This window comes from Plutella xylostella, chromosome 15 (assembly GCF_932276165.1).
Source record: "Plutella xylostella chromosome 15, ilPluXylo3.1, whole genome shotgun sequence".
Classification (NCBI taxonomy): Eukaryota; Metazoa; Arthropoda; class Insecta; order Lepidoptera; family Plutellidae; genus Plutella; species Plutella xylostella.
Window position 1 is genome coordinate 5,671,877 of NC_063995.1, and position 275,942 is coordinate 5,947,818.

The following is a 275,942-nucleotide window of genomic DNA, read 5'->3' on the forward strand; positions in this document are numbered from 1 at the left end:
TGTATATGATCTATGGTACTATAGCCTTTTCGGAACCCGGCTTGTTCGGGTGACTGGAAGTCGTCGAGTCTTTGCTCGAGACGATTCGTAATAACTCTCGAAAACAGCTTGTACACATGGCTCAGAAGTGCAATGGGTCTATAATTCTTCAATAGGGCTTTGTTGCCTTTCTTGAAGAACAAAGTCACTACACTTCTGCTCCATGCCTCCGGGCTTGTGCCTTCGAGTATGACGGAATTAAACAGCCTCCGAAGTGCTATTAAAATCGGTCTACCGCCGGCTTTCAGAAGTTCTGTCGTTATTCCATCATCTCCCGGAGCTTTGTTGTTTTTTAGCTGTTTGAGAGCTATACTAATCTCGTCTAGACTGACGTCCGGAATATCTTCGGTATAGTGTCGGGTTAGTGGCGCTCGGCTGTCGTGAGCACCGCTGGTAATAGGGTTTTGTGTTGTGGTGTATAACTGTCCGTAGAATCTCTCAATTTCTCCCAGAATTTCGGGCACTGATGAAACGGTGTTGCCAGTGTCGGTCTTCAGTTGGGTCAACAGAGTCTGCCGAACAGGTCGATCTCTAGCAAAGACTTTGGAGCCCTTGTTTTGCTCTATTGCGTCTTGAATGCGCTTGCAATTGTAGCGTCTCATATCGCAACGTCTTGCTTTGGCGATCTGTCTGTTTAGACGTCTGTATTCGACCATATCAACTGAAGACTGCAACCTCATTTCTCTCCGTTCTCTTATGAGACTCAGAGTCCCATCTGAGAGTTTTTGAGGTCCTCGGTTGGTTCGGGACGAAAAATATTTCGATCCTACCTCTCGGACAGTTTCCACAAACCTATTATTTAAATCGTCAACTGTAACGCAATTCTCTAAACATATCAGGCGGTCGCAAAGCTCAGACTGAAAGCTTTCGGGATCCTGGATTTGAGCAGGAGTAGGACGGAGCGTGGACTTCACTGGCGTATAATGTACTCTTATTATATGAAGAACAACAACCTGTTTCATGTTTCGCAAAGTAACACATATTTTATATGTTTAAATATTCCGCCACTTGTGTAAAGGATCTTTAACCTCATTTGACTGAGCTGGCTCCGTTGTAACATAATTTTTTACTCATAAAGGATGTATCCCAGACTATACAATAGAGATCCTCGTGTTACCATGAATTTTCCGAGTCCTACTTTCATTACACTCAATGGTCCAACAATGCAATCATTAAGCAATTTTTTGGTTATTTTATATTTATATCTTTCTAGGTTTAATTAGCTCCAAAATATTGGTGCCTTTTGTAAATTTTATATATAAGTGCAGCGTCTTCAGCTTCATGATTTTATTAATGTGTTGCTTAAAAATGTTAATGTATTCAGCTATGTCGGTATAGAGGCTTCTATGTTTTAGTATACTCGCTCGTATTATGTGATCATTTGATCAACTGGTTCCTCTTAGCACTTATGAAATACGCTGCCCTTATATATTGTAGGTATGCTGCAGACAACAATTTATGTAATTAATTACGATAAACATTAAATAAATTGTTAGTCAACAGCATTTAGATCTGTTTTTTTCGAATGCATAGCAATTATACTGTAAAGACAAAAGACTACATTGATCAATCAATATGAATAAAAACATGGTTTCTTTCAAATTTGTTTTTATAATGAAGTTGTTATATAGTTCCAAAAAGTTTCCTGCCTATTAGTATACTTAATCAATTCTTATACATATAATATTGTACTCAGGTCCAAGTAAAAATGGATGGTAATGTAGAAATAATAAGTAACTCAGTTGGTACATACAATACATTTATTAAAATACTTATATGTATAACACATCAGCTTATCAATGTTCTATATACATTATTTTAATACATAACCTGATAATAAAAAGCCACTGGCTGCATTCATATTGACTTCTGGGTGTGTTCTATCAGGAAGTATCTGAAAACAGAAATACATATGATTATTACTTGACTTATAAAAACATAGTTCTCTGAAGCTGTGAGACACATAATTTTAAAGTTATATACCTATTCATGTTTGATGGAATCACTAACAAGATAGATATTTCTATACAAAAACAAGACACAATTAAAGAACATATTCTAAACTAACTTCTTGACGACCGAATGGCGTAGTGGTTAGTGACCCTGACTACTGAGCCGATGGTCCTGGGTTCGATTCCCGGCTGGGGCAGATATTTGTCCCATATATGCCCTTAACTAGTTTTTTGATCAAGTTGTTTTACTCTGGGATATGATTAAGATTCAGATTCTAAGTGCAAATATGCAAAAAACTCAAGTGGGTCGTTAGCGACCCTCTGGGCATATATGGGTTAAACACAGATATTTGTTCTCAGGTCTTGGATGTGCCCCTAAAATGGCAATAGGCCCGCCCCCTATTAAATTGGGACTAACATAACACTCTGGCGAAAAGTGGGTGCAGCAATGCACCTCTGCCTACCCCGCAAGGGAGTACATTAGTACAAGGTGTGAGTGCGTGTTTTTTTTTTTAATATTCTAAACTATTTAACTAAAATTTAAACATAATATACCTGATAGTTTCTCAACCAATTGCATGTTAATTTTAATGCAGCTATTTTACTATCACTCTTCAGAGACAAATATAGATGCTGCAGTGGCTCAGCTACACTGTAGTAGACAAGGAATGGGCGACCTGGCTTCACAAATTGTACCAGCTCTTTGAATATGTTTTGTGGATCTTCTTTACAAACAATAACCAAAGCATCCATTTTTTGTGTTAACAACTCTGCAGCGGCTATGTTATCAAAATGCCATTTTGGTTTTTTGCCTTCACTGATGCTGCTATCCTTCACATTTTCCATATTAGATGTATCTGGTGAACTGATTTCCGCTTTTGATTCCTGCTCTTTTAAGGGAATTTCTTCAGTGTCAAGTGTTTCATCAACTTTTGGAATTTTTATTTGATGATCATTATCATTCACTTCATCTGCTTTTCTCTTGAGATTAGATTCATTTTGAGGCAAAGTTTTTTTTTCATGTGTATCACAACCCTGATAGAATTGCCTCAATGATGAATAAATATTAACAGACACACATCTCTGCAACTGTTCCTCCGGGAAGTTCATAGCCAGCAGAGCCTGCTTCTGGGACATGTTGCCTGGGTGCATGTGGACTAACTTCCCATTGGTTTTGCCTCCAATGGCACTTAGCAAAGCAGCTGCTAACAATCCATTGGATCCGGAATCATATAGCAAATATTTTCCCTCAGAATAAATGTTGGCCATAGTCACAATCTGTGACAAGGTATCAATCCGTACACCCTGAATTTTGGTGGGATCCAATCTGTACATGATGTCAGCCACCATGCGCAAATTGGGCTGTATTATTTGAAGATAATCAAAGTATTTCTTTTCTTTCTTCCTCAAGTATTTATCTTGAGCATACTCTGTCTTACTACTGAAAGTATTTGAATTGCAAATGAGGGACTCAACTATATCGGATGCGCTGGTGGCGTCGGTCTTGAGTTCTTCAATATCTGCTGCCGTTAACTTCTGTGATTTGCCATCATCTAAAATATTTCTGTTATCCAATCCAGAAGTTTTTACATCAATTTCATCCTTCAGGCCTACTGCTTCATCGCACAGCTCCAGTCGATAACTGCGACTTCTCTTGTTGCCTGTGGCTATCATTTTAAATACTGAATAGTATTTACAACCTTCGATGCCCAGGAGCTCCACATTGTCTCTCCCTAGTGTTATGGCCGAATTAGCTTTATTGAATTTGTGTATTTTTCTGTAGTTTTGCCGTTGTATAACGATGTAATCGCCTACCTTAATGTTGTCCATATTCAAAGGTTTATTGTATTATTTTATGAATTAAGAATTAAGTGAATTTGCGGAAACAGTAAACAAAAAAACATAACCTTAAAAATTACGTACGTACGTAGTACGTACTCTGTGGTCAGACTCAGTCTCAGACTAGGGATGTCGAAATAATATCGATATATCGATATATTTTTATAAATCTATCGATATTTTCTGACGATATATTGTAAACCGATATATCGATGTATCGATATAAATAATCAAGTATCGAAAACATATCAAAATCGATATATTTTTCATTAACAATACCCTTTTGTTTGCGTCACAACGCAATGCGGCGATGCTAGCTCGCAACCGTGTACCGAGCGAGAGTGTAAAGGGGTCATCACACATGTCAATACACGACACTGGCACAAAGTGAAAATAGTATTTTTTAATAATAAAGGAATTTGATTTCGCAAGGATTTATTCCTTTTAAGCTACCGATATATCGATATTTTTTATTCGATATATCGATTTCAGTAACGATATAAAAGAAAATATCGATATATCGAAATATCGATATTTTTTTGCACTTTCGACATCCCTAACTCAGACTGTTAGGTTAGTGTCAGACTGACTCACAGAGTACATTTGGACTGACTCTACCCTACCCTGAGTCATTTTAATCTGTGCGTAAATAGATAATGTTAATGTCATTGTGACATGTCTGTGTCAGAGGTCGATGCTCTTCGTTTCGCTTGTTTCGTAAAGTTTGGTTGCACTTTTTCAATATTTTTTGCTGTGAAATTATGTTTGTATTATGAATATTTACAAGTTCTTGAAAAGGTATTACAATTACATCCAAATCATACTTTTTTCCGTAGTCAGTTTTCATCTAGGTTGTGGATTTGCGGTAAACTGGGCAAAATTTGACTGCGATACTGAAAATAATATTGTGAGACTGGATTCCTATCTGCAGACTTCGTTTGGTGGTATTGAATACGCTGTCCTTGTCCTGACTGGCCCAGATAATACAGATAAAAGAGATGTTATCAGACAGACTTGGATGAAACTCAGTAATAATATCAACATAAAAAATAAACCTTATAGATCAGGTTATGTAGAGCAGAAGCCACAATTTCTTAAAATATTTTTTGCAGTTGGAACCCAAGGTCTAGACAAGAAGAAGTTACATGACCTCTCTCTGGAAGATACCAAAAATAAAGATATTTTATTTTTACAAGATCTCCAAGACTCATACAAAAATTTAACACTCAAGCTTTTGAATTCTCTGAAATGGCTAAATGAAAACTTGCCCAAACTGAAATATGTAGTAAAGTGTGATGATGATTCATTTGTTAGACTTGATTTGATAGTGAAGGAAATTGAAAACTATGCACCAGAAATGAGTGCTGCCGAAATAAGCAGCTACGTCACTCACCAAGTAAGTCTATAGTGAGTCTCCATGATTTGTGTGATATCATATCAATTTTAACTACTAGGCAGCAAATTGACCATAACATTTTATTAACTTTCAGGAATCTTTACCATCATACAGTGGGTTATACTGGGGTTACTTCTTTGGTAAAGCTACAGTGTTTCGTTCCGGTAAATGGAAAGAACCCAATTGGTTTCTATGTGATACTTATCTTCCTTATGCTCTGGGAGGTGGCTATGTCATTTCCCGCAGTATTGTGGATTACATCAGTAGAAATCATGATGATTTAGTGTGAGTGTTTAGTTATTAATAATATTTATAACAAAAACAGTGAGAATGACATTTATACCAATTTAAAAATCGCATTTCAGGACATATAACTCTGAGGATGTTTCAATGGGTGTGTGGACAGCTGCATTGAAAGGAATCAACAGAGTACATGACGTGAGGTTCGACACACAATGGAGATCCAGAGGCTGTCTCAACTCTATGCTAATCAGACATAAACAAACTCCGCAAGATATGCTAGACATGTATAGCATATTAACAGAAACAAATGGCATTAAGCTATGTAAAAATGAAGCCTTAAAATTTCGACAATATTCATATAATTGGAATGAAAAACCTAGCATGTGTTGCACATAATAATAAGTCAACTCTAGTCTTACAATGATGTGGTAAAAGAAGACAAAGTGTAATTTTCTAAATGTTACCTATTTCATTAGGTATAACGGTTTTGTTTGTTATTTATCTTTATACCTACCATTTATAAGTTCTTTAATAAAAACACAAGAAAATTATTTTATGGTATTTTTGTATTGAGTTAGTAAGTACTAACTGTGCATGAGAGACTTGTATTCTGACTAAAGGCCGCTATGCTATTGGTTTTACCTCCGAAGGCGATTAGGTATATTTGATTGACCCATCATTGGCCTCATTATGCTCAACCTCTATTACCTACATCGGGAGAGACACACAAAGCATTTTGGGTGGGCAATGTAGTGTGTCTTAGCCTAATGACCCTCCGCAATGAAAATATGGTATGTACAAGGCGTGAGTAGGTGCTTCATACAGTGTGGAATTTTATTAGTGGTTACGCAAATCTCGGTTTGCTCGAGAATGCTAGTTGTTAGTATTCTGAGGATCTATGATTGTCACAGAATAGAAAATATCACGTCAAAGTGGATTTGTGTGAGTGATTTTTGACATACCTGCCTATTGACAACTCGAACAAGTGTTTTGCAAAGCAAACTTTACAAAAGTTTGTGTAAAATGTGAATAATTATGTACATTAGTTAGTAGAGTGATGTATTCTGAATCATTTCGATCGTTGACATATTTGACTCCAAAGTATTTAGGAAAAATGAGCTTCAAGATAGCGAGACAAAGTTTTAAGAAATTTTCAACAGCATGTAAGAAAGTTAGTCAAGTTTGCGTTGTTGGTGCGGGTCCAGCCGGATTCTATGCCGCAATGCAACTAACCAAGAAACTGGGCAATATCAATATTGACATCATTGAGAAATTACCGGTTCCTTTTGGCCTTATCAGGTATGAATTATGTTGGTTTTCTTTGTGTGTAGTTAAAGATTGATAAATGTTTATATTTTTATTTTAATAACTATACTTAATTTATATTGAAATTTTACAGATATGGCGTTGCACCTGATCACCCTGAAGTGAAAAATGTTATTAATCAGTTCACCAAAGTGGCACAACAGCCCAATGTAAACTTCTATGGAAATATTGCTTTAGGAAAGGATATCACTTTGTCTCAATTACGACAACACTATGATGCTGTGCTATTGGTAGGTTTCCATACAATATCAGTTATAATTAGTATTGAATATTGCCAGTAAACTCAGTGTCTTGGGGAAAAATAGAGTGTATTGCTACTTACTCACCTGGTTCTAATGTTTTGATGCATAACTTATTTGCTTCTGTTATGTTTATTTTCATTTTATATTATTTTTGTCAATTTAATCTATTCCAGACATATGGTGCAGAAGAAGATAAGCTGCTTGGAATTGAAAATGAAGATGCTAAAAATATAGTTGCTGCAAGGAAATTTGTAGGATGGTACAATGGACTTCCTGATGCTAGAGATTTTGAAGTAATTAATCTTTGTTTAATTAAACTTTTGTTTTTTTCCAACCCAATGAATTTAGGTTCATCCATTTCCTACACACACTATGATAAACCACTATGTCCAGCAGAAGCTGATTAATGGCTAATGATGAAGATGGAAATTTATTGCATTATAATATAGGATTAAATTAATGTAGATTTAAATTATCTTCCATTTTCACAGGTTGATCTGGGTGGAAATACAGCTGCTGTGTTGGGGCAAGGAAATGTTGCATTAGACGTAGCTAGAATAATATTGTCACCAATTGATGAACTAAGGAAAACAGATATACCTGAGCATGTCCTCAGTGTTTTAGCCAAGTCTAAAATCAAAGAACTGTATTTAGTAGGCAGAAGAGGGCCCCTACAGGTAGCATTTACTATCAAGGAGCTGAGAGAACAGCTTAAAATACCATTTTGTCAAACTGTTTGGAGGAAAAATGACTTTGATGGTGTTTCAGAAGTAGCCAGTGCCTTAGCTCGGCCTAGAAAAAGGCTGACTGAACTCATGCTGAAATCATTAAATGAACACAGTGAAGATAGCAAACCTGAAAAATATTTTAAACCAATATTCCATAGAAGCCCAGATAAATTTATAGTTGATAGCAAAAACAATGTGATGGGTGTTCAACTCACATGTAATCAGATGGCTGGCAGTCTTGACAAAGACCCAAAATATTTACCCACTGATGAAAAAGAAATCATAAATTGTAGTCTTGCAATAAGAAGTATTGGTTACAAAAGTGTTAATGTTGATAAAGACTTAATCATTGGAGATAATGGTTCAGTGCCCAATGATAAAGGTCGTATATTGGACCCTAGTAATGATTTAGCAAAGTTGTATGTAGCTGGGTGGCTGGGCACTGGGCCTGTTGGTGTAATACTACACACTATGGGTAATGCCTTCCAAGTAGCTAAAGCCATTCAAGAAGACCTTGAAACAGGTCAGAGTACTGAAAACAAAGGAGGATTTGCAGAAGTAAGAAAAGCTATCAGTGACAATTTAAAAATAGTGGATTGGAAAGGTTGGGAAAATATTGATAAGTATGAAATAGAAATGGGCAAGAAACTAGGAAAACCACGCGAAAAGATTTGTTGTGTTTCCGAAATGTTAGAGAAAGCATTATAAGTAATTGAATAAAATTTTGTGTACATGGAATACATGTTTGTACCTTAGGTACTTTAACTAGGCGAGAACATTAATATTCCAAAAAAAGGATGATTTTATAAGTATTAAAGTTTATCAATTGAATGTTGGGTAGGCATATACTTACCTAGTTACTTAAGTTTTAAATTTTATTATGACATATTAAAATTATGTGATTTATAAAAGTTTTCTCAATGCATTTCAATCTAGAGTCGCGCGGGTGTAGGTATCTATTATAATATTATCTATGCGACCAAGGGTTGCATCGCAGGTAGCAGTCGCCTCACTTGAGAGTCGCGTAGTGGGAGAAGGGGCTAAGCTAAAGTTCCAGGTCGTAACCAGAAGCCGGGTCCAGACATGTATCCTTTGCCCGAGCCTGTCACCGTATCCGATCATCATACCGTATCTGCGTATTGTATCAAGCGCCGTATCAAGTTAATCGGGCAAAAACCGACACGATATGGGACGGGCCGTATCATAACGGCGGATCGATATCGCGTATCATGATACACATCCAATACCAAGTTCGAAAAGGCCTCGACCCCTAGGCCACCCTAGGCAACCACTGACGCTATTCTAGTCTAGCGCCATTAGTGGCGATTGTGTTGGTCACCGACACGATGAAACACAAATCAAATAACTACATTATTCTAAAGAATAATAACACGAATCTTGAAGTTTCTCAGAATAATAACAGCCACGCACTTTTTATGGCTTCTGTAAAGAATATTATCGCAAGAATGACTTGACAGTGACAGAACTGACAGATGACAGACGCGCAGACGTGAGGGAGAGGAGGTCTTGTTTTTCGTTGGTAGACTCAATAAATAAATTAATGAAAATAAGTTCTTACTATGTGATTGTTCAATTTATAATCGCAAAACAAATTGTGTACAATATAACTGTGCCAAATCTTAGTGAGAAATGGCTGAGAATGGAGATAACTCAAGATCTCGGAAGTATACCAAACTTGCGAGGCAACTGGCGGCTGGAGGGTGCTATGCGAAAGCTTACGACATGTACATCTCGGCGTTCAACAAGTTTCCCGATCTAAAGACGAGCCTGGAGGCTGAGTTCAGGTTGCTGCTGAGCAAACTCAATGCACTGCTATTTGAAACCAACAAAATCGCTGAAATATTTTTCTATTTCGAGCATACTCTTGCAGTATATCCCGATAATATTTATATTCTGAACGACCTTGGGAAGTATCTCTATAAGTTTGGGTTTTATAAAGAAGCTTGCACTCATTTCCAAAGAGCCTTGGCTATTGACTCAGGCTATGTAGGAGCTGAAAAGAATTTGAATTCAGTCAAGAACTTTTTGGTGGATAGATGGCACTTCAGGATGCTCAATGATAAAACTCGCAATGAAGCCTACCGCAAAGCAATCAAAGCAGTACTGAAACATAAGAAGGATTCCATTATAGACATTGGCACTGGCACTGGCTTACTATCTATTTATGCCTCAGAATGTGAACCAGTAGCTATTACTGCTATAGACTCAAATGAGTACATGGCAAGTATTGCATCTGAAATCTTAAAAGAAAATAATATAAATGGTATTGTTCTGGTACCAAAATTATCAACCAAACTTCAACAACAAGACATTGGTGGAAAGAAAAGTCTCATTATAAATGAGCTCTATGATGCTGGACTTTTTGGTGAAGGTGTGCTGCAGACCCTAATACATGCTTGGGAAAACTTGATCACTAATGATGGTCACATTATACCTGGAAAAGCTGAATTTTATGTAGCTGGTGCCAAATGCAGTTGTTTAAATATGAAATATCAACTAAGTTTACCTGCAAAACAAGCATTAAACATCACTAAATACAAAGTGCACTCTAATAGGGGCTTAAATGAACCTTATGATTGTGATGATGTTCATATGATTAAAGGACTTACATACATGACTGAACCAAAATCAATAATTAAAGTTGACTTTAGCTGTGTTGAAAGTATGAAGGAAATACTCTACAGGGAGCTTCCATTTGAAGTGCTGCTGAGAGCTAAAGAGTCAGGAGAAATAGATGTGTTAGTTGGGTGGTTTAATTTATATTTAACAGAAAATATAACAATAACCACTAATCCAACTTCTCATAATCGAGCTAATGCATGGCAACAAGCTATATTCTGTGATTTCATTCCAAGAGAAGTTGAGAAAAATGAAGATATTCCTGTAAAATTTTCCTGCACTGAAGGCAAACTGACTCTTTTACAAGATGCTAAATTAGATATTAGAAGAATTACTGATGAAATGCTGCATTTTCTGAATGATGCTTGTTATATGAAGATGATTCAAGAATGTATTGGAGCAGTTTGCATATATTTAGGACAAACAGCTGAAATCTCAAACATTGCGGTAGTGGACTTATCTCCATTTCCAGTCATTGGAATGTTGATGATGAAACGAGGAGCCTGTTCTTTAATTTGTCAAGCCAAGACCACAGAAGATAGAAAATTCATAAGGAGTGTTTTCAGCATAAATAAAGTACCTAGAGCAAAAGTTAGAGTTATTATAGAAGATAAATTGAATCACAAGGCCTTTAAAGACCAAAAATTTAATTTAATAGTTGGGAACATCCTCGAGCTTGGTGGTGATTTAAATACTGATCGCAAAGAGTTGACAAACCAGCTACAGAAAACAAATTTGTTACCTGGAGGGCTATTTTTACCCTTTAAAATAGAATTACATGCACAGATAATCAATAGTCACTGGTTGGATGTAAATAACTGTGTTTATGATGAAAATGTTAGTGAATACAAGGTTGGTATGTATATGAATAGGTACCAAGTATCACAAAACTTTCACATTAATATCTCACAATTACAATATAATCCTATATCGGAAAGTACTTTAGTGGCGGTAGTAAGTGATGAAATGAGGTCAGAAGTTATAAATGTGCCAATTATAAATAATGGTTATGCTAATGGAATAATTTGTTGGTACACCATTCAGCTGATTGAAACTGGCACCATAATTAGTACAAATAGAGCTAACAGTTTCATAGATGCAATTGCTTTCTTAGCAAACCCAAAGATGCCTATGCTAAGGGGCCAGATAGCAAATATTCTTAGTTGTGTTGATGTGGACAGCAATTTCAAGCTTGTTATTGATACTGATGCTTAATTTTTAAACTGTAGGCAAGTTGTTTGATCTCTGTACTTATACTTAATAAATAAGTTATTTGTTTTTTATGTAAGTAGGTGTTATTATTTAGAACTCTTTATGTAATGAGCTAATGAGGAGTGCAGTGAACTTCAAGGGTCTATTTTATTGTACTAAACCACAAGAATGGGCGAGTACCTATACATAGAGCTTATTTAAATACGACGTACTACATAGGTACCTAGGAAAACTATTTAGTTAGATGGTACCTACCACCATTAACTACATGTTACGTAATCTATTCTATTTATGAATGTTACCTATTTATCCGTATAATAACGTTTTGCCATGTGATTTCCCCATAGTAGTGTTGATCTGGATTATTCGTTATGCATCATACATCACAGGACTAGATTGTGTAACGGGCACATGTCACTGTTAGACCTCATAAATGTTGTAAGTGTTACCAAAAGTACCTAATATCTTTATAAATCTCAATGTTAGTAGTAAAATTTAATAAAACTGAAATTGCATTTAAATTAAAAAACTGAGTTTTATTCCATAGTGGCTTTATTCACATCACTTTAGGCATAAACATGTTGGTCGACCGCCATTGGGTTTGTCCGTCCCGGCCGCGGACCTCAGCCTACGCCGCCAGTGCTGCGCGCAGCCAGGTGAGCCCGAGCACCAGCTTAGTCGAACAGACCGAAGCCCATGTCGTCGTCGCTCTGCTCATCTTCCTCCTCCTTCTTCTCTTCCTTCTTGGCGGCAGCGGGGGCTGCGGCGGCCGGGGCGGCCGATACAGCGGCAGCAGCGAACTTGGAAGGATCCTGCAAACAAATTTTACATTGATCAATTGTATGATCATAGCTTATAAACAAGATGTAAATAGACAACATTTCAAAAAACTAAAGCTGCTATAAATCGAAAACCATTTCGAGATTTAGCTCTAAAGGCCACAAAAAAAATGTTTTTGTATTTTTTGGATGTATCATTTTCGAGAAAATCATAAAATAGTAAAAAAGTGCTGATGACGTCATGCATCAGGTGCGATGCATTTTGATGATCAAAGCCCATAGATTTAAAAACAAAGTAACTGTCACTTTCATTTTTGATTGACGTTGACGTTTTATCGTGACGTTGTTGTTTATTTGGGTCATTTTCATTAATTCTGTTCTGACACTTTCTGACTATTTTTTTATTTATTATTAAGAGATGACCTCTATATAATATGTCCCAGAGCATGCCACCGCCTACACAGTTGAAAAAATGCTTCTGCTTATTTTTTTACATGATAAGTACCTACTTTCCATCACCAGAAATATCAATGTCATTTGAAAATGACCCATTTGTTGGTTGGCATGTAAACAAAGTTTAAATGTCACTTGTCAGTGTCATTTATGTTTTTTTTCAAGACTCAGGCAATAGACAAAAATAAAAATTGAGCCTAATATGTCACGTCACTTCCGGTTTTAAAATAATTAACTTTAAAGTTAAAAATAACATGCAAAAATTAATGTATATACAAAATAAAAAAATACGGGTTCACTAATTTTCTATAAACTTTCCGAATAGCTAATAAAAATATAGGTTAAAGAAAATGAAATGTTGTCCATTTAGTTTATGATATTAAAAAAATGTCTCACTACTTTGCCAGTCTACATGTCAGGTACATAACTAAGCAAACTAGGATAATAGTAGGGACTTCAATGTAGTCTGAAAGCGAAGCCAGGGAAGTTAAGATACATTCACTGGTATTATAACAGACAAGAGATAAATGAAGTTATTTTGATAAATTTATGCCAACAGATTTTACATTACATGCTAACATGTCAAAAACCGTACCAAATAGTTATGAAATTTACCTTGATGAACTCCTTGATGGTAGTGGCTTCCTTGAACTCAACCTCGGTGACGGCGGCGATGGCCAGCAGGTTCTTGAATCCGTTGGCGATGGAGTGAGGAGCAGAAGCGATGGTTGGGTAGCCGATGGACAGAGAGAGGGCAGCAACATTGGCAACTCCTTCCAGGAACTTGGAGCGGAGGTCCTCGGGTTTGATGTCCAAGATGGCAGGAGCAAAGATGGTGCCTGAGTCGTACACCTGCAGAAAGAAGTTGTAATTTGATTATAACTTGCATTGTAATGTATAGTAATAAAACATCCATCTGAATGAAACGATGATTAATGATACCAATAAATAATTGATTATTCTGTCCAAATGTATCACAAAGTTAACTCATGTTGATGTTGACCTTTAACTTGACACATTTAATTTCATTTACCAAAGGTAAATTATCAGATAGCACACAAAATGCTATCTGTACTCAACACTTTGGATACGGGAATTAAATCATGAGCATTCCACACATAGATTCAAATTTGAGCTCTGCATATTAAGATTGGATGTCGGTTAGGTACAATAAATGTTTCACATATTATATACACAAAAACGATAAGTAAAGTACATTACCTGCTCAACGATAAGACCGTATGAGAAGGGCGAGATGTTCAACATGTTAAGAAGGGTAGCCTCGGAAGCACCCACTTTGTCACCAGGCTTCAAGATGTGCACATCGTTGATGATTTCAATCGTACCTAAAGAAAAAATACATCATTAATATTAATTTACTAGCTGGATGCTTCAATAAATAAATTATTCATAATGAAAATTTGTATCTTCAAAATGCCAGTGCACATTATATCAAGTAACAATCACACTAGGATAAATTTGAAGAATTCAATTTGGTCTGAAAGCGAAGCCAGGGAACTAGATATACAGTTCACTGGTATTAAAACAGACCCATTCATGCTTATAATAGAGAAGTCATTGTTCATGGTTTCTTACCCTTGGAAATCTTGGTTGGGATGGACAGAGCCTGGAAGAAAGAGGTCTTCTCAGGACCAAGACCAGTGTTCTGGGCAGGAATGATGACGGACAGAGGAGCGATGGCACCAGCACGAGCCGGGGCACGCACCTTGTTCTCCAGAAGTTTGTCACGGACCTGAATTTTAGTACAATAGATGTTTGTTAGTCTCATTGTGAAATTATGAAACTTTTCCCATGCATAGCCTAATAAATTGGCAATTTCACTTAAAATGCTTATCACATAGATAACTATACAAAATGAGATACATACATCAACGAGGTCTCCACGGGTGAAGACGAAGCCGACATTGCCCTTGATGTGGGGCAGCAGCTTCTCGAGCGCGGGGTTGGACTCGAGGTGGCCGCGGATGGCCTTGCGCATCATGGTGTTCTTGCCCATGAGCACGATGGCGTGCCCGCGCAGCGACATGCGGATCTGCTGCATCTGCTTGGAGCCCACATTGTCTGCACCCACTATGAAACATTTGGGGTACTCGTCCAGGAGTTGCTGGAAGTGAAAGGATTTGGCGTTAGTTTGGGTTGGACTGCCGGATACAATGTTGTGGTACGTACTTGTAAGATAGATAATAAGACTAGGCACTCGCCAGCTGCGGCGTCATCAAATTAATGTTTTGGTTAGGCTAACATATGCTTGGATTTTAAAGAATATAAGTAAAAATCGTAAAAATACTTACGACAATCTTAGCGAAGTAGTTTCCCTTCCAGGTGGCTTTGTCCTCCCTACCCATCGTGAAGTGGTTAGGGACTTCGAGTGAAATTTAAGGACTGCAAAAAACATATTGTTGAGGTTATTACGATTTGGCACTAAAGAAATATCACAAAACTAAGATGTATCAGTAGTCAATTGGAAAAAGAGTATCATTAAACTGAAATTTAATCATGGATTGATATAATATTTAAAGATTTACAACTCACCAAAACTAAACGCACAAACACTGTGCGGGACAAAATTACAAATGGCCGAATGACGGTGTTGCCAGGGTTGACACTTGAGTTGACAGATTAGCTTTTTTAATGTGTGCTGCCAGCATTATATTGTTATAAGCTTAAGCAGCCCATTCACTGTCCAGCCTGTCCAGCAAGGAAGCTCTCCAGCCCAAGGACTTTAAGTCCTTGCTCCAGCAACCTAGCCAGGCCGGTATTACTAAAACTTGGTAAAGTCGGGTCCGCAACCTCCATATAGAATAGGATAGAATCAATATTTATTTAATGGAAAATTTATGATAATACATACAAATGCGACGAATACACGGCCGAGCGTTGAGATCTACAGAGAACAAGATGTTGAGTGTGCCTGACCGCAACGCTGCTTCTTACAGTGACTCGTTCGCTGTGAAGGCGGCGTGTTTGTGGAACACCTTGCCCGTAGACGTGCGACTTTCACCTTCACTTGCTACCTTTAAAAAGAGCGTAAAGGATCACTATTATAAAACCTTAGGTTGGTAAATAATATGTATTATATTATATAGTTATATATGTATTTATATAAATATAGCGGATATATATTAAGTCTATTTTGTCATTTAGGTATTATGTGTATTTGTATTATTATTATTTATGTAAGTTAAATAGGTAGTTAGTTTGTATTTTTCGTTTTTATCTTAGATATGTTTTAGTTTAGGTTCTTTCCACATTGTTTTTGTATAGCTTTTTATTGTATTAAAGGAGTTTAAAAACTTTAGTTTTCCACCAAACAAAGGTTGGTTGGAAGAAATTGCTTCTTGGCAATAAGCCCGCCTCTGTATATACTTACTACTTTTAAGTCCATTTTTGTAACTGTTTTTATTATTATACAATAAAGTGTTTATAAATAAATAAATAAATAAATAAATGATACATAATGTATCCCACAAAACTAAATCTCAATATGTATAGTTTGCCTGTGGAGATTTATGCTGGGTTCACCGTTTACCAGTACCTAATCGAACGATCGTTGGCATTCAAATCGTTGAACCGTACCGTATGAAAGACTCGAATTCCTTAGAATAAGAAATCTTAAGAAGCACACAGCCACAGAATAGAAAAAATATATAATAATCGCAGTTTTCGACAGTTTTCGTGACTTTTTTATTTTTTTACAGTTTTTGTGATATTGCTTTCGAGGTTGTGTTAGTGCAAAATGCTAATGAAAAACTGCAAAATTAAGTAATTTAAACAGTATACACAGTATAATTTGGTATTTTATTACAAAGAGGTTATTTTATTAAAATAATCGACAATGTTTCGTAAACCGACTAAAAAGATTCAGCGTCGCGTCTTTAACGGTGCTGAAGATGATGACGAAGGGGAGCCCGAGCCGCCGCCGCCGCCCGTCATCAGCAAGCAGAAAAAAGAAAATAAGCCTTTGAAGAGCAAATCACTTCTAAGTTTCGCTGATGAAGGTAAATTTGTTGGCAATTGTAACTAGTTTTTTCCTTTTCCTTTTAAGGTCAGACCAAAATCTGTCATGTTTTATAAAGCAGAATGCAGCTGGGATGCTATGCCACTAAACTTAAACAACAACACAAAAATCTATAAGTACTGTTGGGATTGGTGTAGTAGTGCCATCAAAAGCATGATTATAATTTTATCTACACTATACCCCTTTTTATTTCATTATTTTCAGAGGAAGATTCTGTGGAGGTTTTCAAAGTGAAAAAATCATCCCAAAGTAAGCGACTAGCCAAGAAGAGGGAGAAGGAGAAGAAACATGCCATCTCTGATAGTAAATATGAAAATGACATTCCGGAGGTAAAATATTTAGTCCATAAATTTCATGAGCAGATTTTATAGTTTCTGAAAAAAAGATCTTCATTGGCATAAACTTCATATATTATAGCAGTTAGCAGAGCTTAGTTTGCAGTATTCTGATGAGCTATTAGCTGATATGTGTTGTCAGTATCAAGTACTAAATAAAAAGTACCAATTCTGACTTCTGCAACTCACAAAAAGTTGAGTAGATACATCTTCTTTGGGAAAAATCTTTTATATATGGTTGTCTATTAGCATTTAGCTTATTTTTTCTCTTGATACTGCTGCTCTGAACAAAAATGAGGTGTCCATATTGTATAGAGAAGGAGATATTCTAAAGAAGTTGCCCATTTCGGAAGTGGAGACTGTTTCCCAAATAGAACTATAACTGATAATTTTTTTGCTTTATTAGTTTAGTAATAAATTTGATATGAGTGATAAGCATTTCTATTTCTATTATATTTTGGGTTTTAAATAATAATAACAAATTAATTATGTAATCAAAATAATTAAGCATTTTCACATCATGAGAAACTACCATACTAGAGAGTAAGTCTTTTGTATTATGTATCTACTTATGGGTGTGAACAACATGGACACATACTCTTAAAGTTATTACATATCACAACAAAATTACCTGCAATAAGATAATCTTACAAACAAAAATAACTGCCCACAATTACTCACAAAATTCACCAATAACCAACATCAACTAACACAACCTTTAAAACTTAGGAAAAGCAGCCGATTGCAGAGCAGCCGAAGAAGAAGAAAGTGACGTTAGAGGGCCTGATCCTGTCGGGTCGGGAGGCATTAGCAGCTGACGGCACGGGCGACGTTTCTGATGAGCCTGAGGATTGCGAAGAGGAGGCGGAGGAAGATAGAGGGTTCCACCGCTACCGAGCAGAGTCGGTGCGGGCGGCGCTGGCGGCCGGCGGAGACCCTATCCCTGATGCCGCACTCATCCACGCGGCCAGAAAGACTAGACAGCAGGTATGAAGAGGTGAGGTAATTGCCGGAGGCGACCGCACCAGTACACTATGTTAATATTGTATTATATTTATTTCATATACTAACAATTGTATATGAAAAACTTAGTTCAACTTAGCAGCCTGTTTATGAATATTGTGGCTCAATGGGGATGGGTTGGTTTAAATTATAATTTCTGTTGCTGTAGGTTCAGATTTGTAAATATAATGTTGTAATTTTTCAGTCCTCTGAATCAAAACCTTAATGCAATATTGTAAAACAATACTGCTCATTTTATTGTATTTCTTGACATTCTAATCAAGCAACACTCAGCAAAAAATCTAAACCTACAGCTTTCTAAAAACCCTCTCACCACAACGCACCGAACTTCAACACATCCATTTCCTCTAGGCGCGGGAACTTGGCGGCGACTATGTCTCAGTGCGTCCGGAGTCGGAGCGCGCGGGCGCGGGCTCGCGGCTCGTGCGGGACGACGCGTCCGGAGACGAGGACGAGGACGGCCGGATACACGTGCGCGGGCTGGATCTGCCCAGTGACAAGCCTAAACGTGAGTCGTCTATACTGCTTTCATACTAAGGTACTTGGTGCTAAAGGTAAACCATCTTAGTGTGTCATTTTATTTGAGTTAATTTAAAAAGAAGGCTTTAAAATAAAACATAAAACCAATGATTTACTAGCAAAAATGATTAATTTCGTAATTAAACAAAAATACGGCCGAATGGCGTAGTGGTTAGTGACCCTGACTACTGAGCCGATGGTCCCGGGTTCGATTCCCGGCTGGGGCAGATATTTGTTTAAACACAGATATTTGTTCTCGGGTCTTGGATGTGCCCGTAAAATGGCAATAGGCCCGCCCCCTATTACATTGGGACTAACATAACACTCTGGCGAAAAGTGGGTGCAGCAAATGCACCTCTGCCTACCCCGCAAGGGAGTACATTAGTACAAGGCGTGAGTGCGAGTTTTTTTTTTTAAACAAAAATATTATATTTTGATTAAAGACACTCAAAGATTGTTTACCTTTTGTGCCAACTTGGTAATTATGAATGCAGTATTTACAGCTTCAATATATATGTCGCAGGCAACTGGTTTAATCTCCTGTTTGATTGAACCACTAGCCCGTTCATTGGATGGCGCTGTTCAGTTGTATGACTAGGCCGAACGTTGATTGTGCAAGCGTCACAAAACGTCCAACTAGTTAGCTGACTTAAAATCAGTCAGGTGGTGAATAAAACAAATATGGCGTCTAACAGCTAACAGCTGACACAAAAAGCACCTATATTGTTAGTTTTTTGCAAATAAATTAGCTTTAAAGTGCGTTATTTGTGTTAAAATAGTGTGACAACATGGATTTACCTATTATTACGCCGCGGGCGGATAGTTTCAAAGAAAAAAAGTGGCGAAACTGGATAATTATGAACAACAATATGAAGGAACGTTTATTGTTATTGTTTAGTTAATTTGTGAGACAAGAGCTTTGTAACATAGTCTTTTTGTTGACTCTTGTCTGGTGATGTTCACCCTAACCAGACATTACAAAGTTGCTATACTATATCCCATTCAACGACTTCGCTGAATGACGTTCAGTCAAGACGTCGAACGTTACAATCAACGACTTGACGAGTTGTCCTTTAGTCATACAACTGAATAGCGCCATCCAATGAACGGGCTAGTGGTTCAATCAAACAGGAGATTAAACCAGTTGCCTGCGACATATACATGTTAAAATAAATAATTGAATAGTAGTGGGATACAATAATAAAATGATTTAAAATAAAATGACAGGTACGACCGCGGCGGCGGAAACGGAAATGGATAGTGAGGCGGAGGAATGGGAGGAGCAGCAGATGCAGAAGGCAGTGCCCGCCATATCAGATGTTGCTGGTAATGACTTTATTTTAATTTTAACAGCATCTTCACTGTTTATTAACTAGGTGGCTCATACAACTTTGGGTGCATGAAGTAATAATAATATGCTCACAAAAGAGAATAGAATTTAGGAGGTAGGCTAAGCTTACGTATACCTTATTATCCTTATTGCTTTTTTGATAGTTTATAACCTATGAGACCTCCAAGGGGTCCTAAAAAGAGTCTTCTGCTGTCAAGATAAATAATTTTTACCCTTATTGCTACTCCCTGTATATCAATTATCAAATTCATTTCTTTCCTCTCGCAGGTGGCGGCGACATGAATCCCTTCGCCATGGCGCCGCCGCCGCCGCCGCGAATGGCGGACGGGCCGCCGCACCTGCGCCCGCTGGCCGCGCCCGCCGGCGCGCCCGCCACCACGCAGCAACTCGTCGACGCGCTGAGATTGAGGTAAGATATTTTTTTCTATGATACAGTTGGAGATGGTGATATTATTAGTGATGAATGGTTGCGATGGTTACTATGAGTGCTCCATAAGAGTCCCAGTCATGCATGAGTATTTAAGAATATAGTAGTAGTGGTACCTTTATCGTCTATTTATTATTTCTATTTCTATCTATTTAACCCTTTTAGGCCTGGGTCTCCTATTTTATGCTATATGTGGCGTCCGACTTTGGCGCAAACGTTTCGATCAACGTCTGGACGCCAGGAACAACGTCAGCGGTCAATCATAAACTATACGCGAATGTCGACGTCCTATTCACAATAGTAGAAGTCAAGTCAAGTCTTTATTAAAATTTTACATTTTGTACTGACGCCAAACACAACGTTCACGTATTTACTGTATTGTCTGTAAAATAGTCATTCCCTATAGTATTCCGTATATCACTGCGCTACACAGACTTACCACTAACCCACCCTTCTCCCCACAGGCTGCAAGAGCTCCAAATGGACCGCGAGCGCACGCACCAGAAGCGCCTCGCGTGCGAGTCACGTCTAACTTCGCTCGCGGAAGCCCGGGAGGAGCGCTCGGGCCGCGCGGCGCCGCTCGAGGCCGCCTACCGCCGCGCGCAGGCCGCCCGCGCCTACGTCACCGACCTCGTCGAGTGTCTGGACGAGAAGGTGACGTTGTTTAAATAAATACAGGGTGTTGCAAAAAGGGTATGCTAAGCCGAAAGGGGGTGACTCAGGGGGCTATTCTGAACAACTTTTGTTCTACAAGTTTTGGAAATTCGAAAAAAAAAAGTTCTCCATAGTAAAAAGTCGCGTGACTAACAAAGTTTCTATGGAAAAGGAAATATTTTTTTCGTGAATTTCCAAAAGTCATAGAACAAATAATGTTTGTTCAGGATGACCCCCTGAGTCACCCCTTTTCGGCTAGGGTTATTGATAAGAAGCGCCTCGCATGCGAGTCACGTCTAACTTCGCTCGCGGAAGCCCGAGAGGAGCGCTCGGGCCGCGCGGCGCCGCTCGAGGCCGCCTACCGCCGCGCGCAGGCCGCCCGCGCCTACGTCACCGACCTCGTCGAGTGTCTGGACGAGAAGGTCACGTATGTGTGTTTGAATCAGTACAGGGTGTTGCAAAAAGCGTATACTAAGCAGAAAGGGGGTGTATAGGGTTATTGCATGGAAGTAGAAAAAAGGCGTAAGGAATCTCGCTAACTAAAAATTTAGGCACCCTAAGTCACTTTAATTGTTACGACGAGCCCGAAACACACACATTTATACACACTCAAAGTACACTTGTCCAAAATTAATAATGCACATGCAGGTCTTCACACCCGAATCATTAAATCGTAAGATCCTTAAAAAAACACTTTCATTTTGCACCTTGTTCGAAAGAAATAGGAGTCAATATCATGTGTGACATAATCGAAAACAACCGATCTGTCAAAGATTTCTATGCGCATTATCAATTTTGGAGCACTGTAAGTCAGTATGCCGCCGCGCGCCAATCACGTTGCACACTCTCATGTCGCCGCCATTGTGTTGCCTCAGTGTTTTAGTAAGCGAGATTCTACTTCGATGGGTTATTCATAAGAAGCGCTATGCGTGCGAGTCCCGTCTAACTTCGCTCGCGGAAGCCCGAGAGGAGCGCTCGGGCCGCGCGGCGCCGCTCGAGGCCGCCTACCGCCGCGCGCAGGCCGCCCGCGCCTACGTCACCGACCTCGTCGAGTGTCTGGACGAGAAGGTGACTTCATTGTGTTAAAATAAATATACAGGTTGTTGCAAAAAAGGGTATACTAAGCCGAAACCTACATGTGCAGCATGTTATATTTAAGCTCGAAAATGAAATCATTTATTTTAATTGTATTTAAATCGAAATAGGGTTATCCTTCTTGTTACTTAGGGTGGATTTTATCAAAGTGATAAATGTATTTAACTTTTTATTTAAACACAATTTGAAATTAAATTTCGTAAAACATCTTTTACCACGACTTAAATATGATTAGTAATCTGTTAAACCTAAATGCGGTCAAATGGCTATTTAACTTTACTAAACACATTTATCTACTACGCACACAGGGGTATAATCGTGACAGTTCTGACATTGCGAAAAAGAGACGCTTAGCTACATTAAGCGTAAGAGAGAAACGTTAAGCTGTACAGGTTTTTTTGTCCTTTTTGCTCTGGCGCCTGTTTACGTCAGTTTTGGCAGTTCTCTTTGCCAAACAATGAATACTATGACAAACAAAGGCTGACAGTTACAACAAAAATTTTCTAAAAGTTATTTATTGTTAATTTGCTAGTGATTTGTGGATGTTTATTAAGTTTATTAGAATATTATCACCACTTAACGAGTGTGAGACATGGGTGGGTATAGTTTGTTCGGTTGTACAGAGCATAGTGAACGAAAACACGATGGAACTATGGATGAGATATCTTTTCACATGTAAGTAGATAATATCAAGTTTTACAAGCTTACATTCACTACAGTACTATCTGTTGGCTTGATTTTAATATAAAACGATACCAATTTTAATACTGTAAGGTCTTTTAGTATCAATTTTAAGTAAAAATTACGAGGTAACATATAATAACAAATCTCATGGTGTTGCCAGTTATTGAAAATTTATTTTACCCAGAAACAATATAATATTATGTAAAGAAAATACTAGAAATTGTAACAGACTTAATAAAATAAGAATTCGATGCTGCTGGCCATAATTAATATGGGTAGAAGATGAATAACTTAGATTCTGGGAATTCTAATTGAATAAATGTGTGATTTCTTCTGTATAGGCATATCAAGTATTGCTACAAAATACTTAGGTGTTTCCTTTCAAAATAACCTCCATCACATATTTGGCCCACAATCATAATGCTCATGCTCATCCATTTATCTCTGCTTCATAGGTTTCCAACAGAAGAAAAAACATTAAGAAAATGGATAGACACTACCAGACCTTCAAATTGGGAACCAAAGAATCATACAAAAATTGTGTTCGGCACATTTTGAAGAGGGTTATTTAGATCGGACAAAATCGATCAATCATACAATCCACTCAGTTTGTGTATAATAAATAATTATATTTAAAACAAATATAAATAAAGGTTTATATTAGAAAAATCAGCCTTAGTGTGTTTTTCGTATCAACCGACGATATGTCAAGTATTATTTTTTAAAATTTAAAATTCCCCATAATTGGTTTTTTTTTAATTTTGTAGCAACTTCTATGATTTAAGTGAGAAGGAGAATTCTGAACACGGCCATTTCTTCTCTAGACAAATATATACTCTAAGACTACGCATGTCATGGCGTCAGTCGCGGCGACCAGCTGACCGACCGGCTGTCAAGAGAACTTTTCCATTTCTAGCATTTTTCCTCAGTGATGTCTAGTTGTTGTCTGTGAGAGATTCAGAGGTCATTGTTCAGAGGTTATGTTGAGGTTATCTAATAAATTATAGATTTGTGGGATATTTTGTTTGATGAGGATGATGAAGAATTCTTCTCTATATGAATAGACCTCGCTCATTACGCTATATTGCAGAAAGAACTAACTTATTTGAGACACTACCGGATAAAAAATTTGTTAGGAGATTTCGTTTGACAAAACAAACTGTATCGCTTTTACTACAAGAAATTCAACATCATCATGACGAATTTATTTCCACCAGGTAAGTAGCTAAGGTATTGAAATAATAAAGTTATCTGACTACATAATTATCTTATACTTTTATTTATACCTATAATTATAGTTACAGAAATAATGCAGTTACTCCAATGAACCAGTTTTTATGCACACTCCGATATTATGCAACTGGCAGTCAGTTAATTACTTGTGGAGATGTGATAGGTGTGGAAGAACCAACAGCTTGCAGAATCATTCATAGAGTTACTCATGCAATAGTATAATTGTATAAAAATTACATTAAACTCCTGATACCATTCAGGAACAACGTTTTTTTGCTCTCTATAATGTGCAAGTATGGTTCCAATACATTGCACAATAAATCTTGTTCTTCCCTTGTAAAATTAGGAGCACGAACACGAGAAGAAGTTGCTTGACTATTCATTTTACTTTGAAATCACAACAACAAATAAATACAAACACCACCACGCGGTGAAAGCCGAAATAAGTTTTGTTTTGAAATAAGTAGTGTTATTTTCTCTATGTTTGAAATTGATGGATTGACTCCGTTTTACGCTGAGTCGTTTCGAATGTTCAATAAAAAATATGAAGTCTCTTATTAAAAGATGTGGAACTGAACGTAAATAACAAATCGCAGGATGCTAAACGCATTTAACTAAATAGTAATCGAAAGACCATGGTGAATTATGAAGCTAAACATGTTTAGGATAAAATTGTTTAGTGCATTAAACGAAATTAGCTAAATGAATTTATGTAGTATTTAAATAGAAGTTCGTAACAGCCACCCTTAATATAAGAAAGGTGAAAGTTTGTGAGTATGTGTGTGTGTATGTTTGTTACTTCTTCACCTTAAAACGGCTGAAACGATTTTAATAAAATTTGGTATGGAGTTAGCTGATATCCTAGATTAACTCATAGGGTACTTTTTATCCCGGTATTCCCACGGGAAAATTTTATAAGTCGAAGCAAAGGTCGCGGGAACAGCTAGTTAAATAATAAATGTATAAATAAATATAGGGTTATTGATAAGAAGCGCTATGCGTGCGAGTCTCGTCTAACTTCGCTCGCGGAAGCCCGAGAGGAGCGCTCGGGCCGCGCGGCGCCGCTCGAGGCCGCCTACCGCCGCGCGCAGGCCGCCCGCGCCTACGTCACCGACCTCGTCGAGTGTCTGGACGAGAAGGTGACGACCTGATGACATTGTGTTCAAATAAATATAGGGTTACTAGCTGTTCCCGCGAGCTTCGCTTCGCCTTAAAAAGTTTTCGTAATGTCAGCTAACTCCATATCCATATCTAATTTCATCGGTTTAGCCGTTTTGACGTGAAGAAGTACGTAAGAACATACAAAATTTCGAATTTATAATATTAAGTAGGATTGATAAAAACCATGAGAGCTATCCTCGGCTGACCATAGAGTATTGTGACACTTTTTGCTTTAGCCGAGCCATTGTGTAGTACATAGAATCGGGTTACGCCTCACGTCACGTAGCTAACAGACACGCGGTGTAATGGTTTTTAATAAATAAGACGGTTATTGTCAGAAATCCTGATTGCTAGCTGGCCAGCTTGTTACACTTCTTGTCTTTGTAAACACTTACCAATCCATTCTTTAACATTACACTTCCTCAACAGATGCCGGAGCTAGAAGCCCTAGAAGCACGTGCACTAGCTCTCGCCCGCGGCCGCTGCAGCTACCTGCAGGAACGAAGACGAGCTGACGTGAGGGACCAGGCGCAGGACGTCAGTGCACTCTCAGGTTACATACTGTTACTTAAGGACTTGTGCGATCTACCTTTCTCTTTTATACTGGAGCTAGAAGTCTGAGTGCTGGCTCTTACTGTGGCTTCTGCAGCTACCTGCAGAAACGAAGACAGGCTGACGTGAGGGACCAGGCACAGGACGTCAGCGCACTATCAGGTTACTTACTGTTACTTACGGACTTGTGTCATCTACCTTTCTCTTGTATACTGGAGCTAGAACTCAGAAGCCTGAGTGTTGGCTCTCGATGTGGCCCCTGCAGCTACCTGCAGGAACGAAGACGAGCTCACGTGAGGGACCAGGCGCAGGACGTCAGTGCACTCTCAGGTTACATACTGTTACTTACGGACTTGTGTGATCTTCTATTAGCTTATATATTGGGACTAGAAGCGCGCTTTGTGCTGGCTCTCGATGTGGTCGCTGCAGCTACCTGCAGGAACGAAGACGGGCTGACGTGAGGGACCAGGCGCAGGACGTCAGCGCACTCTCAGGTTACATACTGTTACTTACGGACTCGTGTCATCTACCTATCTCTTGTATACTACCTACCTAGCGCTTCTTATCAATAACCCTATATTTATTTATACATTTATTATTTAACTAGCTGTTCCCGCGACCTTTGCTTCGACTTATAAAATTTTCCCGTGGGAATACCGGGATAAAAAGTACCCTATGAGTTAATCTAGGATATCAGCTAACTCCATACCAAATTTTATTAAAATCGTTTCAGCCGTTTTAAGGTGAAGAAGTAACAAACATACACACACACATACTCACAAACTTTCACCTTTCTTATATTAAGGGTGGCTGTTACGAACTTCTATTTAAATACTACATAAATTCATTTAGCTAATTTCGTTTAATGCACTAAACAATTTTATCCTAAACATGTTTAGCTTCATAATTCACCATGGTCTTTCGATTACTATTTAGTTAAATGCGTTTAGCATCCTGCGATTTGTTATTTACGTTCAGTTCCACATCTTTTAATAAGAGACTTCATATTTTTTATTGAACATTCGAAACGACTCAGCGTAAAACGGAGTCAATCTATCAATTTCAAACATAGAGAAAATAACACTACTTATTTCAAAACAAAACTTATTTCGGCTTTCACCGCGTGGTGGTGTTTGTATTTATTTGTTGTTGTGATTTCAAAGTAAAATGAATAGTCAAGCAACTTCTTCTCGTGTTCGTGCTCCTAATTTTACAAGGGAAGAACAAGATTTATTGTGCAATGTATTGGAACCATACTTGCATATGCAGGAACGAAGACGGGCTGACGTGAGGGACCAGGCGCAGGACGTCAGCGCACTCTCAGGTTACATACTGTTACTTACGGACTCGTGTCATCTACCTTTCTCTTGTGTACTGGAGCTAGAAGCCTGAGTGCTGGCTCTTACTGTGGCTTCTGCAGCTACCTGCAGGAGCGGAGGCGCGCCGACGTGCGGGACCAGGCGCAGGACGTCAGTGCACTCGCAGGTTACATACTTACGGACTTTCGTGATCTACTTTTATCTTGTATACTGGAGCTAGAAGCGGGCTTTGTGCTGGCTCTCGATGTGGTCGCTGCATCTAACTGCAGACCAGACGCAGGACGTCAGCGAACTCGCAGGTTAGATACTGTTACAGCTCCAGTATACAAGAGATAGGTAAGTGACACAAGTAAGACTTGTGTCATCTACCTATCTCTTGTATACTGGATCTAGATCTAGAACTCTAGAAGCCTGAGTGCTGGCTCTCGCTGTGGCCGCTGCAGCTACCTGCAGGAGCGGAGGCGCGCCTCATCATCTCTCTCATTACTGACACTCCGGTTTAGCATGGAAGTTCTTGACTACACTCCACTCTATCATATCTATCATACATGATATTATTATAATGTAGAATATTGTTCTGAATATTATATTAACAATTTGTATACATTTCCAGCACGTCCAGGCTCTGTAAAGCAGCAGGACTCAGAGGACAAGGTGCGGCGCACGGCGGAGCGCGAGGGGCGGCGGCGCGCGCGCAGGCTCAAGAGGGAGGCTAGTGGTAGTGCTAATGATCATCGGTAAGATAATAATAAATATGTGGATAGGCCGCATGGTACGGTCAGGTTAATAAGTACCTACCTATACTTTTTTTCTTGATAAAGGGTAAATGTATGAATTAATCCTGATGGCATGAAATGAAAAGTACTACCAAGAAAATACAGTAAGGCCTTACCGTTTCTGGTCACGGGAGAATCAGGGCGACAATTTACGGAGTATGAAAATATACCACATAAAACTAAGCTACGCTAAATTATACGCTTATAAAGCAACAGATTGTCAAGTGTTTAAAAATAATAGTATTTTCAGTTTTAAAAATAGTATTTTCTTGATTTTACAGTGAAGGAGATAGCAGTGACGATGAGTTGCCGCCAGCCGAAGCACAGCACGCCGCCAGAGAGAGAGGTACGTCGAAAAAAACAACAGAAAAAGCACTTGGACCTCTCCATTTCCTGCTCACTCTGACACTCTCTTATCAAATAGCCCTAGGGCCTTATGATAATATAAACGTCTCTATTCTCTGTGAGGGTGGCAGTACCTGCACCTGGCTCTCTCGAGTGGAACCTTTGTGCATATCCCCAACGTCTAAACTGCCTTCCTAAGCTTGGACCATTTCCCACCATGCTGGTCCACTGCGGGTTGGTGGGTTCACATATCTAGATGTGTTAGATCTAGATATGCAGGTTTCCTCACGATGTTTTCCTTCACCGTAAGAGCGATGGTATAAATTGTACTTAAATTCAGAAAAGAACTCATTGGTACATGTCAGCGCCGGGATTCGAACCCGCATCTCTGGCGTGAGAAGCGGGCGCTTACCCGACTAAGCTGCCACCGCTCATCTCTATAAACGTCAAAATGTTGTGTCCTTTTTTCGCTCACGGCACATGGTCATCTAAACAACCAAACCATTCACTCAACAGAAGCGATCCGTCGTCTCTCGGAGCAGCTATTCGCGGACGCGCTGCCCGCGTGGCGCTCCATACAAGGCGTGTGCGCCAAGATGGCGCGCTGGCGGCGACGCGACCCGCAGATGTATAATGATGCTTATGTGGCCGAGTGTCTGCCCAAATTGGTCTCGCCGTACGTCAGGCAACAGGTGAGTGAATTAACGTATTGTAGTGAATGAACGAAGAGTGAATAGTTAACAAGATGGTTCGATGGCAGCGAAGTGAAACCAAAAATGTATTTATGTAGCCGAGTGTGTCCGCCAGCTAGTCATTGAATGAACGTGTTGTAGTGAATGAATTAAAAGTAAAACAAGATAGTGCGCTATATTTTGGCCAGTACAGCCCGAAAACGTCCACGTCGACTTCCCAGATCAATATCATGTGCAATGCAATACGTAGAGTTTAATTTAATTTACTTTCGTTATTGTTACAGCTTATATTATGGAATCCATTCGCGGATGAAGATAACGAAGACTTCGAGAGGATGGATTGGTACAAGTGAGTTTTATAACAACCCTTATTTCTGTAAAAGTTACAACAACTATATCAGTTATCCCTTACTAGTAAGGTAGATGTGCATCGCGAAAGTTAAAATAATCCTAACTAATATTATAAATGCGAAAGTAACTGTGTCTGTCTGTTACTCTTTCACGCCAAAACTACTGAACGGATTTGAATGAAATTTGGTATACATATGGTCTAGACCCTGAGAAAGAACATAGGCTACTTTTTATCCCGGAATTCCCACAGGAAAACTTTTTAAGGCGAAGCGAAGCTCGCGGGAACAGCTAGTAGAATATAAGTCCTACAAAGTGTATCTAATTATGTAGAATGAAATTAACGAAGAACGATAAAAATCACTGACTCTTTTATTGACTATCCAACGCATTACGTACGGACGGTTGCATTTTTAAAGAAACAACTAAATAACATACATTTCATTGACTATAGATACGAGTTAACGGACCCGAAGGCGCCATTTATATGACAAAAACGAATTAATCAATTCTTCCCCCAGATGCCTGATGATGTACGGCGTCCGTCCGGAGCGCGTGTCCGCCGACTCTTCAGACTCGGACTCGGAGGGGGAGGCGGAGGGCGCGGGGGCGGTGGCGGTCACCGAGGACAGCGTGAGGAATGACATGGACCTGTATCTGGTGCCCACGGTGGTGCATAGAGTGGTGCTGCCGAAGATTACTGGTGGGTTTCTTGGCCGAAGTGCCTTAAGTATTGGCAGTTGGTTGTAACCTTACTAAGCTTAGGATGTTTAAATTTCGCTATTGTTCATGCCATTTCTGTATGTTAGCGCATGCTCATGTTTTTGAAAATAACTCTTTATTGATTGTTGTAGTGTTAGGTTAGGTTACTGATGTTAGTTGTTGTAGTGTTGGAAATGAGACCCGAAGGAAGGCGTAAGAGAGGAAGACCAAGAAAGACGTGGCTTGATTGCGTGAAAGAAAATATGAGAGAGTGTAAAGTGAATGACCATATGACAGAGGATAGGGTAAAATGGCGTGACATGACGAACAAAGCCGACCCTAAATAAGGATAAGGCAAGGAAGAAGAAGAAGATAATCAATAGTTGTAGAGACTGATGGCGGTAAAATCTGCTACTTTGCAGTATGTTTCTATTCATAACAATGCTCCCAAAAAACTCCTCACATAATATACGTCACCCCTTAGTACCAATCTTTTTTACTAACCTACATTCTACCTCCACAGAGCTAGTAAACATATGGATGGGGTGGTAAAAACTGTCACTTTAAAAACGCCTTACATAATAAACAGCACCCCTTAGTACCTACCTATCTTTCTCCACAGAGCTAATAGAGCACACATGGGACCCGATGTGCGTGCGCGCGTGCGTGCGCCTCCGCCACGTGGTAGCACACGCGTGCAGCGTGGTGCCGCGCGCGCCGCCCGCGCTGCGCCGCCTCGGGCAAGCGTTGCGCGCCGCGCTGGCTAGAGCTGTTGCCGATGTGTTCCTACCGCCGCTTCCACCTCAGTGAGTATAGTCTCTAATAGTAAATAGGTACTGCTACTGAAAAATGGTTACCGCTACCGAAAGTGCGCTCTATAAAAAAATATTTATTTATCATAAAAAATAAAAATGGCGGCGAATAATACTGTCGAAGATAGTGGCGCCGTGGCCATTCGTACACTAGTCACCGTGTAACATGACCGAAATATGCGCATCTGGTCTTGTTGCATTTATGATTGCATGATATGGCATATCGGGATTCGGTGGGCGTCTATGCATGGCATGATGTAAGCCACGTAATACCACACGCGTGCAGCGTGGTGCCGCGCGCGCTCACCAGGGCTATTGCGGATGTGTTCCTACCGCCGTTACCGCCTCAGTGAGTTGAATAATTACAAATAGTAAATATCTACTGGTATTGAAAAAGCGTGTTCTGTAAAAACAGCTACCTACATGCTGTTGGAATCTGAAGATAGCCGAATCGTGGCCACCCGTGTATCTTGACCAAAATTGCGGTCATCTATTCATGTAGCATTTATAAATGATTGATAAAGGAGTATGTCTAAATAATCTCATTTTCCTCCTTACGTTCTTTTCCCGTAATATACAAGGCCTTATTATGTAATGCAATATCAATTATATCCATTGTCCATGAACAAATATTTCAAGTAACATTCCATTTCCCCCTCAGACTGCAAGACGGCCCCGGCGGCGCGTTCTGGCGGCGCTGCCTGGGCGCCAGCGTGCGGCTGCTGCGCGCCATCATCTGCCTGTGCCCGCCGCCCGACGTGCTCAAGGCCGACGCCATGGCGCTGCAACTCATCGGTATGTCGTGTAGTTGAGTGTTTTATTGCGAGAGGTATACAAGTTTATAAATGTGTCAAAAGCCCACACGGCTACATTCAAAAGTATTGATGTCGATTCTGAAGGCAGAAATTCTAATTTTAACGCTGTCAAACTAAAAAAATTGCTAGCATAAAATGACATTTACGGAAACAATCATAGAGTCGAATTTTAAACAAAGAAATTAAGGTTTTGACAGCTCTAAATTTAGAATTTCTGCCTTCAGAATCGACATCAATGTCACTGGAATTACACTGTCGTATGGACGCAATTATGGACGTATAAGGCCGCGGGTACGAAACTTGTGACGGGCGGAGCGGTGCGGCGATCGATGTTTTTAATGCATTTGATTACATCGCCGTCGCTCCGCCCGCCGCAAGTTTCGTACCCGCGGCCGCGGCCTAAAAATTGCTCGCATCTACCGTGATGTCACGCTCTCTCCTATGGAATGTATGGAACACCTCCGAGTGCCAGACATATTTTTGCGATGCAACGTTTCTTTGCGCTCAACCTCTTGTAAAATGTCCACTAACATCACCCATACCCTCAGGCACCCTCTGCACGGCGGCGGGCGCGGCGCCCGGCCCGTCGTCGGCGGCGGCGGCGGTCGCGCTCGCGTCCACCCTGCCCCGCGGCCCCCTGCGCGCCCCCGCGCTGCGCCGCATAGCCGGGCTGGCTGAGCTGGCGGTTAGCAAGCTGCAGGCTGATAACCCGATGCATTTGTAAGTGTGTTAACGCTATTAGTACGGCCATATAGTGGCTCCTGCGATGCGTCGTATAGAGGTGCTAGTCGAGCTGCATTCAGACAACCAGCTGCATTTTTGCTACTTTGGGGATAAGCTCTAGAATCACAAAACGCTATTAGCGGCCTATAACCGGCCTCCTGCGCGCCCCCGCGCTGCGCCGCATAGCCGGGCTGGCGGTTAGCAAGCTGCAGGCTGACAACCCGATTTTGTGAGTGTGTTAGCTTCTGTGGGAGTTAGGTCTAGAATTTAATAGCGTTAGTAGCGTCCTCAGTCCCCTTTTTCTTTTCATTTGTGAGTTACTACTATGAATAAGGTCTAGATTAAAACAGCGCTAGAAGGGGTCCTCGAAGATTATCTATCTTGAAGATTAGTCTAAGTGAGCCTAGCATAGCACTTCTACCTATGATGGGTTTCCTGTTACTGTTTAGTGACGCTTGCGCGGTTCCTTATCATAATTTTGTACATTTGTTTTTACAGGAAAGCCCTGGAGCAAGCGAGAGCCGTGATAGCTGAGGCAAAAGCATGTCAAAAACTAGAAGAACAAAAATAGCATTAGCCAACAATATTATGAAAGCAGTGATGTTAATTTATAAAGAAGTACCTATGCCTTGACTAGCACCAGCCTTATATAATGAAGTTCTAAATAATCATAATTCTGCATTCATGTAAACATTTTAAGAATCAATTAATGATTGCGGTAACAGCATGCGAGGAATAAACTTGTGGTTGTAATTGATGTGCTTTCTTTCTTTCAAGATGTTTAACAATCTCGTCATAATGATTATGAATCAGGTTAAATAATCATGTTGTATACAGGGTGTTGCAAAAGGGTATACCAAGCCGAAACCTACATGTGCAGCATGTTATATCTAAGCCCGAAACTGAAATCAGAATTTGGAAATTCGCGAAAAAAATAATCCATAGTAAAAGTCACGTGACTAACAAAGTTTCTATGGAAAATGATTGACACATGTAGGTTTCGGCTTAGTATACCAATTTTGCAACACCCTGTATATGTATGTGTATAATGCAATTTCAATGTGAGAGTATTTATGAAATACAGTCTCGATTATACATATAAAACAAATAAGTTTATTTAATATGAAATAATTTAAGAGGTCGACCGAATGGCGTAGTGGTTAGTGACCCTGACTACTGAGCCGAAGGTCCCGGGTTCGATTCCCGGCTGGGGCAGATATTTGTTTAAACACAGATATTTGTTATCAGGTCTTGGATGTGCCCGTAAAATGGCAATAGCCCCGCCCCCTATTACATTGGGACTAACATAACACTCTGGGCTCTGGCGAAAAGTGGGTGCAGCAATGCACCTCTGCCTACCCCGCAAGGGAGTACATTAGTACAAGGCGTGAGTGTGTGTGTGTGTAATTTAAGAGGTTGAAGTAAAAAACAGTGTAATTATGTTCGCGTCGAACGCATTTATTCTTTGGCTTTATCCTAAGACCTTACACGACCTCAACACAGTGAGCGGACCCGACGCAAAACACCCTATACACCTCTATAGCTATGGACATAAGATTCAATATCGTTTCACAGGATATTTTGCTTCGGCACGCATCAAATTCTGGATTTATCACGATGAAATAAAGCTTAGATATATATTTACATGGAAATTTATGAATCTGGAACTGGTAATTAGCTTTGTGCGTGTGACTTTACAATATCAATATGTATCCTTATGTATTTTACGGTTACGTTATTGCGTCATTATGAACTTTAATTTTATTTAATTATCTAAATGTTATACCTATTTATTATTATAAATTGCATAGGAATCACACGGTCAAAGCTAAATGTTACAATCAGAAATAATGTTTGCTACAAACATGGATGAAATAAACAAGTCACAAAATGTTAGTTAGGTGGATAAGTATAAATGTTTTCTAGTGCCGGGAAATATATGAACAATTAGAATATGAGTAATACAAAGATACAAGTAATAAATTCTATCATGGCATCGTCTTAATTAAAACCACCACTTATTAAGTTATAAATACAAAAATAGCTTCCCACTTTTGATTTGTAGGTTATCATAAGGTGAAACGTTGTTGCTCCGTATAATAGTTTTTTTTTATTTTCATCTCAGACTGCATTTCCACCATTTTCACCATCATAATAATATGTATGGTGAAAATGTAAACTAGCATAAGCAAATCCGAAATTTTAGTTACTCAACTGTAATCTAATTCTCTCTAGGTTGACTTTTACTTGTAGGAACAATACAAACTTTTCGAATTGGAAACTAGACTAGACGATGCAAAGCTTATACAAATCAAAAATGGTATTTACACGTCACTTCAGGTAAGGTATAAGTAACTTTGGCTAAATAGTACATAGATATCATACATAACCAATGTAGTCTAATGTTGATCTATAGTTTATCTTCCCCTGGCCATGTAGCACGGGGCGCTATTAAGACGTGACAAGAGTTCCCCGTCGCGCTCGCTCTTGAGGCTGCGCGGTGTGAGTGAGCGCGATGCAAAACTATTGACACGTCTTAAATGCGCCCTGTACTAGCCCTTCTGTTGTTCCTATTACCCCACCTGTGCTTATACCTAAATTTATATCATACATGGTGTCTTATTTATTATACTCTGACCGATAAATTCAGATGTGAGCTATGTTGAAGAGATGTTATAGTCTTCTAACTAAATAGTTTTATATCCTATAAAATTAACTTAGCATATCTGTTATCAAGTTATCATATCACTTATAATTTATTAGTACTAATAATTTTCCTATAATTAACATACAGAGTAGAATTTTATTAGTAATCTAGCCGAAGTCAATAACAAAAAACTAAGAAAAACTGCCGGTAAAAATCACGTTAAAATCGAACCCCCTATTTATATAAAAGTTACAAAACGTCTTAGCTGTTGAACTGTTTTGTCCCTTTCTGTGAAAGAACAATTTGACTGAGAGGGACAAAACAGTTCATTAGCTAAAACGCTCTGTAACTTTTCTATGAATAAGGGGGGAAGTATTTATGACCAAACAGAATATGTCTATTTCCTAAAGCTTGGATTGCCTTTGCTTGTATCACTGATAAAATTGCACCCGGTAAATCCCAATATCTATTTATTCTGGGTTAGTTTGAAGTCTGCAGCAATTGAATCACAAACACCGAGCAGTCATTATATTTTTGACCAAATAAGGCCACAAATTTCACTGTCAGATACAATCTGCTTATTCTTATTTTTAGGGAACCGACTGGTAATTTATTAAAGTTAGAAGGTCGTCTTTGTAGGTAATAACATAAGTTAAAATCCAACTTTAAAGTTATTCCTATTCAGGATGGTATATTTTTTATATTGTCAAATTACGCTTGGCTATAAAGGCATTAAAGTAAATAGGAGGGATCAATCCGCGAAACGCACCAACTTTCAAACAATATCAATACCATACTCCGAAATACAACTTCAAACTCCGCTACATTATAACATCGAATTCAAGATTTAAATCTGTATATAGCTAGCGTAGACGTGCGACTAGCCTGATACCATACTACCATCATTACTCAGCCACCATCCATCCTGAAACCACACTACTACATTCCACACAGAGCCATCTAGCGTTAACGAGTTGAACTAAGAAGGCAGCGGAAGGGGTTACTCTCAATATTTCAACAGTATTCTCAGGTCAGTATTCATAAGTCGATGTGGGGCGGCGGCGGGGCGGGCGGCGCGGGCGCGGGGAGGGCGGCCACTCCGATCTCCCCTCGAGACTCTGTGTTGATGGAGTGTTCCGCTGAGCGGAGCAGTGAGGTGCGGGGCGCTGAAATAATAATATAATTAATTAATGATTATGACTATGAAGAGTAGATCTTCAGGTCAAAAATGTAATCTCCTATAATTATTATTATTTAATGAGATAAGGATCTGTGTAGCATTGCAGAACGGCTGGCGGTGCATCAATTATAAGGATGAGGCCACACGAGCGTAATTTTGTGAGTTGTGTATTCCGACAGAAAATGGTGCGCGGGGACGAGGGGAGCAAGTAGCTTCCCCGCCCCCCTCGTCCCCGCGCACCATTTTCTGCCGGAATACGCGACTCACAACTCACAAAATCACGCTCGTGTGGCCTCACCCTAAAACTATATATGTATACGCCCGCATACAAAGAATCAATATGAAAATGGCGAACAAAAATGGAAAACAAGCTAAAGTGCTACTCGTACTGCTTCCACTTCCACCTGCTACATGTAACCGCCACCACTTTCATTTCATACTACACTCACGACCAATGAAAAAGTTCCAGTGACATATGGAACGTCAATGGCAGGCGGATTTCATCACGCACGCGGAATTGCACTCCATTTTCCCGCGTCTCGCGTTCATATTCCCTACGCGTTACAATGAATACTTGTATAAGCGCGTGCGGGCCTGCGGGGTAATCACGCGTGCGTGATCAAATCCGCATGCTGTTAAAATCAGCCTAAGACCCCCCGCAGACTGCAGACTTTTAGTCGGCCGATAGTTTGGTCGGGCTCTTAATCAGTATGGAGATGTATGGTAGTGCGCACATTCAACGATTATGTATCGGCCGATACTCCATACTGATTAAGAGCCCGACCAAACTATCGGCCGACTAAAAGTCTGCAGTCTGCGGGGGATCCAAGAGTACTCACTTCTAACAGCAGGCGTGCGTATTTCTGCGGAGCGCGTGCGCCGCTGCCGCCGCTGTCGCCGGCGCTCGCTCTCCGCCGCCACCGCCGGCCGCAGCAGCGGCTGAGTGTCGCCGGATCCACTGCGGAGTGTTACATCAGTGGTTAGGGGAAATTTAGGCCTATTCTGAAGGCACATACGTCGTTGCAAAACTTGAACTTCACTCTTTCAAGAGGAGACTTTCGGATAGCTCATTAAAATAAGTAAATTATAGATAGCGTTCATAATACGAGACTCACTTAATTTTATAATGTTCTTAAATTCGTATTAAGTATAGCTATCAGAAAGTTTATCATTAAGTAGTTTACGGTTTTGTGTCTTCAGAATAAGGAAAGAACAGTTAAAGCTGTCTTCTGATTTACATAAATCAAGTCTTTTGTCTGGCTGCGATTAAGCGCTGAAAGATTCGTTAGTTTTGATTTCAAATGCATCAGATAAACAAATAAACAACTCCAAAAGTAAAAGAATCAAACATACAACTACAATACTCCAAACTCTTGTATCACTGATGTGGAGAATGTTAGAATAAAAAAATTCAATGTTCATGTTGCTTGGTCATGATAAATTCAATGGTCATATTAGATAAATGATGTAAATATATCAAATGTCGTTTGTTTTTTTAGAAATTAATGTAGGTAGGTATTTTAGAAAATTTTAAAAGCGTTGCGAATGATAATAGAAACGAAATAAATAGAAAGATGTCACTCAAATAACACCTATTTACACGTTTTTAGTATTATGTACAAGTATTTAGTTTTTCAAACTACCAGTCAAATGAACAAATACAGAAAAATGTAATCTAACCTTCACAAATTTGTATTGGGCTGCAGGATTACTGAAATTAAATAGGTAATTTTGCAAGTACTATCCTTGCTGGTAAAAAAACATAAATTGACGAATAGCTAATATAGGCTAACCTTTATAAAGGACCAAATATAGTAAAGGACACTCCCATGGCTGAAATTAATCGTGTATTTTATTAAAACTAGAAGAAAGGAATCTTTCTTCACAATTTACTTGAGTAGGTAACGCCTGATATAATATACCTAACAACGTTCTTGCGTTGAGAACTAATACCAAATTCAGGATTGCTTTGAAATTGCTGACTAGGTGTGAAATACTCTACGCATATGTGTCGGTAATGATAGTTCATAAAATAAAGGTAGTAAGTAACATACGCTTGTTCAATGTTGTCGCCCTCCGCTGGATCGTGGTCCTCTTCGCGAGGCGATTCCTGAAAATTATAACAACTTTAATAAAACACTTTCCAAAATATCATAAATTAGAAAAATACACCAGAGCTATTCTACATAGTTCTTAGCCTTAAATATCTATTTGACAGCATTGCATTGTATTGTATTGCACTATCCCAGCCAGGAGTTACCCTGCATCCTGGATACGCCAGGCCCACCAGGTAGCACAGTTTTTTTTTTATGTATGAGGAACACACCCTCAGGGACAGGATGGGAAAGTGAGTATTGGATCCAACATGAAACAATATACTTATAGCATACATACCGGGCTGTCAGCATCCACGGGCGTGGGACGCCCCCGCAGGCGCGTCATGAAGCGCGCCGCTCTCACAAACGGGTTCTCGCTCTGTTGCTCGAAAGTGCCGCCCTGCAACGTGCATTAGTACCATTATGTCACAATCTACAAGCTGTCGAGACTCGGGTGGGTTAGTGTGCTTGTGTTAGCACAGGTGCAAGCTGTGTGATTGCTGTTGCTGTGAAGCACAGACCATGTAACCTGAAAGACAATGCTGCCAAGTTTAGTATGAAAAACGAAGATCTTAAATGTGGCGGCGGCAATCGCGGGGAGATAATTTTTCATTGGCTCGTTCAAAGCCACCATTACAACCGAATCTTTCAATAACACTGAGGCGGGGGCCGGCTTTGGCGAATGCATAACTCTATAAAAAGCTGTTTATAGGATGTGGTCTGTGCTATCCTAACTAATATTATAAATGCGAAAGTAACTGTGTCTGTCTGTCTGTTACTCTTTCACGCCAAAACTACTGAACGGATTTGAATGAAATTTGGTATACATACGGTCTAGACCCTGGGAAAGAACATAGGCTACTTTTTATCCCGGAATTCCCACGGGAAAAGTTTTTAAGGCGAAGCGAAGCGCGCGGGAACAGCTAGTGTATTTATAAAGTAACTAGCTGTTCCCGCGAGCTTCGCTTCGCCTTAAAAAGTTTTCCCGTGGGAATTCCGGGATAAAAAGTAGCCTATGTTCTTTCCCAGTGTCTAGACCGTATGTATACCAAATTTCATTCAAATCCGTTCAGTAGTTTTGGCGTGAAAGAGTAACAGACAGACAGCGCTTCGCTTCGCCTTAAAAAGTTTTCCCGTGGGAATTCCGGGATAAAAAGTAGCCTATGTTCTTTCCCAGGGTCTAGACCGTATGTATACCAAATTTCATTCAAATCCGTTCAGTAGTTTTGGCGTGAAAGAGTAACAGACAGACAGACAGAAAGACAGACACAGTTACTTTCGCATTTATAATATTAGTTAGGATGGCCGTTTCAATAACTTACTTATCTATTGAAATGTGTAAAAATAAAAAATCTATGGCATGTACGGGAAGCAAATCGACAAGAATATAAAAAAATATGAAATTACCTCTGAAAGTACCTAACATCAGCTGCGATTGCCGTGGCCTGCTTCCAGAGATATGTCACTTGTCTAAGCCTTCGTCTAATAGTAGTTACTTAGTATAGTTACGCTATATTTACCTGTGTAACTGCAATCTGGTGGAGAGAATGTCATTGAAAAAGAGTGCTCTCGATTGGCTAGCAGGCGCTCGCGAGTCACTGATGTGATGTAGTCTGACGGACGATACTGCTATACTGACTGCGCCCTGCTATGTTATTGGTCTGGCCCTAGATTTTCGCTCCTTCAACATTAAATCAAGACCAGGGTGTGGGTGTGCCAGGGTAAACGAAAATAATTAATCCCTGGTCGTATACTCATACTGTGCCTTTCCCCAATACGATTCAAAGAATTTTGCGGTAATAAACTATGGTAAAATTCCTCGTCCACAATTAAAATTTATGTTATACATTGTTGTCGCGTGCTATAGATAAGGATATCTAACTTGCGATGCGGTATGTTCGATGGGAATTTGTGCTACATAATGGCAATGTTTTAAATATCTGTGACTGAGTATATAAGAAAGTAATTTAAACTAAAAGCCAAATATAGTGTTAGTTGTTGTGTCAAATGCACTATGTATCAATTAACGTTAATTACATTAACTTGGTTTTCACTCCTAGTTCAAGGATTATTTCACCAAAAAGAAACGAATTTTGAAAGGTTGATGAGAAACTATGAAAATATCGAACCATCGGAACAAATAACTGAAGAATGGCTAGAGCAACCGTTAGATCATTTCAACAGCTCTGATAACCGGGTATGGAAAATGCGATATTTCCAGAATTTTGAGCATTTTAAACCGAATGGACCAATCTTTCTATATATAGGCGGTGAAGGTCCACTGCGGGGGACGGTTCTCGCAGCCGGCATGATCTACGACTTAGCAAGCGAGACTCACGGAGCAATGTTTGCATCTGAACACCGGTACTATGGCGATAGTATTCCACTAAATCCAACGAAAAAAGAAAACTTGAAGTACTTGTCATCACAACAAGCATTAGCTGATATACATAAACTTTTGACTGACAAGAAACAGTCCTCCCGTCTGAAACATTCAAAAGTCGTTGTGATAGGAGGATCGTATGCTGGGAACTTGGCTGCATGGACGAGGAAACTATATCCGAATTTGGTGGACGCTGTGATAGCCAGCAGTGCCCCATTGCTGGCAAAATATGACTTCAAGGAATATTTAGAAACCGTTGGAGATGATTTAAAAAAATATGGGTCACCTTCATGTTATCGAAATATTGAGAAGCAATACAAATACTATGATGATGCTTTCAAAACCGAAGAAGGTATAATTAAGCTCAAAAAAGAGGAAAATTTATGTTCAAACGTAAGTTTGAATTTACCGGAAAATCAGTTTTTATTTGTGGAAAAAAGAGCTAACCCTATAAAAATTCTTGCTCAATACGGCAATGTTGATAAGATTAAAAGCTATTGTAATAATTCCAGTCAAACATTGAAACAAAATAGTTGTGAATATTTTGATTTCACTGAATCTAAATACGCCACATACCATACCATACCAAAAAATAATAATATATGGGTGTGGCAAATATGCACAGAATTTTCTTACTTCCAAACGACTTCCTCTGACAAGCAACCTTTCGGTAAGAGTCTCACGATTGAAACAACTTCTAAATTGTTATGTTCGTTACTATACGGCATTGATGACGACAGTGTTAGAAAATCTGTAGAAAGAACCAACAAATTTTACGGTGCTTTACATCCGAATGTGACTAAGGTGGTTTTTGTTAACGGTGAGCTGGATCCTTGGCATCGATTAGGAATATTGGAAGACATATCTGAGGAGGCGCCTGCTATATTCATACCGAAAGCATCACACTGCGCTGACCTGGGTCCTGCGCAATCCAACGACCCACCAGAATTTACGGAAGCACGGCAGATTATAAAGAGCATCATCAAGAAATGGATTAAGGTGGCTTCATGAACATGAATTCAGATAAATGGTCTCGTCGAATACATTATATTGGATATTGATTCTATTATTTATTATTATTATTATTATAGCCTTTATTTCCCAAATTGAAATAACATACATTACATAAACATGACATAATTAAACATAGACATTTCATGCAACTTAATAATAGTTTCTAATCATTTAAATAACATTTCATTAATAAATAATAAATTAAATCAATATAAATTTCAACATATCAATCTTCTTTATAAATACCTAGCTTAGTTCTAAATCATATTATTACTTATTCATAATTACTAATTTCTAATAATTTAAATATTTAAATCACATTTCATTAATAAATAATAAATTAAATCAATATAAATTTAATTAGCCTAGCTTAGTTCTTAATCATATTACTACTTATTAATAATTACATTTCATTCATATATCTAATAATAATAACTTCAATTTCATTAATAATTTATATAGATTTCATTCCCTAAATATTATTACTATGTATTTTTCTATATCTATTAAATATATATTTACAATTCTATGATTTGGGACGTCCATAGTTGGACGTAGGCCTCCTCCATCCGTTTCCATTTGTCCCTGTCTCCCGCCAGCCGCGTCCAGGTGCTGCCCGCCAGCTGCACCAGGTCGTCCGCCCAGCGCCGCCGCGGCCGGCCGCGCCCGCGCCGCGCGTCTCGCACCTGCCAGTGCAGCACCCTCTCGCTCCAGCGTCCGTCGCGTACTCGTGATATGTGTCCGGCCCATCTCCATTTCAGACTACATGCCATCTTTACGGCGTCAATTAAATTGGTTTTTCGTCTGATGTCTACAGCTCTTACTCTGTCTGTTAGTTTTAACCCCAACATGCTTCGTTCTGCGGATCTTTGAAATACTTTCAACTTGTTGATGATAAGCTTTGTTAACGGCCAAGTCTGGCAGCCGTAGAGCAGTGTAGGGAGAACCACAGAGTCGAAAGCTTTCTTTTTTAGCCTCAGTGGTAATTTTGATTTAAAAACATCTTTTAGCGACCAGTATTTGTTCCAAGCTTTTGCTACCCTTCTTTCCACTTCTTTGATGGCCCAGCCTTGCATAGTAATATTTTGGCCAAGGTATATATAGTCACTGACATAGCTCATTTTAGTTCCTTGAATCAGTATGTCTTTCTGTTCTCCGTTTGTGAGTATACAAGTCTTTTCGGGGTTCATTGCTAGACCGCACTCTCTACTTTGTTCATCTAAGGTACGAAGCATGTATTGTAACTCATCATGATTTTCACTTAGTAGAACAATATCATCTGCGAATCTCAGGTTGCTTAGCCGCTCTCCATTGATGTTCAAGCCGATAGAGTCCCATTCTAACTTTCTAAAGATGTGTTCAAGTAGAGCCGTAAAGAGTTTTGGTGAGACGGGATCTCCTTGTCTCACTCCTCGTTCGATACTAAATGGATCACTCTTCCTTTCTAGTTTCAATGTGGCCTTGCTCTTACTGTAGATTTCTTTGAGGATATCTATGTATTGTCGGCAAACTCCTTGTTCTTTAAGAGCCGCCCATAAGGGAGCATGCAGTACCGAATCAAACGCCTTTGCGTAATCAACAAATGCGATGTATATTGTTTTGTTGAACTCTGAGTATTTTTCAATTATTTGAGTCAATGTGAACATGTGATCGACTGTCGAAAAATGAGCTCTGAATCCTGCCTGCTCTCTTGGTTGATTAAAGTCAAGTGTTGGTGTAATTCTTCTAAGTATTAACTGGGTAAATAACTTGTACATAGTCTGAAGAAGGCTAATTGGCCTATAGTTACCGATTTCTTTCGGATCACCTTTCTTATAGAGCAGGCTAATCATCGCTGTTTCCCATTGCTCAGGCACTAACTTTTGTGTTATTATATCATTGAACAAGGAGGTTATTAATGGTGTTATTGGCTCTACAACTGCTTTCAACATTTCGTTTGTGATTCCATCTTCCCCTGGACTTTTTGAAGATGCAAGTGAAAGTATGGCATGATTAACTTCTCGCTGTAAAAAGGGTGGTGGTGCGTCATCATCTGCCGAGTTTGATAGTACTAAGTGGGGCAGTGTCCTATCTGTGCTTTTATACAGTTGTTTGTAGAATTCTGACGCTATTTCTACTAGGTCAACACGATTAGTAGAGCTGCACCCCTCTTTATTTCTGAGTGCCGGTATCCATGATCTGAATGTTTGTAGTTGTTTCCTCGCTTGCTTAGTTGATCCTCTCTTCTCTAAATTTTCTTCTAAAATATTTAGTTTGTATTGTCTTATATTCTTCTTTACTTTATTCTTAATTTGGATGTAGAGCTTAGTTAGTTGCTGTTTTTCATGCTTGGTTTTACCTTGTTTGTTTTGTAGTTCAACCCTTTCCTGTATTAAGTTTTCGATCTCGGTTGTTATAAAGTGTGATTTGACGTTTTCGCTTGACACCTTTGGTAACATTGATAGTGCTTTCGTGATTTTTGAAATGATTTCGTCGTAGCGTTGTTGTATTGTAGTAGATTTATCAATATTTTCTGTCAGGAGACGGAAAATATTTTTCATGGACTCTGCTTCTAGTGGTGAGAACTTAGACTTTTTCGTTGTGAATGATTTTCTACTTTTTTTATTTTGCTTCATGTTTATTGAGTATCTACATCGTAGTAGTCTGTGGTCGCTCGGGTAGAGGGTATTCATGACTTGTATGTTTTGAATTTTTTCATTTTTCTTAGCTATGACAAAATCTATCTCGTTACGTGTAACTTGATCTGGAGACCTCCAGGTCCATCTTTGCTTTGGGTTCTTTTTGAAATGTGTGTTCCAGATGTATAGTTGGTTTTCTCTACAAAATTCAAGTAGCCGAGTGCCTCTTTCATTTCTTTTCCCGTAGCCCCATGGGCCCATAGTATGTTTATCTTCTGCCGTTGGGAACCCTATCTTGGCATTAAAATCACCCAAAATTATTACTGACCCTTCTTAATGTGTTTATAGAATCAATTATTATTGATTCTATAAACACATTAAAATGTCCATGTACCATTAATTTAGCGAAAAAAATATATACAAAATTTAACTATTTAATAAATAACTAATCACATATAATATTAAGAAAATAAAAAGACGAATTTACCTAGTTGTAACTGTGTTTCTTTTAAACTACAACATAATTATGTAAAATTCTTCAAGATAACAGTATCTCGAAATGTAACGTATACTGACATTACAAAACGCGGTCTCGGGTATACCACCACCATATTATTCGTAGGTACCTACTTACCTGCGAAATGGCAACAGGCTCCGCTGCACACTTGTGACTTGGGTATGGCTAACAGCAGCGGTCGGAGTCAGTATCGGAAGGTCACGGATCTTGCACAATCATCAGAAGAAAGTAAGGTGATGTTTAGTATGTATAAATTTACCTGTGATGCTACAACTGGCTTCCAGTTCACTACCGGCTCCCGACTGGCCAGTAGCGGCTCACGGCTCGAGTCACTAATCATCATTTTATCACAGTCGCGTATGCGCCGCTTGCACACTGAGTTACCTCATACCCTACTAAAGCTGTTTCTAATGTATTTAGTATGTATTCACCTGTGTAGCCACGACAGGCTCGCCTCTCGGCCGCGCTGGTTCTCGACTAGCTAGTAGCGGCTCGCGGCTCGAGTCGCTGTCGTCGCTGTGCATTAACTCACCCACCGCGATCACCTCTTACTCTAGAGAGTAAGCATTGTACTGATGTTGTGTCCGATACCTCTATATTTAGTATGTATTCACCTGTGTAGCCACGACAGACTCGCCTCTCGGCCGCGCCGGCTCCCTACTGGCTAGTAGCGGCTCGCGGCTCGAGTCGCTGTCGTCACTATGAGCTCGCTCGCCCGCCGCGAACACTCGCCGCTTGCACACGGGGCTACCTCATACCCTACTGAAGCTCTGTCTAATGTATTTAGTATGTATTCACCTGTGTAGCCACGACAGGCTCGCCTCTCGGCCGCGCCGGCTCTCGACTAGCCAGTAGCGGTTCGCGGCTCGAGTCACTATCATCACTATGATGAGCACGCTCGCCCGCCGCGAACACGCGCCGCTTGCACACGGGGCACACGCGTCGGTTCTGCGTCAGCCACGGATCGATGCACTTCGCGTGGTACGCTGGAATAGAGGGAATTTGGATTAGGTAACTATGTAGGTACAATTACACTTTTTAGGTATCCTTGCGGCCGCAGCACGGTTCTGTTATCGATATTGGTAAAGTCATTTAATGCGTGTTCTTCCAATCACAGCGCCGTAGTTAAGGCGAATAGCCATATAGTGAAGTTTATCTACGTCGATAACGAACCCGTGAAGTGCACGGATGTTGAAGATCAGGCGCGGGAAGAATTTGTTAAAACCAAGCCTATGTCGACGCTACGCCGCTCGCGTGGTGGCTGATCTGGTGATCCATTGAGGCAAAGATTTATTCCGAATTTTCTATATTATTTATATTTATTCGTACATGCGCGCATATTGCATTTAATATGCCAAACATACTTAACTATGAAATATTAACATTCGGAGGACCAAATACAGTATACAGCTAGTAAAATTATCGTTATTACCATGAGCACAAGGCAGCACCCGCAGCCGCTCGCCCTCCACGTAGTCGTCGAGGCAGATGGCGCACGTGTCGTACGGGTCGCCCTTGCTGAACTTGCACGTGGGGATCTTCTTGAGCACCCCGTCTCAGTTACGCAAGTTATGATGACACCAGTCCTTAGGGTACACACGACGTTTTGAAGCGCGCGCTTAACGGTATAGCGGGTCTATCGATGGCGTAAACATGCAATCGAGCGCTAACCAACGACCATTCACACTCAAAGTAAGTTAGTTCGCGGCCATTTACCAATTACATTGCACCTACGCACCCACACACTCACATGTCGCCGCCATTGTTGTCCCTCAGTGTTTAGGTTAGCGAGATTCCTTCCACCTTTTTTCTACTTCAATGTAAAATAGCAGTTATTACCATGAGCACAAGGCAGCACCCGCAGCCGCTCGCCCTCCGCGTAGTCGTCGAGGCAGATGGCGCACGTGTCGTACGGGTCGCCCTTGCTGAACTTGCACGTGGGGATCTTCTTGAGCACCCAGTCTCAGTTACGCAAGCCATCTATATGACAGCAGTCCTTAGGGTACACATTAGACGTTTTGAAGCGCGCGCTTTACAGTATAGCGGATCTATCGATGGCGCGCACTTGCAAGCGAGCGCTAACCAACGACCAATCACACTCAAAGTAAGTTAGTTTGCCGCCATTTACCAATAACATCGCACCGACGCACCCACACACTCTGATGTCGCCGCCATTGTTGTGCCTCAGCGTTTAGTTTAGCGAGATTCCTTCCGCCTTTTTTTCTACTTCGATGTAAAATAGTGGTTATTACCATGAGCACAAGGCAGCACCCGCAGCCGCTCGCCCTCCACGTAGTCGTCGAGGCAGATGGCGCACGTGTCGTACGGGTCGCCCTTGCTGAACTTGCACGTAGGGATCTTCTTGAGCACCCAGTCTCAGTTACGCAAGTTATCTATATGACAGCAGTCCTTAGAGTGGGTACACATTAGACCTTATGAAGCGCGCGTTTTACGGTTTAGCGGATCTATCGATGGCGTACGGTTAGCTGCATAAGTAGCTATACACTTGTGTACCTTGTCAAACTGACGAACAAAAGGTATTTATTTATTTATTTATTTATTTATTTATTTACACATCATACATAACATTACAGGCTAGAGACCTATGGCGTTACATATGGTTATTTCTAAAAACACAAACTACAAATTGTAAACTTATCATTATACTTATATCTTAACATCATTTACTATACCTAACTATATTACTTAAGTACGTTTACATAATGGACGAACCTTTCATTCCGATCTCTGCCATACTTTTACACGCTCTCAACACGGTGTTGAGTGAGTCGGCAAACAAGTCGACACCGGGCTGAGCGGCGAGCAGCCGGGCTAGCAGGCGCCGGCCGCGCGGCACCGGAGACTCCCGGTACAAGTTGGTGCGCGAGGGTGCCTCTGCCAAAAGCATGTGTCTCCTTGCTCTCATAAAATTGTTAGGTACAAAAAGCACTAGGATATTGTGGAGCAAGTCCAAGCAGTCTACCTTATTCCTTATGATACTCAGAATAAACTTTGCCAGTGCCATGTTTCTTCTGAGTTCTAGCGAGTCATACCCTAAGTAACCTTCCAGAAAACGCGTTGGGTACATAAATGGGTAGTAAGTGTACTTTTTTGTATACACTTGTATAGCTACTTATGCAGCTGACTCTACACATACAAACGCGCGCTTCTGACACACGATGTATGTACTACGCGCGTCAAACGCAACGCCGAGCGCCTGATGTGTAATTGTTCCTATTTGCCAATTAAAAGAAGTAAAATAGCAGTTAATACCATGAGCACAAGGCAGCACCCGCAGCCGCTCGCCCTCCACGTAGTCGTCGAGGCAGATGGCGCACGTGTCGTACGGGTCGCCCTTGCTGAACTTGCACGTGGGGATCTTCTTGAGAGCGCGGTTGGGCAGGCGGTGGCGGCGCGCGCGGCGGCGGTCCTTTATGCACTTCACTATCTGTGGGCAAGGAGAATAATATAGTGTTTATTAACACAGTTAAGACATTGATATCCATTCTGGAGGCAGGAATTCTAAATTTAGAGATGTCAAAACATAATTTTTGTAATTAAAATTCGACTCTGAGGGTGTCTTGCACAACAAAGTTAATCAAAATTAAATCTATGACCTCTTGCTCTGACATTATACTGTCAGAGCAAGAGGCAAACTATTTAATTTTGATTAACTTTGTTATGCAAGTCACCCTGAGTGTTCCCCGTAAATTTATAGTTTGACAGCGTTAAAATTAGAATTTATGCTTTCAGAATAGCTATAATTATTGTACCTACGAACACTAATGAAATGTTTATGTCAATATTGAATAAGAATAATCATTGCTGGGGACACCTTCTTTCACGACATTTACGATATCCTCGGCCTTATTTATCCAACTCTTCCGGTTATCTGTCCCATGCTATGTTCGCCTGTTTGTGGTCTCCAATTTGGTACTAGTCTACGCCAGCGGCTATCGGTTTTTTAGCTATGGCCAGCCAGACCTGCCACTTCAGTTGGCTGTTCAATGATTAATAATTATAGGAATATTTTTACTAAAGTAACATCTACTAATCTAAGCGCAAGCAAGCAAGCAAATAAAACCATAATTACACCATAAAATATTTTTATTTACTAGCACAAAATACTACGCAAAGCGAAAGCGCTACAATTAAAATATACATGACTAATAAAAATAGCTCTTAGGCTGTTTTAGCAGCACGAATATACATAGCATACCATGAAGATGATCATGACGAGGAGACACAGCGCCACCACGATCGCGAAGGGCAGCAGTAAGTGAGTGTTGATGTTGAAAGGAAGGTCGCCGTTCACCATTATGTAGTACCTGGAATAGTAATTAAAAGCTTTTAATAGAAGAAAGAAAGAAATGTTAAATGTACGCAAACATAATCAATTTACGCAAACATCCTTTGGCTAGCTAAGGAAACTGGAGTGTAAAAAAAAGACAACGGTATCTCAGCGAATAGGATTTTATGCTAATAACTTTTCTATATAATTAACCATTGATTGGTGCAGATAGCGTCGCGCGTTTGTTCATGAATTCCATTCTTATCTTAACAAGGTGCAGACAATAGGCTTTTCTTGGAACTCTTTACATTTCTACGGGGACCACTCGAGTGCGAAGTGTGTAAGGGACCTAAGAGTTCTAGCATTTGTTTATGGGAGTGTCTATTTACGGTAATTCGCATGAAAGAACATGTTTCTAGTCTGGCTGGGCAGTCTATCACTAGTGTTTCTATCTGGCGAACGCTTAATGCAAAAACATTAGCTTTTTGCCATTGAAATTGTTGGTGTGCTGAATCTTTCAATACAAAAATCAATATAAACACAACTCACGCATTGGTGGCGCTGTAGACGTACTCCTGGCGCAGGATGAGGCCGGCCAGGTCGCTCACGAACACCGACGGGATGACTATGCCGTCCGGGTCCTTCGCCGACATCGTCTCTGGAACAGGAACACTCATTCAGTAGGTATGTTTTGTCTGGCTATATGTGGCTATGTATGGGGCTGGGAAATGTGACCTTTTTCATTGACAATGTACATGAGAGGGGCCAGGTTTCGTTGCACCATACTATACTATCGGGTAATCGGCCGGCCGCTTTTAACTACACACATAAATTGCGCACGGGGTATCGTTTTTAAGGCAAGGGTGGCTACGTTGAGCCGATTGCATGAAAACATAGTATTTCATCAAGCAAGAGCGATCTATTCAGCACAGATTTTTTGATTGGAGGGTTATCACTGGCGAGTTTATTCACACAGACACACAAACATCTATAATTTGTGGTAAAGGCATGTAAAGGTAAGTCTATTTTACACAGCATACAATAAAGTACTTTTCTAATTAAATTAAAAATATATTTACATTAACTTCACTGCAGGCACTCATTTCGATAACACAACACTTCAATCCTATATCAATTACACTATTAGAATGACAAACACATGCCAAGTGGGTCCTGCCCACTGGCAGTGCCGTGTTATCTGCCGTGTCAGTGAACGGTGTAGACGGCAAATAGCCATGCAATGTACCGTAATAGTAGCACTTATGATTACATTCATTTGTCTGCAACTTTGTATGCGCTATAATTTTATTGCCTTGTGGCCGATTTTGTTTGTCATCTTGATGAGATCCACCGACTGCGCAGGAGCAGATTATTGGGCTCAAGTATACACAGTAGGTACACTAGATCATTATGTTTTCCGTCAGAGTTATAACTAAAGGAATGGATATTAAGAGATAGTCTGTGCGTCACAAGTAACAGTTTGGATTATCTAACTATTTAAAATTTTCTGAAAACTTATGCTGTTTAGAGGGTTTTCTATACCTCATTTCTATCTATCTCCTTTGTACAGTAAGGGGCAGATAAACCTGACCCCCCTCAGAAGCATTGTTAGTATGAGAGGGGGGTCAGGTCTCTTTGCACCTGACCGTACATACCCTCTTAAGGTCTAAACTGAAAGGTTGGTTAGCTAACACAGCAGAATGTAGAGTGTAGTTTTCTTTACGATATTTTTCGAAGAGAGGGTGCGTTACTGGAATGAGTTAATAATACTCTTGGGCATCCAATATTTTTTTCTCATAATTGGTTTTAGGCATGAAAATCTCAGTCACTTCCGCATTTACAATAAACTGCGGATTAATTTAACTGATGGAAGTGCTGAGTCATTTTCCGTTCCCAGATTATTTGACATTGAACCCATTGTTTTTATTCTCATCGACTGGTTCTAAATTTAAATTATGAGTGTTGTCACTTGTCACAAAAAGTGACTGACGCAGATTTCACACTTCATTTGTCGAGGTTCTTCTTTGTTTTTTTTTTGTTATGAGGAGTTACGACTATATGCTTCTGCCTACTTACCTACATGCAGGAGAAGAAGTATACTTTGTGTAAGATACTGCCTGAAGGGTTTTGAGCTTCAGATAATGCGCTGGAAATCAGGTTATGCCAGTATGATAGCTGCCAGTTTAACGGTCATAGCAGGCCTTAGCATCTGCCTACATTCCTGGCTGCCAGAGTAGAGTATACTATACATATACATGGAAGATAGGTAGGTGCATAATATAAACACTGACCTAGATCACTGGCGTTGACATTGTGTACGATGGCGCAGTCGTACCCGGCCGCCTGCGCGTTACGCACCTTCACCTCGAACGTGCAATTGTATCTGTAACAAGGAAATTAAAATTACAGAATACAATACAAATTATGGTAGTATGGGTTACCTATCACAAGGTTGCTCGAAAGATTACTGTTAGTATTATTTTGATTACCTAGTATTATACCTGATATGTGATTCCTGCGTAATAACATCCTGTTTGCTCTATTAAAAGCGTAGTCAAATCAATAAAATTAATTAGATAACGTGATGAGGTAATTTTATTAAAATTTTCCAATTAGCCTGTATCATGTCCCACTGCTGGACAAGGGTCTCCTTTTACAATTCTCACTGTTTCCGATACTGAGCCGCTGGCGACCATTCAGGCAAACCTACTGCTTAAAAACCTTAACCTAATCGACTTTTATCTCGTAGCTGACTTTAACTCATATCCACTACACTAAAACAACCTATAGGTACTTATAACCTAACCAACGACGTTTAAAACCCCCGACATTCAACACTAAAATTCGCATAACTTTTGAAAGGCTGAGCCGATCTTGACAGAATATGGCTAGGAACACCCAGTGTATCATTATTATTTATGATCCAATAAAATCAAAACTTAAATAGGTTAAGCCGTTTGGGACCTACGCGACCACAGACAGATAGACAGACAACTTATGAGACCCCTGTTTTTCTTTTCATCGAGGATTACAAATGCACCGACTCACCTAGCCAGCAGCACGATCCACTTATTGGTGAAGTTCTCGACCACGGGCGGTTTCTCGAGCGGCCCGCAGCCGTCGGCCGGCGCCCCGGCGGCGAGGAACCCGCGGAGGCCCTCAATCGGCAGGTCCGCGCCGAAGCTGGCCGGCAGGTCCCGGAACTCATCTGCTATCTGAAGGAGAAAATGGGTGGTGGTGATATGTGGATAGGGTGTTTTTGGTGTAAGTGGGTTTGAATTAGTTTTGTTGTGGTGCTGTTGAATTGAGTTTCTGTTAAATGTTATGTTCATTTGTGAGACTGAATGAGGCCCGAATATATGATGTAGGTACTTATACATGTGTGTTTTGGTGTTAATCATCATGGTATATCAAATTGAGTAAATGAATCATCCTCATAAATTAATTGTGTCTAAAGGGTGGTGCTAACAGTATTATCCTCGCCTAGTTTAGACATAGTAGATAAGTTATAAATAATGTACACAAGTTTAAATAATGTACAAATAATAAATAATGTGCAAATAATGTACACAAGTTTGTACACAAGTAATTTTTCATTTTCATTTTCATTTTTCAGTTACAATATAACTCCTGTGATCGATACCCAAGGTTGAGTTGTGCCACCACGTGCATGGTCAGAAGTTATCAAAATCAAGATAAATATTTCAGTAACATTATGAGTGTTTTGCCAATATTATACTAACTTTTGACATAAGTGCTTTTGGCAAACACTACGTACAGTATTTCATGTTTTAATGAAATAGGTTCCATCAGATGCTAAAATATAGTTAGCCTACACTACTGTTTATGCCGGAATTAAAAATAAATTATATAAGACGTATAGATAATATGCATGTAGAGGTACTAACAAAATGCTGGAAGCCCACAATGTGAAACACCTTCACGGCATACTGGCGGAACCACATGAATTTCATTTCGACACTTTTCACATTTACCAATTCTGTTTTTATAACACAGGCTGTTTACATTACTGGCTCGATGTATTTGAGCAACGTCCTTTGTCAGCCAATACCACGTTTGCCGCGAGTGTGTACTCTAGTTATGTGCATTTATTAAAGATCAGTGTTTATTCCCACCATATTTCAACAAAAAATAGGTATAACTTTAATTCTTTGAAAAAACACCACAAAGGCAGCAATTTTTAGGTTTTTCACTAAACTATGACTTGTATACCGGGAAGTGGCGCAATTACTAATGAATTATTAGCCTGTCGGTTGTACAGTGATAGTGGTGGAAAGAACCAAGCACCCAATAGAAAAAAGATAAGATTAGTGTATCAAGAGCAGTCAATAAGGTCCTGTAAACAAAATGCTTTGTGTGGTAATCTAGGAGAGTACTCTATTTCTAAATAATCACATGTTGCAATCATGCAATGCACGATGGTATTCATTCGATTTAAGTATTTATATCTATTGTGCCAAGCAAAATATTAATATCAAACAAATATTTTTTCCTTTGATACTCTGACAACCATGTAAAGTACCTATGTAATAAGAAATAATATGGGTATGTATAACTTATAAATGTTTTTAATATAAGCACATAATAGTGGTCATTGAAACATGGTATGCTCAAGAATCAGAAAGATATTCATGGAGATGTCTTCTGATGTATCTAGATGTGACAGAGAGGGATAAATTGGTAATGGTTTTGCTATAAAATCTAAAAGTAACCTAACTCTATTTATAAAATGTTGTTGACCCATTACTGATAATACAAAGTATAGTCTTCTAATGTAATTTGTTTACCCTCCCAAATGGATGGAATATGGTCCTTGTAGTGTGCATGCACTCATATGGACTTAGCTTTTGTTAACTTCCTTACATGATTTATTATCATCCATATCTATTTGTCCTACTTATCTTGTACAGTTGATTTTATTGATGCTTTTGTACTGACATACTTACTGGTCTTATCATACCTATGCCTAACTGATTTCACAATAGAAAATTTTAACAAATTTATTTTGGATAGCAATTGAAACCTTACATCTGAAACTGTGAGTCTCAATTTTAAATGGATACTTTTTGTTATCTTTGATATTATATTCGACAAGATAAGAGAATAGTAAATATTTTTGTAAAATATTTGTATACCTATGTGAACTTTATAAAAAGCTTATCATAACGTGAGTTTCTTTATCTGGTGTGTACTAATTACATAAAATTGGTAAATATAAAGAAGAAAAGTGGAAGTAACTGAGGAGTTAATGATACTTAATTAAATTAAATATTTTAAAATTATGTCAAGGACATTATTGTCTTAGTGTAATTAGTAAATGAGCAATAACTTTATTAGTTTCCTAGCTAAATTAAGTGATAAAATAAATGAATATGTTCAAAATAAAAGAAGATAATATGTTTTTTTATGATATTTAATCACAAGTCTTCAGAATATGATGTGCAATTAGTAAAATAATTATAATAATAACAGTCTAACAGCTTGGGCTGATATTTTAAGTCAAGATAATGTATCTTGTGTTTTGGTATGATAAAACTCATGGTCATCACCAGATATAATATTAATGGGAGTGGCAACGCACCTCTGTCTACCCCACAACTAATATTAGCACAAGGAAAGAGTGTTTTGAGTATAAAAATAATAAGGAACTTCAGTCTCACCTGTCGAGCATCCTCCGAGTACACAATAATGTTGCCATGTACAAATGACAAGAGTGCGGCGGCACCAACGGCCACCACCGGCCACATGCTGCAGCTGGCGACACTCACTGCATCCCCAACTCCAGAATAATGAGGTTTTATGAGGTCTTAGAGCAGGTTGCACACATCACATTGGCGCTTTCAGAGATTTATTGAAAGCTTTAGATGTCCTTTAACATATTCATGGAATCTGAAAAACAATTAATTAGTTAAATAACAAAGAAAAGACGGGAAATTCTACTATAGATACACTTAAAAAAGTGGCAAAAGAAATGATGGATTGTTATATCTTAAAAATACTTTTTGTAAGGCAATGTATGAAAAGACAAGTATCATAATAAGCATAAAATAACTCAATGGTGATTCATTAAAATGTAACCATTGATAAACAAGTACTCTTAATATATTTTTTATGAAAGTAAGTAATAATATAGTTGTACCCACTAATTAAATACTTATTAGACAAAGGATAGTTTATAAAACTGATATATAACTTTATAGAAATGAAACAGTTTCTATTTATTGATTAGGTATAGATCTGCTATTATAAAAATGTATCTAACAAAAGCACATATGACTCAGGGCTATTACATGACATGGTGCTAGTCTGGTCTCAGAAAACACATAATAAGTAGCCAATATTGAAGTGATTTTATTAGGAAATATTATCATAGGAGTTTTCTGACATCAATAATGCATGTAATTTGACATCCCGACTACAGTGCGTTCTGCATTGTTTACAGAAAGCACCCAATCAACCGTTAACTTGCTTCACAATAAAACACTGTTGGCTCCCAATGCCTGAAATTTACTCATGTTATAACGAATGGATGGCTGCCTATGGTGGTTAATTTAATTAAATCAGCTGAGACAACTACATATATCGGCCTTGAATAATATGCGACCCGTTTTATAATTTTAGCTTGATTCGTGTTAGCAAAAACAATGACAAGATTTCATACATAGGTATTAATACTTACACTGTATAGTTACGTAACTTTTAACCCAATCTGTAATTAAATTAGAAGAAAAACAGGTCAATACAATAATTTCACAAATAATAGTCCTGAATTTTAGCAAATCACAAAAATTGCGACTGATTCATTCTTCAAAAGCAGAAAAAAATACTGTTTGTCGAAGGAAATGTCAAAACAGGAACAATCAAAACACTCAGATCACATATTTTACGAATCTTTTCATATTATCTCACTGTGAAAAAAACTGGTATTATTTCATGGAAAAAAAAATAGGATTATTTATTTAGCCATAAAATTGTATAAGAGTTGATTACAAATTTTATTTCTGATAAAAAGACAGTAAAAAGATAATAATGAAAGCCACGGTTTACACAAGTCAAATTATTTAATACTTATATTTGAACGCAAGTGAAGTGAGTAAAATGTTGCCAGCACCTAAATCAAAATAAGCAGGCTTCTATTACACTCTCGCTTTTCTAGTTAGACAAGTATTATGTTCCTTGCTCTCGCTAGAAATAATATTAACAGGCTGTTTTTAACCAAAATAAAATTATAGTTTGAACCTGCATTTTTTTATTGCTGTGGTCCTTGCACGTTCCTCAGATATTACTAGCGCCATCTATGATTTAGTTCTGTTATTTTATGAGCTGTCAGAACATCTCCCATAGTACCTACCGACCATAGACTTAGTATATACTGGCGTATAGACGAACAAAGCGAGCGAGGGAGAAGAAAATCCCTTACGGAAATTTGGCAAGTTAGAAAAGGATAGCGAATCCAATGAAAATGTGACTGGTTTTGAATGACAGAGCGTCACAATTGGGCACGCGGAAAATCAACACCTTAGTATTTTGGATTTTTTGTGTACATCGTGGTTTATTTTCAGTAAATCTAATTGTATTCAACAATGGTAACATCTTCTGCGAGTGATTGTGGCGTTAATCATAGAAATAATCCTGAAAATTGCACATTTCACACAGTGGCGGATTTACCTATAGGCCAAAAAGGCCAGTGCCTAGGGCGGCAGATTTAGAGGGGCGGCAAATTTAGCATTTTTTATTTTACAGATTTTTTTAATATAAATTTACGTGTACACAATCTACATATAAATAAACGCACTGTCATATAATCAGTATGTACCTATATTCTTTGAATTTAGTGGCAACTGTGGCTGCTGAATCATGCTCAGAAGGGCTAGTACGGGGCGCATTTAAGTCGTGACAAAAGTTCTACGTCGTCGCGCTCGCTCTTGAGGCTGCGCGATGTGAGTGAGCGCGATGCATAACATATGTCACGTCTTAAACTAGCCAAGATTGACGCTTTTTCACGCTGCTACAGGAATTTTTTGTAAACTCGACACAACGCTGGCTTAAATAAATGAGTGAAATCGGGAAAGGCAAAACCCGGAATAGAGTGAATTTGAGACGATGGTCAGCCAGAAAAGAAGCATGTAATAGTTAAAGAGATTTTTGGCATGCATATTCTTTGAAATCAATCAAATATGATATTACCAAAAAGCCTGTACAAGAAGCGGCGGAAATACTTTCGAATTTGGAGAAACTGGAAACGGCTGTAATGGTAGTTATATGTGGATAATGTGCAATTTTGTCATATGTAACTACTAAGTACATCAGTGATATTTTTGGACCAAACAGTCACTTGAGTCTACCAAGAATTCGCAATTTGAAGCTTAATATTTCGCAAACCAGTCACTGAATAAAAAAATGGTTTGAGAAGACCTTTGATATTTTTGAAAGACCTGTACAATACCTTACACCAACGAAAAAAATCATCCCCATTTTACATGTATGGAAGGTAACATTTTTTTTTTCATTAATTTATTTTACCAGTTTGTCGATGCCGTACATTTGTACAAGGTGGATCAAAAGAAGTCATCCTATCTTGATGGCTCAATTTTTTTTCTAAATGAAAAACTTCGATTCTTTTTGTTTATTTAAACATTTAAAATTTTATTTGTAAAGTCTAGAAGATGATATTAGCCAAATGGGCGCCGTCACAATTGATTGCCCTACGGGCTCCTTTTATGGCATTTCTCATCAATTCAGCGAGACCTTCGGGCGAGAGATTCTCGCACTCGTGTCGAATGTTGTCCTCAAGGGCTTCCAGAGACGGCTTAGGAGGCAAGTCGCCCACAAAATATTTAGTCCGCGGGCGAGTTTACACTTTTTAATTGAAGTTGTAGGTAACTGGCCTGAAGGTTTCACAAAAGAGGGCCAGTATACACGAAGACAATTATTAGTGGTAAATTGGTCCGAAGTGTCCGAACTGAAAAAGTTTTAATTTTTTATTACCCGACTGCCGAAGGAGGAGGGTAATGTTTTTCGATTGTATGTATGTACCTATGTTTGTCTGTTTCTTTGTTCCCTCCTGTAGCCTAAACGGCTTGATAGATTTTGATGTACCTATGAGGTATCGTTAGAAGCGTATTGATTGCGCGATGGTTATAGGCTATGTGACATTACATTAAAATGTACATAGCGCCCTCTAGAGGACATAAAGTGATGATCGAAAAAATAATATTTTTCCAACTATGCCGTGTGGGGTATCAAATGAAAGGGCTTGATTAGCACATTACAAAAATATGACACATTTACGATTACATAAATATCATAAAATAAAAACAACTAAAAAGTTACAAATAAAAAAAATATAATTATAAACAAACAAAAAACCCGACTGCACGCTAAAAAGATGAAAACAAGCCCCAATGTTAATGGAAAGTATCGCAGGCGGGGACCAACTTGACCGCCACACAATGTATGTAAGTACCTATCTAAGTAACATTGAGCTAAATGGTGAACCCTCTGCTGGTCCCCGCCTGCGATACTTTCCATTAACATTGGGGCTTGTTTTCATCTTTTTAGCGTGCAGTCGGGTTTTTTGTTTGTTTATAATTATATTTTTTTTATTTGTAACTTTTTAGTTGTTTTTATTTTATGATATTTATGTAATCGTAAATGTGTCATATTTTTGTAATGTGCTAATCAAGCCCTTTCATTTGATACCCCACACGGCATAGTTGGAAAAATATTATTTTTTCGATCATCACTTTATGTCCTCTAGAGGGCGCTATGTACATTTTAATGTAATGTCACATAGCCTATAACCATCGCGCAATCAATACGCTTCTAACGATACCTCATAGGTACATCAAAATCTATCAAGCCGTTTAGGCTACAGGAGGGAACAAAGAAACAGACAAACATAGGTACATACATACAATCGAAAAACATTACCCTCCTCCTTCGGCAGTCGGGTAATAAAAAATTAAAACTTTTTCAGTTCGGACACTTCGGACCAATTTACCACTAATAATTGTCTTCGTGTATACTGGCCCTCTTTTGTGAAACCTTCAGGCCAGTTACCTACAACTTCAATTAAAAAGTGTAAACTCGCCCGCGGACTAAATATTTTGTGGGCGACTTGCCTCCTAAGCCCCAGAGACACGGGCTTATTCACATTAACACGGGTCTTGAAAAAACACCCACAAAAACTGTCTGAAACGGTTAAATCGGGCGATATTGCGGGGAAAAATGACATATAAAACGAAAAAAAGGCGACCCGAAAACTGAATATACAAAAATATTTGGCGTTCTTGGGAAGTGTGGCTTCCATGGCTTGTCAACTTGTATTCTGCATTTGTCTAGTCCACCAATATCAAAACAAATTTGAAATTGGCGGCCATTTGTACAAATGAGAGCAATTTCCAATAGGGTGATTACTTTTGGCCCACCTTGTATATCTTTGCGAAATGTCAGCTTTGATATTTTTACCCGTTTCTGAGAAAAAGACAGCCGGACAACAACGTGATACCTATAAGGGTTTCTTTTTTCCTTTTGAGGTACGGAACCTTAAATAAGATTTGATGAAACATTTGAAGTTGGTGACAGATAGACATAGAAATATCCACCTCATTAAGTTCACAATCATACTAATAACGGGATTAAACTAACAAATTGAATTTCAGAAGTCAGTAGGGGCGGCAAAAATTGAATGGCCTACGGGCGGCAAATTTGTAAATCCGCCACTGATTTCACAGGTAAATACCAAAATAGTCACCGCTGCCACGACGCGTTTATTTTTGGTTAAAATTTGTCTTTTATCTTCTATTAAATATAAAATAATGCCAATGCTGTTGTTTACTTTCATATTTTGTGTATGTGGAAGTCCATTTGTTAATAATTTCCATGATTTTAGTGGATATATTTTTCATCAATTTATTTTACATGTACGCTAGGGATTGACTCAAATTAATCGATATCATTATCGATATTTTATCTTGAATGTTACCTATGAAAATAAATGCTAGCTTGCGTTTACCGTCTCGTATCTGAACCATTTTGTCAGGGCAAGGTACATCTTTTAACAAATACATAAACTAATTATTTTCTATAATTTGTCCAACAGATTCCCTCTACATATAGATACTATAATAAGACGAAAGTGGTTGAAATTAGTTGGACGCGTTGGTTGGAATCCAATGAAGAACTCTACCATTTGCAGCAATTCGACTTAATAATGAATGTAAACTTAATAATTTAGGAAACGAAACTGTAATGAACCAGTTAAATAAATAAATATGTGGTAACATCTCAAACACGGCCATCCGAGGCAGAGCCAGTAATATGGGTCAGACAGATGATATATCTAAGATTGTTCTGTTTAAAAGTCAATAAAATAAGGAGCGATGAAAAAAGTGTTTTTATTTTTATTTATGCATTTTTTTTCACTATGTCAAAATTATAATCTGGACAACAACAGTCTATGGATCAACTCTCTCCAAGGGTCGAACATCGAACTTCAATAACTTATCGATGGTCCTCCAAAGTAAAGAAAGGTACATCACTAGCTAATGCACACACTGAAAAATCAAAATTGGTCACGTTTTATCAAGCTGTCAGTTCGTCTATACGCTAGTATATACTAAGTCTATGCTACCGACTCTACCGAGTGTCCTATTTATGTGGTGGTGGGGCCGATCTACCCTCGCTCGCCAAGTTGGTGGTTACAGCACTAAATCAAACGTGCCTACCACAATACCATGCATAGGTACTTTATTACTTAACCAACTACAGATACCTACAGAACAGATGCAGAACCAGTCTAGTTGCTTTATCCACTTTCGGCTAGCACGCTGCGCATTTAAGACGTGACAAAAGTTTTGCATCGCGCTTACTCACATCGCGCAGCCTCAAGAGCGAGAGCGACGGTGCACTTATTTTGTCACGTCTTAATAGCGCCCCGTGCTACAGGGCCTGGCATTATTGCCCTCAGATATTGTCGCTGGCTGGGCTGTGGCAAGTTCCTCAGAGAGGGCCAAAATGGTGGCCCACATACTTGTTTCCTTTGGCATATTGGTCGAATATTGTTCGGACATGATGTACAAAATGTGAGTTGCTTGTGTTGCGCTCTATAAAGTATGGGGCACCTATATCCTATTCTACGGGAAATCACATCTGATAGAACCCTTGGGTTTTAGTTTTTGTTTGTATCAGATATCTTTTCCCGTGGAATGGGATATTACATGCGAAGATAATCCTTTCACCACGATGACAAACACTTTGATGCGCCACGAAGAAGCACATGACACGGATGAATCATTTGGCTTCCGTTCCGTTCCGTGTAAGGAATATCAGACTTATCTGATTATCTATTATAATTATACTTAGTTGGTTGAATTCGAAACGATCAATCAATGGGTTTTTACTTTTAAATATCTGTTCATCATCATCACAACCCATTTAAATATCTGTTACTAATTACTATCATAATAAAATTATCAGTAGATATAAGTACCTAAACGCGGATATTTCTGGCAGATAATCATTTTAATGCTTATTGGAGATATGTAATCGCTTTATTAGATTCTTTCCTGAAAAATCAATGTAAATACCTGCCGGTAGATAGGTAGGTAAGTAGTTGTAATTAGTGTTTAGTTAGGCAATTGCGCGTTTGGCTTTTGGTTGGTGTGGCAGTGGAGTGTATTGTGAAATTCTGATAAACATTAGTGGTGTTAACAAAAATGACTCTTGATAGTAACATTATGCTTCACGCAGTAAGTTTAATTTATTATACCCAGTTCCTACAAAATCGCACATACTAGCCGTGTAGTTTAATTTATTACAGTTCCTACAAAATCGCCAGCTGTGTAGGTATAATAAATTATAATAATAAGATACTTATACAATACCTAGGTTATACAATATACCGAAGTAGGTAATAATTAGGTACATATACTAAGGTGTTCATAATTAGATAAGTTTCCATACCACTATCTAAATCTAAATCTCTCACAACAACTTAAAAAATATAGGGTAACGTAACGTACCTAGGGACACTTTCGACTACCCCAAGTTTGAATGAAGATATCGCAGCGTACAACTAAGATATTAATGTGAAATTTACTTTATTCGGTAGGATATATATAATCTATTATCACTAGTATTTGTGCTGGAGCTTTGGTGTGGCCAGATTTTTTTTAATTAAGATTTAAGTAAAAATGCTTTTTTTGGCCCAAGGTACGTTACACGTTTGTACCTTGGGACACTTTTAAGTGTACTTTGGGACAAATTGATCTATTATATTATTGGTACAAAAAGTCTTGTAATCGTAGTTATTTTATAACTACATTAACATCAAATTATCATTAGTTTTTAACGCAATAATAGTTTGCGATTATGTATGAATCTTATGTTACAAATTGAAACATTCACTTTATAGGAATATTTTCTCCTTCTTTTACTTTATCTACTGCTTATTTCAAACGATCCAGACTTACTGCAACTCTCTTCTTTCCAGTTTTACTCTGCCACTAATAAGAACAGAGATTTATGGCGTTATTTAGAAGTTAACAGTCTCCATAGTACAAAACCATAGGATACAGTATCCCAAGGTACAAACATTATCGTGTCCCAAGGTACAAAAAAGCAATATTTAACAAAAATTTCAATATCTTTATTTTTATGTTAGGAATCTTTCAAATAATTACCGTGAGATAAAATTAAATAACTGAAAATATATATGTGACATCCATGTCTCTATTTTGAGCATTCCTCAATGAGATAAAGCAGCTCAAAAAACTATAAAAAAGCAAATTTTGACTCCAAAAAACTTCATATTGTCTTCACCACACACTCGATGCCGGTATGATCACAAGACTCACTAGTTTTGCCAAGCGAGTAAAATACTATGCCTAGGGTAGAAAATTAATGTGTGTATTTAGCCGGTTTTTTAAATAAAATCAATGTCCCGAGGTACAAGCGTCAGTTCCCCGTAGTTTGCAGGACGAAAGTCAAAAAAAAGGAAAAAGTCTTAAATACCTATATTAAAAGTTTTATAGAGTATCCCTTTTATTCCTTAAAGTTTTATAAAGTATCTATCCCTTAAACAATTTGTTCTTTGACAAAGTGACAAAACAGTTCAGTAGTAATTTTTTTAATTTTTAAAAAATTTAATAACAGTGAATACATTTATACCTCTCGGGGTCAGGAGGTTAACTCAAGGTTAACTCACATCACACCTCACTTCCAGAACCCTCCAGGACCGGCAAAGATAGAAGTGTCAACAGTTACAGCAGCCGTAGCCAAAGATGCGTCAGCGGCGTTGGAGGGTATGCTGACGTATGTGGGGGAGATGGGCCGCTACCAGAGACTGCTGTTTGTGATGATGCTACCGTTCGGCTTCGCGTGGGCCTTCGGGTACTTCGGGCAGATGTTCCTCACCGCCACCCCGCAGCAGCACTGGTGCCGGGTGCCTGAGCTGGAGAGTCTGGATATGGAGTTGCGGTAAGTAGGTTGGTAATGGTAATATTTTACGGCTGGTGGTTACACAGATAACGATTTTAGTCAGCATTTTTCTCCTCTTTAGACCAGTAAAGGATTTTTTTTAGAAGCAAAGTCTTGGCTTAGCCAACATCTTAGGGCTTGCCTTTCAAAATGTAGTTACTAGCATTGGTCTCCAAAAATACATGATCGTACGTAGTTGAATCTAAGAGCAGATTACTTACTAATAATGAAAAAATAACACCGACAGACGGAATCTCTCGATACCTCGAGCCACGACCGGGGAGGGCTACGACACGTGTCTCATGTACGACGCGGACTGGGGCCAGGTGCTCGCTACCCTGACCCCGCCGGACCCCGGCACTCCGACCGTCAAGTGTCGGCACGGCTGGGAGTTCCAGCTCGATGACATCCCGTATCCGACTATTGTTAGTGAGGTATGTGGGCGACTGTACTATTCTTGTTGTCTTCAACGCTCATGACAAGTTATTCGCAAACTTGTCATGAGCGTTGAAGTAGGTAGGTAGTAGTTGTGGTAGGCGCTTAAAACTTACAATCGTCTTCTGGATGCCTCTCCCAAGAATCGCCATAACACTCCATTCTTGGCCTTCCTCATCCAGTACTTGGCCTAGCTGGCTGGAGGGGGTCCCCCGCTATGCTTAGGTGTTGTCGTATCCTGTCTTAGGATCCTTTTAGGTACTCCAACGCGACGGTCGTCTTTTCTACCGCAGATATGGCGATACTACTGCCATTTCAGCTTGTAGATTTTCTTAACCTCTTACCTGTTTATCGTTTTACAGCGTGAATGGGTGTGCGACAAAGCGAACCGAGTGCCATGGAGTCAAACAATCAGTTTTATTGGAACAATCGTGGGTGGCATGATCATGGGCCGCATTGCTGACAAGTTCGGAAGACTACCTGCCCTCATATGTAAGTACGTGTCAGTATCAATTCATGTACTTACCTAATAATAGTACTTACCTAGTTATACTTACTGAATTGACGACCGAATGGCGTAGTGGTTAGTGACCCTGACTACTGAGCCGAAGGTCCCGGGTTCGATTCCCGGCTGGGGCAGATATTTGTTTAAACACGAATATTTGTTCTCAGGTCTTGGATGTGCCCGTAAAATGGCAATAGGCCCGCCCCCTATTACATTGGGACTAACATAACACTCTGGCGAAAAGTGGGTGCAGCAATGCACCTCTGCCTACCCCGCAAGGGAGTACATTAGTACAAGGCGTGAGTGCGTGTGTGTGTGTGTGTGTGTGTGTGACTTACTGAATTATATCTCAGCCCCATCTAAAAGTACATAAGACAACACAGTAGCTACAATGAGCTCGAAAAACCCTACTTCCCCATATTCCTTGTAAGTAATAAGTACAGAAATCGTTAACAAACTTCTCTCTTTGTAGGCGCTAACACCCTGGGTTTCTTCGGATCTCTAGGAACAACCTTCACAGATGGATTCTGGGATTTCGTGATTTGCCGGTTTTTGGTCGGCATGTCCATCGATACTTGCTTCATCATGTTGTATATTATTAGTAAGTATAGTTGTGTACGTAAACAATGAGTTATTATGTTTAGCAGTTGCTAAATCGCTTGTCTAATCAACTAGGTAGCTTGGGAGATTTGCCCACCCGCAAAAAACAAAATCAGATTTCTTACTGCGATAACTTATAATAAGTACCTACCTATGTACTATCACGATCATAGGTAATATAAGATAATTGTGATCTATACATATGCTTACTTGTTTCACCAGGTCCAACATAAACAATTAAACATGGTTTTCAGTAATGGAATACGTGGGAACTACTCACCGGACATGGGTTGCGAATCTGTCCATCGCGATGTTCTTCGGAGGCGGATGTGTTCTGCTGCCGTTCATGGCTCTGTGGATCTCCAATTGGAGAACACTTTCCATAGTGATGTCTATTCCATCGCTGTTGGTTCTCTTAGCACCGTTCACTATTCCTGAAAGTACCAGGTATGATTAATAAAATTAATAAAAAGTTAGTACACTCCCGGGCTATGAAAAAGTTCCATTCAGAAATCAACAAATTACTCGTATACGGAAAAAAAAATATCTAAGTACATTCAATGGTGAATCAGAATATAAGCAGCTAAAAACGTAAACATTTTATACAATTCCGACTAAATGTTTAAAAAAATTGAGGCTATTTCGTGTCTGCATTTTGTAAGTGGAACTGTTTCTTTGCCCGTGAGTGTAGTTATGAACGATTTGATAATTGCGTTTATTTTCATCATAAAGTTATAGCATCGATATTTAGTTCCACTGTTGATTTCAGATGGTACGTGTCGCGAGGAAAAGTTGAAAAAGCTGTAAAAATGTTACACAGATTTGAGAAAGTTAACAAAACCAAAATTCCCAAGGATGCATTAGATGAGTTTGTTGTAAGTATCGCAGGCACTTAATTCATTTAACTGTATAAATTTTCTAATAACTTTAAAAGTTATATTTGTTTTGTTAGACAGTGGCCACGGCAGCTCAAGAATCGGGAGACAGTATTAAGATCCTCTTCAAGATCCCGTCTTTGAGAACAATGTTGCTATTGCTGATGAGCACGTTTATGGCAATAGCCGTGATCTTTGACATCCTCATCCGTTTGTCTGAGACCCTCGGGGGAGACTTCTTCATCACATTTGCTCTGGCATCTGCCACGGAAATTCCAGCCACCTTAGTCGTGATATTACTGCTTGACAGGTACCTAAGCTTTGTTCTATCGTTCATCCAATTACTTATTTATAACATGCAGTTATTTTAACTTATCATTTATTAAGTACTTTGCACTTACGATGAATTCATATTTTCAGATTTGGCCGACGCCTGTTAGTATGTTCACCACTTGTAGTAGGTGCAGTCCTGTCTTTAACTGCTGCTTTCGTCCCTCGAGGTATGTTGTCTGTTTTAATTTTTTATAAAATTGAAGATTATCTCTGCCCCCATGTAATAATTACAAACTCCGTTAAAATAGTTGAATGAAAATGCTTTCGATGTGCTAAAGAGCGGTTATTTTATATTTCTTCATCATCCATCCGTAATTACATTACATCATATCTATATGATTTATAGTGGGAGAGAGAGATATAAGTTGATTTATTCAGTGCCTCCAATAACGTAAGTGTCACATTTACTATTTACTGGTCCCCAAAAGTTGACTAAAACGCTACCCATTTTCCAGGCGTCCCCTCAGTTGCGTTGGCCATAGCGGCTCGTTTCTTCAACAACATGGCATACAACGTGATCATCCAGTGGACGCCGGAGTTGCTGCCCACCACCGTGCGCGCGACGGGAGCCTCCTCCGTGCACGTCAGCGCGTACTTTACTGTTATGTTGTCACCCTTCATCGTTTACTCTGTGAGTATCCTCGTCATCAACATTAGCAAATTAATGTGCACTGCTGTGCGGTCCACCGATGTCTATCGTCCACTTGAGCACTGACCTTGTTGTTCCCTGTGAGTTTTACCTCCATCATAAACCCAGTATATACAATATATATATATGGTAAAAAAGATACACAATCGATTCCGTGTAGGTAATCTCTGTATACTTACACATAAAAATTTAGAATTTGGTAGAAAGGTACAAAACAAAACTTTATCTTATCGTGATTATGAGCATCTGTCCGATATCAGCCATGGTTACTGCTATCGACTAATATCTTATCATATCAGATATATAACATTGATCTATCAAGGTGGCAACTTCACTATGAAATCTTACAAAAATAAACTAATGATACGCACTTACATTTTTCTCAGCACTGACTATTGTTAGCTGATAATGATAATATAGAATAGAGTCTGAATTTCGTGCTTCCTTCCACCTTCTCAATGATAGTTCAGCCAATCACAGCGCTGCATTCCATACTCAAACTCTACTTATCTTGGCGTTCTCAACTGTAAAACTGACAGTAACACTACTAACTAGTTCTTTTTTCAAATCCCAGGAGAGGCTATGGGAATCCTTACCGCTGATAATAGCGGCGGTGCTGGGGGTGCTCGGAGGGCTGGTCGCTCTGCTGCTGCCGGAGACCAACGGCAGAGCCATCCCGCAGACCATCACCGACGGGGAGAACCTGGCCAACACCAGGAGGAGAATCGGGTACACACTGTTCCGTTTAATAAAACGTTTGTAGCTGAGCTAGATACAGTGATCATGAAAGTGATCATTGAAGTTAAGCAACGCATGGCACGGTGACTCATCTCTCATTGGATGAGTGACCGATTTCAATTGGTTGTTTTCTGAGTGGTGAAGGCTAGTTTGTAGGCCTTCGGGCAGCACGACGAGCACCCAACAACTCACTCAGCACAAGCTTGCTTGTGTTGGGGTCCACCAACCCGCACTCGCACTGGACCCGCGTGGTGGACTAGGCCTAAACTACTACTACTACTAGAGTAAGGACGTAATGAATCCCCCATATGATAATATTTTGACTAAATACCGGGGAGACAAAAGTATTATAGTAAGCCGGAAGCAGTATGCTAGGTAAGTACCTATATCTAAGCCCGAAAATAAAAAAAAGAATTTCAAAATTAGTTAAGTATATCTATTCTTTTTACAAAGTGTACTTACTTACACCAATTTTCTTTTCAGGTGTTCTAAAAAGAGAGATGACGACACAAACTCAAATGAAAACGGATATAAGACTGATACTAGGTTCTAACTAATACTTTATTTATTAAACATTAAAAATATCTCCTCTGCTATCTTGGCTATAATTATTCCCGGTTAACTTTATCTAAACAATTTAATATTAAAAAAAAAATATACTGATTACTCCCCCACAAAGAATAGACATGCGTACCTAGTTGCGTACCCAGAGTCACCCCTATTGAATTATACTAGTTAATATTTTTAAACTATTTAACAATTATTGGTTCCAATTTTTACGTGGAGAAATCGAGTTTCAAATGCGCTTACTTAAATAAATTCAAATTTACGTTTTTTCCCCTGCTAAGCCGTACTACAATATGTGCCTATTTCAGTAAGTATAAGTAAGTCATATATTTATCTTTTCATCTAAGAGTACCTAAGACCTATTTTTTTTAATAAATCTCATTAACAAATTCACAAGGAGTCTCAACAGGATCCACCAACCCAGTCAAAATCCAATGCACGCAAATGGCACGCAACTTAAAAACTTTCACCCTGAACTTTCTCAAGACCCCAACTACCTCGGTACTGTCAAACTTCAGCTTTGTTTCTACAATACAGCTCCTTGATTGGTCGATGTAAAGCTGCGCTGTTACGTGATTGGTGAGTATTAGCCGGTTTACCGCACTGCGTACTTGTACAAACACAGTGGCTCGCCTAACTTTCTTTCAAGCTGACTGTTCAAAAATACAAATGCATTACGTCAGGGTTCAAGTTCCATAAACAACAAAAAAGACAGTATGCAGTGCCGCTACCGAGAGAAATTGTGCTTTTATTGGCTTGAATTAAAGTTTGCATCGCCTTGTGTGTGTGGTATTTTGCAATAACTCACATGTGGATGAGTAGTTTACATTCCGCGCTGGCAGAAACCGGTGGTGCCAGCACGTCTGTTCTAAATTTAAAACTGGAAATCGCGTGTTCGTATTTTAAGCACAAACAAACAACAGACCATCGAAAGGGAATAGGGCATCGCGCGTAGAATTTAAAATAGTGTGACATAGGTACATCATAGTGGAATAATAATTGAAATTCACCGATTCGTCAAAAACTTTGATGGTAAGTTAAACATAGTTAAAATATTTAGTAGCTTTATTTATGACCATGCTTGATTATTAATTCGCGTGCTAGGTGCCGGCGTTACGCGCCCTTCAATTTATTTTTTACTTATAATAAATAGGCACCCAGGTAGATTTAAAATATGTGTTGTATGAGATTTTGCAGGCCTGCATGTCTTGTCTGCCTGGTGATACTTAATAAAATATTAGAAATAAAAAACATGATTTATCTACAGTAGAAATTGAGTTCAAAGATCAGCATTGCTGCTTTTAAAATTTATGTACTTAAGAATCGCCATTGTATAATATTGCGGCAGCTGTATTTTATAGGTAAGTACAGTAAGTTAGTTACTTAAGTATACATATATTATACTTGAAGCCAACTCAATATTTAATTATGAAAATAATAAATGTCGTCTGTTCAGTACGTTCGAATATTCATACAAAACCTACACATTAAAACGTGATCATCATCATCAACCCTTAGTCATGTGTATCTAATGCTAGGACTAGGCATGTGCCAAGGACCTCTACAACACTCTGTCCTCGGCCTTCCTCATCCACAGCCACCATCAGGCACCTGTTTCGAGTCGTCGGTCCAGCGGGCTGGAGGTCCCCCTCCACTCCTCTCGCTACATTTTCCGTCCTTAAAAGACGAGATAAAAGTATCAGGCCTGAACAAGTAAGCTGCGTGGCATGGGTTGTAAAACTTATAAATGGAGGCCTACGGGCACGGACCGCGGTTCGGATATTCTTTCTGTCCATAACTATTTAAAAAACATATGAACTAGCAGTTTGACTACTTTAAATATTTTTATTATTAGTTAAACTTTAACTTTGCAAATAAACCATACTTTGCTTGCTGACTTTTTGTCACAAAATATTTTTAGTTTTTTCTTGCTTTACGAATTCTGTGTTACGCTACTTACGCTGAAAATGAAAAGGATTACGTCAGCGTATTCATGCCAGACATCAATGCCCGCGAAAATGTACGTACAGGTACTGAGGAAAACAGGTGATGAGTTAAATTCAATTAATTTTGTTTCATGCATTAAATTGAAATAATAAAACATGAAGGATATCTACGTTTTCCTAAATAGAAAAAAGTATAATAATATAAGTAGGTACTGATATTTTGGATAAAAAGGCCTAGGGAAAGGAAACATGACCCGTCTCTGAATAATAAAATATATAATATACACCAAACTTAAAATGAAACTTAGTGGGTTGATAAGTCAAATTTAGGTAGGAATATGTCAGTGAACCTCTCTCTACGAGATTATTTTTACAAAAAAATGACTGCGTGTTGAATAGTTATTTCTGGCGCCCACCCAGACTTCGTAGCTAAAAACCGTACTACATAAGTACGTATTAACAGAATATTAAAAGAAACTAACTTCTAGGATTCAAAACTAAAGGCTTACCTTAACCATACTCCCTAATAAATGAAAATAAAATGTACTTGATTAAAAAAAATGACTTTAAAAATCACTGAAACGTAAGAAATACCTAATTTTGCGATGAATTCTATGTGACGTCACAAAAATACCTAAGCAAGTACTAATTTTTTTTTAAGTTAGTTCCATGCTTCGGATAAGGTTTAAACGAGTTTTACAGGCACCATTTTCCTGGTAAGTAATCAAGAGATCATAGAAGGCACACGATTCTTGTCATTTCCATATTATCCGTTTTGGTTATTTTACAAATGTCCCGTGCTTGTCGTTGGTATTCAGCACATGTGTTCAACGTTGCTGTTGGCGATTAGCAATTTAAATGCATGATATAAATATAACAGATGCACATGTGTAAGAAAAAACACGGTAATGTGCGAGTCGGACAGACAGACACACGCACGGGCGGGCTATAGGGTTTTTTTTCCCTTTGAGGCCCGGGACCCTAAAAACGCTGTAAACCATCGAAAATAAAAATTGAATGGGTTCATTATTCGTTTAGTATTTATCTATTATATTGTACAGTAGTACCTATACCTAAGATATTTTAGCAACAGTACGCGACCGTCAATGCAGCAGACACCCTGACCCTTGACGCCCAAGCCGCCGCCATCCGCCACGAGAGAAAACGCTCCAAACGTTTGAGAATTTTTTTTTGGGTTGAAAAACGTACGAAAACTTAATTTAAAACTTAATTCAATAATATACATATTATAGTTCTAGTTAGGCACGACTGCATAAGTAGACATCTAGTAAGTATAGAAATTCTAGTCAATGCAATGAACTCTGTACAAGAAAATCGATGATAACCGCTGTTATTGTTCTCGTTGCCTTGGCACGGCCACCAGTATTACTATGTAGTAGCTAGTAGTGTGGTATTCTGGCCAATCAGCTTCATAACCGATACAGAATTCGCTAAGTCCATTGATGATTTAGCATCGAGCTCCGAGAAGAAACAGTTTGCACAGCAATGAATGGTCTGCCAGTGCCATAGCTGGCACTTGGATGACGAATAAATGCCACCTCAGAGCTTCTAGTACGGGATTTAAAATTAACAAAAACCATAAAAGTTTAGGTTTTCTTCTGTCATCTGGGCCTCTAGTACGGGTTTTCCAATTTACGTAAACGAAAAAAGTTTTGGTTTTCTTCTGTCACCTGCATACATTATCTGTCAAAAGTTTCATGATAGTTTCCATTAGAGGCGCCACTTTGTATTCGAGAACTTTTATAGTTATCGTCAATCTATCAAACCTGTACTAGACCTACTGCATACATACTGTATATTATCTGTCAAAAGTTTCTTGATAATTTTCGACAAACTATCAAACCTATACTACAGCATCAGCCACAGCAGACGTCCTCAACTAAAGCTTCTCGTTCTCATCTCATTTCCAAACCTAGAAGTATTTTTTTTAATTGAATAAACTAATTTAATAAAAATTAATTTGAATCTTTAAATAATCATCATCATTAAACCAATACTTTACACTCACACATACAACTGTTTACACGTACGTAAACACGTGTTACGTAGCCCCGAAAATCATTCAACTTATACATAGTTTTTTAAATGGTTTTACAGTTATACCTGTCTTACCCTTACAAAGTTTTTTTTAATTATTTTACTATATTTTTCTAAACGACATTTTGTTTACAAACAAAGTGGCATCTGTAAAGATAACTATGATGAAAACTTCATAGAAAATGTATGCAAGTGATAAAAATGAAAACATTAACTTTTCTCGTGTGTTAAGTATAAGCTTTATACAGCCTGCAGAGGATTAAATCTGCTGTTTTATTTTTTTCATTTTTCTGTGTGCGAATAAATTGTTTTGTATTGTATTGTAAATCTACGTTATCGATATGTATTATAATGAAAACAGACACATGGCTCCGGTGTAATGGACATAAACTTCTAGATTGTTTGTCAGCCCCCACTTAACATAGCAGTAACAGCATTCCCACATTAATTGATGACAGTTAATTCTCTTGCAGTGAGTGAGTACTTGCACAGTTTATTTATGTTTATGATTTAGATTCATGAAGATAATAATTAGTGGTGTACTTCGATACCGGCTAATTGCGACGTAAAAGAAGTGTGACAAACCAACAAAGATGGTTAAAATTATAATAACATGCAATCTGTAAGAAATTTTCAACAGTGTTTCTATAAATATGCTACCAGACATCCTATAGTAATGAAAAGGTGGAAAACCTAGGGTGGAAAAGTGAATTTTTAGGTTGAGTGAGTAATCTTAACAGTATAGATACAGGTTTACATGTATGAGATACCTACTTTATGACAGTACAAGTAATAATGGATTCTGGTAGGGTATTAAAAAGTATAAATACGTATTTATAAGAACCTACATATTTTATGTATGTATTTTATGTACCTAAGTAAATTATGAACTCTATTTAGCTTCATATTTTATGACTTTTCGCAATATGTTGTACGTGCATTACTTTAAAAACCTTGAATTAGATGTTATGTTGGTGTAAGTATCTTATAATTACAGTAACTGAAAGGTGTTATTTTGCATTTGAATGAGAAATAAAGTAGTTTCTTTATATTAGCTCATCAAGCCGAAAATCTCGGAGCCATTGACATATATATATATATTACTAGCGTAAGGACAGGGCCTCCCACACAAAAAAATGGCACCCGCGCGTTGGCCCTAAAATCGTAATTTTAGGGCCAACGCTCCTCAGTCGACAGTTGTCTGTGGCCGAGAGATGGTCTTGTGAATCTTGTGATAAATATGTAGTTGTGTTGTGAAAGGCTGCAAAAACCATTATACGAAGGTCAAAAAGAAACATCGAATATCGTATCATCGGTAATTACCATTAAATTAAGTAATAAACACATTATAAAGTGATAATTATTTTACTACCAAAGTCTACAATGGCCGCGCGCTGTAACCTTGTGCGGACGTCATTTTTTGTTGACTATCCTCCGAGAACATTTTCTTGTTGCACACACTTACTTTTTGGAGCGTGATTTTTAGTCCATTTGTACGGGACGCTCTACACGTCTACAGCCCAAAACAGTTTTAATTTTAGTTGTTGGATTTGTCTTAAATTATTGATATGGCGCCTGCAAATAATAAAACAATGTCCGGGATAGTAAATTATTAACGCACGTACAAGGTTACGTCGTCAAGATAGTTGCTAGGCACTGACATAGTTCAAACAAATTATGACAGATAACGGTTATTTTGCTTGTATGAAGAAGGTTTGAGTAAAATGTTCTGAAGGGCCTATCCTTCCTTTTGAAATCATTGCTCGGAGCATGTAGCAGCAGGACAAGTGAAGCGGGGAATTAAATGCACCGAGTTATGTTTGATGCGATAATGATCTCTCGGGAGTCTCGGGCATACCTACATTTTATTTATGTAGGTACTTATAGTAGTTGATGTAGGTGCGGGTCTTAAAATATAGTTTTTATTATAAAACTTATTATATATCGAAGTGCCGAGCTAGAGAAGAATCGCAGTTGAAGACAATTCGATATGGAGAAGCTTTAAAAGCTCTGTGCATAAGAACTTTTTATAATTAAGTAAGTATAACTAAAGTATTAGGACAAAACAGTATTTGTGAAAAATGCTCATTTATATACTTATAGGTACTTACTTATATTTATATATTTTAATTAATGCAGTTAATAATAATATACATTCTTTAGGTTTATGAAGTATCTGTATTTATGTAGTTTATATCGCCTCTCACATCCATCATACAATTACTTAGTTATCTTGGTCAAGTGGACAAAAGTTGACAAAACGGATCTAGTACCTATGTAGGTAGGTATGTTATTTTATAGTGTTGTATCTATTCACTTGGTACTGACTCTGATAAACACTGATTAAGGTAAGTACTTACTCTGCAAGATGATGGAAATGTCCGATAGTACGCTGAAGAGGCTAGATTGAACTTTTGGATCATACATAATACCGAAGTAGGTACAATAAGAGGCAGCAAAACTTGAGCACCCTCATCATCACGACCCATTACGTCCCCACTGCTGGGGCACGGGTCTCCTTCCAATGAAGGAAGGGTTTAGGCCTAGTCCACCACGCTGGCCAAGTGCGGGTTGGTGGACCCCAACACAAGCAAGCTTGTGCTGAGAGAGTTGTCGGGTAAGTGGGCAACCCGACTGTCAGATGTTTTCAAGCCGCCCGAAGGCCTCTGACTAGGCTTAACGACTGCTGTCGAAGCAGCAACCGGGACCCACGGCTTAACGTGCCGTCCGAAGCACGGAAGCGTCCAGAAAAGCACCACTTGAAATTGGTCACCCATCCAAAGGCTGACCGTGTCAGTTGTTGCTTAACCTCAGCGATCAGTTACGATCACTGAGGCCCGCTCGACTACGGACGCTTCCAGTCACAATACTACGGAGATTCGTAATTTACAGTATAAGGCAGATAAATCTGACCCCTCTCAGAAGCATTGTTACTATGAGAGGGGGGTCAGGTTTCTCTGCACATGACCGTACCGTAAAGCTTAGTTACAATTAATTGTGTTTACATTCCATACACTTATGACCGGATTTTCGAGATGCTAGGTACTTACAACTAACTGGGTTGTTTTAGTTAAGTACTTAATTAATTATCCAATCACTATTTAAAATTAGATTATAGTGAATTGACGTTTCTGCTCATAGCCCGTGTAATTGTCACATCCTGTATTTTGTCACTGAATCGGATAGACCAATGGGCAATGAGCGGCAATGACCATCAAAATTGAATAGAGACCTAGCAATGTATTGTATTGTATTTCAGAATTCAGTAGGAATAGTCCAATGTTGTGCATTACCTTTACATAATAGGTTGGTATTGTTATTTACGATTTGATTTTATTAATTTGTCAGATTGGACATGGACACATATTCCATTTGGATTGTCGCATCAATATGATGATGGTCTTAAGCAATAAAATCAGAAAGAATGGTTTTTGATCCCTGGTTGAACTTTAACCATTAGTCAAGTCACGGCAGCAAGTCAGCTGCATAGATTTAACTACGGATCAAAAAACTGTACCAAGTCAGACCTAGGGCATGACAAACAGGCCAACACATTGCTTACAATAGGATGATTTAAAAATGATAAGTCACATCGCGTGTCACATGAAGGTACAAGCATCCTAACCTTACTAGGTACAACTGCTAAAATTAAAGTAGGTAAGAACTTAAATAGTTTACATCAGTGTTTTTCAACCTTTTTCATGACGCGACCCCCCTGGTATTAAAAAATATTTCGCGACCCCCTTGACCCCTCGGTTTTTTTAACACGTAGGTATGTACACTCACGGGCAATGAAAAGGTTCCACTGAGAAAATCACTAAATTACTCCTAAACGAAAAAAGCTAGCTTAATGACGCTTGCTGCAATATTGAGTAGGTACATTTAACAAAGCATAAAAGGATATGACCAACTAATATCGGTAATATTTTGTTCAAATTTTTAATTAAATGTTTAAAAATGTGGGAGTTTGATGTTGGCATTTTGTGAGTGGAACCTTTTCATTGCTCGTGAGTGTATAAAGGGGACAAAAATAAATTGGGTTTTGTTTTATTAGCTAGGTACTATTTAAAAGGTCCTAAATATTCAAAGTATCTTATTAGTTATGTATGTTAAATACAGGATGTTGCAAAAAAGGTATAAGTACTAAGCTCAAACCTACATGTGCATCATGGTATATCTAAGCCCGAAAATGAAATCAGAATTTCAAAACTCGCCGAAAAAAATACACTTTTTGCAACATTCTTTCAATTCTGTTAGGTATTATTAACAGCCTCTGGATTCACTTTGAAAAATCTGAAAAGAGTTGTTTATTTAGACGTAATTTTGAAAACCATTATATTTTAATAAGGTTAATATTATTTCTTATTATTTTCTGCACTCATTGGAAGCAAACATGACCTGAATCAATCAAAAAACCTTCTCTAATTTAATAATTTACGGTGGGAGGCAAGATGAAGTAAGAGTAGACTCGAGCTAATTGTATTCATCTTCTGTATGTAGGTATCAACAAACGATTTCTCGGGAAAACTACAGATTTTGGCCAGATTTAGTAGAAGTTTGCTATAAAACCCATGCTCGCAAGGATGGACTAAAATGCTTATGATGGCTGATCTATCGTATGAGGAAATACTAATTAAATTAATTATCTTTATGGTTCTTTTTCGCTAGAGTACCCAGTTTTTTCGACCTCTGGCGACCCCCCTACAGAAGCTTCGCGACCCCCCAGGGGGTCGCGACCCACAGGTTGAAAAACACTGGTTTACATAACCCTGAACTCAATGTCTACATATGCGCTATTTCAGTTCATGTACTTACTCATTTACTATAAAACATGTTGTAATGTTCGTCTTATAAAAGGTAGGTACCTGAAATTCAAAACGAAATACATATATGGGATGGAAATTATTTAATAAAAACTGAAAATCTACTTAAGTACTTAAATGTTTTTTCAGCTTATGTATAACGATATTGTAATCTTAAGTGCCAATTTCTCCATAGTCGGTTATCTAACCGACAGGGATTGATTTATAAATTAAACGTCATTTCCATGTAAAATTCATGACAGATGTGTCAAATGTCAACCACTATTCCCTGGTTATGCTCTAACCGACAATGGAGAAATTGGCACTAAATGTTTATAAGTATAACTCCTTAATATAAATGAACAAAACATTATTACGAGTTTTTCATATTCTATAGATTATGTATACCTATAATGTACCTACTCAACTTACATATGTAAATATTAATATAAATACCTACTAGGTCTGTAGGTAATTATTGATTTATTATGGGAATATCCGGATAATAATGACAATTTGCGGTTATTTATGCAAGTATTTTTTATAATTATGTGTTATTAAGAATATTTTTTTACATACATACATATTGAAAAATTCAGAAAACACATATTATGCATTGTACATACTTATCTAGATATTTGACAAGGTTAGAATTATGGCCACGCATCGGCCTATAATGATTTGTTAAGTGATTTTCAACAGGAAATTTTATTGACACTGAAATTATATTAATTATAAATTATATTACAAATACAACATATCTACCTCTTCAACCAAGCAAATAAAATACATTTGAGAAATATTCTAACGAACTAATAACAGCCGCAGCTTATTCACAGATATTATAAATAATGTAGTCAGCGATGGTAATTTAATTTAAACATTATAATAATATGTATAATAAGTGCTTTGATCATTGTAGAGTTCATAATTGATGGGTACGTAGTTACGTACCTACTACTGGTACCTAAAGCTCACACAAGTGAGGTCCCATTGCGAATGCTACGATTGCGTAAAAAAACATAGTGAACACGAACCCTTAAATTATAAAACCGCGATCGCCGGAATGATAGTGCGATTGTCAGAGCCCAGATAGATTGTAGATGCAAAAAAATCGGTCCGATACCGAGAACACGAGAGGAAGCATGATTGAATGATTTACGACAGTCACAATTTTTTTCTTCTCTTTTTTATCAGTATTCTGACGTAAATATGTGGGCGTTTGCACGCTTATCACCACTTCACATGTTCCCTCTTAGCAGACTAGACGGGTTAGCTCAGATTAAATCAATATTGAGTGTAATTTAACACAGTGTTATGATTATTGTGTACACACCATGGCTGAAAACGGTGTCAGTGTTACACAGAAGTTCGAGGTCAGTTGATACATGCTTGTTTTTTTAAGCTATTTATAAATGTAAACTCCTGTTTCAAAATATGAATCCAGGTGCCTGAAAGGATCCCTTTAGACTCAATCGATATTATTTTGTGTGTACTGTGTACTACTTATGCAGTGAATCAGTAATTTTATTAAGTGTATATAGTAGTACTGAATACTATGCAGCGAGTAAGTAGGTAGTAATGTGTAAGTACTAGCAGGTAGTAATGTGTTACGTACTGAAAAAGGTCTACTGTGGTGATTGATTGGCTGATAATGGAATTTATCGTTACGTGTAGAGATCCCCGTTTACTTACAACTACATCGAGCTTACTCGACATACACTGGAAAAAAGGGCCATCTTTACATTATCACATTGAAATTGAATGAATAACTATTAGCCTGTGTATTACGTTTAAGGGGATCCCTAAAGCTAAAATGCTAAAGTCGGCTTGATATACTTGATTAGATTGGAAAAACGGTGGCTTCTATCACATTGATAAAAATATATTTTGTAGCAGAGGGTATACTGAACATGTTAGTTGCTTATAAATTGGTGCAGGATTATAATAAGTATGTTAAAAAAAATTGCAAACACACCATGTCTTTTGCCATTTTTTGACTTATTATGAAAAAACCCTCGAAATCAGAGGGCCCATTTTCATGGAATCTTATATGTATGTGTAGGTAATTAAATTCTTAACAAAGTTACCTTAAAGAGTTGGATTTAATGGACCAGAAGTCAACTTTTTTTGCAAAAAACTAATAAATTCCGGTTTAAAAATGATGACACCGTGACAGATTTCAGATTTCTTCAGTCGTCGCCCTGGTGGCGGCCTGTTAGGAGCGATACCCACGCCATTTTATTTTTTATCAAATATTTCACAAAAACTGATTAAATCAACAAATTATGACTACAAGTATTATAATACATATGCATTTGCTATGGAAAGTTAATTTTCTAATCATTTTAGATGCAGAAAAGCCGAAAATTCTTAGAAAACATTTCGCCTTTTCGATTTGTTTACATTTTTTACTATAGAGTTACAGATGCATAGATAAAGGTAAACATTGCACATAATGACACTTATTAGATTCTTCGAATAAGAACTATACGGTCAATGCAGTATGCCAAAGCGCGAGCCTGTTTATATTCTGAGGGGTAATTTATTTTATTTTAACGGTTGTGTATGGTAGGTAAGCTACACCATATACAGGGTGTTGAAAAGTAAGTTCATAATTTGTTTTATTTGAAACCAAAAACCGTAGTTAATTAAAAATATATATATTTTAAGATGTGGTAGTCTGTACACTACAGGTTGTTAAAAATAAGTAAGTATTTTTAAAAATTGAAGATCTAAAATTTACATAATTTTTAAAATCTATTTAACAAGCTTTGCAAAAAAGCGGTTAAGTGCGACTGTATCTCGCCATGAAAAAAATGAAATGTTTACTGTAGCTATGAATTTTATGCGTTACAAGTGGAATAAAATACCGCATAATATTATGTACAACCATGTAAGAGCCTAGTTTTTAAAAAAAAACTCATAAGAAAATATTAAATACACAGGTTTTTTAACCCCTGAAGGAAATAGAGGGGTGTTATAAGTTTAAAGTAAGGGCTGAATTTTTTTTTTAAATTAGGGTGATAGGTAATGTATATTTTTAATGATTTTTTCAAATAGATAAATGTTATACCATTTTTAAATTGCCATAAAATTACCTATAGTTATAGTTATAGAAAAGGGCAGGGCTACCAGTGCCCATTCGCCACTGCAACCTAAAAGATCTATAAATTATGACTCCCCATGCCGAGTCTCACTCTACAGGCCCAGGTCTTTTATAAACCTGATATTACCTATACAGGATGTTGCAAAAAGGGTATACTGTGCCGAAAGGGTTTGACTCAGGGGTTATTCTGAACAACTTTTGTTCTCCAAGTTTTAGAAATTCTCGAAAAATAAATTCGGTCTCTATAGTAAAAAGTCACGTGATCGAATAAGTTTCTATGTAAAAGGTTTTGTTACGTGAATTTTCAAAATTGTAGAAGAAAAGTGGATCAGAATGGCACCTAAATCCACTTTTGGCTAAGCTTTATACCCTTTTTTCAATACCTTGTATAAAATATCGTCAGCGTCACCTTAGATCGTAATCATCGTAACTCCTCGTGACCAAATTTTAGAGGAGACAAAAATACTGTTTTATTTGTAGTTCTAGTTGGCATACTACCCACCTAAAGTTTTTTTTAACTAGCCTAAAAATGATTTGTTTAGACTTAGACAGTCTATCTTCCTGTTCAACCGCAGCCTGAGTGCCAGTGACTCAATGACTGAAAGGAGGCCATTAGTGCTCCTAAATAAATAAAGCAGGCCTGTAGATTATCTTTCAGTGTACCGACACATCTGATTGCTGTAAGAGCCTGATAAGCTCTTCGAACGAGTCATACCTCTGTGGTGGTACGGTTTCGACCTTTCGGACAGTCAGTTTGGCATCCGAAATGCGGATTCGAATAGTGGGTACAATACTTTGCGTTCGTTCACTGTCGGAGCAGGATAAGAACCACGGGCGAGTTGTTGCGCTGGCTGTTTGCTTAAAAATAGTAACCGCGTTCAACTCTATCCCCTAGAGGGCGAACCTTTAGGGCGGCTCTTGTATACCATCACTTGTCTTCTTATCTGCAGAAAATTGACAGAGGTCATACGTGTCTAACAAGTACATTAAGGATGCGAAAAGAGAGGGTTTGTTTTCACTGAAGAAGTTCAGTTGCGGAGTTCCACAGCGGTAGGTCTTGGACCCCTCTGCTGTGGAACTTGGCATACAACGCGGTCCTGCAAATCAAGCTCGCAAACGGCGTTAGCACAGTGCATTTTTCTAATGTCACACAGGTCTTGAGGTAGGCTGAGAGCCTCCTTCGGGGATGACATCCCAATGATTCAGTACGAAAAAATTGCTGCAGCTGTGCTCGCCATGCAGTGCATGGGCTACTTCCGAATCTGGGGGGCTGTTGCAAAGGAGTCCGTTGCCTCTATACGGTACGGGTTCCGTGCGATCTATGATCCTTCCGGGAGCACCTGTCTTGTCAAGTCGAAGAGAATGGCTCGTATTCGACGCAACCTGCAGTACTGGTGGGATTGGTTGGAGGACAGGACAGCAGGAAGCTGCAGCAGCCGTCATGCTGTGATTCGACGCATAGATGCAAAAAAAAGTTGAAAGTAACTTCATGTTAATAAAATATTAGATCTTAATTTAACAACATAACATTGCAAAAAAAAATTAACATTGTTGAGTATGTTATTGTAATTTACTAAAGTAGTAATAAAAACAAAGGCTTATTGCATAGTTTTCGTTCACGTTCGCCTACATCGCACGTTGTATATGAGAATAAAGGGTATAATTACTAAGTTTTCTTGTTTAAAAATCACGGTTTGGGGTTTAGAGGAAAACAAATGGTAAAATGCGGAATACAGTTTTTTTTTTCGAATAAAGAGGAAAACATGTGAATTCAAAAAACGTTTCTATTGACACCAAAGAGTACTTTTCGCCGAGAAAAGTGGAGTTACAATGTTTGCGATCTAAAGTGATGATAGAACTAGAACTTATTTTTTCAGTTCACCTGCTGTTGAGTGAAATCGTAATTAGGTAAATGACTCCTTGACATGAAAATAACTTTTTTTTTATAATCGTTATAACAAAACCGTTTTTTTTAATACAGCAATATTTGTAGGTGTACTTACAGTGAGCAAAAGAGCGCAGCAAGGTGTAAATTTTTTGGTTTTTAAGAAACAAAAATATTATCTCTATCATATCCCAAATACACATAAGTACTTTAAAAAAAAAATACACACTCTCGACTTGTACTAATGTACTCCCTTGCGGGGGTACTTACATGTTATTATTTTTCTGGTGACCTCCCCATATCCCTTTGCCAGCTACGTAACCTTTTGTGACACCCTGTATATGCAGAGTTCTGCAAACTACTGTTCTGCTTTTGAAACACCAAAAAAAAACAGGTCGTCTAACTAAAAGGTCACGTGACCAAAAAAAAATTATATGAAGAAGCGTTTTTTTCATGAATATAAAAAATTACGTAGGATAAAAGTTTTTCAGAGTGACGCCTGAGTAACGCCCTTTCGGCTAAGTATACTTTTTTTATTACACGGGGGCAGAGTTTAATACAACACCCTGAACTATTAAACTCTGATAATATTTTCGCGATTTTTTTACATTCTGATTTCATTTCCTGGCTTAGAAATAACATCAATAACATGCTGCACACGTAGGTTTCGGCATAGTATTAAACCCTTTTTGCAACAACCTGTATAAATATCGGCACGGGTACGACTTTATATATAATTAATTATTAAATATTAAAAATACTTTCAAATAAAAATAAATATTTTCATATCACAAAACAATATTACTTACTTAGTATATTTTTAACAAAGTGGCATGTCTTCACTTTTCTGTTTTCGAGTACTATGTTAAAATTTCATGTCATTGTCCGTAGAACGCCCCGCATACCTCAACCCCCCCTCACTAGATTTGACAGATTCTGATTTTCTTCCAGCTTTAGTGACAGCCTTAAGGGCCCGTACAGGGTGACGTGCCGCGCCAATTTTGGGTTTTCAATGCTCTTCACACAGCACACGCAGTGACACGCACACATGTAAGTTTGCACAGTGGGTCGATAAACTTTTACTCGCCAACTTTATTGACAATTATGTTCAAGTACATTTTGGGTGATTTTAGGGTAAGTAAGTATAATTCTTACTTACACTGGTAGGCACCAGGAAAGAGTAGAAATTAATAGGGGTGCCACTTTACTCTACACTCGGAACCCGATTAGCTTTCTCAAACAAATGTGGTATTTACTTGTAGAAAGGTAACTAAAAGTATTAAAGTGTAGATAATAAGTTTCGGGCATCCTCCAGCCAACTGAACCCCGACGACAAAGCAAAGTAAATACATAGTGTCGCAAAAGGGCTATACTAAGCCAAAAGGGGATGACTCAAGGGGTCATTCTGAACAACTTTTGTTCTACGAGATTTGCAAATTCGCGAAAAAAAATATTCGTTTTCCATGGTAAAAAGTCACATGTCCAACAAAGTTTCTATGAAAAAGGTTTTTTTTTGTTAATTTCCAAAACTCGTAGAGCAAAAGTTCAGAATGACCCCCTGTCTTACTCCTTTTTACCCGACTGCCGAAGGAGGAGGGTAATGTTTTTTGATTGTATGTATGTATATATGTATGTTTGTCTGTTTCTTTGTTCCCTCCTGTAGCCTAAACGGCTTGAAAGATTTTGATGTATGAGGTATTGTTAGAAGCGTATTGATGGCGCGATGGCTATAGGCTATGTGACGTTCCATTAAAATGTACATAGCGCCCTCTTGAGGACATAACGTGATGATCGAAAAAATAATAATTCAACTTTGCCGTGTAAGGTATCAAATGAAAGGACTTGATTTTCACATTACAAAAATATGCATATTGAAGGTATTTAAATAACAACACCAAAATTATTGAAATAAAAAATGATCATGAACTACCTACCGACGTAAAATTTCATAAAATAAAAACAACTAAAAAGTTACAAATAAAAAAATACAATTATAAAAAACTAAAAACCTGACTGTACGCTAAAAACATGAAAACGAGTCCCAATGTTAATGGAAAGTATCGCAGGCGGGGACCAACTTGACCGCCACTCAAGGCCGTTTTCTAAGTAACATTCAGCTAAATGGTGAACCCTCTGCTGGTATAATTTGTTTATATACCGCTTTTTCAATACCTGTAAGTACATTTATTGGCCGCATATTTTTACTTAATTTTAGGGTTTCGAACGTCAAAAGAAAAAAAGCAACCGTTATAGGATCTCTTTGTTGTCCGTCTGTCTGACTGACTGTCTGTCACCGCCCTTTTTCTCAGAAACGGGTAAAGATATCAAGCTTATATTTCGCATAGATGGGGAGTACCCCAAACAAAATATTATGGTACTCCCTGTCCCACACAAGTAAATTGGGGCTTATATTTTTTCCAGTTATTTTGATGTGTATCCTTTTTTTTTCTTTGTTGTTTTGTATAAGTATACTGTGTTTCTTTTCTTTAAATCTGTATTTTTTTGTTGTTGCTGTCTATGTGTCGAAAAAATGTATCTTTATCTTCAAATCACGCCATCTATCGTTTGTTTTTTTTGTGGCTACTGTCTATAGAAGAAATTCCGTCATTGATAATTTTACGTTACGTATTATAATTTTATTTTATTTTTATTTATTTTATTTTTATTTTTACATTTTCGTGGAGAATCAACAGCATTTTGTTAATAAATAATTATTACTTATGAACACATAACAACTTGATGCCATTAACAGAATGAACTTAGTCAACCCAGTAAACCTAACACATCCAGAGGAAAAACAAAATCTCTTTCTCTCTCTCTGAAAAACATACTTAATAGCCCAAACTCGATGCTTTTAGCTATTAACATCTTTGAAATAAAATTGAGCCACCACCGTGTTACTGCCCTCATCAGATCCTCACGAGACCATACCTCAACCAGCGGTGGTAGCTCAGTCGGGTAAGCGTCCGCTTCTCACGCCAGAGATGCGGGTTCGAATCCCGGCGCTGACATGTACCAATGAGTTATTTTCTGAATTTAAGTACAATGTATACCATCGCTCTTACGGTGAAGGAAAACATCGTGAGGAAACCTGCATATTTAGACTTAGCACATCTAGATATGTGATCCCACCAACCCGCAGTGGACCAGCGTGGTGGGAAATGGTCCAAGCTTAGGAAGGCAGTTTAGACCTTGGGGATATGCACAAAGGTTCCACTCGAGAGAGCCAGGTGCAGGTACTGACACCCCCACAGAGAATAGAATAGAATAGAATAGAATACCTCAACCAGCACCAAGAGACTGTATTTTTGATCCCTAACCTAATGTTCGTGCGTATTGTCATCACTTAGATCCATTCGCTATATTCCTGCTCCTCATCAGACCTTTACGAGACTGTAATATCACGAGAATATTGCACACTATCTAATTTAATTTAATGTATTGAATATACTGGAAGAATTATGCTTCCTCAATTTCAAATCAAATTATGTTGGTGTCATAAAAGTTGAAAAAGTGCAATGACAACCAATGTGCAGTGATTTTGTATCTGTACACGATAAGATCGCGAGCTGTCAGTGCTGCCTAAACCGACGTGACCCTTCTTTGGAGGCCAGCGGCCAACTGAGTCAAACGTCACTTGTGTTTATGATTTTATAACACAGAAAGCCGCCATAGATATTTGTATGAAGATTTGAGGGAAAAAAATTGCTCAAGTTTGGGATTAATTTACACAAAATAAGTGTGTGTTTATTAAAAAACAAGGTATTTAGCGCCTAGTCCAAGCCTTTAACTTTATAATATGATAAAAATCATATGAAAATTCTTAATAATTACGACACAGTTGTTACAATACGGGAGTGTGATTGACTGGTTTTTCTTGATATTCTGAAATTAATTTACAGTTATCCATAATCATTTACTTAAATTCGAATGATTCAGCACCTAGCTAGACTCTTCAACTACCTGTGTGATTTTTTTCAAGGCTGTAGAGCATCATTTACTACATAATTCTATGACAATGCCAACCCTCGATTCCCTATTGCAGACCCTTAATGTATTTAATTTGACATCAAAGTATAATTAATATTAATATTTATAACATACCTATAACTAAAAACTTATTACTACAACCTATAGCCACATATGCCGCTTTTATCGCTAGTCGATACAGTAACCTTTGAGAGGATGGATGAAAGATCAAATGGAGTTCAGCATAATATTAAGTAATAATTAGATAAATGATTTTGATGCATATTAGGCAATGTTGAATGCATTTGATGTAAACATGCGTGCGTATAATCATAATCACAACACATCACATCCCCTTAAAAAAACACCCTCGGCCTATACCTATAAGTACCGGCAGCCGCCCAACTGTGGCACGGGTCTACTTCCAATGAAGGAATCGTGCGTATATTTTGGAATAACTTCTTCTTTGCGGATCCACGAGATAGGTGTATCATCGAGATGAAACAATGAGCCAGTCCAGAACAACTAGAAACTGATCTTAGACCTCAGAACCCTTTGGTATTACGAAGTAAACTATACAATATAACTTGACTGAAGAACATACACCATAAATGTTGGTAACTAGAACTTACCCTATATTTTTACGAACTATGTGTTTACCTATACACCTACTTCATCTTTGTTGCTTCTAGAGCTATCTTTCTGATTCGATTTCACGGGATCCACTACACCATCTCTTTCACCCCCAGGAGGCAAAGGAAGAGCTAAACAAGCAAGCCAGCAAGCCGGCGGAAGACGAGCACGATGCCCTCGAGTCGGTGCTATCCCATGTGGGCGAGATGGGGCGCTACCAGCGGCTGCTGTTCGCGGCCATGTTGCCCTTCGGCCTGGTGTTCGCCTTCGTGTACTTCGTGCAGATGTTCGTGGCCGCCACGCCGCAAGACCACTGGTGTCGCGTGCCCGAGCTCCAGCACTTGGATGTGGAGCTCAGGTAAGAGTTTGTTCCTGCGAGTTTCGCTTAAAGCGCTTAAAGCGACTGACCTGTAACGTGACGTTGGATTATAACAGGTTAGTACAGGGAACCGAACCTCTTGCTCGAATAGATGATGTTACGTTATGGCTCACCGCGAACGTTACGATTCGGCGAAATGATCAAATTAGTCGCCGCTTTTAGGATAAAAACATTGACTTATATATTACTAGCGTAAGGATAGGCCCAACCGCTCTAGAAAATGACACCCTCGCGTTGGCCCTAAAACCTCATAAATCTGTCATAATTTGTATGAATTTAGGGCCAGCGCGCGGGTGCCATTTTCTTTTGACAAAACGTTCTGACGGGCGTATCCTTCCTTTTGAAATCATTGGATAAAAAAGATTAGAAATACGGCTCTTCCTGCATGTGTTTTGCATATAGCAAAGGCACAAGGCACTATCCATCCATAATATTATACTTAGGTATAAACTTAAACGTTTTTTTAAATTAAAAACGCTTAATATGGTGGAACTTATTATAGAAAGTAAAAATTTTGTAGAGTGTAGTTTCTTGCTATTTATTCTCCTGATGCAAGCCTTTTAGAAATTATGTTAAGTAGGTATTGTAGTTACCTATAATCTTTGATATTACATTGATTAATCTCTTGCCTAAGATATTAAATATTGTCTAAAAAATCATAAGTTTCTATTTAATAATTGTTTCTATTCGTAAAAAATTCTGACTCTAGCGTCACACTTGTGTCACGGCCATGCCTTTTAGGAACATTTTTTTCTTTCTTATAATACTTTTCAGGATAGGTCATTGAGTATATTGATCCCTTGAAAGAAGAATGCAAAACAAACAGTAGCTCCGACATCCAATTGTGTAACTTATCAAAGTTCAGGGTCAACGCGATACAGAGTCCAAACAGCTGAAAATACCTACTTGCGACTATTTGAATAATATTAAATATTATTTTAAATATAAGTAGGTATTTCAGTAATTTGAACAAATTCACAGAATGTGTATCCTTCATGGATAAAATACATACTTGTGTTGGTTCATCATCCTGTTTATTTATTACCGCTCTATTATGCAAGGGCATTATAGGCATGTGCTTACTTGATTGGTCAGATAAAGAACATCTATTATGTATTTCAGTATTTTTTCGCATGTCACGAACATATGGGACAAGTGGACTCGGGTATCACGAATGAAGTAGTTTCGTGTTAGATGGTATTGTTTCATCACGACCCATCACGTCCCCACTGCTGGGGCACGGGTCTCCTTCCAATGAAGGAAGGGTTTAGGCCTAGTCCACCACGCTGGCCAAGTGCGGGTTGGTGGACCCCAACACAAGCAAGCTTGTGCTGAGAGAGTTGTCGGGTAAGTGGGCAACCCGACTGTCAGATGTTTTCAAGCCGCCCGAAGGCCTCTGACTAGGCTAGGCTAGGTATTGTTTATTCATATCCATCTCCTCGGCAGAGGGAAAGAGAGATCCAATTTGCATTGTGAAATACTTTGTATACCCGAGGTATGTCTGTGCCTAGATTTAAACCCAGCTCAAAATATTATCTTGCCCAAAATATACGAAAACTTCAGTTGGGAACAACGACTTAAAAATTGTGTTTTTAAACTTGCCTTAGTTATAACTTTCTTTTTAGTACGTATTTTTAATTATGCCGTCGTGTATTTTTATGGACTTTTGAAATAATCTGGAACCTGGAACCCCTTTATTCCTGAAAAGGCGAAATTTTGCTAAATTAAAACTCGTAAATAAATGGTAAATTATTTTCGCGACACGTGATACGCGTAACTATCCGTATGATTGCAAAGGCAAAACTATTTTATAAATTATATGTAGGTTACCAACAGTTTATAACAAAGACTGAAAAAAGTGAAAACCTAATAAACTGAATTTAAAACCATAGCGCACCGCATGTAATGCATCTAATGGGGCTAGGTATACGCTATACGCGCATGTAAGCTTATTTTAGTCCTTAAGGTCTACGTTGTTCTATGTTAACGGTTGTCAGTTTTTCCGCCGGATTACGTAATCGATTGGAAGGCCATTTGATTGGTGGGCTGCATCGCTGCCAGGGTTTCAATTGGTTCTCGGTACCGTCAACACTTCTCTCTCATTCGCGCACATATGACGCGTGACATTGACATGATTTTATCATACCCTATACATGGAAGTAATAATACAACAGGAATGCGCACTGCACCAAAAAAACGAGCCGACAGAGATAGTCAGCACGGAGCCCTCCATCTCTTTCTATTTTTGGTGACCATAATTTTAGGTAATTCATGAGACATCACTTCTAATCTATCATGTCGCGAATAGGTGTCGATGGTCTCAAAGTCACCTATTATTCGAATAATTCGATTGCAATGTAGGTACGAATGTATTTTGGTGATATGACAATTGAATAAACAAATGGGGTGAAGGTAAAATTTGTATAGATGTGTTGTTGCAGCGCAAACTGCAATGTAATATTGATATGTTATTTTTCCATATCAATTAGATATTCAAAAGGTTTGAACTAGCAACAACAATCTGTCTTTTTACCAAGTTGTACTAAGATGGACTGGTTTTAATTAAAGAGTTAGGATTGGCGTAAATAATAAGATGAGCGAAATCAAACAACACACATTTACAACACATAAGTATAATACAATGTATAATTATTGGATTGTATTACATTGGCAGGAAAGCTGAAATTTGGGAAAATATAATTTTAAGTAAATAAAATTAAGTTGGTTGTAGTGTTGACAAGAAAGTGTCAAAACAGGTTAACATTAAACGCAACTATGTAAGTACCTAAAACCTGTTTACTCTGTGGGTGTTCCGTTTACATAGTCTAGTTGATGAAAATCATAAGATTTCAAAAAAAAATATCTCAACCTAAGTGCTTCCGCCGGTTTCAAGCTTGATAAATTATCTTATAATACTCATATCTATCACAAAAAAAATCAACAGCTCATAACTCTTTACCAGCCTTATAAGATAACAGCCACAATAATAATGATACTTAGGTATAAAATAAAACAAAAAGTTGAATGAAACAGGTCCTAATTAATGGAAAGTGATTCAAAAGTACGAATGAATGGTCACCCTAACCATAACGTCTCTCACAACAGTATAAACGTCATCCGTCATCTTGACAACTTCGGTCTTGTCGTAAAGTATTTAGAAAAACTACCAATATTTTTTATGAAATTATTATTCATACAAATACCAAATATTTAATTAAAATTACATGTTTATAATGATTTATTATTAATTTGTTTTGGAAAATGGTATGATATACAGTAGTCTATGAGTTAATTTCATATTTTTTTTGCATAGCTCTCTTTGTACAAAATCTACTAAAGTTTACACAACTAAATCCTGGCAATTGTTAGAAAGAGAGGAAGGGCTCTGTGGTAACCCTCTCTATCGGCTCGCGGCCTCTTTCACTTCAAATATAAATCTTAAGGTGAATTCATTAGGTCTATTTTTGTTTGCATCATTTTGGTGAGTGCGCATTCCTGTTGTATTATTACTTCCATGACCCTATATCAGAGAAAACTTCGAAGATGTGCAAGGTATCTTGTAGTGTATCTCGAATTCGATACTATGTGTTATGATTATGATATCATTTTTATAAATTGGTTAAAAATAAATCAAGATTGTTTACCGAAGAACCTATCCAGCTTTATTTCAATTTCAAATTCATTTATTTCAGATATAAATATGCATAAAAAATGTTAGTAACAATTTATGTACCAAAGTGTCACGTTGGAGATACATGATACGATAAATCTTTACGATCAGTCTGCACACTTTTTAATAGTACCGGTAGTTCCTGATCCAAGTTATCCAAATATTATTATGTACTTATTCTTGTTTACTTTAAGAATACTACTTTACACATCTTCTGAAATTGTATATACTCAGGGTGATACCAAAGTGGTCAATCCTTACTAAGCCAAAAGAGGGTGACTCAGGGGAGTCAGGGAGTCTGCGGTTTTCTAATGATTTTGCCGTCTAAATCAATTTGAACTGTACTAGGTATCTAAAATATTTGTTTTGAGCAGCATTCTCTTGGTTTAGAAGAATACAATTATGACCGTGAACTTGAAGTTTCACTACTTACGGTCATAGCGTGATATTTTACGGTTATACGAGGTAGAGTAAGGAAGGGATCAACATGCTATCTTATCACAAGATATACTTATGTATTTTAGTGGTAATGACCTAAATAAGAGTTTATTCTTTCATGGATGAGTCATAATCACCATTAATCTCATTTTGTACCGGAGTTTAATGTTTTTATTTTAGTTCGCTAATAAGCATGAGATGATGATAATAAAGTGTATTGTCTTTTTACTTAGTGTTTAATAAACGTAAGTATAAGTTGTTATTCATGAGCTCAGACGTAGGTGTAACGACACAGCTAAGCTGATGAAAGGACATTGATCTTTATGAATTCTGAAACTATATGTATGAGGGTAAAAGTCAATAATAATAATAATAATAATAAATAATATATGTAGGTACTTACCTACAATTTCGGGCTTCATTGTACAAAATATTGCAAAAATATTTTAAAGAGTAGCCCTATTGTGTCTTCACAATAAATTATATGCACACGGCTTTTTATTGAGTTTTATTCATACTTCATCAAAAACCAATATAAGTGAAAATTTTATTGGCTACATTTTATATAGGTATTTCCTATGGTAAACATTATGGTACCTAACCTACTGCTACTGCGTTTCCCTCTCGCTGTGAAAACTGTAGGTAGGTATTACACGACAAAAAATAAATCATGAAAAATTATAACTAACATTTTGTTATGCTTGAAAGGCGATTGGATCTTGAATGTTCAGATATGATTCATCAACACCGGCTCTACGGCTCATCATCACGCTTCCCATTATCATCGGAGGATTTTATAAACCTTTGCATTGATTAATTGATCTCATAGAATCAACCAATGGTACTCGTATTATAACGGAAACGATGACATTTCCTATCAAATAATTGGTAACATTGGGACATGCTCCATTGTGCATGTCCCCATTGAGTTGAACTGTTTCATTAATTCATTATTGAGAATCGCGGATTCTGCTATATGTTTCTAATTATGAGCGCACCACCATACTTGCGACAACTTTCTGGACACTCGCGAAGACGTATTAACAATAGTTTTAAATCAGTTTTATAAGGTATTTGTGATCTCAAAACTCAGCGTTCAACAAATTACTTTTATTATTATAGCTTGATGTGTAATGTATTACACTTTCATACCTTTTCGTTAAAAATATCATACAGTTTCCGAATTTATACTTTAGAGTAGGTACAGGACCACGCATGATTATATTACGATGACTATACTCCCAACAACCAAATTCCTACAAAATTTACCACAAACACGTAATCCTTCCAGAAAGAACCTCTCGATCCCGGGCGCGTTCGCGGGCGTGGAGCTGGACCGCTGCTCCCGCTTCGAGCGCAACTGGACCGAGGTGGCGCTGACGCTGGCGCCGCCCGACAACGCCACCCCCGTGGTGCCGTGCGCCGGCCGGGAGTTCCTGCTGGGGGACATCCCCTATCACACTGTCGTCAGTGAGGTGAGATAGAGTTCTGATATTGGCTTTCGTACAACGCGAACTCGGGTGTACCCTCATTCATGCTGGGGCACATACCCTATCACACTGTCGTCAGTGAGGTGAGGAATTCTGGTATTTACCTTAGGCTGTTGGCGGAATGGCACGCCATTTTCCAGCGTCTCGCGTGCATATTCCACGGGTTACAATGAATACTAGTATGAACGCGTGCGGAGCAATCCCGCGTGCGTGATCAAATCCGCATGCTATTATCAGTGAGGTGAGCAGTTCTGATATTTGTCTTTGACGCTTTCATTATTATGTCCGGGATCTGAAAAAGTTCTTATGTCCTGTGACCTTATCCTATTTATAAATATGATAGAGCTACCTACATATTGATGAATATATGAATATAATATGTAGGTACTTACTTGTACCTAATGCGGCAACACTATTTAATAAAATAAGGCACAATACCTTGTGTATTTTACATTTACTTATTTTTGTCATAAAAACTGCAGGTTAACATGTTTTATGGTATATTGGAGTAACAATAGTTAAAGCAAACTACTTATGTATAATAGAAGTCTACGTCAAAGTCTACGACAGCTACCAGATAAAAGACAAATAATATTAATACCTGAGAAATATTTAAATTAGTATTTCTAGTTTTTTTTTCTATAATCCCCTCGATTAGTCATAGTCGGCATGTGACAAGTTTGGAAATATATTTACATAACATTATAATTTCTTATATTGGGCTATAACCATAGAACAACGCGGACTCGGGTGTACCCTCGGGAAGCGTCATGGCGATCTTTCTTGATACAAAAAAGTCTGCCAATTTTTGCGGGGGGAAATTTTACCGTTTACCATGATTATGTCTCATGGGACATATCATTATGAGTTTTAATTCCCAGCAATAAGGGTTACGTGAAGTGACATTTAATAATGAACACAGTGTCTTCATTTTTCTTGCCAATGGATGTAACAATTATCGATAAGTGTTATCGATGAATTCGAGAACATGGGTTAGAAATACTAATTTCAAATTAATTAGGTATACCTAGTTAAATTTCATTAGGAATGATTAATAAACGAAGTCACCCGCTTTTCGCTGTACATTTATACTCAAGTGATAGGACGCGAGCCGTATCGCCGTTTTTGAATGAGTACAATGCACTGAAGTTGTCGAGTAAGTGGGCAACCCGACGGTCAGATGCTTTCAAGCCGCCCCTTCGGGCGGCCTCTGACTAGGCTTAACGACTGCTGCCGAAGCAGCAACCGGGACCCACGGCTTAACGTCCCGTCCGAAGCACGGAAGCGTCCAGAAAAGAACCATTTGAAATCGGTAACTCATGCTGTACCTACCAATAGCTGACCGTGTCAGTTGTTGCTTAACCTCAGTGATCAGTTACGATTACTGAAGCCAATTCGACTACGGACGCTTCCCAACTATGACCTTTTTTGTCGATTAATACATATCTACATACCGGTACATCACTATTGCATTTTTTGACATTGGTTGCTAGGAAACAGCTAATAACAATAAACCATGACCCGATCTGTGATCAAATCCGGAATCCGGATATTCTATGAATTGAAGCTGTCATTTTAGTATGTAAACAAATCATTTTCTATGAAACGAACGCTTTGCCAACTAGATTGAGTCTAGTGAAAATTGAGATTGCAACTAGTTTTTATAAATCGGTGGGCCTTTCTGGCCTACCACCCCGCCAGAGGGGAACGTCTGCCTATTTCGTCTCCAGACCATTCATACTCAATGGCTATAACATCTATAACTCATTACATTGTCAAACTGACGCAACTATTAACCGAGAATTATTATGTATCTAAAACAAGTGAGAATCGTGAATCTGTTAAATTTCAAGCGTTAGATCAAAAATTACAATTGTCATAAATGATGATGGGCACCAATGTATGGAAGCTGGGACCATCTCCAATAGAAATGAGTGATATGTCGTTGAAAAGGTATTTTTTGCAGAATATGAATAACGAAAGCGGCAGTCCTGATTTACTGTCCAATTAGAATAATTGTACCTTGAAAGTTTTTATATTTTATTTCTGTAATTTTAATGTTTTTGTTATTTTTTCACATTCATTATTAATTTTTATAACAAAATGATCATCATTCATTATAATATTATATTTGTTTATTATCTCAGTCAATAAAACCACTTGAAAGTAATTTCTCCCATTTTAATAATACGTGTTTACGTGTATTACGCCCTAACTGTCATCAGTAGAGCGATCCGGAAAAAACGCAGCACATTCTATTCGATAGTCTATTCGAAAGTGCTGTCAACCTGTCAACAGCAAAATGGCGGTGTATAGATTTGCGAAAGTTTGACAGCTATCATTCCATAGGTCATTGTCAGAATAATATTGTGTACTCTGTGGTCATTTCATTCGAAAGGTAAAAAGTGTTCGAAAGTGCTGTCAAGTTGACAATAGTCGCACTCGCATTCGATTCTATTCGTTAGCTCGAATTTTCGTGATACGGGTACTGGAGAGAGAGTGCAATGCAATAGAAAAATACTTCCTTCTGACGAATATATTTCAAAATGGACAACTTATACGGATTTGTCGTCATTATATTTTTTTGCTAACTTGAAAAGAGCGATCGAACGATGTATGTCTAATCTTTATTGGACATAGGTCCCAAAACGCCCATTGTCATTTGATAAAATTAAAAATATAATTTAATTTTATGCTATAAGATATACATCCATTTCTTTTCCACCCCCAGAACCTAGAGGTCACTCTCTAAATCGACGATCAAATGACCATGAATTGTCACGAAATAGGCATGCTTAATACAACGAGATAGAGCCGTGGATTAGAGAGTGACCCTCTATGTTTTATACCGGGTGTTCCAAATAGGGTATACCTACGTGTGCTTGATGTTATATCTAATGCCCGAAAATGAAATCAGAATGTCAAAATATGCGGAAAAAACAATCATTTTCCATAGTAAAAACTTACGTAATCAACAAAGTTTCTATGGAAAATATTTTTTTTTGTCGCGAATTTTGACATTCTGATTCATTTTCCGGCTTAGATATAACATCCTGTACACGTAGGTTTCGGCTTAGTATGGTGATGATGATGACGTCTTCCATGCCGATGCGGCTACAGCGACTGCTTCTTGTTACTTAGGCTTAGTATACCCTTTTTGCAATACCCTGTATAAATTTTGCTCAACTGTGTGTTCCAGCGCGACTGGGTGTGCGAGTCGGCGGGGTTCGGTCCGCTGGCGCAGGCCATCTTCTTCGCGGGCTCCTTCGTCGGCGGCATCCTGTTCGGCTGGCTGGCCGACACCTACGGCAGAGTGCCTGCTTTAGTCGGTAACTATAGGTTTAATCTATTGTTTTTATCCAACTTTGAACTTAGGGTCTTTTAAAACGAGCCTGTCGAGAATCAATTTCAGAATAGTCAAGAAAATGCACAGACATTACGAGTAAATATGGGTCATGGGCTCATGGAGTCAATGAAAGGAGTCTCCCGATTGACGTATCAACTGTATGTCCGGCTGTTGAAGACTGATAAGAATACGTGGACTGATAAGAATGGTGGACAACACTGAAAAGAAGAACTAATCACACAACATAATATGTGATTAGTTCTTCTTTTCAGTGTTGTCCACCAACCCGCACTAGGCCAGCGTGGTGGACTAGGCCTAAAACCCTACCTTCATTGGAAGGAGACCCGTGGCCCAGCAAAGGGGACGTAATGGGTTGAGTGTGATGATGATGATGTTCTTACCAGTTTCTTTCAAATGTTCCAGGTTCGAATCTGATCGGGTGCGTGGGCGGCGTGGCGAGCGTGTTCACGACGGGGCTGTGGGACTTCGCCTTCTGCCGGTTCCTCGTCGGCATGTCGTACGACAGCTGCTTCATGATGATGTACATACTTGGTAACTTACTTTAACTTCATTTCTTGCTTACATTTTGTTTTGTAGTTATCGTCAATATACTTGACATCTCTAGCTCTATCTCTATTAAAAACGAAAGACCGAGAGATGCCATGTACCTAATGTGTAGGTAGTGGTGGTGAGCACAGGCTAATTGCGCTCTGAAACTTAACGTTCTGTAGCCTCTTGAGTCCAAATGCTGTCCACAAACTTTTTAGTTTTAATTATTTAGTAAGTAGGTATTAATATTGAAGTTATAATATGTTTACGTTTAAATAAAAATATCCTAGAGTAAAAAAAAAACACAAACTCAATCTCAAACTACATAAGTAGTTGTGAAAAAAAAATGCCAACCATGTTTTATGTCGATGCCTTTAAAATGACGGAAGACATCTATTAATTCACGTCAATCTACTAGTTAACTATTGGTAAGTAGCTCTAAATTGTAAATTGACAATTGTATTGTTATGTAAGTAGGTAGGAGTAGCTGTTTGTTGTGAATTATTGCATAACTTGGTACTATTTCTAAATAGTTATTTGTACCTGTACACGTAATCCTCTTATCTCAATAGGTAATATGTATTTGCTGTACTGATTAGAAGCAACTTGTTGCATTTTATTACCAAGGTCTTACTTAAATTAGATACTTAGTAGCATCTTTGTATATAGCAGTCAGGGTCAAATCTAGTCCACCACTTTTTTCAGAAACAAAAAATTTAGGGTACACGATAGAAGTGACGCATCCTTGATCCTTATGTTTATTCCGCTCGTCAATAATATTCTTCGTTTCCAGTTCTAGAATACGTCGGTCCCCGGCACCGCACGTGGGTGGCCAACATGTCGATAGCGCTATACTTCGGCGGCGGCTGTCTGATACTGCCATGGCTCGCGCTGTGGATCGGCGACTGGCGCCGGCTGCTGCTGGTCACGTCAGCGCCCATGCTGACTGTACTGTTTGCGCCGTTACTGGTACCTGAAAGTGCTAGGTATGTATCTATCGATGGTTGTAAGTAGTTACTCTGTGGCACGGTCATGGACCTTCATGTGTGTCTGCTGCTGCCGTCGCTCGATTGGTGCCGTTCGTGAAAGTGCTAGTTGTGTACCGATGGATATGCTTAGCGTACTCCGATTATAGGTATCCATACATACGCAAAAGGTACATACATATATGATATTTAGCGATGAGAGTGAACCCTATGCACAAAAGGGTCTCTTCAGACCTTGGCCAGCATTTTCAGATAATAATAATAAAATAGCACCGAAAACATAGAATTGTTCCGGATAAGGTCTTATGTCTCTGGGTATAATTACTAATAACTACTATAACATAGGTCTCTGAAAAGGAGCATTTCAACACTCTGTTGTCGGCCTTCTTCATTCAATTTAATAATGTACCTAGTGGAATAGTATTTAAAATCATAAATCATTCCAAAGCAGATTAAAAAAACTAACAGATAATTTAAATGATTGATGATTACAGATGGCTCGCGTCAAAACGTCGTGTTAACCAGGCAGTTAAAGTACTCAGAAGATTTGAACGAGTCAACGGTACAAAGATACCACAGGATGTAATGGATGAATTCATTGTAAGTTCATATACGCACGAATATTATATTTAAGCTGCTTAAGACCTTATTTTTTACTGCAAAACATTTATTTATATGTAAAGTTATTTACATGTAAATGACCAGCAGTGGAGAATTACCGGCTAATTGATAATAACGATGAAGTAAACAAACTTTACGATGACTTTTATGTGTTACTCAATACTCGGTGTAACGTTTACATTCGATTTTAATTTTCAGGTGTCTTCCCGGCAAACAAGGCAAACGGATGAGAGTATGTTAGCTTTATGCAAGAGTCCACAGCTTCGCTTGATGATGACCTTCTTGATACTTGTGTACATGGCATGTGCTATAGTTTTTGACGGTCTTGTGCGAATGTCTGAATCTTTAGGCTTGGACTTTTTCATTACTTTTACGCTAACTTCAGCTACTGAGATTCCATCAGTTACGTTGCTGGCGATAGTTCTTGATAGGTAAGATATTTTATACATTATCATTATATGGAAGGAAACTAAGAATACACTGTAATAAACAAAAACATTTGACTTCTTTTAAAACATTGCATATTTGCAGGTGGGGGCGACAATGGTTAACTTGTGGGCCCCTAGCAACAGCGGGCACGTTATCTCTCATTGCAGCATTTGTTCCACGAGGTAAAGGATCGCTTAATTTAATTTTTTTCGAATTTGACTTGATCAAGAGATAATACCAAGTATAAGTTAATACAACATAGCTAATATTTTGTGTTGCATTAATAACTTGTTACTATCTGTTTATCTTTTGTATTTATGTATAATGGACTAAAGTGTATTGAAAAAGAACATAATTATTATAGGATAATACGGGTATCGAAGTAATTAAAGCATATTTCTCTATCTAGATGACATACTCCTGTATTCCCCAAATAATTCCAACTAAATCTTCCAACTTCCAGGAGTCCCGCAAGTGACGCTGGCCATAATGGCGCGGTTCTGCATCAACATGTCGTACAACGCGGCCATCCAGTGGGCCACGGAGCTGCTGCCCACCGGCGTGCGAGCGTCGGGCAGCTCCCTCGTGCACGTCAGCGGATACGTCGCCACCGTCGTCTCGCCGTTTGTTGTTTATTCTGTGAGTACTGGGTTGCGTTTGTTCTTGTGTTTTGTGATGTTGATGCCTGTGAATCTCTTGACTGGCTGTAGCGTACTGACATACTTACTACCACCACCAACCCGCACTAGGCCTAAAACCCTTCCTTCATTGGAAGGAGACCCGTGCCCCAGCAATGGGGATGTGATGGGTCGTAATACTTACTAAGGAGAAGATGGATGATGACGAATGTGATGGAAAGTGAAACAAATTAGAGGTTAAAATTCAATAGCAATAAAATTGCTTTACATAATAGGTATTTAGGTAATATTGATATCAGGCACCTAAGAAATAGTTGTTTTTTTTTTATAAACATCTGAACAATCCTGCGTACCGAATAAAAAAGAGAATCAGGGGTTATTCGTATATAACGACAAACATTTAAATTTCCTCATAAAAATAAAAAACCGACTGTTTCAGGAGCGCTACTGGCGCCCTCTACCGCTGCTGACGCTTGGCGTGATCGCGCTGCTGGCGGCCGGCCTGGGCGCGCTGCTGCCCGAGACCAACGGCCGGCAGATGCCGCAGACCATCGCGGATGGAGAACGGCTGTTTGCGGAGCATTCCATTTGCGGGTGAGAATTAACCAGCAATTAACCTGTAGCGTCTCGTAGTCGCGATATTGCGGCGAAACCATAGATGTGTTATGTGTGATCTCATATCATTCAATTAATTTTGCTCTCGCGAAAAGTCGGTACAGCTATGCTCCTCTGTATACCCCGCAAGGGACGGTAGTAGCTACAAGTCGTGAGTGTGTGTGAAGAGCGTGTTACTTCTGCAATGAAAAGATGAATGGATTACAAAATTAAATCGATGCCAATATAAGTGTGTTCTATTGTTTACAGTAAACCAGAAAGAGAAGATGCGGAGGATAAATGGGTGACTTCTGAAGAGGACAAACAGGATAAACTGGTGACGTAGTACTTATGGGAAAATGAAGAGATTGGGTTTGACTAACTACCTCATGGTAGGTTTACCACAGTATACAACAATTCAACGATACACAAGAACATAATTACGGTTAAAATTACAATTGGATAAAAAATAAGTTTAAGGTTGTGACAAAAGACTGCAGAGTTAAAAGAAATATGGTAGATTGGCGCTGTGAATCAAGTGGGTTATTCGATATAATGCTAAACCTAGTGCTGCCATTTGCAATAATGTTTCACCGCTACGGCAATCCTTGTTGTTAATTATATTGCACCCCAATGTTAAAGTTGTGATAAACTATTCACTCACTATTGCCTATAAGTATAAGGAACCTTATAAATCGAGGCTAGAATTCATATTATTTCGGAATTCTATAGATACTTAATAGGTGTTGTTACTTCGATTATGTATAAAATAAGTTATATGGTGCTTGAAGTGTACTTATCGTTTGGAGTCTTCCTGATACCTATATACGTTACAATATTTTAATTAGCTATGTAATCGGTATATATTGGTACGTTATGAGTTTCAAAGGTTATTTAATGTAGATTACTTACATACTTTAGTATAGAAATATTTTAAAAGAAAACATTATAAAATTATTATTGTATGATATTTGACTGCGTATTAAGATAATGGAGTTTTTATGACTTCTATATCAATCGTTAACATATTAGTAAATTATTGTATGAACACAACGTAGCTAGGTAGTACGATTTAATCGCTTCAGAAATATATTTTTTCAACTTTATGTAGGCTCTAGTATACTACCTATGTAATAAAATGTACTTACACAAATTATTTTGGTATAATTAACATTTAGGATCTTTACTCACCCCAAGTACCTACACAGATTTTAAATTATATATGATACTTACTGAGTAGCCAAGGAGAAAAGTATACTTTGTTGATACCTAAATATATTACGAAACATAAATATATAGAACTTATCTAACATATCATAGGATAAAAGAGTTATTTACTGCAATCCTTGTGAATAAAAATAGATAGATAAAGAATGACAAGAAATTGATGATGTTAGTATGAGTAACAGTCGATTAAAGAAATAACTAAATAAATATAATAGTTGTTTTGAATTATACCTACTTACCTACTACTACAGTTCAGAAGTGTGAAGGTTTGAATCATAAATTACTTCTTAATAAATGTAAAATATTTTGATTGTTTATTTCAGTTCAGATGAAAATATGTCGACTAACAATTGTTTAAACTTGTCTTCGTCCATTGAGTACAAAATTCGTACGTTAGATGATTCTTTAGCTCCTAGGATGTTGGTATTCACTCCCCTTTCTTCACCTGTAATTTAAAATATATATAAGTAGGTATGTACCGAGTACTTAAAATTTTCTTTTTATCGTGTCGGTGACAAACACATGACCTAGACTAGTTGTCACTGTGGTGATAGGAACTAGTCAGATTAGCATCAGTAGTGATCATCCAGCGCCGAACGTCTGCAAGTGGCATGGCATTAAGGACCAAGTGGTGTTTTACTCGTAAGGACGAAAGGTCTCTCGCGAACTCTTTTCATCGTTCATAATATTTAACTAATTTATTAATTAGTATTACTACTTCATACATAAAATGTGAAGAGTTGGAATTCCCTGACACGCCGAGGTCTATGTATACCAATAGTGGTATAAAACGACACTAGATAAATCCTCACCACAGAGTATAATACTATTGTTCGAGTACTTCATCTCCGTCACCACGGCCTCGTCCAACACGACCGCCATCACAGCCGGATCCAGCTGGTCCCACATGGCGTCTTGCATCATGGTGTAGTTCTCGAACGCGTTCAGGGCACGGACCGAATCCGTGTCTATGGTGCCGAGGATATTCAGCCGCCAGTCCTGAAGGATGAGATAAGGGGTGGTTAGAGGCAGACGAGGAAGGGAGTGGAGACTGCAAACAGGCAAGCCTAGCGTGGGATGCCCTACTGCCCGCTCGACCGACGACCTTAGACAAGTGGCCGTTGGTGGCGACTTTAGACTGGTTGCCTGTGGTGGCTGGATGAGGAAGGCCGAGGAGAGAATGTTGTGGCGCTGCTTGGGAGAGGCCTATGTTTAGCAGTAGAAGACTACGGGCTGATAATGGTGATGATGGCTAGAGGGATGCCACATGGCCGTTGCGTGTGCGTTGATGGTATACAGCTTCGTTGAGGCTTGTAATTTAACGTAAGTCCACATGTCCGATTCGTAGGCGAGACGAGATAAAACAATTAAAAAATATAAACAACTAGCTGTTCCCGCGCGCTTCGCTTCGCCTTAAAAAGTTTTCCCGTGGGAATTCCGGGATAAAAAGTAGCCTATGTTCTTTCCCAGGGTCTAGACCGTATGTATACCAAATTTCATCCAAATCCGTTCAGTAGTTTTGGCGTGAAAGAGTAACAGACAGACAGACAGACAGACAGACAGACAGACACAGTTACTTTCACATTTATAATATTAGTTAGGATTAGGATTAGAATAGATTTTTATGGCATCAGAATGCAATGCTATCACTGGTAGGTAAACAATCAAATTCCAGGTCAGTTATCAAAATCTATTAACGACGAACGTAGACCTTCCGATATTTAAATTGGATAAATAATTATGTATAATTCAGAGGTTGATAAACCGTATATCAAGGGTAAATTATCCTGTCCAGTTTACCAAGACCCTACTGTAAGGTCTATTGGTTACAGGTTTGGTAACAAATTAGGCAAGTATAGATACTCACTCTGCTGATATTGAGCGAGGAGTTGGTCTGTGAGAAGGGCACGAGCGTGACCCGGTCGGGAGAGGAACCCTGGACCACGGCGCGGTAACCCTCCACGTCCATGAAGGCGTTGAACTCTGGGTTCGGGTGATTTGCATCTGTTTGAGCGGGGAATAAGTCATGGGTAAGTAAGTCATTCAATAATAATAATCGTTGAAGAATTACATACATACACAGTACATAATATATGCTCACGACTTATTATAATCCCCGAAGGGGTAGTGAGAGGTGACTCGGAAGCGAAGAATTAAATGTATAGAAAGAGCGATAAATTCAGTTATGAGCAAACTTTTTATTCTGCCTCCGGAATGAATTTATACAGGGTGTTGTAAAAAGGGATACTAAGCACATAGGGGGTGACTCAGGGGGTCATTCCGAGAAACTGTTGTTCTATGAGTTTTGACAATTATTACTTAGGTACCTTTTATATGTCCTGCACCAACATAGATTTGGGCAAATCGTCCAATAACCAGGGGATCTATGCGCATCGCCAGCGCCAAGTTAGTGGCTGTGCCCAGCATCACCAGGATCAGATGTCCTGAAAACGTAAAAAAAGTGTAATGTAGAGACACATACTTAACTCGAAGATATAAAATAAAGTAGTTTTAATACCTACTTAGTTCCATTTGAAATATAACATGTTCATACAATGCCTGATTGTATACCTACTGAAAATCCAGACTCTAGTTTTTACCACAACGAAGTTAAAAGGGGGTTGAAAATGGCCTGAACTGCTTCTAATTTAGCTTGTCTTGGCTACCATGCTCTCAGATTTAAACCATGCCTTCAGCTTTAGATCTACTTGAAACCATTACACAAATACTTACCATCCTAAGTAGATTCCATCCCTCAAGCCATGTCCTGCAGTGGATTTGTTACTGGTTGTGCGTTGAACATGAAAATGTTCCAGTGACATATGGAACGGCAGCTAGAACTTATTAATTGCTCGTGAGTGCACATGCCTAACTCCCACCCGTCTGCACCCCTCACCTTCATACTTCTTGGACAGCTCAATGAGTGCCAGCGCGGCGTGCGTGTCCCGCGCCGCTATGGGCTCGAAGGTGGCAACCACTACACAAACACCATCCTAAATAGATAACTTCAGGTATAGTATACATGGCAATAACCGTCCAGCCATGGCCTACAGTGGATTACTGTACTGGTACGTTTATACAGTATGTCCAACTTCTACCGCTCACCTTCATACTTCTTGGACAGCTCAATGATGGCCAACACTGCGTGCGTGACCTGCGGCGCTATGGGCTCGAATGAGGCGCGGTAGTCCGTGTCCCCGAGCCCGTCGAGGCCGTAGTAGGGGCTCCCGGGGGGCGTGGTCACTAGTGAGGAGTTGGTGCCACGGTATATTGGTACCTGTGATATCGCGAGAAGTGGTGTTATTTAAAGTAATAAAGTATTGATGAAGTTTTTTTGCAGATGATATATATACAAATTACTTTAACTGGAAGATTGGATAAATCCCGCATGACCAATTGACCATGACCTGACAAACGCTATATCTACATTACACAGGTATATGGTATGTAGAATAAATAGAGGGGAGGCAAACCGCTGATGTATTTATGCCTAGTTTAGAGAGTTTACACGGTTAAAATCTTCAGTCTAAATGGTAGGTTGGTTGGTTCTTCAGTGATGATAGAGTGATTGAACAGGATGGTTTTAGGAGTATGTTTAAAGTAGGTACAATAATTTTGCTCCCGTGTGAAGACGGTGGGGTCCACAGTTAGCTATTATGAGCTATGAGTACATATGTATTACCAATAGAATATTTAAATCTAATTGAGAGCAAGCACGGGGTCAGTAATGGTTTAATTATCTAGTTGAAGGGTCAATTAGAGATAGTGATAGTGGGTATGATTGTTAAATTAATACATAGGTAGTTTTAACAGGGTTACCGGACTACTATGTCGGAAGTCACAGATCAGTAGTTCAATTCCCGGCTTTCTAGGACTACGTACAAAAACCATAAGTGCCATTACAGATAATGTTATGTTAAGTACTTAAATAATTAAAAAAAAAAAAATTATCATTATGCTAACCTCTCTCCTCTGTGCTATGTTGAGTATTCTTTGAGTGTTGTGAAATACTTGATCCTCTATCACATTTCCATGGGTTGTTGAGAGGCCGACAATTTCTGGCCTAAAATATAAAATCATCAATAGTAGGTAGGTAGCGTCTCACTGAAACAACGTGAAGTTCCTTGGCATTTTAAATCTTGTGATTTTTTTTAAAACGTGAATTTGAATCAAGAATATCTACCTCACACAGATTCATTCCTAATATTTTGTCACCGTTGCATGTCTTCCTTCACCCGTATGTTGTTATTAATACTTAATGTTTTAATATGGTGTTATAAACAATTCCTTACCCATTCCGATATTGCTCATGGAGCAGCGCCATAAAGATGGCCATGGCGTCGTCGGCGCCGCCATCGTGGTCTATTAGCAATTTAAATGCATTCTGCTTTGATCTGAAATTATAAACAGTATACTATTGTTATACAGGGTGTCCCTGAAAGTATAGTAACGAAACGTGGTTATACAAAAGGCTTAGCACGGGGTGGAAGACGCGCACGTTTTTTTTTAAATAAATGATTTTCACTCCACAGACTTTATGTCCGTGCCTTTTGAAGAGTTGTAATTTTTATGAGATAGTTTTTAATTCTTTTAGAGAAGACGCGCACATTAAGATGTGACAAAAGTTTTCCGCCGCACTCGCTCTCGCAGTGCTAGGCCTTCTGGGCACGTTTTAATAAAATTTCCAAAAGTGCAAGCACCTATCTAAAACGCTTTTGATGGCGGTACCAGTTTAGCTATCGAGCAACAATAATTCTGTAGTTGCCAGAAATAATATCCTAAATAATCCTGTTACGTTTGATTGATCCATACATTCAGGGACACCCTGTATAGAGGGTAGAATTACGTTCATAATAACATGCAGTGATTATCCCTAAGACAGGTCAGGGTAAGGGACGAAATTTGAGTACTTTAATTAAAGCTGAAGGACTTATCTGATCCATGGCGTAGGTACTTGAATTAAATCTTGAAATTGTTATCACCTTGTTAGTTTTAGTTTAGAGAGTAATTTAACGTTATAACTATTTACTCAGGGCAACCTATCTATTACTTATCTAGGTTGGGGCATGAATGTTGGCTGTGAAGTTTGGAGCGGTGATCGTTATTTTATAATTATTATCATATCGACGGTGGAAAGGCAAAATGGTTTAAGCGCCATGGCATAAAATGTTCACCAGAGCGATTTAAAGTTTGAAATTTTCGAAAAAAAATCATATCTCTGTTATTATTCTAGCTATGGCTTTGAAAATTAAAATACGTTAAATTGAAATAGTTTTCTATGTTATTCTGTATATAAAATGAATGTACATATTCTATTTACTGAAATAAGGGACATAAGACATAGGCATCTGAAATCTCAGTCAGGTAAAATTGGCTTAAACGACATTAACATTTTAATTAAATACAAGTAAAAACAATTTAAACACCAAGGAGATTTAACCATCACACCAGGATAATGTTTTATAATAATTTATGTTACTTTAAACATTCCATAAGAATGAATTAACCGCCAGACTAAGGCAATTTATATCTAAGATGAATGACTTAAAGAATAAATGAACTTATAATTGGACCTCAGAACTCGAGAACGGTTGAACCGATTTTGGTCTAGAAACATTTGTGGAAGTCCAGGGAAGGTATAAAAGGTAAGAAGGGTAGGGTAGGGTAGGGTAGGGTAGGGTAGGGTAGGATAGGGTAGGGTAGGGTAGGGTAAGAAGCGGTACCTGCGGGCCAGCTAGATTGAAAACAAAAAATTCATAATATCTCACCAAGTCGAGCAAAGAAGCGGCATGGCCGTACCTTTTCTCGAAGCATTATTTTATTATAAACTTTATTAACATATTGTTCACCGCGAAATCACTTTGAGATTGAGATCCAAGTGATCAGCAGGTTTACTTATTCATTAATTAATAATCATAATCCAATCGACATTTCTTCGTCCGTCTCTATGCCACCATTCTGTCACCGCCTTTGTCCACCTTCCGTCCTGCCTTCGAGCCAAGTTTCCTGCCGACTCCCATTTCAGTTCCATGACCTGCATACCGACGTCGAAGACTTTTGTCTTTTGGTGATTTACCACGCTGGGAATACGGTCTGTAAGCGAAATTCTTAACATGGATCGCTCCATAGCTCTCTGTGCAACTCTGATTCGGTGCACAGTTTCCTTGGTCAGCGTCCATGTATCGGCACCGTATGTTAGTGTGGGCAAGACACATAAGCAATTATCAATCCATAAGCAGCGTCGCTCGCTTTAAACTATCTGTCAGATTCATACAAGATACGCTAGATTTGATAAGCAAGCGACGATGCTTTAGGATTGTTAATGGCTAAGTTTTAGTGGTGGTAACCCCAAAGGACTATCACAATGTGAGTTGGGTCTCACCCGACAGCCGGACCGAGAACCAAATCGACCGACGATTAGTCGAAAATGGAGACACTTCTGGATGTTAGGAATAAGAGGGTTGCTGATGTCAATAGTGATCACCACTTAGTCGATGGAAAAATGTGCTTGAAGATAGCGGGAGTTTAGGAGCAGGCCACAAGATCTGCCAAAGGTGTCGTGTAAATAAGCTGCAGGACCCACAAGTTAGAAGAAAACTTCGTATCCAGATCGGCAACAACTGGCATCAAAGACGTGTTGTTAAAAATTTGCGAAGAAATAATAAGGCACAAGGAACACTTAAAGAATGAATGGATGTCTAAAGAAACATGGGATATGATCAACCATCAAGGAAGACTTAACGTCGAACTAGACGACCATTCTAAAGAAGCACTTGCGTACGAGTATTTTCTTTGTGAACTTAATATCAAAAGAAATTTATAAAAGGACAAACGCTGCTAGGGGTAACCCTATATCCAGCGATGGTCTCATCGGCTGCCATAGGAAACATGAAGGATCTATACAAAGCATCTTGAAGAACATTGCAACAAAACCCAGGATATCTCCTTGTTACTATGAAAGATTGACTTTCAAGATGGTATGGCCACATTGCCGAAGTTTTTAATGATCCTAACCACCACCTGGGGAGTTGGATGCAGAGGCAAATATACCAGGAGCATCTTGTATCTTGATGCATAATCGTAATCATTATGATTAATAAAATCGGCAGGTCTTACAGGCTAGTCAGAGGCCTTCGGGTGGCTTGAAAACGTCTGACAGTTGGGTAGCCCACTTACCCGAAAACTCTCTCAGCACAAGATTGCTTGTGTTGGGGCCCAATAACCCGCGCTAGGCCAACGTGGTAGACTAGGCCTAAACCATTCCTTCATTGGAAGGAGACCCGTGCCCCAGGAGTGGGGACGTAATGGTTCGTGATGAGATTTATGACTATCCTGCATCTTGACAGAAATTTAAATATCACAATTAAAATTACATTACATTACATTACAATTGACATTACTTTTGTATAAAAAGTAATGTCATGTTAATACAATACAAATATTTTACATTAAGAACCATATTGTCATAGAAAAAATATTTTATAAAAAATAAATATTTGGTTGGATCCTTTTAGAGAAACGTTAAAATTCCCTACTTGCATAGAAACAGCAATTTAGGCGAAAGGATCCAAGTGCATATTTATAACTCAATAAATATTAATTACAGCAACACTATTATTTAGAACCTGTGTAAAGAGTAATATAATAGATATCATAATTTAATGTAGTTATCGGTGATATAATCAAAAAATATTTACAGTTTTATACTGGCGAACGAATCTGAGTTTGTACCTACGTAATTACGCTGCGCACGCGGCGCCAACTGTCGCATAGACGCACGTCCTCTCCCAATGAACGTCCCGGCGGGGTGCTGAAGCGACACCTTTCCAACCGGTCCTATTTATATTATTGGCGTTTTCACACAATATCCTTCTGGATATAACAGCTTAAACACCATAGACCGCTTCATTGCGATTCTTTTGAATTGTTTTATATCACTTATATCAATTATCTACAAATCGCAAAAAGCTGCTTAAGTGCCAATTGTACCACTAAACAGATTTAGGTAAAGTTGTATTAACCGCCAAACGCCGCGAGTAAGGCTGACTGGTAAAATGGTTTAAGTGCCAGTATGGCTTCAAATTACAAAATTGTAAAATGTATTAAGTGATTTTATGTTATTTTTGACCAGAAGGCATTTTGTTTTATATCAATTACGCAATCAGGTAGGTCGCTTAAGTAACTAATGATACAAATTCACATTAGTTCAAAATGAATTAAGTCACAATGTTTTACTGTTTTAGTGAGGGTACAATGTTTTATATAACTTTAGTTTTGATCAAGTATGTTTGAACATACAAATGACAAAAAAAGTGGCTCTTAATACAAGAAAAAAGTATTAAGATTTCCAAAATCACCGTTGTCTTAAGCGCCAAAAAGTGCTCAGATCGAAACGAGACCCGCACCATTCGAAAGAGAAAAATCAGGCGATTCCAACGGTATATATAACTCATATTCGCCAAAAGTGGCGGATAATACATTTTGCCTTTCCACCGTCGATATTATTACTTATTTTTTTTAATAACATACAAAAAACTTACTAGAGAGGGTTTTATAAAATATTTTTTTAAATGTTTATGATGTTTCCGTCGTTAATATTTATTAAAATCTGTATAAACAAAGAGGTTGAATTGAAATTGAATAGGTAGTAAGTACCTACCTACAAACTGAAGATAAAGTAAATGAATTAATCGAATACATTAAATACGTAAAACATTTAACTGAAAACTGTAGACATATAGAGTAAACCGGTACATACCCATTTAAGCTAAGTGATACAGCTAATATAGGTATTAAAAGAATACCAACACCCAATACACAAAATCCAATATATTTGTACATTTTATCACAATTTTTTCAAACAAATAACTAAGAAACTTTAGAACTCCTGTGAGTAAGTAATTAAAGTAATTAGTTAATTTGACGTCATGTTTTACAGTTAACTAAATAACCACGAGCAAGACAAGACAAGACTGTTTGGACAAAGAAAGGGACTGATAGTGATTTTGTGTTTTGTGCATCAATGCTGTAGTAGGCAGGTAGTACATTGAGATTAAGTTAGCTACAAATACCACACCGTATTTTTGACCAATCACGATGCAACAAGGAGCATCGTGGTCAGCTTCACACCAATAGAAACATAATAATGTACCTGTTAGGTTTATTTTTAGAATGTTTTCATTCTTCCAGAATGTATTGTTGTGAAAGTGATATTCAATTGACTGACGAATTATACGATTCCTTACACAATGACGACAAACCCTAGAGTTTAGCTCAAATGTTAAAAAGTAGATCGGCTAAATCTTTATTTTTTGAGCTGAATTAATTTTATAACGGCACAAGCATCTATCAGAAGAAAAGCGCGCACTGTAAATATACATATACTGAAACGTTTAGAACAACTGAAGCCATTCATAATACTTATAAAGTATAAACCAATTTAATAAAAATATGAAATACCTAACAGCAGCATCTATGTTCTGAACCTGGAACTAGGGAGTGTGGTTCCTTCATAACAGGATAAAAAGTACAACAACCATGTACAGGATGGTGTTAATGAAAAAAACTAGAATTTATTTTTATAGAAGGGATTTTTCTTGAATACAATATAAACCTAAGAGTAAATCCTGAAAGATTCACCAAAACACACCAAGGCAAGGACGCTTTCTAATAAAACAATGGTATTTATTTATTTATTTATTTATTTATTTATTTATTTATTCTTTTATTGCACAATATAGGTATTCACTTTATAATAAGTTTTATTAATTAACAAGACATGCCACGTCATTACTGGTGTACCACACAAGTTCTTCTGAAAAAAAAGATTTGAAGTTCATAAATTAAAGTTTTAAACTACCGAATAAGAGCTGTCATGCACTCTGTACGATTAATTCAACGATATAGAGTGGTGCTTATAATGTGGCAAGTTACTTGGCGACCCTCCTTGCGGGGTGAAAGAAGTGGCGGGGGCGAGGTAGCACGACATGCTACACACGTAGAAAAGTGTGCCCGGATTAATCTCGCGATAGCTTGTAACTATTTCTGACGTAAGTAAAATTTTATTCTATGAGTGTTCCCGTAAATGTCATATTTAGTTTAAAATTTATAGTTTGACAGCATTAAAATTTGGATGTTTACCTTCAGAATATCTACCAATTTGAATTTATTTATGTAAAAGTGTTTTATTTTATAAATCAATTTCCATGTCACTTTCATGTTCACTCCCTGTTTGAACTTGTTCATCGTCGTCGTCATCCTCATCTTCATCATCGTTTTCATTAACTTCAATTATAAATCTTAGACAAAAACCAAAAAACATTATACATACTTTGAAGTATAATGTACTAGAGTACGCCAGTCATATTAGTTCAGTGTACACCTATAATATTTTATGTTTAATTTACATTAAATTATAAATAAACAATAACATACCTGTCCAATACATCGTCAAATACTCTATCAGATTTATAATATTCGTCTTAATTTTTTATGACATGGTCGTCACAATTTCTACACTTTTCAGGCGAATAATTAGAGAAAAGCAACTCTAAGTCTTTTATCTCTTTATCTAAGTTAGAGTCAATCGACGTTCTTGCGAGCTCGCCTTTCACGTACCGCCACACGAGTTCAATAGGATTTAATTCCGGGTGGTATGGGGGTAGGCGAAGCACGATATGACCATGTTCTTTCAAAATTTCATCAATTTTGTAATTTTTCTCTGTGTTTTGCTCATTAATTACTTTCATTAAATCACATAAATTTTGGTTGCTTTCCTAGTTACAAGAACTGACAACTGACGCACTGTCATATGGACTCTTCGTCTTTGTTGTTTACTTTTTCGTATCTGACTGCGCAGTACCAACCTTTAGCCGCGTAGCATGACTGATCCGGTACGCTGTTCTACAAGAAGCCCCTATATTGAGACATTATACGATTTGTTGTTTTTAACGTTATTTTGTGGACGAATTATAGATACCTAATAATAATATAATGATAATATTAAAAAGGCCTCAACACTCATCCTAAGACTAATGGTCTCAGGATCAATGATCTCATGTGGGTCGCACTCAAATTATGACAGTCTTTTAAGACATGTGGCCGCCTCGGCTGCGCGGCCGAGACTGCCGTAACAATGACATGCAGTGCACGCGTTGCCCTTCACCGCTGCCCCTCCCGCTACCCGCTGTCGTCTTGGGTACCTCGTCCCCTCCGCGTCTGTCACCCCGCAAGGAGGGTCGCCAAGCAACTTGCCAATCTATAGCGCTGCAATGCGGTAAAACTTGGTTTAACAGCATTGCGGTCGTAAGGTAAAGTGACCCCATAGTAGGTATGTACATTCTTGATCGAGTTAACAAAACATAATAATATACATTGATACACATAAGTATTAAAAATTTATAACACCGCTCTTTTTTGGTCTGGGCATCAAACGAAACAACTTACATTCACCCTTATATTCAAGCCAAAACATCTGGATATTCTTCTCCAGAGTCTGACATTTCCACCTTTAATTGTTTTATAGTATTGGTACGCGCTACTAGTTCCCTCAATAACCTCATAATATTCTTGAGCCTGTTCCTATTTTCAATGGTTTGTCTATTACTTTTGACTTTATAACGGCTTTTTTCAAGTGAAGGTACTCCTTGTAGTCCCTGAAAAATAGACATATTTAACTTATCTCTGAATAAATCAAACTATCTTTCTCATGCGTAGGGGAAAGGCCATTTTGACGACCGAATGGTGCAGAGGTTAGTGACCCTGATTGGTAAGCCGAAGGTTCCGGGTGCGAACCCCGGCCGGGGCAGGATACTTGTACTCTGGTCTTGTGTGTTAATATGTGTCGATATATCAGCTGTTCGATACCCATATTACAGGTTCGGCCCATTTTGGTTTCTCTACATCTATTATGAGGCATCTATTTTACTGATGAGAAAATTGGTATGTATCATAATTTCAATACATAAACATAGCATAGCATAGCTGTTTGTTCAGTTATTTAAATAAATAAATAGAAATTAAAAAAAAAATACATAATGGACTTTTTTTTCGCCATATTTGTAGTTCGATACGACAGATAAACTTACGTAAAACTAATAAGTAGACTTACGTAACGTTTGCCAAAGGCCAAAAGGTATAACTTGTTAAAAATAATTAAGTACCATCGTTAGTAAATTAAGCTAAAATAAATGAATTAAAAAAAATATGGATATCAATTCTTACGTTTTCTACATCTGAGTCAAGTGGTTGAGCATAATAAAATGGAGTATTCCTGGAACATTCAATTAAATTAGAGTGCCAATGTCCTCCAACGACTGGACGACTGGACGAGTGCCGTCCTACACAATTGATAAAATATCCGGGAGATTAAACTTCTGCTATTATATCAAATCTTCTTTCTTCTTGCATGTATTTATATCTTAGAAAATATGATTCAACTCTAATTTATATCTTACAGCAGGTACCATAGACATCTTCAACCATGGTATAAGATGCCTAAAACTACTAGGTATTGAATATACTTTAAAAGCCCTCAATAAAATATTTATAAATTAATTACCCCTTTGTTTTTGGTGCCCATATTTTACTCAAGAGTTTTTCTAAGCCATTGTTTCGATTGGATTCCTAGAAGAGGAAAGGTATGTTTATGAGGGAATCCTGGTTCTTTTTAAATTTCACTCGTTTGGTTCAGGCAGAAAACAAAATTACACAATGTCCTAAGACATAAGATACATAAACTCGAGGTTCCACTCGAGAGAGCCACGTACAGGAACTTCGCCTCCTACCAGAATAGAATAGAATAGAAGATACATAAAGTATATGAAACATTCGTTGATAAACCTCCTTTAGCACTTAGTGCGTCACTACTAAAGAAGCCTCCACTGAAACACCAGCGCAGTGTACTTAGCTACAGCCATGGGCGCTGCAATGGCTGAGTGGACACCTTTTTGGCGGACAGCAACTTTACACAATTACCCCCTTATTCATAGAGAAGTTACAAAACGTTTTAACTAATAAACTGTTTTGTCCCTCTCCAACAAAGAACAATTTGTTCTTTGACAGAGAGGGACAAAACAGTTTATTAGTTAAAACGTATTGTAACTTTTCTATGAATAAGGGGGTAAGAATATAACCTCTATATATAATTTATAATTAAGTATGATTGCTGTCAGTGTCAAATAAAGTTTTATCTTTCTTTCTTTTCTTTCTTTCTTTGGGCGAAACATTCAGTGGAATATAATTTTATGGGTCAATCGACTGTGGATGAACCATGTCAGACCAGATGGTGCACTCACCACCATGTACCGGGGCGGGGCGCGCCTGAAGTCGGAGTACCGCACGCGGTCGCCTCCGTACCTGAAACACATGCACCCATTTAAAAAAAACCTAAAGAAATGCATGTAGCATGTAGGTACTACCTATCTGCCGAGATGTTGATGACGTCTATAAATGACTTTATCTATTAGAATACTTTAAAAATCATCTCCGGAACAACGCGGATTCATAATCAATGTCAAAACATCCCTTCTCTAGTCGTTGTACCATATCCATACAACCATAATATCTATCGAGACGGTCCGAAAAATAGTTCAAAACAAAACTTAACACGAACAATAATAAAGGAAGTTTCCCCGCACTCCACACGTCTTGATCAGTTAGAACAGAAAGCTATCATAATCCCCGGCACTGGCGAGAGTGCTTTTAACCGTTTTGCGCGATAATCCCAGCCAACACGCCCCTTCGACAGCGGCTCAGCTAAATGAGTTTTATCATCGCTTAAGTGTGGGAAAACCGTGTAAATATAGCACATTTGTGTGTGTATGTACCCAGTTCGGATGTATGAAATTACGACGAATGTCTTCGCCTTTTCGCTGGAGTGGGGGGCCAGATTCCCGGGATTGTCTGCTTAAATTAATTGGATTGTTGATGCCTTTGCAAATATGATGGGACCCGTTGCTGAACTAATCCTTATACTTATCCACTTCTTCTTCGTCGTATCGATGGCAAGTTAGTGCGATATAACATTAGTGCATTCCGACATTTAGTGCATAAGTGGTTAAAGGAATAGTAAGTGGTTGTTCACAGCAACAAATATTGTAGATAAGTAAATAAAAAAACTTTGGCACTTATATAATTTAGGGAATATATATCCATATAAATGTAGAAAGAATAAAATGAGGTCGACTTAAAAACAAAAAAAGTTTGTGCATTTTTTCTTTTGACCTAAAATAACAAAACAATGCGTAACATTATGAGATAAAAGGCTCTAAACAATAGGCTCGCCGAAGGGCCAATATTGAGTGCTCTCTGTCCAAGGACAGCCTCAGTTGTTTCAGATAAGCACTTTTGAAATCAGGAAATATCACAATGAAAAAAGTCTCTTGTAAAAATCATCATATCGCCCCGATATAAATTTATTATTGAGGTACAATTGTACCTGTACAATGTATACGATTTCAGAGTCTGATTGTACCAACGTGTGCGCTGTGTGATTTATTATCATTGTTTTTCCTATGTCTTTAGAAGGAAAAGCGATGCTAGACTCGTGCGTGAGAGGGATGAGGGATGTACAGTCAGCTGCATAAGTAGCTATACAATTTTGTACCTTGTCAAACTACCAACTAAACAAAATGTCATTGTTCATGAATGAATTGTATAGCTACTTATGCAGCTGACTGTACTCTAGATATTTTCTAGTCTAGGGATTCTAATAAGAACTTTATTTTCCACAATAATAAAATATAATATAATGTGTACGTGTAGTGTAGCTGACATAACAGACCATTTGCTACGTGGGTTGGTTGGTGCTCAATACACGCACAACGCACATGGCTATTGCTCCCTGCTGTATTGGCAGAAGGAGAGGATTTATAGCAACAAATGTACACTATTCTCTACAAGTCCTGTATATTATACGGTACAGCAAAGGTCAAGTGGAGTTCGTCGTTAAATTGGAAAATTGTTCATTAGTGCCTCGTGCATGTTTCAAAGGACGAAATCGAATGGATGCAGTACCATATCCATGATTTTAAACCACGTCAATAATAATAATATGTTTCGTTCGCGTACAACATTTTTGAGGATTAACTCGGATAATTTTTTTATATTACCGGATACCTACTTAGTGATAAACTATGAATAAATTTTTTTCTAAGGCGCGTTGCCATAAAGACAAAGGCTTCTAGTCCCCAATTCATACATACATCCAAATTTTCCCACCAAACAAAAATATTAAACTTACGACAACCCCAAATTTTCCAAGTTCCCATACACTGCGTACCCGTCGTCGTACTTCTGGGGGAACTTCACAGCTGACTTCAGCGAGCCGAGGGTGGGCCGCAGCAGCGTGTGGCCGGGCAGGAGCGGCTCCGAGGGAGGCTGGTCGCTCGGCTCTGGCGGCACCCCGACCCCGGTGTCGTAGTCGTTTTCGAACGAGCGATGGTTAGGTGGCTTTTGGAGATATATTTGTTGAGGGTGTTAAAAATGATATAAGAAGGCGAAAGGGGCTGACTACAAAGTTAAGTACAAATATCTGTTATTATTCGACGAATGGTGCAGTGGTTATTGAAACTGAGTTACAGTGTACACAGTCACACCACCATTCTATGCCGAAGGTCCCGGGTTCGATTCCCGGTCGGGCATAGAGGACACGGAGCCTCTTTACAAGCAGCTGTGCCATCGAGCCTTCACAGAGCCTCGGAGGTATTACAAAAACTCAAAATGTTATGTTTTTTTTCGTCACCTCTGGTACTTACAATGTCGTTATCCAAATATTCTGAGGGATCGTATGCATTGCTGAAGCAGACAAACTGTAAGAAAAAATAAATAAATTAAAGTAAGTATATTAAAGTTTAATCACGAAAGATAGAAATAAATTTAAATCCAGAGACACTCTAATGAAATAATAAAGAATAAACTTACTCTAATTAATACTAGAAGTTTAACTGAAGTCTTCATGATTATTTTGATAAAGGTATCTTCTTCATAGTTTTACCAATAACAAAGAAAAATATGTACATATAAACTTTAGTTAAGACTTAAGTAAAACATTCATGCATGAAATTAATCAAGATTTATCTACAATTAATTTAACTTACCTATTAACTATTATGTACACGTATGCTGCAGTTTGGTACGTATGTACTTAGGTAGGTATGTACCAGTTGGTTTTTCACTTTGAAACTCTATTCATTTTTAATACTTTCCTACATTTTGGAACATGGATGATGTATAATAATATCAGATTGTTGTAGTGCACTCACTAAGTACTCTACCACACTTTCATATACTTAGGTACATACTTCATAATTTTAATATTTATAACGATGCCTAAATATTCAGGATCAATCAGGATTCACGAGTGCAGATCATTGTGTTGGTCGTACCGACGACTACAGGCAGGGTCGACGACGATTTGAAATAAGGCCAAAGACAAAGTCTTCCGACACTGTTTTCTGTAGAATATAAACCAATACCGACGCATTAATTATGCTTAGAAACTTGACTCATACAAAACTTTCAGCATTGTTTTCGCACACACAAACTTCAGCTTTCCGTACATCAATAGCACACGTGTAACATCACAACAACGAGCTGTTCAGCAGAAAACAATACAAAACAAACGGCAAGTCATATCAAACCCGCAACAGGGGTGAGTAGTTCAGCAGCTTGAGTAGCTTGTGTCCTTCACTCTGGCTGTACGTTTAGCTACTTTCGTTTTGCGACCAACAGCTCTATTGCGGTGGTTTAGAGGCTGTAATGGCGTGGCTGGTTTCGTCTCCAGGGTGCGGGGGTAGCCCGGAGGTGCCGCGAGGAGTGTCATTTATTTTGTGTAGCATCCGGCGTAGCGCCCGCGCCCCCGCCCGCCCCGACGCTTCTGACATTGCAAACACTGACAGTTTAACGCTTTTGCTGCATCAGCTATACAACTACATTGGGCACTCGCTTGCACCGTTTTACTTTTAATAAGTAAGTCTTATGTATAAAACAACGACGACTCGGGTGTATCGTTAAGTTATAAGTTTATAACGAAAATGTGACTAGGAGACTAGTTTCAAAAGGACAACTCTAAACACTTGGAGTTCAAAAATACATTTTATTTATGGTATTTGACGTATGTTTTCGCTATAAAAGGGATGTTGAAATACAAATTAAGTTATTCTAAAAGGACTGTATGTGACTCATAGAGTTTTCAAAATAAATCTGTGAATAATCATCAGCACGCAGCACCTTACTAAGATAGATAATCATGAATTATAGGTTATAGAGCAGGATTATTGCACATTAAAACGAACATCGTACAATACGAAATGCATATTTATTTATTTATCAACTGCCTGAGTACATAAGTAAGATGGTCTTGATACTCTTGATGGTGACCTCGATGAGATGTTCTCTACATCGGAAGATAGTCGTCCTGAAAATTAAAAATACTGTGTAAAAATATGCAAACATCGTTTTTGATCTGCATAATATCGTACAGGGTGTTGCAAAAAGGGTATACTAAGCCGAAAGGGGGTGGCTCAGGGGGTCAGTCTGAACAAACCCCTTTCGGCTTAGTATACCTACCCTTTTTGCAACACTCTGTATAATTAGATGTAGCGGGCAACTCCACTCAATTCGACCAAACCAGAATTGCTCTTCATCAGCATCATCACAACCAATCACGTCCCCCCTGTTGGGGAACAAGTTTCTTTCCAATGAAAGTAGGGTTTAGGCTTTTCCGCCACGATCACAGAAGCTAGCTCAACTACGGACGCTTCTTGACGGAACGGTTCATACTAATAATCCCCCCCCGCGCGCCGCGCAACCGAGTAGACGTGTTTATGTGTCGCTCTCAATTTGTTTATCTTTTAATTGGTTTAAACATTAATTTCAACATAAATTTTACCTAAGTGCAGTAATACAACGTATCTAAACCGGATTACTCAATAATCTCAGTCATAAAGTGCATATAAATAAGTGAACTACAAGAATTAATGTGCTAAAACGAAATAGTGACTTGCGTTATCAGTGTGAATGTGAGGTGGCCGCTACTCAAACCCGATAGACCACTACGTCACACTTACATCGTCCCTCCTATTAGCCAGCCAACATATCGAGACTTTCGCATCAATATGTTAATTGCATAAAGCGTATGCGTTGAGGCGTCGCCTAAGTAGCAGAAGGTCGTCGGTTCGAATCCTCACAGTGGTGCATATTTCTTTTTCAATTTTTATAAGATAAAATAACTTATAAAAATGTCAAATGTCCAGAGAACACCTACCAAAACGAAACCGTCACGTGATGAAACTTCCAACATGGGTACTCCAGGAAATCAAGTATTCTCACGGAGTAATGTTGATGTTAGCAACTTACAAAACATTGATACCCACTTCGCACAAAGAAATACTAAACGTTCCAGGGAGAGAGACTGTGACTGCGAACAAGCATTAAATATGCTCACATCACGTATGGAAGAACTTATAAGTAAATTGGAGAATAAACAAGAAGCCATAATAATGAAACAAGATGATAAATTTGAAAAAATCCTAGGAAACTTTAATAACAGCATAACTGAGGTCAAACAGAAAAATGAGGAAATACTCGCATCTATTAACTTTCTGTCCAAACAGTATGATGATCTTAAGACCAAACTTGATACTTTAGAAAAAGAAAGAAACGAAAACCAGGACTACGTGCTACAGCTTGAGAATAAAATTGAGAATCTCGAAAGGAAGTTTAAGTCAACAAGTATTGAGTTCAGAAATGTACCAGTAAGAAAACCGGAGACAAAAGATGACCTGTTAAAGATGGTGAAGGATGCTGGTACTTCACTTAACACCAACATAGAGACTGCTGATATACGTGATGTCTTTAGAATCAGTACCAAAAATCCTGAAACTAAGCCTGTAATTGTTGAATTCAATAGTGCTATAATAAAGGATAAGGTGATCCAAGCCTCTAAAACATTCAACAAATCAAAAAAAGGCACTGATAAACTGAACACGAAGCACCTTGGTCTAGAAGGTCCAATTAAACCTGTTTTTATATCAGAGAGCTTAACACAGAAAGCAAAAAAGTTGTTCTTCCTAGCTAGAGACTTTGCAAAGGCTCACGACTTCAATTTCTGCTGGTCCTCGCATGGAAAGATATTCCTACGTAAACGAGAAGGATCTCCCCAGTTCCAAATCAACTCGGAAACCGACCTTAAAAAACTCATTAAATGACTATCCTGCAACTATAGGGTCTTATATTGCATGTATATTTTGCTTCATTACTGCTACACTTCACTTAAAGTTCCTAACCAAGTTACTATCTATCCACTGTTCCTTTCCCCTCATTGGTATATGTATAATCAATATAATTACTTGTCCATACCCCATCAACCAAACATATTTATTATTATGATAATGTGTTTTCCATGTACTTTAGATGTTTTCTTCTACAAACTGAACAATATAATTTCGCTTAAATATAAGGTCTGGCTTTGGCTGTGCAACTTTTACCGCGTCACTGTAATATTTAAGGCTCTCATTAAATGAACGTAATTACAGATACTACTGAGGACATTGAGTCCTCTTTTGATACAAAGTTCTACAGGTGCCTTGCTGAAGACTGTAAGACACACTTAGGCCTTAGCAACAACCAACTCAATATCTTGCATGTAAATATCAGAAGCATTAACGCTAACTTCGACGAACTGAGAGTGTTCTTGAGCAGAATGGAAGTATTATGTGATATTATTGTCCTCTCGGAATGCTGGTTAAGTAAAGTTGATGTCTTGCCTGATCTGGATGGTTACAGTTCATTCCAATCAAATTTCCTAACACAAAATGAAGGTGTTGTCTTCTACATTCACTCTAGTCTCTCCTCTAATTCAGTGGTTGAACCTGATTTAACTGATGGAAACTGTCTGGTTTTCATGTACAATAATGATTTAGCTGTCGTTGGTGTATATCGCTCCCCAGCATCTGATAGATCTGTTAACAAATTCATAGATAGTCTTAACAATGTGCTGGATTCTTTAAAGACTGTTCATAATGTTATAGTTATCGGTGATATGAATATTGATATCGCAGTGAATAATAAAGACAAATACTGTGATGAATACCTCGAGATGCTTGCATCTCACGCTTTGATGCCCACGCATTACCTGCCTACCAGACTCGATAGATCATGTCTCGATCACATTGCTCTTAGGTCTCGTTATATTGACAATACAACTCTTGTTCTTGACACTAAGATAACTGATCACGACCCAGTATTTATCAATCTAGTCTTTGACTCAAAGTCCAATCTAAGAAAACCACCCAGTATGGGCACCCGTACAAATACCGCAGCGGTAATCACTGCCTTAAAAGTCGCGGACTTCTCTCACATATTTAGAATAAAAGACCCTAACGAAGCTGCAAATACTTTGGTTAAAATTGTGTCTGATATTGTCAAAGATCATACTGTCATAGTAAAAATTCCTAGAAAAAAACGTATTTTAAAACCCTGGATTACCCCTGGACTCCTGAGATGTATAAGACATAGGGATAAATTACATAAAAATTTTAAAAATAATCCAACCGACTCTAATGCAAGACTGATATATTGTCGTTACAGGAACTTTTGTAATAACTTATTGAGAAAACTAAAGCAAAATTTTCAAAGACTACAATTAGATGCTGCCAAAAATAATCCTAAGGCAACATGGGATGCCATTAAAAAGATAGCATACTTAAATAAAACCTCATCACCCTCAACAGATTTATTAAAAACTTCGAAAAATCCTAAGGCTGCAGTGAATGAAGTAAATACCTTTTTCGCTACCATAGGGAAAGAATTAGCCATAAAAGTGCAACAGCTTGGAACAATTCAATCATCAGGCCTTTCTTCTGCATGTTCTCAGAGTAGTGTTGTTGATTCTATGGCTATTGTCGTGGCTACTGAAATGGAGGTTGAACGCATCATACTGGGCCTGCGAAATAGCTCTGCTGTTGGATGCGACGGGATCTCGACGACCGTTTTGAAACATGCACGCCGATCCTTATTAACCCCGCTCACTCACATTTTTAATAATTGCCTACTGACTGGAATTTTCCCGGAATGCTTCAAGAGGGCACTTGTTCATCCAATTTACAAGAGTGGGGACAGAGACAGTGTTACTAACTATAGGCCTATTTCAGTACTTCCTGCGGTTTCTAAGGTCCTAGAAAAGTTATTAAACTCAAGACTTGTTAACTTTTTGGACAAACACAAAATAATATCCGATAGACAATTTGGGTTCCGCAGAGGGCTGTCTACTGAGGACGCGGTTCTTACAGTTACCAATGAGATTGTGAACAAGCTTGATTCAGGCAAGAAGTGTGTGGGGATCTTTCTCGACCTCTCTAAAGCCTTTGACACTGTCTCTGTCCCTATCCTACTGTCCAAGTTAGAAAATATTGGAGTGAGAGGGCTTGCGCTTGACATCTTCCGAAGCTATCTCTCTAATCGCTCTCAACGTGTAAAAATTGAGCAACACATTAGCGAAGATGAATGCCTGAGCTTTGGTGTGCCTCAAGGAAGTGTCTTGGGACCGACCTTATTTCTCATCTATATAAACGGCCTTTGCAATCTTCCCTTATCATTTTCCAAAATAGTCACATATGCTGATGATACAGCAGTTATCGTTCATGGTGACGACTGGCCTGAGACTCAGAGTAGAGCTGAGGCGGCACTGGATGAGATTGGCAAGTGGCTACGGAATAACCTCCTGACACTTAACCCATCGAAGTCTACTTACATCACATTTGCGCACAGGGTCTCATCCCAGCCGTCATCAGACGAATTTAGCATGGCAGTTCATTCGTGTGACCGCCCGGCTGGAATCTGTGGTTGCCCTCACTTGGTCCGAGTCCCTTTCACAAAGTATCTTGGTGTCATACTGGACAGCTCACTCAATTGGCATCAGCACATCTCCACTTTGGTTTCACGTGTGCGCAAGCTCATATATATCTTTAGGAGACTCAGAGATGTTGCAAACCCAGAAATACTTAAGACTGTGTACCTTTCACTTGCACAATCGATCCTGAGCTATTGTATCCCTGCTTGGGGTGGTGCAGATAAGACGGCCATGTTACGTCTGGAGCGTGCACAGAGAGCAGTCCTGAAGGTTATGACTCGCAAACCCATCCACCATCCCACCAGTCTATTATATGCAGAATGCAAAGTTCTCACAGTCAGACAGCTATTTATTTTGCAAACTATCCTCCGTAAGCATTCGTCTCTCTCTTTTAACAACTTAGTGGCCAAAAAACGTAGAAAAGACCTTATTTGCGATTTACCTACCAGCAATACAGCACTTGCTAGACGAAGCTTTGAAGTGGTTAGTTCACTTCTTTATAATAGAATAAGTAAACACGTAGTTATTTACCCACTTAACAAAATAAATTGTAAATTAACTCTGAATAAATGGTTGCTAGAAGAAAACTATGCAGATACGGAAAACATACTTGCTGTCCAAAAATAAATAAAAACACACAATCCAATTTAAGCATATACCTACTTATTTATTATTATTATTTAATCCCCCCCCCCCCCCCCACCTCCTCCTCCCTTATTTAACTAACATTATGCATGTTAGATAACTAGAACTTAAGTAAATTATTAACTATATGTATAAATGAATATATACAATAATTTGATTTTATTTAGGAAAAGTTAATTGTAATTTTAAAATGTTAATTTTAATGTAACATAAACTATTTTTAATTTTATTTTATTTTTTTTACTCAAATTATTCTGATGTATAATTTCAGGAAAAAAAAATGAATTAATGAATTTTGTAAATTATTTTGAACTTGCTATGTCTACCTATTATCCACAAATTTGTCAAATACTGGAGGGCACTGACACCTAAATCTCAAGATTTTATCTTACCTTAGGTGTCAGAGCGACTACCTAATTAGAATCCATTGCACCATGATAATATTATGTTACTTTACATTAATAATTACCTAATTTAAGTGCAAATGATTGATATAATAAATTACTTTTTTTTAAAAAAAAAAAAAAAAAAAAAAAAAAAAAAAAAAAAAAAAAAAAAAAAAAAAAAATAGTATAAATGACTAGGTACGTGGACAGTGAAGGTAATCTCTTACTTAATTCTGAGGGCATATTTTCCTTGCCTCTTTGTACCTGATTGAGTACTACCACAATACCTCTAGTGACTGAATGAAGTACAGTCAAGGACAATGAAAGCTAATCCCTCTCAGAGGGACATAGTAATTTCAGTCAGGTTTCTCTGCCCTTAACTGTACCATCAATGTACCCGGTTGAAGTACCACCACTATTCCTCTAGTGACTCAATGAAGTACTTATAATATAATAATAATAATAAGTAGGGATATCTCACAAATGGCCATCCAACCCCAAACTAGGCAGAGCCTGTAATATGGGTATCGGACAGCTGATATATCTACACAAATACATAGATAGATACCGACATATTAAATATAAATATCAACACCCAAGACCCGAGTACGAATATCTGTCTTTATACAAATTTTAATACCTGCCCCAGCCGGGAATCGAACCTGGGATCTTAGGCATAGCAGTCAGGGTCACTAACTGCTACACCATTGGACCGTCTATGTGCCTATGTACCACCACTGTACCTGGTTGAAGTACCACCACTTCCTGGCATGCACGCTGTTGCCGATGCCGTCGTCCTTGTACTTGGAGAAGCTTGGCGCGTTGGGGTGCAGGTTTACATGGTTGCCGGTCATCTGTAGGAAGTTTATATTTATAAGTAACTTTTTTACAGAATGGTATTCCATCGGGGAGGAATCCAAAAGTCCTACTAGGTACAATTTTTTTCTAGTTGTGAGCTAAGACGTCCCAAGTATTAGAAAGCATACGAACGAGTTTATAAAATACTTATGTAAGTTTCAATTCAGACGTACCACAACCATACCACAGCCACAACCACGCCGTGTGGTCGGGCGTATATTTTGTATTAAAAATGAATAATTCAATTAACACGTGCCACATTTTGCCGTTGTTATCGACCACCTGTGTAATACGACCACATCGCAACCACATCGCGTCGGCAACGCCGCCACGCGGCGGCGGCACCGCGGCCACCTCTTCCCCCTATTAACTGCATAACACCACGTGGTTACCACATCGCAACGATAGCGACAACACAACCACATCGACATTTTGTCGCTGCCACAACGCAACTGCAAAAGCCGCTGCCACACTATTCACACGTAACCACAGCTTGACCACATTATGTCGCTGCGACGTGGTGTGGTGGTGGTACGTGTGAATTGACGCTAATTATTTGAATTCGCAGATAATTTTTCAAATTATACATAGGAACATAATAATAGCCTCCGCTTGTTGAGATTTGGCAAACAATCTATACTAGAAATAATATTATATTAATATGAGCATTGAAGTCATCAAACATCATAGGGCTCAAGCTATATTTTACAAACTATAGGTTTCTACCTCAAAGTTCCATGGGGAATTCTGTTTATATCTATTCTTGGTGACGGTGTAGGGATTGCCCGGGTTGGCTTCTCCTGAACCGGATGACTCGGAGTCCTCGTCATCACTGTCATCACTCTTCCTCCTTCTGAAGTCCTGCAATGTTTATTGTTTTGTCATTTACACTGATTCCTACACGGTTTAGTTCGAGAGATTAGTACCTGTAGGTAGGTAGTAAATACTGGATTATATAATATTTTCATAGCTTTTGACTCTACGTCTACTAATAAAATAACTCACACGAAACAGTACCTGATCCAGCCTTTAGGTATTAGGTTTTACTAGATTATATTTATACTTATACATTTAACACAGTATTTCTTCTTATTTTACATTTAAAACTTACGTTTTCATCACTGAAAGTAATTGAATGATGTATTTTAGTATTATTTCGACATTTCTGTATGCTGTACGTCAGAGGAAAACGTAATAAGCCCTCCTCTTGAGAGTATATTTTTTTACACATAATTAAGTATGTAACAGAGCTAATTTTCGCGAACTAATGAAATAAATACATATTTTTTTTAAACTTGTGTACCTCTGAAGTAAAGAATTATTTACTAATATAATTAAATAATTATAAATGATTGAGTCGTACCTATATAATGTCTTATCCATTACTTCGGAGGCTCGATTTTCTTGCTCGACCTACAAAGGTATAACATGAGTAATAATATTTCAACATTTCAGGCTAATTAGTGATGGAGCCTGAACGGGTAATGAAATAATAATACCTACATATAAAATTAATGCGTTTAACTTACATCAATATAGCCATCGCCGTCTCTGAGATATTTCGATCTTAAATTGGAATTTTTGAAAATATAATTAATGAAAGTTAGTGTCCTCAAGGGCGTGGGTGGTAAATTCAAGAGCAGATACATTGATTTGGAAACTTGTTGGACCCTTTGATAGAAAACAATTTGATGAAGATTTTATTATACAAACTGATTATACAAAGCCAAAAGAGGGTGACTCAGGGGGTAATTGTGTGTGTTTTTTTTTAAATTAGACAAAAAAAAACAGACAAGCATAGAATTAACTGAACGTTCCTTTGCAACCCTCGGCGTAAGGAAAAGTCAAATACCTACTTGTAAATGTTCAGCAGCTCCCCAGTTTATGGGGCTAACCAAAACATACAGTAATGTTATCCCACCCATATTTGCCTACACCCCTTTAGTCATGTGTAATGTTTTCACAACGCCCGTGAATGAAGAAACAATAATATAATGGCGGCGGTTAAAATGGGAACAGGAGCATCGTACAGACCTACATTAGGATAGTTCCCATGGTATGCAATTTATTTTTGAGAATTATAACAGACACGTATTTTTCCCTTTTGCAATTAAACTACTTTACACTTTAGATAAAATAGGTGCCAGCAGTGATTAGAGTGAGGTACCATGAGGGTTGAGTAGGTATGTTTGTCATGTTGATATTGTTTTTTATTCATGGGTGTTATAATTTAATTTATGGTTTCAATCCTTACGGCTGCGGCAGCGCCCACAGTGCCATGTTCATATCTCGAACTGTGTTTCTGAAAGTTTCCTAGAAAGCAAGAAACTGGGATTACTATTTACCGGCCCACTAATGGTTCTTAGTATTCATATTTTGTTAGTATTACCTAAGAAGAATTTATTTGTAGTGCTTTTGTGAGTCGGAAATAATTCTACGGCATTCTCAGAAAAACACTTGTTATTTCTATGGTTGCTGCAATCCTCAATTAAAACCATAACTTACGTATATTTGGCGAAGCAAATTGTTATTAGGGCTGCAAATGAAAATAAAAAAATACCATGGCCATCATATTATTATTATATTTCATATTAAAAAAGTACCCCATCCACTAGGCAGAGCCTGTAATATGCGCGTGGTATATCTACACAAATACATATACATATACATATAATAATACCTATATATATATGTAGACACATATTAACACCCAAAACCCGAAATATATGTCTTTAAACAAATATCTGGCCGGCTGGGGATCTTCGGCATAGCAGTCAGGGTCACCAACCACTTCGCCATTAGGTCATCCAATAATATAAAGTACTTACGAAGGTCGTAGTCTCGATTTCCTTTCGACGTTGTATATTTTTTTTGGTCCATGAACGCGGTGGTTCATCGCTAGAGCGTCTCGGATGTACTCTTCCATAAAATCATCATTTTGGACGAAGGGGAACTTGCTCGGGGCATTTTTATTAAACTGGTCAGGGTTTCCCTTGGCATGCAGCAAGGTTGGAGGTTCCTGTAATTATTTCATTGCTCATGAGTGTATAGCCGAAGACAGGCGGGAGACTGCACTGGACCGTCAGAAATAGCGATCTCTTGTGCCGGAGGCCAAGACTCACTCGCGCTTCCCCGAGTACTGCAGCATCATGTATCAGCAAATCAGCACCCTGTCCGTGGGCCGTCAGCGACTGACGCTATTCTCACTTACTACGGAGGTTCTATTCTATCTGTCTTATCCTTTCACCACGGCAACTAACCCTAGACCAGATCTAGGGTCTCTACAGGTCTAGGGTCTCTGAATTCTCGGGTCTCTACAGCTTTCATTTTATTATCAGCAAAGAATACTAACTGTTCGAATATATCTTGGAAGTACTGGAAGCCTTGGAACTATGAAATTATTTATATTTCTCGTAGCTGAACCAAGGCCTGCTAGATAATATTCTAAATTTCTTCGTGACAAGTCATTTTTTATAATCTGTAATAAATTATAAGTAAATAAAATGTGTAATTACGTAATAAGTTTGCAAGAATCTAGATGTGCAGGCTTTCATTCACGATGTTTGCATCCAACGTAAGAGTAGGTAGGTACGTGGTAAAATAAGAGGAAGCGAAGCGGTTCATTAAACAAATCGCTCGCAGCTCGATAGAACGCGGCCAAGACCGACGCTGCCTGGCGTACCTCACCCAAAGGTTATCCCTGGCGATACAAAGAGGAAACCCAGCCAGCATTATGGGTACCTTTGGGTGGGGTGCAACAGAAGAGCGCCACCAACATTTGTAAATATATATATATCTAGTCAAATATAAGTTTTCTAAAAAAAAAAAACACGCACTCATCTCTTGCGGGGTAGGCAGAGGTTTATTGCTGCACCCACTTTTCGCCAGAGTGTATGTTAGTCCCAATGTAATAGGGGGCGGGCCTATTGCCATTTTACGGGCACATACAAGACCCGAGAACAAATATCTGCCCCAGCCGGGAATCGAACCCGGGACCATCGGCTCAGTAGTCAGGGTCACTAACTACGCCATTCGGTCGTCATTCGTATAAGTTTTCTATTATTAGTTTATTTAATATTATTATGTATCTGCTTAAATAAATATCCCATTTAAGTTGTGCTTAAATTCCTTATTACTATAGAACTCAATATTACAAGACAGGATTCGAACCCACGGCCTCACGAATGAGAGCCTAGACCTTATCCGGTACACCATCACAACTCCTATAAAAATCTTTAAAAAGATTTCCAATTTCCCAAAAAATACTTACACTATACGGTCTGATGAATCCGGTACTGCTACTGCTGGATTGTGAGGTAAACTGAAATAAAACTTTTTTTTTAATATTTACATTAATAATTCGTAAGTGTCTTAGCTAAGATTTATACTATTACTAGTTACCATGCAAAGTATTAATACTAAATGCAGCATTTTAACTTAATAGCAACCACAAATAAATAACAATATGTAATTTAATTCTTAAGCTACTTCATTTTTGAACTTTGTATGAAGGCTGAATAAGTGAGTACGCATAAAAGCATACCGTGAAACAAAACTCATCAAGAATCACTTCAGCGTCATTTTTAATTAGGAAAACTATTTTATGACAAACTATTGTAATTCATATTGAAATAGTTTATAGTTATAGGGCCTGTTATACAATGTCTGGATAATCGCTACTTGAGGGATAAAAGACAACACTCACATCTTATAAAATACTGATCTGACTGAAATTATTATCATGCCATGTAGGTATCTAAAAACTATGTTTTATTTATTAACTCATATAATGTATTGTACCTAGTGCTAAAGAAGAGCGGAGTCACCTACTACAGGCATTGCATGCTTAAAAGGTGATTCCAATAACTTTGTTTGATTACGTTTTTGTTACCAATAAAGATATTTTGTATTTTTTTTGTATTGTATACTTTTATTGTATATCTTCATCTGCAATAGTGTTGTGTTGTTAGAAGGTAGAACAAATAAACGTTTTATATTTCTATCTTTAAATAAATAGAGATATTATACCGGCCGATCGCTAAAATATATTGAACACATCTCATTCCAACATGAAATAAACGTATAAAATCGTTCCGTGATCTATCAGGCGCGGGCATCGCGACAAGCCCTCGCAGAAGTGGGCAATTGAAGGCCACACTCAGAAACATACTTAGCCTTTTCATTGGCGGAGCTTTTATTCGCAGTTATCTTTTGAAATTTGAGGAACTATTTGAACTAATTTGTATTTTTTTCATAATTTTCTCTTCTTATATGAAATTAATATGAAATCTATCGTAATAAATAAGACTTAAGTACTCGTTGATTAGCTATAAGTAAGTAGTTTATTTATTATATTAAATTGATAAACCACACAGTGAATTTTGGTAGCTAAGCTGCTCAAACAAAGCAACAACCCTGCGTAAGTAATGTAAAATTTGCTCTCAAATGTAAGTTACCTACAGTAAATATAATAATAGGTACACATTTACGACCACCAACAGAACAATAGTTCTTAATAATAAAGTTCTTTTAATAAACAGACTAGCGTTCAATGCTGGCAATCTACTTAATTAAAATAGTCTGTGATTGAGAAAGTTGGAGCCATATTAAACCCGCTTTATTTTCTGTCGAATAACAAGAAGAAGGTTTTGTTTAAGTAAAAATAATTTATTCAACTCAATTAAGTAATAAAAAATAACAACTATACAATTTAATACAGGTCTCAATTTTAATACAGACTTTATTTTTGGAATGTTTTCTGCTTGTTTTCTGTGACTGTAAACTTTGGTTTTAATTAAAAATATTTTATTTTTTAGGCGGTGGGACTTGCGCTGCGAAACTGCCGATGACGTTGCCCGGCGGGAAGTAATTAGCTACGACGAATGTTTTGCCGTCCGACGACTTCGCCACCCCGACCCCCATCTCTTTGGTGGACTCCCAAATCACTTGAGTGAAATGACCAGATGCTAAACTCGTGGGCTCTTTCCCAAACGTATGGAGCTTAATTTCACTGTACCATTTGTCGACCGCCGCCGCTCCTGTTACTGTAAAATTGGGATCTGACGACCAAGCGTAGAATATGTTTTCACCGTAAGTGCTTTGATCTCTGTGCTCCATTTTTCCTGTTTTCGCTAGAACTTTGGCCCATTCAGTAGAGTATTTGCAAATTTTCTTGTTAAGTACTAGTGGGGGGACGCCGTGCTTCTTCCTGTACGCGTTGTGCGCCTGCAAGCATTCTTCCTCGAAGGTGTCTCCTTTATCAGCTGAAACTTTTAGCTTTCCGACCAAATTGGTTGCGATTTCTCCAAAGTTCCTGCTGTTCCTGTTGCTGCCAGCCGGAGACGGGGCCAGGTTGTTGTTGGGTGTACTCTCGTTGTTGTTAGTTCTGAACTGCAAGGCGCCTGGTGGTAGAACTTTTGTAGCGAACTGTCCGGTGTAATTTCCCGGGGGATTGTAATTAGCGACTACGTACAGTTTACCGGATTTGCTCTTGGCACTGCCGATGCCGAGTTCCTTGGTGTCTTTCCAGACGATTTGTGTGAAATGGCCGCAAGTGAGAATTTCAGGTTCTTGTCCAAAGGAGAAGTCGTTTATTTCGCTGTACCATTTGTCGACGCAGTCCCGAGCCGTGATCCTGGTGCTGGGGTCCGGCGACCAGCCGCAGTAGATGCTCTCGCCGTAGTCTGAGTTGAGGCTGTAGGCCATGGCGTCTTTCCTCGCGAGTTCCTCGGCCCATTTCTGGCTGATTTTGCAAAGGTCCTTGCTCAGCACGAGCGGGGGGGCGCCGTGGTCGCGCCGGTACTCGTTGTGGATGTCGAGCGCTTCGTTCTCGAACTCACTCGACTTGCTGCTGAATAATTTGTTCTGCAACAAAATAGAAACCGTTTTATGCACAAAATTTAACTTGCTTATTATTGTCATTATAAGGAAAAAATAAATTTACTGAAAAATACGATAGAAAGACAAAGTAGATTTGTTTGTAAATAAACTAACATAGTAACACGTCATAAACAAACAACGTAAGTAGTCATAGAGTAAGCGTTGTTCTATGTAAAAGGTACAAAAGCCATGAAGCCCATGAAGGTGGCTGATAAAAAGGTTACTACCGAGTTCTGATAGGAAACTGCGTCCTATGAGTCGAATGTGACTCACAACGAGGCGAATATAGTTAATTTACAAGCGATAACTTGTCCTTCGGGGAACTGAGTATGATTGCTTCATGTACACAAACTAATTCATTCTTATCGTGGATTTATCAGATTATTTCGTAATATGTGGGAAAGTAAGTACTTCTCTTATGTTAGTATAGTAGAGCAAAGGGTCCTTGTCAATGAGTAATTATATATGACAATGGTCCTAGTGATTTATTAATTATCACCACAGATGTAGTCAGTGCAAGGTGTAGTGGAATCATCAGCATCGTCATACTCCTTTCGTACACATCCAAACATATCATTCTTGCTCGTCATCATCATCATCATCATCATCAGCCTTCTATCGCCCACTGTTGGGTATAGGCCTCCTTATTTGTACTTGCTCGTAATTAATAAATAATAGAAAGTAATTATTTCATATTTCTGTATTGAGTAGGATATCGCGGTAAATGATATTAAGTACATGTTTCATTTTTGAATTCTCTACCTGTGTAGGTATACCTTGAATATGAAGATTAGGCTTGGTATTTATGAATAGATTATAGTAGTTCCGTGACTGATAAATACAATATTTATAACCCAATATAACAAATATATCAGGTTAGTCAAATTATTTTTTAAATAACTTTGACACTCTTGTACAGTGCTCCAAAATTGATAATGCGCATAGAAATCTTTGACAGATCAGTTGTTTTCGATTATGTGACACATGATATTGACTCCTATTTCTTTCGAACAAGGTGCAAAATGCAAGTGCCTTTTTTAAAGCTTTTACGATTTAATGATTCGGGTGTGAAGATCTGCATGTGCATTATTCATTTTGGACAAGTGTATGTAATTTAGTGCAAAACAGGTTGTCCTGTAAAAAGTGGACCAATGAAAAAAGAGATAACATACTTACAGTGCCTGAGAAAAATACATTCTATTTAACGATTATCCAAATATGAGGATGACTTCGTAGTCTCTCTAATTTTATAAAAACTCACTTTAATGTTTTAAATTGAATTTATTTTATACTATCACGATTTTTGCAAAGGTATTGTTGGTAAAAAATATAGGTCTCTGTTTACTCGTAATATTCAATTAAAGTACCTACTATTGACGTCATTTTTGATAAGTATAATAATATCGAATTGGCTCTAGATAACATAAAAATAAATGTACCGAAATACAAGTACCTTTACCTTCTCACTATTCATTTTAAATATATGCAATCGTCTATCATTATAGTGTATAAACAATGCGGAATTTGGCATAACGATAACGGCATAACTAACTATTTAAGTAATGAAACCAGTGTAGGTAATAAAATAACTGAAACTGAAAGAAAATAACTTCTTGAAAGAAATAGTATGTACTTCAGTCTTTCTATAATATGCCGTCCGAAACAAAAATAAGTAAGTAAAAATAAAAAAAAAACCGTTCGAAGGTACGAAACTAATTAAGAACCTTATGCCTACGTGTTCATAGTCTTCACAAACACAGATATACACTTCCAACTTATGGCTTCCCTATTTCAAGATCTCGGGAAAAAAAAAACAGTTGAAGTACAAAACAAAACTTTACCATTGCACTTTTTCCCTCGCCCGGAGGTGGCCGCCAATCAAACAACAATAAAAATAATGAACTTTAACTCCCGGCCCTGTCCACACAATTGTATGACCCACTTGACAAGCGTACCCTGACTGAAATGATTGTGCGAATGTATGGTGCGACTGTATGTAGTATGCGCTAATGGTCGCTTATCTCAGATAAACGCAGTTTATCAAATAGAGGAAACACTCTCCCGCGAGTCCGTCCGTTTCGATTTTAGTAATCCGCAGTGGCACTAGTAGTACCATCCAAGTGAAACTTATAATAGTATACTATCCTTAGGTAATTTATTTGAAATTAAACGTTAATTTTCAATACATCTTTGAAAAGGGTTTCTTCTGAAGGGCACCTGAGGTACCGCGAAAAAACTTTCCGATCATACATAATAATCATAAGTCTATAATTATGTAGGTACTCTATGTTAATTCGCTGGCCTATTATGAATCTCTTTTATCTTCACTTCAAGAATTATTATGTATATTATAGGCATACTTAAGTATTTATATATATAGCATAAACTCAAAAGGTTATTAGTCCATTGCCCCAAATGTTGGAAAAAATTAAAGACTCGATGGTATGAATTGCAAAAGGGAAAGATTTGTTGACTGAACCCAACGTTATGTTACTGCAACATACACTTTAACTTTAATATATATAAATAATTAAATCATTGCAATTGTGTTTAACGCGATACTGAATGATAATTGTCTTCATTGTAAAATTAACTAAATGATGTCAGATTTAACTGAGTATTTTTTTTTATGCAGCCTGTGTCGTGTCCCACTGCTGGGCAAAGGCCTCCTTATAAACTGACCACCGTTCCCGATAATGTGCTTCCTTCGGCCATTGAGGCAAAAACCTGTCGAGGTCGTCCCGCCATCTCCGCCTGGGTCTTCCGCGTCGCAGACGTCCATCACTGGGCACCCACTCGGTGACAATTCTGGCCCACCGGTCCGGGTGCATGCGACAGACGTGGCCTGCCCAGGCCCACTTCAGCTTCGCAGTCTGTGCGCCCACATCAGTGATACGAGTCGAGGAGCGTAGCGTGGTGTTCCGGATTCGGTCTATCCTTCGTACACCAAGTATAGTACGCTCCATCGCTCTTTGGCAAACCTTGAGTTTGGACTTCTGATGTTCGGTCAGAGACCAAGTCTGTGCGCCGTAGGTTAGGACAGACAGTATACACATGTCGATGAGTCGGCGTTTGAGTGTGAGAGGGAGAGTGCCCTTCATTAGATCTTTCATGGACCAGAAGCTCTTCCAGGCGTTGTTAATGCGTCTTTCGACTTATTTGTCTTGCCTGTTCTCGAAGGATGCTATCTGGCCCAAGTAGATATACTCATCGACATATCCTATTTCCTGCCCGTCTACCACGACCCTACTTTTGGCGCTATTGGTCATGACTTGAGTCTTAGACCTATTCATCTTCAGTCCCACCTCAAGGCTCGCCGTGCTAAGGTCTTGAAGCATTTGTGTCAATTCTGATGCGGACGAAGCAAACAAGACTATAGGTAGGTAGGTTTGTTAGCATTTTGCCACCAACGTATATACCCTTCCGCTCCCACGAGACCGCTAGCTTTTTGAAGACTTCTTCCAGTGTGGCAGTAAACAGCTTCGAGAACAGCGGGTCGCCCTGCTTCACACCCTTCTCTATATTGAATAGTGGACCTGGATTTTGAAGTTTGATATCTGCAGTGCTATTGTTATAAATCTTTTTCAGTATTTGTATGTAGGTAGGGTCCACGTCTTGGTTTTGCAATGCTGTGAATATGGAGTTGTAGGTGATGCTATCAAAGGCCTTGCTGTAGTCTACAAAACCAAGGTAAAGAGGTTTGTTGAACTCACTATGTTTTTCTATTATCTGATTTAGGGTGTGAAGATGGTCGGTCGTAGAGAATCCAGGTCGAAATCCTGCTTGTTCCGGTGGTTGATGGGAGTCAAGTTTAGCAGAAATACGGTTTTCAATTACTTTAATAAATATTTTATAAATATGGGAAATTAAACTAATGGGACGATAGTTTCCAATATCAGACCTATCACCTTTTTTATGGAGAAGAATAATATTTGCGTGACATAGTTTGACAGGAAGTTGGCCTTGAAGTATGGTGTTGCACAAGTTGGTTATATGAGGGATGAGAGTATTTTTACCTACTTTCAGTGCTTCGGTTGTGATTCCATCTTCTCCTGGGCTTTTATCGTATTTCATACTTTTAAGGGCTGTGTAAACTTCCTGCCCTGTTATTGGTGGGATAGTGTCGGGGCACGTATATTCTTTGTCAGGAAGTTCACTTTTATTGGCATCCGAATAAAGGTTCTTGAAAAATGTGGTACATATGGTGGTTATATTATCTCTATGGCTGTGTTTAACACCGTTCTCATCTTTGAGGCAATTTATCCAAGTTTTGGTCCTGTTGGCTCCCATTTTGGCATTACGAAGAGAATGGTGTTTTTCTATTGCAATCTGAACTAATTTGGTGTTATATGATCTAATGTCTTTTCTGATGCTACGTTTAACTATTCTGTCAATATGATTGTATTCAGGGGAACATCTTGCGTATGATTCTCTTTCATTGATTAGGGCTATTGTTTCAGTGGTGAGTTTATTGTCGTTAATCCTGTTCTGTTTTACTTTTTTACTTGCATCATAAATACTCTTCTTCTTAACTGAGTGTTAGTTGACGATAAGTACCATACGTATGACAACCACAGGATATCGACGTTTAGCTGGTATTGGCTGGACAAGGAGGGCTGAGGACAGAGACTAGTGGCATGGAAGAGGCTGTCTGCCGCGACATTATTTAATGATAAATATAGCGCATATTGTAAGGGGTCGCCGTGCAAAAGTCAATAGCCTGTATTTTGTATGGAAATGCAGACCGCTGCGTCCGGGTATATGTATAAAATCATTAATATACATTTATTAGAGGTACTTTTGCGCTGATACCCGCGACGCACACCTATAGGGACGTAATTATTTTGGGCACTTCAAGACACATAATAATATAAAAAAGAAAATAACATTGTCCAAAGCACAATAAAACTGGTGTCGGACACTTGCGTGTGACATTAAATTAAGTCAATTTAGCAAATTGTCGGATTATTAAAATGACAATGACAACCGGCTAACTCACTGGACGAAAATACTAGCTGTGGTTTCTGACTTTGTGTATAGAGAGAGAGAGGTACAGTGAATTATTTAAAAAGTAGTATTTTTTTGGGGGTACTTACAGATAAAATAGCCAGATAAAATTGTGGAAAGTAATATTTTTACAGCCGATATATTTTATCTAAGTTTGGGAAGTGACATCATCATAAAATATTTATTGCCAAAACAACTTTGATAAGTCTGTCTATTTGACTAATAAGTGACATTCTGGTTATCTATTCTCAAAATAAAGGTAAAATCAGTTATGACTAAGACTGTATGTAGGAACTCTAAAATATATCTTGCTAAAGGTAATCGTTGTAGAACCTACAATCATTTTCCATTGTTTGTGTGCAAAAAATGAACAAAGAAAAAAACGTTAGTCACGAAATTTGATAACCTGTGATGATATGTGTCTTCATTATCTCAGCTCCGTAGCCAATACTCACATTACTCACGTACTTCGCCTATACTAAGAATAATTTATTAGCTAGGAATACAGTAGAAGGTACCAGCCCTTATCCCAATAACTTTAACTACAGTCTGGCGAAAAGTGGGTCTGCAGCAATGCACCTCTGCCTACCCCGCAAGGGAGTACATTAGTATTAGTACAAGGCGTGAGTTTGTATTTTTTATTTTTATTATTTTTAACTACAGTAAAACATTAAGGGTGTCTTGCACAACAAAGTTAATCAAAATTAAATAGTTTGTCTCTATCTTTTACCCTAATATTGACGTGACTGCTAAAAAAACAAGTGTTGGTAAGATAATAATAAAAATATGATATCATAACAGTATGGTGTAAGAAGTTGAAAGAAGTTAGTACTCACTATAAGCGGACATCCAGGCACGACACAAGGTATTTTCATACCTACGTTGTTTTCACAATCAACACTAGCGTTTCTAAATGTTTCAGCTACTGTAATTTAAACATTAGCCGCGGTGCCTGCAACGCGTGCAGCATATCTAGATAAAGTGCGTAATACGGTGCTCTCTTCTCTTATCAATGTGTACGAAATGTCAAGTTTGTGTGGCCAGAGTTTACACGTAGATAAGAAATAGGAGTTTCCAGCATCTGTTGCGAAAGTTCACCCAAAGGGCCTAGTGGACTGAGCTCAGGTTTTTATTTATTTTATTTATTTATTTAACTCTTTATTGTACAAATATTACAAATATAAGTACAAAGTGTGGACTTAATGCTAAAAGCATTTTCTGCCAGTCAACCCGCAGGTTTTTACAGGGTATTGCAAAAGTGGTATAATACTCTACTTACTGCTAAATAAAATTGTATCGTGAAATGACTTAGTCAGATGATCTCACTCAGAAGGGCTAGTACGGGGCGCATTTAAGACGTGACAAAAGTTCTCCGTCGCGCTCGCACTTGAGGCTGCGCGATGTGAGTGAGCGCGATGCAATACTCTTGTCACGTCTTAAATGCGCCCCGTGCTACTAGCCCAGATCAGATCACGTTGCTGATAAATGCAATACGTGGCTCAAAGAAAGTACTGTCTCATCTCTACAAAATCGGGGCCAAGTTTTTATACGTGTTTGTTATGACTTGATACAAGTGCTACTGTTTTTATTTATTTTCTTAGTGTATACGATCTGATGGGGCTTATATAATAAAGTCGTTTGTTGTGATCACCAATCGTCTTGCTTAATTAAGTTTTAACTTAAATCCTAATGAATTATGAGAGATTGTTTTTGAGAGATTGTCTTTCATTCACGTCGGCTTCGTGTTAGTTGCGCACTACAAGACACATTATTGTTTATAATATTTGGATGAATTAGAGGAAGCTGGATTGCCGCAGAAAAAGTTAAAGGAAAATATATTGTGATATATCTGGGTGGTAAACGCGATGGTATGCGTAATTGCAAGCATCGACTCGTCTCACAGCGAGATGAAAAAAACATCCAATATTCGTGCAATCTCCCAAAATATTTTCCATCTATTACGTCTGCAAACGACGTTTTTATCAGTCTCGAGAAAGTCGCTAGTAGCAGGACATTCAGGAAATTGCGTCCTCACAATTGGTTTACGTTTCCTGTTAACCTGTATCTGTATATACTTACTGTGTGTAGTCGGGAACGAGAGCTCGTAATGGAAAGTAACAACTTCTACTATAAGGTTTTAAAAGTAAATAATTTTCTCAATAACTTATTCATAACGTGTCGATGAAAATCATGTCACACATCTTGCCTTGGGTTGGTCATCGTGGAGATAGGATTGGCTCTCTAGTGAGAATTGCATCACTCGCTGACTGACATACTCGTAAGTATATCAGTCATAAGACTGACGTAAGAATTAACATCGATCCGATGCTCAATATGGTTAATTCAAAGCCAATACGAACCTAAAAAAACCTGTAAATCATGTTATTAAATTAATTCCGTTACATACCTAATACATATATTTTTTAAGTTTTAGGTAGCTACTTACTTACTTTTTAATTTATATTATCTTACATTAGTTTATGCTACGCTGGGTCACATATGCCTACGGGTACATACAAGGGCATAATGTATCGGCCCCGCTGACCCCATAAATCCTGAATAGGGTTACTGGTCAGGGACTATCTTTACTTTGTTGTTCTATCAATCTCTTATCAATATACAATATCTCAAATTATCCCCTTAGCCCCGTACTTTGCAGAGAACGGTGAAGGGGTTGGTTGCGTCTCGGTAGTTCTATGTTTCGAATGATTTTTACTTTTTTTTAGACAACATTGTTTTTAATTATAAAATACGGGGTTTTATATAAATACACATTTTATTTAAAGCAATGCAGATTTGTAGGCTTTATTTCGCCACTTTAATGATGATTCACGCTGGCCGGGGCACGGTGTATGAAGATTGGCACGGCCGAGCCACTGTCAGGCATGAAACATCATACAAAAGTGGCCCGGCCGAGACACGATGTAGCGTGAATCATCCTTTATAGAGTACTTTGACTTCATGGTATAATATTTTTGATCTAACCGGTATATTTGTATATTTTGTCTAGCTGTGGCCATATAACCCTATCCCAAAACAACATATACAGGGTGTTGCAAAAAGGGTATACTAAGCCGAAACCTACATGTGCAGCATGTTATATCTAAGCCCGAAACTGAAATCAGAATTTAAAAATTCGCGAAAAAAATAATTCAGTTTCCATAGAAACTTTGTTGGTCACGTCACTTTTTACTATGGAAAATGTTTTTTTTTCGCGAATTCCCAAATTATATGAGTTTTAAAAGATTACTTAACCGAAAGTATTCATAGCCATATTTAACCGAAAAAAATCTCTACATAAGACAGGCGCTCATTTTGTCTCCATATTTTCCCATTTACTCCATTTTTGACATAACTTGTTTGTCGAACTTGCCTGAAAGTTTCCCAAGTTGCGTTTTATCCTATACATAAACTAACCGATACAGTTTGAGCGTATCTATCCAGGTCAATGACAGCGGGGCTACGGCGCTGCGTGGCCCACAATGCCTTGCAATGTTATAAATCACCACAGCCTAATGTGATATAGTTTCATTCTTGCCATACGTTACTACACTCACGGGCAATGAAAAAGTTCCATTCAGAAAATCACCAAAATACAACGAAACTAAAAACTAACTTAAAGAGACCTTCTGCAATATTAAAGTGCATTTATCGGTGCATCAGAATATTACCAACTAAAACATAAATATTTTGTACAAAATTACTATTGAATGTTTAAAGAAAATTACGCCATTTGGTAACGTAACGGTACGCCAACTGTTTCTTTGCCCGTGAGTGTATGTGTATGATTTACAAACACTTATGCAGAGTACCTATTACAAAAACTGCATGTAAGCTGTAAAGGTTAGACTTAGAAGTTCATTCTGAACAACTTTTATTTCACGACATTTGGGTATTCGCTTGACCAACAAAGTTTTTATGGAGAAGCGAAATTTAGAGTTTCCCTCCCCTAAGTCAGCCGTATTTGGTTTCCTATACCCTTTTTTAACAACCTTGTTTATGTAGCAACACTGTCAATGAAGTGGCATCCGTCGCTTTATTCATGGAACGGTCTACGCCTACGTTAAGTTTTACGATACGTTTTTGTGCAGAAATCACAGAGTTTAGAGTTTGAGTCGGTTGAAGAGTTGTTCTAATAAGTACATGAACATCCCTGTGTCAACTCCTACAAGTTGCAAAGTTAAAACTAAACAGTGTGAAAAACAACACAATTTAAAAACTATTAAAGATGAACGCTGCCGCGGGCTGGCAGCGAGCATCGTTCCACGTAACACGTCCGCACAACTGGTTCGTAATTTCCTGCCATTACAAAGCTTTCTAACGGCTCTCATTGTTCAGAATGTGGCGATGTACCTGCGAGGTGTTATTGTCTAATTTACCTGCTATCATTATCCCTGTAAATGTGTCGTTTTTGGTGATCGATTGGTTAACAAAATGACTTTGTGTTATAACAAATATTGACGTTCATAAAAAAAAGGTTTTTGTAGAATGAATAAAAACATTATTTGTCTATGAGTTTAATATGGAATTAGATACCTAATTAGATATCAGGAATATCTCTCAGATTAAATTCAAAAGCGATAGCAGGAAAATTATACAATAAGGCTGCGTAGCTTCCGTCGGGAGCCGTGAAAAATTATACTCGCGCGTTTTATATCAACGTGTATGTAGGTATGAATTTGTATTGTGTACATTCAACATGGCTGTTGTATTAATGGTATAAAGGTCACTTTTACCCTCTCTTGCTATCTATTGGTAAAAAAATAAATAAAGCGGCGGCGGCCACCAGCGGCCCTAATCTGGCTACTTTTGATAGAGCATTTCTCATTTCATAATAAATTACCTATTTATGTTATACTAGCTGTTCCCGCGAGCTTCCCTTCGACTTAAAAAGTTTTTCCGTGGGAATTCCACGATAAAAAGTAGCCTATGTTCTTTCTCAGGGTCTAGACTATCTGTATATCAAATTTCATTCAAATCCGTTAAGTAGTTTTGGCGTGAAAGAGTAACAGACCAACCGACAGAAACAGTTACTTTCGCATTTATAATATTAGTTAGGATAGGATTAGTTAGGATTACCTAGTTAGGATTCGGGTGGTAACGCTGACTGCAGTGTCGAGGGTTCAGTGTACGGTTCATAGCTTGGACACAAATTATATTCCTGAATTTTCCCTGAAAAAAGCGATGGAAATAAGGCCGTACCCTATGCATATTGACAACCATAATATTGGTATCTATAGAGATAGGTAACCGTACTGATTTGAGGCGATGAACGATGATTTAGCTTATGAAAGGTCACACCTTTCTATGTCAGTAAGAAGTATTTCATCTTTCTGCAGTAGCTGCGTGTTTATTTCAGTGAAAGCTCGAATCTTTTCAGGGCTCTTAATCTAAAGCAGGTATTTCATCTTTCCAGTCGCTGCTGCGCTGCATAGGCGGTCATGCAACGCCTTTACAATAAATAATATGATCCTGAAAATAGGACATTGTAGTACTAGTGTTGTTTTTTTTGCACATCTTATATTAAAATTTTCTTGCACCTCCTGTGGGTTGACTGGTAGAAAATGCTTGTAGCATTAAGTCCATCCTTTGTACACTTATTTTTATATTCGTGCCATAAAGGATTAAATAAAATAAAATCTGAACATAAAATTATTGTAATAGATAGTTGAGTTTTGTTTGCTGAGATATGAATGGCACATTTACATGGATACACTAGTCGTATAAACATTGATTGTATTAATTTCAGTGTAATTAATAGTTTATTAACTTAATATGAACTGAAGGTTTGAAATAAATGAACTGAACAAGTTTTGAAAACGATTAAACTTTCGTTTTTGGTAACTGGAGGGTTGTGATTGGTACTTACAATACACGTCCTCCGTAAGTTGGTTTTTCGCAACTTAGAGTGATTCCCGTTTGCGTAACAAAAATATTCATGTACTGGTTACTTACTATGTGTGTGGTTATAAAATAAGAGTATGTTAACCATTAAAGTAAATAAACGTAACTTTATCATGTAAACCTGTAAAAAAAAAAACTAAAAAAGGTAGAGCCAATCATAGAGGATGAAAGCGAGAGAATCAATGTAGAGTTGTTGTTGAGCGCAGATAGAAACAAAGTTACTTGAAGTGAAGGTGAATTCGAGCGGATCCTTCACTCAGCTCTAATCCGGCGAGCGCTGCCCGGATATTGTGGCGGGAACATCAGAGGAGAATATCATATATTTAGCAAATTTCACGGTTCCGTAGAAAGACAAGCAACTTTTAATAAAAAAAGCTTCTCCATAGTAGATAGACTTGACTATCTACTATGGATACATCAAAGTTTCTATTGAGACGCAACTTTAATCAAAAGCTAATTGGGCTGGTTGTAAAAAAGCCTATCGTGTTTTTCACCGTGTTTGCGAGTCGGCAGTAGATCAAACAATCATTCGTTTAAGTATAGAGTTATGAATCCTGTTTTCGGCTAAACGCTAGTGGACCGGTTAACATTCGGGGTCTTATTGTGGACTCGAAATACCAAACACAAATACCGAGTACTTACAGACATGTTGCAGTGTTTGTATGTAGAGGTAGCAGATGGTTTCAGTGTAGTGTCCCGAGGACCCCTAATGGCAACTTAATCCTTGGCCCTAGCAGGTGGAGAGCAGCACAAACATTGCTCTAGTAGAATGGACAGCTCTGTCTGCCAATCTGGCTAAATACCTAGACTATACTGTTGTGGATGTGACATATTTGTATTCATGAAAAAAATCTTTTCTTGACTTTCTTATTTCTTGACGAACATGCCCTGCCAACGGTTGTCTGGTAGAAAATGGTTTTTGCATTAAGTACCAAAAATTAATCGTTCATAATTACTTTTGCATACGGTGCAATAAATAATAAATAAAAAAGTACATAAAAAGAACTAACAATCTCTATATAAGTAGGTATAGCAAATTCAGATATAGTATATTATATAGTCTATTATATAGTATATTATATAGTCTATATAATATACTATATCTGGATATGCAAAATGAACGAGTACATGATACGTGCTGCATATTTCTGGTATGGATGTAACAAACAACATTGAAATAAGTAGTTAATAGAGGGATTCCGCATTTGCAATGCTAAGCAGACTTAAAAATTTACGAAAACAATAACATTTTGAAGCAATAATTTAATTTAATTTTAATAATGTTTTGTAGGTAGGTAAGAATTTTCATCAATGTTAAGAAATAACTTGAGATAGCAATTAAGAACTTTGTTAACAATTTTGAAATATTTTCATAAATATTTAAAACAGTTATTAGCAGACAAGATGCTCATCTATAATTTAAGAGCAAATAATATTATCACTGTAGAAAGTCTTCGTATTTTTTAATTAATAGAATTATGAAAATTATTTTAGACTTGGATATCATAGAGTTGGTATGGTTTGTCTACAGGTCACTTGGGAGGGTCTATTCGTGCAGTATGCATTCAAATGATAAAACACCTCACAACTTAGAACAAATAACTCGAGAAAGGATGAACAAATTTTCATAATTTAAATATGTCTGTTACCTATAGATATTATCTTTGTAGGGCAAAAAAATACGAATTTCAAACGGACACTCCTATTAAATTGTACGGTAGTAGAAAATACATACCGCACCTTTATTTCAAACCAATAGTATACAAAAAATATTGGTAAATTTGTGTATAGTCACGGCTTGAATTTGACATATTTTAGTTTTGGTACCTATATACATAGTACTCCTTTATTTCAAACCAACACTATACAAAAAATATTGGTAAATTTTTGTATAGTTAGTTTTAGAACCTTTGTTTAAAGTTGCCATATCTGAATGAAATGTGTTCGAAGCTTCCGGATTTCCACTATAAATATACAGTCAGCCTAATCCTCCATTTTTCATTTGACCAGAATTTAAAAAGGTGTCTATCTAGCATTTTAGATTGTGTTTAGTAAACGAAACGAAACGAACGTAAAAATACATAGTTTTATGTAAACCACATTTGGAACATTCCAATATGAATCCGATTTTGAATAGATATAGTGGTTTGACAAGCAAGGCATAGCATAGAGTGTCGTGGCCCATATACAGGGTGTTGCAAAAAGGGTATATAAAGCCGAAAGGGAAGAGGGTCATCCTGAACAACTTTTGTTCTATGAGTTTTGAAAATTCACGATTTTTTTACCTTTTCCATAGATACTTTGTTGGTCACGTGAATTTTCACTATGGAGAATGAATTTTAATTTTTCGCGAATTTCCAAAACTCGTAGATAGAACCTAATATAGATAGAAGATAATAACCTTACCAAAAATACCTGTTAATATATTGTGTTACAGAAATTAGTATCTAAGTTCCGACTAGTCTCTTTGAAATTCCGCAAAGCGTTGGGATCGCATTTGCATCACTTTCGTGCTGGCGACGCGTCTGGAATAACTTACTTTCAGCAACAGGGTCACAGGATCGATGCCCATTTCTATTTTGTCTGTGAAATTCGTGACAGTGTTTTGTTTCAGTACAAAATAATAATTAGTTTATAATGATTCAAAGTCTTGGAGCTGAGAAAAAAATGACGATCGGGATTCGAATTCAGCTCCAGCATATTCGGCATAAGGATATGACTGTGTTTTTAAACACATTACTAGTCGGTCGTCCGTTTCTGTTTGATTCTCGGGAATAATTACGCCTACTGAGATTTACAAGAGAGACTAATGGTATGAAATCCAGCTCGTACTTAATTAATTTCGTTTTCGTTATCCCCAAAATAAAGCACCGCAAAGATGATACTGAGTGATATTTCCAAGTACCAGTACGTAGCTGGGTAGAGTGTGAACTTGTGATTTTTTCCTGCATTTTTTTCATTTTACTATGTAAGCATGTAAACGCGTCGTTTCTTTCAGCCAACAACAGATTCATGAAAAAATGTCGACGTCGACGGCTGTATTCACTTCGTCTTACTGCTACTGACGACATATAATACTAATAAAACATTTATTTTCAGATAACAAGATCCATAGTACATGCAATGTCAATCAAATTAAAAATAAAATTATAATTAAAAATTAAAATTAGATCACAATAAATCAATAAATTAATTAAAATTAAAATTACATATTGTCGCCATTTTTGGTCAACTTACCTTTCACGCACTATAACCTCTACTCCAATTTTCTCTAGACCCCAAACGCAACAGCATAAGTGCATGTGAAATAGCTTCTCATTAGTCAAGACGTGGGCCCCAATCTCCCGTCGAGAAGTTCTTGGGAAGCCCCGGCCGCGAATGCAGCCACTTCTATGGAAATAGCTGCTGCATATTTTACTTAGTCCGATGTCTGGAGTCGGAGCCGTCAAGCTAATTTTAAATTTAGTTGATGGCCTCCGGAATCGTTCTCATTACGGCCGCGTGCAACCCTGCAGCGCCCGAGGCTGTTTATGCTACAGTAAATTGTGTTCGGCCATTTTGCTGAAATAGTTTTAGAGGGAAAGTAACCGCTGGCTTAGAGTTCGGGGAAATGGTAAGTAAGTGAAAATCTATCAAGAGTTATAAATAATCCTTATTAAAGGTATTACCAAATTGGTCGATGGTGCTGATAGACTGGAGTAGTAAGTATCTGGCTATTATTTATATCTCTGGTGATGCAAAAAAGCTCATAAGAGATCTTGTCATTAGAAATAAAGGCTGTAATCGGTGTTTGACTAAAGTTTCGGTGCTAGTCTTTATACAAAATAAAAATATTGAAAATAATTATGTCATCCAGAACAGAAAGAGCGAGACATTATCCGCCACAAATTAATGAGCGTTCTTATAGCTTTTCATAATATCATATTAAGTAAGAAGATAATTATTTTCTTTACCCTCATTTAATTTCAACAAGCCTCTTGCAAGATATGAGGTGTGTTGCACAAAATAGTTGAATTGATAAAAAACGTTTTTGTTTTAAACTTTAGAAGATACGTGAATGAACACATTTTTTCAAATTGCCTGTAAAACCCTTGTGCCAGAGTCCCGGTTTCGACCCCCTGGGAGGGTCAGATATTTGTTTAAAGTAGAAGTTAATTGTCTGTGGTGCTAGGAATCTCCAAACTACCTGTCAAGCCTTGAGATTTATTGGTAATAAACTTTCAGTCTTCCACTACTGTGGAATGTTTTCAGGCTGTTTTTATCCAAATTGGTTCCGGCTGGATATTTGAGTATGACGCTCAAAGTCACTAGTTTCGTCTCACTATACCTTTTTCAACGCCCTGTACCCTGTTTGCTCACCAAACTAATAACCGTTCTCTTTGTCGTGGATTGAAAACAGGCCCCTGGGTAAATACCTGATGGATGAAATTGACCTCAAACGGAACACACAAAGCACACAGTAATAGAGGTATTTGTCGAAACCACTCGTGAAGTCGTGACTAGGCATTTCACTAAACATAATACCTCTACTGTTAAACTACCCACAGGAGGGTTGCTCTATACTGACTAAAATAAATAAACGAAAGCTGTCGTGCAATCGGCATGTTTATTAAAACGAGATAGAGCCTTGGCTCGAGCAACAGAGGACTGAGAGAGAACAGCTGCGGAACTTAGTTTTTCGTCATGTAGAGTGACCCCACAGATCCGATGACACGTGCGGTGTCCATTGTGTTCCGGGAACATAGCCTGGATGGAAATGGAAAAGCTCTCTATATTACTATGAATTATTTTAAATCGGAAAACTTTATTCGGAGTGGATTCATCACAGAAAAGGGGAAATATTTATAAAAAGCTTTATTATTCGTTTTCTAGGTAGGTAGGTATTTGAGGTACCTAAAGATATTGAGGCGATTTTTTTGCTTCCTAGTGTAGAGCAAAGGGAAATAGCTAAAGTCATACGCTGTACTTTCCAACATTTTAGAGTTCTAATTGACTGCGCAAGTAGAGTCTTTCACTGTACCATCACTCTGAATTGTTATCCTTCTTCTTAATAAATTACATTATACCTAATATAATTATGGTTGTAGTAACCTGTCGGTATTGGAAAAATCGGTGGAAAACAGCTGGTCTTTACAGTAATTTTCACATCAGAGGTAACTAAAGTTATTTATAAACTGGGCCAGCCCCTGAATACCAATTACTAAAAGCCTTCTAAAATATCAGATATTGAATTAACAATATTTCAAGTGACGTAAATGCAAAATTATAGCGTTTGCCCGTGAGCTTCGTTTCACCTTAAAAGGTTTTCGCGGGAGAATTAAGAGTTAATTTTTTGTCATTGAGATACGGAACCCTAAACAATAATGAAATAAATAATTTTACGGTAAGTAGGTATGTTTAATTATTTATGAAATCTAGATCAAATCAAATAAAAAAAGCTTTGTATAGGTATATTGTAAATACATTTTTTTCAAAGTATCAAAGGTCTTTTTTGGAAAAGTTAGCTTCTACTGATAAAATATAATATTTTTTCGATGGAACATCAAAAGAATTTCAAATAGTGTTTATATTGGTTTCTGAAAGAACAGCATAATATATCTTGGATAGACCTACTGCCTACAAATAGAGGCACTTTAAATAAAGAATGATCAATTACGACTATTTCTAGGGTGAAGTTCAAGTGAGTATTATTTAGCCGCGGTAGTGTGGGTATATACAAATTGCATTTCGGTGTATGTGAGGGTGCGCTAGGGTTGTGAAAACAACAGGTGAAGGCAGCTTTCAGTGGATTTCAGTCCGTCACTCGGCGTTCAGTGGCTGCCCCGGCCGCACGCGCTGCGCCACCCCTACTCCGTCGCGCCCGATCGCTGTTCTAAATTCGAAAATATGATGATTTTTATTTTATTTTTTTCTGAACATCGCCCAGTTGTCTCTGAGTGACTGCATGAAAGTGGTACGTTTTTTATAACATTTCTACCAACAAGTTCTGTGATATTGCTGAAATGATTTAAAACTGAATGCACCGGTCTTAATTGAACTGAGACAGGACGTGTTATGTCGATTACGATCGTGCATTAACTCTAGCCGGATTGGATTAAAAGAGGTATGTATTGTATAGCAATAGTAAAAAAAATATGTACAATATTTCATTAGTTAAGTGAGAGAGATTTATTTTGTCAATCTAAATAGGTAGTAAGTAGTTGGAAAAGTATGAACTCACATGAATTTATAATTTTTGTGTATAGGATGGTCATATTGGTGATATGTATTATTGTTATACTAGAGAGTGACCTCGCATTTTTTTAGTTTAGTCGAGCCGTACAGAAGTTTCTATGGGCTATCAGGTTATCCCACTAATATTATAAATGCGAAGCGAGCTTATTTTTATTTATATTGTTTATAACTACTGTTCCCACCAAAAAAATACCTATATGTTAATCCAAGGTATACCAGCTAACTCCGTATCAAATTTCCTTAGAATCGGTTCAGCAGTTTTGATTTGAAGAAGCATGAAACATACACTCAAAAACTTTCGCCTTTATAATATTAGTAAGAACTAATAGCCTAGTACAAGCAGTGAGTGTTGGGTGGGTACGTGGGTAGCTGGCTTGTCAAATAGTAGGTGTGGTATTCATAATTATTTAGAAGGTATAATTAATAAAATATTATTAGCTAGTGTTTTCAATTTTATAAAATAAAAAATAGGGAATATTGTTTTTTAAATCCACTCATAAAAAAGTCATAAATTATAAGTAAAAGAAGCTCATAAAGTGATGCCCCCGAAAATTAAAGCCACATATTTTAATTATCAATTATACGTAAGTGCTGATTTTAATTTTTTAAAGGGAGATCTATAGTCTTAAAGTTTGCAGTCGTCAAACTTTGATAAGTACAGTTAGACTACCTCCATTCAATTTATTAAACACCAAAAAAATACTAACAATACGGAATTTTGTGCGGCGGCACGCAAAAAACTGATCCAAGGTGTCGATTTTCACCAAATTTATAAAAGTATTAGTCAATATCTTGAAAACTATCGAAATTTTACTGAGGTCATATGAGCTGGTCTATCAGCCCTCCAAGGCATATCGTTGACTTTTGGGACACCTGTATACTATACAGTTACAGTGTTATTAATTAATATAAGCATGAGCAGAAACGACAGTTATTTCCGTCTGTCCGCATGAAAATAGACATTTTAAGGTCGAAAGTTTAGATTTGACATTTAGATCTTGCACAGTGATAATTAAAGTCACTAGCTGGCTATTTCGATATAACATGGGATTTACTTTAGCAAATACATTGATTTTAAGTTATTGTACACAAACACAGTCTTAGAATAACTAAATAAAGCTTTCCTTTTATGTTTAGTACAAATACATATTTTACATTACTAAAAAATTATCAACATTTCTGAATGAAGTACTTACTCTAAAATATGTCCTTTTGCGTCAATGCCATTTCTGAACTTCTGAAGGAACAGTGATTTGCTGTACATTCACTATAGTGCGGTCGGCAGTTTACTATACAATATTTCCTTTTTCATACAGTCACATTTAAAAGTTAAAACATTGTTGCATCAATATTTGAGATAATTTTTGATAAATTATAATAATTGAGTATAAAGTGGCGATCACAGACCTGTATTTGAGTAGACAACGCAAGTGCATGTACTTCGCGTGTAAAAAGGGAGTGAAATTATCTTCCTTTAGCGCAGTGTCATTAGGGACGTTCCTAAACTAAATCGTTCAAGTGACGTGACTGACGTGACTGTAGGTATAAAAATAATGGCACGCTTGGTTTCTATACAAGGAATGAGACAAGCGTTGTCTATTCAAATACAGGTCTGTGGTGGCGATCATGATACTCGCAGCGAACATACATATGCACGGATAGTCTACTAATGTAAATATATTTACTTTAACTAAAGATTATTGCAGCATTATTCCAGACCTGTGTCGTGGACAACCAGTAATAAAACAGGATTTTTAAAAGTTTGATAAAATATGTACTTACATATTTAGACCGAGCTTTAGGTATATTTTGTGACATTTACAACCGTGTATCAAAACACTGCTGCTCGATATAACGTATCGTCTGTGGTCGCCAGTCTGTCCAGTTGAAACGGTTTTTATAGTACAAATAAACTATGATAGTCTTACATAGACAACTTGGCCACAGAATAATAACTAGTACCAGGTACAGAAGCCCATCTTCGCAATGGCCTGCAAAGAAATATGACTCCATCCCATAAGCAATAAGATCTAATTTAGATCGCGTTCCGGCCGCACACGTTTTTATTTACTTACCTACCAATTAATTTTTGAGGGAATATGCGCCTTATTTCACTGGACTACGGTGCATAATAAGTTATACGTGGTTATACGCATTGAAAAAGAAGCCACCTTAGGGTTGCCTCAGCACCACAGACTACAACGTTTACTAAGCAACGGACTGACTTTGTAAAAAGAATGTCATGTTTTAAAACAAAATTAATTTGAATTTAGAATACAAAGCTATTCCAAACTTTTTTCTATTGGAAATAACCAGTAAAAACAATAACAATTTCATAGTTAAGATATTTTGAAGTACATAAAATGTGTATGAATACCTAAAACATTTAATTTTGTGAAAACATGTTTTTTTTTTCGTTATAATTTATATTATGGATATAATTTATATTATGATACAGAACGTGTTAGTTTCGTTAAGCACTAATCCCACTCAGCGCACATTTTATAATCGATTCATTAATGCATTTTGAAGGTAGTTGTGTCTGTAAATTTAATACTTTAACGAAAACAAAATTGGAATAGACTTTGTTCAACATGGAGAAAAAAAAGGGTTTGTAGTTCGGATTAATTTCATTTCAAATAAGGAACGTAGAAGAAATCAATAAAATACTTAGGACGTCTTGCACAACAAAGTTAAATAAAATTAAATCTATGACCTCTTGCTCTGACATTATACTGTCAGAGCAAGAGACAAACTATTTAATTTTATTTAACTTTGTTGTGCAAGACGCCCTTAGATTAGTTTTACCTGTCAGCATCTTATGGTAATCTAAAAAAAATTAAATTTGGATCACGATCCGCATTTAAGCAATTAAATACGGCACAGTATTTTTTTGCTGCTTTTTTTCTTTTTATGTCCATTTTTCTATTCATAATTTTTAATAAATACCTAAATACGACATTTATAAACTAGTACAAAATAGGAACAAATAGCGCGCGCGTGTATCGTCTTCCGCTTGCGGCAGCCGACTAGATTTGCCCCATCGATGGGGCAGGCGCCAGGCTGGCGCCTGCGCCGCCCATGCGCGGAGTGACACAGGCCTGACTTGGCTAGTTGCACTAGCGTAGTATAGCGATGCGCGATTATCACTTATATCAATAATCGAATACACCACTACCGCTACTATCCATAATCGAATATCAAAGTAGCGATATACTTATTACGATAATCGAATAAGCACCACTACTTCGATTATCGATTCGCACTTGCCCGCTTCTTGTATTCGTAAATGCAAAAGTAGCGGTGGATGAGTACCACTACTTTTCGATTATCGATTATTTGCAACAATGTAATGATGAGTGAGACGAATGAAAGGGGCGCGGGCGCGGCGAGTTGAACACAGACGCGCCGGCGACGGTCAGCTATGGCGCCATCTACCAGGGCGCCGCTAAGACGGACACTACTAGGGGTGGGAATATCGAATAATAACTAGGTTTTTAAACCATTATAAACCAAGTAATACCTGTGTAAGTAAGTACCTAAGGGACGTTTTAGCAGTGTTATATTATATATTAATTACTTGCCTAGTTTTTTTGTTTATAAATATAGATAGATAGAATATTCTTTATTTGTACACAAGAACAGATTTAAATATACTTATGTATAATATAGTAAAATAAAATTTATAGGTAACTAGTTTCAATGGATAATATATTTATTCATGCAAGACCAAATTAAAATTAACAATTCCATATAAAAAAATCCACAGGTTTCGTCATTAAAATATAAAATTACATAATTTCATCCGCGACATGCTTCGTCCATTTACAAAATAAAGAAGTCAGCGTGTTTCAATTGGTTTAGTTTTTTTATCGGACTATTTACATAATATGTCAAAATAAAATGCAGGGTTTATATTTTTACCGGTAAGTACTTAACTATATTAGTTAAGTAGTTCATTAATCTATTCCTAAAAACAACTTACCTACCTACCATCATTTGGTGCAGTATACTTAATCAATGATGTTAAATGTAAAAAGAGGGTCTTAATAGTCAGGACTTTATAGTTATGTGTGTGTCAATTAAGCAATAAAGCAATGCATAATGTTTAAGTATAAATTAAGGTTAATGGTTCCCTGCAAATTTTTTAGATTTACTAATTTAAGGATTTATGAATATACCTACAGGGTGGAACTTTATCAGTGAAATTCCCGAAGGCAGGTGACTCTACCCGACATACTAAGCAACTTTCATTGTTCCATACATTTTGGTTGAGTAGGTATTTATAACTTTGCTATGGAATAGCTGTTTTTTTGGCCAGAGTTGATCCCATAATGAAAGTTGCTTGGTATTTCAGTTAGAGTCACCTGCCTGAGGGAAGTTCACTGATAAAGTTCCACCCTGTATATGTTTAAAAAGTAGATTCCAATATATACCAGTGGCAGTGTTATTGGTTTTCTTGAAAAGAACAATGTTTTTTTTTAAACCACAAACCCCATCTCTATACAACACCTGAGTAAAAAAAAATTGAATTAGCGTCCCGCGCAAATTTGTAGTAGCGATAAATAAGTAGTTAATGAAAAAGTAGCGACGAATCAGTTGTAAATGCAAAAGTAGCGATGATAAGTAGTAAATGCAAAAGTAGCGACGAATAAGTAGCGATACAAAAGTAGTGGTAAATGATTAGTAATACTCTAAAATGATAATCGAATAATCGAATGATTGTAATAATCGAATAATTAATGTAGTATCATTTATAATCGCGCATCGCTAGCGTAGTACCTACCTAGTCATTAGATTTTTTATGAATGCTTCAACCTTGTGAAGGCTATGTTGTATATTCCTCTTTTCAATTGGTAGAATAACATTGAGTTTGTTTTATACAGTCTAATATATTTTAAAAAAGTGGTTCTACACCACGTAATTCCTAATCACATTATAATTACTCTCAACACCGCCGTTCCTGCGATACTGGGGAGATATTGCCGTGATCTCCAAGCTTTGTTGTCTAGGGATGCACTAGCCGGGTAGTTTGGGAATACTTCACAACACAAACACTAAACAACTAAGACCCTAGGGCAAATATATCTTTGAACTAATATTTGCTGGAACTAAGTTCTAATTATCGATTCTATAATTCCGTAGCGCTCTGAATTGGAGTGGTCGTTTGTAAATTACATGATTTAGTTACCTCCTATATGATATTGCTAGATAGATATTATCCGATATATTATCTTCATTTACCGTTCTAGATAAACCTGTTTATAAAAAATACCTTATGGTAATGTTGATTATTTCAGTGGTGTTTGATTTACAGTTATGTTTGAACTTATTCGTTCTGTTTGAATAAATTACTGTCACAAGTTTCCCACAAACCGCTGTAATAATATAATAAAAGATATAATCAACTGAATAAATTATGCTCCTACAACGTCTTTTTAATTATCAACAACATAAAACGTGCATGGTGAATGAACCGCATTTGTTTTAGAAGACCTAAGTCGGGTTTTATTTTCGTAAAATACTTTACTTTTAATAAAGAATTAATAGCTATTTCTGGTTTAAAACATGTTATAGGCTCCTGAGAGTACCGACACTTTTCTAGGGGTACCGCGGGTAATTGTTGTTCTACTGAAAATATCAGTGTGTGTATGAATCTTCTTGTCCGAGGAACCATTACTACGACAAGACCTCGAAGTTGCGACTCGTCGTCGGCTGCTGCCTCATGTCGCCCGCTACCAGTTTGCACTGTAACCGTACATAACATACATATATTATGCTCACGTCGACTGTAATACCCGAAGGGGTAGTCAGAGGTTACTCACGAGTGAGTCACTCGCTTTTCGCTGTTCATTTGTACTCACGTGATAGGACGCGAGCCATATCGCTGTTTTCGAATGAATACAATGCACTTAGGGTACACATCATTTAGAATATAGATGTGCAGGTATCCTCACGATGTTTTCCTTCACCGTACACAAAATACAGTATAAAATACATCTCATTCCGGTTGAGGTCAAATGAGACAGCTCCACGGCCCGTGTAGGTACCATCATTGAGTCCGGCATGAATGGTTTTTCGATAGATTTAATTAAAATAGCGACTCGACTGTTGACGTGTTTCACCGCTTAACGAGGTTGTCGTTATATATGTCCATATTTTGTGTACTTAATAAGTTCTATTAAAACTCTGAACTGCAAATGTAACTAAGTAAAGCGATAAAAGTATCGGAATAGCAGAAAAAACGTGAAAATTATTATTGTTTAAAATTGTATGGATGTTAGGTAAATACTGAATGATTAGAGTGAGGGGCAGTTGTGTAATTATTAGTTGTATGTGTAGTTAAACATGTAGTTTGTTAAGTAGTGTTCATGTTTAGTTAAATTTTATTATTTTTAACACTTTATTGTATACATAATAATATCTACACCTACATTAGTAAAATGAAATAAGGCTAACTTTATAGCAAGTTCTTTGTCATACCAGCGGAATGAGCAAACTTAAGGGTCACATACCATTCCAATAGAGCCTATATAAACAGATTGCCTTAATTTATGACTATGACTTGACTACCAATACAACTTTGAGGCAAAGGGAATTCCAACTATAGATTAAATTCGTGAACCCGTGTACCTTATTCAAAGTTTTGTCGTAAGTAAATAGCGTAGGTCTATATAATTATTTAATATTATTTGGTACCTTTCAATAGTGTCAATAGTATTTATTGTTACAGAGTGTTGCAAAAAGGGTATACTGAGCCGAAATTAGGTGACACAGGGGGTCATTCTGAACCACTTTTGTTCTACGAGTTTTGAAAATTCACAACACATTTCAAATTTGAAAAACTCCTTTTTCATAGAAACTTTTTTGAGTGTGAGTTGACTTGTACGAAGTTGCCAAAACGAACTTAAGTATAGTTAGTTCCGCTGCCCTTCAAATTCGTGAAAACTGGTAAAAAATATATAAATAACCTTCTATGGTCAGGTCAGAGCCCAACCAGAGCCACATAATTTAGGTAAATTAAAGTCTTCGTGACCAATTTCCCTTTTTATTAAATTTCCAGTACATAACCCGCATGAAGTGAGCCAACTCTATTTTTACTTCTTCCGGGAAATGGAAATGAAATGAGGATTTTCAAAGTTCTTATTGTCGTAAATATATTAAAATAAAAGAATCATAAACTCATGAATTTTGAAATGGGTGATAATAAAATAAATCAGTTTGTAAATATAGAACGGCACAACTGATTTTAGTCAATCAATCATCATAAGAAGACTCGGATTAGAAGAAACAACCGTATTTAATCACACTTTTGTTGATAACATGGCACTGTGTTAGTATACAATGTTTTAATTTAAACATAAGCAATATTCTTAGGTATACCGGGTAGGCAAAAGTGGTGTAGTAATACTTATTTAGGACGACATTCTAAAAACTCTTGTTCCAAAATGTGTTTTAGCTAAAGATGTCAAGAATGAGAGCTGCGACACCTTCTTTCGGTATATTCTTGGTCTTCTAATAAATAAATATTATACAAATTTTGCAACACTTTGTATATATTCATAATTACGTTATAAAAGACATAATTACGTCATTATCACGATACTACAGGGTGTACATAATCTGCGTGAAAAAAAAAACAAAATCGAGGTGAATTCTTGATCGTGGACGAGTCGGGAGCCGGATTAAAGTCCGCACGTTTTTCATGTAACCCGAGCCCATTTATCAATATGTCAGACAGGATTTTCGCTTTCATTGAAATCTATTTGCGACGCTACGAGCTACGATGGACACGAAACATGGAACAATTAGTAAAAAACGATCTTAAAACACTATAGATAGGTGATTCTGTAAGGGATCCTATCCAGGGTCAAGTCTGCTGTCGAGTATGCTGATAGAGTTGCGGTTAAAATCTCGAAATTCATTTTGAACAGTTGGTACTATAGATTCTTATTAAGTCAAAATATATTGTGAATTAAAAATCACAGCAATCAATTTCAGTGTCAAAATATGACTTCGAAGTAAATTAGGATAGTTATGAAATATGAAGAATACCTTTTGTACCTTCTTAAGCTTACTTAAACACACTATATCATATACCTTGTAAGCGCACAACGTCGTTAATAAGTTAATCGTGGCTTTCTTAGCAGATTCTTAAGACTCACAAAACGAGAATGTCTCCAACTGAAGCAAAAAATAACACACCGTGCACTAGAATAAATTGATTATAGTATATTTTTAAGCCATGAAAAAATGCTTCACGCTAATGGAACATAAAAGGCTAGTTTATTATATTTTGCATCATAGTATTTCATGTTCAATAGGCTATATCGAATTAAGATGTAAAATGACAATTAATGCTAATAAATATATTTTTATAAATTAAATTTAAATACTCAGTATTTTTATTTAGATAGTAGTTAACACGAAGTAATAACAAAGCCGTTTCCGCATCTTTGGAGCCACTAAGACATATTTTTGCAACATCCTGTAGAAGCGATGTTAAGCTCCATAAAAAGGGCTTTGGCAGATTTTCTGAAACCTCGGTTATAAAGTGAATTTTGAAATTTCATCTCATTTGAATATATTCTCATTTTATTGCCATAATCCCAGGATATTGAATAATAGACGTATGGAATATTTTTTTGCTTCCGAAAATATGGGTTTGGGTGTTGTATAATGTACGGACCAACCAACTTAGCCAACTTAATCTTAGTAAAATTTCCTGCATGCTAATTCATAATTATGACAAAAATTACAAAAAAATACTATTGGGCAGACTTAGATTCTATTCATTCATATTTTTGGAGTCAAGCTTAGCAATTGCTTAGCAAGTATTAGTCACGTGAAATATACGTATATACGTGTCAAAAGTGAACAAATAGAGCCTGATTGACTCTTCAATGACAAAAAAACTAGGAAGATACCTAGGTATATCGTAAAAACATATTTATTACTACAAAAAAAAACTAACCTTTCTTCATTCCTTGACCTTAAAATTCGATTTGTGAATGTTAGCGCAAAGTTCGTGACTGATTACTTGATGAACTATGACTTTACCGTTATTAATGATGAAACTAATGAAATTTCGACTATCACGTCCAAGCACAGTGGGAGGGGAGTCCCTTAAAGTATCTTTACAAATTAAATACACATAATATAAAACGGTGTACACTGTACAGTGTAGAGGTAGGCATTATTTATACACCAAATTTTCAAAAATAAAGTGAACATTTTAAAGCACCTAGCTCTAAGCTATTTTCCTCATTCATTCACTACCAGTCCGAGATAAGCTAAAGCTCACTTTGGCAAACTTTACTGAGGTTGAGCTTGGATATCTGTGAAGCTTATTTAAGGGTTAGTCAAGTTAAATTTAATTGATTATCTTATTTAATTATATTGTTGTATAGCATAGTAAGATGTACATATCCCTGAGAAAGATTCAATACTAGAACACGTAATTATTTCAATTATATACCTACTAGCTGTTCCCACGAGCTTCGCATCGCCTTAAAAAGTTTTTCCGTGGTAATACCGCGATAAAAATAAAAAGTAGCATATTTGTTAATTCAGGGTGACAGCTAACTCCATACAAATTTTCGTTAAAATCGGTTCAGCCGTTTTGACTTCAAGAAGTAGGTAATTAACAAATATATACATACAGTATACATACATACTCACAAACTTTCGTTTATTCATAATATGTATTTGTAGGATATACACTACGCCGATAAAACTCTATGTTTTTTTCAATTTATTTATATACACTTTTCACACATACACAAGCAAACATAAAAGAGTACAGTTACAAATCAAAAACACAAAACGTATACAAAGGCGGGCTTATTGCGAAAAAGTAATTTATTCCAGCCAACCTTCGACTGGGTGAAAGATAAATCACATTAGATCGTTTAATTAATTTCAATAAGGGTTGATTACATTTTTATACACGATCCAGTAATTGCCGTTTTTCACCGGTATTGCCATATTATTAATAATTTAAGACGACGATAAAGATGCCATGCTGTCGGGTAAGAGAGTCTACTTGTCACACCCCACTTTTAGTTAGGGAAGGTTAAAAGTAGTGTTTCCTAGAACCTATAGTGTCGCATACATAAAGTGGTCGTGTGACGCACGGTATTAGAATAATTAGGGTAGAAGTAGGTGTGGTCACTTGTTGGGCCATATTAACTACGTATAATATACGGTATTTATTTTCCCTTACCGAGAAGCTATTCACAAGGGAAGTCATGTTTTATTTCAAAGAAAACTCAAACTCTTCGGCCTTAAATTACAGGCTCTTATAACGGAGTTCTACATTGGGTTGGTAATTATAAAATCTTGTAACATGCTGAGTGGAGTAAAGGCAGTAGCGTATTTAAACATCATAATATTATGTAGGTAGGTAGTATTCCTCGTTATTAAGGGATCCTATAAAACGGAAGGACGGATGAATGTGATTAACCATAAGGTAACCTGCGGCGTTTATTGCTGATAATGTTTTTATATTTATGTAACCAATTCTGCGTTCCACTCCGGGCAATGGCTTAGGCAAACTAGCTAAACAGCACTCAATTTAGAGATCCATTTCGCCATCAACGTCTTCGCGTTACAGCAAACGATGTGACAAAATTAGCCTACTGTATGTTGTGGCACCAGATGATACCTTTCAAATTTGAAAGGGGCGTTTGGGACCTATGTCCAATAAAGATGAGACATGGATAGCTCTTTTCAAGTGAGCAAAAAAGTATTATGACGACAAATCCGTATAAGTTGTCCATTTTGAAATATATTCGTCGGAAGGAAGTATTTTTCTATGGCATTGCACTCTCTCTCCTGATGACAGTTAGGGCGTAATACACGTAAACACGTATTATTGAAATTGGAGCAATTACTTTCAACTGGTTTTATTTACTGAGGTAATAAACAAATACAATATTATATGAATGATGATCATTTTGTTATAAAAATTAAAAATGAATGTGAAAAACTAACAAAAACATTAAAATTACAGAAATAAAATCGTACCTTGAAGGTACGATTATTCTAATTGGACAGTAAATCAAGACTAGCGCTTCCGTTATTCATATTCTGCAAAAAATACCTTTTCAACGACGTATCACTCATTTCTATTGGTGCTGGTCCCAGCTTCTATATATTTGTGCCCATCATCATTTGTTGCTTCTGAAGCAGAGCGCGTGTGAATGGCTCGCGACATGTGTGCGGAACTGTCACAGGAGCGGCTACACGGGTCACACGGGTGCACGGGTAAGTTCAAGGTCATGTCATGTCATGTCAGTCAACAAAACAGATAGGGATACACGTGTGTGTACCAGGCCAGATTGTTACCAGAAAGACAATGCATGCACAAAATAATCAAATCGCTGACTGTACTTTGGCAGAGATATTATTATGCATTTGATGACATTTTGCTTTATAAAGTAAGGTTGATACGGTGGTGTCACATCAAGCAAAAAGCATCGAGTAAGTCAAGTAAATCTCTGCTATCTTTCAAGCAGGTCGTTTAGATTGTTCAAGAAGGCACCTACTTCGTAGAGGTCCGGAAAAGTTCTGATGAGGAGGGCATCTCTAAATATGGAAAAATTGGCTATGTATACATATAGGCTTATAGGCATCAAAATAAAAAATTGAGTTATTATAGCAAATTTTATAAAATACACTTAACATAAGTGAATATAAGTAAATTAATAACAGTTAATAACGGAGTTTTTTCTTTCATAATTTTTTATACTAAATTACCCTCTTTACTTTTGGGACACCAAAATGGATAAATAATTATTTTTCAGTATAATTATAAATAAATAAATTTGCGGGGACATCTCACACACGGCCATCCGACCCCAAGCTAGGCAGAACCTGTGTTATGGGTGTCGGGCAGCTGATATATCTACACAAATACATTGATAGATAGATATAGACAGGTACTAAATATAAATATCAACACCCAAGACCCGAGTACAAATATCTGTCTTTAAACAAATATTTGCCCAAGCCGGGAATCGAACCCGGGACCTTCGGCTCAGCAGTCAAGGTCACTAACCACTACACCATTCGCCGTCAATTATTGGTCAACTGACAGAATCACTCCCTATTGTATTTACGACGTAATTTCGAAAGGGTTTTGTTTTTAGAAATCTTTCAGTAAAATTTAAATCGTCCTCTACCTCTAATTAATTACGATTCCGGGATTTGTTAGTAGGCGCCAGCAATTTGACTCAATAAATGGTTTTCCGTGGTTGAGCTAAAATTAATCTTTATCAAGTCACTCAAATTAGGTACTTTTTATCCATTGATATTGATCGTTATCGGAGTGAATTGAAGTGCTTATTCGTACAAAAAATTGGTGCACCTACCCAATATTAATTTATTGTACCTAATAAAGTACTTATACTTAGTTTGTATAGTTAATTTACCTGAGTCCCAAAATATTATAAAATATACTTACGATTTTTTTATCTGTTGATAGACAGTTATACAGTTACGACACTTATAATTTGACTTTATTTATGACGAAGAAGAATTACAAATGGATTGGTTATCAACCCATCGATGAGATGGTGGTGGCCCGTATAGGCCTGTTCAGTCACAAGAGAAAATGATGATGAGACGGTAGCGACACGGCCAGCCCATAAAATATGATCACTAAGGTGTAGAGTATATTATTATGTAAGTATAGAGTTTGTAAAATAAGTACCTACATAGCCCTACAATCTTTACCTTAGTAGGTCTAAATAGTTTGGCAGTTAAGTTTAGGTAGGTTAGTGAAGGTAGGTATTGTAAGAATTTTAGGCAATAAAAAAATAGCTTTTACTACATCGTCAATGGCTACAGCTTTTGTTCGTAGGAACATGCAATAACAGTGTCTGTTTTTTATTGAATCGCCAGCCGTCAGCGTGCGACCGGCAGTTGCTAATTTTCCGGTCGAGGCAAAGCAAAGACAAGACTGTGAAATGATTGTGCTTCAAAAATAATGATTCAAAATACCTAAGACCCACCATAATTTAGTTTGAATAAAATAGTCTTTCTTGATCCTTCAATAATTAAGTAGATAACCGGATGTAGCGGTAGCGGTATTCGGACTGTTGTGCTGAAGGTCTCGTTTTCAAATCCGTACATTATGTAATTTTTTTCCCAAAATAATAATAAATGAGACCTATATTCAGTAGTGTAGTATTACTGGCTATTAGGCAATGTTTAGTAAAAGTCTATGGTGAGTTGGGTTCAGTAAAAGTCCTATAAATAAAATCGATCTTGATGAAAACATTTTGGAAGCCTTGTAGAATGACGCCTAGAATTGTGGCAACTTAATAAAATGTACAGACCACGGCATTTCGAATCCATTAACGTTCCTATTAATAAAGAAGTAGCCCAGTGTTCTTCTGACGTTGAAAAATCGTCCTAATACATTTTTAATACTCATTTCTGTTCGTATATAAATAGAAATATTTCATAGGTTTGTTAAACTTAATGAAAAAATTATGGCTTAGCTATAATACTTAAACATTCTTCTGAGAATTGTAATAAAAAGGTCACTTCCCGTGAAGCAAGTGAAAGTTAGTCCGTGGTAAAAAACTTATACATTATAAGAATATGCTCACGACTGGTATTCCCAAATAGATAGTCGGAGGTGAGTCGCAAGCGAGCCACCCGATTTCTCATGTACATTATTTGTACTCAAGTGATAAATCGCGAGTCATTAGGTTTTAATCATCATCATCATCTGCCAATAATCATCCACTGCTGTACATAGGCCTCTCCCAAATAGCGCCACAACACTCGGTCCTCGGCCTTCCTCATCCAACCACTACCGGCTACCCGCCTAAAGTCGTCAGTCCAGCGGGCAGGAGGGCGTCCCACGCTGCGTTTGCCTATTCGTGGTCTCCACTCGAGAACTCGTCTACCCCAATGGTTATCGGTTCTTCGGCAGATATGACCAGCCCGCACAGGTTTTAATAGGGCACTAAGTACTACTGCAGCAAATTTGGTTATTCTGTAAGTAAAATACTTTTATCAATTAGTTGTAGGTTTAAACACAGAAACTTGGGTACCTAATTAAATAAGTAAACCCGTTTCAAATACTTTGAAAAGCAGCTTTAAAGTTTTCTGCTCGAATAAATTTTACAAAGTGCAGTTCCGATCCATTCTCTCTTCGTTAATGAAACGGTTTCACCGTTTTTATTGTGTACCTACACCTACCTATTTGGTTTCATTCATATACATACATTTTCACCTATGTGATACCTATATCTTCAGGTTCTGATTATTACACTCACGGGCAATGAAAAATTTCCATTCAGAAAATCAACAAATTACTCATATATGGAAAAAAGTAACTAGGTAAATGACGACGTCTGCAATATTTAAGTACATTAAATGGTGCATCAGAATATTAGCAACAAAAAACGTAAACATTTTGTTCAAATATCCGATTAAATTTTTAAAAAAATTGAGGCTCTTTCTTGTCTGCATTTTGTAAGTTGAACTGTTTCTTTGCCCGTGAGTGTATTACATTGAAATAAAGTTGTGATGCAAGTTAATTACCATTTAAAAATAACTAAATCAAATGCTTACTGTAACTAGAGTATTTAAACAGAAAAACTTTTTTTCTTGTTTGTCTTTTAGAATTTCTTCCTTCTTTTTTCAAAGTGTTTAAAAGGCTTCCTCCGTTGAAGTGTGAAGTCGACAATTCTATGCTCATTCCACTTGTTATTGTCTCAGTTCTACCGTGAGTTCTTTTATTTAGCGTTTTACAAAAGACTTAAAAGGTTACAGGGGACTTTAGTGTAGTTTTTCAAGATGCTTTAGCAATGTCAAAAGAGGAGAAAACTATTTTCTTGTAATTATGTATAGGATGAAGGGCGCAAAGTATAATGCCAACATAATTTATTTCTCGGTTCGGAATACGGCTGAACCTATTTTCGTGGACACTCACAACCCTAAAATAATAATTTAAAAAAATCGGTTAAGCCGTTATCTAGGTGAAACTAGGCTAAGGCAGACAGATACACTACAGATACGTAAGACTTATAACACCCACTTTTTCAGTCGATGGTGAAATAAAACGTAATTCCATGAAAACCTGGAGCAAGGAAGTAATAAAGGTAAAGCGTGGTAAAGACTTATAAATTCCTCCATCAGTGCACCGCGTCTAATGGCCGTTGCAGAACTAGTGAAAGGCCACAATGGACTCTAACTCGACTTAATTGCTGCCCCACACTTTGCCTCAGTAATTTATGTTGGGCACAGGTCACATAAGAGCGGGGTAAGCAAAGACTGTCGTTTAATTTCTTTCAGAATATAATCAAATTAGTTTTTTAGACATTACATACATACTTTTGATTTACATAATATTTTGAGTACTAATCTATGGTATGGTAAATTAAAACCAAAAATACACACACATACAGTAAAACTGTACGTTAATATCTTTCAGAATATAATCAAATTAGTTTTTTAGACATTACATACTTTTGATTTACATTATTGAGTACTAATGCATGGTAACTATAGCATGGTAAAATCAAAACAAAAAACACACACACATGCAGTAAAACTGTACGTTAATTTCTTTCAGAATATACCTAATCGAATTAGTTTTTTTAGACATTTCATACTTTTGATTTACATATATTTTGAGTACTAATCTATGGTATGGTTAATTAAAACCAAAAATCCCACACACACACACACACACACATACAGTAAAACTTTAGAATAGACAAATACAGTAACACAACAATAAGCCCTGTAAATCAATGGTTTGGTTACGGAAGTTCCGACGCTAATTCACAAAGACTTATTACGAGTATTACGAATGATTGTGTAGGCGGATATTTTGCCATTCGGCTCCCTTTAGATTGACGACTATAAGAATTAAGGCTGTGCAAGAAATATAGCCGAAAGTACGGTCATTAATAAAAGTAAAAAGAAAAGGAAATGCCATTTAAATGTTAAATTATGGGGCTGGCGAAGACTTTAGTTGATTGCCGTGTAAAGACTGTCAACTTAGCGAATTAAAATTTATGACTTGTTTGTTAGAAATGGTAATGTATAGCATAACTCTCCATCGCATTAGAAACGTCATTCTAAATGGCGCACACTGTCGTGAAAATTTAGCATAAACGCATAGGATCTAGATATTTTGAATTTATACATTACTTACGTAAGTTTTTAATAATTAGGTAGATATACCTAATTATGTATTCTATCTGAAACAAGAAACTTAAAATAACGAGAAAGAAAGACTTTTTAATAAATCAACAACATTTTGACTGCTTTATAACCTAATCTCGCCATTCACAGCGCAGTAATGGCGTCCTGGCGCGAAAATGCCAAAACATCGGATGCCTGAAGGCTGTTCTGTGATTAATTTCCTTCATTGTCTGCCAGCCGGCAGTCTCGGGGAGGAAGCTACAAGATGGAGGCTGTATTGAGTACAGCAATCGCATTGCCGCTCAAAAATTACATTTGTTTCGTTCGCTTCATTCTACGACGTTCGACCGCTGAAAATGGGACGTTTCTTTTTCATAGAAATCTTTAATATTTAGGTGAATGGCGTTAGAGTTGATTGGTATACATTTTAAAGTCATAGACGAAGATGTTACAATTCAGATTCTTACTACAGAATTAATATGGGACGGCAGGTTTTTTCGGACACCACAAATATAAATAAACAATATTTAAACAAATATCATTTCCAGCAGATGATCGTTATTGTTAATAATTGTGTAGAGGATAACATTACTGTAAATTGCAAATGTGTTATATTTGAATATTGTTATATATTTGTAGCACAAATCCCTTGAGGAATTTCCTTACTCTGTTAAGGCTTGTCTTAAGGGGATCCCTAAAGCTAAAATGCTAAAGTCGGCTTGATATACTTGATTAGATTGGAAAAACGGTGGCTTCTATCACATTGATAAAAATATATTTTGTAGCAGAGGGTATACTGAACATGTTAGTTGCTTATAAATTGGTGCAGGATTATAATAAGTATGTTAAAAAAAATTGCAAACACACCATGTCTTTTGCCATTTTTTGACTTATTATGAAAAAACCCTCGAAATCAGAGGGCCCATTTTCATGGAATCTTATATGTATGTGTAGGTAATTAAATTCTTAACAAAGTTACCTTAAAGAGTTGGATTTAATGGACCAGAAGTCAACTTTTTTTGCAAAAAACTAATAAATTCCGGTTTAAAAATGATGACACCGTGACAGATTTCAGATTTCTTCAGTCGTCGCCCTGGTGGCGGCCTGTTAGGAGCGATACCCACGCCATTTTATTTTTTATCAAATATTTCACAAAAACTGATTAAATCAACAAATTATGACTACAAGTATTATAATACATATGCATTTGCTATGGAAAGTTAATTTTCTAATCATTTTAGATGCAGAAAAGCCGAAAATTCTTAGAAAACATTTCGCCTTTTCGATTTGTGTACATTTTTTACTATAGAGTTACAGATGCATAGATAAAGGTAAACATTGCACATAATGACACTTATTAGATTCTCCGAATAAGAACTATACGGTCAATGCAGTATGCCAAAGCGCGAGCCTGTTTATATTCTGAGGGGTAATTTATTTTATTTTAACGGTTGTGTATGCTAGGTAAGCTACACAATATACAGGGTGTTGAAAAGTAAGTTCATAATTTGTTTTATTTGAAACCAAAAACCGTAGTTAATTAAAAATATATATATTTTAAGATGTGGTAGTCTGTACACTACAGGTTGTTAAAAATAAGTAAGTATTTTTAAAAATTGAAGATCTAAAATTTACATAATTTTTTAAATCTATTTAACAAGCTTTGCAAAAAAGCGGTTAAGTGCGACTGTATCTCGCCATGAAAAAAATGAAATGTTTACTGTAGCTATGAATTTTATGCGTTACAAGTGGAATAAAATACCGCATAATATTATGTACAACTATGTAAGAGCCTAGTTTTAAAAAAAAAACTCATAAGAAAATATTAAATACACAGGTTTTTTAACCCCTGAAGGAAATAGAGGGGTGTTATAAGTTTAAAGTAAGGGCTGATTTTTTTTTTTAAATTAGGGTGATAGGTAATGTATATTTTTAATGATTTTTTCAAATAGATAAATGTTATACCATTTTTAAATTGCCATAAAATTACCTATAGTTATAGTTATAGAAAAGGGCAGGGCTACCAATGCCCATTCGCCACTGCAACCTAAAAGATCTATAAATTATGACTCCCCATGCCGAGTCTCACTCTACAGGCCCAGGTCTTTTATAAACCTGATATTACCTATACAGGATGTTGCAAAAAGGGTATACTGTGCCGAAAGGGTTTGACTCAGGGGTTATTCTGAACAACTTTTGTTCTCCAAGTTTTGGAAATTCTCGAAAAATAAATTCGGTCTCTATAGTAAAAAGTCACGTGATCGAATAAGTTTCTATGTAAAAGGTTTTGCTACGTGAATTTTCAAAATTGTAGAAGAAAAGTGGATCAGAATGGCACCTAAATCCACTTTTGGCTAAGCTTTATACCCTTTTTTCAATACCTTGTATAAAATATCGTCAGCGTCACCTTAGATCGTAATCATCGTAACTCCTCGTGACCAAATTTTAGAGGAGACAAAAATACTGTTTTATTTGTAGTTATAGTTGGCATACTACCCACCTAAAGTTTTTTTTAACTAGCCTAAAAATGATTTGTTTAGACAGTCTATCTTCCTGTTCAACCGCAGCCTGAGTGCCAGTGACTCAATGACTGAAAGGAGGCCATTAGTGCTCCTAAATAAATAAAGCAGGCCTGTAGATTATCTTTCAGTGTACCGACACATCTGATTGCTGTAAGAGCCTGATAAGCTCTTCGAACGAGTCATACCTCTGTGGTGGTACGGTTTCGACCTTTCGGACAGTCAGTTTGGCATCCGAAATGCGGATTCGAATAGTGGGTACAATACTTTGCGTTCGTTCACTGTCGGAGCAGGATAAGAACCACGGGCGAGTTGTTGCGCTGGCTGTTTGCTTAAAAATAGTAACCGCGTTCAACTCTATCCCCTAGAGGGCGAACCTTTAGGGCGGCTCTTGTATACCATCACTTGTCATCTCTATCTCGTCATCTGCAGAAAATTGACAGAGGTCATACGTGTCTAACAAGTACATTAAGGATGCGAAAAGAGAGGGTTTGTTTTCACTGAAGAAGTTCAGTTGCCGAGTTCCACAGCGGTAGGTCTTGGACCCCTCTGCTGTGGAACTTGGCATACAACGCGGTCCTGCAAATCAAGCTCGCAAACGGCGTTAGCACAGTGCATTTTTCTAATGTCACACAGGTCGTGAGGTAGGCTGAGAGCCTCCTTCGGGGATGACATCCCAATGATTCATTACGAAAAAATTGCTGCAGCTGTGCTCGCCATGCAGTGCATGGGCTACTTCCGAATCTGGGGGGCTGTTGCAAAGGAGTCCGTTGCCTCTATACGGTACGGGTTCCGTGCGATCTATGATCCTTCCGGGAGCACCTGTCTTGTCAAGTCGAAGAGAATGGCTCGTATTCGACGCAACCTGCAGTACTGGTGGGATTGGTTGGAGGACAGGAAAGCAGGAAGCTGCAGCAGCCGTCATGCTGTGATTCGACGCATAGATGCAAAAAAAAGTTGAAAGTAACTTCATGTTAATAAAATATTAGATCTTAATTTAACAACATAACATTGCAAAAAAAAATTAACATTGTTGAGTATGTTATTGTAATTTACTAAAGTAGTAATAAAAACAAAGGCTTATTGCATAGTTTTCGTTCACGTTCGCCTACATCGCACGTTGTATATGAGAATAAAGGGTATAATTACTAAGTTTTCTTGTTTAAAAATCACGGTTTGGGGTTTAGAGGAAAACAAATGGTAAAATGCGGAATACAGTTTTTTTTTCGAATAAAGAGGAAAACATGTGAATTCAAAAAACGTTTCTATTGACACCAAAGAGACTTTTTGCCGAGAAAAGTGGAGTTACAATGTTTGCGATCTAAAGTGATGATAGAACTAGAACTTATTTTTTCAGTTCACCTGCTGTTGAGTGAAATCGTAATTAGGTAAATGACTCCTTGACATGAAAATAACTTTTTTTTTATAATCGTTATAACAAAACCGTTTTTTTTAATACAGCAATATTTGTAGGTGTACTTACAGTGAGCAAAAGAGCGCAGCAAGGTGTAATTTTTTTGGTTTTTAAGAAACAAAAATATTATTTCTATCATATCCCAAATACGGGTACACTACATAAATCCGAATTACTTTTTTACGAATATGAAAATAACGATTTTAAAAATTACGAATTTCATAATTCCGAATAATTCACAATCCCGAATTTTAAGTTTCCGAATAACGAAAATCACGAATAGTTAATAAACGAAATTTCAAACAACATATCTATTAAAATGACGAATGTCAATTTTCCGAATATTATTATTTCGATGTTTTAAAAGTACGACTTTTTATTATATCGAATTGTTAAAATTACGAATCCCGAAGTTTTAATATTCCGAAAATACAAATTCCCGAATGTATCTTAGTTAACAAGAAATAGTTATTAAGAATAGTGTGTTTATTAACAGCATAATTCGTATACAATTTAACAATATTTTTTAAGCTATTTTATGTGAAACGCTCCGCTCCGCTTCGCTGCGCTCCGCTTTGTTTTTCGATATCTATGTGCACCTAACACGCTCCTCCTCGCTTTGCTCGTCGTCGCACCTATCTTTAGATTTAGGTCGTAAGGTTTTTAAGGTTAAACACCGTAAAAATCCGAGCAATTTTATTGCTTTGTTGTGTTACTTGACAACAAATACTACAAATAGTTTTCTATTTACAATATTTTTACCATATATTTGAAACGCTCCGCTTTGTTTTTCAATATCTATGTGCACCTAACACGCTCCTCCTCGCTTTGCTCGTCGTCGCATCTATCTTTAGGTTTAGTTCCTAAGGTTTTTAAGGTTAAACACCATAAAATTCCGAGCAATTGTTTTGTTCTATATTTGAAACGCGCTTCGCTTTGTTTTTCGATATCTATGTGCACCTAACACGCTCCTCCTCGCTTTGCTCGTCGTCGCACCTATCTGTAGGTTTTGGGTCTAAGGTTTTTAAGACGTTTATGGTTTTTTTGTCAAAATCACGAATTATCGATTATACATTTTCGGTCGGGATTTGACTTTTTCGTGATTATAATAAATCGGTATTTTATTGTTCGTATGCTTAAGTAATCGTATTTTTTAACGTTCGTGTATTTGTCAATCGTAATAACAAATCTTCGTGATTATAATATTCGAAATTATAATTTACGTGATTTTTTGAAATCGGTATTTTAAAAAATCGGTATCGCAATATTTCGTAAATTACATATTCAATGTTTTCAAATTCGGAAAAAAGTTTTTCGGAATATTTGGGTGTTCCCCCCAAATACACATAAGTACTTAAAAAAAAAATACACACTCTCGCCTTGTACTAATGTACTCCCTTGCGGGGGTACTTACATGTTATTATTTTTCTGGTGACCTCCCCATATCCCTTTGCCAGCTACGTAACCTTTTGTGACACCCTGTATATGCAGAGTTCTGCAAACTACTGTTCTGCTTTTGAAACACCAAAAAAAAACAGGTCGTCTAACTAAAAGGTCACGTGACCAAAAAAAAATTATATGAAGAAGCGTTTTTTTCATGAATATAAAAAATTACGTAGGATAAAAGTTTTTCAGAGTGACGCCTGAGTAACGCCCTTTCGGCTAACTATACTTTTTTTATTACACGGGGGCAGAGTTTAATACAACACCCTGAACTATTAAACTCTGATAATATTTTCGCGATTTTTTTACATTCTGATTTCATTTCCTGGCTTAGAAATAACATCAATAACATGCTGCACACGTAGGTTTCGGCATAGTAATAAACCCTTTTTGCAACAACCTGTATAAATATCGGCACGGGTACGACTTTATATATAATTAATTATTAAATATTAAAAATACTTTCAAATAAAAATAAATATTTTCGTATCACAAAACAATATTACTTACTTAGTATATTTTTAACAAAGTGGCATGTCTTCACTTTTATGTTTTCGAGTACTATGTTAAAATTTCATGTCATTGTCCGTAGAACGCCCCGCATACCTCAACCCCCCCTCACTAGATTTGACAGATTCTGATTTTCTTCCAGCTTTAGTGACAGCCTTAACTGTCATATGCATAAAATAAAATATAATAACTGGGTAAGAAAAAATAAAGCGTACTAAAACAATCCTTTGTTTTGATGCAGGATTTTTCTTGAGAAAATGGTGAGACTACGAAATTTGTAGCAAATTGGCGCCAAAACCTGAGACGAGGAACATTTAATACAATTATGTCATCAGCCGTTTACGTTCCTTCGAAATTACGTTAAAACCCTTTCATTAACAGTCTGACATGAACGAAAATTGGTATATACCACTGAACGATGTACGTACAATGTAGAGCCTTCGTTAATGAAGTGTTTACGAAATCACGGGTGACGTCACGAGGTTTGTTGTACATTTTAACCCCATTATGATGAAGTTGAAACCTTAATTCTAACAGCGTAGATACGTATTAAGAAAAGCCCAAGAAATAAATTGAGTGAGTTGGTGACTCCTCACATTTAACTCTAAAAGACGTGGCGCGTCTTTCAGAATTAAGAACGATACGTTCATAATTCCCACGTCCCAGTGAGTTCCCTAGAGTCCTTCAGTTCCGGTGTTTACGTTCCTCTTGGCCCGTAATCAGATATGACAAAGGTAGCTTATAAAAGCTTGAATCTAATTTGTTTTCCAATAATGTTTAGACAAATTTAAGGGTTGGGTCTTCTTACCTTAGGGAATTGCGCGTTTTGTTTTGCAGTTTATTTATATGGAAAAGGGCTGAAGGGATAAAGGCAGAAAAGCACTTAGATTATTTTGAGGAAATACGCTTTTCCACACCTATAACTGCGCAACGGTTCCCTTTTGGAACTTGTGATTTTACCCTTATTTCTTACATACTCGTAACCTCGGTTTACTTCCTATCGGTTAGGTATAGGTATGTAATATAGTCTTCGCCACAGGCTCCATCAGGAAACGGAAATCGATAATAATATGTTATGTTTTAATAAAAAGGGTAATATCACGACATTAGCATGGGACAAAATAAATGTCCGCGCAAACTTTATATTCCGATAGTACATTACCAAAATAGTACTGACTTCGTATAGATATTTTTTGGTAGGTAAAATAAGAAACAATGAAAATACACCATCTCCATCCACTGCTAGAAACCATGGGCCCCTTTTCCAATGGCGATCAATAAATAATAGGTATATTAAAGCTAGTCTGAATCGACCCTCGGGGATGGGAGCACCCCCTGGACTACTTCGGGAATCAATGGGTTGGGTTAAGTAGCTTTTTATCCATAATAGGCCATCCTTTCGAACAACCTTTTTACGTATTATAGAGAGGTAGTTGTTAGATGTATATTATTTTTGTTTGTTGATTTGTTTATTGACATACCTACATACTTAGGTACATACAAAATAAGCAAATTTACCAATCACAGCAAATCAATTATACATACATATTATATGAAAAATTTATATAATAATGATGATCTATTTTATTGAACGATGCTAATAGAATAAAAGAAACAATCAGGCGAAAATAGTTGAGCGCCAATAAAGTATAACATTATGAGTGTCCCATTTTATCAGAATATTCTGGTCACGCGTTGATTGCTTTTCACACTCCTTCGAGAAAATATCGGTATTCCATTCTGTTCTCTTTTACTAAACATGTCGGTACTTATATATTTTTTCATAAGCAGATTTCCGAGATGACAACCTTTAAAAACAAACCATCTAGCGATGGCTTGGACACCAACACATTTTTAACGTTATAATACATTAATTTTCTGATGAATTATATTTTGCTATTTTTACCTATAATTAAAGATGCATTTATAGTATACTGTAGTAAGGATTTATTTAATTTAGTATGTAATTACTGTACCGATCTGTACGCAGCTTTCTAGGTACCATACAAAATGCTTAGCTAGCACGTCAGCAATCTGGCCACTAGGGGAAAAGTTTCTGTAAATTTTCCTATATTTTGAAACCAGATCTATGTGGAAGTATAAAAATACGTAATAAGGTAGGACCACTTTTTTGATAAATATTATTTCAGGAATAACCCTGGTTAGAGGTTAAAAGTAGGGGAAGAATAATCCAAATAACCCCCAAATATTATCAAAAATAAGCTCCAGGTTACTTCCACCACCTACACGGGCAAAGGATGAAAGAGATAAGATGGCTAAAAATACGTAATTTTTCTTCTTATTTTGTTTTCATAAACTTTAATATCCATGCCCATGCATTAAACATCATATTCATGTGTGGCCTGCTTACGCCGCGCTTTAGCATTTATATGAACTCACAGAGTTACAGTCTGATAAATCAGAAATACAGTCAGCGAAATATGTAATAATTGTTAATATTTTTGTATATTATGTATATATTTAAGGATATATTTATTGGAAGCGTCCGTAGTCAAGCGGGCCTCAGTGATCGTAACTGATCGCTGAGGTTAAGCAACAACTGACACGGTCAGCCATTGGATGGGTGACCAATTTCAAGTGGTGCTTTTCTGGACGCTTCCGTGCTTCGGACGGCACGTTAAGCCGTGGGTCCCGGTTGCAGCTTCGGCAGCAGTCGTTAAGCCTAGTCAGAGGCCTTCGGGCGGCTTGAAAACATCTGACAGTCGGGTTGCCCACTTACCCGACAACTCTCTCAGCACAAGCTTGCTTGTGTTGGGGTCCACCAACCCGCATTTGGCCAGCGTGGTGGACTAGGCCTAAAACCCTTCCTTCATTGGAAGGAGACCCGTGCCCCAGCAGTGGGGACGTGATGGGTCGTGATGATTATTTGGTAGGTGTATCTTAATTTTAAGTCGGTTTATAGTCATAGTCAAAAATACTATATCTCTCAATGGCGTTATGAACTATGGTCTTAGTCTATGTAATTTATTTGGGAATAGATTACCTAGAACGAAGCAAGCAAAGATGGTGCACTGTGAATCCATTAGGTTGGTAGATAGTTAGTTTCTCTGACTCCGACCAAAAACCAACATGTTAGCAAACATAAATTCTTAATGCCACCACTTGCAGTAAACTACTGAAACTTTTTCGTTTTAAGTTGTGCACAGTGTAGCTTTAGTTAGAGGCAAATTTCATTAGGGGCTAATCTCATTCCTTTACTTTGACATGGAAAAATGTAGTCAAAGAGCACGATGCTTTGATGCCACATTACCGAAGGGTTACTCTAGCTTGACGGAAAATGTAGAAAATAAGAGCTGTCATGCGATCAGTACGTTTAATATACGAGGTAGAGTCGTGGTTAGCGCACCAGCTAGTTTTTAGAAGTAAGTAAGTAAGCTAGTCTGACCCCTGGCAGCCACAGCTTGGTATGGCTGCGACCGTTTGCGTCCGTTGAAATGATTTCAAAATGAAGAATAAGCCCATAAATTTATTTTTAAATAATACAAAAAAAATACGTCATCGGTCATCCCTGTGAGGAGTGTCTTAAGAGAGAAAGAAAATAGTGGACACGGCTGCATGTCTATTGGTACAATGTCTTTGATTGAAATGATTGATTATAGTGCGACAAACTTATCTGTTCCGGTGAGAACGAACTAAATTGATCCATATCTCATAAAACTTACCAATGAATTATATAATCATATAGATTAGATGGGTTTATTAAAACCACAAGGGTGAATTACCACTATAGGCAAATGTAAAATCTTACCGAATCAAGAAATATTAGACATTTACGTGAGTTCTCACCGGAACAGATAAGTTTGTGGCACTATACATTATAGCTATTCTTATTATAGTCTCAATCATAGACTAGATGGTCTCAATACTTACTCCTACTACACGTGTTATTATTTCGCATTTACTGGCTAAGAAATAAAACGTTACATTAAAAATAATATCGTTGGAAATATTTAATCCGACTTAAAAGGACACATCGGCCCCGTCCACACTTAAGTAAATAAAAATAAGTGACACACGTATATTTTTACTGAACCCTCAGATCTCTCGGATTATATTTTCATCTGGATATACTTAAAGCTAAATCCACCATTTGCGTCTCAGCTACGTATAAAAAGCTCTCGACTTTTTAAGTCGATATTTCTCGATCATTTTCGTGGCAAATCGGAACCCTTTTTATTCGCACAAACGTACGTACCTTACGTACTCACAGTTGAAAAGAGATTTGAAGTAACACAGTTTTTCGATTGAAACGTGCACAATACAGTCGGCTGCAAAAGTGAGTTCCGCAAAAAGCAATTACGATTACCATACCAAAAGACTCAGTCACCGCTATCGACGATGTACAGTCGGCGACGGAATTGGCGTGAGTCTTTTGGTCCTGATTTGTGGGCCATAGCGTCGCTCGGAGCCGGAGCGGGGGCTCATCAACGTTATAGTGATTGATTGATTAATAGAACTCAATGTTCGCTATAGAGGACATGTCTACTGACTTTATTCAAACATCTAAATTTGTCGCATTGTGGAGTCGTAAAATCTAGATTCCGATTGCCTTATTGGTAGTAGTTTATTGTTGAAATCTGAAAGAGTGTGACTCAGGAGGTCACTCGGAACCATTTTTGTGAATTAGTGAATGTTTCACTTGTGTAACTCAGTGTAGAGTACAATGCCAGAGCGTGGGGTGTCACTGTACAGAGGTGGTTTCTGAATTAATATTTTGTCCAGGTTCAAATTTGTATACAGTTTTGTACCTGGATAAAATATAAATCCAGAAACCACTAAGTAAAGGTTTAGTGTAGGTTTACTAGAGCTACCTACTCAAATTTTGGAGAGTTCAATACCACAAACTGCACATATATTTTCTATGAAATCTGAAAATAAATATTGTTTCTTACGTTTTTTATTCCTCCATTTACGTGAAATCCATTTTTCCCCTGTTTGATACAAAAAACAGAACCATTCATAACAAGGAAACTTTATAATTCCACGTTGCATATTCTATTACGGAAAGAAAAGTCTGCAAATGGTTGCAATGCGCTCTACTTTGCCTATTCCATTACCCAACTGTCTACGAGGCAAAATGTAATACTGTTGAAACTCGTGCTCTTCATGAAAACTAGTCTTCTGTACAATAGTGCAATTGGCAAAACTAAATCTTTAATAATACACTCACAGGCAATGAAAAAGTTCCATTAAGAAAATCACCAAATTACTCTGATACGGAAAAAAATACTTAATGACGCCTATTGCAATATTAAAGTACATTTAATGGCGCATCAGAATATAAGCAACTAAAAACATAAACATTTTATTCAAATATCCGATAGAATGTTTAAAAAAAATGAATGTTGAGGCTATTGGTGTCTGCGTTTTGTAAGTGGAACTGTTTCTTTGCCCATGAGTGTAGTAGTTAATAATATTTTTGGTCTAAACATTAGTAATTTAGATAGTCCTGTCGTCAAATTATGTGCCTGTTTCTTTTCATCACAGACCCTATTGCTCATGGACACATTATTGTTTTCCGATGTCCGCTAAGAAATAGTTCTTTTGGGGGTAAACAACGATTTTTGTTGATGATATAAGGCTTATAAGGTAACAACTAAAATCATTTTAATATGAAAAAGCTGTATTTTTACCGAAGGTTGGCAGAGACTCCGCCTTAATGAAGGTTTAGGTAGCTAAGGTAACCTATCTTCCTTATCTTCACATTACTGAGTAAGTAACAAAACCCCGAGGTCATTTTTAACCTTCATAAACCTGGGCTTCCTGACAGCGAGCAAAATGCAAGGCTTTTTTACGCCTAAATCCACTTCGGACCTGTCATGTCGCTTGGAGGTTGGATGTAATTTATTATAGTGATTTCCGTAAAATTCACCTTTATGTCGCTATTTACGATCATACAGCTCTATCTTGAGGATTTATAAACGTAAAAAAGATACCTATTACATATTTAATAAAAAAAAACCTCACTGGTAACATACAACTGCATGTTGGAGACTGCCACCTAGCGGTAATTAGCTGTACTAGCTCCGCGTCATACAAATCTGCGGTTTCGATTTCACTTCTCGATAGGTGAAAAAACTCGACCTCAAGGCCCAGACCACATTTCACTTTTTTTCTTTTTTTCATTTAAGTGTAGGTACAGCAGGTTGTTGTAAAAGTTGCGAGCTGAAAGGTGTGACTCATTCATTCATTTTCATTTATTTATTGAATAAGAAATTACACAAAAAATATACAATATGCCTAATACAAGCAGCAGAAATCCATTAAGGGTTTAAGAGCTACTTAATAGTAAAATATTTTTATATCACATGCATTATTTAACAAGTAGGTATATTAGTAATTAGCTAGTAGTTATCACTTATGGTAGGTATTTAGTTATTAAATATTATAAGTTAAGTAAACACAATTCAATGAGATAGTTAAGAATACAGTACAGATTACAATAATTTTTTTATGAAACATCTCTTCAGTTGTTTTTTATAACCACAATTTAAGTATACACTTTGCATATCTAGGGGCAATTCATTAATGGTTTTGGGCAGTAAGTATCTCCAATGTCTCATCCCAAAGCAATTCCGATATTTAGGCAAGATACATTTTTTTGTTGATGTTAAAATTCGAAGTGCTTTGGGGCGGGATTTATAAACTATTTGGGAAATATGATGATTTTCTTCTTTTAAAATTGACAACTTAATTTTTTCTTCTATTGGTAGGACTTTACAAAACTTAAACAGTTGTGTGTAGTTATCTTTAAATTTATTCTTGATGTTTATTGGGACAATAGTTTTTAACATTCTTATCTGTAATTTATATATTTTTTCTATGTAAGTTTTATATGTACGGCCATAGCTACCTAGTCCGTAGCTAATTATGGAATCTGCAAGTGCAAGATATAACATACGTAGTGTCCTATAAGGTATCTTATATTTTAGTAGGTATAGTTTACTTAGGATAGAACGTAATTTATTACAAATATAATTGATGTGTGGTTCCCAGTTAAATTTATGGTCAATAATGAGACCTATATACATATGGTTTTTCACAAATTCAAGTTTAGGGCAGTTGCAGACAGGGTTGTTATTAGAGTGGAGACAGTCGTGGAGGTGGGCAGTGATAGTCGGCTCGTAGTCACTTCCTGTTCTTAGGTGAGCAGAATGTATATGCATAGCTTTGGTTTTTTGCGCGTTTATAGTGAGGCCTACATCATGTGCCCACCTGCACAGCTGGTCGAAACTACGTTGTAGTGCGCACTCGGCCTTACGTAAACATGTATTTGAAACAAGTAAACACGTATCATCTGCGAATTGGTATACCGAACCCTCCTCCAGCACATTACTCATGTCATTTACATACAGCAGGTACTCAGTCGGGCCCAGTATGGATCCCTGTGCCGTTCCTTGATTTGTAAAAATATGGTTGCTATATGTATCGGATATCTTCACAGTTGTTTTTCTATTTTTATGATAATCTTTAAACCAGTCTAGGAGAGGGCCCTGTACACCATTCTGCGATAACTTTTTATATAAGGTATTATATTGTAGGGTATCAAACGCCTTACTGAAGTCAATGAACACCGCAAGTACATGTTGTCTATTGTGCAGGTGATCATTGACCTCATTAGTGAATTGACACAGTAGTTGGGAGGTACTCCGGCCTCTCTGAAACCCAAATTGTGTGTTATTTATAATATGCTGATTACGTAGGTATTTATTGAGCTCGTCGCCGAAGTATCTCTCAACTATCTTATCTATACATGACAATATAGTTATGGGTCTATAGTTATTATAGTCAGTATGATTACCTTTCTTAAATATAGGCCGTATAATGCCAATCTTTAATTTGTCCGGGTACTGCGATGTAGTAATACAACTATTTATTAAGTGAGTGATGACTGGAGTTATTTCTTTATTTATATACTTTAAATCGGATGCTCTGATCCCATCGTACCCGGGGCTTTTTTTCTCATTTATATGACTTATTATTTTAGTTACAATTTCTTCACTTGCTTTTTTTAGGCGCATAGTAGTACTAGGTGTTATTTCATAGTTTATCGAATTCAAAATAGGCATGTTACAAGAGTTACTGATGTTTGACGCATTGTTTTCGAACTCGTTTGCGAACCTGTTAGCCAAGTCGCATTTATTTTGGTCAAAATATTTTAATAAGATAGTATCAATCGAGTTGCTTAAGTTCCCGCATAAGTTATTTATTATTGTCCAGACCTTTTTCGAATTTTTAAAGTTACTGCATATTTCATTATAGTAGAAGTTGTTTTTAGTCTTGTTAATATATTTATTAGTTTTATTACGGTATTTGTTGTATAGTATTCTATCATTTATATCATTAGTTTTCAACCATATCTTAAGGAGCCTGTCTCTGGTCTGGATCATTTTTTTTATTTCTTTATTAGCCCATTTACAGTTCTGTCTTTTGTTTTGTTCATTTATTTTTACATATGTCGTGCAACTTTGGTAAATTGTGTGGAAATTATTAACTATAGAATTTAATATATCTTCTGGTGTTTGGTAATTCAGTGTAGGGGTCCAATCAATTTGCTTTAACTGAAGTATAACTTGTTTATTGTCGATTCGTTTTCTGAATGCTGGGGGGCGGCCAGTGCATGTACTTTGAGAATAAACTATGGTGCATCCGATGATGTAGTGATCGGCTAGTGCTACAGTTATAACGGCCGGAAGTACCTGGTATGACCCGGTACATCGTGTAAAAATATGATCAATGCAAGATTTAGTTATCTTACTGCCTTTTTTTTCTACTCGCGTATATTGCGTTATTCCGCATTCCAAGCCCTTTTCACTTAGACAGTTCAAATAGGTACATTTGTAGTTGTTTTGTTGTTTAAGATCTATATTGATGTCGCCGGTCATTAAAATATTTTCATTATTAAATTTCCCTAGTGTGCGGTTTAATTCGTTGATAAAACTGGTTTTACAACCATCGGGTGGACGATAGATTGAGCATAATATTGTTTTGTAGGCGTTATCACACTCAATGGTACCCATTAATGATTCAAAGTTGATAGTTTTTGTTTGATATGGAGTGAATTTTAATCTATTGTGAATAAATAATATGATTCCCCCACCTTTCCTATGTTCCCTTAGGTTAGTGAACATGGTATAGTTATCTAATTCGAAGAATGATTTATATTTATCCTTAATATTAGCCTCTGTTATTGTTATGATATCTATTATACGATTACTAGTCGATACAATGTATTCTAAGTGAGAAAAGTTTTTTATCATAGATCGTATGTTTATATTTAAAGTTATAAGTGACTGGCAATCAGCTGGAATTGAGACTAGATAATTATTCCAGCTATCGAATGTACCTTCATTCATATTACTACAATTGTCGTCCATTTAGCAATCCAGTAATAATAATAATATGATTATCAGTAAGAAATTAAAGTATGGAGTAAGTATTAGAGGACTATTACCTGTAGTAACAGAAGTAGGTTAGACCATAATAGTCATTAAGTATACAATTGAAGAATAGTACCTCCTAGCACGCAGGCTTAGGTTTCCCATCATTCTTGAACTTTTCAATATCACTCACAGATCTCACTAATTGGATTTTATCATTTTCACTTTTTCTTATTAGCACCACACCATTTTTGCACCACACAAATTTATACATGTTGGATTCCCTAAGTTCCGTCTTAGCCTTCCATAGAACAAAGCTCGTAGCCGGGGTGAGGGCCTCGCGCAGGAAGATCCTGCCTCCCTCGCGGGCCAGCTCGGCGTTGGTCAGCGTGGCGGCTCTCGACGACTCCATCCATCCGTCGCGGCGACCTTCGCGCAGCGTCACCAGCACGGTCGGCGGGTTCCTCTTCTTTGCAGCCGGTGCACGGGATATCTTAGTTTGTGCTGCCATTATATCCTCAGCGTTTAGCTTCAACTTCTCGCAGATCTGCTTGGTGACTGCCATAGGGTCTTCCTTCTCATTTAGTTGGATTCCGCATATTTCAAGGCGGTTGTTAAATTGAAGCTGTTCGATCGAATTCATCTTTTGTTCTAGTAGATCGTATTTCATTTGTATATTTTTATATTTGTTGTTTAGATCGGTTTGGTGGCTCGTCAGGGACTTGATTTTAACTTCGTACTTTTCAATTTGTTCCTCATAGTCATCTATCTTGTCGGAATAGAATTTCAAGCTGCGCTGTATCTCGTCTCTAATCAAATCTCTTATCTCACGCCGCATGTCGACCAGGAATTTTTCGTTGATGCTGTGTTGCATTTTGGTAGCTGTTGCAGTGGCTTCAGTGTCCGTGTCTTCATCAGCGTCCGGGAGAATGATCGAGATCCTCTTCGGTTTAACGGTTGCAGCGCACGCGCGGCATTTCCAATCTACCGCCTCCGTAGAATAAAGAGCGGCTAGCTGATCGTTCGTTATCGAAGCACAGGCGGCATGAATCCATTTGCTACATTTGCTACACTGAATACCCGGTGACTTCTTCGAGACAACTTTATTACACTTGCTACATTTACTCATTTTGACTTTTGGATTAGCACGCAATAATAATTAGATAATGCGCGACCACGACCACCCGTGATGCGCGCGGGGAGCGGACTGACTCAGGGGATCGATCTAATTAACATTAATATTTTTCTACGAACTATGAAAGTTCCATTTTTGCAACATCCTGTACAGTTTTCTTGATAAAGTTTCTTTCTATGAAATCGTTAAATACGTTTTCCCAGCAAAATATAAAAATAAATCCGGTGATATTCAGAGAATTTGGAAAGTTCATCCATAAATAAATACCTCTGGCATTAGGGAGATGAATGAATGGATCCAATCAAATCAGAATGTACATGTGAAAGCTGTTGTTTTATTAAATGGTCGATGAAATGCCTACAATTGCACAATACTATTTATTGGATCAGTATGATGTGATACCGTGAATATAGAGCATGGATTATTATTCTACAATAGTTATCAATTTGCATTGGCTACAAATCTATAATATGTGTACAAATATGTATTGTTTTGTTAAAGACAGGACATCTTTGCTTAATTCATAGTTATGTTAGTAAGTTAGCATGAAACTATTTTGTATTTTAAAACTCTAAACCCATGATTCGTCGTTGTATGAGAAATCGGAAACTTATTATTATTATTAAATTCTTTATTGCACAAAGTAAATTGGTTCAAAGGCGACCTTAATGCTAGCAGCATTTTCTACCAGTTAACCTTTGGTGATGTTGAAAAAGTGATTGGTAGTGCTTAAGGATTTGACGATAGAAGATGGTCTATATTGAGTACTTAACCTAAACTTAGCAGACATATTTCGTGATAGTCATTAAATTAGGGCACGATCCTGGCATTTATGCCGCAGGCAAGGGTTAGCTTAACAATAACATGTATGTTTTATAATTGAATTAATCATAGTTCTGAGTTTTGCGGTCGCAGACGGAAACATATTTTCCTAAGCGTTGGAAAGGGTTAGGGGCGGCTCTTATTTACCTATACATTTCAAATTACCATTCTCTGTTACTAACAAGCGTTTATAATAGTATGTGGGTACATAAAAAATGGAACAAATAACAAGGTGTAATTTAGAAAAACATAAAGGCTTCAAAGACAAAATAAATGTTACTATAATTTCTTCTTAGTTCTTATTTCGTATATTTTTTATGAATGTAATTTTTTACATACTACTAAGTATCGATCACGTTTATCTTAGACGACCGATAAATACAGGTAAAACTAACTAATACCCCTTTTTAGAGGGTATCATGTAAAAGGTTCAAATGAAAAACCCATTCGGGACTAGAAAGGTCTGTGAATATTGAGGCCATAAGCAATTATAGCGATTAGCCGTGATCACGACACAGCATATAAGCGTAATATAAGTATTTGGGTTTAGGTCTATTACACGAATTTATTTTTATCACTTTTTTATTTTACCTAACTGCGGCAACACCTTTTTAATTTAGAAACAGTTATGTACCTACTAAGCATCCGTGTATGCATGAAAAAATAACCGTCGCATCATTTAAAATTACTCATTTTCGCTAACACTAAATAACGGATTATATAAACTTTTATTTTTCAGTTATATTGCGTGAATGTCAACTAAATTCAATAATTTCCACAGATATATTTTATTTTAAATTATATTTTGCGTGAAGTCTAAGCAAATTAACTTAAAATTGACAGTGACTAAGGTGAGCCTGACCGAGACACGCCTTAAATGAAATAATTTTAATGAGGAGAAACTCAAACGTCGGTGTCCGGAGACAATGACAAGTTTCAGAATTTCTTGCTCGTAGACGTTTGACCTGAAACTATCTGGCATATTTTAAAATACGAACGAACTTTCTTCGTTTTCGTTTCCAGTCAGGAAGTGAGGCGGGACTGAGGTTGGTGTTCATATTTATCTTATACTTATACTTTCATGCTAAATATAGAACAACCCTTTTGAACTTATAACAAATTGTATTTGACGTAAACATTGCGGACAATAAATACCCAACAAATATTTTAATATTCAATCCCCACAAGTTTTAATTATTTTACATTGTATAACTTAGTTCAAGTATTTTACTCGATTCGATTCTAATTCGTTCAAAATACTTATAAACTCAACAGCAAAGTGAATTATAGGTATTTGTGGCATCTCAAAACTTGGATTCCGTTTGTTTGAAGTGAAGGCTCTTCTTTTAACACGTTTTATGCGGAAAATGTTATTCAAAGATGTAAAAGTTTTGACGGCCTGCCGTAGAATTTATGTCTCTTATTTTGTCGTGGCATCTGCGCTTATGAGTTTTAAGTTTATGAATGTTGAATAATTTCTTCTTCATAATGTACCCAACATCTGTTTATGGCTATTCTGCAGATAAAAGTGATTAAGTCCTTAGTAAGGTTCTAGAGAATGGGTTATTTCTATTAGCTCCTGTTGTTGGGTTTTCTACGATTTAAACCCTTGAGAGATATATTATTATAAGAAGGCAGATATGTTATATTCTTGTGCGTTGGATTTACTATATATCTTGTATTATTTCGAATGAGATCCGTAAACTATAAGTATGCTTATCTAAATTATTACAAATATAATGAGTATCGTAGGAGGTGTATAAATAACAGGGGCTGGCAAAATCTGCAAGATAGCATTATGTACCTATATAAATATTGGGTATAGTTGAGAAAACTTTAAAACTCTAACACATAAATTTCTTTTTGTTCGCAGATGTCCGCAGGCAGCGCCGAGTGTTGAACCACCATGGACGGCCGAAGCTCGCAAAATACGTATCATATTTTTGAAATCAGATGAACTCTCTACAAACAATCATGATATTCCTGGAGGTCAGCACAGGCACCTAACAATGCGTGAATCAGACCAGATCCACCAACAAATAGTTTTGGCTCCTACCTCAAGAGAGATAAATGAAACAATATTCGTGCCTACAGAATGGAGAGATACGGTGCCGCCCTATTTCAATTATTCCTTGAACAGCACGTTTTATAATTCAAACGTTTTTCTATATGAAAATTTTGAGACCGAGGAGGTTGTATATGAGTCATTGAATATATGGTGGGCATTGCTGGCCTCTATGCTCGTGCTGTTCACCGCGTGTGGCAACGTGCTGGTGTGCCTGGCCATCTACTGGGAGAGGAGGCTGCAGAACGTCACCAACTATTTTCTCATGTCGTTGGCCATCACTGATCTGCTGGTGGCTATTCTGGTGATGCCATTGGGCATTCTCACTTTAGTAAGAGGTATGTACTCATTTTACTTTTTTAGTATAATTACTATTTATGACATGGCAAACTAACTAGATCTGAGTAAAGTTAAAAAATAAAAACAAACAACTTATAAAATTGTAGTCATAAAGAACAACTTTGTGGCTTACCGAATTAATTAATCAAAATGGTTACTCAAATGACTCAATTAAGTTGGACTCTAATAAAGCGGCTTTGATTGAGGTAATTTTGGAGCGTTTATTGTTATTAGCCACAACTAATTAATGTCAGGTTAAGCTGAGGTTGGATTAAAAGCCTTTGAAGTTTGTTCAAACAAGCCCTAGATTATTTAGCTGCTAATGGATGAGAGCAATTACTATAAGCTGTTTCGATTTAAAGGTAACATTTTATCAGATACTTCCTTAACTGGCCGATTTGTATGTAGAACTTGCACACGAAGGAAGGGCATCGCGTAGCTTCGTAGCTTCGTAGCCGCGTAGCTTCGTAGCCGCGTAGCTTCGTAGCCGCGTAGCTTCGTAGCCGCGTAGCTTCGTAGCCGCGTAGCTTCGTAGCCGCGTAGCTTCGTAGCCGCGTAGCTTCGTAGCCGCGTAGCTTTGTACCATCGCTGCTACCTATGCCGCTGTCACTATCTATTAACTGATAAATATTGATGTCATTGATGCTGACAGAGAAATAAATGCATGCAATGACTTCCGAACTCTAAACGTTACTCTAACCTAATTTTTGCCAGGAACTTCTCCTCACTAGATAACTTGAAACTCTTGGTAAAGTTGAAAACAAAAAAAGGCCGTTTTGAAGTGTATGTCGTAACGTAAGATGATTAGAGATTTAGAAAAAATATGTATAGGTAAATTAATTTTAAAATATGAAATGCTTGATTTTAAACTGCCTATTGCTGGCTGCTTAATCTAACTAGAAACAATATTTGATCAGATTTCCGGGCATTCAGACGGAGCGCGTAGATTGAGTACCAATTGAGGTGTTTGCGTAATGAAATGATCAGAATTGTTTGCTAACTGCTACAAACCGGCCGCACGTACTGTCGAGAACAGTCTCCCGTTACCCGTGCAAGCGAATACAACTCTTACCGCCTTCCCAGATGTCGCGATGATGCACTTAGTGCTTATTACGCGTTTTGCGATTTTGTTACGAATTTTCAAAAGTCAGTCCTTTCTTTCTTAGGGAATGAAATTCATATATTGCGGTAATAATGGCATCCATACTTTGAGTTATGTGTTTTTTGTGACTAATACCTATATTAAATAAAAAAACTCTCTCATCAAAACCAAATATTGCCGTTTTGAAGTGTATATGTTAAACTTATAAGACCCGTCTTCTTCCAGCGGGGAAATTAAAATTATAATAAACACTTGCATAGGTACAACAGTAAACAGTTGGTTATAAAAGGTATATACCGTGATAGCCAGGCCTCTACTATACCACTTGAACAAGATCTGCTTTTGATTAAATCTGAGATAGAGGGTTTACCTTAATTAGTTTGTTTATAAGTTTGACGTGTCTGTCTGTTTGTATAAAATTCGATGTACATCGCTATAATAATAATAATTAAATACATTTATTCAAGTAACAAGACTCAGATACCTGATTGCAATAATAATAACTATATCAACGTTCCTTATTTTTATTATGATTAATCTAATACGAGCTTGTTAAAATGATCCCATTGTTTCGACCTGAAAGCCTCAGACAGTTTAATGCAGAGGTTGTATTGAATATTACGCAGGTGTTTTGTTTGCTCAGGAACCTACGTGAAACTGTGACGTCACGAAATGCTAGAGTCTTTGAAATATATTAGAGGGGGCAAGTTTAATACTTAATTAAATATGTGTAATACATATTAAAAGAAGTATTGTAAATGTAACAAAGTGGTGCAAGCAGAAAGAGACTGAATGGCGCATTTTTAGCAAATTTTGATGTGGGATTTCTGGACAGGTTTTCTAATAGTTATTTTTTAAGCTCGCAAAAACGTTTTTTATAAACTTATTTTGCTATTAATTTTAACTATTCCGACGTTTGTATGTAGGTATACACAAATTACAAAAATCTACAGGACCAAACTTCTCTAAGGATCTGTTATTAAAAAGTGCATTTATATAGTTGATGCAGTTCGCAATTTGACGTGTCTGTACTTATTAACACTCTATGGTAGTATCTAGAGACTACACCCTCATCTATCACTGCCAAATTTAAGTTGAAATTGTTTGCTCCCTTGCAAAACTGAATTATATTACGGTTAGGTAAGCGCTAAATTTTCTTGACAGCCGATTTGTGATTCTAAGTGCTGGTAAAACCACATACCAGGTACTTTAAGGGAATTAAGATTTAGGGTTTACTTATGCCGAAATAGAATTATGTTATAACATGTAGGTACTAGTTTAAGATGCATACCGCACAAGAACTGGTCTTGAGATCAATTTAAAAAAACAGTAAAGATGAAATTGATGTGAGTCGTAAGTAAATATATATGTTTATACATTATAAAATAAATATAGCAGCCTACTTAATATCGTTTCAATGAACCATTCGGTTCCGGTCACAAAAAAACAAGCGGTGTTATTCCCAGTGGGCGCTCCCCACCTTTTATTCTTGACATTTATGTTGTTAAATCACTGTTGACATTTCGTCATAACTAATAACAATAGTTTCGCATTATATACCTTGCAAAGGTTTGGTCAGGATTTGAGAGTATTTTATTCCCAATATTTACATACTTAGAAGCTCTACAAGCTCAGAAACAAAGTTTTTTTTTGGTACTAACAGCCTATTTTATGTTGTAACAAGAGACGAACTAGCCGATGACAAACAAGAGAGATCTATTCTTCGTCAACGTAACCCGCCTCCTGCCCACCAATGCTGATACTTCCATTCTCCTCCTGGCTAAACTATTACACTCACGGGCAATGAAAAAGTTCCATTGATAAAATCATCAAATTATTCCTAAACGAAAAAAAACTAACTAAATGACGCCTTTTGTAATATTTAAGTAGGTACATTTAACGGTGCATCAGAATATTACCAACTAAAAACGTTAATATTTTGTTCAAATTTCCTTTTAAAAGTTTTGAAATATTGAGGCCATTTGGAGTCTGAATTTTGTAAGTGGAACTGTTCCTTTGCATATGAGTGTATTAGTCACCGCCACTCGCTTTCTCCCAAATAATGCTAATTCTTTCCTCCATTCTCCTCCAGGATACTTTCCGTTCCCGGCCGTGTACTGCCTGATCTGGATCTGCCTGGACGTGCTCCTGTGCACCGCGTCCATCATGCACCTGTGCACCATCAGCGTGGACCGGTACCTGTCTCTGAGGTACCCGATGAGGTTCGGGAGGAACAAGACCAGGAAGAGAGTCACCGTCAAGATTGCCTTTGTCTGGATCCTGAGCACGGCTATGAGTCTCCCGCTCAGTCTCATGTATTCTAAGGTAAGGTGGAAAGTTGTTTGTTTTCGTATTACTAACGATGCTAAATATCATCTGCATACCATCACTAGTCTTTAGGTGTATTCTACCGAATTTTCCAGATTTCCTGATTTAAACTCTTCTTGTTTCGATACAGAATAAAAAAAAAAAGGTGTAAGTATGGTCACAAAAAAATATTTTCATATTTTTTTCATGCTGACGAACGTAGGTGCTCTTTTAAACCGTACACAATACAATTTTATTTTCCCACCCGAGTACTAAAAGAGATGTTACTACAATAGCGAGAAAATTAATTTTGCACTGTGCAAGTTATACCATTTCGTGTCTGCAGAATGATGTTAAAATGTTCTTTCGTAGCTGCAGAAGCAGCCACATAATGCAGTAAAAAGAATTATTTACAAAATAAACTCCTTTTATTAATATGTTGTATATGATTGTATATCTCTTATGACATGCAAATAACATAATAATTGTAAAGCTTGGAGAAATCTGAGCAGCCGTCATTAGAGTTTAGTAGTTTATGTTTTTACCATTGAACAACGCGGTGTTACTTAATGGTTAACTGCAAGTTCCAATAACCTATGACTTAGGGCGTCTTGCACAACAAGTTTGTCTCTTGCTCTGACAGTATAATGTCAGAGCAAGAGGCCATATGACATATTAAAACTTACAAACGGTCAAAATTGTATGAAAGTAAGTATATCGGTAGATAGGGTTATTGAAACTGGCAGCTAGATAATATTTGATAAATCTCCAATCCCATTCTTCTGTTGGTCATATGAATCGTCCGCATTGAAAATTTATAATAATACGCATCAAGGAAGAATCAGTGTACAATGTGTACATAGCTGATACGTATACGTATTCAATAGTCTTTTGTTCGACCTTTTTTAACAATGCTGATAGGGGCCTAATCGATTGTATTTTATCGGTAGGAATTACGCAGGCCATCACCCGATTGTAGACGGCTTTTTGTAGTTGTTACGTAAATAAGTTTTTTATTATGTGGTTGTTATTTCTCATCTGAATTGCTAGCCAACATTACAGTAGTCACAACGGTGACTCTCATGGCATTTTTTTTCTCTTGACAGTATCTAATAGATACTTAGGGTGGGTTGCACCATTTAACTATAACTATTACAAACGTCAAATCTCTTGGCGAGACAGATCAAGAGATTTGACGTCTGTAATAGTTAAAGTTAAATGGTGCAACCCACCCTTATAGTACAGGATGTTCAATGTATTCAATGTTTTAAGATATACGTCCATTTAATTTGCCAAACGTAGAGATTAAATACTGAATTTTATCGCCTGCAATTAAAATGGTTAAGCTGGATTTATGTGAAAAAGACTACAGTTGTTGAGGACAAAAACATTTCGAAAAAAAGCCAATATAAATATTATATTCAATTCAGTAGGTTTACTTCATACAGTTACTACCTCTATATCGACGATGACGCTATTTATATTTTGTTACATTCATATCAACATCAAAGGCGATAACTTTTTAAATATTTTTTCTGTTCGGATCTCACCGTGCCATCATCAATTTCAGGTGAACTTGCAGTTTGTACGGCCTATAACGTTTGACCTACAAGCGGTGCAAATTAACGAATCTTGTCGAGTACGATTAATCGACGTGTGGGATACCATCAATGATGATCGATACACACTGTGGCTCGTAATGAAGCCGGGGCGAGGTGGAGCGGATATGGAAATATTTTGAACACTAACTATACATATTACAGGAGGCTGCAAAAGTGGTATAGGTACTAAGCCAAAAGGAAGTTGCTCTGGGGCTCATTCTGTTCTGAGCAACCTTTGTTAAATTTGTTAGGAATAACTCCCCCTTTCGGCTTAGTATACCATTTTCACAACACCCTGTATATGTATAGGCTCGTGGTCCCAGAGTTGATGTTCAAGCGAAGGAGAGACAACTTTAATACCTCGTATAATCGCATTGAGTTTTACACAACACGAGTGTTGATCCGTTTTTCCTATAAATTACTAGATTTCGGTTACAGGAATCTACATTTATTAAGATGCGGGGTAGCTCAGTCGGGTAAGCGCCCGCTTCTCACGCAAGAGATGCGGGTTTGAATCCCGGCTCTGACATGTACCAATGAGTGCTTTTAACTTAAGTACAATGTATACCATCGCTCTTACGGTGAAGGAAAACACCGTGAGGAAACCTGCATATCTAGATTTAGCACATCTAGATATGTGTACCCACCAACCCGCAGTGGACCAGCGTGGTGGGAAATGGTCCAAGCTTAGGAAGGCAGTTTAGACCCTGGGGATATGCACAAAGGTTCCACTCGAGAGAGCCAGGTGCAGGTACTTACACCCCCACAGAATAGAATAGAATAGAAGACGCGGGGTGGGTGCTGGGTGGCTCTAGGTAATAAGCTATGACCTTTAGAAGTAAAACTTGTACTTAATGTTACAAATAACGCAGATCGCATTAATATTTGCATAGAGTTCTAGTTTGAAGGTTCAATCTATGTAAAGCTCATAAACAACGATATACATTGTACATTTACCTAATAGAATTTCATTACCTATCTACGAACGCAAATGGGAATTATGTAAATGCTGATACTGGTGTTGCAGAAATACATTCGCGAGCAATGTAAAAGTTCCAAGCGCAAAATGCCGGTAGCAATAAAAATTTGGAACACATGCGCTGTTATTTCGGCCCGGGTCTCCTATTTACCGCCGTAGGTCGCGACCAGCGTCACGCCGTAGGCCGCACGATTCTCACTACGTCTACGCGCCAACGTCGGCGTGTGAGGGAGACCGCATCAGTACATTTCTATAGTGAGCATCGTGACGCGGCCTACGGCGTGACGCTGGACGCGACCTACGGCGTAAATAGGAGACCAAGGCCTTCCTTTCAATATTGCAGACGGGCGTCAATTTCCGTTTAGGAGTTATTCGGTACTATGTCACTGGAACTTCTTCATTGCTCGTAAGTGAGTTATTTGTTGTTGATTTGTTCGGTAACATTTAAATTCAACACCTTTTGAATATTTTTGTAATTACATCATGGGTACCGGCCACATGAGAACAGATAACAATACCTCCCTTGTATACGTATATTTACAACTTTAGTACCTATATATTATGTGTCAGTATATGTATAAGTTATGTTCATTAGTGTATGTACAAATAAATTATATTCTATCTATCTTAGAGAGAACCTATAATTTAAAATAACCCTTTCTCCACCAGAACGAGGAGTCAGTCCTGATCGGCGGGTCGTGCCAGATCCCGGACCCGCTGTACAAGGCTATCGGCTCCGTGATCTCGTTCTACATCCCGCTGGGCGTGATGCTGCTGACGTACGCGCTGACGGTGCAGCTGCTGGCGCGCCAGAGGAAGGGGCTGGGCCAGGGCTGGGCCGCCGGCTGGCTCGGCGCGCCAATCATCGGTACTTTTAGTTGCTTCTCTAGCTGTGTTGCACTTGCGAGCAGTGAAAAAGTTGAACTTAAAAAATGTCGTCAACAAATTTTTTACATTCATAGTTGGTAATATTTTGATACGCTGTTAAGTGCCAATTTCTCCATAGTCGGTTAGAGCATAACCAGGTATTAGTGAAAGTCAACCACTTTTGACATATCTGTCAAGAATTTTATATGGAGATGACATATAATTGATATCCAATCCTTGGTCGGTTAGATAACCGACTATGGGGAAATTGGCCTAAATGTACTTCAATATTGCAGAGGTATCATTAAGCTAGCTTTTTCCGTTAGGAGTAATTTGGTGCTTTTCTCACTGGTACATTTTTATTGCTCGTGAGTTGATTTCCTTCTCTAGGCATGTCATTTCTACACATTTAAAATTCAGACTTGTGTTGATAATGTGAGCTGCGACGATTGATCCTACAGAATCTTTAACGGTATAGTAGAAATTGCAGTGTGTGAGTGTCGATAAAGTTACATTATAGGCAAATTCTAAAATACTAAAATATCAACATTGAATTCCGTAGAATGGTCAGCTCTCCTTTTGACGGTGAATATGAGTGGTGTTAATTTCCGGCAGATTTCAGGAATTTAACATACATTGCAACTGACATTAATTAAACACGATAGTCTATTTACTTATTGCATTAAACACCACGGCTTTACGTGGGCAGATTCCGGGAATAGATACACTCTGTAGGAGTATTTCGTTCTATTCATGGAAATAAATATATCAAATTACCTGAAAATGTAATTAAAAAGTTAACAAGTAAATAAAAACCGACGTCAGTTGATTTTAAATCGATTCTTTTCAATTACGGAATCTCTTTGGTTAATGGCTGGTGATTCCAGATCTCAGACTCATTAAACTGAATCTTCTTTGTCAACGACTCAGCCGTAACTTGATGGAATAAAATGTTAACCAGACGATCGTAAAGGCCAATTTTGGCACATAATTCTGTCATCATTATGATCATAAGAAATTATAAATAGATTATAAGCTACGGACTCTCCTAGCCGTAATATTTCAGGTAGAGATGCATAATATAATCAGTTATATTACTACACTCGCGAGCAATGAAAAAGTCCTAGTGACAACAACACCAAATTAGTCCTAGAAGGAAGAAAAATGCTTAATGATGCCGTCTGCAATATTGAAGTACATTTATTATTAATCTGTGCTTAAAGTAAATGTTGTGTTCAAGTTTTTATCAAATATTTTTGAATGGCTATGGATGTCGGAATTTTATAAGTGGAACTTTTTCATTGCTCGGAAGTGTGTATATTTCTTTGGATACAACCCAAAATATCACTGAAATAGCTCAGTTTCAGTGGTAGCTATCTCCATTTAGCGGTTTGCCGCAATCCTACGCAGGTCATTAGTCGGGCTGTGGTCGAGAGTGATACAACCAACATTATTCTAACCTACCGAACATTATCTTTCTATGTACCTCTATATGTATATAATAAACATATGTAACAAATGATCTACAAACCTGAAAACTACTCTGCATGTGTTGTTTCCTCAAATCCTACTGAATTTTATTTTCTTTATATCCGATTCCACACTTAAGAATATTAAGGTCGCTGCCTGTATCCTGCCTTTTGATCTAAAAGAACCAGAGATATCTTTTAAACTCGATATCTTTCGAGTATGAAAAGTGTGTCAGGAGTACCATCAAAATGAAATTCGGTCACAGCTCTAATGGCGTATCTGAGATGTTATTGAATTTCAAAAGTGGAAAGATTTGTACGAACCTTGAATGTGAAATATGTCCCGGTGTTGCAGAAACTATAGATAGTTTGAAAGTAGATATATGATTAGGTAATATCAATTTAGTTAATCAGTAAGCATGTATACAAAATGAAGGCTAAATAGCAAGTAAAATGCTAATATTCTATTATGGGTATACAGTTTACTAAAGTATGTAATAAAATAAACATTTAAAAGTGTAATCAAAATATAGATAATTCAATCAATCTTTATAAGGATTTTCTAAAATATGTGCCTAGTAATTAACATAATCTGTAAACTAATATTTTTTTCCATCTTATACCTAACTTCTCAAAGTCTGTTTAGAATGCTTAAATTCACGAATACGTCTAGAATGCTATGTTTAAAATTCAGGTATTCTTTGGTTCGCAATAATATTTTATTACCTAGGACTCATTACAGAAAATGGTTTTTCACTATCAATATTTATTTACGAGCATTTCAGTAAACCTTCTTCGGCTTCGACATTAATTTGTTAAAAGGTTTCAAGTTTCTCTTGTCAATATTAAATACTTCAAAGAAGTCGTCCCCTACTGTCTTCTACGTGCGCAGTACAACTGTATACGACTTGATGGTACGTAGGTACATGGGTGTTCTTGGTAATTCGTGTAGGCCTAGTATAGTCTTCAAAAGTAATTAAGCGATGGCGGTGTTATTTAATATTTACTGGTAGATCTGCCAGGCATATATCTGTACGTTATTTGGCTAGCTATAGTCTTAAAAAATACGTATTTTTTTAGGGAAAATAAACAATATTCGATGTATTTGTAAGAATTCTCCGTATTTAGGTTTGCACGTTAGCGATAACTTTTTGAAACCTTAGTAGTCCTACGCAAAAAACAAGTTTCAGATATCAAACTAGGATTCTTAAAAAAGTACTTCTAGGGTACTTTTAGGGTGTTTGCACACGACCGACATTCGCCAATCAGTGACCAATTTTTTGTAGTAGGAAGAGAGAACGTTGAAAGGTGCGAAATACAATATGAAGATATGAAAGTAAAAACTGTCCGATTGATGATTAAGTTCTGTCTCACACACCAAATTACTCCTAAACGGAAAAGGCTAGCTTAATTATTATGCCGTGTGCATGTGCAATATTGAAGTAAATTTTAACAGCGCATCAGAAAATTACCTACTCAAAACAGAAATATTTTGACCAAATTCTTCATGATGAGGTTTTTTGGTGTCGATATTTTGTAAGTGGAACTTTTTTTATTGCTCATGAGTGTAGTATATACACTCACGTGCAATGAAAAGGTTCCACTGAGAAAAACACCAAATCACTCCTAAACGGAAAAGCTTAATGACGCCTTCTGCAACATTGAAGTACATTTAAAAGCACATTTGAAAAGTTTTTATCAAATTCTAAATTAAAACCGGCCAAGTGCGAGTCGGGCTCGCGCACAAAGGGTTCCGTAGCAGCAAATATAATATTACAGTTAAATCAACCTATCTCAAAAACTATAAGAGATACTTTGATCAAACCAAAAATCGTTGAAAGAGTTAATTAGCATGCATCACCTCTATTTTTTTTAGAATTTTATACCCCGTAGTTATAAAAATAGAGGGGGGGGGACATACTTTTTACGACTTTGAGAGCTGATATCTCAAAAACCGTTCACTTTAAGAAAAATGTTTTTTAGAAAACTTTATATCATTTTAAAAGACCTTTCCATTGATACCCCACACGGGTATGTACATCGAAAAAAAAAAATTCATCCCTCAGTTACATGTGTGGGGGGCCCCACCCCCAATTCTTTTTTTTACTATTTAGTGTCATATTTTTGTAGCGGTTCATACAACACATATTCCCATCAAATTTCATCACTGTAGTACTTATAGTTTTCGAGTAAATCGGCTGTGACAGACGGACAGACGGACAGACGGACAGACGGACATGACGAAACTATAAGGGTTCCGTTTTTGCCATTTTGGCTACGGAACCCTAAAAATGGTAGGGTGCCGACATCATTTTCATTACTCGTGAGTGTAGTACATATATAGAAGTTGTATGTATGTTTATGTATTTTTTTTACTGACACATGTGTTTGTCTCCAGAGCGGCGATGCACCTGGCGGCGGTTCCTGGGCCCCCGCGGCGGGACTCCCCAGCACTCCGCCGCCTCCACCGAGACCGAGCTGCCCCCCATAGACGCCAGAGAACGGGACCTTTGGCTGCAGGACTCCAGGTTTGTTTTGTGTTTAATTTTACGTAATTGATGATGTACTGGTTCAGTCTGTTTAGATGTGTTTTCTGTGTAAGCGCTGATATTAATGTTGGGGCTTTTAGGCGGTTCTCACACTGCTACGAAACTTTGTTTGAAAGTCTCTTTATATTGTATTTATAGAAAAGACGCAATATCCAAGAAACAGAAAATTTTAAATTATACCATCATGTTTACGAATAAAATGTGAAGGGTTATTTTAGAGGCATAAAATTATAAAAATCGTCGCCTAGTTGGTATTTAGGTACTCCTCCGATCGCGTAATACAGCTTTAATTTTTATTTCCGTTTCAACACGAAGCCTCCACTGCATTTTCTAGAAAGAACCTTTAATAAGTGACCTATTTTCCTGTTAAATTGGTTTCCCTTGCAAACTAGAGATTCTAATTTGATCACTAAAGACCGATGGAGGCTGAAAGGCTTATGATGGCAGTCTTCACTCGATATTGCACGGGCGCGGGGGCTCGCATTACATCGTTAAGACCTCGTTTGATGCAGCTGGTAAAGAAATTACTTATACTCGCAAATCGTCGGTATGTTTTGATAAAAAAATCTTGATGCTATTAAAGTTAAAAAGTAGGGCATATTAATTTATTCGTTTGCAGTTTTTTAATACTTGTGTGTTTGGTAGGTAGAGTCTAAAGCAAACTTTGCAACGAGCGAAAGAAGGGAGACTAGATATTCTTTACTGTTTGTTTGGTGTCAATGATACAGTGAATGACTATGTGGTCTGTGAGTATGACAAGGTACAAAACTGTTCGGTTACTAATGAATCTGACTGTACATACTTGCATCCTCATTCCATAGCCCACTCGCATAGCTGTGGCATAGTTCACACCAGCATACACTGACTTACATGCAATTCAATTATGTCCATAGCTTACACAGGCTTATTAATAGGTTTATTCATAAGTGAATGCCTCTGTTATTTATGCTTCTAAATACTAGCTTTTATCCGTGAGCATAAAACTTTTCCCAGTGGGATTTCTGGGATGAAAAGTAGCATGCATACAAAATCATCATTTTTGAATTTAAACATCTCAATATTGTAATGTAGGTACCTATGTATGTTATGTAATATAACCGATTTCTATATAAAATAAACATACTACATTAACTAAATAAAGCTCTCGACTGCTGTAGCTTTCAACCAGTTCCACTAGTCGGTTAAAGGCCGACACTACCTGGGTCCCCTTCCCAGGTGTCTGTGTAGATTTTCCTCCAGGAGTGCAAAAAAAAAATAATATATTAATAATATATAGGTATATATGTATAAAAGATAAAATATATATATTATAAGCTTCCACATTGAGTAGTGAGTAGTTCAAAGATGAAGACAAAAAACAACCAAACTCTCACAATATATTGATCTCTCAAAAAGGCACGGACATAAAGTCTGTGGAGTGATAATAAAATCTTTAAAAAAAAAAAAAAAAAAAAAAACCAGTTCTACTATTACTGGTATGAGTTACATTTGAAAAGCTTTCAATCCATCCTGAAAATTGAAGTCCAACCAAGTTCTACATACATTATATCGTAGTTCCGATTGCTAAGTAATTACCAGACATACGTACGAATATAATATATAAGGCAGTAAGTTTTGTTTGTATAGATAAGGTAGGTATTCTAGGTATATACGGAAAAAGTTGGTGATGCAATATTATTGTTTTATTGATATACAGGGTGGCCCAAAGAGTGACGTCCAAAGGAAAATGGTTGATTCCTTAGGTCAAGGGGTAGCCAATTCACCCCCATGTATGTTCAGCAATTTTTAGTAGTTTAGGAGTTATGATTTTTTTTCCAATTTTTCTACGATAATCGACCTCAGTGGATTAATTATGTTTTATTATTTTTTTAATTAACTTTTTTAAAGAATTTTTTATTTTTGTGTCATCCTCTTAAGTTGTTATTTTAACCATAAAAGTTTCAGCTTCCTAGCTGTAATGTAAGTTAGTTATTTTTTTATCGAAAGTTCGAATTATATCATCGAGCCAGACTGCTCTGAATTTTCTACTTGAAATTAAAAATTGAAAAAGATATTCTCATGGTCCCTTATTAATTTTAAAAACTCCGCAAGGTTCCAAATTTACATAAAAATAAAAATAAACTATTGCTTTATAGGGTATTATTTGCAGAAAAAAGCCTTCAAAGGTACCTGGGTGGAAATTACCTAATTAGTAAATTGTTTCAGAAAGTTGAAATATTCCTGTTATGTCATTACTAAGGACTAATTAAGTTAGAAAATGTATCAAATTAAAGGGAAAATTAAATTATTTACTTTTTTTTTTAATTTAAGTTACATTTTTTAATGTAAATTCTTAGAAAAATGTTTTAGTCTGAGTAGTAAGATTTATGAGATAATTTTATTATTAATAATAAGTAAATAAACTCTAATAATTATTTTACACATTTACTCACAATAAATATTCAAAATGGCGACCTCCCATAGCAATACACAACCTACATCTACGCAAGAAATTTTCTTTAAATCAAAAAAGTGACAAATGTAAAAAATATGACATTTGTCAAAAGGTTAAACATGTAAAAAAAGTACCTTTTCTCAAAAATGTGACATCTGTCAAAAAGTTACATCTGAATGAAACAGAGAAGCGTATAGGCGACTTAAAGAAAATTTCTTGCGTAGATGTAGGTTGTGTATTGCTATGGGAGGTCGCCATTTTGCAAATTTATTGTGAGTTAATGTGTAAAATACTTATTAGAGTTTATTTACTTATTATTAATAATAAAATTATCTCATAAATCTTACTACTCAGACTAAAACATTTTTCTAAGAATTTACATTAAAAAATGTAACTTAAATTAAAAAAAAAAGTAAATAATTTAATTTTCCCTTTAATTTGATACATTTTCTAACTTAATTAGTCCTTAGTAATGACATAACAGGAATATTTCAACTTTCTGAAACAATTTACTAATTAGGTAATTTCCACCCAGGTACCTTTGAAGGCTTTTTTCTGCAAATAATACCCTATAAAGCAATAGTTTATTTTTATTTTTATGTAAATTTGGAACCTTGCGGAGTTTTTAAAATTAATAAGGGACCATGAGAATATCTTTTTCAATTTTTAATTTCAAGTAGAAAATTCAGAGCAGTCTAGCTCGATGATATAATTCGAACTTTCGATAAAAAAATAACTAACTTACATTACAGCTAGGAAGCTGAAACTTTTATGGTTAAAAGAACAACTTAAGAGGATGACACAAAAATAAAAAATGCTTTGAAAAAGTTATCCAAAAAATAATAAAACATAATTAATCCACTGAGGTCGATTTTCGTAGAAAAAATGGAAAAAAAATCATAACTCCTAAACTACTAAAAATTGCTGAACATACATGGGGGTGATTTGGCTACCCCTTGACCTAAGGAATCAAACATTTTCCTTTGGACGTCACTCTTTGGGCCACCCTGTATATAATCATGTACTTATACGGGGTTGTAAAAAAGAGTAAGCCAAACGGGCAAAATTTTTGTTCAAGAGGTGATTCTGGTAAAATAAAAAACATGCATGTACCAGGTATGTACTTATCTACCGTCTCAATATAGGACATTCAACCCTCGTTAACAAATGTTTAAACAATCTATAATAGGTACGCTTACGGATTTTGTGACTTTAGTGCAAGGAAGCATAGTAAAGTTCGCAAACAAAACCCAGTTTTAAAATGCAAATAATTTAAGTATATAAATAATTTTAAAATATAACTAAAATAAATACTTGCAGTTTACTACAATCAGGAACTTACTTTAAAACACTCTCGTGAGATGTGAGAGAGTACGAATGCTTCCGCCCACTAATCAAACTCACAGAAACGGTAATCCGGCTTGATTCAACGTGTGTAATAGGAACATGGATTAAGCCGCATACACACCTACACTTACACTGACACAATAGTTCAGAGTAGGTATTACAGGAATGTGGTATTGGACGTGTCGGCTGAACGCGACATTGTCAAAGTCAAAGTCAAAATTTTTTATTCATCGTACAAATATAAAATTTTCTGATGAACGTCAATTTTTACAAATTACTCTCCGTTCGGATAAGGGGGGGCTCTTTCTGTCTAAGGAGAAGAACGGAGGCAAGAAACTCCTGAGCCATCTTTTCAAAAAAAAGACTTAAAACTAGTTGGTATACAATAGGTACTTATAAGCTTAATAATGATTATTATAATAATATGAGCAGAGCTAACTACTTATCACAGCCATGCATTAACGTCCTCTAAGTAATCATCAATTTTATAATAAGCTTTTTTACAGAGTTTCTCTTTAATGTAACACTTAAACTTATTCTCTGGCATTTGAGCAACTTCTGTTGGAAGCTTATTATAAAATCTAATACAGTACCCTAAAAACGATTTATTAACTTTCGCCAGACGCATCGCTGGAAAAGCCAGCTTATGCTTGTTCCTAGTATTAATGTCATGATTACTGCCAATTGTATCAAAAGTTGAAATATTCTTTCGTACATACATTAAATTGGAAAAAATGAACTGACATGGAACTGTAAGGATGTTAATTTCTTTAAATAGTTCTCTCAATGAATCCCTGGAACCTAGTTTGTATATAGAGCGGATGGCTCTTTTCTGTAATACAAATATAGTTTCAATATCAGCGGCTCTACCCCAAAGCAAAATGCCATACGACAATAAGCTGTGGAAATAACTAAAGTAAACTAATCTGGCGGTTTCAACGTCGGTCAGTTGTCTAATTTTCCGTACAGCAAAAGCTGCGGAGCTCAACCTTCCAGCCAATTTTTCAATGTGAGGTCCCCACTGTAACTTTGAATCTATAGTCATCCCAAGAAAAACAGTATCATTAACTAGGTCCAATTTATTCCCATCTAGAATAATGTTAGTATCGCATTGTCTAACATTCGGCAGTGTAAATTTAATACATTTCGTTTTCTTAGAATTCAATAGAAGATTATTAACGGTAAACCAATCGTGTATGTCAGATAGAATAGAATTAATTTCATTAAAATTATTTTCACTTCTTTTAACTTTAAAAAGCAAAGAAGTATCATCAGCAAATAAAACTATATTAGTCAATTTTTCAACCATAAAAGGCAAGTCATTAATATAAATGAGGAATAAAAATGGTCCTAGAATAGATCCTTGAGGGACGCCTATCTTTACATGAGCCCCCTGTGATTTAGTATTGTTAATATCGACCCTTTGTTGCCTCTTGTCTAAATATGAAACTATCAAATCTAAAGCCTTTCCTCCTATTCCATAGTATCTCAGTTTCGAAATTAAAGTCTGATGGTCTACACAATCAAACGCCTTCGATAGATCACAGAAGACTCCAATAGCATCGTGATGGTCTTCCCAGGCGTCAAATATGTGCTTAATTAACGCAGTACCGGCATCGGTTGTTGATTTGCCTTTTGTAAAACCATACTGTTGGCTATGAAACAATCGAGCCTCATTGAAATGCAAAAGCATCTGATTGAGTATGACCCTCTCAAATATTTTACTCAAAACTGGAAGAACCGAGACAGGCCTGAAATTTGCAGGGTCCTCCATATCCCCACTCTTGAACAGAGGTATAATTTTACTCAATTTCATAAGATCTGGGAACACACCTTCAGCGATACATTTATTAAAAATGTTAGCCAAAATTGGGGCGATTTTATTAATAATAGAAAGAACAAATTTAACTGACATTCCCCACAAGTCTTCAGTTTTCTTCATATTTAAAGACTTAAATGTTTTTATAATAGTTAATGTATTAATATATCTGAATTTAAATTCCTTATCGGTTGTAAGCTCTAATATTCGTGCATGTGTGTGTGTGTGTGTGTGCGTTTGTATGTGTGTCTCTGTATGTGTGTGTGTGTGTGTGCTCGTCAATGTAGATTGTATGAGTCAGCGATTCGGTTGTGAGTTCTGAATAGGTTTTTATTGAGGTAGGGCGGCCGAATCACTAGTTAAATATTACTAGTAGCTATATAGTCGTATATATTATGGTACAGTAAGCTGGAAGGGGGTGATTCTGGGGATCAATCTAGAAAACAAACTTACAGAAGTTGTAGATCTAAAGTAGTCCAGAATGTCTCCTAAACTTTCAGTTTCTGTAAAACTTTTCAACAACCTGTATAACTTAGGTCAAAATTGCAAGGGTTCTGATAGAATTTCCACGAATTATTTTTTACATTTTAAATACAACGCATACCTACATTCCATCCAAATATAGAGTATATTTATTGATTAGCAGTTATTTGCATAAATATATTATTAAGTGCACAAAATGGTGGATAGGGTATAATAGTTGATATCGATGGCGGTACGGCAGCTGAAAACTTTCAGTGAATACAAGAAACTTTTGTATGAATCGCCAAATATCAATCGATTTTCGTGGAATTCATGAACTGAACTGGCCAAGCATGAATGCAATTAATTACATTGCGATGCAATTTTTGAAACAACGAATTGATAACATTTCTACGAAATAAAATCAATCAAACGAACGGTCATTTCTGTTATTCTGAGGTTACATTATACATTTATATTTACCACCGACTGATAAGTTTCTTTTACAATTTATGATATCATAAAACACATCCTCTCTGCCAATGCGTATACAATGTACCTTATATCCTAATCCTAACTAATATTATAAATGCGAAAGTAACTGTGTCTGTCTGTCTGTCTGTCTGTCTGTCTGTTACTCTTTCACGCCAAAACTACTGAACGGATTTGAATGAAATTTGGTATACATACGGTCTAGACCCTGGGAAAGAACATAGGCTACTTTTTATCCCGGAATTCCCACGGGAAAACTTTTTAAGGCGAAGCGAAGCGCGCGGGAACAGCTAGTTCTGTATAAATATTGCAATGTATGATTGCCAACCTCCAGTAGTGGAGAGGCACTAGAAGAAGAAGAAGAAGTATGACTGCCATAATTATTTTAGGAAAATTCAAATAAGATTATTGTACTTTACGAGTACACCAGGGCCCTGTCTGCTAATGGTTTTCGGGAATCAACAGCAACAAATACACTATCAATTTGCTGAAATCTAAACCGCAATCGCTTGGAATAACTTTTATCAGCACGTCGAAATCTACTACAGAACCTTCCGTTTTTCCATATCTACCCAATTTTGGACCTTACAGCTGCTGAATGAAAGCACAAGTTGGCATACACAAACCATTTCGGTGAGTACAGAGGTGGTGTAATGACATGCAATTTCGCAACGATTTACAAACGAAAATGTTCTACCGCAGAATAATTCGAACATCCATGCATTTTAAAATTTCAGAACGATACGTTTATTTTTATTTGAAATTGGCTTTGTGAGTGAATTGCTGGTGTTGTTTGAGTTTAGAAATTAAATGAACCCAAACAAATAAGCCCTACAAAGGTATCCTGCTTTTGATTTTAATTGGGAGCGTATCTACTGCAATGACGTGGCCAACACTGAAAAAGTTTATTAGGGCAAATAATTACTATTTTTACCTAATTTCTTACACTTACGTAGTAAAAAAAAAACTCCTCTCTTTTACCCTTTGAAATTTAAGCATTGTTGGACTCTACTTATATTTCATTTTGTATGTTTTTTCCTCTGACAGTTAATAAATAATGTTTTCATTCCGTTAAATTTAATTTTAACCTAATGAATCTTTTCGATAAACATAACAAATGAAGGTATGACGGTTAGACTTTTATTATGCGAGTGATGAGGATCCATCCATCATTTTCAAATCGGAAATAGATGAAAGCCAGGCACAAAAATACAATGTAAAATTTACGAATGTGTTTGAGAAATGACAAAGTTCCAGTAACAGCAACAAATTACTAAACGGAAACTGCCACCGTCTGCAATATTGAAGTAGGTATAGGGTAACGTAACGTACCTTGGGACGCTTGTACCTCGGGACATTGATTGTATTTTAAAAACCGGCTAAATAAACACATTAAAATTCTACCCTAGGCATAGTATTTTACTCGCTTGGCAAAACTAGTGAGTCTCGTGATCATACCAGCATCGAGTGTGTGGTGAAGACAATATGAAGTTTTTTGGAGTCAAAAGTAGCTTTTGTATAGTTTTTTATGTTGCTTTATCTCATTGAGGCATGCTCAAAATAAAGACATGGATGTCACGTATAACTTTTCAGTTATTTAATTTTATGACATGGCAATTATCTGAAAGATTCCTATTAATTAAAAATAAAGATATTTAAATTTTCGTTAAATATTGCTTTTTTGTACCTTGGGACACAATTAAATTTGTACCTTGGGACACTGTTTCCTATGGCTTTGTACTATGGAAAATGCAAACATCTAAATAACGTCTTATATCTCTGTTCTTATTAGTGCCAGAGTGAAACTAGACAGAAGAGAGATGCAGTAAATCAATAAGAACAGAGATATAAGGCATTATTTAGAAGTTTGCATTTTCCATAGTACAAAGCTATAGGAAACAGTGTCCCAAGGTACAAACGTGTAACGTACCTTGGGTCAAAACAAGCATTTTTACTTTTATCTTAATTTAATAAAATCTGGCCACACTAAAGCTTTAACACAAATACTAGTGATAATAGATTATATATCCTACCGAATAAAGAAAATTTCACATTAATATCTTAGTTGTACGCTGCAATAGCTTCATGCAAAGTTGGGGTAGTCGAAAATGTCCCTAGGTACGTTACGTTACCCTACATTAAAATATTACCAATTGTCGACCAAATGTCGTGGATGGAACTTTTTCATTGCACGTCAGATATATTGCAGGTTGTTCAGTTATCAAGTAGTTTTTATGTATTTACATAGATGTCACTATGCCAGAATCTGTATCTCGGTATTAAGAGTTCTTACATATTAATAACCTTTCTTCTTATACAAATAAACGTCGCTTCTACTACCAGCGATCCGAACATAAGGCTACCAAGCCTTTTCACAGGTATTATACTAAACACCATTTAGACATATCCATTCGGACCATAATTATCATATTTTTTTGTTATTTTTTTACTAAAATATGATATAAAATGCTGATATATCGTTACATTACGATCACTGCCAATTACTCTTTGACAGATTGTAACTTGTTTTGTTTAAAAATCGTACGAACGACAGTAACTTCTAGTCCGTGCAGAGATTACAAGATTTTCGAACCTCCGTTAAAGTTGCGTATTGTCAACGGTCACTCTCTGTAATATAAGGTGAAATTTGTTAGTTCCAATAATTACTACGTTGGCGCTGTTTTTACATATGTTTATGTAGTATCGAAAATAGTATCGTATTGCCACGTTAGCCCGTGATAGGCCCTCTGTTTTGTAGATAGAGTTAGTAAGACTGTCAGCAAGGCCCTATGGCGAAATCAAAACGTAATATAACATAAGTATACGAAGTAATTAGTGTTAAAATCAATACATTTTGAATTCGAAAATCATTGACAAAATTTTGGAACTTGATTTGGTTGTCCCAATTATATTAGCAAATGAACATTCCGTTTGTAAGGTTGCAATTATGTTTCTTTTGTAGTCCTAACCATTCATGTTGATAAATTGGTGACCATGCCAACGTACTCTCCAACTTCTGTTCATTAAAATAATATTCAAGTGTTACTCATATATCTAAAGTAGGTAGGTAAATATTGATGAGCTTTATTCATTAGCCGACAAAGTATGGGTCAAGCACGGGCCAGGCTAGTTTAATCTAATTGCGACACGAGGTTCTATTTGCGAAGTAATAGATTGCCGTGGGTGTATGTGTTTACGTGTGTGTGTGTGTGTCTACGTAGAGCTTTGTGACGTCAGTGTTGGCCATCGACTAGACGTTACACAGCTATTTTGCATATTCTAAGCAGTACATCTACTAGACTTTACGATAATATTGTCATTCAAAATAAGGGGCGTAGCTGTTTTCAGACTGGTTCGTCATTGAAATGTTCGTAGACAGGTGATTTATTTATTTCCGTTCCTACAGCGGGTGAATGTACCCGATATTATTATTAGGGCCTACGCGCTCTGCGATTTTTTTTAGCGCAAAACTATTTTAAAGTTACGGTATTCATATAATTTAACTGGTTTTAATTTATCGCAATACCGACCTATACACTTATTTGTCATATGTTTGCCACAAAAAATCGCGCTACAAAAAAGTGCATTGCGCGCACAGAAATCAACTTACATTATTGGACCAATTCTGAAATCGCGGATAAAATATAGATTTTCGCTAGGTCCAGAGGTCAGATGTTTGTGTCTTACGGTTTCAAAGTTGTGTTCGTAATGTAAGTTGCTAAGTGTTTCGGGTACATTGATCTGCCGGCGGGAAGGCCACTGATGATAAACTCTACCCTGTACACCGAAAGTCGAAAGCAGAAAGAGTTGAAAAATGAAAAAATCTTTATTAAAATTTAAAAGTTTAACTTAAATCACAACACACTGAGATGCTCACACTAGGTAACACCTGTATCGTGAGAGATCAGGTTCGAACTTACACAAAAACAAGCCGTAAAACACTGTTTGTCACGCAGGACGCAAAATAAAAACAATTTTCGTATTAAAATTATTTAGGCATGCATATAAAAATAAAAATAAAAGTAATTACGTATGCCAAAAGTGAAATATATATAACATATGGAATACATAGATACAGATAAATAAAATAAGAATAATATAATATATTTTATAATAAATAACTAACATCAGTAATAATTTTTTAAAGGATGTGAGATATAATATTTTCATGACAGGTGTAGGTTTTGCTACAATCGTGTTAGGTATATATATTTTTACACTCCCACATATTCTGCTCGCTGTACCTTATATATAGCATTGAGTCAATCTGCTTGTAAATAATATTTTGTAGGTATACTGTGCAGTAAAATTATAAATAAATAAAAATTGCTTATTGGTAACTTGGTTTAGGAATGGGAAAAATCCATCAAAATGTTCCCTAAAGATTTGAAAGCATTGCAATGATTGTGATTGCCCAGTGCCCATCGCTGCTAAGTGAAGATTGCAAAAGTGACCACTTCTCCGCTCCATTTTCACTATTGAATTGGATCACAAAAGGTTTTGTAGGGAGACTGCCATCATGCAATATATAACTTATGTGGAAATATTTTTAATATGTAACATCTAACATGAAATTGAAGGGTGTCGACCACTTCGTTTACTTGTCTCGGCATCACTTCATTTTCGTTTTAAGCCCTGATGAACTTGTCTAACCCAATATATCGGTTCAAAAGTTTACTTAAAGTAAATTCACGTCTACAAAACCAAACTTCTGTGTTCTTAGCGAAATAATGCTTTGTTATGGTTTAGACATAACTTGACGATGCCGAAAATTGTAAGGCATAACATATTGTGTAACATAATGTATATGTTTCAGTAATATTCGTGTTAGACATGAACAGCTGAAACTTAACATTAATTTTAGTCAGTATGTACCTACATAAAACCGTACTTTACTGTTTGATATTTTATGCAAACTTAGGCAAAAAAGAAATTAAATTAAAAAAAAAAACAATGCATCTCGCCGTCACTGTGATGGAACTAATGTAGATAACAAATATATCCGTTTGAGTAAATTAATAATACCCAAGCATTAAATTATCGTAAATTAAAAGATCTACCCTCAAAATATTTTACTATATCTAAAACTCGTAGGAAAAGATAGTTGCGAAGACGAGAAATGCGTTAAAAAATGTACTTAGCCGGAATTTAATCTTTCTTGGGCTAGTTAAGTATTAGAAAAAAATCTCTGTGATATAAAATCCAAGCATCGTCTAGATTCAGTGTCTGATAAAATAACAAAATCCCAAACCGCGTGCGTCCAACTGATCAAAATTCCGTATGACCTGATCAGTACGCATCTATCGATAACTCCTTCATTGATTTTTTTTCGATAAGGTTCAAAAGTGTAGGTACATACAAATACAGATATGTTATTAATGCACATGACTGTACTTATTAAGTGATTTGGTGTCCCCCCGCGCCACTCCGCTCGCAACCGCAGCGTCTGGAGGGTCTCTCTATATGACGGTAAACTACATTTCGGAGCTCTGCTGGGCGAGCCACGACTCTATCTCGTTGTATTTAACGTGCCGATTGCACAACAGTTTTTCGTCAGTATAGAGTAACCCTCCTGGTCGTGGCCGCGGGCCCTCGCTCACTGCTCCCGTACATCTTGTTAACACTTCACGGCGTAGATGTGACGCTGAGTGAATTAGCATTCCATCCCGGACGAACTCAGAAATTCACTATGCTCTTAGAAGTTTTAATGCGATGCTCGGACTGTGCTGTCTGCTCCCCTTTGTTGGCTACATTGAATGTTTAAGTTACTAAGTTGTGTACTGTTTATGCCCATTGTATGTGTCTGTAGTACGATGCCACTGTGTAAAGTGTGTGAATCTGGCAAAAGTTATGAGTTAAAGTATCCTGCTGTTCCAGTAGTGAAAAACTAATATTTTCACTTTTTCAAAAACATACCTATTAAATTAGAAGCACATAATATACGTACAGACTTATTACTTTTGTCTGCCATATAAATCGATGTTCCCAAACGAACAAAAGCTTCTGAACAAGTGACCACATATTAACTCTACCGCTATGTTTGTCGCTTGCTCTGTGTTTAAGGTGAGTATAGACTACACATTTACTTGTAACAGAACAACGAGCCGCTCTGTGATATGTTCTAGTGTATCATCCTTTTACGAACTGTTCATCATACTTCTGCCTGTACTGTACCATTCGTAAGAACGTTACATTACACAGAAATGCTCGACAAAATGTTGTAGTCTATACTCACCTAAAGGAACAAAAAATTGTGAACAAGTGACTTCATATTATCAACTTTAGTCTACCGCTATGTTTGTCACTTTCTCTGTGTTCATGCCTAGTGCTGTTGACTATAGAGACAAGTGACTTCATGTCAACTCTACCGCTATGTTTGTCGCTTGCTATGTGTTTATGTGTCGACTATTTAGAGACAAGTGACTTCATAGCAACTCTACCGCTATGTTTGTCACTTTCTCTGTGTTCATGCCTAGTGGTGTCGACTATAGAGACAAGTGACTTCACATTAACTCTACCGCTATGTCTGTCGCTTGCTACGTGTTTATGTGTGTCTATTGTGTGTTGCACAGCGAGCCCGCCCCCTCGGCTATGGGCGCCCTGCACCAGTTCGGCGCGGAGATGCTGCGTCTGTCCCGCGGGCTAGAGGCGTCCGCGACCAGACCGCACTACCGAGGGTATTCCATTGGCTTTTACTGTTCCGGACAGCTGTCGTACATACCATCTACATGTAAGGCTATTTTTAACAGCATGCGGATTTCATCACGCACGCGGGACTGCCCCGCAAGTGTTCTTTTCATACAAGTATTTATTGTAATACGTGGAATATACGCGGGATGTGGGAAAATGGCTTGCAATACGCGTGCGTGATCAAATCCGCATGCTGTTAAAAACAGCCTAAATAGTAGCGGTTTTTATGCAACGCTGCCGCTGCCTATCGGTCAAATCTGACATTTGACTGATAGGAAACGCTTGGCAGTAGATGGTGGTACGGCAGCAGGAGAGTCTTGTTGCAAACGCTTGTGGCTCAGCTTCCGTGACTTTGTGTTTTTCAATGTGAATCAGTTTCTGCGATAAAACTGCCTGCAGTGTTTGTTCAGTGTTGTGGCTTGAGCGATGTATTAATTTTGCAACAGCAGGGAACAAAGTCATTTGTAACAAGACTCTGTGGATTTCAAAATTTACTCTAAACGTCAAACTTTAATGTTATTAACCATCATCATCAATTCATCACATTAGGTGTTTTACCAAGTTAGCGCACATTAATCATGTTTTGTGTCGTTGTCGCTTTTATAGAGGTTGCTCTTATCCAATTTCTACAGAGTGTGTCAGTATTAAAATATAATAAAGCTTCACCTTTCATATAGGGAAACTAATGACTAATACCCAGTGACTAATGGTATTTTCTAAATCAATATTTATTTTTAATACCATAAGTAGGTGTATGTGAAATGAAATAATGCTGCAGCCGTCCCCACAAAATCCTCCTCATAACTCAAGTGTTATCAGATACGTTTCGAGCTAGTTCTGTATAATCCTGCACTGGATCAGCATTTCCGCGACCGCCTTTTGACCTCTTTGACAAATTACAACCGCTAGGCAATGCGGTTATTACGGTGATTGTGGGCATGATTACAAAGCTCACTCGCAGTAGGAGACTCACCACTCACGAGTGTTAAAGTACATCAAATTATCTTGACCCTATTTTTATTGCACTTCAAGTTGCTATCTTTAAAAAAATTCAATACAAAATATCTGACATATAATTTTTACAGGACCAACATCTCGGATAAAGGAGGCATGCTGACTCCTGGTTCGCTGAGCGTGTCGTCCAGTTCCCCGTCGTCCATGCTGCAGGAGCGGCGGCGGCCGTCGTCGACCTGCGAGCCGCACACGCCCGTGCACCCGCCGCGCCCGCGGAGCGCCTCCGACGACGAGTCGCAGAACGACGGGCTCCTAGTCCCGGCGACCCTCACCACCAAGTCAAGGAGCTCCGAAGACGGCCTCCTCCTGCCGCCTCCTTGCACTTGCCCCTATTTCGGGTCAGACGCTCCGCCTCCGCGGAGGACTACAGAGGTAATCATAGTCCCAGGAGGAGACATCAATGGATGCAATGGCTTCTCAAAGAACGGGTCGTTCAGAGGCGACGACACGGCGGCCTCCACTCCGTACTCGAGACGCTCGAGCCGAGCCGGCGCCGCGGCGTCCATGGTCACCTGGGAAGAAGCCAGGAGGTTCAGGAGAGGCTCTAGTTTTGGAGCTAGGACCACTTTGACCACTCCAACTAGAAATATCAGAAGCCGAAGGTCTATTAATGTGCGGCAACAAGTCAACACCACGCCGCAGAGACAAGCGCCCAGAACTCACCATTCGAGAAACTCTAGTGTAATATCTAGAAACTCGTCAAGGCATGGCAGAATTCTACGATTAGAACAAAAAGCTACGAAAGTATTAGGCGTTGTTTTTTTCACATTCGTTGTACTGTGGGCGCCATTTTTCATTCTAAACATGGTCCCAGCCGTGTGCCCGGAATGCGAGAAGTGGATTGCCCATTGGGTTTTCGATTTTGTTCTGTGGTTAGGCTACGCTAGTTCGATGGTGAATCCAATATTCTACACGATATTCAATAAAGTGTTTCGACAAGCTTTCAAGAAGGTACTGAAGTGCCAATATTGTCGGTCGCGGAGATAGCCCGCGCCCTGGGAGCGCGCCCGCCCTGTCTCGGACCCCGGGATCACAGCGCTCTCTGTAAATAGACCTAACGTACGATCTCAGTTCGTATGAAAATCGAACTTATGCTTTTTAGGATTTGGTAGATATTAGCTCGTTAATTTTGCGGCAGTTTTTTTTTCTTACGTATAATTTTGAATCATACAATGCGGCCTTAGAAATATTACCTACATTATTGTTACTATTGTCTCTTTGTTGTCTGAAGTTCATCAAAGTATTAAACCGTGTTAATTAACATACTTCGTATTTTTTCATTTTGTTACAAAATGCTACATAAATGATACATAAAAAATATTAATTTGTTTGTATTTATAAACTAGTAATAAGAATAAATGAGTCGCAAATTGTTATGAACATGTTCGTAAAATGTAAATGATGTATTAAGTAGAATAAATTGTAGCAAAATGTAAATTCTTAAATATATGCATGAACAATACTCGATGTTTGTGTGTAAATGCTGCGTAAACACTGTAAAGTAGATATTTTTAAATCAAATTAATGTCATATAATAATTATTATTTAATGAAGTTGGAATTCATATTGTCGTCTGAATATCACATATTTTTTCTGCAATCAAAAAGCCTTATAGTATCATTAATAGGTTATCTTAAATAATAATCATGAATGATAAAAGAAAATAAAGGTATCCATGTAACGAGTAAATTGGATGGAATGTAAATAAAATTATGGGATGTTAAATGTGTATGCAGATCAGAATTATTGTTTCAATTTATAATAAAAAGGTTTTTATCGATGCTTCTATGTTTTATTTTAAGTGGCATTGTAGGTGCAATAGAGAACTTAGTTCTAGTGGGCACTTATACAAAGCGGGGCTTCGCTGCGCCTTACAAGGTTTTCCCATGAAATCACAGGAATCCAAATGTGGAAAGATAGTTATTTTTTGTTGACGGCGGCGGCTGCGCTTATATCAAATCGTTCCATAGTAATATTTATCAGAATATTCGGAGTCGAAAGTAGCGATCATGATAATGGAAATGATACAAAGTTTGACCGATCTTAATCCACTTAACTACGCATGAGTAATACTAATTAGATTCAGCGTGTAGCACCAAAAAGTACAGTAATTTTTTAAGTAAAGCCTAATTGTAAGTTATAAACTTACTTTACTGTATGATTTATTTCAGAAAGAACATAACAATAACGCTTGGATACATATTATGTTTTTATTTTGTTACTTTGTCAACGCAAAACAAATTGGACCCGCAAGGAAAATAGGAAATAGTATCCGATCCACGCTCCAGCGAAAATAGCCGTAACAGGCTAACAAGTTACGCAATCTGGGTATGGGGCGTGCAGATAATGAAACAATAGAGAAAATGGCGGCCGTTACAAAAGTAGGAGTCTTCTTATTTGCCATTTCTTCCCTAAGTAGTAATCTATAGTCCGAGACTGGTAGGAAAAAAATAAATAAAAAAATAGCAATATTCATAATCCTGTACCTCGTGTAGGTTGGCTGGTAGAAAATGCTCATAGCATTAAGCCCTCCTTTTGTACATTTATTTATAATATTTGTGCAATAAAGAATTAAATAAATAAATAATCTACAAATAGGGGGTGGTAGCATAAGTTCTTTTCCAACTTTCTTTATGCGCGCGTGTTATAAGTAGGTAGGTATTTTAAGAACGCATGGCTATGCTTCAATCTACGTACGAATACCCGATTGACCTGCAACCGTTAACCTATTTTATAACCTCTTTGAGACACGCGATGCCTCTGTGGTGAAATAACCAATCTTTGTCAGAACTACGGGGAGGTGGGACGCAATGTACGGAAAATTTATAGCTGTTTTTGTGAGCTGGATAAAACGGTGAAAAGAAGAGTTTTTGTTGTTTTGTCTTCTAGTAGTAGATAGATTGTTTTTTATTTGTACAAACATTAGAAGTTGTTACCACAGGTCGGTTAGACAACAAATGTCTAACCGACGTTAAAAATGTAAAATTTCAACATTTCACGAATTTCAAAACGTCGTAAAACAGTTAAGAATAAAAAAATACATATTTTTCACTAGCCAATATCATTTTGTTGAAAGTTTTTGAACATTCCCGTTTCCTGAATCTCAATAAAATAAAAATAAGTAAGCATTCAAGTAGTCAACTGATAGTAAGCTGAAATAGTTTCCTAGTTTTCCATTTTCTCTGTCTGATATTGCTGGCATATTTCCTTTTTTATCAAGATTTGTAGCGCCAGCCCACTGCCTAGGTAAATGGCGTAGAAAATATGGCCCGGTGGGATTCGAACACACAACTTTTTATGCTACCTGCCAAAAAAGTTGTACGAGACGTGTCCCCGGTGAAGCGGCTGGATCAAAACGAAAGATTGAACACGTTTCTTTATCTCGGTTGTTGTTTTTTTACCGTGGCTAGTGCAGGTGTGGCGAGAAATTAACTTCCAGAAAAAAATACATTCACAGATCTTATTACTTATCATCTTCTTTATATTCTCCATCAGCCTATTATAGCAGTCCACTGCTGGACGAGAACCAAAGCACGCAATTGGATGCGATCTATAGCCTTCCACATCCAGTCAGTACCAGTCACCTTTCGCAAGTCGTCACCCCATCTAGCCGGAGGGTATCCTAACGTATGCAGCAGCTGGTGACAAAACAGATAGGACTTGTCACCGGCACGCTACCTCGCGTGTATGAAGACGAAGGCGGTGTAATAATTCAGCGCCGTAGGCTCTGCCAAGCCAAGCAACCTTTGAGCTACATCTACCCCACGACACACTATCCATCACAAAATTGTGTAAGCATTTCTCCGCTTTGCCACTACAGTGATGTATGACGAAGTTTTCGATATTGCAGGTGTATTTTTAGATTTTACTCGCATAAATTCAGTTGTGTTTGCTTAGCCATACGGTGTCGGGTGTAGAATAATAGCGCCTATCCTTTTAGGTTGAGGCTTGGGATATCAAATAAAGTGACTAAATCCAAAGCCGTGACATCAAAGAGCTCTGTGACATGACAGTGTGACTATGAAGTAGGTTACAGCTTTTTCAGTTTTGTATTTTCAGTGTAAATTTAACAACGATTTCTAAACGGATCATGAACTAGCACAACAGGTACTAACACTGCTAGTGGTAGAGGAATGAGTCGGGGTTCGGAACCCGAATATGGCAGACGTTTGTTTAAAGACAAACCCAAGGTTTAAAATTTTACGGCGTGTGAATTTGTTGTCACAGGTGGAATTATTCGACATGTTCTTTATACTTGCGTCCGCTGCGTCGAGCGGATGTCCGGAGCGGATGTCCTTCAAGGGGCACATTTACCAGTTGGTTAACTGTTTAACTAACATACAGACCCCAACCATCCAATGCAGGACATGAGCCTCCAAGTCTAGAGGGTTATTACCATAATCACCACGGTTGGAGATATCACAAACATCCAACAACCGAGACTAAATATGTGTTGCCGGGGATGAAACCCAGGACCCCTTTCTAAAAGTCAAAGTTAATAATCGCTCGTGCCAGCCGGTAGTTAACTAACCAGCTCTAGCTCTAGAAGACAATTCATCTCTTCAAAGTTTGGTTATAGCTGTATACATTCGTTCTTACAATGTATGATAATAATATGAGAGGAAATGATGATGGGCACCAATATATGGAAGCTGGGACCAGCACCAATAGAAATGAGTGATACGTCGTTGAAAAGGTATTTTTTTGCAGAATATGAATAACGGAAGCGCTAGTCTTGATTTACTGTCCAATTAGAATAATCGTACCTTGAAAGTTTTTATATTTTATTTCTGTAATTTTAATGTTTTTGTTAGTTTTTCACATTCATTTTTAATTTTTATAACAAAATGATCATATTTCATATAGGTAATATTATATTTGTTAATTATCTCAGTAAATAAAACCAGTTGAAAGTAATTTCTCCAATTTCAATAATACGTGTTTACGTGTATTACGCCCTAACTGTCATCAGGAGAGAGAGTGCAATGCCATAGAAAAATACTTCCTTCCGACGAATATATTTCAAAATGGACAACTTATACGGATTTGTCGCCATAATACTTTTTTGCTCACTTGAAAAGAGCTATCCAACTATGTATGTCTCATCTTTATTGGACATAGGTCCCAAAACGCCCATTGTCATTTCAGTCATGGCCCCGAATTTCGACCCCAAAGTAGGCATTGCCTGTACCTAATATAAATACATATCAATATAACAACACAAGCGACCTCACAAGCGATGGGCTGACGATATCGTGGCGGTTGCGGGCAAAGAATGGCTCACGACGGCAAGAGACCGGGAAGCATAGCACGGTTTGGAGGAGGCCTACACCCGAAAGAGCGCGTAACAACTACCTATATTTAATTTAGATTTAAATAGAACTAACTCTTAATTTTAAGTTACTACTAACATAACAATTTAAGAACTACTTTTTTAAATGTTTCTTTCTAAGTTACGCAATAAAGGCTATTTTAATTTTCAATTTTAATAACAACACAAATCGAATTTATTAGGTAGGCATATCAGTGGTGTTTGTCGGTTAAAAACAGCTCACATGGGACCTAATTGCACGGCTACCGTAAGTACACAGTGACGGTCACTGTCGGAAGTACAAGGTAATTTTAAATCAATATAATACGGTACAAGGTAATTTACAATGGCGGTTAAAAAAAACAATAGATCTGTGACAGTCCGAGTCCGCGTTGTTCTATGGTTGCTACCAATGTGTAATCCGTTATAATGAAATTTATGACTTTGTATTATGATTTTCGACTACTTTGGTACTATATCAATCGAAAAATTTCATTACATAGACAAGTAAGTTACTGCGATCATAATTTACTTAAATCTAATGTGGCGTCACATAGAACTGCGGATAATCAAGAGAGTCTAATCAAGGAACAATTATGATACATGATTAGTATGGGAGTGTCAGGCTCTTAGTATTTAGCTTCTAGGAATTCCTAGGTTCCGAGAATGTATGCTGAGCGGTCGCCGAGGGAGTGAGGAGCGAGCCACATAATTATATACTTAGTATATCTATTCTTGGTTTTATTACTAATCAGTGCCTAAAAATAAATATATACCTAGGTACCTACATATACCTTATGCAGTTATGTCTTATCTGATAGACTGTTTTTGAAGAAGTTAAATGTACCTAAATTCTCAGGAGACTAGAGGTCTGACACTCAAATATTATTGTCTACCGCATTATACGATTGTACATAGCTACCCCTAACTCTAAACCATGATTAAAATCTAAAGGATGTCGAGTAGAAATTACAGTAAGTAACGGGATCGCTTTTTAGTACTTACTATTGTTTCTTTATGTATTTTTGTTTTTGGTGCGAATAATGAGTAGGTACCTATAGTAAGTTACACAATGTGATCTTCGCTATCAAAATACAAATACATTAGCTGTATTAGTTACCTATTAGTTGTATAAGTATTTAATAAATCGATAGTAGACAGGTGGATACCAAATTTTAGCGTCAAGGTGAAGGTTAATAAAGACAATCGGGGGTTGGTAAAAGGGGTGGAGGGGAGAGAGGGGTGACACAATGCCTCTGCGATTACGTGTCCGTTTAGCATTATTTACGTAAAACGGAGATCCGCAAATAGCTAAACGATAAACCTTTCCCACAGTAATAAAATAAAGGTTCGAGCATCGATGAAATATGGTATATTAGTTATTAATCGATCATAAAGGTCTCGTAAAAGTATCGATGTATATTTGTACTGGTTTTATTTTTTGTTAAAATGACATTAATATACTATTATTGCATTGTATTGTAACATAGTGATAGCTCCCGATAAAAAGCTTGCAAGCGTCGCGTCATCGTTACACTCGAATTTCGTCTTTCTTTCTAACCCTAAGCAGGCCTGTGTCACTCCGCGCGTGGGCGGCGCAGGCGCCGTCCTGGCGCCTGCCGCCTCGAGGGGGCGAATCTAGTCGGCTGCCGCAAGCGGAAGACGATACACGCGCGCGCTATTTGTTAATATTTCGTACTAGTTTATAAATGTCGTATTTAGGTATTTATTAAAATTTATGAATAAAAAAATAGACATAAAAAGAAAAAAAGCAGCAAAAAAATACTGTGCCGTATTTAATTGCTTAAATACGGATCGTGATCCAATTTTTTTTTTTTAGTTTACCAAAAGATGCTGACAGGTAAAATTAATCTAAGTATTTTATTGATTTCTTCTACGTTCCTTATTTGAATTGAAATTAATCCGAACTACAAACCCTTTTTTTCTCCATGTTGAACAAAGTCTATTTCAATTTTTTTTTCGTTAAAGTACTAAATTTACAGACACAACTACCTTCAAAATGTATTAATGAATCGATTATAAAATGTGAGCTGAGTGGGATTCGTGCTCAACTAAACTAAAACAGAATTTATCAATTTCATCTTAATATTATCACACATTATGAAGAAAAAAATCATTTTTTGACTGAAGTAAATGTTTTTTAGGTAGATATAGGTACCTATCTACCTCTTTCTTTTACTTTTACTTCAAATAATAGATCTACGAATAGGTCTTTAACTATGAAACTGCCGTAGCTTCAACTAGTCATTTCCAATAGAAAATAAGTTTGGAATAGCTTTGTATTCTAAATTCAAATTATTTTGTTTTAATATCATGACATTCTTTTTACAAACTCAGTCCGTTGCTTAGTAAACGTTGTAGTCTGTGGTGCTGAGGCAACCCTAAGGTGGCTTCTTTTTCAATGCGTATAACCACGTATAACTTATTATGCACCGTAGTCCAGTGAAATAAGGCGCATATTCCCTCAAAAATAAATTGGTAGGTAAGTAAATAAAAACGTGTGCGGCTGGAGCGCGATCTAAATTAGATCTTATTGCTTATGGGATGGAGTCATATTTCTTTGATAGCCATTGCGAAGATGGACTTCTGTACCTGGTACTAGTTATTATTCTGTGCCCTAAGTGCCAATTTCACCATTCTCTGTTAGAGCATAACCAGGGAGTAATGGTTAACTTTTGACACATCTGTCATGAATTTTATATGGAGATGACGTTTAATTTATAAATCAATCCCTGTCGGTTAGATAACCGAGAATGGTGAAATTGGCACTAACCCTAAAACCTAACTATGATATGAATTATAGTGAAACCTTTACTATTTATGTACCTACCTAAATAAAAAAAGTAAATGTACCCGGACCACTGCTGTGCATAAGCTGGCTCAGTGGGGGGTAAATTTTATGAAATGAATAAGAACAACTTGGTAAGGATAAATGGTTATTATGTTTTTAGTTACACCACCACATAGGTACAGTATAAGGCAGAGAAATCTGACCCCTCTCAGAAGCATTGTTACTATGAGAGGGGAGTCAGTTTCCTGCACTTGACCGTACATTACATGTATTGTAGTGTTCAAGTACTTATTGTACATTATGTATTAGAGATAAACACAATAAGGTTATTTCATAACAAAACGTATGCAAAATGGTAATATGACATTCAATATTAGTAGCAACACCTCTGCGAAAATGAGTTCCCCATTATAAGTGTATGAAACTATTTCTGGAACATCATTATGTAAATTCGTCACGTGTGTTTATTTTGGCTTCACAACGTCTGTTTGGAATGTATTCTATTCTATTCTATTCTCTGTGGGGGTGTAAGTACCTGCACCTGGCTCTCTCGAATGGAACCGTTGTGCATATCCCCAAGGTCTAAACTGCCTTCCTAAGCTTGGACCATTTTCCCACCACGCTGGTCCACTGCGGGTTGGTGGGTTCACATATCTAGATTTGCTAGATCTAGATATGCAGGTTTCCTCACGATGTTTTCCTTCACCGTAAGAGCGATGGTATACATTGTACTTAAGTTAAAAGAACTCATTGGTACATGTCAGCGCCGGGAATCGAACCCGCATCTCTGGCGTGAGAAGCGGGCGCTTACCCGACTGAGCTACCACCGCTCCTTGTTTGGAATGTATAATTCATATGTACTTACTTATTACTTACAGGACATCTTGAAACATACTATCGACATGGAACTAAAACCTAGGCACACAGGTACAGTCTGAGTTGAGTAAAGCTGATCCCTCTCAGATACAATTTGTAACGAAAATATTATTAAAGAAATAAACTTCAGGTAAATAAATTGTTTGTTATGAAAAAATGCAGTAAGTATAGGTACCTATTCGTGTACATCTTCTTTCTCCATGCTCCCTACTTCCCCTAAAAAACTACCAACTAGATTTTCAGCACTTAAGTGTTTTGGTTAGCAACCTACATCATAAATTAGAAATAGAACAATGAAGTTTTGTTTGAGAACACAAACCACTTCTTCCCGAAAGCCTTGGCGTGCTCTAGAATGCATAAACAGGCTTAATAGATGCTATCGCAGACAGGCCTTACCTGTGACTCGATTCTACTGGTTATGCTCTGCGTTTTTTGTACTTAAAATAATTTAAAAATAAACAAAACAAACACTCACACCTTGTACTAACGTATTCCCTTGCGGGGTAGGCAGAGGTGCATTGCTGCACCCACTTTTCGCCAGTGTTTATGTTAGTCCCAATGTAATAGGGGGCGGGCCTATGGCCATTTCACGGGCCCATTCAAGACCCGAGAACAAATTATCTGTGTTTAAACAAATACCTGCCCCTGCCGGGAATCGAACCCGGTACCTTCGACTTAGAAGTCAGGGTCACTAACCACTACATTCGGTCGTCTTCTTGACCTCGGTGAATTAGATTTAAGTAAAGGGTGGTTCAATGTCGAATGGATGTTCACCTGAAATGTGAAAATTGTCAGTAAAATAGTAGCTTATTACTCCCAAAAGTAAAAAGTACGAAATATTAAAGTAAATTTAACACCGCATCGTAATATTTATACTAACTAAATATGTTTAATGAAGTGTTTTAAGAATTTGGGGCCTATAATATTCAGTCTTGTTTCCCAATAGACTTGTACAACTTCCATTCGGCCGAGATATAGCTAAAAATACAAAATTCATTACATCATATAATTCTTTTCAATCTATCTCGCGTTGGGCGCCACAGTCTAATCACTGTAGTTTGAAAGAGCTTTGCTTTTATGAACTCGCGTGTCGATGCAACGTAACGTATGCAAAGGTTTATTTAAACCTTCTTTTATTTATATTAGGGTCAACTGAGTCACCCCCTTTCGGCTTAGTATAAACACCCTTTTTGAAACACCCTGTATAAGTAAAAAATATATTTTTCGATATTAAAATATTATTGATATTGTAGCTATGGTCTTATAATTAATCTTAAATAGGTATCAGGTTGTTGCAAAGTCCCGTTTTTTGTTTTGAAAACTGTACTAACCATATTAGGTAGACGGACTATACTGAAGGAACCACTCGAACACAGATGCATTTACTTGAGTGTCTCAAATAAAAGCAATATTTCAGATTGAATACAGACTGGCGAGGCACGTGACGACGTGAGTACTTCACCTCTAGGAATATTCACACATATAGCCTAAAAGTATCAGGTATTTTTTGTCAAGTGCCCACCACGGCGAAGAACCGTACTCGGGGCCAACTCTCCAGTCCCCAGACTATGCAAGCTGCTCAATACACACAGTGGGTTGATTGATCTTCACGCAGATTCCTTCTCACAGTTCCGTAAAATTTTGTACGAACAATTATAACACTTAGTCATACCTAGTTGCAAATTGCTGTTGGTTTAGAATATTAATTGCGTTAACACTTTAGAATAAGTACGTAGTTAAGTAAGTAAGTTAATACGTATGTCAGTTTAGAATAAGCCTTAATTTTACATGTAGTGTACACCTATAATTATCAGTGCATTTAGTTTTAAGTCTAGTTTTAAAACAGCGATTGTATAATGTAGCTGATGTTGGTGAACCTAATAAATAAATAAATTAATCGGATCGGAAGATTTTTTATTTGTAAATCAGACATTACCACATCCAAAAAAATTAAATAAAATTAACAAGTCGTAACTTAATTAGGGTACAAAACAGACCCCCTTTTGAAATCACTTAAAGCGATCTCTGCCAGATAACCTTTAGATGGAGGGAATAAGAGAATAAGATTAAGCTTTAAAAAAAAAAAACAGAAAAAAATATTCTTAAACATTTTAAGACATGCTCACCTAATAGCAGTGTTCACAGCATTCCTGAAGTGAGCGGCATTCTTTACATTACGGGCACCGAGCTGCACGGAGGCTGCAGGCTGCATATTCGATCAGCGATTGATATTCATAGCACTTGTCGGCAGAGACTCGTGCTAGTAGGCATAGTTGCTCCCTTTTCACACTTTACACTCGCGAGCAATGAAAAAAATCCACTTACAAAATGCTTACACCAAATGGCCCCATTTTTTTTAAACATACATACATACTATGCTCACGACTGTATCCCGGAGGGGTAGTCAGAGGTGACTCGCAAGTGAGCCTCCCGCTTGTCGTTGTACATAATTTTTGTACTCACGTGATAGGTCGCGAGCCGTATTGTTTTTTAACATTTAGTTTTTAAATTTGAAACAATTGAAATATTGAAAGAAAGTATAAATTTAGGTTTTTAGTTGGTTACACACTTAAATTTTACAAACGGTGTCTCCATTTTATTTGGTGCTATTGTCGCTGGAAATTTGTCATTGCTCATCATCATTATCATTAGCCTATAGCAGTCCACTGCTGGACGTAGGCCTCTCCCAAAGCACGTCACTGGATGCGATATTTAGGTATTACTGTAGGGCGTCCCACACTACGTTTGCCTAGTCGCGGCCTCCACTCCAGAACACGTTTACCCCATCGGTCATCGGTTCTTCAACAAATGTGTCATTGCTAGCGAGTGTATAATTAATACACAGGTATATCCAGATAGCTTTTCAACTTTTCTGCAATCAAGTGGTGGTGGAAAAAGGGACCCGAAATGTCTAAAGGTTGTTAAGAAAGGCTACATAAGCCTTAAGAGGGCGACTCAATGGTTAATGATTGTCTTCTTCAGTGTATTATTATAACCATTTCATGTTACCACTCTAAACAATTAAAAATTTATTATTCTCCGAAGAAATGTACCTTCAGATAAGCTAAGACATATGTAGGATTTTATGTACTAAAATTGCACATTAAATCTTCAAGCGACCTGATATAACTTTTCATGAAAATACTTTACTAAGTTGATATATACTTACCCCCTTATTCATAAAAAAGTTACTGAACGGATTAACTATTGAACTGTTTTGTCCCTCTCTGACAGAGAACAATTTGTTCTTTGACAGAGAGTGACAAAACAGTTCAATAGCTAATCCGTCCAGTAACTTTTTTATGAATAAGGGGGCTTGACAATATATCAACTTGATATAGACCTTGACGATAAAAATACCTACGTCATGAACTTGTGAAACACTAGCATTAAACTGGGTCGTTGTAACTATACTTACTAGAAAAGAATACAATATGTTCAGTACTCAGGTGATATTGCCTTTAATCTTACAGTTTTTTGCCCGCGGACGTCAATGGGACACCTGCAAGTTCTCATCCTTTGTTATTTTTTACTCAGTGTTAGTGCTTTATAGTGTACCTACATTACCTGCTATATTAAAAAAATAGTTGAAATGGCAAAATGGATGGCATACAGCCACCATATTTTATGTGGAGTTCATTATCAACACTATCTCGTAAATAACAATTAGCGGATCTCACATTGCGTGTGTCTTGAATTGTATGAACTATTGATGCATTTTCTGTATTTTGGACTGTGCGTGTTTTCTATAAACCGGAGATAACTACTAACACACAATGCTCGGACACGCATTCATGCAACATACAGCGTGATGTGACAGTGTGAGAACCCCCTTATTCATTCATTCATCACGACCCATTACGTCCCCACTGCTGGGGCACGGGTCTCCTTCCAATGAAGGAAGGGTTTAGGCCTAGTCCACCACGCTGGCCAAGTGCGGGTTGGTGGACCCCAACCCGCACTTGGCCAGCGTGCGGGTTATTCATTCAACAATAGTTTAAACGCGGAGGAGTACATTTGGAGACAAAACTGGAATAGTGACATGCTGATACGTCCGTAGCATGTAAAATAAATAGCGGTGCACTAAAATGTTAAATGTGGCGATCGCCCCCGGCCACCACTGCTCGTGACATGGTCGGCTTTGCGGCTCCCACTGCCCTAATTCTGGTTTAAATTCATCGTTATACCGGTATATTTATTATTAAGAACCTACGAAGTTAACAGGTGGTAACACCTTTAATATTTAGGTATTTTGTAAATTGTGCAGTAGGTAAAACGTTTTACATATATTATTCTTGATAATATATCCTACCTGTATGAATCGCCGCATTATGCATGGAAACAAATAATCGGACCACGATTTATTCACATTATGAGCTGATGATGATGATAATGGTCCTTTGTAAAATATGTACTTAGTTATGAGTATTCGTCCAAATATTGTATTTTTTTCTACTTTTGTTGTACTCTAAATCTTCATAAAGCGAATACAACCATGGATGAAGGTTAGTCTTAAATTTAATTGAAACCTCAAAGGGACTGGGTTAATTAAAGCAAGGATTAGGCTTCGGCTCGGGATGCCATGTCTATAATTATTAATAAAGCATTCTGGCGATATGTCTGCCCGCTCCAATTTGGTTAACTCAAAATTCTTCTGTGTTTGTTTTTCACATCCATTTCATGTAGCTATAAAAATAATTACTTAACCTATTTTTATACATACCTCCATTATATTATGATGTGACATAAGTTTTTTTCAACAAATTAAATGATCATGTAATCAAAGGCTGAGCAAAGACAATTTTCTATATAAAACCGTCAGACATTTTAATGAATGTTGACCAATATTAGTTATGTACGAAGGGGCACTACAACGGAGGTAATAAATAATGTAATAACCCATCCCTGCCATTTCCTTATCCGGATTAATCAATCTAAATCAATATGGGAGATAGCAGTAACTGCCGGGAGGTTGTTTTGACGTTGGAAGACACACGCGTTCGCATTTCGAAATCCTGCGAAAATTATCATTAATCATTAGGCGTAATGTCATTGTTGGGTCGATGTGTAATTCATCATTTAAAATACTGTTGTCGAGTTAGTTCATTCCTACTCTGTTACTAAAATACTTATCGATGTAAATAGCACTAAGTCAAATAATTTGTAAACTTAAAAAGGTGTCTGCAGCCTCATTAAGTGTGTTAACCACAATGTCATAAAATAGTATAATATTTTAGTTGTACTGTTTTGTTACCATTATACTTATTGATAATAAAGAATTTTGAAAATCAATCAATTCATCATTATTACCAATGATATTCTGAAACGAACTAGATGGAGTGTCAGTGCAAAAGAAACGTCTCGACAAATAACACCCCACTTATATCACTCAGAAGCTGTTACCTACTTTGAATTACCTAGTTCGGTTAGAAGATTTGTGAATTTGTTCATTGGTACAATAATTGTCATTAGGTTGAACTTAACACTGTTTGACAGTAAACAAAATGTAAACAGTTTTTTGCTTTGTTTTTGTATGTGACAAACCATCTTGTTCATGTATCGTTAATCCAAGATTATTATACCAAAAACGCTGCGTTCCCAGTAAGCCAACTGTTGGCCGTTAACATTGTATTTATATCGCTTATACACCCAGTACTATCTTGAAAAGTATACGAGAGATTTTTACAAGTCGAGACAAAGCTTGCAACCATAAACCTGCTATATTAGGTAGGTATTACCTATACACCAAAAATAAAACCTAGAAAAAAGACATAATTTAAATGTACTTTTATCATACTGTACTTACGTATATACAGTATTTGTATGTATATACATTATTGTGCCTCATTGCGACGGATCAGGGTGGGATGCTAATTGAAATAGAGAATTACCATAGTTTTCGATATAATACCCAAATTGATTTTGGTTTTATCGAAAACTGTAATAATAAAATGAAATTGATAGAGCTGTTTTGGTTGTAACTCGGGCGGTTTACCGCGTAGGTACTTCTTACGACAGAGATACGGGTTCAAATCCTGGCCGTAGAAAGTACAATACGGGAATGCGAGTTCGTAAGTTCTTTAGAATTTATATCAAAATTTGGTTTTCCCGCGAGCTTCACATAACCCTAAAATGTTTTCCTGTGGGAAATCCGGGTTAAAAAGTACATTATTATAAACCTTCCTCTTCCTATTTAGTGAGGTAAGCGCTTTTTGGGAGTCGTTTAAAAACATACTTTGTCGCCTAATATGTTAGTTCAATAAAAATGCAGATCAGTATTATGAAATAATCGTAGGTTCTTATAGAGCCCGTGTAGAGCAATGCAGCCCAAATCTACTCCCTAGGTGGTCCACAAGGTGTCACAAGCTCTTAGCTCCTATCTGCATAGCAGGTGAAATTGCATGATAGCTTGCATTAACTATTCAGTAAGCAATCTTGAACGCAGTCAGATGGGTATTCGAAACAGAAAATTGAATATGAAGTATTGTAAAACTGAAAATATTTGAAATGGCCAACCTCTCTCTCTCTTATAATGGGAGATTTTCAACCATAGACAACAACCATAGACAAAAACCGATTATAGATGGCGCTAGTAAAACTTCATACTCAACAGCACTGCATATTTTTTTAGCCGGCATGGATTCCAGTCCTTTCAGCCAATACAAAAAGCCAATGGATGTGAATTCAATCATATGCAATAACTAGCTGTCATATTATGCATAATATTAAGTGTTTGTACCATTTATAGAATGCAGCCCATAAAAAACTACAGGCCGGATGCCATCTATTGATCGATTTTGGAACTTTTAAACGTCAAAAGAAAGTCTCCCATTCCATTATATTCAATCCTGCATTTGTCTGGCCAGAAAACAACAAAAAAGTCTGTTTATAAAATGAAATAGATTGAGATTTACACAACCACGAAAATAACCGGGTTGGAATTTGCAAAAGTTTGAATGTTTTAACATTGTTTGTCGAACTAAATGCTGAGAAGATGGCAAATTAATTAAACTGATTAAAACCGTTAAACCGTTGCTCTTTCGAGACATTGTAGCAGTAAATTGGGTGCTTGTCTCATTCTGAATAATACAATGGGGACTACCGTTTTTTTGCTCACCAGTGGGCGCCACTGTCGGCTGAGGTCAAGAGGTACCATAGCTGTCAAACTTATCAAAGGCGACTTTATGAAATTGGCGCGAAATATAGTTTTAAAATCTTGAATCTTATAAGCTTATTAATTATAGAATAACTATCATCATATCGAGTTACTATGCCGCAATGTTTTGCAGATCCGTTATGTTCGGAAAGAAAAGAAGGACATATGTACCATGTAATGTGAAAATCATTATAACCAATTTCAGAAAGAACATAATGTGAATAAGGATTAGGCATTTAATAAATACAATAAAAATAAAAGAATTACACACTGATTTAACTTTTATTTATCCGTTTAAACACACTGCTATACAAAAAATATAATAGGTACATTAGTAATCCGCACGATGAATAGTATAGTATACTATTATTATTTTATTATATAGGTATAAGTATTCTATTATTTGTGGGGGTGTCAGTACCTGCACCTGGCTCACTCGAATGGAACCTTTGTGCATATCGCCTTAAGGTCTAAACTCCACTCCTAAGCTTCGACCATTTCCTACCACGCTGGCAGGTTGGTGGGTTCGAAAATCTAGATGTGCAGGTTTTATCACGATGTTTTCATTCACCGTAAGAGCGATGGTATACAATACACTGTACATAAATTCCAAAGTACTCATTGGTGACAATATCTAGATCTGGAGTTTCATTTTTAGTGTTCACACTGCTATATAAAGTTTCTGAAGGCCACTCAACAGTATACACTGAATCATTTTGTTGTACCTATGATGCTGTCCTCTACGTTTCCAACCAAGTTACTGTTACGGTCATAGTCTTGGTGACTGTAAAAAGAAAAAACATAGCTGTTACCTAAGCAAACAAGCATACACTTCGTAAAAAATAAGTTTGTAAACAGTAAACAAACTAACCTCTGAATTAGCTGCTCTTTGAGACCGCTTATTTTTGCGCCTCTTTTCCTTAATTCAGCTTTCAAAGCGTGCACATCCATCGACAAATAATCCATATTTGCGATAATTTCCCGAAAAGAGATCACTTTTCAACAGGGAAATGAACGAAAATATAATTTATCACGAAGCCCGCCAAACAAACTGTATGAAAAGTAAAATGTCACTTGACCTGAGTCAACACCAGCGCCCCTAGCGGCAAATTCACACGCGTTAGCTCCCATTGCACTTCAAGTGGCGTATTAATGATATCCTTGTTTTAGGTCTTCTTATCGTGTTGGTGACACATACCTAGATCTAGTTTAGGGTTTGTCACCGCGTGAAGGATTGGCCAATCAGATAGGCGCCAGTGTGTTGTATTGGTTTATTTTTACGCTCAGTCTGCGCAATGCACGCTGCAAGCATAAATATGCGCACTCTTTTTAACCGACTTCTAAAAAAGGAGGAGGAGGTTCTAAATTCGCCTGTATACTTTTTTGTTTTCCCCATGCACTTGTCTTAAGTGGTGTACCTACTGGCATAGTTTCCAATATAATATAGCAGGTACCTACACATTTTTAACCGACTTCAAAAAAAGGAGGAGGTTCTCAATTCGTCGGGATCTTTTTTTTTTTATCTTTGTTCACCGATTACTCCTCCGTTTATGAACCGATTATGAAAATTCTTTTTTTGTTGTATTGGGTTGAGCTCCCAGGTGGTCCCATTTTTTTCCAGAATTTTATCTCACCCCCAAGGGTGGGTAAAGGGATAAAAACAGGGTATGAATTTCCATTTTGGGCACATATTAACCGATTCTAATGAAATTAAGAACGTAAATGTGGTTCTTATAACAAAAAAAAAATTATGGTGACCTTGAGCTGATCTGATGATGGAAACGGAAGTAGTCAGGGGAACTCCTCAACGGTATATAGCAACTACTTCGTGTTTAGGCTTGAATGATTCGTATTGATTAGTAGGACTTTTTGGTATCATTTGCACCTTACTTTTGATTGAAAATCATTGCAAATAACTAAAAACTATAAAATAAAATAATAATTAAAAAAATTAAAAAACCGACTTCAAAAAACCACTAAAATGTAAGAATTAATTTAAGGTTTACACAAATTTTACTCGTATGTGACAGTACAAATATACCTAAGGAGGAACTGTTATTTTAAAAATATTTTTTTAATTTTTTAAATTATTTATAACGATTCTTCGCTTGCCAATGAAAACACTAGGTCTTAGTTAAACATGAAACACCTCCAATCTCTATGTTAAAACGGATACAATTTAATAAATCCAATTTATGCGCATGATGTTAGTAAGTACGAACTTACATTTTCAAGAGGATTTGAGTTTTTGAATTTTCGTCTTCCATATTCTGAATTCAAAGCAATGTGGATTTTCAGCGGCCATTTCCACATTGGATATTCCAAACCTATCCACTCGTCGTTAAAATGAATATCATGAAATCGTAATCTTAATGCAATCATTGCTGGTAAAAATATAGGTATATTTTCACCTAATTAGTTAAGTATTTTGGTAAGTACTGTTAAAATACCTAGAATGCCTCGTCATAGTCATAGCCCGTTTATATACTTAAGCAGGAATTTAAGTAATTCTTAACGATAATTCTAGCTATTCACATCCCAACGTTAGATTTCATTAGATAATAAGTACCTATAACAGTACATGGATGCAAAAATGTGCAAAAACACAGCTTTGCAATCTCATCCAAATGCTAGTAATGTAGGAATGACCCTTGGCAAAGGATTTGATTCTCGTATGCTTGCCCGTTTGCCCGCTTCCAAATGGAGCTTACCTACGTACCGTTACACTACAGGTACCTAGGTTACCTAAGAACATAGCATCAAAATACAACCTAAGAAAACTACTCAGAGATTATTATTGCCTACGAAGTTGCCTCTAACTGTGTTTTGATTTCCGTTGTTACATCCCAATACATACCTTATATATTTTAAAACCATGCTAGAAGGCTGAGAAATGATTTTCCAATATCCTGTATTTGAAAGTGAATTCGTAGAGGCGTACCTTCCGCCATTTGAAATGAAATCCTCATAATTTCATCCTGATTTATCGGCAACTTATTGGATTATCGAAATAAATTTTCCTAAAACGAGTTTCGATTTATTTTCATTCAATGTAGGACGTCGTTAAATCCTAGCACTAAACCACACCCTTCCCTGATGTGTGAGGCCTCTTCTTTATTTCGTAACAATACAGTGTAAGAAAGAAAATAAGGACAACGGTATCCCTTTTTCATCTGTTCTGGGACAATACGACCCTGGGGACAGTACATGCACATGTACATGGGAATACATACGATGAAGGACCCGAAGGTAAATGGTTGGTTCGGAATATAATTTCAGTTGGTAGGTATAGCTCTGGTTTTTCACGAAGTTGCCTCTCATGTTATAGTGTACTATGATCTGCGGGCCACGTTATAAAAATTGGTACAGCCGTTTTCTATAAAAGAGTAACAAATATCCATTCTCATAAACTTCTTTAGTATGTATTTTTAATGCTTTCCTACCGTTTTTCAGGCAGTAGTTCAGACTTATATATACTAGTAATAAATCTTGGAGAAATTTAACATAATTTTCAATTGGACTTGCTTTAAACCGATCAGTCATGGAATCACTTGCTCACGATTGTAATCCCCGAAAGGACTCGCAAGCGAGCCACCCACACACTGGTCCCTACAAAAGGAAACCGGCAGTAACCGAGTATCGATGAATCGAATCTGCCTATCGATCGATAACATAATTAATCGGCGTTATACAACTACAGTAATGAGCACAATAGATGCCCATTACGTAACATTTTCGTTCGCCATCGAAGGAAGTGGAGATCAGTGATATAAAATTCCATTTCTCGCACAATAGTTTGCTTGGAGCGCGTCTTTGTGTCGGAGAGACGAGATTTTCAGCAAACATTTATTTTTCAGAGCTCCGCACAGATTTCAAACGGCTTTGTAAACGGCTAGTACCTCGTGTAGAAGCTGATCTTAGCCGTGTACGTGCTATTTTTATCCGCCAAATTTCATACATTTTAAGAAATATTTAAAATATTAGCGTAAAGTTGTTTCAAAATGATAAATCTTATTTTCAACTAGCTACAGCCTGGTTAATGCTTGGTAAATATTTCTTGTATTCTCGAGGATGTTTAAAGCCGTGTTTAATTCGAAGATTTAGAAATTTATAATATGACGCCTTGTTAAATTTTGTGCGATATAAATTACAAGGATTTTCTCCAGTATAAGAAATTTTATGAATGCACATATACTATACACTCACGAGCAATGAAAAAGTTCCATTGAGAAAATTACCAAATTACTCCTATATACCGAAAAAACTAACTTAATGACGGTTTCTGCAATATTTAAGAACATTTAACGGCGCATCAGAATATAAGCAACTAAAAACATAAACATTTTGTTCAAATATCAGATTAAATGTTTACAAAAATGGAGGCTGTGCTGGTGTCTGCATTTTTTAAGTGGAACTGTTTCTTTGCCCGTGAGTGTATTTATTTAGTAGCGACATTGTTAAAAAAATACTTTTTGCGAGATAACTCTCTAATGAAAAGTCTCAGTCGACACTAAAGTGCAACGAGGTGTCACATAAGTAGGCAGACAGACTATAGCACCACCACTAAAACAGCGACAAAGGTTCTGACTTCGATTCATTATCAACCAGTCAAATATTAATCCATCTCAGTATTGCCTGATATACCTATTGCAATTAAAGATCGCAAGACTCTCAAGATAGCAATACTTACCGAATAATATCCAATAGCTCTACATGGTATTTTCTCGGCTTCGGTCAGAGCATACGTGGAAACTCTTTATTTCATCATCATTAATATTATTCCAATAGCTCGACGTAGTCTTTTTCGCCTTCTGTCAGAACATACGTAGAAACTCTTTATTTAGCCCGTTTACATTATTATTATTACCTTTAAATTTAAGCACCTACACCGTAGCGTATACTGTAAGCCTACTCACATTTCTTAATCCGTGAGCTGTCACCTGGCGTCTGTCGCGGGACCAACTGGGCCCGCTTCGACGCTCCGACGGTGGGACGCTCAATCGGCAGTACGTGATATTTTATACAATCCCACCAGTAAGATAGTTTATTCTACAGAAGGACTACAATATCCCCTCGACCAGTTATTATGGTTTATCCTAAAACCTCTTGTCTGCCCCAGTCAAGAGGATAAATTATAAGTATGTATAATATAGCATGAGTCCTGTGCAGTTGGATTGACAGATCCTTTTTCCTAGTAAATAAAGCTCGTTATCCCTGAAAACGATCAAATCAAAATAAAATGAATAGATTTGACAGGTGTCACAGACTCATGCTCTATTTTACAAATGTTAGCTTACTAGCATTAGTGCCAATTTCTCAAATCAATCAATTATACGTCATCTCCATATAAAATTCTTGACAGATGTGTCAAAACTAACCGACTATGGAAAAATTGGCACTTAGCCTTCATAGCTAAAACACAGAATTTGAGGTCTGATTCCTAAATTGACGATAAGTTAACATAAGTAATTATTAAGTAAGTTTTTTTTTGTGATAATGAATTATAAATTATAATTCATGAACAATAAGCATAATTATTCGAAAATTTTCACTTACAGCTGTGTCATCACTACATCTGCTTGCTAACGTCTCGTCTGAAGTTAAATCTTTTGTTTCTTGAAATGACTGTCTCAGAAAACAAAAACCTGAAGAGAAACGTGACAACAATAAACTATCCATTTAAAATTTACATAAGTATTGTTTTTAAAACTGTTGTAGTGATTTTATTTCCAAAGTGTTTTAAGTCAGTTCGTCACACTCTTGTCAAAATTTGAAAAAAAAACGGGTGTTAAAAAGGGTAGAATAATCAGAATTACCAGCTGCCTTGCGATTCTGTGAAATCAGACATCTCACTTCGATCTTCATTCTCCCTTCACCTTTCACTTTACATTCGAACAGTTATCACATTATATGTCATCTCATACATTATTTGTCAAAATCTCGAAATTCGATGTGTCTACGGAAATTACAGAATGCCAATTTGAAAACTCACTCCGGATTCAGAATCGAGTTTTGACCATTAGCTGTATAGAATCGCACGGCAGGGTGCTATTTGGGCTTGCAAAGCTTGTATATATTTAAATAAAACTCTCTTTTGACTTACAAAACCACTTTTGAAACCTCCTTTAATCGTTGTTATTTTTATATTTACTCGTGGTGTAGTTATTCTAGAAGGGATTTCGTTTAAGTGATCGTTTTAGCGATAACACCGCCATTTTCACATTTCAGTTATTTAAGTTATATTTTACTAGCTGTTCCCGCGACCTTCGCTTCGCTTTAAAAAGTTTTCAGTACCAAAATTTCATTTAAATCCGTTCAGTAGTTTTGGCGTGATAGAGTAACAGATAAACAGACACAGTTACTTTCGCATTTATACATAACTAAACTACTTTTAACATAACCCGCGACCTTCGCTTCGCCTTAAAAAGTTTTCCCGTGGGAATTCCGGGATAAAAAGTAGCCTATGTTCTTTCCTAGGGTCTAGACCGTATGTATACAAATTTCATTCAAATCCGTTCAGTAGTTTTGGCGTGAAAGAGTAACAGACAGACAGACACAGTTACTTTCGCATTTATAATATTAAGTTAGGATTAGGATATTAGTTAGGATGTGAATGAATGAATGAGTTATAAAAAAAATATATATAAATATGTGGGGACATCTCACACACGGCCATCCGACCCCAAGCTAGGCAGAACCTGTGTTATGGATGTCGGACAGATGATATATCTACACAAATACATAGATAGATAGATACTAAATATAAATATCAACACCCAAGACCCGAGTACAAATATCTGTTTTTAAACAAATATCTGCCCCAGCCGGACCTTCGGCTCAGTAGTCAGGGTCACTAACCACTACGCCATTCGGTCGTCTAATTTATTTATTTTATATTTTATGTATGCAAATTATTATTATATTTAATATTATTTAGGTTCTTCTCCTTGTCCCCGTGTGCGCGGGTGTTGAGTTTATGTTGTTCGCGAGCACATTCGGAATGGATCCAAGTAGCCATCTTCTTTATTATCTTTCCTCTTTAAATGTTACGGGACGCGTAAAATCTTCACCTTTGTTTATTGATGTACCTACCTATGTCTATGTTTTAATTTAAAAAGGTAATTTGATTTTTATATTTAAAAAAGTGATTAAATAAATAAAATTTTAATTTATCTTTAATTTATTTATCTGTATCAATTATCTTGGATGATCAATTCTAATAGGTCTAAACATTATTTAATGTATCCAACTTGCTGAATCTAAAATTCAATGTAAAAACAGGTCCGAATTAATTAGAAAACCTATTCGTAAATCATGAAAACTTACGTACCCACACCTAGGTCTGTGTATATTAAATCAAAAATGAAGAAATTCTCCCTTTTCGAACCGTTAGCTCGTGAACTCGTGAATGCCTGAAAACGGAATCAGTGGGATTACGTCTGAAATGTGCTGAAAAAGCGGCGCAGCGCTATCTTCAGCGGCGGAAATGAATCCTCGTCGGCAGAGAATGTAATTTTTGTGCTACGTGCCGAAATTGGTAACGGAACACTTTTAAGGGACTGTATGTATGTATTGAATGTGTGGACGTTGTTTAAAAAATATATACTCAGGTCATATTATTATGATTGAATGTGAACTTTATGTACAGGGTACTTGTTTATTAGTGGCTACCCCGTTGGCAGGTGAATGTGCTCGTAATACTGTTTAACTTTCATTATGGGACCAACTCTGAAATAGGGAAAATTAAAACAGATGTTCCTTATATTCTGATTGAGTAGGTACCTATTTAACTTTACTATGAAACAGCTGTTTGGTTTTTCCTTATTTCAGAGGTGGTCCCATAATGAAAGTTATACAGTAAGACGAGTAAATTCATCTGCCAACTGAACATCCACTAATAAACAATCACCCTGTATATTGCTAGATGTTTCGTGATATTGTCATCGTACTAAATAATACTCGTACAAGTTTAATAAAAACAGTGCAAATATGACAACAAAATTGAGTCCTTGAGTCACCTCCTTTTCGCTTACTATGCCACTTTTGCAACAGCCTGTCTTATTTTATTTTGTTATCATAAAAGTATCTACCTAGAATATTTTTTTATCCTTACGTGAAAATTTTGTTTCTGTCTGCCGAAATACCGATGGGACCAATATATTATATGTTCTATTCTATTCTATTCTATTCTCTGTGGGGGTGTAAGTACCTGCACCTGGCTCTCTCGAATGGAACCTTTGTGCATATCCCCAAGGTCTAAACTGCCTTCCTAAGCTTGGACCATTTCCCCACCATGCTGGTCCACTGCGGGTTGGTGGGTTCACATATCTAGATGTGCTAGATCTAGATATGCAGGTTTCCTCACGATGTTTTCCTTCACCGTAAGAGCGATGGTATACATTGTACTTAAGTTAAAAGAACTCATTGGTACATGTCAGCGCCAGGATCGAACCTGCATCTCTGGCGTGAGAAGCGAGCGCTTACCCGACTGAGCTACCACCGCTCCATATTATAAACAGGGTAAATTTAAATATCTTTAGCCATTTAGTGCCTATATTTTGTGTTTTTTTTTTATTGCGTGCGATTTTGTAAATAAATTATGTTAAGACAGCCTACATCTAAAAACCATGTTAGGTAGGTACATAGGTACTTGTATGTTGTAGGAGACTGAATTTTTTATTTATGACTTGATCCCACACAACGTACATTTTGTGTTATGTATCGTTTAAGTACCTATATTTGTTCGTGATACGAGCAAATATTAGATGGAATAAAATTTATGGGCATGTTTTATAGCTCATAAGTCTGGTAACGGTGGCCTCTAGGTACGTGAGACAATGTAAAGTAATACTTACTTTAACTTTTTTTACTCAGTTAGATTTATTTTACAGCAATGTTTTTAAGTTTTACTACAGTCTGGAGGTACATATTTCGTACCTGTATAGACACGTAAACCAAAATTAGACAAGCATTCAATATACCTCTATTATGTACGTCTAAAATTATATATTCAATTGCATTTGATAGCCACAAAGGTAACGATGTAACGTTGCATGACGTCACACAGGGTATTGGCAAAAACAAATGAGAATTTGTTGCCATTATCCAGCTCTACAAACAAAGAAATTATAATACTAATGAACCAATGAATTACTTTCTCAAGGGAAAACTTGTTCAGATTACACTTTGTATATTGAGAAAGATTTTACTTTTAAATACAAAATAAAATACCGCACGTAACGTATTTAAATTAAGCTACTTCAAACGTCCGGCGGATACCATAGATAGTATCTAAAATGGAATCGTCATATATTATAAATGGACGGTAGGCTGGATAAATTTAAAACCTTTTATCCAACAAACACGCTGAAACGGTTGAAGGGCTTTCTAAAATATTTGCATAAACCTTGTCCATTGTCCATGCTGTTTCTCAGAATACCTACTATCTCTACCAAATCATGAAATCAATATGTTGGTATGTTATAATGGTTTTTCATTATATTTTTCAATAATAATATAATATGTTTGTAAATTCAACCACGAACCCGGTGGTCCAGTCAAACCACAGCATTCTGTATGCCACAAAATGTTTGTCGCAGATAAACAAGCGACATACCCACACGTGACTCTGCTACATGTATAGTGCGCAAATAGGTACAGCATTTAGTTAAAATGTCCGCGCCGCTGTGTGGGCGATGTTTACATTGCCTGGCTGTTAACTTTATCCGCAACGTGGCTACGCATTGCGACCGGTATGGGGCCATTGTGCGCCTATTCCGACGATCCTTTAAAGATACTGTGGGAAGCCGTTGGATTCAGACATATTGTGCTCGATAGTAATAGGTATATCGATAGGCTGTCGATATTTGAGGCAGTGGGAATGATATATAATAAATAAAATTACACTCTGTGTTTTTGGATAATGTTGAACGTAACGTAAGCTGTAATTAATTGAGAACATGCCAATGCAAAACATTATAATGCTCTTTGAACACAGGAGAGGAGGAATTTGATGTAGTCCAATGGTGGTTCTTAGTAGATGTGTATCCGCGCACGGTCTTTTACTGAAGCAATATTTTTTTAAAGATATATTTGAGTTCATGCTTCAATACTTCTATTATATCCACTGTTTGTGAAGTGAACTATTGGGTTTGGTTGTGTATTTAATGTCAAACAAAAATGGATAGTGGTGAGACTATCGATATTCATAAAAACTTGTATTACTTACCCAACACTAAATTGGGGTGGTACAAATCGTTCAGCGATCTGGCAGCTTTTGTCTTCGTCGGCAGAACTCAATGGAAGTATAGGGATAAATGTATTCAAATCCACTTTGCACACCAACGGGAATTTCATCAAAGTGAGGATTTTAACTTTTCTAATTATCATTTTAACTTCGGTAATTACACTGTGTTTCTAAAAACGGCTACCTTTTGGAATCGTCGTGGCTCTTTATGGATCACATGACATTATTCCGAATTTGGGTTTGTATTATAAAATGTAGAACATAATAAATAATAATAATAAGTACCTACTTATGTAAGTAGTATTTGATTCAAAATATTTAAGTACTTAATAACAAAAGAGTCAAGACACTCCACTACCAAGAAACTACCTATTTTTAAGCCGTAATGTTGTCCAAGTTTGTGATTCATTAAGTACACTGGCTCGCGAGCAATGAACAAGTTCCAGTGACACATGGAACGGCAATGGCAACGGAAGGTGGAACTTGCTGATTGCTCACTAGTTTATATATATGTCTCTTTTTCTCTCAAGTAAGTAGATAGAGACGGAGCTCTGAGTCTACGCTCTGATCATGTTAGCTCTGGGCAATCAGCACGGCATGTTGCGGCTCAGCTCCGACTACATTGGACATTCAATACATTTTGCTGCGAGTTTGGCCGACTATTTTACCTCTGGGCATTATTAAATGATTTATTTAGAGAGTACAAATGAAAAATTTATAAATGTTGCAGTAAATAGGTAAGTACGTTCTCGTAAACCTCATTTATTCCAATAAGTTAATTTTTGGTTTATTAACTTTTGTAAACAAATAGTGTCATGTTGTTATTAATAAAGCCTTAAAAGTCCGGAGGCATCATAGCTATCTTTTATTTTAATTTTTTTAACTTCACTTTAAAATAGTTAAACTATGTTTTTTGATACACTTAACTTAACCGACGAACATCGTCGATCGTTTAGTACGTCCATGATAAAACTAAACGGTGGATCCGCATAGTTTTATCGCCGGCGAACTATAAACTAGGGTCGGCAGCTTGTAAGTCAATTTGCCACGCCAAGGTGCTGCCTTTAGGAGCAAGTGCCATCTGACAGAAACGTGGGTACAGACACCCACCCACATAATAACACATAGAATACTCATATATCATACGAAAGTGTTGAGTCGACTTTCCCGGGAGCGGGTGCTCCAAATGGATCTTCTAAAAGTGATTCCATAAAAATTCTTAGCCCTAGCAAAGTCAACTGGAAAGTTTTATTATAATGTTTGATAGGCCAATACTGCTACACGCGACTTATTCTAACTTATATAAAACTTTCAAGGCTGGGGAACAGACGGGTTAAATAATTCCCTGAAAACTTCGCAAGTTCGAAGTTAACCAACTAGCTTTATTGAAACAATTCGTATTAGTGGTGAGTTTACGATTATGGTATTAAAGTTGGAATTAAAAGTTTTATGTTGAGCAAGGAGTGGAATTGAAATATTTTATGATGACTTAGTTCAAGTGAACTTATTATCCATCATCTGAAATAATTTCTCTAGATATATAAATAATAGTACATATTCTGAGCGAGACCTATTTACATGTAAATTTTATGTGATAATAATTTTGTATATGTAATTTAACTGGGATTATTAGACTGTGTTATTGCTATCATCTTGGCAGGCGGGTTGCACACAACAGAAAACTAGAAACACAAGGCAAAATAGACTAGAGATACAAAAATCTGTCTTTAAACCAATATCTACCCTGTCCGGGGATCGAACGCGGGACTTTCGACATATATGTAGTAGTCGAACTACACCACCCGGTGCTAATGAAAGGAGCCGACTAGCTGATTACTTCTTAGTTAACTCGTACTTAAACATGATCATGATCTGGGTAAAGATTTGTGGTATCGTGGCTACAGAGAATGGTAAAGAACAGGACACACCGATTCCTAGCGACCCAGCGAACATTTTTTCACGTTAGTTGTCGGTCGCGATGTGAACCGAAGTATCTAAAGAGCTGAAACATAGAACAACGCGGACGCGGGTGTACCGAGTACCGAATGAGCTGAAACGATGTTCACCTGCCTAGCACGCTCGCCTAGCTACCAGTGTGGCGTACGCTTAAAGATATTAAAAGCTATTTTTAGCCAGAACTCGCATGGCAAATTTTTTTAAAGCCTGTAGAGAAACAGTACACCGATCCAGCCAACACGAGCCGAATATCAACAGCGTTGTTTGGTCGGAAATTTATGTTTGCGCATGCAATTTTAAGTCAATAAAGTACGAAAATAATTGTATACCTCCACCGCGGGGCAATCGTTTTTCACAGTTTATATTTATTAGCACTTTTATTTTTTTATTACGAAACTCACAATAAATTTCATTGTTGTGAATGAGAATGAAATATTCCACATCTATAATTAATCTACTTATTGGATTTATAAATCACCCTAAAAACCCAAAAAGAAAATCGGAGCAGCCGTTTGGGCTCTACGCTACCACAGATAGATACAGATACACGTTAAATTTATAACCCCTCTGTTTTTTCAGTCCGGTGTAAAAAACAATATAGTTGTATATAGCTCTACACCTACTTCAAACTTTTATGCTCAATGACTCTGACTCAAGAGGTCCATCTGAAAAACTTTTATTCTACAAACTGGGGTTCAATCACAACAACTTTTATTCTGCTAGTTAGAACCATATAGTAAAAGTCAGGTGATCTAAGTTTCTATGGAGAAACAAAATAGACGCTCGATACGGAAAACTGATATTATGTGGAATTGACTGTGATGAAATATGTACCCAGCTTTATTTTCAATTCCACATCGGAGCTGTTATAGGTAGGTCACAATTCTTGTATATGCGAAGAAAATGAAGAATAACTAACGAAAACTCTTAAATGGTCTTCTGCCTTAGTCAAAAAGGAGTGCGTTTGTATAATTTTAGCTACTGTATGTTATCCTAAAAATGCCTAAAAGATTCCAAACACACAAAGCACGAAAAATGTGCAAAGTCAACGTGACTTAGTTGTTTCACAGGGATATTTTAAATGTTTTTCAAATGCTCGATTTTTTCTGTGGTTCCATGTTTAGTAAATGATTTATGCTTTCGAAACGGAACGGAACGGAAAATATGATTTGTAACAACACAAAGGAATCACAAGCAACAGCTGTTTTAAACAGGGACCAAAGAGACGCTTCTGGAATATTCCATAACGACAATGTCATGAAGTCCTCCAAGCCCTCTAAACTCTATTGGTAGTCTCCCTCTATCCCAAAGGATACCGATGATAACGATTGGGGTCCGGTAGATTGTATGTGGTTTCTTTACAGCATGGCGGAACCCTTCTTTTCACCAAAACCTGGCTGACATTCCTGACAATTGTGCGGTATGGCGGGTGCGCTTCACAACGACGCGGCGCGGCGTCCTGAAGCTACCAACTGCTACCGAATAATGCGGCACGCATACTTATGTACTTGTTGACATAATTTATTACAACGCATAACCAGTATCTGGTGTATGAGTACATTTGTCTTTTCATGGATAGTCTGGTCGTTTTTTTTACTGTTTATGACTTTATTCGTTTGTACTGTTTATAATTTTCCTCTCAATATTAATAGGAAGTGGCATAATGGTTAGACGTGACTTACTGTTCTGAGTTCGCCTGTTATTTCATTTGTACTGTGGTTTAGTTTTTTTTTTTTTTTGTGTAAAGCATTTAATTAATAGGATGATTATAAATGCTAAAAAACGATTGCACAGATGTGATGAAAAAATGCATGTAGGTCTTGAATACCCTCCATCGTAATTATATTTGAAGGCATGAAGGTACATTTTCAGAATATGCGCAAAGTTACCTTTAACTTATAACAGATCCCTTTTTTAGCATGGTTAATACAATTGCCATAAAATATAATATAACTAGTAGGTACCTGGACGATTTACCGTCGAAACGAACAATGTTCTGGAAGCTTTTAGAAGAACAAATGATACATTTAGGTAATAAATGGCGCGGGTCAGGACGAACTACTTGAAACTATGAAGAGATCTTTTGTGGGATATTACTTTTTCTGATATATTATGATCTAGTTATTTTTATTCAGTATTTATAGCTTCCCGTTTTGTTTGCCAGGCCAACTAAGCAGGTAGGTACAGCGGAATGAAAATACCACTTTTAATGAATCACCTACAAACCGTGATTCAAAAATTACAATTATTTTGTTCATTAATAGAAGATCCTAATATCCATTGTGAAAACCAGGAGTAGATTCACGAATAATAAAAGTACCTAATATAAATCTAAAATGATTACCCTAAGATTTCCATCGTTCTATTTTCCGGAACAAAAACCTCGAGGTAACGAATGTTGAGAACGTGTGTCGGGGAACAAAGAGCCGCTAGTAAATCCTAATTCACATAAGAATACAACTAAGTTATTTATATCCGAACTTATTCTGGTGTTAATATAAGAAACTCAATGAGGTCCACGCAAGGAAACTTCCTGAGTAACGTGAGTATGAACTGTATCTTATAGACGTTAATAAAAAGGTTATAATAATATAATACGTGGAGACATCTCACACACGGCCATCTGACCTGAAGCTGTGCAAAGCCTGTGTAATGGGTATCGGGCAGCTGAAATACACAAATACATGTGTAGATAGATACATATTAAATATAAATAACACCAACTAGGGTTTAAGTCTATCAGTAGCAGTACCATACGTTTTCAAGAATCGACTTAAGTACTTTCCTGAATTCCTGATATACTTAGCCAAATCGGAATTCGGTTAAAGACTTTGAGAGTAGATTTCCTACTGTGGATTTACCTTTCCAATCCATTAATCGATCACTATTTTAGAACCTGCTTTCAGCGTTGATAATTGAAATGAGTCTAATCTGGTTTACTGAATTACATTTTAATGAGTAAGACTATAAATAGATAAACATAGTAATTAAAACGAGTTTCCGTCTAGAATAGTGTTCATTTCATACATATAATGAAAAACAAATGCTATACTATGTGTTCAATATTCAATTCTATACTATAAAATATGTAATTACATTTATAAACGCTCACACCGCGCTACTCGCATATACAATATACAAAGGGTACTTAGATTTATAATTCAACAAACCAAAGAGCAAAAATGTAACTAAGTATATTTAGGACCGACAAACAGAAAAGTTTCTACACCAAAAAACTACTATTGGGACAACAAAAAAACAGCCTTTCTTCTTTCAGATCTTTATAATTTCTGACACTGACGTGGTATTTCTTAATCTTCATCCAGTTAAAGTAAAATCTTCTAACTTCTAGGTACCCGCTCCAAGTTAGCTCTTTCGGACTGTTATTGATCGCTGTCACCATCAAATCGTCAAAAGAAACGGTGTTAGGTAGGTACATTGAACTTAATAATTATACGTACTACCATGTACTGAACTGCTTACGTTTTTGTATCCGAGGAAGGGTTAAAAACACAATTCGGTCTGTAAAGCTTCCTCAACATTCGATAAAACCGAGTGTAACGACCCTAATATTTCTTCTATGGAAATATTGCTATAAGAACAAAAGGGAGGCTCCCTTTTGTTCTTATAGCAATATTTATGTTCGGCAAAGGTCTGAATTTATGATGCTCTGGACTCCATTACACGGTCACTTATCGATGGAGGTCACCAGGGATCCATCAATCATAGGAATCAACTAATGGAAAGGCTGACATATTTGAAATATTGTCCGCGTCAAAACCATAGGGGCAAACGCGTCATATTAATTTACTACATGTATAACATACTCACAGCATAATGATAACCAGGAAATAGCAGAGCGGTAAAAACTCGTACGCATTCCAGCTTCACATGTTAATTTAATCCGATAACTGTATGTATTGCTTTAACAGTAAAGACAAAACATATTTTTTTCTATTAACATTTGGCTAGAACAAATGAAATTGGATGCATGAAACTCCGAAAGGCAAAAGCAACTTCCAGTTGGTTTTAAACGTTTTAAAGTTTAAACAGATATTATGTAAATCGATAGAGATTAGATTTGAATGGGATGTTTTTTTTTTTATCGAACAATCCTACAAGATAAATTGGCTTATATTTCTGGTCTTATTAGTTCAAATGAAAGAACAGCCTTAAGTTCCTAAGAAAAATAATCGCATTGGAAGTCTTTCGGAATACTTTATATGAAGAAAGTTTCTGTCTTTATCGATGAAATAAGAACAGTTATTATTAAGAGAAGAGCTTAGAAACGCTAATGTTAAATTTTTGTTATACATAATAACATCAGGTTCGCCCTGAAACTAAGATAGAAAATAGTTATTTTGTGTTTCTATGTTAAGTAGTTACTATCAGAGTCGTGAGCACAAGTTTCGAACCTCCGTTAACGTTGCGTATCTTCAACTGTCACTGTCAAAATGTAAGGCAAAGTTAGTTCCAAAAGTGACATTTGTTTTTTCCATATGTTAGGTGGAATTTCACCAAACGCTAAACGTATTTAGTAGCCTGTCATACGTCTATCAGTTAGTACAAAATGTATTTAAAATTTGATTTAAATTCTTTTAGCGTTTGGTACAAGTGACCCTTCGTGAGGTTCGAAAATAGTATCGAATCCGGTGCTCGCTGCACAGAAATATATAAAGAGTGTTGCAAAAGTGCTATACTAAGCCGAAAGGCTCAGGCTCTCTCATGGTCATTCAGTACATTTTCGACGTTCTACGGCTATTAAAAATTCTCAAAATATGCTTAAATTAGCCCCTGAATCGTCTTTTTCGGCTTAGTATACCACTTTGACCCATCCTGTAGTGTTAAATGAGTACTTCTTCTTCTCCTTTGTTGTTCATGCGGCAAAACTTGGAAAGATTTTGTTACAACTTACTTTCTCTTCAATCTTTATCTTTTGTATTGTTTCCTGACAAATACGTAAACAAAATACAATTGGTAAATAACTATAGGTTGGTCCAAAACCATCTCACAACATTACTTGTATTTAAAAAAAACTTCTTCTTTAACGTTTCAAAACAAAACGTTATATGTACTTTAAAAGTTTTTTTTTTATTTATTGCTAAAAGGTCGTAGAATAACTAGGAAACAAACATACGGTAGCAAGTATTCGTAAATACTTCTAAGATGAAGCAAAGCTCGCAACGTAACAGAGGTAAATTGAGGATTTTTGTTTCACAAGGCCAAAAATTACGAAAACTTAGACAAATAACCGTAGTTAGTGGCTGGCTGTAGACATGGAAGAAGATAAAGATAATTTTACTAAGAAATATTGAAGATAGTCGGCGTAAAGGCATTTAGTGAGACTAGGTAGCTTTAAAATGTAACATAGGAGAGGGCGTTGTGACTTTCTTGAGAGAGAATACGAAACAAGGATGTTATAGAAACTAAAATGTATCTAATTCATCATAATAAAGATGTCGGAGTGACATACAAGGTGATATTTAGCGATGATATTAAAATGAGTTGAGTGGTTTTTAATGACTGTCAAAACTAACAGTAGGTCATTATAGGGGTGGCGCTCCTATCAATCAGTGTCAAGTGTTAATGTACTTACAACTTTATGGAGTAATAATTATATCTATAAAAGCTTCTATATGTATAATTTCAGGTAAATCAGGTCCCTGTTCATAACATTGTATGTTAATATTACCTTTTTACTTTCATCCTGAAACCATCTAGCCCGCCAAATCAGTGTTTAAGACATAATTATCACACTAAACTAAACTATACTTTAGGGACATAAAATTAATGTTATTAAACTACACCAATGCGCTTCAGTCTAGTTACATGGTACTTCATCATTAGCCTATAGCAGTCCACTCTGCTGGATGTAGGCCTCTCCCAAAGCAAGCCACTGGATGCGATATTTAGCTGTCCGCATCCAATCATAACCAGCCACCTTTCGCAAGTCGTCACCCCATCTAGCCGGAGGGCGTCCCACACTACGTTTGCCTAGTACTGGTACTTAGTAAAACATAATAACACAATTAATCTGCAGCTTTATAAAGGTACCTCATAAGCACGCACGGCGAGCTGCAGCCAGCCGATAGCTTATGCAAATGCGAATCGCGTACCAGCCAATAATCGCAACGTTCCGGTTTCAAATCCGCCGGTCGACCGCCAGCCTTATCTTTCATTACCCGTTCCCAAAGATTTACAATATACGAACACGATGGAGTTTCAATGCAAAACAAGCGTCTCGACAAATAACAACCCACTTCTATCACTGAACTTTTATTCTTGATTACGTACTTCAGTTTGATGACCTTAGGCGGGTGGCGGGTACTGGTTGGATGAGGAAGGCCGAGGACAAAGTGTTGTGGCGCTCATTGGGAGAGGCCTATGTCCAGCAGTGGATGATTATTGGCTGATGATGACTTCAGTTTGAAGAATCGTAACTTTATTCATTGGTACATTGTGTGCCATTAAGTTGATCTTTTTTTTTTTTTTTTTTTAAATAAATTATTATCACTCCACAGACTTTATGTCCGTGCCTTTTGAAGAGTGGTAATTTTTATGAGATAGTTTTTAATTCTTTTATCTACTTTCTACTCGGTAAGGAAGTTTCATTTATATATATTCTATCTTTTATATATATATTGTTCTTTTTTTTCTTTTTCTTTTTTCTCTTTTTTTTTTTTTTTTTTTTCCACTGCTGGGGGAAAATCCACATGGACACCTGGGAAGAGGACCCAGGTAGTGTCCCAAAACCCCCAGCCGTGTATCTCATTATACAAGAAAACTTTTTTTTTTTTTTTTGTTTTTCCTTTTTTTTTTTATTAATGGTTTTCAGAGTCACACTTACATTAGTAATGGCAACAAACTTAACAAGGACAGGGCCAATGACAGCTGTCTTCGGAGAACTTGGCACCTGGACACCTGGCAATGGCTCGGCCCCTCAGTCGTTATAGGTCATGTTTTGCCTGATGTTAGTGTGTGACTCTGTTCTTAAAGATAACTTATTTTAATTGTTAGTTATGATATAATAATCAATAGGTTAGTTATACAAATTATTTTCCCAATTTGGCCTATATTTTGCGCTCTTAACCAAAATTATATTTTATGTTTTATTCCGCCCCGTTTTGCCTTCTTAACATTTCCCCAGAAAGTGCAATGACCTCTTCGTCTCGATTCTTAACTGCCATTTTTAGATTGTACTCGAGGATGCGTTTCTTTGGCGCTGTTATTGCCGTTTTAGCGAGGTTGCCGATAGCGTCCTCGGTGTCATCCGCATAGTAGGTGCAGGCGGTGGTGTGCCTCGACAGCGCCACTACTGCGTGAGGTATGCTATCGTGCAACTTTATTTTATCTTTTGTTCTTATGATAATAACGGATTCGTACGTCAATCCCTGTGCTTCGTGTATGGTTAGGACGCGTGAGCCCATTCCTTCACCATACCCTTGGCTGGTCAAGGTCTCTTTTTCTTCCTGTGTATGCACCAGGAACAGAGTGTTGGTTTGGGATTTGGGAATTACTGCGTCAGTTAACCTTTTCAGCTGCAGGGATTGGATGCGCGCTGTTGCTGCGTATATGCCTGAGTATACTTCCTTTAAGTTGATCTTAAAACGGTTTGACAGTAAACAAAATGCGGACACTTTTTTTTCTTTGTTTTTGTATGTGACCCACCATCTAGTTCGTATATCGTTAATCTAAGCCCGTTCCTTTATTCCGTAGTCACAGTGCACTGCATTGTTGGAGCGTACAAAAGCAAACAAATGCGAATAAACTAGAGTACAATACGGCTCCTCCGTCCCAGTGTTTCCAATGCATGTTTTACCATCATTGGATATACGATACGTATCACTAAATAGGTATGAGATAAGTGGATTACTACGAATAATCATTACACGACTAATGCTTCTGATTAGTTTTTCACAAAGAATAGTACCTGCTTAGGTATTTTTGGACTGCCTATAATAATAATAATTTCTTAATTTTTTGTGATTTTTGAAGTTGATTTTTTCTCTAATGTACAACTTTTATACAGAGTGTTGCAACAAAGGTATACGAAGCCGAAACCTACATGTGCAGCATGTTATATCTAAGCCCGAAGATGAAATCAGAATTTCAAAAAACGCGGAAAAAAAAGACATTCTTCATAGTAAAAAGAAAAAGTCACGTGACCAACAAAGTTTCTATGGAAAATTAATATTTTTTTTCACGAATTTTGAAATTGTGATTTCATTATTGGACTTAGATATAACATGCTGCACATGTAGGTTTCGGCTTAGTATACCCTTTTTACAACACCTTTTATAATATTATATGCTATATAGCAATCTAACTACTTTAGTAAACCGGAATACGTCGGCGGCAGAATAATATTATGCATTTTCGCAACATCGTTCATAATTTATAAGATAATTATGTAGGTTGTTGAAGTTTAAATATAACACAATAATATACGTATACATATTATTATTTAATCCTTTATTGCAAAAATTAAAAAGTAAATGTATGTACAAAGGGTAGACTTAATGCTATTAGCATTTTCTACCAGTCAATCCATAAATATTCCAATAGAAAAATTATTGTAATGGCTACTTCATTGAACATGAGTCGACCACACTCAGAGTAGGTACTTGGTATCGCTTGCAATTCGATATTGCAGAATGTTACGCCACATAAATTTTAACAAGCTAGAATAAAATTGCTGTATGTTTTTGACACATTTGACCTATGCTGACTCTTTAACGCGACTTCTCTTAGGTATATGTTTTTATCTAAGTAATATGAGAATTTTCAAATTCATTCAAATTCAGTTTCCTATAATCCAGCACTATGTAGCTAGATATTATTATATTTAATATGAATATGTATTTGGAATACTTATGACAATTTTGTATTTTCAATGCGTAAACTTTATTTCTATATAATATATGTCTATAGACGTATTAATTTGCCACTGAATACATTATTTGGTTATAATATAAGTCTATACCGTATGTTGATGTTATAAAACATACATATTATTTTAGACAATCCTAATATAGGTACATTGACAAAAATGACTAATGAAATATTTTTTTATTGTATATATACATCATATTTTGCCTGGGAAAGGTTGGATGCATCTATAAAATGCACACACAGCCATACACCCCTCGGGTGCAATATGCCGTCGATAAAAATACCCGGTCAGGGTTCCATGTTGTCCAATTATCCTATATCATACATATTTCTAGAAAATTTGTGGGTAGGAAGGACTTATATGTACTTAAATGAAATAAATTCATAAGTCGTACGCACCCTAAATTGTTTATAAAGACCCCCATTCCAGAATATTTCGGAGACACATTTAAAGTTTTTAATGCTGTTTAGAAAATAACCTCTCGCAGCTGAAAACTTCAGCCCAGTCTGTTAGATCGTGGATTCCCGCGACTAAATTTGCGATGATTAGTGGCTAATGCAATACCAGCTAGTATATGCGTACAAAATAAGTATATATATATTATGAAGGGCGGAGTCTCCTGGCACAGGTGTTTCTAATACTTAAAAGGAGGCTTCAGCAACAAGCATTTAAGCATATTATTGGTTAACGTAATATAAACAATTTTAATTTTTTTTTATTTGAACCAGCGATTTCTGCTGGCAAAGATTGGCTGTGAACTTGTTTAGACAATCATTTTCGGATTGTAATATGTCTGATAAAGTCTGCTTTTATTCTACTTAGTGCCAATTTCACCATTCTCGGTTATGTAACCGACAGGGATTGATTTATAAATTAAACGTCATCTCCATATAAAATTCATGACAGATGTGTCAAAAGTTAACCATTACTCCCTGGTTATGCTCTAACAGAGAATGGTGAAATTGGCACTTAAGATACTAAATTGACAGATTCTAAACGGCTCATCAACCATAGAACAACGCGGACTCGGGTTCATACTCAATGTCATCAACAGTCGATTGTCCCTCGATTAAGTGACGTATCTGTCAGAATCTGTCAATTTAGTATCTGAGATTAAAAAACAGACTCTAATTACTTCGCAATTAATTATGTTACTTCGTTTTGACTTCGCGATAGGGCCTCAGCCTCACGCAGTAAAGTAGTACACTGCGATAAGACAAAGGTAGGCAACGTTCAAAAAGTATAATTATAATTACAGTGGGAAAACTCGTCCGTTGTATCCCTACAAAATAACGATTATTACAGATTTACTGGAAGGGTCTTCCTTCAAAAGGATAAATCATAAGGACTGGTTTAATAAATAGACAGGGTTTCTTTAACATAAATGAGGGCTTTTTGTGAAGGCATTTTAGGAAATTCATTTATTAAGTGGGTAAAGTAAGGGTTGAATGTTTGTATTGCCCGGACCCCCAGCCTAAATTACAACAGGAAAACTTAATAAGGTAATGTGAGGCTCCTGATAACCCAAAATAAATATCGAAATATTTATTTTGGGTAATCAGACGTAATACATGTGCTCGTTATATTTGTGCGAGTTAAATTAAAATATTAATATGTATAAGTATTAAATCATTAAATCACTGTTAAATTGTAAACTTTATATACAGAATGTTACAAAAGGGCTTGTTAAGCTGAAAGTTGACATAGGGGGTGATACAAAACCACTTTTGTATAGGTATTGGAAATTCGTAAAAAAGGTTCTACTCCCAATAATAGAAAGGTTTTTGGAAAATTTGTCGTTCCATATGTCACAGGAACTTTAGCATTGCTCCCAAAGCTGAGTCCGTGTTATTTTATGCTCCCGAGTGTATATTATTGATTATCAGTATTAGATAAATGGATAAGAATATTATAAGTCAGTCTCATATTATTCTTGTCACGTACTTTGCCCTCTCGATCTCATCCGAAAACTAAATGTTCCGCACTGGGCCTAAATAATTTATTAGCCACTATCATATATTATAAAACAAGTTGTATATTTAAAAAAAAACTTTTAGGTCTTTAAGCACTTTCTTAACTAGCTAGCCTCGCTTAGCTACACTAATACAAAAACGTTTTAGTACAAATTTATCATTTACAAAAACGGGTTAGATCGCTTACTGGGTACTGGTTAGGTAAACATTGACAGTACCGCTTTTTATTTTGACTTTTCCATTTGAGGTTCCGATAAGAACTTACCCAACGCAAAATTATTCGAGCCACGTAGTGAATGGTCAAATTTTTACCATCTGTACCTTTGAAGGGACAGATAATCGGGATCTGATGAACTCTAGCGGCAAGGGAATCGGCTCACAATTATCTTTCTCTAGCTGGTACACGTATGTGTGCGTTAATTGAAAAATAAAATGAAAATTTACAGTACTGTACTAATTAGCTCCCTACTATATTCATAGTCTGAAGGCATTTTTGTATTGTCAAGACTAAAAATTAAGTATGGAAAATTAGATTTACATAGCCAATGACCAGTTTTAATTTTATCAATCATTTTTACGTTTTCACTCAGGTAAATTGAAATGCTGCCTTCAGAATCGGTACCATTGTATATGCTGAAATTTTAATTGAAGAATATGCAAACTCTCGTAGGTATAGAAAAAGTTATCAATTTAAAAAATCAAGATGTTCATCTCTTGACCACAATTAAGGGTCTGGCTGGAATTTTAAACATTTAAAGTTAAACCATTCCACCCTTTCTCTGCTAAAAAGTTTCTTGTAAAAAGAGAGTAAAAGATAAAATAGAATTTGCAAGAACTGAAAAGGTTAAAATGGTTCCGTGGAAATTTTAATCATTTAAGAGAAATAACCTACTAACATTAAAATAATTCAAATTTAAATTACAATGAGAATAAAAAGGTAATATAAAGGTAAAAAAGATTAAGGGCGGAAGTGACACAGTACTGGAAAATTAAGCTTATGGTTTACAATATTATAGTAAAAGAAAAATAATTATCATGTTAGCAATAGCAATACCAACAGTGGCTGGATTAGAAAGGCTGAGAACAGAGTGTTATGAAGAGAAGCCTATGTCCAGCAATTAATTATTATTATTGTTTACTATTGTTTCATAATCATAATCATAATCATTTATTTCCATAAAATTGCACAGTTATTCACAAATTATAAAGGATTAATTAAGAAAATCTAATTATGCTATAATAACAATATTGTGTTTATTCTACTTCCTAATAAAGGGCAAAGCCCTGTGACTTAGGTTATTATTCATTTATAAATATTTCTTAATAATACGTACAGTGCTCAATGATTAAGTGCTGATGATGATATGAATAACGATGAGCATATCTTTACATTATTAATACTAGTATGAGATTAAAACCGTGAATTTCATATTTCAGTAAGGATTTCTATTATTTAACAAACGTAAATCTTTCAACTTTTCAGCAAGCCGTCAGAAACAGCCACGAACGGTGCTAATTAGGAGTGTTTTTTAAATATACTGTTTAACTTTTTCGTTGTTAGTTATTGCTTCTTTTTGTTATTTAAGAAAAAAAAATAATCCTACCTACCTATGGGTCCTACATACATGTAATCCCCAAAGGGGTAGACAGAGATGACTCGCAAACGAAGCGAGTCACCCGCTTTTCGCTGTACATTTGTACTCACGTGATAGGTCGCGAGCCGTATCGCAGTTTTTGAATCAGTACAATGCACTGAAGTTGTCGGTGGGCAACCCGACTGTCAGGTGTTTTCAAGCTGCCCAAAGGCCTCTGACTAGGCTAAACGACTGCTGCCGAAGCAGCAACCGGGACCCGCGGCTTAACGTGCCGTCCGAGGCACGGAAGCGTCCAGAAAAGAACCACTTGAAATCGGTCACCCATCCAATGTCTGACCGTGTCATGTGTTGCTTAACCTCAGTGATCGGCTACAATCACTGAAGCCAGCTCGACTACGGACGCTTCGACTATGGGTTCTGTTATTGTATATATAGAAGTAGATGCAAAAGTATATAGAATATATTATTCGGAGACAGATCACTACAGAGCGATTGATATTTTTTTCCATAAAACATTGAAACTATTGATATTGTAATAGTATTATGTATCTTAATTCTTAATACCTTTTTAGTCATTTCAATCTCCTGTTGCCATTATTCGGTCATATTGTTAATACTCATAGCACCTCATACAATCCTCATAATCACCATCATTAGTTTGGAATTTCAAATTTAGAATGCAAATGGGGAATTGTGTTTGCAATTACTGAATTTTCTGTTAGTTAAACATATAAAGGTGCAAAAGTAATTTAGTGAGCCAAAAAAAAGCTGAAATATTTTTGCCATTGGCACATTTTTGTCACTTGTATCTCTCAAAAACTTAAAATAAAATATGTAGCAAATACCATAATGAGCAGCAGTGAGATTATTTTTATTCGTGGAGTAAAATGTATCCTCCACATACTTAGGTAAAGAAAAGTATAATCATAAATAACGTTATAACACTACATAATGACGAGTATAACTTGTGCATTCCATAAAACACAGCTATGTGGGCTAATTTACAATTGCTTTAATGTACTTGTTAACTCAAATGGGCATGCTGCAAGTTAAAAGTTTACCGGCCCGTATAACTTTATGAGTACGAAATGAACTCTTGTTTATTTATGCACATAGCTCAAATTGTAATAACTCTGCGAAAAGAGGCTAGAACCTGGCCACGCTGACTTTGCAACGGGAAAAAGATGTCAGTTTTTTTTCTAGGTAGCCCTAAATAAATGTCTCGTCAAAAAATACAAAACAGTAATGTTGTCCATTGTTTTTGTTGATTAGAGCTTTAGCAATTATTGATATTAAGGATCACTTTTACCAAACGCTAAACGTACTTGGGCAGTTCTTCTTTTTAACCTACATAATGAATAAAAAATTATCCCAAATTCGAAAAAAAAAACTATAGCTTTTTGGTGAACTCTTACCATTTTTATGATAGCTTCATGTCTATTCTATCGAAAAAGGTGGTTAGCCTCGTAGTTTACCTATTTTTTCAATATTTTTAGGACATAATACGTGGATAAGGCAAAAAAATATTACACCTTCGTCACATTATCTTTTATTTTTTTTAACGAGATAGTCTTCTTCGTTTGAAATGAAACTTTTTTGATACGCTAATAAACAAAATACCATTTTAGAAAACATAGGAAGGAATGGATTTTTTGTAATAACAAAATATTTATTAAATAGTTATTACAACTATGTCACAATTTCAGCTAAAATTAAGCTTGTTTTTGTTATAAATATTTTTTCGCTGCAAATTACAGTAAAAAATTAACAGCATAGGCGTTAACATCAATGACTAAATGAAATATGATTTTTCCAAAGTTGCTCTATTTATAACATAGCATATAAACGACCAAAAATAAGTTGACTACCAGGAGACACCAGTCGTTACAATGTGGTAAACGATGTGACAGAGTTGTTATTCTATTAAATATTAGGCAGGGTTTTGGAATAAAACAGTTTTATTTAATAAAAATAATTTAGTAACTTACATATAAATCATTATGGTTTCAATTTAGTCAAAGAATTAACTGGAGATATCTTTATAATTAGTATAACTAATTAAAATCACACTTGAGAACCTCTGGAGACTGAAACATCCGTATTTCAGGAACTTAAAGGACAAATTTGTTCCAACTACATAAAATAATGTTTAACTGCACAAATAATATTTTCGACAAACTAAAATTTAAGTAATATAATGAAAAATTACGTAATTTCTTAAAGTTTTAACCAGCCATATTTCGAAAATACAGAAGTGGCTCTTAGAACTTGAAAAACTAAATTGTTTCCTTTTTTAATTACCTAAGAAGCGGGAAGGACTTTAATGTAATTATCAAACATCCGAAAAATCAATCTCTACCATATTAAACAGTCTACCACATTCATCGTCTGTTCTTGAGAACAATAGCACGAAATCACCTTTTTCACTAACGAAACTTTTTATTACTGCAGCGCAAGTGTATTGGACGTTCCTTTCGCTTCGTACTTTAACCAAAACGTGTAGTTTCTCTTCAATTTTTCGTTGATGAATATCCTCAGGTTGGAGTGTTTGGTAAGAATGTGACAGATTTGTCGTGTGACAGAGGGGTAAAATGTATTGCAAAGTCGAATAGTATTTAAACAGTAACATAAAATGTATTATTCACATGTTGATTGCAAAGTAATCGTTATTACCAATGAGTAAATAACAAAATAATAATTTAATTATATTTTATTTTAACAATTACCTACGTGACGAAGCTGTCGCCGAATAAACACACGCACCTCGTATCACACTTTGCGGGTGGCCGATACGCGGTGTCTGGATCTCTGAGGGGAAATCTTACCAAGGGGGAAAAGGAGACCTTAAACTCTGATCGATGGCAATAAGGACGAGTGGCTCAAACAAATATTTTAAATGGCAACCTACGTGACAGAGTGTAACTACTAAAACATTGGGTAGTGAGAGACAATTTTTCAACATTTTTTTTAAATATTTCGGAAATATTTTAAAAATATATATTTTGTCTTACCAAATAAGTTATATCTTCTGGAGTTTAAATAAAATTTTATATTTTATCTCGTCATATATTTTTTTTTGTAACATTATGGAATATACGCAGGATGAAGTGGCGGGAGACAGCCAAGATTCGTATGAAATACACCTCTGTCACGCGGATTTACCACTCTGTAACGTAATTTTAAATACAAAAATATAAATTTATATTTTTGTAAACGTGCACAGCCGTTGTGTTTTTAGTACAATGCACGTTGAAATATAAATAAATAAATAAATATTTGTAAAACTCATGATATTTTCCTCACAACTGGTGGAGACACAGTTATGTAGGTTAAAAAGAAGAACTGCCCACTTATTCAAATTCTTTCATAATTTTTTTTACTAACTGACAAACGTTTGACTGGCGACAAAATACGTTTAACGTTTGTTGAAATCCTACCGAAATAGGTCATCAACATCGTAACAGGAACCCAGTATTGTATCCTCTATTATGTTATTATCATAACATTGATAAAAGAGAGCCACTGCTCCTTACTGCATTACCTACTACGACGTAGCCCGTAGCATTGCTACGAAAACTTCATACTACGGCGCAGCATTGCTACGAGTGAGACGTAGCATCATTTTCTTTGAGCCAGTTAGTCTTGAACCTATATTTTTTAAGCGTGACGTTAACTAAGACTATTTGGGCCTTATCACAAAAACTTAGACAGTATTTAACAGGTGTTTAGCGCTGTCAAACGCCTACGAAATCTGTCAAATTTCGTTTTAAACACTTGTTAAACAGTGTTTAAAGTTAGGAGTCTATCAGCCACCCAGCGTTTGTTGTAAAATTAATTTTGTCTTAGCATTGTATTGCTACACTCTTGTGCTAGACGAAGAATTTTCAGTGAATTTTACATTATTTCTCATCAGTGATACACAACCATCTACATCAGCCTTTTTAAAGATTTCTAAATAAATATTGTGTTGAAAAGTTTAGCGAAAGTTACAACATGATTTGTCAAGATTCCATACCCGAAATTCAGAGGGTCGAAAAATTATGAGAACTTTTTCCTCAATGATCCAAACAAGTTAGGATAAGTTCACGAATTACCATTCAACATCTTTATGCATTTACAAACTTCATAAATTTCCAAGTTTTAAGGCATTGAATTACGAGATATTCGACGTAAAATTTGTTCTGAGTACCACAAAATAAGAAGGTACATATTACACCCTACAAAAAGGAGGTGTGTTATAAGTTTAACGTGTCTGTGTATGTGTTTATTTATATGTGATAGAGTAGCTCTCAAAATCAATCCAAATTATAAACAGTTTTTCAAAAGAGTTTCCGTTTTTAGATCCTTTAAGCTTTTGAGATACATTATGAGAAAGGGCCAGGAATTGGCCACTCGACGGAGACATTTAATCACTGGCCATAAATCCATTTCCTTTAGAATTGAGTGCCCGGTAGGATTTATAACAACTGTTGCCATTTAAAATCTCTCTCGGTCTCTCTCCTAGCCTTAAAGTGACTGCTGCTGAAATACAGCCCCATATATAACAGATGTGTGTGTTTGTAACGGTTCTTCCAAACTCAAATTAACTCTAATGGGTGAATGTCGGAAAGGCAAATGGCCTGAAGTATGGCCGAATTACCGCCCTCTGTTACATTCGGAATAGCATTATCAAATAAAAATCATCAGGACAATTCTTGCTCGCTGCATATTATGATCTCAAAACAATAACTGGTTGTGCGTGCGTGTGTGTTTGTAATTATATGTTTCGACTGTTGATGAACCATTCAGTCGATTGTCCCAACAATAGAACGATACACTCACTTATTCGCGGGCAATCAAAGCGTTCAAAATCTGTCAATTTAGTATCTGAGATTAAAAAACAGACCTTAGTAAACACGTGAGCAGACTGTAGAACTACTAAATAATTTCATAATAGCAAATTAACGGAAAAATTGCCTATGATTTAGATTTTCTAGAGCGTCAAAATATAAGAAGATTTTTTCCGTCGAATATTTGTGAATCACATAATAAAATATAAAAGGTACAAGTCGTCCATACTAACTGATGACATTAGGTAGACACTAGGCTGAGCCATATTCTTTTATTTACTAAAGTAAGTATAGTAGCTGCATCCAGATATTGCGCGTGAATTCAGTCAACGATAATTTACGAAGCCTATAAAAGTCTCTCTATTGTTATTGTACCTATAAAAGTTTTGTCATCCGCAGTTTTATTAGACACTAAAGTCAAAATAAAATGAATATAAAAACATTTTGTAGGAATGAAGTGAGAGACGCTAAAATGAAAAATATTAAATAAATATTAAATGTATTTGATATACAAGAAACAATATTCTTCTATTTCACTTGGCCATTCCTCAAAGTATAAGTTCGAAGTTAATATACTTATAATCATTCTTGACATTTCAAATGATTTCAAATTATTTCAAATTTCACATAGACACACGCACACACATTGACAAACTTATTAATGAGTTCATTATGTTTTTTTTAATTATTTTTTTTGCAACAAAATTATTATTTGGCTCAAATTTTATATGTATTTTTTTTCTTTTATCTTTGTAGTTACTGCATGTCGTATGTAGCATGGATTTTAATCTTTAAAATATTTGTGCGCCCTGCGGCTTAGCATAGCGGAACTCTGTTAATATTTACCACCTTACCATTAACCTGTGTTAAACAAATAAATGATTTGATTTGATATAAGTAAGTACAAGAGCGTACAGTTCAGCCACTTATGAAGCTAACTGTACAAAGCAAATAAAGACAAATCATATTCATGACTTAACACCTAACTGACAACTTCGTTAAATAGGACACTATTCTGATTACGATTTAGGCATATAGAGGAACTGAATGAAACCACAAAACCCTCAGAAAAATACCTAGAAGTATTTTTTTCGTAACTTCTAAACTCATAAAACGTGATGTAATAAAAAGTTGAGTTTAATGTAAACTTTTAATGGTGAACTGCTTATGATACAAGTATACATCTTACGTACAGTACCTTCACCCCTCTATTCTATTCTATTCTATTCTCATAGGGGGTGAAGTTCCTGTACGTGGCTCTCTCGAGTGGAACCTTTGTACATATCCCCTTGATTTCAGCTCAGCCAGCCTAGCTCCCGAGTAAACTGGAGTAGCAGGCCTGGGTGTTGTAATAGCTGAGGTAGGCGCTCTGTTGGTCCAAGAATAGATAATCTTGTTTCTGTAGTAGGTGGACAAGCTAACAAAATATGTTCAACCGTCTCATCTACTTCTTTACATGTCCTACATAAGGGACTAGTTGAGTTACCTATGGTATATAAGTGTTTATTCACGCAACAATGTCCTGTTATTAATCCTACCATTAATGATATATTACTACGGGACAGGTTGAGTAAGTAGCGTGTAAGTTTATGGTTGTATGATACAATAAACGCTTTACTTTGTCTGCAATCTACACGATTTATCCACTCCTGATTGTGTTCAGATAGTGTTTTATCGGTGAGACATTGCCTTATTGCCTTTGATGACAAACTAATAAATGGTTCTGGCCCTATTGGTAGGGTATTTGATCCCATTCTTGCTAGTCGGTCAGCCTCGCAATTTCCTATGTTGTCGTTATGACTTTTAATCCATTGTACTGTTACATTATTTGAAATGCTTAGGTTTTCAAGTGTTCTGTGACATTCTAAAATTAATTTAGATTTTGTTACAGTTCTGCCTAAGGCACCTAAAATTGCCATACTGTCTGTGTAGAAGCAGATATTGCAATTTTTTGTGTCTTTTATTTGTGTAGCTCCGTCAAGTAGGCTGGCAGCTTCTGCCTGAAAAACAGTAGCTTTGTTCCCGAAGCTGACAGAGTATTGTAAATTAAGTTCCGGGCAGAAGACACCTCCACCGCTGCCCTTCTTGTTCTTGGCTCCGTCAATGTAGATATTGATGTCGTAATTGTTTTCGTCTGATGTGCCACACTGATCTCGCTGGATAGTGTAGCTTCGGTTGAAGATAAACGTCTTTATAGTAGTGTCGCTGCATTCAGTGGACCCGGGAGCCGACAACTTGGCAATGTCAAGTATGCGACTGTGTCCCTGTGCAGTAGTATTCGTTGACCATAGTCCCATGTTACTTAGCCTTATCGCCGCCGCTTTAGCTTCCTGCTTGATGATAATATCGAGTGGTGGAAGTCCTAGAATTATTTCTAGGGCGGCTGTTGGGGTTGACTTCATACATCCGGTGATTGAAACGCATGCAAGCCTTTGAAACTGTCGTAGTTTGTTTTTCACAGTAATGAGGTTCGATCTTTGCCACCAAACCACTGCTCCATATGTTATTATAGGTCTGACCACCGCTGTGTACAACCATTTACACAGCTTTGGCTTGAGTCCCCATTTGGATCCAACAAGTTTCCTAGTTTGGTATAGGGATATTGTTGCTTTACTTAGGGTTTTCTCCACATGTTTAGACCAGCTTAGGCGGTGGTCTAGCCATATGCCGAGATACTTTACCTCATTTGTTAACTTTAAGGTTGTATTAAAAAGTTTAGGTAGCTTTAAATTACCTATCTTAGTCTTTTTGGTAAATAGAACCATTTCCGTTTTGGTTGGGTTCACTGACAATTCATGTTTGTGACACCATTTCTCTATGATGTTCAGTGCAAGTTGCATCCTTTCACATAAGGTATTTACAAACAGACCGCCAATGAGAATCGTAACGTCATCGGCGTAGGCTATTGTTGTAAAACCTTTATTATTTAGATCGCAAAGTAGATCATTCACAACTAAAACCCACAGCAATGGAGATAGCACTCCACCCTGCGGACATCCCTTTGCTACTTTGCATCTTATTGTATTTGTTGAAGTAAAAGATACTGTTCTTGATTTAAGCATATTTGTTATCCAGGCACTGATGACCGGGTTGATTTTTAAGGTTATTACTTATGCTATTGAACATAGTTTTATCAAAAGCTCCTTCAATATCGATAAAAACTGCAAGGCAGGATTGTTGTAACAATATTGAATTTTCAATTTTGCTTACCACTGCGTGTAAGGCCGACTCTGTTGACTTACCCGGTTGGTATGCATGTTGGTTAGGATGGACAGGTTTCACGGAAAGTGCACCGTCACGTATATATCTGTCACACAGTCGTTCTAAAGTTTTAAGAAGAAATGATGACAGACTAATGGGTCTATAGGCTTTCGGAGAGGTGTAGTCATCTTTACCCGCTTTAGGCAAAAATACTACTTTCACCTCCCTCCATCCCTTAGGTATATACCCGAGGGCTATACAGGCTCTGAAGATACCTACTATCCGTGGTGAGATAATATCTACCTCCCACTGTAGGAGAGCCGGCACTATACCGTCTGCTCCCGGCGATTCACCCCTCTATTTCATGTTCATAATTATTCAGTGGACATGTTCATGTTCAACTATTGTTCATGGGTTCATAATCTGTTCTTCTTAAACAATACAGATAAACTAGGGTATATTGCGGTGGTGGTTTGATTAGCTATTCAAAATAGTAGCGTTGATACGTCACTCTTTTCGTGATCACCTCACAATGGGTACGGACGCCGTTCACTTCAGCCGTGTCGGTTAAAAACTGTTTTTTTTTATGTTATGTTAGTGAATCGTAATTATGCAAAGCTGTTATGTTCAGATAACGAATCACCGCCTGGCGACACAAACTCATCTCTTGAAAGCGCTGCAGCGACTTGGAAATGTAATTTTCTCTAAAAAAATATATAAGTAGAAAGAGGATACTTGAGGCAATCTTGAGCGTCCTTTGTGTGCGGGGAGAAAAGCTGCTATTGTGTGCCTTTACCTACGTCTCTACGCTGCACATTGTTGGACATCTCATAAAATGTCTACAAGGATTTAAAAGTATAACTTTCGGCTCCAGTCTATCGCATAGTTTGAATCTTCAAAGCTTCAAAGATGGTCCGGATTCCGTGCGGACACCTTGCTGTACTAATATCAAAAATAAAGAGCCCAATGTAATGCTATTGACTTTTCACAACACGTGCACTTATGAAGTGGCTAAGACCAGAGAATTGAATACTGGGAATGTTATCCAAAAAATATTATAATAGTGCTAAGCGCCTACCTAATAACACCAAAGCCTAAACAATAACATAATATATGTAAATGTAAAACTCAAGCGAAACATAATTTGACCAATCTACTCGTATTTTTTCTTCATTTGTTATATTACACACAGCTTAATAGAATTTTATCTCAGATCAACTACAAATAGATTCGCAATCGCCGTGTGCACTATTCTCTTTCTCACTCAAACCATAGATGTTGCCGACAAAAAAATAAAACCTAAATATGGGGAAATTTAACTTATCATAATAACAAAAACAAAACTTGAGTATATCGTCGGTTGATAGGAAAAAGACACTAAAGGCTAATTTTTCAATAGCCAGACAAAAGTTTTGCTGGGAAATAATTTTGATGCTGTTGCGTCTCAATGTTTCTCAATGTTTGTATTACCCAGATAACATTTATCTGAATATTGAAAAATCAGCCTTAGTGAGTTTTTCCTGTCAACCGACGATATAAGAAAAAAAACTTTACTCATACTTATTTGATTTCAATATAATTATTTAATATACACAAACTGAGTGGATTGTATAATTCATTGTCTTCGTCCAATCGAAACCATCCTCTTCAAAATGTGCCGAACAGAATTTTTGTATGTGTCCTTGGTTCCCAATTTGTGCGACCGGTAATATCTATCCATTTTCTTGATATTTTTTTTTCTGTCGGAAACCTATGAAAGAGATAAATGGATGAGCATGAGCATTATAATCGTGGGCCAAATATGTGATGGGGTTTTTTTTAAAGGAAACACGTATTTCGTATCAATACAATAAACTTTATATTATACAGAAGAAATCACACATGGAAGAAAAAAAAAGAAACGAACGTTTCCTCACAATGAGAGGCACCTCATTTGAAAGAGGAGAATGACTTCTACAAAATACAATCTTCACAAAAACCGAATTCGTGCGCCCCATTTGTAAACCCAACCCGAGTCCGTTACAATTTCTAGTATTTTCTTTGCATACTATAATATTTGTGGGTAAAATAAATTTTCAATAACTTGCAACACCATGTGATTTGTTATGATATGGTACCTCGTAATTTTTACTTAAAACTGATACTAAAAGACCTTACAGTATTAAAATTAGTATCGTTTTATATTAAAATCGAGCCAATAGATAGTACTATGATGAATGTAAGCTTGTTAAACTTGATAGTATCTACTTACATGTGAAAATATATCTCATCCATCATTCCATCGTGTTTTCGTTGAATATGCTCTATACAACCGAACAAAATCCACCCACCCATGTCACACACTCGTTAAGTGATGATAATAGTCTAATAAACTTAATAAACACCCACAAATCACTAGCAAATCAAAAATAAATAGCATTTAGAAAATTTTGTTGTAACTGTCAGCCTTTGTTTGGCACAGATTTTTCATTTGTTTCATTGTTTGGCACAGAGAACTGACGTAAACAGGCGCCACAGCAAAAAGGACAAAAAACATTTGCAGCTTAACGTTTCTTTCTTACGCTTAATGTAGCTAAGCGTCTCTTTTTCGCAATGTCAGAACTGTCACGATTATACCCCTGTGAATTTTATAGATTCTTAATTAAAAAAGCACAGATATAGAAATGGTAAAAGATTGAATCGGCTCTTACAGAAATCGCCTTGCTTATCGGATTTCGATCAAGCAGATCTCTCCAGTGGGCATGCAAATTTCCCAAGGTAACAAGTTCACTTAAATAGAGCTTATCTTGCCATGTTAAGGCGGAATTTCACCAAACGCTAAACGTATTCAGTCGCCTTTAAAATTTCTCTGTCATTAATTTAAATACAGTTTTAAATACGTTTAGCGTTTGGTACAGTGACCCTAAGTAAAGAGCCATAATTATTTTTGGCTGAAACTGTTGAATGTTAGCCGAGTAAGTTTTTTTGGTATTTTCCATGTTATTCGAACTTTTTATTTCCTATTTTACGAACCAAGTAGTAATAAATATATTGTATCGGTAATTATATTTATTTTGTAATCAAATAATAGTAAATTGCATGTCTAATAATTGGTTATACCATTATACTGAAGCGTCCGTCCGAGCGGGCCTCAGTGATCGTAACTGATCGCTGAGGTTAAGCAACAACTGACAAGGTCAGCCATTGGATGGGTGACCAATTTCAAGTGGTGCTTTTCTGGACGCTTCCGTGCTACGGACGGCACGTTAAGCCGTGGGTCCCGGTTGCTGCTTCGGCAGCAGTCGTTAAGCCTAGTCAGAGGCCTTCGGGCGGCTTGAAAACATCTGACAGTCGGGTTGCCCACTTACCCGACAACTCTCTCAGCACAAGCTTGCTTGTGTTGGGGTCCACCAACCCTCACTTGGCCAGCGTGGTGGACTAGGCCTAAACCCTTCCTTCATTGGAAGGAGACCCGTGCCCCAGCAGTGGGGACGTAATGGGTCGTGATGATGATGACCATTATACCTAGTTCAGCATCAGTGATATGTTTATAACACATCCTTAGCTATTACTTTTGTATTAATCAAGTAGTTCAGAATTTTTTATAACCAACTAAACTGTTTATCAAATAAATATTTTTATGTTATTATTATTATTATTATTATCTATACAAGTATATAAATACGTAATTAATCAACGCTTCGGATCTGATCTAGTGATCTTATTAAAAGTAACGTACCTCATATTGGCTGGTAATTATGTACTTCATCTAGAGGGTTCATGTTTCCAATTCTTGTGATATATCGCCGCCCTGGGAGCCGCGTGCCCGGGCGCCTCCTGTCTCACCCTCGTGGCCATGGCCTAAACAATCTAAACATAAAAGATTAAATACTCTTTATTGCACACAAACAGTTGTTTCACAAACATAGAACTGAAAATTAATATAACAATCGGTGGCCTTGTTATTCATTTTATTTTCTAATTTTCTGATAATAATTCCACTTGCCAAAAAATAGTAATTTTATTAAAAATATAAGGTATTCTTTTTAATTTTAGGGTTAAAAACATTGAAAACGGAACACTTATAGGATCACTTTGTTGCCTGTCTATATAGATCTGTTTGTCACATAGAACAACGCGGACTCGGGTGTACCCTCGGGAAGCGTCATAGCGATCTTTCTTGATACAAAAAAGTCTGCCTATTTTTGCGGGGGGAAATTTTACCGTTTACCATGATTATGTCTCATGGGACATATCATAATGAGTTTTAATTCCCTGCAATAAGGGTTACGTGAAGTGACATTTAATAATGAACACAGTGTCTTCATTTTTCTTGCCAATGGATGTAACAATTATCGATAAGTGTTATCGATGAATTCGAGAACATGGGAGATACTAATTTCAAATTAATTAGGTATATTTAAATTTAATTAGGACTGATTAATAAACGAAGTCACCCGCTTTTCGCTGTACATTTATACTCACGTGATAGGTCGCGAGCCGTATCGCCGTTTTTGAATGAGTACAATGCACTGAAGTTGTCGAGTAAGTGGGCAACCCGACGGTCAGATGCTTTCAAGCCACCCCTTCGGGCGGCCTCTGACTAGGCTTAACGACTGCTGCCGAGCGAAGCAGCAACCGGGACCCACGGCTTAACGTCCCGTCCGAAGCACGGAAGCGTCCAGAAAAGAACCATTTGAAATCGGTAACTCATGCTGTACCTACCAATGGCTGACCGTGTCAGTTGTTGCTTAACCTCAGTGATCAGTTACGATTACTGAAGCCAATTCGACTACGGACGCTTCCCAACTATGACCTTTTTTGTCGATTAATACATATCTACAGACCGGTACATCACTATTGCATTTTTTTGACATTGGTTGCTAGGAAACAGCTTATAACAATAAACCATGACCAAATCTGTGATTAAATTCGGAATCCGGATATTCTATGAATTGAAGCACGCTGTCATTTTAGTATGTAAACAAATCATTTTCTATAAAACGAACGCTTTGCCAACTAGATTGAGTCTAGTGAAAATTGAGACTGCAACTAGTTTTTATAAATCGGTGGGCCTTTCTGGCCTACCACCCCGCCAGAGGGGAACGTCTGCCTATTCTCGTATTCGTCTCCAGACCATTCATACTCAATGGTTTGTCATTCAAGACTCAAGACCACCTCAAGACCCATTACCTCAGGAACCCTACGTGCCCGAGTTCCACTTGTACTTGGCCAGTTTTCCGTTCTACACAAAATGAGATTGGACGGGAATGACGACGGGGTCTGCTCTGCTACCCGACACTGAAAACAAAATGGATGTTGATGTATCGCGGTAATCGGGTTACACCACAAGTGGCCGGCACAGTATAAATATCGTATCCAAAAATAAACCCACGCAATCATAATAAAAAGCGTGCGTATCCATTTCTAGGATCAAATGTTTGCATACAAAAATATTAAACAAAATAAAATCATTTTCAACTGTTCATCCTAATGTGCTTAACGAGTTTCTTTATTCGGCCACTGGCCATTCTGTGTGGGCCTCGCAACGCGTTTAAACGGTTTGAATTCCCAAAAATTAGCTTTTAGCACTCAAGAATAATGTACCTCTTCAAAATTGTTAAATCATTTTTTAAATCGACCCAATAGTTTTAGAACAATACAAAAACACAATGTTCGTTTTTTTATAAATATTTGTTAATATTGTGGAAGTGTATCCACTAGATTACACTGTGCAGTATGAAGGAGGTCGATACAGGTGCAGACGCGGAGCGGGGGCTAATTTGTTATGTTTATCGCTCCCTTCTTACATAGCAGCGTGAATCCGGCTATGGTACAGCTTGCAGAATACCAGCGCTATGATTATTTAATTATAATCATAGTATTATGCTGAGTCCGAACCCATTTGCTAACATGATAAATACACATGTTGCTTATCTGTATGTCTGTCTCATATTAATGTTGTGTGTTTATGTAATCTTAAACTTAATGTTAGTAATCTTCTGTGTAACGTGTGTATGTGTTGTGTTAAGCAAATAAATAACTTATCTATGATCTATCTATCTTTTAAAACCTGATAGGAAAGAGGGTATCATAAGTTCGATATAAATTGTATACACAGTGGCAAGGTGGTGTACCTGTAAGATCTCGTCCTTTTAGTCGGATTACACAGTAACCGACCGAATCTAGGCATACCTATGAATTTTGTTATTGGAGGATTTTATTGTTAAGTAAAACACTCTGAGGAAACCAGCACATCTAGTTTTATCACGCAAATATTATATTTGTAAGTAAATTATGGAATTAAAACACAGAAACACAACAATACGTGTCTTGAATCAGAAACAGATTGCCTACGCACATATAATAATACCACACACGTCTAAATGTCTGAACCCACCAACGCGCAGTAGACCAGCGTGGTGGGAAATGGTCTATATTTCTTGTTAAAGATATACGAAATTCACAACATATACGATAGTCGAAGTGAACATAAACTTGTACATATATAGTAAAAGAGCATTTAACTAATTAAAATAGCATAGGAAATAAAAAACATGATGTAAGTATCTCTTACATTTCATTCTCGCATACAGCAACAATTTATAACCGACTGATAAGCCTAAGCTTAAAATAATACTGTTTGTTTGTTCCATATTTTCTCTATACCGGATGGAGTAGCTCATACGTATAATAAATTGCACATAGTGCGTTCACTGCAAATGAAGAAAGTTTAATAGGACACCAGTTACCTACCTAGCTATAATTGTATTACACTCACGGGCAATGAAAAGGTTCCACTGAAAAAAACACCAAATTACTTCTAAACGGAAAAGGTTTGATTAACACGTTCACGGACAATCCGTCGAGAGCCGTAATTAAATGTCCTTGCAATATGACTACGCGCCTGTGGCCGTCCAACTTCTATTGGTTAAAACGGACGATACGTTAACAGCCGTTTCATTTCCATAGTCTTAACAGGAGATACATGGTTTAATGTCGTATTGTGCTAATTCATTTGTTTCTAGGTGTCATAACAAACAAGTTGTGGGGGGTTCTTTTGCCCACACATAAGTGAACTTTATAGTGACATACCGCCTGTAGCCGTAACCGTTACAAATACAAATCATCTTCCAAAATTTTGGTGTCACGGCGCGAGCGTCGCGGAAATATTGTGTAAAACGTGTGGTGGGCTGGTAATTTTGTGGCAAATTACGAGGTAAATAAATGATAAATCAATAAAAAAATATACTGATTTGCATATAGGATACCTTACTATTCGATTTAAATACTATAATTACTTAAATAGAGCATAGAAAAGCGAATATAAAACTGTAATAAGGAACGAAAATAATTGTGTTTTTTTCGATGTACCTTTTGTATACTCTTAGTACATCACCTTTATTTTTTTAAATGGCATGCAGAAATTATAAACCGAGGTCTGGAAAGCGTACAAACATTTTTGAAGAGGATTCGGACCTAGACAATAATTGCCGGTAACGCCTGTAGCCGTAGATATCACTATACGCATTGTTTGATATGCATGATGTGGCAAACCGCTTATAGACGATACCGTCTATGGCCGTAACTGTCACATTACGTAAATAAAATATAGTGAAATATGACAATACGTTTCAAGGCGTAACGATAAAATGTATGGGATTTTTAGGTGTCATATCAAAATATTTCCCAATCTTCAATTGTCCGTGAACGTGTTAAAGACGCCTTCTGCAACATTGGAGTACATTTAACAGGGATTCAAAATATTACCAACTAAAAACGGTAATATATATTTTTTAATTAAGTTAATTGTTTAAAAAAATTGTAGTCGTTTGGCGTCGGCATTTTGTGAGTGGAACTTTTTCATTGCCCGTGAGTGTATTTCAATTTCATTTATGTATCAATAATACATCTCGTAATTTTATTGATGCCTAGGGGCCAATGTCAATTAATAAACATTATAATTAAATTCAGATGTAATTATTGTGTTGAATCGCTGAAACAAGGTATTTTATATATTTTGATAATGGCTGAATAAACGGGGTGCACGAAAACAGAAAAGGCAGTCAGCGATAGAAAACTAGTCTGATTGGTGGATAATACTCTCACAACGGTGACAAACGTAGAGTCCGCGCCACCACTGAAGTCCGACAGCCGCGACTCATAGAAATAACTTTCAAATAGGTATTATTATTAGTTACCACTAATCACAATTTATCTTATAGAACCTTCTGTAACGCTGTTATTTTTCTGAATTAAATAAAAATTAAAATGGTAGACAGGTTGAATAGTCAGGCTCTGATTGCTTATGATGCTAGTAAGTATGAAATACGATTTGTAGCTAAGACAAGACTTAAAATATTCGGTATTAGTATTATCGGTAGACAAGCTCAAAATATTCGGTATTTTTACACCCTGTAGAAAAGAGAAAAATAAATATTAATCAAATCAAGTAGTGGTTGGTACCTATATGATACACTAGCTGTTCCCGCGCGCTTCGCTTCGCCTTAAAAAGTTTTCCCGTGGGAATTCCGGGATAAAAAGTAGCATATGTTCTTTCTCAGGGTCTAGACCGTATGTATACCAAATTTCATTCAAATCCGTTCAGTAGATTGGCGTGGAAGAGTAACAGACAGACAGACAGACAGACAGACACAGTTACTTTCGCATTTATAATATTAGTTACGATTTGGGAAAAGAAAACAACAGACTGTCAAATTTCTGATTGTGACCCTTCTTATTGAACCCCCCAGTATTCAAATTGCAAGAGCTGGGGGAAATTTCACGAAGCGACTTCCAAGCCAATTTTAATGGTCCAATATCCATCAAAATGTAACGACCTGAGAAATAAAGGAAAATTGGAAATCCTCCTACGTGAAAACCTTACAAGATGGCAATCTGGAAATAGAAGGAAAGTGATAATACAAAACCAAGTAAACTTCATATTCTTCTATATAATAGATGCCCGTTAATGCAAAGTTGCCGGAACCAAAATAAGCTAGTTTGAAACCTTCCTTTGTGTACTGCGCTGTAATGCACCGCACACTCATTTAATATTATGGTAACAACATTATCACCAGATTAATTATAATTGCCAATTATTTCATCGAATTTGTCCGCTCTCGATAAATACTATTAATGTTTTATCAACGACATTTAATACTCGGATATATCTGCATGGGACAGTCCACTGTCATCTAAAAATATAACTTGAACTAGTTCAGAGAAAACTTGAATAGGAAGTTTAAAATGAAGTGGTTTTCTATTATGTGGGCCTCTGAAGCGCTCTGTCGGGCGGATCATAGTGAAAGTACAAAAAAAAGTGAGCTCCAGGCAACTTCTAGATAGGAATAGATTATCCCGCGAGATTCGGATAAAATTTTGCCTTTGTCTAGGTGTCACATGCAAATTGTCTTTTCATGAAAGAGTAACTAGTATCTATCTATGCAATTATACTTATAAACTTTGCGTGATTATTATTATCATGACTTACCGTATCCCATTCTGTATAATAACGACTCTCTGTATCCGGGTTTCTATTTAGTAGATAATTTAATTTTATTTCTGATATCGGAATCCAATTTTCTATGTGGACGGTCGCGGCACGGGAGCGTGAAGCAAAGTGATTGTTGGTTTTGCTGGACTTAGTATTAACAGAAGGATTCGCAAAAAATAATTAAGTTAGTATTAGAATAATGTATATTTTGTGGTTTATACCGACTATATGAATTCACCATCAACATCAGCCAACCAAGGTCTACGGTTATATGCCTTTATGTTATATAACACAAGAAACAGATTTAATAATAAACTAAAAATACCTGTACATAAAACTGTCGGATATAAAGGAAGTTTCAGTTACGCAGCATCTAAAATATGGAATGATTTGCCTCCGCCCTTAAGACAAATAAAATCCCCAAACACATTCAAAACTAAATTACGTTCTTTCTTACTAATGAAGCAATAGTAAGATTTTACTTATCTATAAATGTTTTTTTCTGGTAATATATATGTATAATGAGTGATAATAATATACATAGAACACAATAAATATAATAGTTTATCTTTGATTCGAACACAGTTATTTTTCCTTTTTTTATAAATGAATGGTATTGAATATTGTTTGTACCAATACAGGAATACACACACACTATATTACTATACAACATTAATCGTTTCTTTGATGCATGATCTCCACTCTAATTAAAAAGTAAAAACCCAGTGGTTTTTAAGTTTAGTTAAGTAAAAGGGGCAGTCTGAAAACCAGCGTTGTGTTGTTGTTACACAACTCGCAACATGTCTGAGACTGTTCCTTTTGTCACTATATGCCTAGGAATATTACTAATTAGTTAAGTAACCTAATTAAATTTTGTATTATTGTATTTCGGTGTGCATTTAGTGGCAATAAATACCTTTTGAATTTGAATTTGAATGTACTTTTTCTATGTTAAAATCCTCAATATACTGCTACTAATACATATAAATTTATAATATTTTTTTATAAATGAGTCTAGAAAGTTTTATTTCCCTGTGTAGTAAGCGAAATAAAAATATCTTGTTACAGCCCTGTAAAAAGCTGCCCACATTTGCCTCGGCCATACCCTCTAAATCCAGCTAAGCTTAGACTAAGTGGGAGCTTTCAACGGAAACGGATGACTGATTTTACTAAATGGGTACACCTTGAAATAAAGTTTCAGTAAAGTTGGAAATGTCACTTTTATTGAACTTTGCTATTTCTGGGTCGTGATGGAGTGGTGTGGTTGAATAAATAACGTTTTACTCGTACAACAAACTAGCTTTTCCGCTTGAACTTCGTCGCCTTTAAAAGGTTCCCCTTGAAATTTCTGGCATAAAAATAAACGACTTAAAAAATCACTAATGTACTGTTTTCGTTTTAACCGAATAATTTAATTTTGAGATTTTAATCATATTCATTGTTGCATGAAAACAAAAAATAACACTATAGTAACTTTGTTGGTCACTTGACTTTTACCGTTGGAAAGGCTAAATATTTTTTGCGAATTCTTAAAAGTTGTACAACGAAAGTTGTTCAGGGTGACCCCCTTTCAGCTTAGTATGCCACTTTTGTCACAACCTGAATATCACGATGCAAAAGTCTGCAAAACATTGAAAAAAAAAATAGTTTTTATCTAGAAATATTACCAAGAAGCATCCACTTAATGGTCCGTTTTTATTGGCAATATTTCCATTGTAGCTACAGCGTTCGTAAAACGAAATAGTAAAAATGTGGTTCAATTTCTAAGTTATTAGTTTAAAAGCATTTCTTGTTACAAAGTATGCAAGGACTCTCAATTTGATCTCAAACGTATACATAAGTACATTTTGCACACAATCAGTCCTGAATTTGATATGATCTGATATTTGATTGTATATACTTTAATTATTATTCTTGGTAAATTATTTTGATTAGGTAGTATTTCTTCCGATATCATAATTACATCATCGTCATTTATATTAATTAACTTTTTTGATTATAAATCACGAAAGTACGAGTCGTATTCCATGTCTGTCATCATTATATAAAAAAATATGAATTATGAATGTTTTGTAAAAATTTCAAGCGTCTACCTGTTATCAAAAAAAAAAATATAATTTTAATTGTATATTTTTCGATGAATAAAATCCTTTTGACTTTGACCCTTTGCGGTTCTACCCTAACAAAACATATTTGGGTATACATTTTTACACTGAACCCCTTTCAAGGGGGCGGACCTTTAAAGGGGTGCACTTTATAGATTTAAATCGTGGGTAGGTAATTAGCTCAAACGGTTGTTTCTCGCTAACAATATCAGTTTGTACGCTGTTCCTTTAGTAAAAACATTAGAATTCAATCACCGTTTATATTTCTATGAGAAAATAGTATAGACGTTCTGGTTCTTACATCTAACACACTGTTTTGGTCGTTCTAATAGTGTTAGTAAAGGACGTTATGCTACCTTAATCATAAGTTGATCTCGAGCAATACAAGTAATGAAGTTCTGTTTGCAAATCACTTCGTTAGATAGCCCCGGGGAATAGCTAGTCTTGGCAACTTGGGATTGCTTCGTCTCGCAGTGTACCATTGTGGGCGTAATTTGCCAAATTAGGGTAGCCGTAATACATAGAAGGAACGCATCGCCTTTAGGTACAAAGTAATTACGTAAAACTAGGTCAGACGGATTAGTGTGGCCTAGTGCCCGATAGATGATATGGTTGTGGTACAAAATCTACTTTAAAACAGGTTCCCGAGTTTTAAATATGTATGTATATGCACTCACGACTGTAATCCCCGAAGGGGTAGTCAGAGGTGGCTCACAAGCGAGCCACCCACTTTTCGCAGCACATTTTTACTGACGTGATAGGTTGCGAACCATAACGCCGTTTTGGAATAAGTACAATGCACTTAGGATACACATCTAGAATCTAGATGTGCAGGTTTCCTCACGATGTTTTCCATCACCGTAAGAGCACGTGTTATTATTGTACTTTAACTCCTTAATTGAAAACACAATTGATAGAATTCATTGGTACAGGCCAGGAACCCACGGCCTCTCGATTGAAAGGACGAGGCCTTATCCATTACGCCACCACCGCTCTCAGTTTTAAATATAGTTGATTTATTGAATTAACATAATATTTTTTATCTCAACTGGCTCTACTTCACTTTTGGCATTATATGCATGCTCGTCGGTTTCGATATTACACACCTACTACTACTGAAGCTGTAACTTAGTCGGCTGCCTTTAATCGACATATTATTACCCCTCCCTACCCATGAAAATATTATTTATACTGCCATTAGTACAAAGTGAAGAGCATACAGCATTATTATACCTTATGTAATAATGTGATCGATACTAGATAAAACTGTTGATAACATACCAACAAATACATCTTCCTAGTAGGTTGCAAGGGCATTCCTTACTAACCCAATAATATTCACATTCACATGTTTACGAAAAGATATCGTAAAATACAGCTTAATGTATAAATATTTACACAACTTGTTTTTGTATCCCCTAACATTCAGTAGCAAGAGGAAAAACGAAAGAAATGGTTTGTCGGGAAAAACAATGTGAATATTTATCAGGAAATGAAAATAGATGTAGATCATAAAATATAGGTACAGTTAATTCGTCTTCTATCTAGAAAAGAAATGGAAATAACTTGAAATGAAAAAATAAACCAATCGGGCACACACCGGCCGCTTGCACCAGCCTGAAAGGTTTAATTTAATTAAACTCGAGTTTCATTACAAACTGTCAACGCAAGTTTCAAGGATCTTTGCGATTAGTTTCTGGACATTCCCGTTTACACGATCGGTTATATCTTACCGTGTTCCTTTCATACTGTTACACTCATAACCATAATTATGAAGACCATAGCTTATTGCTTTTTATCTTGAGGCTAGGTAAACCGTTATGTATCAAAACCTTCTCACAGGCGACAATCCACTGATATTGCACTTATTCAATGCATTTTAATTTAGTTTTCCTCAAAAGCGCTTTCACTTTGTTCCTTATTCGTTAGAACCTTTTGTATTAGACATTCCTCCTTTGGATTATCACACAAAGCCGGCGATAAACGCAAACTTCTATTTCGTACTTTATAGATACTTAAAAATACGTATCATTATCTAAATAGAAATAAACAACAACTTTAATTCTTTGATGTGGCTAGTTTTAGTAGTTCTTCACATCAACTCCCGTAATATATTTTCCTTCTAAGCGAGACGATGACCAACACTAGATCTGCATTAAGAGTTTGTCGCCATGTGTAATCATGAGTGTGTTATCCTTTAAAGATTAGCCATTCAGATAAATAATTGGCAGTTGCTAGCTGTCCTGGGTGCGCCGAATCTCCGATTTTATATTTTTACTTTTAGTACAGTAGTAGCATGGAAGTAATAAGTGTAGTAGTAGTCAAAGTAAGGATTTTCACAGCAAGTCATTGTAGACAGCCAAAAAACAGGCAAAATCACGACCCAATCCCTTTTTACGTGTGATGTTTGAAACCAATGAATAAGCATTTTAATTGAATAAACAAAAGCTGTCTTTTTTGTGCTAAAAACTTTATTAATTGCGTCACGCGTTGACGGGACAAGTTTTAATGGGTCGGCACGTGCGCGGGGCGGCCGCCGCGGACAGATTTTATTCACACAAAAAAGAGGGGTTTTAGCCTTAAAAACAGGCACTCACCCAACACAACTCAGCATTTTCTAAAGCGATATGGGCGTATACCACTTGGATATACTCGTAGCCGTAGTACTACACTGCCTGAAGCATAAATAGGTTGTGTCTCTACCACTTGGGTATCGACTATAAATATTATGCGCCTGAAGCACACTGGGCAGTGATGCTAATGCATTCACCGCGGTGACCGTAGCAAAGCATGAGTTTGCCACCTAAGAAGCCTTATTAACTTATTTAAAAAGTTAGCTTTTTATTTAAAAGAAATTTAATTTGTATTAAAATAATATCCCCGGACCCAATACCTCACTTACAGTTCCAAACCATTAACTCGATAAAAGAAATCAGCAATTTATATCCAAGCTTGTCCCCAAATCGGTTTACAGAAATATTCATGACGCTCCACGACCGACGCTTGGTCCTAATTCTGGAATATTTATCGGTGGAGTTCTAGCTATATATAGGTTCATATACTAAACATTGATTTACGTAATTACAGCGTTAGCCAAATTTAATGTTTGGTATTGCAAATTTGTGAAAAAGTACAGATTTTAAATTTGATTCTTTATTTTTGTCTTTCAGTCCATATTCTAAATAATTACGTAGGTTAATTAATCTCATGCGAGCAATTCTTAAAATTTATAATTGAATTAAAAATATATATTTAAAAGCACCACGAAGGAAAGTAGGTAAATTCTTCAAAGTCTAATGTTTTTATTCATCGTATAAATTTAAAATTTTCTGATGAACGTCAATGGACAACATTTCATTTTCTTTACCCTATATTTTTATTAGCTATTCGGAAAGGTTATAAAAAATTAGAGGACTCGTATTTTTTTATTTTGTATATATGTTACTGTAAAAGCCCGAACAACGGTAAATCCTAAGATTTACGCGTAAAACCTAAGATTTACCAACTCTTAATGGTAAAAGCCCGAAAGATTTTGCGATTCGCACTTTTACCACTATTCACTTGGTAAATCTTAGGATTTACATTAAGGCACGGTAAATGTTGAAAAAGCCAGGTTATAACTTATAACCTCCGTAGTCGAACAAAGCGTCCGTAGTCGAGCGGGCTTCAGTGATCGTAACTGATCACTGAGGTTTAGCAACAACCAGCATGGTCAGCCATTGGATGGGTGACCGATTTCAAGTGGTTCTTTTCTGGATGCTTTCGTGCTTCGGACGGCACGTTAAGCCGTGGGTCCCGGTTGCTGCTTCGGCAGCAGTCGTTAAGCCTAGTCTTAGGGCGGCTTGAAAACGTCTGACAGTCAGGTTGCCCACTTACCCGACAACTCGCTCAGCACAAGCTTGCTTGTGTTGGGGTCCACCAACCCGCACTAGGCCAGCGTGGTGGACTAGATCGAAACCCTTCCTTCATTGGAAGGAGACCCGTGCCCCAGAAGTGGGGACGTAATGAGTCGTGATGATGATGATAACTTATAACTAACCGAACTTAAGAAATATTTATTACTAGCTGTTCCCGCGCGCTTCGCTTCGCCTTAAAAAGTTTTCCCGTGGGAATTCCGAGATAAAAAGTAGCCTATGTTCTTTCCCAGGGTCTAGACCGTCTGTATACCAAATTTCATTCAAATCCGTTCAGTAGTTTTGGCGTGAAAGAGTAACAGACAGACAGACAGACAGACAGACAGACAGACAGACAGACACAGTTACTTTCGCATTTATAATATTAGTTAGGATTGCAATCTAATTTACTCGACGTCAACAATAATAATACGTGAAAATTATTTTACTTCCGGTTTCCGTGTTTAAATTATCGTTCAGTGTATGAGTGAAAATAAAGTTATTTTCCAATAATCCAGCATTCAATGATAATTCGCATCTATTACTATACACATAAATACCATAATCCGGTGCATTACATCGCCCAAAAGTTGATGAATGACCTTGACCTCCAATTTCTTTTCGACAAGTGGTTATTGGGTTAAAATAAATGAATAGGTAATAATTAATCTTTGTTTTATTCCCAAAACCAACTTTTACTAGGTGTCAGTGGTAAAACCTAGCATTTACCAAATTCTGATGGTAAAAGCCCGAAAAAAATGACCCATTTTCACAAATCCTTACATTTACCAACTCATGTTGGTAAATCCTAAGATTTACTGGTAAATCCTAGGATTTACCGTTGTTCGGGCTTTTACAGTAACATATACATTAATTTTTGCATGTTATTTTTAACTTTAAAGTTAATTATTTTAAAACCGGAAGTGACATCACATATTAGGCTCAATTTTTATTTTTGTCTATTGCCTTAGTCTCGAAAAAAAACATAAATGACACTGACAAGTGACATTTAAACTTTGTTTACATGCCAACCAACAAATGGGTCATTTTCAAATGACATTGATATTTCTGATGATACAAAGTAGGTACTTATCATGTAAAAAAATTAGCAGAAGCATTTTTTCAGCTGTGTAGGCGGTGGCATGCTCTGGGACATATTAAATAGAGGTCATCTCTTAATAAGTACTAACCATTTTATATGATAAATTTAAAAAATAGTCAGAAAGTGTCCGAACACAATTTATGAAAATGACCCAAATAAACAACAACGACTCGATAAAACGTCAACGTCAATCAAAAATGAAAGTGACAGTTACTTTGTTTTTAAATCTATAGGCTATGATCATCAAAATGCATCGCACCTGATGCATGACGTCATCAGCACTTTTTTACTATTTTATGATTTTCTCGAAAATGATACATGCAAAAAATACAAAAACATTTTTTTTATGGCCTTTAGAGCTAAATCTCGAAATGGTTTTCGATTTATAGCAGCTTTAGTTTTTTGAAATGTTGTCCATTTTTACAAACTACTCTCCGTTTGGATAAAGGGCTCTTTCTGTCTTAGTAGAAGAACGGAGGCAAAAACTCCTGAGACATCTTTAAAAAAAACTTAAAACTAGTTAGTAATTGGTATACAATACTAATAAGCTTACAATACTTATAATATGTAGGTATATGAGCAGAGCTAACTACTTATCACAACCATGCATTAACGTCCTATAAGTAATCA

General features: G+C 36.9%; 13 protein-coding genes, 1 long non-coding RNA gene and 2 other non-coding genes across 23 annotated transcripts; 8 read left to right on the forward strand and 8 right to left on the reverse strand.

Moving 5' to 3' along the window:
- Positions 1-1,781: 1,781 nt before the first annotated feature.
- LOC105386737 (tRNA (adenine(58)-N(1))-methyltransferase non-catalytic subunit TRM6) lies at positions 1,782-3,902 on the reverse strand. Its single transcript, XM_011557360.3, has 2 exons — positions 2,547-3,902; positions 1,782-1,933 (listed from the first exon to the last, which is right to left on the reverse strand). Exons 1-2 carry the CDS (start codon positions 3,819-3,821, stop codon positions 1,853-1,855), a joined length of 1,356 nt encoding a protein of 451 aa, XP_011555662.3. The 5' UTR covers positions 3,822-3,902; the 3' UTR covers positions 1,782-1,852.
- A 595-nt stretch (positions 3,903-4,497) lies between these two features.
- LOC105386738 (beta-1,3-galactosyltransferase 6) lies at positions 4,498-6,020 on the forward strand. The gene is made up of 3 exons (XM_011557361.3): positions 4,498-5,226; positions 5,321-5,511; positions 5,592-6,020. Exons 1-3 carry the CDS (start codon positions 4,603-4,605, stop codon positions 5,863-5,865), a joined length of 1,089 nt encoding a protein of 362 aa, XP_011555663.3. The 5' UTR covers positions 4,498-4,602; the 3' UTR covers positions 5,866-6,020.
- Positions 6,021-6,430: 410 nt separating this feature from the next.
- LOC105386739 (NADPH:adrenodoxin oxidoreductase, mitochondrial) lies at positions 6,431-8,681 on the forward strand. Its single transcript, XM_011557363.3, has 4 exons — positions 6,431-6,768; positions 6,869-7,025; positions 7,211-7,330; positions 7,529-8,681. Exons 1-4 carry the CDS (start codon positions 6,527-6,529, stop codon positions 8,471-8,473), a joined length of 1,464 nt encoding a protein of 487 aa, XP_011555665.3. The 5' UTR covers positions 6,431-6,526; the 3' UTR covers positions 8,474-8,681.
- A 566-nt stretch (positions 8,682-9,247) lies between these two features.
- On the forward strand, positions 9,248-12,139 carry LOC125489555 (protein arginine N-methyltransferase 9-like). The gene has a single exon (XM_048625596.1). It carries the CDS (start codon positions 9,416-9,418, stop codon positions 11,618-11,620), a length of 2,205 nt encoding a protein of 734 aa, XP_048481553.1. The 5' UTR covers positions 9,248-9,415; the 3' UTR covers positions 11,621-12,139.
- Positions 12,140-12,151: 12 nt separating this feature from the next.
- LOC105386741 (60S acidic ribosomal protein P0) lies at positions 12,152-15,554 on the reverse strand. Its single transcript, XM_038108200.2, has 7 exons — positions 15,403-15,554; positions 15,162-15,252; positions 14,738-14,974; positions 14,446-14,602; positions 14,071-14,195; positions 13,465-13,701; positions 12,152-12,429 (listed from the first exon to the last, which is right to left on the reverse strand). The coding sequence occupies exons 2-7, from the start codon at positions 15,213-15,215 to the stop codon at positions 12,292-12,294; spliced, it is 948 nt and encodes a 315-aa protein (XP_037964128.1). The 5' UTR covers positions 15,216-15,252; positions 15,403-15,554; the 3' UTR covers positions 12,152-12,291.
- LOC119691322 lies at positions 13,235-13,372 on the reverse strand. The gene has a single exon (XR_005253895.1). It is a non-coding gene; the product is annotated as a small nucleolar RNA psi28S-1192 (small nucleolar RNA).
- On the reverse strand, positions 14,269-14,405 carry LOC119691321. Its single transcript, XR_005253894.2, has one exon. It is a non-coding gene; the product is annotated as a small nucleolar RNA psi28S-1192 (small nucleolar RNA).
- Positions 15,555-16,559: 1,005 nt separating the features above from the next.
- Positions 16,560-33,211, forward strand: LOC105386769 (PAX3- and PAX7-binding protein 1). The gene is made up of 17 exons (XM_048625597.1): positions 16,560-16,868; positions 17,093-17,217; positions 17,953-18,210; positions 18,598-18,754; positions 19,993-20,091; positions 20,384-20,525; positions 21,008-21,197; positions 25,800-25,923; positions 27,855-27,978; positions 28,299-28,363; positions 28,879-29,054; positions 29,339-29,403; positions 29,924-30,105; positions 30,727-30,910; positions 31,578-31,711; positions 32,280-32,451; positions 32,953-33,211. Exons 1-17 carry the CDS (start codon positions 16,706-16,708, stop codon positions 33,023-33,025), a joined length of 2,433 nt encoding a protein of 810 aa, XP_048481554.1. The 5' UTR covers positions 16,560-16,705; the 3' UTR covers positions 33,026-33,211.
- Positions 33,212-33,891: 680 nt separating this feature from the next.
- LOC105386770 (E3 ubiquitin-protein ligase RNF13) lies at positions 33,892-56,065 on the reverse strand. Of its 2 annotated transcripts, XM_048625760.1 has the most exons (12): positions 55,901-56,065; positions 54,882-55,110; positions 52,249-52,415; positions 51,492-51,583; positions 49,750-49,858; positions 49,129-49,237; positions 48,183-48,357; positions 45,708-45,895; positions 38,676-38,777; positions 38,336-38,391; positions 37,121-37,239; positions 33,892-36,267 (listed from the first exon to the last, which is right to left on the reverse strand). In XM_048625760.1, exons 2-12 carry the CDS (start codon positions 54,966-54,968, stop codon positions 36,140-36,142), a joined length of 1,332 nt encoding a protein of 443 aa, XP_048481717.1. In that variant the 5' UTR covers positions 54,969-55,110; positions 55,901-56,065; the 3' UTR covers positions 33,892-36,139. The 2 variants fall into 2 exon arrangements, with proteins under 2 accessions (XP_048481717.1, XP_048481718.1); XM_048625761.1 differs by lacking the exons at positions 54,882-55,110; positions 55,901-56,065 and adding an exon at positions 53,109-53,455.
- Positions 56,066-63,416: 7,351 nt separating this feature from the next.
- Positions 63,417-67,204, forward strand: LOC105386743 (solute carrier family 22 member 3). 2 transcript variants are annotated; one of them, XM_038107870.2, is made up of 9 exons: positions 63,417-63,702; positions 63,950-64,136; positions 64,500-64,629; positions 65,115-65,243; positions 65,497-65,689; positions 66,012-66,117; positions 66,195-66,427; positions 66,538-66,617; positions 66,906-67,204. In XM_038107870.2, the coding sequence occupies exons 1-9, from the start codon at positions 63,530-63,532 to the stop codon at positions 67,163-67,165; spliced, it is 1,491 nt and encodes a 496-aa protein (XP_037963798.2). In that variant the 5' UTR covers positions 63,417-63,529; the 3' UTR covers positions 67,166-67,204. The 2 variants fall into 2 exon arrangements, with proteins under 2 accessions (XP_037963798.2, XP_048481984.1); XM_048626027.1 differs by having other exon boundaries at positions 63,570-63,710.
- Positions 67,205-67,226: 22 nt separating this feature from the next.
- LOC125489633 lies at positions 67,227-68,433 on the forward strand. The gene is made up of 2 exons (XR_007267110.1): positions 67,227-67,828; positions 68,321-68,433. It is a non-coding gene; the product is annotated as an uncharacterized LOC125489633 (long non-coding RNA).
- A 602-nt stretch (positions 68,434-69,035) lies between these two features.
- Positions 69,036-101,040, forward strand: LOC105386744 (solute carrier family 22 member 3). 2 transcript variants are annotated; one of them, XM_011557368.3, is made up of 12 exons: positions 69,036-69,436; positions 86,923-87,164; positions 92,585-92,768; positions 95,983-96,112; positions 96,553-96,681; positions 97,472-97,664; positions 98,159-98,264; positions 98,484-98,716; positions 98,817-98,896; positions 99,178-99,353; positions 99,792-99,946; positions 100,217-101,040. In XM_011557368.3, the coding sequence occupies exons 1-12, from the start codon at positions 69,434-69,436 to the stop codon at positions 100,290-100,292; spliced, it is 1,707 nt and encodes a 568-aa protein (XP_011555670.3). In that variant the 5' UTR covers positions 69,036-69,433; the 3' UTR covers positions 100,293-101,040. The 2 variants fall into 2 exon arrangements, with proteins under 2 accessions (XP_011555670.3, XP_048481742.1); XM_048625785.1 differs by lacking the exon at positions 69,036-69,436 and adding an exon at positions 78,431-78,586.
- A 424-nt stretch (positions 101,041-101,464) lies between these two features.
- LOC105386745 (inosine-uridine preferring nucleoside hydrolase) lies at positions 101,465-110,186 on the reverse strand. The gene is made up of 8 exons (XM_011557370.3): positions 109,932-110,186; positions 105,466-105,567; positions 105,137-105,236; positions 104,279-104,450; positions 103,501-103,617; positions 103,041-103,177; positions 101,986-102,172; positions 101,465-101,618 (listed from the first exon to the last, which is right to left on the reverse strand). The coding sequence occupies exons 1-8, from the start codon at positions 110,012-110,014 to the stop codon at positions 101,488-101,490; spliced, it is 1,029 nt and encodes a 342-aa protein (XP_011555672.3). The 5' UTR covers positions 110,015-110,186; the 3' UTR covers positions 101,465-101,487.
- An 8,285-nt stretch (positions 110,187-118,471) lies between these two features.
- Positions 118,472-128,668, reverse strand: LOC105386747. 3 transcript variants are annotated; one of them, XM_048625792.1, is made up of 8 exons: positions 128,265-128,667; positions 127,167-127,931; positions 126,442-126,478; positions 126,276-126,325; positions 126,024-126,033; positions 125,639-125,773; positions 124,798-124,908; positions 118,472-118,589 (listed from the first exon to the last, which is right to left on the reverse strand). In XM_048625792.1, the coding sequence occupies exons 2-8, from the start codon at positions 127,196-127,198 to the stop codon at positions 118,569-118,571; spliced, it is 396 nt and encodes a 131-aa protein (XP_048481749.1). In that variant the 5' UTR covers positions 127,199-127,931; positions 128,265-128,667; the 3' UTR covers positions 118,472-118,568. The 3 variants fall into 3 exon arrangements, with proteins under 3 accessions (XP_048481749.1, XP_048481747.1, XP_048481748.1); XM_048625790.1 differs by having other exon boundaries at positions 126,442-127,931; positions 128,265-128,668; XM_048625791.1 differs by lacking the exon at positions 128,265-128,667 and having other exon boundaries at positions 126,442-127,964.
- Positions 128,669-130,558: 1,890 nt separating this feature from the next.
- On the reverse strand, positions 130,559-137,787 carry LOC105386748 (repressed by EFG1 protein 1). 2 transcript variants are annotated; one of them, XM_011557375.3, is made up of 2 exons: positions 137,635-137,787; positions 130,559-131,776 (listed from the first exon to the last, which is right to left on the reverse strand). In XM_011557375.3, exons 1-2 carry the CDS (start codon positions 137,671-137,673, stop codon positions 130,718-130,720), a joined length of 1,098 nt encoding a protein of 365 aa, XP_011555677.3. In that variant the 5' UTR covers positions 137,674-137,787; the 3' UTR covers positions 130,559-130,717. The 2 variants fall into 2 exon arrangements, with proteins under 2 accessions (XP_011555677.3, XP_011555678.3); XM_011557376.3 differs by lacking the exon at positions 137,635-137,787 and adding an exon at positions 133,633-133,793.
- A 10,728-nt stretch (positions 137,788-148,515) lies between these two features.
- On the forward strand, positions 148,516-211,669 carry LOC105386771 (5-hydroxytryptamine receptor 2A). 2 transcript variants are annotated; one of them, XM_038108282.2, is made up of 7 exons: positions 148,516-148,805; positions 184,227-184,756; positions 187,952-188,184; positions 191,416-191,614; positions 195,481-195,610; positions 208,758-208,862; positions 209,961-211,669. In XM_038108282.2, the coding sequence occupies exons 2-7, from the start codon at positions 184,363-184,365 to the stop codon at positions 210,874-210,876; spliced, it is 1,977 nt and encodes a 658-aa protein (XP_037964210.2). In that variant the 5' UTR covers positions 148,516-148,805; positions 184,227-184,362; the 3' UTR covers positions 210,877-211,669. The 2 variants fall into 2 exon arrangements, with proteins under 2 accessions (XP_037964210.2, XP_037964211.2); XM_038108283.2 differs by lacking the exon at positions 208,758-208,862.
- The last annotated feature ends 64,273 nt before the right edge of the window (positions 211,670-275,942 follow it).

Excerpts from the sequence above, each read along its gene's own strand:
- LOC105386747 (XM_048625790.1), bottom strand. The coding sequence starts at position 126,561 with ATGTATCTGCTCTTGAATTTACCACCCACGCCCTTGAGGACACTAACT. Across the intron at positions 126,326-126,441 it reads ACGGCGATGGCTATATTGAT|GTCGAGCAAGAAAATCGAGC; the intron begins GTAAGTTAAACG and ends ATACCTTTGTAG. Across the intron at positions 124,909-125,638 it reads ATTCCCCATGGAACTTTGAG|ATGACCGGCAACCATGTAAA; the intron begins GTAGAAACCTAT and ends AACTTCCTACAG.
- LOC125489555 (XM_048625596.1), top strand. The coding sequence starts at position 9,416 with ATGGCTGAGAATGGAGATAACTCAAGATCTCGGAAGTATACCAAACTT.
- LOC105386771 (XM_038108282.2), top strand. The coding sequence starts at position 184,363 with ATGCGTGAATCAGACCAGATCCACCAACAAATAGTTTTGGCTCCTACC. Across the intron at positions 188,185-191,415 it reads TCAGTCTCATGTATTCTAAG|AACGAGGAGTCAGTCCTGAT; the intron begins GTAAGGTGGAAA and ends TTTCTCCACCAG. Across the intron at positions 195,611-208,757 it reads CTTTGGCTGCAGGACTCCAG|CGAGCCCGCCCCCTCGGCTA; the intron begins GTTTGTTTTGTG and ends TGTGTTGCACAG.
- LOC105386738 (XM_011557361.3), top strand. The coding sequence starts at position 4,603 with ATGAATATTTACAAGTTCTTGAAAAGGTATTACAATTACATCCAAATC. Across the intron at positions 5,227-5,320 it reads GCAGCTACGTCACTCACCAA|GAATCTTTACCATCATACAG; the intron begins GTAAGTCTATAG and ends ATTAACTTTCAG. Across the intron at positions 5,512-5,591 it reads AGAAATCATGATGATTTAGT|GACATATAACTCTGAGGATG; the intron begins GTGAGTGTTTAG and ends ATCGCATTTCAG.
- LOC105386744 (XM_048625785.1), top strand. The coding sequence starts at position 78,548 with ATGGCTGAAAACGGTGTCAGTGTTACACAGAAGTTCGAG. Across the intron at positions 97,665-98,158 it reads CTGGTACCTGAAAGTGCTAG|ATGGCTCGCGTCAAAACGTC; the intron begins GTATGTATCTAT and ends TGATGATTACAG. Across the intron at positions 98,897-99,177 it reads TGCAGCATTTGTTCCACGAG|GAGTCCCGCAAGTGACGCTG; the intron begins GTAAAGGATCGC and ends TCCAACTTCCAG.
- LOC105386769 (XM_048625597.1), top strand. The coding sequence starts at position 16,706 with ATGTTTCGTAAACCGACTAAAAAGATTCAGCGTCGCGTCTTTAACGGT. Across the intron at positions 17,218-17,952 it reads ATGAAAATGACATTCCGGAG|GAAAAGCAGCCGATTGCAGA; the intron begins GTAAAATATTTA and ends TTTAAAACTTAG. Across the intron at positions 32,452-32,952 it reads GCTGATAACCCGATGCATTT|GAAAGCCCTGGAGCAAGCGA; the intron begins GTAAGTGTGTTA and ends TTGTTTTTACAG.
- LOC105386748 (XM_011557375.3), bottom strand. The coding sequence starts at position 137,673 with ATGAAAATACCTTGTGTCGTGCCTGGATGTCCGCTTATA. Across the intron at positions 131,777-137,634 it reads TGCCTGGATGTCCGCTTATA|AACAAATTATTCAGCAGCAA; the intron begins GTGAGTACTAAC and ends ATTTTGTTGCAG.
- LOC105386743 (XM_038107870.2), top strand. The coding sequence starts at position 63,530 with ATGCTGACGTATGTGGGGGAGATGGGCCGCTACCAGAGACTGCTGTTT. Across the intron at positions 64,137-64,499 it reads ATCCGACTATTGTTAGTGAG|CGTGAATGGGTGTGCGACAA; the intron begins GTATGTGGGCGA and ends ATCGTTTTACAG. Across the intron at positions 66,618-66,905 it reads TGCTGCTTTCGTCCCTCGAG|GCGTCCCCTCAGTTGCGTTG; the intron begins GTATGTTGTCTG and ends CCCATTTTCCAG.
- LOC105386770 (XM_048625760.1), bottom strand. The coding sequence starts at position 54,968 with ATGTGGCCGGTGGTGGCCGTTGGTGCCGCCGCACTCTTGTCATTTGTA. Across the intron at positions 52,416-54,881 it reads ACTCGGAGGATGCTCGACAG|ATAGCAGATGAGTTCCGGGA; the intron begins GTGAGACTGAAG and ends TTTCTCCTTCAG. Across the intron at positions 48,358-49,128 it reads TCGTCATGATCATCTTCATG|ATAGTGAAGTGCATAAAGGA; the intron begins GTATGCTATGTA and ends CCTTGCCCACAG.
- LOC105386741 (XM_038108200.2), bottom strand. The coding sequence starts at position 15,215 with ATGGGTAGGGAGGACAAAGCCACCTGGAAGGGAAACTACTTCGCTAAG. Across the intron at positions 14,975-15,161 it reads ACTACTTCGCTAAGATTGTC|CAACTCCTGGACGAGTACCC; the intron begins GTAAGTATTTTT and ends TTTCACTTCCAG. Across the intron at positions 13,702-14,070 it reads ACGGTCTTATCGTTGAGCAG|GTGTACGACTCAGGCACCAT; the intron begins GTAATGTACTTT and ends TTCTTTCTGCAG.
- LOC105386745 (XM_011557370.3), bottom strand. The coding sequence starts at position 110,014 with ATGTACAAATATATTGGATTTTGTGTATTGGGTGTTGGTATTCTTTTA. Across the intron at positions 105,237-105,465 it reads CATGAGCAATATCGGAATGG|GCCAGAAATTGTCGGCCTCT; the intron begins GTAAGGAATTGT and ends TTTATATTTTAG. Across the intron at positions 104,451-105,136 it reads ACATAGCACAGAGGAGAGAG|GTACCAATATACCGTGGCAC; the intron begins GTTAGCATAATG and ends GCGATATCACAG.
- LOC105386739 (XM_011557363.3), top strand. The coding sequence starts at position 6,527 with ATGTATTCTGAATCATTTCGATCGTTGACATATTTGACTCCAAAGTAT. Across the intron at positions 7,026-7,210 it reads ACTATGATGCTGTGCTATTG|ACATATGGTGCAGAAGAAGA; the intron begins GTAGGTTTCCAT and ends AATCTATTCCAG. Across the intron at positions 7,331-7,528 it reads CTGATGCTAGAGATTTTGAA|GTTGATCTGGGTGGAAATAC; the intron begins GTAATTAATCTT and ends CCATTTTCACAG.
- LOC105386737 (XM_011557360.3), bottom strand. The coding sequence starts at position 3,821 with ATGGACAACATTAAGGTAGGCGATTACATCGTTATACAACGGCAAAAC. Across the intron at positions 1,934-2,546 it reads ATTGGTTGAGAAACTATCAG|ATACTTCCTGATAGAACACA; the intron begins GTATATTATGTT and ends TTCTGTTTTCAG.